General features: G+C 34.5%; 7 protein-coding genes across 11 annotated transcripts; 4 read left to right on the top strand and 3 right to left on the bottom strand.

Moving 5' to 3' along the window:
* Positions 1–35,912: 35,912 nt before the first annotated feature.
* LOC126815665 (dentin sialophosphoprotein) lies at positions 35,913–50,143 on the top strand. Its single transcript, XM_050541521.2, has 10 exons — positions 35,913–36,037; positions 37,198–38,156; positions 40,647–41,309; positions 42,134–42,202; positions 43,774–43,911; positions 45,137–45,202; positions 46,197–46,250; positions 46,650–46,680; positions 47,681–47,717; positions 49,150–50,143. Exons 1-10 carry the CDS (start codon positions 35,994–35,996, stop codon positions 50,002–50,004), a joined length of 2,916 nt encoding a protein of 971 aa, XP_050397478.1. The 5' UTR covers positions 35,913–35,993; the 3' UTR covers positions 50,005–50,143.
* Positions 50,144–62,918: 12,775 nt separating this feature from the next.
* On the top strand, positions 62,919–69,078 carry LOC126815736 (uncharacterized). The gene is made up of 4 exons (XM_050541639.2): positions 62,919–63,002; positions 64,308–64,761; positions 65,548–66,328; positions 68,228–69,078. The coding sequence occupies exons 1-4, from the start codon at positions 62,995–62,997 to the stop codon at positions 68,593–68,595; spliced, it is 1,611 nt and encodes a 536-aa protein (XP_050397596.1). The 5' UTR covers positions 62,919–62,994; the 3' UTR covers positions 68,596–69,078.
* A 747-nt stretch (positions 69,079–69,825) lies between these two features.
* Positions 69,826–147,167, bottom strand: LOC126815691 (oxysterol-binding protein-related protein 1). Of its 3 annotated transcripts, XR_007678041.2 has the most exons (27): positions 146,916–147,167; positions 145,610–145,830; positions 144,529–144,614; positions 143,926–144,000; positions 143,357–143,468; positions 142,367–142,452; positions 140,037–140,181; positions 138,379–138,491; positions 137,698–137,771; positions 135,314–135,476; positions 134,901–135,023; positions 134,328–134,418; positions 132,510–132,616; positions 131,190–131,373; positions 129,435–129,549; positions 110,510–110,585; positions 92,976–93,110; positions 92,542–92,639; positions 91,116–91,292; positions 88,468–88,546; positions 87,456–87,574; positions 87,134–87,257; positions 86,467–86,604; positions 85,740–85,863; positions 84,918–85,008; positions 79,325–83,868; positions 78,013–79,294 (listed from the first exon to the last, which is right to left on the bottom strand). XR_007678041.2 is itself a non-coding variant. In XM_056099442.1 (26 exons), the coding sequence occupies exons 2-26, from the start codon at positions 145,758–145,760 to the stop codon at positions 69,911–69,913; spliced, it is 2,844 nt and encodes a 947-aa protein (XP_055955417.1). In that variant the 5' UTR covers positions 145,761–145,830; positions 146,916–147,167; the 3' UTR covers positions 69,826–69,910. The 3 variants fall into 3 exon arrangements, 2 of the variants coding, with proteins under 2 accessions (XP_055955417.1, XP_050397522.1); XM_056099442.1 differs by lacking the exons at positions 78,013–79,294; positions 79,325–83,868 and adding an exon at positions 69,826–69,968; XM_050541565.2 differs by having other exon boundaries at positions 78,013–83,868.
* A 491-nt stretch (positions 147,168–147,658) lies between these two features.
* Positions 147,659–152,190, top strand: LOC126815662 (Fanconi anemia group D2 protein). Its single transcript, XM_050541491.2, has one exon. The coding sequence runs from the start codon at positions 147,836–147,838 to the stop codon at positions 152,081–152,083; it is 4,248 nt and encodes a 1,415-aa protein (XP_050397448.1). The 5' UTR covers positions 147,659–147,835; the 3' UTR covers positions 152,084–152,190.
* An 8,488-nt stretch (positions 152,191–160,678) lies between these two features.
* LOC126809517 (probable serine/threonine-protein kinase dyrk1) lies at positions 160,679–224,387 on the bottom strand. 3 transcript variants are annotated; one of them, XM_056103132.1, is made up of 15 exons: positions 224,282–224,387; positions 221,837–221,970; positions 210,269–210,512; positions 190,301–190,394; positions 188,205–188,271; positions 179,148–179,264; positions 178,857–178,947; positions 176,388–176,463; positions 175,753–175,847; positions 175,025–175,154; positions 174,386–174,468; positions 173,796–173,875; positions 173,187–173,274; positions 165,627–167,341; positions 160,679–160,821 (listed from the first exon to the last, which is right to left on the bottom strand). In XM_056103132.1, exons 1-15 carry the CDS (start codon positions 224,366–224,368, stop codon positions 160,812–160,814), a joined length of 3,111 nt encoding a protein of 1,036 aa, XP_055959107.1. In that variant the 5' UTR covers positions 224,369–224,387; the 3' UTR covers positions 160,679–160,811. The 3 variants fall into 3 exon arrangements, with proteins under 3 accessions (XP_055959107.1, XP_055959108.1, XP_055959111.1); XM_056103133.1 differs by lacking the exons at positions 210,269–210,512; positions 221,837–221,970; positions 224,282–224,387 and adding an exon at positions 195,729–197,812; XM_056103136.1 differs by lacking the exons at positions 190,301–190,394; positions 221,837–221,970; positions 224,282–224,387 and having other exon boundaries at positions 210,269–210,406.
* Positions 224,388–224,528: 141 nt separating this feature from the next.
* On the top strand, positions 224,529–228,382 carry LOC126815905 (39S ribosomal protein L53, mitochondrial). The gene is made up of 3 exons (XM_050542005.2): positions 224,529–224,657; positions 225,957–226,069; positions 227,499–228,382. Exons 1-3 carry the CDS (start codon positions 224,551–224,553, stop codon positions 227,657–227,659), a joined length of 381 nt encoding a protein of 126 aa, XP_050397962.1. The 5' UTR covers positions 224,529–224,550; the 3' UTR covers positions 227,660–228,382.
* A 5,354-nt stretch (positions 228,383–233,736) lies between these two features.
* LOC126815881 (uncharacterized) lies at positions 233,737–236,426 on the bottom strand. The gene is made up of 2 exons (XM_050541905.2): positions 236,235–236,426; positions 233,737–235,779 (listed from the first exon to the last, which is right to left on the bottom strand). Exon 2 carries the CDS (start codon positions 235,742–235,744, stop codon positions 234,470–234,472), a length of 1,275 nt encoding a protein of 424 aa, XP_050397862.1. The 5' UTR covers positions 235,745–235,779; positions 236,235–236,426; the 3' UTR covers positions 233,737–234,469.
* Between the last annotated feature and the right edge of the window lie 51,932 nt (positions 236,427–288,358).

Genomic DNA, 288,358 nt, shown 5'->3' with positions numbered 1-288,358 from the left:
CCTACATTCCAACAAAATGCAGTTCCTATTGAAAGTAACATATGGTACATTTTTGCTTTTTGCCTTCTGTTCATTTTATAATGATGATGATAAATAAAGTATGAACATTGAAATTACCGAAATACATTAATGGTGCTAAATTTCTATTCCATGGCAACTAGAAATTGACACAAATGGGTCGCAACGCACAGAATAATATAATATGAATGTATATGAACTGATTTACATCCAATCGTTTCCGTTTTCACTGTAATTGCTACTTAGTTATGTTCGGCGAACTACTCGAAGAGTAAAAATTGAATGAAAGCCTTTAGTGTCTGGTTATTCCAGTCTACACTGACAATATTCTCCCGTGGGTATGTTTAGTCTCGTTCATCAAGACGCTTTATTACAAATGGCGCTTGAAAGTATTCAGGCACGCGATTCGTGTGACAGATTTAAAATTTTATTTTGTCTTAAATATTGGATATAAGAAGCCCATGGTTTCACGGTATGACAACACCAATGTTGATTTAAATTGACCAATAAGTCGTGTTTGCAATGTCGAAGGATGTGGGCGATATTAAGTTCCAATGTAGTCATTGCAACATTTATTCTTGTAACATGACAGATGTTTTTCGTAACCAATGAGTAGGAACTGGAACAAAAACGAACGAGTAGGAACTGGAACTGGCCTGCTTTCGGTCAGAGCGTTTCTTTCGCTGCTCTTTATCGATACATGAGTGACTAGTTCAACGAAATTTAGTGAAGCTTAACAGATCTGTTTGTTATTTTAAAGTTTTGTTTTTACTTTCATTCATGAACATTCGTCCCATAATTTTTCCATGACGTGAGCTAATGTTAGCGAACCACAGGTCCGCAGCCAATATTTGCTTCTGGATATTTATATTTTTAACGGTGCACGAGCCAAAGGTCATTACTCTTTTCAAAGATCAATAGCAGTATTTTGAATAGCATTTAACTAAAATATTTATTTTAGACGAGAAATTTCTAGAAATGTACCGAGGTTGAAGCTGTCAAAATATGACACCATTAAAACAAATAGTGATACGGACGTTTTGTTAATTGTAGCTTATCAAGGCCAAGGGTTATACAATACAAACATACATCATAGATTTGCTAGTTATGTGAAGTTCTCAAATGGTATCAAGTGTTCTAGAAAAAGTAGCTTACGTTACACAGTCGGGACACTGGGCTATAGAATCTGCCGAGTTTGAATTTCGCCGTGCGTCGATAACTTTAGGGTTACAATTTCATATTTTCTAAGGAAGTCAAAACATAATTATTTCTATGTCTTTTGCTCAATAGGCTGTCAACTCACTATTATACGATCATAGGTTGTCCTTCTCACACTTAGAAATCTTCACACCGGAAATAATAACACAATTACCTCCCTTGTTTTCCTAATCCCCACCATGGAATAGCTATCTTCAAACGTTTGAATTTGAAGTTGAAAATGATATTTTTGCCAATTTCTCAACTGGCAATAGTGAATTATATGATTAATAAGATTGTTCTTTAACAAGGTAGGACTGTTTATAGATACCATCTATTTTATGGCTTTATTTTAATACATTTTAAAAATATAACTTAAAAATATGAAATTGTAACTTTAAAGAACGCCCTTCACTTGTCAGGGTTGACGACTGTGGTTCTGACAAGTGTTGCCTAGTCGTTCGGAAGGTATAAAAACCCGAAGTCCATCCGTGAACAGATTGGCGTGCACGTAAAACAAACATTGACCTTTGGAAATCACGAAGTTTTACCGTTACAATTTTGTTAACTTTGCCGTAATTTGTAGGGGTATTTGAACCAATATCACGATCGCTCAAAAGTTTAGACGACAGATTTGATACGTTGATATTGTCTCTTTGGTGAGTTCGCATAGTTAACAAATTACGCATTAAAGTTGATATTTTACATGGGTATGACCTCGTCACCGCATTTTAAATTGCGCGAATGCTTTGCGCATATATACACTGAGAATTCATAACATAATATGTATTTTGAAAACAATATATTTTAATTGAATATTTGATAGGTGACTTTAATTCTGTTTCATCCGGATTCAGCCTATAATTTAATAAAATAGGTTCGAATTAATCATTCCTGCGAAATTTGTTTTTGTTATTGTAGACATGTCGTGAGCCAAGGTGACCAAGTGAATAATAAGTATTGTTTCCCCTTAACTCACTGGTGCAGGACGGAGGTGCTGACAAGGAACGGCATCTAGTCGTTCGGATGAGACGAACGTAATCGAACCGTTGACAATTGGAATTTGACGAAGTGTAGGCGGAAACGTGGCTCTCCAAGCAAAATTTCCCTCATAGCACACTGCATGACGTATGTCCGTCCATATTATAGCCCCCTGACAAGGACAGCTGTCTCGTCGTTCGGTTGGGACGAAAATCCGAGGTCCCGTGTACACATTGGCGTGCACGTAAAAGATCCTCTGGCAGTTGGAATTCGATATAAGAGCAGGCAAAATACTCCACATAGCACATTGGATAGTGTATGATCGTCTTTATAAGAGTAGGCGATAGTGCCGCTGCAAAATTTCCCTCATAGCACACTGTATGGCGTATGCCCGTCTTCATTAGCCCAACATAGGAGCAGAACAGTAGGACGTTAAACCCCATTTCATTTCATTTTCATTTCATTTCATTAGCCCAATGGGAGCAGAACAGTAGGACGTTAAACCCCATTTCATTTTATTTTATTATAAATCCGGTTGGCGACGAAAGATCAGACGATAGGCCCAGATCATTTGTAAACACATTAATTTGCAATATTTCAGTATAAGTACAAATACGAGAGTGCAAGTTTATATGTTTACGAAATGAAATGAAATCAAATCAAATGGGGCTTAACGTCCTACTGTTCTGATCCGACTGGGCTAATGAAGACGGACGTACGTCTTAGTGCGCTATGAGGGACAATTTGCCCGGACAGCGGCGCTACGGTCTACTTTTGTCTCATCCGAGCGACTATACTGTGTCCCTTACCGGACCCTCTGTCCTGCACCACGCCCGAATATTTGAGATGTTTACTCCAATGAACAGTCATTACAATATATCTATATCAAATCATTTCACACATACTAATTTACACAAAACACTCGATGACATTAGTCTAGATTATCATGTCTTTTATAGTATGATTGCGTTCAAATTCTGTTTGGGTTCAAATTTGCTTCTATTATCGCTATTAGATTTTCTAGTCCACATCTTATTCCACTATAACAAAAATGTCTAATTTTAATAATTATTTAAGGTTTATTTTTAATATAAGACACATATTACTTGAATTGAGTAAACATATAAGTATGGCTGTTTGATACAGACAGTTTAAAGATGTATTATGTAAGATTTGGATAAAGAACTGGCAGTTCTCCCTATAATAGAAAATGAAGAAGGGATATAATAAAAAAAAAAGGTATATAATGAAAGAGGAATATATTGAAAATTTCAGTCAAATTATTTTTTTTTCTGGGCAATGTTATGAATATCAATTTTTAAAATAAATTATTAAATGGCGATCTTGTTTCAATCCATTAACAATAGCGGCCATCCGATGACATCGAGGGTTGATTATGGGCCTGTCATGTTAATAAATGTCTAATTAATAATTTATATAACATTTGAGTTCAAAATAAAGACCCGCATAAGGCAGATAGATTTAGGTCTTACATAATATACGCTTCCCGGTTTTATTTTCTGTTCAATCGAGACATTAAACAAACCGACTATCGTTTAAACACACATTATGCAAGAGCTAAATCTGCGTATTGCAAGTCAATCTTTAGGCCTGAAATGTTATCTAAATTATTGATTAGACATTAATTAACTTATCCAGAGCATAATCAACTCTCGATGTCATCGCCAGTCTGAGATATTTACTGGATTAAAATGCGATCTGCTGCTCAACGCTCATTGATAATTAAATAAAAAAATGGATAATCGAGACTTTGTTTTTCATCGTACCGACTTAAGAAATGATGATCGAGCCTAGGACTAAATTTCAATCGTTAAATTCTCGGTTCAGAGTGGATCAATTTGACTATTATAGTGAGAACTGCCAGCTCTTTATCTAATCTCCCATAATGTATCTATAATATTTCCAAATTTATAAACGATATTCTAATCGAATAGAGCTTGCTCAATCTCCCATAAAAACAACACATCACATCTACCCAATCCAAAATTGTATTATAACCTACATCAAATAGTTTTAACACCTTTAAATCAAAAAGAAGCACAGTGTACTAGTCTCTTGACTGGAATGTCCAGGTTTGACAATGATCCTAAAAAAGGAAATTAAATGAAACTTGACGTCCCCTTTTCTGCACCAAACGGGATAATGAATAGGGGAACCTAGAAAAACTGTTCGAATGGGACGAAAAACTGAGGCCCACCCGAGTATACATTGGCGTGCACGTAAAAGAACCGTTGATAGTTGGAATTCGACAAGATCAATTATTAAAAACGCCTCTGCCCGGTCACAAAAATCCACCTCCTAGCATTGCAAACGATACCATTTTAAAAAGGCCGTATGTCTCACAATGACCAAAGTATTGCGTTGACGAGAATAACACACATGATATTTATGGTAACTTCTATAATATCAATCGCTGTTTTAAGAGTATACTATTTTAAAATGTTGATGTATAAATATGTACAGATTAGAATTTTTATCCATACTGGTGAGTATATTTAGCTGTAAGAAGATCATGTCGATTTTAATTTCAATTTACTTTACAATGTGATCGCAAACAGAAATATAATCCATATTAATAATAAGCTAAAGATACCCTCCCACGTACAAAATGTGTGATTTGGTGATATATTTAGACTAAAAACATATTCAAATTAATGTATCTATCAACTGTTTGGTTCGAATCACTCTCAAAACTGCTTATTGGAAAAAAAAACTACCTCTTGCCGTAGAAATGTATTTTAGGCAGACTTGTTTTGCATGTAACTTGATTGAGAGAGGGCCCATTTACAGATTGTATTTGTCGTTACTTGTTGTCCATTTGCCATACATATCAACGCCTAAGTAAATTCCTAGATTATCTTCTGTCAACCTCTTTTTTTCCGCCGTTTTATCGCAGTCTGTTGTACGTTTAAATCCCTCACTGTTCCCACAATGGCTAACCTTTCTATCAAGAAATAACAGGCGCCCCCTAAGTCAAGCTGGCAGACAATAAGCCATCGGGTTACCAGTTACTGATACTCTGACATTTTTGACCAGTGCTTGTTTTTAGAAGAATACAGTATTTTTCTAGCAAGATTGAGCGTATCTACTATCCATATACCAAATAAGCCATATTTTTATTGGAAATAACTGCCCTATAAATACATTCGTGGAAATGTATCTTTAAATCGTCAGCAACATTACGACATATTTACTAATTGGGATTGAACACTAGATTCTGTCATGTTCGGATCAAGTTTGATATTCGGCTCAGCTATACAGTTCTGTTAACTTCAAACTGCTGTACGTACAGACAGCAACGTAGGCTAAGTGGGGTGTAGACAGTAGTGTGTGTGGGATATATTTGTTCATTTTTAAGGGATCGTATATGTCTCTGCTTACGTGAGAGGTTTTGTAAGGGAATAGCATATGAAAAATGATCTTGGCCCTGTTGTGAAACGTTCAGGGCAGGTCATTAAACCATATCCAATAACACGTACTTATACCTGAAAACATTTGGCCCCAATAATGATTTCACATCTTGATTTTCTTAACTGTCAGCAAGGTTCTATCCATGAACATCGAGGACCGGTTGGTAGCTAACGTACGTGATTTTGTTCGTGGCTCTTTTTTCTCTTTTTTTTTTTGGGGGGGGGGGGCACGTTTCACCACTCTTTTGTTAAGTTTAAGCAAAGTAAATGTTTATTGGCCCTGTGTCCTATTGCATCAACAGTCTATACTTTTTGTTAGTCGGGTGGGGTGGGAGATCTTTTCCATCCGCCGCATTGCGTCATCAAGCCTTACACGTTATAGTAACAACAATTACTCACTATTAAGGGACTGTATTTATTGATAAGAACCGAGAATATAAATTATTTTTAAATTATATTTTATTATTTGGTGACTCACCGTCAACAACAATTACTCACTATTAAGGGACTGTATTTATTGATAAGAACCGAGAATATAAATTATTTTTAAATTATATTTTATTATTTGGTGACTCACCGTCAGTAAACTATTATCCCTTTTTCATTCATGTAAACAACTTTTTTAAAGACTATATGGACTGATGACTAATCCCTTAATAAGCTATTTATTTATGATAATCCCAGCTTAGTATAGATAACAATGATATAAGATATAGATAACAGCGATTATATATAGTAACACAATAGTTTGTAAACATAATACTTATCAATCAAAAAGTTACAGTCCAGTTTTCCTACTTTTTGTAAACCGATAGTGGGTTGGGTGGTCGAATGGTCTAACGTATGCAGGCAGGATGGGCAAATTAGAAACTTCATGGTGTGAAAATTCGGTTGGATGGGGCGATAAAGCAGAGCCCGTGTTACAAATTGGTAGAGACCAATAAGGCTCCCTCAGCAGTTGGAAGTTGGAATTCGACACTAACTAGGTCACCCCGTGATGAACAATTCGCAAGCGAACATGAATCTTCGTGGCTTCAGCGGTGGAAGAAAACCGGGAAAATACGGAAAATCCCCACGAGAATTCGGAAAGTCAATTGTCACATTAATGAATATACCAATGTTGTTCTAAAAATAAACAATTATGTCATTTTATGATGATTAACATATGTAAGTGAAGTTACACCAGTTGACATGTGAACTGTTGAGAAATGATTTTTGATGGAACGGATGTTTAAAGATACATTATGGGAGATTAGATAAAGAGCTGGTAGTTCTCACTATAATAGTTAAAAAATAGATAATGTAAAGGGAATTTGCTGAAAACTTCAGTCAAATTGATCCACCCTGAACCGAGTATTTAGCGATTGAATTTTGGGCCTCGCCTCGGTCAATATTACTAAAGTCGGAACGATAAAAAAACATAGTCTCGATTATTCAGTTTTTATTTAATCAGAAGCATCAGACCAGGCTCTAATCCAGTAAATATCACAGGCTAGCGATGCCATCGAGGGTTGATTATGGTCTGGATAAGTTAATTAATGTCTAATTAATAATTTACAAAACATTTCAGGCCTAAAGAAAGACCTGCAACTGTCAGATTTAGCTCTTGCATAATGTATGTTTAAAGATTATGAAAAAGCTGATCAATACTCCCTTAATTCTATATTCTCGATTTTGGTTGCATGATGCTCTAATCAAATGTGTTGGCTATAATGTGTTCATTACGTAAGATTAGCTAAAGTCATTTTCATTTTGGGGGGTTTAAACTGTCGAGAGTTAAAATAAAATCGTTTATTATTCAACATTTAATAATTAAAGAATTGTGAGAGAGTTGGCAACGTACCTTCAAAATTATCACATGCTATACAAAAATAAACTGTAACAGAGGTTATGTCGCTTTAAACCCCAGTGGATTATTTTATTAAATCGTAATATAGTATCATGATACAATCCGACAAGGGTTGTTCAAGATTTCGGGTAATAAATAATTTAACATTTGCGGGGGAGTTGGCAACATTGATCCAAACGTACCTTAATAATTATCATATGCCTTATATAAATTAATTGTAACAGAGACATTGGGTCATGACATAAATTCGTCTATTGCATCAGACTCAATCCTTAGGAATTTACGTAAATAATACTAAGATCGTAGAAAGGAGTGTAAAGAAGGAATTTGTCACACGTCCAGCACCGTATTTGACGTGTGAGAGTCATGTTTGACCTTACGACCTACCTAAATCATGTGAGTAGGTTTAAATGGTTCTTTAAATATTTGTGCGTTTTACACACTGATGCAATAATTTGATGTGTGTGCTCGATAACATATATAAGAATTGTATCCTTGATATCAGAATACATGGTTCGTGAGGTTGTGTGCTCAATAACATGCAGTGAGGCAGTGATGCCGTGTGCTTACTAACATGCACAGATGGGCAGTGAAGTTGTGCTCATGATGAGTCATTGACATGTCGTATATGTGTAGTGATGTAGTGTGCTTAATATCATGTTTTGCTTTATATCATTATAACAGCAGTCGGGGTTTTTTTTTAAATAGACGCAAAAAATCTGAGAGTGAGAAGCGATACAAGAATCTGTTGATGTTTTTAAAACACTTTGACATAACACATGATACAATTATATGGAACTATATGACACAGCCCGTTCACTGAACATCGTCAATAAGGCTAAAGGGGTGGTATAAAGTAACATGGCACTCTATGTTTATCATACTAATTTACTTATACCTACATTATATTTTTGTTTGATTTTATTCGGTTTGTTTCTCTGTTAAAGACATGTTTAAAGACATATTATGCAAGAGCTAAATCTGCCTATTACAGGTTTTTATCTTGGCTTCAAAAGTTATATAAACTATTATTAAGACATTTATTCACATGGCAGGACTATCATCAACTCTCTAGAAATTGGGATGGCAGAGATTTACACGGATTAAAACAGGGTCGCCATTTAATGATTTAATTTAAAAATTGCAAATAAGTACCGTTGTTACGATAATAAACAGTCTATGTCACATCTTGTCAAATCTGCAAACGCTGATAACCTGGCTCAGAATAAAGTAATTTGAATCAAATTTTTAACATATTCATTTTGCACAATAATTATAGCAAGAACGACCAGCACAATAGTAGGTCTACCTTTGGCCTTGATTAGCTAGCCAACAATGGCTTTTCATTGGTAGGTTGATCTTCGCATTATTGAACGGACCATATACAAGTTGTATAAATAATGTACAATTGGCATAGTATCCAGGCGCGGATCCAGGGGGGGGGGAGGGCAGGGGGCCGTGCCCTCCCCCCTCAGCCCCAGTGAGACTGGTCATCACTGTTCAGACCAGCACCTGCAGCCAGCAATGGGATTCCCAGATTTTAGTTTCTGTTTAGGGTCGGTATCATATGATAAGTAGGCCTAGAGTTTAGACCAGTACGAGCAGCCAGCAATGGGATTCCCAATGTATGCCCCCCCCCCCCCTCGACAAAATCCTGGATCCTGGCCTGGTATCTCTTACGATTTTTGAAATAAATCATACGTGCTTTTGAGCAAGTAGTTGCCACATGTTGCTCCACCTGTGGTAGAAAGCGTTCTGTCCAACGAAATTTTGGGGAAAAGTTAAAGCCGGTCTAAGAGACGAGAATTAGCCTAAAAGTCCATGGGAACCTATTAGGTGGTCTGTAGCCAATTGTCCACCGAGTTATCTCCCATCTATAGACTAGAACAAAAGACCCAATAAATTGTATTGATAAGGTGGACAAGAAGTGTGGAACCGTTGGTTTTAGACAGTTACTATCGAAAGTCAAGAATGACAGAACGGATCGATGAACGTAACGAATTTACTCGTGAACAAAGTTCTTGTCACTCCCCGCTCATTGAAAAAATTAACTTTTGTCATCACTTCTATGCATCTTGTCATTTTCTTTCGATTTTTTAACCGGAAAATAATAGGCTATGTAATGTTTGGTAAATCGAAAATTTGTATTTTATTATATCAATTTTAAACATGCATTATGCAAGAGGTAAATCTGCCTATTGCAGGTCTTTCTTTAGGCCTGAAATGTTATATAAACTATTAATTAGACATTTATTAGCATGAAAAGACCATAATCAACTCTCGATGCCATCTTATCTGTCCGATCTGCTGTTCGATGTCCGTTCATAATTAAACGCAAAAATGGATAATCGAGACTTTGTTACTTGTCGTGACAGCGCTAACAATGACAATCGAGGCTACAAAGATCTTAATATATGCATTTCTCGGCTTAGAGGTTTCGAATCCCCGGTTGTACGTGGCAAGGAGTAGGGTCGCCTGTCCAACCTCGTGGGTTTTCTCCGGGTCCTCCGGTTTCCTCCCACTGCTAAAGACCCCTACGCGCAAGCGAATTATGTAAATAAAATTAAACCATATGTTAGTCCCGAAATGACCTAGTTTGTGTCGAGTGGACGTTAAACCCCATTTCTCTCTCTCTCTCTTTCTCGGCTTAGAGTGAAGCAATTTGACTGAAATTTTCATCATATTCCCTTTACATCATCTAGTGTTAGTTTTAACTATTATATTGTATCTTTAATGCGCATTTATCCATTATTGTGCGATAACTTATTTATACAAGCTTTTATTGGCTATAGTGCACAAGTTGCATTTTATTTGTCTTGTCTATTTGGAAGATGCCTTCTTGATTTTTAGTTTTATCATTATTATTATCATTATCCCCGCTTTGTAAGGTCTGGGTCTGGAGTTCGAAGAACGGTGGATTTTACGAACTCATTAAATTTTGGACAATGAATATATTCAGAATTCATGTCTATATTTTCTATTATCCACCTGTGTCGTCATCTTGATCTCTGTGGACTAGACAACAGCACGTTTCGTAGAAAAATGTAATGAAATGAAATAGGGTTTAACGCCCTGCTGTTCTGCTACGGCTGGGTTAACGAAGACGGTGTATGGTAGACAACAATAATGTCCACAGTGGTTGAAATTCTAACAGACAAAACGTTTCGATTTTGATAATTTATGGTTTTCTTTAAATTATGATAACGGGGTAGTGAAAGTCACTTCACACTCTATAGAAATAATGCCATGTATTTTTATAACCAATGAATTCAGAATTTTTTATATTTTTTTTTTATCTGTTTATATATTATACCCAGTGCTCTCTTTACCTAATTCTTGCACTGTATTCTTAATGTCTTTAATTGTACAATATATTAGAAAAAAATACTGTTTAGACCAATGCCACACACGTCACTTTTTTTAAAACCACTGACGAAATAATTGTTCAAATTTAGTATTATTGTTTTGTACCCAAGTATTTAAAAATGAAGGCGATATATACACACAAGTTAATATTACGTGATGTTTAGACTAAACCACAACTTTTTAGAGGATATCTATATATTTAATTATTTACTATTTTAACCATGAACACTGAAGTCGTCACATATTTGAAAAACCACACGAATGTATGACGTGTTACGCATTTTAAAAGTTTTGGGTGTTTGAATGAGTTGGCGTTTTGGTGGTTGAAATGAAAAAAACACTAAAGACCGCAATAACAATTTGGTTGGTTTGGAAACAGGGAGCTGCGGTGGCTAAGTGGGTAAGACGCTGGCTCGCTAGCCTGGAGGTCGCGTGTTTGATCCCTGCAATGACCGAGAAAGTTCATCGGGATTTTCCGACGTGGTGCAAGACGGAGGGCAGCTCTCTAGTCATTCGAATGAAACGAAAATCCGAGGTCCCATGTATACCTTGGCGTGCACGTAAAATATCCCTTGTCAGTTGGAATTCGATATAGTGCCGCTGCCCGGGCAAAATTACCTTCATAGCCCACTGCATGGCGTATGCCCGTCTTCATTAGCCCAGTGGGAGCAGAAGAGTAGGACGTTAAACCCCGTTTCATTTCATTTCTGGTTTGGAAACAGTATATATTATGTGAACTCGATAATAAAAGGTAGAAGTGGTATCAGGTGTTCTATTTTATTTGCGTCAATACGTTTCGGGCATATACATGTTTGTTTCACCATCGGAGCTGCGGTGACTCAGTGGTTAAGGTGCTGGTTCGCTAACCGGGGTGGGGGGGTCTTCTGGGTTTTCTGCGTTGTCTACCTTCGTCAGTGGTATATGCCAGAGGACGCGATTAGGAAAAGCGTCTAGTCGTTTGGATGTGACGTAAAAGAACTTTTGGCAGTTGTAATGCAAATGCTGCCCGGCCAAAATATAACTCATAGATGATGTATTTCCGTCTGAATTAGCCTGAATAGAGTAGAAAGTAGGACGTTAAACCTAATCCATTTCATTCATTTATTCATTGTTTAATCATCAAGGACCGATTCATAACTCTTAATATTGAGGTTCCACGAATAAAAGTCTTAATTTAGGTTTCATGTATAAAAAGTCTATTTATACCCCCGATGAGATTATAATAATACACTATTTTAAACAAGGTGAGACAAACAATAGGTTAATTAGTTAATCACGATGAACTGAGTCACATCAGTTACGTGAGTTACTCGTGTAGTCATTCACGTTTTAAAGTGACAACTTCTTTAATTTTTTTATAGTTTTTTTTTTCTTTAAAATTTCGACACGCTTTTGTAGGAAATTTTAAAGTGTGGCTAAAATATTTTTAATTAGTTTATTCGTACCAGGTAAAGGGTGGGTGTGTGTGGCAAGGAATAACGTATACGTAAAAGAACTTTTGAAAGATTGAGATCGAAATAACAGTAGTCTGTCTAGCGTGAGTAGTGGACAGATTCTAAACCCTGGCTTCGATCGTCCTAGCCTAAAATCATTGAAAACAGGTTGGAGTGACTGTGTCGTGCAATCAGGGCCGTAACTAGCCCGTAGCAACGAGGGAGGCGGGAAGTGTTCTCAGGGGTGATGTAAAATTGGCGGACAATGTATATCTATTTTTTTATGGTCGACAATTTTATCACAGGGGGGAGGGGAGGGGGCCTGCATGCAATAACTACACGTAGTATCACTCTATTCTATTTCAAATGTTTTAGTCGATACCCATCAAACATCACGCTTCGCGAACTACGTGCTGAAATCGTTGCATTATAATATTTTCATTAAAGTGTTATATATAAAAAAGGTACTTAGTACAACTTGTACATAAATCCCTGGCATTGTCTATTATTTTTAGATAACTTGATACCACGTTTTGGTAACCGGAATTTTCACATCCCCAACAGTTCTTTTTTACTCTTTTCATTTCCACCCAAACATATAATATTTTTCGTTGTGAAATATGTGATGTCAATACACGACCCGAAGGGCTAGTCGCACAATACATTTGGTATACACTTGAGGTGGGCTTCATAATAGACAAAAAGCAAAAAATGATAACAAAACGTGTTCTATAGGCCGTATGCACCTTAACTTCAATTTAAAAAACCTTGAAAAATAGCAACCAATCATGCTTATTTTTTTTTTAAACTTTAAACAAAAAAAATACATCTAACATTATTTGTAAGTTCACTAGTACTTTCTAAATTGTATTAAAATAATCCGATTTTTTTAAAAAAAAGAAATTTCGGGGTAAGGGCAGCTTAAAGATGTATTATGTAAGAGCTAAATCTGCCTGTTGGAGGTCTTTTTTGCCCTCAAATGTTATTATATAGACATTTATCTCGAATGGCCGAGATTTAAATGGATTGAAACACAATCGCCATTTATTTTAAAAATAGATAGTTGAGACTTAGTCGTGATTGTCAAGTACCGTTGCTAGGATAATAAATAGTCTATGCTACATCGTGTCAAAACTTCAGCACTGATAACTTCGCTCAAAATAAAGTAATTTGACTGAAATTTTCAATATATTCGTTTTTCATTCTCTAATTTTGATCTATTATACATGTATCAAGAACGACCAGCTCTTTATCTAAATCTTACATAATGCATCTTTAAAGGCGATCGCATAAAATAGTGTGTCTCAAATTTGAAAAGGTTTTAATATACAGAGCGAAGGGGTGTTTGTTTAATACACCCACCGGTAAAGTGGCCTGTACGCGCTCGAAAATCAGTGACAACAAATCCTGCAGAGTTGGTTTTATAATTTATTATGAACTCTAACAAGCATTTAAAGTGAATATGTGAACGAAAAGATAACAAAGATTTTGTATGGTTCTTATTTGCGATCGAAAATTTCTGAACTTCGACAGGTTCTTCCTGGTGAGCCAAATGCTAAATCCCTGCAAATTGGAGGGAAATTTTGTTCGTGGTCGTCTATAAATATATATTTTTAATTTGTATTAGATTTATTTAAATCTTGAAAGTAAAACTTTTTTTTAAAATTATAAATACCTAATCTTATTTCAGTTAAAATTAAATGTCCCTGGTTCATCTCTTGTATTTTTCGAATCGAATTTTTTAAAATTATTGGTTCAAATAACAGTAACAATTTCTCTATCAGCTGAACTGTATTAGGGTTTTGATCTTTATGGACGATTCGATGTCTTAGTAAATTAGATTTACTTTAGGCCCACCTTCCATAATATTGTCATGCAGGTCCAAGAAGTGTGTGCAAAAGGCGTGGCATGTTTTCGCTTTCTAACATGGGGGGGGGGGCTTGGATGGCCGAATGGTTAGCGCGTGTGCGCTGTATCATAAGGTCTGTCATTGAGTCAACTGGCGTGGTGTCGATTCCCCGGTTGTACGTGACAAGGAGACCCCTACGCGCAATGTTAGTGTCGAGTGGACTTGACACACTTCCCTCTCTCTCTCTCTCTCTCTCTCTCTCTCTCTCTCTCATCGCTTTCTAACATACCTGAAGTCACTTCATATTATAATTTAAATGTGAATTCCTGATCACATAGCTATTTCATATGTTTGTGTCAACCCATGGTCGTTTAAAAGATGCGTCATTCCCATTCATAGATATCGACTAAATGACTTTGATTAGATTTATAGATATAAACAAGCCAAATAAATAAGGTAAATTAAAGGTGGGGTGTTTATTCTATTCAAGGAATGGGTGTTGTCATGCTGTGTTATAAACTTCCCAATTAGATGCGGTTTAGAAACAATAAACCTATTCTGCCTTGTGTACTACATCCCCCACATTTAATTAAAGAGATGATTTGGAATAAAATCAATGTGTCAAGCACACTCCACCAAATGTTGTTAATCCTTGAAATACTATATTCGAATGAACTAGACAAATTTGATCCCACCATTTTCATATTAGTCTGAGTTCCTGCCGTCGAATCATTACTAGAAAATACGGCAGGATTCTTCTCCTATTAAAGTGGAAAATAAAATTAAATATTATGCTTGTTATTGATGGAAAATGTTATTCTAATTTTTGAATAGATTCGTCCTAATTGAAAGACAACATGGTAAGTGTTGGGGGCTGCAATAGATGACCTAATTAAACAGAAGGGAACATATCTTTAAATTGATACTACTTTCATATTGAATTGCTGCACATAGATGATCGCTTTGAAGTATAATGTGCTCTAATATGTGAATCATCTACTAATCCTACTAGTCAGCGTCTTGAATACATTCGTATTAATTCCAAGATCACACGGTAATAGTTGGGGGGGGGGGGGTGACCTAAATAAACTCGCGGAAATATATCTTTAAATTTTCACATTGAATTGCTGCATATATATAATCGCTTTGAAGTATAATAATAAGCGTTATAGTTTGTGAACCATTGAACACATTCGCTTCAATTCTAAGACCCTGTGGTAAGAGCGTATGTGTAGATGACCTAATTAAACCCGTGGGAACATATCTTTAAATGATGATATACTATTTTCACATTCTAGTACTTCAATAGATGAATGCGCTTTGAAGAATAGTGTGCTCTTTTTCGAAAGATTATTCACTGATAATTCTGCATAAATTGACAAAATTTGCTATAAAAAAATGGACCTTTATCATTCTAAATCTCGTCAGATAGGCCTGTTATAGTTGTACCCCTAAATATTTTCAAAGATTATCCGATAGCAAATTTGTTATGCGCCTCATTCAAACTAAAACAGGTGTCCCCAAAACAGCAGCATTAAAAACAAGGATAACAAACGAACCACTATAGTGGAAAACTAGAGTAAAGAGCTTAAAAATAGCATCAGTGGAAAATAGAAAACGTGGCACGAAACAAACGTCACAAGTTAAAGAAGAAACAGGCAAAATAACATTTTAATATGTAAAATGAACTGAAAGTCAGTTATTATTAGTTAGTTATTAAGTGTTTTAAAAAAAAGAACGACCAGGAACCGTGTAGGCCCTATGACGTCAGTGCCGCCATCCTCGAATCGTGGCATTATATCACAAAATCGTACTTTGCGTTGGCCTCTTTTCGAAGAGGGTGGTCCCAATGAACAAGAAGAATATGTGCAACGAGATGGGTAACGCTTCCTGCCTTAAATATCAATCCTTTTAGTTCTTTTTTCCAATCGGTTTCATTTATGTATGACTCGATTTGCCCTTTTTATCGGGCCCGAATACTAATATATCTTAATATACACTTAGAATTATTAATGTAGAAGACAGTACAATTCTGGTAACTTAGAAAGTCACCTGATATTTACTTTATATTTTATACATCAGACACGTGATTTATATTTCATTCATAACGCTATTTTTATAGAAGGGGTATTGTCGTATGGAATGACGAGAAAGAGTTGCTGCTGTTTCATTTTTATTTTTCAACAATTGACACGAACATTTTAGGACAATTTATAAAACATATACTTTTGTTTGCTCAGTAGAAATAAACTGCGTCGCTACGCTTTGTTTGTTGTAGCTTATGTTGGCGTTACACTGTTTCAGTGATGGATCCATTGAGATGAACAGAGGAGGATGTTTTGGGGTGTGGAGTCTTTTTTTTCAAGCATTATCTAGTGTATAAAATAAAACTAGACTTGTCACAGTGACAACTTTGAAAGTTTTCATACGACACAATCACACACTGATTGTTGCCAAGTAACCGTAAACACATTAGTATAAAAACTAATTATGTTTTGACTTTCTTAGAAAATATACAATTATCGCTGCTATACTAGTTCGAAAATAGATTAATGAAAATGTCATTCAAATTACTTTATTCTGAGCAAAGTTATCACTGTTTGTAGTTTTGACAAGATGTGTGCATTGATTGTTTATTATCGTAATTACGATGCTGGTTATTCGAGACTTAGCCTCGCTTCTCCAGTTTTAAATTAAATCATTAAATAGCCTAACCGTCCTAATCTACTTAAAATCATAGCCATCCGATGGTCTACAGAGTTGATTATGGCTTTGTAGTTTAACAAATATCTAAATAATAATTTATATAACATTTAAGTCCTGAAGAAAGGTCTGCAATAGGCAATGAAATGAAATGAAATGGGGTTTAACGTCCTACTGTTTTGCTCCGAATTGGGCTAATGAAGACGGGCATACGCCATACAGTGTGCTATGAGGGAAATTTTGCCCGGACAGCGGCACTACGGCCTACTCTTATATCGAATTCCAACTGTCAAGGGATCTTTTACGTGCACGCCAATGTGTACACGGGACCTCGGTTTTTCGTCTCATCCGAATGACTAGACAGCTGTCCTTGCCAGGCCCTCCGTCCTGCATCACTGACAAGGGGGAACCACGCCGGAAAATCTGGATGAACTTTCTCGGCCAATGCAGGGATCGAACACCCGACCTCCAGGCTAGCGAGCCAGCGCCTTACCCACTTAGCCATCGTGATCCCCTGCAATAGGCAATAATGATCTTTAATGTATTGTTTAAAAATTGAAACGTAAAATCTGGGCTTAAATATGCGCCTAAATGGTTGTGAAACAAAAATTGTCGGGGTTTTTTTTTAATGTCTACTAACTTATAACGTAAACCATTTTCGATTAATAAATCTGCTACGGCCTACTTTTACTTCGAATTGAAACTGCCAAGGGTTCTTCTACGTGAACGCCAATGTCTACGCGGGAACTCGGTTTTTTGTCCCATCTGAACGATAGAACACTGTTCCTTCCCGGGCCCTCCGATCTGCACCATAGACAAGGGGAAAATAGCGAGGAAATGTCTTGGCCATCACCGGGAGCGAACCCGAGAACTACTGGTTAGTGATGCAGCGCCTCATTCACTCAGCCACATCGGCTCCCAATAAAACAAATAAAAAAGCATCAGTCTCATGTAAAGTCTTTAAGGCAGATCTGATAAAACCACAGAGATGTTTAAAAAGAAAAAAAAAAGAAAGGAAAGAAAAAAGAAGAATAGAATTCAATTGAGTAAAATAGGTTTTGTTATGAACGATTTAAAAAAGGTAAAATTAATGTAACTGAATATATCTGTTGCGTATGCCACAGTTTGTTATCTAATAACGAAGTAACCTGTTGTAATAAGAAACTTTATGATGGAAATGAAATGAAATGGGGTTTAAAGTCCTACTTTTCTATAATGGAGATCTTGTCCGGGTTCTTTTAACTGCACGCCAATGTGTACACGGGACCGAGCTACAAGATACTTTTCATTGCCATGTCCTCCGTCCTGCAACACTGACAATGGAAAACAACGCCGAAAAATCCCGAGAGAATTTCTCGGCCAACACCGGGAGCGAACCTGACACCTCCTGGTTAGCGAAAGTGAAATGAAATGAAATGAAATGGCGTTTAACGTCCTACTGTTCGGCTCCGACCTGATTAGCGAGCCAGTTTCAAGTACTAACCATTAACAACTTTCATTGGAATAAAAGCAATACTCAGATCTCTATCACTTACAGTTTCTGAGATCTACACGGACTGGGAAAAATATAAAAAAATGATTAGTTTTCCTAACAGGACGAAAGCCATTTTAAAACTGCCAAAGCTAGAAGAGATTCTCGCGTTCTTATTGACACCCGCATATCTTTACTTTTAAATTGCCCCACCGGTGAGCATTAGATTCAGTGGTTTAAAATTATGACGTCATGTAGACACACGATCTGTCATATTAATTCGAGAGGAACTATTACTTACTCAAATAACTCATTTTCACTCTAGAAGAACTAAACCCATATTTTAGTTAACATTTAAACTAGCGTCCGATATTAAAGGTGTTGTGCCTTACTCTCTCGCATTGATGTTTTATTAAAACATACACACTACCTTTGTTTACAAACAGATTTTGATAACACTTTCGGAATAAGAACCAAACGACTTAAAGCTGAACTTAAAGCTAACCATTTTTTTTCTTATTTCCTGAAATATTTTGCAACGTAGAAACACCAAGTAATTTTAGGCTTCATAAAGTCTAGTATTATCTATCGTTCCAAAATATATCCAAAGCAGCAATAAAACTGTTGTTCTCTTCATCAAATAAGTATGTTTTCACTCTAAAATAGTCGCCATCTTGTTGTTATTTATGACGATCAAGGGATATAAGTAGATATGTGCCTTGATGTTATGTCAACAACATAGAATTGGTTAGTGTTGGCAGGGTTGTTATTGTTTGGGGTAAAGCAGTTTTTCTCTTATTTTTTTTAGAGCAAAAGTACATCGTGGTAGACTTATTTCGTCTAATTAGTAAAATAATATGTACCTGATCAGACATAATAATTGTTTAGCAATAATATTTTCATTGAACTCAAAAATCGCCAATCGGTCAGTAGGTAATCAGTAGTTGAATCGCTAGCCGGATGTGAACACTGTGCTTGTAAGGCATATACTGGATGTGGGCGTGTCCTGCCTCTATTTTTGTACGCCGTAAGCAATCGCCATGTTTGTACTACAAATTGAAAACAAATATGGCGACTGTTTAGGGTGTTAATTTTTTTTATTTAACTTTTTTTGTAGTTTTGTAATCGGGGCTCATCTGATCCTATCAGGTCTTATAATATATTGAGGTCAGTCGCAGCAATCGTGTTGATCGTATAGAAACGTATCAGAACGTATCTACACGTACCAGATCGTGGACTCAATCGTGGACGCAAACGTATCCGAACATATCTACACGTCCCAGATCGTGGACTCAATAGGGGCAATCCTATCGTAACGCATCGCATGACAGTCGGAACCTAGCATTAGCATCAACACTTTACCTGATTTCAAAGTTTTAAAAAATCTAGGTCAAATATCAAAATGTTTATTCCGTTGATCGGTTGCCAAAGGTTAATAATTTCCAAAAATACCAAGATATTGAAAATCAGATAAGAATTGTAGAACGAGATAGATTTTAAAGATTGGCTTACGTTTTCAAAATAGTGGTATTCCCGGGGAATTTAACTTGTAGAGATTAGTCTAAAAAGTTGATAGATGACCCCCATTAACAAATATTTTTAAATAAGGCAAAATTAAAGAAGTTGAAAATCCAAACTCGTTTTCAAAAGTCGAAATCTTCAAAAATAAAAAGTTTTCACTGTTTTCAATTTTAAGCTTAACATTAGGTCATACGCATGCGTGATAGAGACCACATTCTATTGGACAAAACTTACAAGTGAATTACGAACAAATACCAATTGGTGAAAAAGTTGATAGATGACTCCTATTAACAAATATTTTTAAATAAGGTAAAATTAAAGAAGTTGAAAATCCAAACTCGTTTTCAAAAGTCGAAATCTTCAAAAATAAAAAGTTTTCACTGTTTTCAATTTTAAGTTTAACATTAGGTCATACGCATGCGTGATAGAGACCACATTCTATGAATTACGAAAAAATACCAATTGGTGAAAACCTCATTTAAATTGGTTGAACAATAAAAAAACAGTTTCCTTTGATGTCTAATATTGGTCTATTTTCGTCTATGACGTCACTTCCTAATAACCCTTTTAAAGTCTTAGATATTCATTAAGCTTTTGAACTTAATACCTTTCAGGTAGTATAGAGTTTAATTCTGTAGAATATGTATCTTTTCCTAAAAAACGAGGAAAAATAATAATCTTTGTAAATACGGCATTTCATCAAATTATTCCATTATTCGTAGAGGATTATCTCTAATAAGGCTATTTTGAAAACAATTAACCATAATTTCAACCAAGCGTGACAATGATTAATGTTCTGGTAATGCTCGTGACCACTTCTTCGAGAACATTGTACCGTGTGGACAGATTACCCCAAGGTGTGATATGAGGGAAGTTTTGTCCTTCTCTACTACGTCGAGGGCGCACAGCAGAATCGGGGTTTTCCGGGGATCGATACCAGTTTTGGCCGAATAAATTCCTCGGGATTCCGGATGGAGAGTCTGACAAGGAACAGTGTCTAGTCGTTCGGATCGGACGAAAAACTATCGAGTTCCCGTGTTCACATTGGCGTGCACTTAAGAAATAAGAGTATGCGTATGCCCGTCTTCATTTGCAACACCATTAAACCACATTTCATTTCCGCCCTTCAACACTAAGGGAAACCAGGCTGGAAAATCTAAGGAACTTTCTCGACTCACACTGGGATCGAAGCGGGGACCCCCTAGTTAGTGAGTCACCGCATTAGTCACCGAACTGTCATAGTTTTCGTAAAGTAAACATGTTTATTTTTATTTGAAGATAGTAACTACACTTTGCCATATATGTACTTACATAACACCTTTTTGCCTAGTATTCATTGAATAATATTTGTTATTAATCTATTTTTAGAACCTATGAGAGGTGATTATCTGAATAACACCCAGTATAGAAAGGGTAGACCATCATTGATTTTATTTGTGCTTCTATGCATTTGACTTTCTATTAAGATAAATAATATTGGTATCGACAAATATTAGTTAGATACCTTCCGAGAAAAGAGGACATGGTTATTTTTATATCGCAAGCAAATAAATTTTGTAAACTACAACGTCAGATGACTCATCTTTGGTAGAAAGTTTTGGAAAACGGGTTATTTCTTTCTATTCAGTTACGTGCAGAAAACCGCAATATTCGTGAGGTCAGATGACTCATCTTTGGTAGAAAGTTTTGGAAAACGGGTTATTTCTTTCTATTCAGTTACGTGCAGAAAACCGCAATATTCGTGAGGTAGGACCCTGGCCTCTCTACTATAATGTCGTGTTCGAATCCGTTGAGGGGCCCCGAGTTTTATTTGTTAGGGGTGGCACTGCAGGGTTGGCAAGGAATGTGTTTCTGGTCGTTTGGATAGGACGGGAAACCAAGGTCGCTCATTCATATTGGAATTCACTACACTAACAATGCCAGAAACGCCACTGCCTGGGCATAATTCAACCAATCTCATTGGACAAGTTACCTTAAAGATACATTCCCGCGTCCAAACTAGGTGATTTGATGATATATTTGGACTAAAATATAATTAATTCATCACAATTTTGCTTCAAATCCTTCTCAAAATATTGCATTTGCCAAGGAATACCCTTACTCTAAAACAAATCGATCAAAAGAGGCCATGTTTGTGTCACGTGACTTACCTCTCTCAGTAGGGCGAATTCGGAGGAGAATTCATTGCATACACAAGACGATGTTGTCTTTAATCGCTAACTATTTATTACAATTATCGAAGCCTAATTAAATGCTCGGATTATCCACTGCCCTAGTTTTTTTCCGTGGTTTTTAACTCAGAAACTGTTGTACGCCTAACTCTTCATAAAGTTTATCAACATGTACATCAAGCGCTCCGTCTCCGCGTGCGACCTTTGACGTCACGCGTGCAGACACTCCTAATCGTCGGGCTGTTGATTAGGGAAACCCTTACAGTTTTGTCCATGAGTGTTTTTCAGGGCATCCACTATTTTTCTAGTAAGATTGGATATTTCTACTTTCCATATATACCAAAATTGCCATACTTTTATTAGAAATAATGACCCGATAAAAACATTTCTGGGAACCTATCTTTAATATAAAGTATCGTATTAGTTTCAACATGGCTACAGTTTGGCATGAGGTTAAACAACGTTCAATTTAATTACGTGTCGGTTATATTTACTATTCCTGATGGGTAAGATACAAGAATGCAACACATATTTGTTACTTCTGTGAAATCCCCAACTTTAAAGTCGTATCGCGTGTTCTGGTTTGAGAAATGGATTGAATTCAAAAACCAAAGACAAACGGGAAGATTAGTCTGTTATTATATATTGGCTATAGAAATATATATGTCTGTAACGTTTGCAAACTTAACGTATTGAGCTTTTAGGAATGGCAATTCGACTGACAGCTACGGTCTTATTATAATATTGACTATATATGTATATTGGATAAGGGCTTCGATGGTGTTCTTGTAACGGTGGTGTGGGCCTTTAATTGTCAATCCTATTTTACACTGTGGTTACAACAAAACATTATAATCTATTTATGGACATTGGAATAATAAAACTATTTATTAAGGTGTTTTTGTGACCTACTTAATTTCAATTCATATTGCTACTCTAAAATTTAGTCATGCACATTTGCCCATTCATTGTTAAAACCTGGAATTGCCAGAATAATTACAACTATCATACCTTAAGATAAAAATAAGTTCAGAGTGTAAAACGTACGACCTAATTATACCCAATGGAACATTACTTTAAACTTGCATTGCCCTGTACTATTCCTTGGATCATAAGGTATGTCATTGAGTACGTGACAAGGAGTAGCGTCACCTGTTCAACCTCGTGGGTTTTCTCCGGGACCTCCGGTTTCCTTCCACTGCTAAAGACCCATACGCGCAGGCGAATCATTCAAATAAAATTGAACCATTATGTCAGTCTCGAAATGACCTGGACGTTAACCTCTCTCTCTCTCTCTCTCTCTCTCTCTCTCTCTCTCTGTGATATATTTTTGATGATTGTAGCTAGTAGTTAGTTTTGTCCTGTAATACAATGTAAGTTGAATTTTCACATATATAAGGGAGACACCGTAGTTCAGCGTATATGTCATTGACGAAGAGTAGGCGGACAGCGCAACTGCCCCGGTAAAATTTATTAGTCCGGTTGGCCCAGAAAAGCAGGACATTAAGCCCTCCTCTTAGTACGGTACATTTCAAGGTCATATATAAAGATTATGTAATCATAGCCACTGGAGATCGTTCGGTTACGGATCTATGATTTTTTATCAAGTTAAAACTTTATACGTTTGTGAATCATCGTATAAAGTTTACTGTGCAGGTTTGGAACAGGATGTTTATATGAGTCACTCCAAAATTCTTCTTATTATTAAATTATTTATCAGTTTTTAAATTGAAAAGCTAATATTGACGTTAAATAAATTTCACGTTTATAATTCAAAGCGTTTTTATGTTTTAAATTCTGAGATAAATTTCACGTTTATAATTCAAAGCGTTTTTATATGTTAAATTCTGAGATAAATTTACTAAGATTTTGAATACCATTTAACCAAATATGTTAGTCGAATTCTCCAGATAACTGAAAAGTGGTATCATATGAAATTATTTACTTTTGAACAGCAATAATTTAATAGTATTACCTTTTCTTCAATAAAGGCGAATGGAGTGGTTTATAGGCAGCATATAGTTTAAGAAGCAATATATGGTTTAGAAGCAATATATGGCTAAAAATCAGCATTTAGAGGCAGTGGGACATTTTATGATGTACACGCGGTATATGTTTTACAAGCAGTATATGGTTTAGATGTTGTATATGGTTTACCAGCAGTATATGGTTACAAATAGTTTGAAAATAAATACCTGCTAAAGTATTTATTAAATTTTAAAATTCTAATAATAACAAGCTATCGTGAAATGTTAAAACTCGGAAATTATGGCAAAATCACGACTTTAAATATACATTATGGGAGATTAGATAAAGAGATGGCAGTTCCAACATTAATAGTTAAGAAATAAATAATGTAAAGTGAATTTGCTGAAAATTTCAGTCAAATTGATCCCCTCTGAACCGAGAATTTAGCGATTGAATTTTCGGCCTAGCCTCGATCATCATTACTGAAGTCCGTGCGATAAAAACATTGTCTCAATTATCCATTTGATGATTAAATCATGAATGAAAGGTGAGCAGCAAATCGGATCCTAATCCAGTAAATATCGCAGGCTAGCGATGACATCGCGAGTTGGTTATGGTCTGGATAAGTTAATTAATGTCTAATTAAACATACATTATGCAAGAGCTAAATCTGCTTTTTGCAGGTCTTTCTTTAAGGCTGAAATGTTATCTAAATTATTAATTAGACATTAATTAACCTATCCAGACCATAATCAACTCTAGATGGCATCGCTAGCCTGCGATCTTAAGTGGATTGTGAGCCGATTTACTGCATAACTTTCCTTCTCGATTAAACGATTAAGTTGATAATCAAGACTATGCTGTTTATCATACTGATTTTTGTAATAATGACCGAGGCTAGGCAGAAAATTTATTTGCTTAGTTCTCGGTTCATAGTGGATCAATTTGAATGAAATTTTCAGCAAATTGCCTTTACGTTATCTAGTTTTTAATTATTATAGTGAGAATTGCCAACTCGTTATCGAATCTTACTTAATGTATCTTTAATAATTTAGATAACATTTCAGGCCTAAAGAAAGACCTGAAATAGGCAGATTTAGCTCTTGCATAATGTATGTTTTCAGATTATCATATTCGACCCCAAGGCTATTTAGCTACTGCAGTTCTATGTTTATTTACCCTGGTCATACACCAATTTTAAATGTTTTGGCATTCCATACATAAATAATTGGTAACCGAGGGAAGTTTTTGCGAAACACAAATTATTTAGTTAACCAAGTCACTTATGATTGTTAAAGTTACAATTTCATATTTTTAAGTTATATTTTTAAAATGTATTAAAATAAAGCCTTAAAATAGATGGTATCTATAAACAGTCTACCTTGTTAAAGAATAATCCTATTAATCCTATAATTCACTATTGCCAGTTGAGAAATTGGCAAAAGTATCATATTCAACTTCAAATTCAAACGTTTGAAGATAGCTATTCCATGGTGGGGAATAGAAAAACAAGGGAGGTAATTGGGAGGTAATTGTGTTATTATTTCCGGTGTGAAAGAATTTTAAGTGTGAGAATGACACCTGTGATCGTATAATAGTGAGTTGACAATCTATTGAGCAAAAGACATAGAAATAATTATGTTTTGACTTTCTTAGAAAATATGAAATTCTCGCTTTAACCAAAACATTCAATACATGAGTATTAAACTGTTAATGGATATAGCTATCAGTACAATATTATGAAATGTGGTTTAACGTACCACTGTATTTCACCGACCGGGCTAATGAAAATGGGCTTACGTCATGTCGTGCCGGGAGAGGAATATTGCCTGGACAACTGCATTTTCGTCTACTTTTCATAAAATTATGTCAAGGGTTTTGTTATACGTATAAGCCTGTGGGTGTACACGTGACCTTAGTTTCTGTCCCATCTGAACGACTAGGTGTTATTCTAAGCAACACTGACAAGGAGAAACCACGTTGAAAACTCCCGTGGACCTTCATCGATCAACGCCGGGTTTGAACACAGGACTTCCTGGTTAGTGAACCAAGGCCTTACTCACTGAACCAGTGTGACACTCCGAATATGAAGAAGATGTCACTATAGGGGCAGGGGTGTTTAGCAGTGAAGGGGTGGAGAACCCGGAGAAAACCCAAGAGGTTGGGCAGGCAACCCTACTCTTTGTCACGTACTAGCCCGCAATTGAACCACGCTGCACTGTACTCAATGACAGACCTTATGGCCATTCTGGCCCCACCCCGAGGTAGATAACTTACATAACACAATCATTAAAGTTATATAATAACGATCATGTGTTACTGTACTTGCTTGAAAACGTTGAGAGAACATTCTTCGAAACGTCGCCTAAATAAATCAGCAATTGTTCTTCCATAAGTATGTGTTATAGTTTATTGTTATAGCCATCTTCATCTGTTTGTGTGGGGGATCACGTGACTAAGTGGGTAAGACGCTGGCTCGCTAGCCTGTTGGTCGGGTGTTCGATCCCTGCATTTGCCGAGAAAGTTCATCCAGATTTTCCAGCGTGGTTCCCCCTTGTCTGTGATGCAGGACGGAGGGCCTGACAATGACAGCTAGCTAGTCCTTCGGATGATACGAAAAACCGAGGTCCCGTGTATACATTGGAATGCACGTAAAAGATCCCTTGGCAGTTGGAATTCGATATAAGAGTAGGCGATAGTGCCGCTGTCCGGGCAAAATTTACCTCAAAGCATACTGTATGGCGTATGCCCGTCTGCATTAGCCCAGCATAGGAGCAGAACAGTAGGACGTTAAACCCTATTTCATTTCATCTGGTTGCTGTTTAACTTCGAGTGTAATCCTCGTTAAAGACACTTGATAATCCTTCTCGTAGATCTGATGCGGTGTCCTATGTTTGAATGGGTACGAAACTTTAGCTGACGTTCTCCGAATACTGTTGACGTCTTAGATGTTATCATAGGATAACTTTTAGTTGATCCGTAACAGGCAGACGTTCGCGCATAAATGGTGAGTCATTTTATACTATAAATAAATAATAAGTTAAGAAAAACAAGAAAAAAAACACAAAAAACCCCAAAAAAAACGAACTTCGGATATCTGTGTGGATAATTGAAGTATAATACAAGTTTGCTATTAGTGCTTTGAGCTATCTCTGGAACTGTGACGGAGAGAGAGATGGAGTTGGGGTATTGGGGTAGTATCAACACAAACTATAGGCCATTTCAGGACTAACATGTAGCATGTTTTTATTTCAATAATTAAATGTCTACTGCAAATTATTTCAAATGGGGGTAACCGAAGATAACATTAATTGATGTTAGAAAGAAGACAGGCCCACTCCTTATTACATAGACTTCGGGTTGAAACCATAAAAACTTCGCCATATCATGATCAGTATAAAGGATAAGGCCGCAGGGGTTATACAGTGCTTATTGCTAAAAGGAGCTAACTTAGGCTTGCTGTCAGGGTTAAGGCTAGTATTAAAAATCTCGTTATCTGGGTACCAAATATCACATTTTACAAAAATGTGATTATTAATACTAACGACCTATTCACCCAATACAACAGAAACGTCAATCAATTATTATATTATTATGGTGTTTTTTATTTCCATTTCCTAATCTCCCAAGCTCGATCTTTCAATTGGTCTGTTTTTATCCAGAATATGAAATGATGTCATCCGTTGTTTTGTTTATTATCCTTAAAAGGAAATGTTTACATTTTTCAACATTAACAACAATTATTATGGCTTTGTTTATTCTTTATCTGTCAAAAAAATAAAAATCACAACTTTGATATGGCCCGGGAATAGACGTTGATGTATGTTTACAATTCCACGGTATTAAATATGATGACGAATAGATCCTGTTCAAATTGGGCGTTTTCGAAATGGCTCTCTCTGCAAACTGTCATGATTGTTGTTTTGACCTCGTGATCGAAATGGTTGGGTGACCTTTTATGTCTGGTCATAGGGAGGTATTACTGCATTAAACCATGCATCAAAAATCTGCATAGCCCTTTAATATATATATTTTTTTACATTATCAAAACAGGCAAGCAATAAATTATGTTATCGTAATGTGGTTATAGTCGATTGTAAGTTTTAAATACACATCCTCTTCCAATACGTCTGCCACTGTCCATTGGACAGTACCCAACCATGATCGATAACCACATTACGATATTGGGAGAGAGAGAGAGAGAGAGAGAGAGAGAGTAGGTAGTTTTGGGACTAACATATTAACATTTGGTTCAATTTAACTGCAATAACTCTCATGCGTGTAGTTTTTTTTTTACTATGTGGGGAAACCCACGAGGTTGGACAACCGCCCCTACTCCTTGTTACGTGCAAGCGGAGAATCGACACGACACCACTTGACTCAATGACAGACCTTATGATTTAAGCCATTCACCCGTCCCCCCCCCCCTCCCCCGCCACCACCCCCATCCGACAATATTAATTCTTTGTTTTGCTTTATTGTACATAATAATATTGCCTTTATTTGTTTTAATCTGTTCTATATTTCAACCGTTTTTTTAATTGTTATCTTGAATTTTATTCACCTTTGTTTTCAATAATGGATTATAACCCAAACACATCAGTTATCAGTAAAAAGAATCAATTGATCAATTTATCTATTTATCGATTTAAAAAAAAATGTATAAATAATCGAAGTAGCCTATGCTGAATAAATTGAATTGAGAATTATTTTAGAATCTTACCATCAGTTTTTTCTAACATATCATAATATAAGCTACTTGACCTCTAACCCTTATTACCAACCTCGTCGGTTTTCTCCGGGTCCTCCGATTTACTCCCACTGCTAAAGACGCCTACGCGCAAGCGAATTATTGAAATAAAATTAAACCATATGTTAGTCCCGAAATGACCTAGTTTGTGTCGAGTGGACATTAAACCCCATCTCTCTCTCTCTCTCACTCTCTCTCTCTGTCACCCTTATTAACAGCACATGCAATGATGAACAGATTACAATGACGAACCATGTCGAGAACAATACAAGGTATACGTTAATTTCAACATTTCGCGGTGGGAAGAAACCGAAGATATTAAAGACCATCCAGGACATTACATCCCCGATTTCCTTAAAGATGCATTATGTAAGATTTAGATGAAGAGTAAGCAGGCTGTTCTTGATATAATAGTTCAAAAATTGATAATGAAAAATGAATACATGTATATTGAAAATTTCCTTCAAATTACTTTATTCTATGCAAAGTTATGAACGTTTGAAGATGTAGCGTAGATTGTTTATTATAATAGTGAGTGTGTGTGTATATATTTATGAATAAGAATTGGTGGAAGCTGTTGTTGAGTGTTAATTTAACCGTTGTATTTGTCAATAAGCGTGTTTGAAAGTGTATATTTATGTTGTTTCTGTGGTATGAATTAATGTTGTAAGGACCAGTCACGACTGGTTTTGGATGAATGGACAAAGAATTATTTTATTATTATTGAACTAGACAGTGATACGGAGAGGAAGAATTTTTCCTTTTAAGGGGGGAGGGGGTGTTAATGTATTTATCATTTTGGAATAACATATTAAACAATACGTTATCTTTTAATTTATATACAGTAATCTATATATACAAGAATTTTTGAATAATAAAAATATATCGTCTTTCTTATTTTATGTACGGGTATTATATATTATTTTTGGGCCATATTTATACAAGATGACAGTTTTTACATGTTTTTGAATTTTGTAATAAAAAATCCTAATTTATAATGTGTGTATCTTTTGTATATAAACAGGTATTATAAATGAATAGTTCGTGTGACATGTACACTGTTAATGTTTGTATCTGTTGAATATAATTAGGTGGTATAAATTTATGGTTTGCTTGACTTGTACAATGTCAGTATCCAATCCTATAATTCTAACAAAGTCTACAGTCAATGTTCCCAATACATGGTTCGGATGGTGGGCAGGTTATGGCCCCTTTATTAAATGAAGAGGCAAAACGCTGATGTAAGCACAAAGAAATAGAATTCAAGGACTGATATTATTTCTGTTAAAAAGGAATGTAGCCCCACCCCTCCACCCTTCTCCCACACACACACACACACACACACCTCCATTGTGTGGATTATCTTAGAATGTAGAAATAGTTTAGATGATATCAACATCTCATCTATCCACTAATAGTCCATTGTACTGTTAATTCCAGTACACTAACCTCTACGCCTGAAGATACTGATAATAATTTAACGCTATTGGGGATGGGGTTCGTGATTGCAAATCACTATTTTTGGTATTTTGAAATAGACGTGGATATTTTAAATACAATTGTGCTATATAAATCGTGTTCTAACCATGCTTCCGAAGCTCCGATCCGAGATCCGAGCATTATAAAACTAAAACCGTTAGTACTTATTGGGTAGTTATATCGTCCAATAGACTCTGCGATTATATGGCGAAAAGAGAAGTTGGCAATAGGAAATCCAGTAATTTACTTTATGGTAAATAGACAGCGACTAACGTCAAATATAAGATAAAGCTGGATTCTCTTCCAATCGAGTCCCGTTAAAAACAAGGCTGATAATAAAAAATTCTTGCGGCAAGGGGCATGAATATTTTTTTTTTCGACTAAAACTTTTAAGCCGCATTTGCAGCAAGGGGCATGAATATTTTTTTTCGACTAAAACTTTTGAGCGGCATTTGAAGCAAATTATTGAAATATAAAATAGTTTTAATATTCTTATTCCAAATAAATCATCAAATTACACAGTTTGTACGCATCTTTAAAGTCACTTTATATGTCATTTAATTGCAATGACATTATATTACCGTACACGATATGTTTATTTATAAAGGTAATAGTGTCAAAGTTGTAACACCATGGGTCTTCTGTCAGACGTGGAGAGCGGGTCGTCAAATCCCGTCGCCATATCCCATGCATCTTTTTTTTACTACATATCTTAGTAGCCTTGTGATCGTCTAGTATTTTCACCTGTCTTCTTTGCTTCCCCTTCACGTTGTGTATTTACTTCTTACTGTTTTATTAAGACGTTTGTCTTACCAGGAATAACAATGCAACAGTTCGTTTTTACATTTTATATATCATAGCTGCTTACATATGGTACAATGTATAATAGAATAAAGTCATTCTCTCAAACGTCATCCAGCCAGACTCGGCTAGGCGAGTCTGCTGATAGAAATTGGTACATCTTTTCCCTTCTGGAATCAAGCTGCTGTCTGACGAATTCTCACAAATATGATAAGTGTTGTAGCTTGGGTTTTGACGTTTAATTATCCAATTGGTCAAATATGATGTAAATAATCAAAGAGATTGGTCAATTTAGGCTAATGACGTCGAAACCCACCTTTATATGGAAAGTGGAAATTTACCGGAGAAACTTCCCACAGGATATATGTTATCAACCTAGAATTGAATGTTTAGCACATTATGACTCTTTTTTATATAACAATATGTCATTCATTCACTAAGTTGGTTTAAGTACATACTACAGATATGTGAATCTAATAACTTGCCAAAGATATTAATTAATACAATATAATGCCATCATTAATTTCAAGAGCAAAAATTCTACAAAAGTGTTACAAAGTTCGACTTTATTGTAATAATAATGAAATGAAATGGGGTTTACGTCCTACTGATCTTGATAATAATATTGTCCATTTCTTGAAAGTTTAATCCAAACATAGGCATACATGTCATTGTACTAATATGGTTAGTACCAGGAAAGTCAATGTACACACAAAGCATAACATCCAAATGAAGAGCCCAGGGGAAGAACGATCTAAGTCACATTTTTGTCTTTTCGCATAAAAGGCAAAACAGACTTTCGGACGAGAATGTCTGACGCGAACAGAACAACGAGTGGGTTTAATTACAACTTCAAAAGCTAAAATTCCATGAAGTTACGGTCCGATACATGCCAATATCGAAAGGAACCGAGATCTTTGGGAGATAGACCTATATTTCAAGTTTTGTGAAAATCGGATAAAAATTGTGACCTGTAAAGTGTCCACAAACAAATACATCCACATGTTTTATTTTGGTACGAGCAAAAATATGAGATATAAAAGTAATGAAGTTATAGGTATAAGTATGACATAGTCTCAAAAGTATGAGATATAAAATTAATGAAGTTTTAAAAAGTATGCCATAATCTAAAAAAAAAACGAAAATAATACTTAACCGTAATCGGTAATTAAAATGTTAATCAACATGAAAGGCGCGAGTGTGAAACCAGGTCTAAATTGTGCGGAATGATATCAGAAATCATTATCATCAACTTAAGAATGAAATGTCTGGTTGTCAGTGTACTTAAGAAGAGAATAATGCTGGTTTGCACCGAATGACCCTAATTAAAAATTTAACTAACATGAAAGGTGCGACGTCGGGAAGCGCTGACAAATCGGGAATTAACCAGCCTCCACTGAAGTGGAACTTGCACCTTCCATGTTGAATGAAACGATTTTTGGGGATGTTTTGAAATACGGACACTCAGACACTGTCATTTAAAAGCTGATACTTTAATTTGTTTAATAATGGTCGGGTGTTCGATCCCTGCATTGGCCGAGAAACTTCATCCAGATTTTCCGGCGTGGTTCTCCCTTGTCAGTGATGCAGGACGGAGGGGCTGGCAAGGAAAGCTGTCTAGTCGTTCGGATGGGACGAAAAACCGAGGTCCCGTGTACACATTGGCGTGCTCGTAAAAGATCCCTTGGCAGTTGGAATTCGATATAAGAGTAGGCCGTAGTGCCGCTGTCCGGGCAAAATTTCCCTCATAGCACACTGTATGGCGTATGCCCGTCTTCATTAGCCCAGGTTAGGAGCAGAACAGTAGGACGTTAAACCCCATTTCATTTCATTTCATTTGTTTAATAATGGGCGTTTTAATGAATGCCCCCCGTATAATTAATTCCCATGATTACTCCCTGTAAAATTACCGCCATTTTTTGTGCATACATGTGAAGAGCGTGCAAGGCAGGCATGTTTCCGTTTCTTTATTATTGTACTAGTCATTTAAATACCAGTAAATCTACCCTTCAGGTACATATTCAATTATTAAGATTTCGCAATAGTATTATATAATTTTTTTATAAGTAATTAATAGAGTTTTCTTTCTTTCATCCCGTGAATAAGTGAAGCGAAAGGAAAGGTGTAGGCCTACTGACGTACTGTTTTTTTATGTGTTGGTTCTCGTAATGTTAGGTTTAGGATTGACCTATTGTGTTTTATAGTTTTATGCCTAAAAGCCTATATTTGTGATCTATTTGCCATTCAAGAATATTGCATAATTATGTCAGTCAGGTGATTCTGATTCCTTGGACAAGTTGGGTTGAGAATCCACAATCAGGCATTTTTCGATTTGACTTGGTCTAGGGGAGGTAACTCCATTTAATAATGTAAAACTGGCTGATATGTTTTAAAGAGTTGTCTCCCATGTAAATTCGTTTTTATGGGTAGTTTCTGAGAGTCTTTGCTTATCTTACATTTCAGAACGCTTTATATACCAGAGAAAATAAATAAAGTGTTAGAAGCAATTATACCGGTTATTTGTTGACGTTTTAAACCAGGGGGTACTATGGGTTGCTCCTCCTACCACACCCACCACTGGCGCAACTTAAGAATTGGGTTTCTGGTAATGATGGTCCAATTGAATATGGCACCTACCACCTATCGGTTGACTGCGAAATATATCGGCCGATAGCCCGATACAGATTCATTTAACGATAGTGGTGGATAAAAAAAACTATTACACATTAAAATGCCTATGTATAGATATGTCATTGTTAGTCGGGAAACGCATGGTACTAATTTTTTTACCTCGGGAATCAAACACGATGACGAACGCTGTGTTTTTGAAGTAATAAAATTGGGCCACGCTTCCTACGCAATCAAAAATACAGTCCATCTATTACGAACTTAATTATTTGCTGTATCACGCCCCCCCCCCCCAATATTTTGCCAACAATAATATAATGATTTCTTAGGAGCGTTCTTAGCCGGCCACATCCTCCGCCCCGCAAAACATTCCGTAACCCCACCAAATTTTATGAGCTGGCTACGGGCCCGTTAATCATTAATGAATAAAGGCGAGATATCATATTTTAAATGTTGATTACGATATAATTCCCCAGAGTGATCGGTACCTGTATGTCAATAATAGACGTCGGCTTTCATGCGGTAATGAATGAAACATCAAAGCGATAGCGTCCTGGGGCCTGTTTCACGAAATCTTAACTAAAGATAAAATCCAAATTTTAGTAGATACTTCAATTTTGATTGGCTAAGCATTAAAATCAATCTAATATTATCCAATCAAATTACTAAAATTTGGATTTTATCTTAGTTAAAATTTCGTGAAACAGGCCCCTATGGTCGGCCAACAGTGGCAATCACGTGACATTCTCCCGCCATTTCTAAAATTATAGTAAAAATAAAATCATCTAATGGAAACTCATTTGTCGGTAGTATGATCTATGTTATAAGTTATTACTTATTGATACAAATTTTGTCTAAATTTTTAAAGTATCCTAGCATAACAATACAATTCACTAAATTATTTCTAAATTTTTATCGGCATCTACTGTAGAAGTTGGAATGTCTGACAGTAATCACGTGGCATCGAAGGGATGTACCCCCCTTTCATCTTTCATTCCAATCACGCGGAAACCATGTGATATTTTCCCACCATTTCCAAAACTTCTACTCATTTTGATAGTGTCCGGACAACAAACAGCAGTGAACTAGATAAAACGCAGGGGGAAAAAATGCATGCCAGAAGTGGTAACATTCAAAACTTTTTCACGATAAGCGACATTACAGCACAAGACGCTTCATACCAGCCCGGTATGCAATGAAGAGTCATTGTTGACATCGTCTTTGGTTTTATTATCGAGAATCGTGATAGAGAAATGAAATAACTATTGTGAGGACCATTGTTTATTTCATATAGTTAATAAATTTGTTAATACTTATCAGAAACAATTTAAAGGGACTATCCCGATTTCAAGAGAGTCTCAAAAATAAAAGTCAGAGTACGTATGAAATTTAAGCGCCAAAATATAGACGAATGGTGTATTTACCTTCTCTCGAAATTCCAGCCCAAAATATTGAGCCGTTTGGACGTGAACGTCAAAACTGCTTATCCGGACACGTAACCCTTTTAAGATTTCGGGGCAGTTTTTTCGTTTGGTGACCTGATAAATTTCACCTACACATTATTTTTATAAAATAAAAGTCTGGTTTTATCCAGACACCGCATAATACAGCTTGGGACACCGGTCTCCATTCCCATATGAAGACTGACGGGTTTAAGTTGTTTGAAAACTTATCACAAATATTGAGTTAGTTGCTCGGCCCTTAGCTAGAGGATTTTAAGGGATTTTAACATAAAATTAAGCAGTTTTATTCTCCAATAAATATCGGGATTAGCCCTTTAAATAAAAAATTTAATAGCCTAATTAGGTATTGTACTAGTTTGTGATCAGCACACATTGAAAACAGATAGAAGAGGGGTCTCCGCGATGTACTGACTGTTTTGTCCAATACTATGATTTTGATCATCATGCAATTGGCTTATTCCCTATTCCAATCAAAAGGTTTATCAGGATGGCCGCTGTACCGAACTTTTAGTGTGTGAATAAGGATTTAAAAAATAACGGAGATCGCGTAAGGATTTTGTACTGTTTATTCTGTCCTTTTTACAGCCCCTGTGAAAGTCTTACCGGTGCGTCTAAATAGTAACGCGCACCGAAATAAAACTTTAATTTCGGTTGCTGTGCGCGTGGCTATTTATATAACTATTTTTTTACTGTTTATTCTTTCCTTTTTGCGTCCCCAGGCCTATGCCGGTATGTCCGATAATGAACCGTTAGCTACTTTTACAACGTTTGGTCTTAAGACGGTTCCAAACCCCGTAGTCAATCCGTTATAATTCTCCACACAATCTGCTAATGACTGCTTTTCGGTCAGTCATCCTGAGCCTTCAGCGTTTTCGGTGGCTGTGTAAAATATATTATTTACTTTCATCGTCTGTATGAATAAACTCACCATACCGCGAGATATTGGCATAACTGAAAGGTAAGTTAATGCCGGCTTGTGCGTGCACGGTTAGTGAGAAATAAGAAGAGCAAGGTTTAAACATTGATCGTTTTGTTATGGTCATGGTGTAAGTTACGATAAGGCCAATGAATTCTAATTTTGTGATTTACGTTCTCAAACTATTCACTATTATTGATTTTCAACGATTTCCCATAATTACTGCCAGAGTTTTTGCCCTTCACCACTTTGAAATATTTTGTGGAGGCTCTAGCTAAAGGCTAAAGTTAATATTCGATTGACTTTAAATTTATACACTTCTTCACTTGAGAAATCTTGTGATTGTTCTAGAGGCTAAAGTTAATATAAATTTATACAGTGTTTAAGCTCATGAGAAATAGAATCAAAACAAATTCTAATGATTTCTGATAATTACTTATTGGATTGTTACTCATAATCAGATTTTAGTGTCTTGTAAATGATTCCATTACTTATTAAGAAAAAATATTTGACAACCCTTGTTGACTGCTCGGACGACCAGGGCGACCTTTGGATGTAGACTATGGTCACGACTACAGTCTGAACCAAACGCAAATGACCCTGACCATTGACTATTCAATATGGTGGCGACCATGTCAGTTGTTCTGCCCGCTATATTTTCTCCTATTAACTCATGTATTTTAATGACTGGTTAATTTTCCATACTGCGATGTGAAAGCAAGCTTAAAGTAGCTTACATATCAGAAAACTTTTCATTGGATTTATGTCACCAAAGATCATTCCAAGCAGTTTTTTGTTGTGGGCCTTTATATATTCGAATAAGATCCTAATCTGTCAAATTCATCAACATGGAAAAAAATCAAAGTTGTTAACATCTGTACCGGTACTCCAACACTCATACACTAACTTTCAGGTGTTAACATGGACCCATTACACCGTCCAAGGTGTAAATAACGCAACAGCAATCAGCAATTATATGATATTTTTTCAGTCCAATCTTCTCACATGTCAGTTTTGTCAGCCATCTTTGAACTATCCCGACCGTGCTTTATCATGTGGTACGGCCGGTCGCGTCATTTTTAAAGTACCGTAGGCTACCTTTTGACAGAGATGGGGTCCGTATGAATTGGCTAATATAACACATTAACAGATATTTTGCTTAAATGTTTTCTTTTGTCAGCAACACCTTTTTACTTTTCCAGGATGATTGGAGATAACATGGACGAAATAAACGATGGTCACCATTTCAACACAACAGAGTTTATGAATTATTTGGTTAAAAACCTCCAAGTTCTCTGTCAAGGTCATGTTCCCTTTACCCAGAATTTAGAGGTTATAGGTCATATCTATATCAAAGTAGACTGTTCTGCGAAATTCAACTGTTTTTTGAACGAGGTGGTGTCGAAGACAGATTCTTGTGAGACTTTGTTTACCAGTAACAGTTTTCAAGCACAATCCCAAACAGAAAGTAGCAATAGAACAGTTATTAACAATTTGAAAAGCGATGTCGATGCACATTTTCAAGAATGCAGTTCAACGGATGAAGATATATGCATGCCAGTATTATTAAAGGAGGAAACCGCAGGACACTTTTCAGTATCGACTAAGGAAAAACCTTGTACATTGAAGGAAAATCAACCAAAAAAGTCAAATGCAGAAACTATCTTGAATTTAGAGACAGCAAAAACATGCATTTCTTTACCATCAATAAACACATGTAGTTCACCCTCGATAGCTAACAATAAAAATGTGTGTAATTCATCCCCATTAACAAACGAAACTACCCATAATTTGTCTCTGCCAGATGAAGCAAATATATGGACTCCAACACAATATGGAAATATTTGGAATTCATTGTCAATTGTAAACCCGTCTCCATCGAACCAAAACGATAACAAAGAATCGTGGGATCTGTCTGTGGTAACCAAGCAAAATTCCCCAGGTTCATCTTCGTGGTCGTCGTCTAAGGAAAGCATGTCTGGATCTATCGAAGATGTGCCGTATACACCTGTCACGAGAGCAAAATCACGATGTTATTCAGTAAAATTTGAACCTAACAAATCGCACGATAATAACTCAACGGTTGTTGAATTTGCAAAATCAGAAGATCCAATATTACAATATAACAAGGAATTCAAAACAGAAACAATCCAGACTTCTGGTAGGTAACTGTTCCAAATTTAGCTGTAAGTTTGTGTACTGTCAGATTGAAACCACTTTTAAAGCTAATGGGGGAAGATGCTATATCATTTGTCAAATCAAGTGAGATTAATTTATTATACATCTGTCAAATGTTTTTCTTTGGAAAAGTTTGAACAGCTTATAATTTATGACATATTCTACTCATTTCCAGAGTCCGCAACAGGGCCCTCCAGGCCATGGGACAAGCAGCTCGGCGAGGGGGAGCTGGGTGTCTCGAAATTTTTTGCAAGATACATGACCTCATTTTGGCGTATATCTGGGGTAACTGAGTTCACTTTGCTAAAACACATTGGTCGGAAAAAGGTCAGCAATTGGATAAATATCATAAAACATTCAGATTTCAAGCGCCTAATGAAATGAAGACGAAATAAATGTTTCGCTTCCCATTTCTTTTTTAATGATCAGATACTAAGCAGCTAGAGCGATCGATAGCCGCGTGCATGATCACTGGCGGCAAAGTGTGACACTGGTGCGCTCACCATCATTATAGCTTTCTTCACGCCTGGACTAGGACCTGATTACCTTCTGGGGCCCGGATACCCTGATGGTGGCGATAGCCTCAAATGGGCGCCGGGGCAGGAGCAGGTGGCTTACATGTATAGTTTTTAATTCACCAATTTTTCCCAAAAAACTTAACCTTTCCAAAAAAAGTGGGGGCTATTAAAATGGGTTCGTCCGTCTGTCTGTCTATCCGTCACACTTTTTGGGACACAATAACTCTCCCTCTAATTGAGCTAGAATGTTCTAACTTGGTGAAGGTCTTTTAGGTCAATGCCTTGATGGAGATTGAAGATGAGCATTTTCTGCTTAGTTTAAGCAGAGACAAGCAATTTGATTGGTTGATGCTTTGGGACATGATAACATTAGTTCTAATTAAGTGAGTGTGATGAAACTTGGTGCATAGTTTCATTACATTAATACCTTGACTAAGTTCAATAATGAGCATTCTCTGCTCAAGGTAAGCAGAGTGATAAGCAGCTTGATTTGTCAAGACTTTGGAACACAATAACTCTCATTCTAATTCAACGAAATGTTCACACTTGTCGTAGGTGTTTATTAGGTGAATGCCTTGATCAGGGGCGGATCTAGGAATTTTGAAAAGGGGGGGCGCTGCAAAATGAAGGCATTGACCGCGGAGACGGGGCACGCCACTGAGGGGGGGGGGGGCCCAAGAAAATTATCCATCATTTCCTTGCATCTGTAGCCATTCCAAGAGCTATTTCCCAGACTGGTGTGTTTGAGTCGATGGTTTGAGTCATTTGGGATCCCTACAACGGGTTGGGAACGGATATATTTGAGTCTGAGAAAAGGCACTTTCAGCAGTAAAAAAGGGCACTGTCGAAAATTGGGGGGGCGCACGCCCCTCGCGCCCCCCATTAAATCCGCCTCTGTTGATAGAGTTTGAAGATGAGCATTTTCTGCTTGGGGTAAGCGGAGCTAAGCAATTTGATTGGTTGATGCTTTGGGACACGATAACTTTAGTTCTAATTAAGTGAGAGTGAGGACACTAGGTGTATAGTTTTATCACATCAATACCTAGCCTAAGTTCGATAATGAGCACTTTCTGCTAAGGGTAAGCAGAGCGATAAGCAATGTGATTGGTCGAGACTTTGGAACACAATAACTCTCCTAATTGAGGTAGAATGTTCAAACTTGGTGTAGGCGTTCATTAGGTGAATGCCTTGATCTACTTTGATAATAAACATTGTCTGCTAACAGTTAGCAGAGATAAGCAATCCGATTGGTGGATGCTTTGGGGCACAATAACTTTGGTTATAATTAAGTGAGAGTGATGAAACTCCGAGTGTAGATTCATTATATCATTACCTTGACTAAGTTCGATGATTAGAATTTTCTGCTTAGGCTAAGAAGCGATAAGCAATTTGATTGGTCAAGACTTTGGAACATAACAACTGCTTTTAATTGAGGGAGAATGTTTAAACTTGATGTAGATGTTCATTATTGAATGTCTTGACTGAGTTCAATTATTAACATTTCGAGCTAAAGCTAAACAGGAGCTAAGCAATTTCATTGGTCGATGCTTTAGGACAAGATAACATTGATTCTATCTGATAGTGATGAAACTTAGTGTATAGTTGATAATCAATTTGGTTGCTCAATACTTTTGAAAGAAATAAATGTGCGATAAATTGATATATGTCATCTATTTATTTTGGGATTTGGGTGGGGGACATCAAACTCACTGTTGGCTTGTTTTAAAACATTACTCAACCTACCTCCGGGCTCCTATAGGACCCGGGGCCCTGGACAAGTGTCCAAGCCATCACACCTCTCACGGGCCCTGCTCATTTTGGTAACAGAGGCTGTCCAGAACCTGTTGTATGACCAATTCCATCGCTACTAAATATTCGAAACAATCAGAGTGACTTTCATTTTTGACTAATCAACAAATAGCATATATAAAGACAATTTATTCTCTTTTTTTCAGATTCTGCTAATGATTTTACATATATTCCCACGTGTAATACAGATAATACAGATGAACAAACATTGAGTGATTCAATCAACTTATTACACAACATTGAAACACTCCACAAAGCTGAAGAACATGCATTGAGTGGTTCAGTCAACTTATTACCCAAGCTAGAACCTGAGGAATATACATTGAGTGATTCAATCAACTTAATACACAATTTTGAAAAACCTCACGATACTGAAGAACAAACATTAAGTGATTCAGTCAACTTTAAACACAACACTGAAACGCTTCACGATACTGAAGAACAAACATTAAGTGATTCAGTCAACTTTAAACACAACACTGAAACGCTTCACGATACTGAAGAACAAACATTAAGTGATTCAGTCAACTTTAAACACAACACTGAAACGCTTCACGATACTGAAGAACAAACGTTAAGAGATTCAATCAACTTAAAACACAACACTGAAACACCGCACGATACTGAAGAACAAACATTGAGTGATTCATTTAACTTAAAACCAAACATTGAAACACTCCACGATTCTGAAGAACATGCATTGAGTGGTTCAATCAACCTAAAACACAATATTGAAACACACCACGATACTGAAGCATCTTCAAATATTCTTCTAGAAAAGATTAATAATCTGGACAGAATATCTAAAGGTATATCTTAATTGTACATTTATAAACATAGCGTTTCCAAACAATTCCAGTAAGTTTGAAAAAATTCTTAAAAACTCTTAACGTTCTTCCATATGACTGGTCGAATAATCTCTTCAAGTTGTGAAAATTCTATCCCCAAACTCTGACCTGTGCAGCGGTTAGAAATCACTGGGAAATTAGGGTTCCATTTTAGGACTAGTGGAACAGTGCCCACAAATTTAAGTTTTTGAGGGGTTTTTTTTACATAGAATTAATGTGTAACTTTCATATGGTTTTCCCTGATGGCTTCCCAAACAATCCGAGCAAGTTTAAAAAACATAGTCTCAGGGGTTACAGCGATTTTACAATACATATGTGGACCTTTTGAATAGACAATTATTTATTTACATGTAGGTCACATAGATAAAACATATCGCTGTTTTGTTAATGTTATCAGCAATTTTCGTCTTGGTAACCCACCAGATTTTTCCTCCACAATTAAGTGTGCTTCGATTAGGAAATTGGATAATAATTGTTGAAACTTCAGCATGCACCAATGATTGTTTGTCTCCACATCTCCGTTTCTTTTTGCATACAGTCGAATAGGAACCCATGAAATTATCGAGAAGGAAATTATAGCTTGTCTTTATGTGCAGAATGGAACAAATGCTTTGATGTGTGCAGGCCACCAGACCACATGTGATGGTGCTTTTTCGCCAAAAACGAGAAGACTTAGTCTTGTAAGAGCACTGGAGAGGACAGTGTGAGAGAAGACATCTGCTATACCTTATTTCATCCTCCATTACCAATTCCATCTTATCAAAATGGGTATTTTATTTTTTCAGAACTAACCACAAATAATATTGATGATGGATCAGAGACTACAGAGGAAATGGAAGCAGACTGTTCTTCAGGTAAGTTGATAGAGAGAGAGAACTCTCCACCATTTATTTTATATTTTTCAAATATCTTTTATTTTCTCTTTCAGTTTTTCATGGCTGAATTATTATGTCCTTATGATATTAAAGATACGTGCAGTATGTTCATAGACCACGATTATTCAGTCATGAATTTTTATTAAACATAACTCCTACTCTCTGTGTTAATTCAGAGAGAGACTAAAACACTGTCACAGTCGAGACATGTGGGTCTGAGACCTTCACTTTGTGTAACTATGAGGACATTAATTACTCCTCTCTAAAAGTGAGCATCACATCTCACAATGAAAAGAAACCACTTTTTCATGTTTGACCCAAGAAGGTTTCCTCTATCACTCCACTAGCCAAGGGAATTATTGATTAAATTTGAAATCTGAACAAGATATACTCCGTATTAACCATGTACAGTAGAATCTGCATTAAGCAGCCACCCAAGGGAATTTTCACAACTGACCGCTTAACGGGAGTGGCCTCTTAATAAAATCTCGTTGCTTTTTGTGCCGACATAAATTAAATATTTCGCTTGGATGCATTGGAAGCGGTAAATTTGGCCGTCGCTGAATCTTGCGCTGAACGAAAATTCTTTACTCAAATCTCGGACATAACTTAACGGGAGTGGCCTCTTAATAAAATCTCGTTGCTTTTTGTGCCGACATAAATTAAATATTACGCTTGGATGCATTGGAAGCGGTAAATTTGGCCGTCGCTGAATCTTGCGCCGGCCGAAAATTCTTTACTCAAATCTCGGACATAACTTCTGTAAACTTGTCATTTTGTACCAACCTTCGATACTACTGTCTACCATTGTGATGCATTCGATAATATTTATCCATTTTTGTGAAGAAAATCGATGAATTCATTTTATTTTATCAAAAAAGCACATGAACAAAAAACATCGCTAATTTTATCACCTATTTACAGGGGGTGTAACTCTGTATGTAATATTATAGGAGGCGCTAAGAGAGATACTAGATGATCGTGACAAAACTCGGTACTTTTATTTTATTCAATCAGTATCAAATAATGTGTCGTTACGCGTGAAAACAATGATCAGGTTAGTCGTTAAATAAAACAAAAGATTAATCAACAGATAATCCCGGGTTGATTGTTATGTTTACATTTCTTTTTACCTGATCAGTGGGGGTCCAGTTAATTAACTACTACTCACGGGATTAGCGGGGGTGTTACAAAGAACGACAAGATGGTATCATTCAACAATGGCCGTTGAATGGGCGATGTTTTGTTGAATTTATTAGTAAAATAGTGACCGCTGGCCGCGTTAGAGGAGTGACCGTTGAATAAAGAGATAAAACAACAGAATTTCCACGGGGGGAATTTATCGTGACCGCTTATAAGGAGATGTCGCTGAATAGGAGTGGCTGCTCATTCAGATTCTACTGTAGTCATATTTTGAGGGAATTAAGCTGCTTTTCTGTGATGGGAAGCTTTAGAAAATATTAAGAATAACGCTTACTGTAAATATATTGTTGCTCAGCTGAAATATTTTTAGTGTGAACTATTTAACTACCTTCATTTAACTATTGCAGGTGATAACACATTCATTGAAGAGGACAGTGATAGCTCAGACTTTGAAGAGGACAGTGATAGCTCAGACTTTGTTATAGAACAGGATTTCCCTGCTTTACGTGGTGTTAAACGAAAATTTTCTGATGATAAAGAAAATGGTGAGATTATGCATACTATATCACATATTCTTTATGTAAAATTCTTACTTCATGTTCCAAGTCTTGTCATGCTGTCTTTACTGAGCGCCAGAGGAACATTATTTTGCATGCAAAGCAAAATACTTTCACATGTCATATTTGTGATAGTGTGGCTATTTACTATTGAAGTATAGTAAAGTAACATATCAATCAAAGCAGGAATGTGGACATGTATTGTAGTGGTAGCGATGCTCTTGTTAATCTTGCAGACAAAGTATGACATACAATACATTGTTCTTTTGATCTTTGAAAAAAGGATTTTTGAAAATTAAAGACAGAAAAACTGTAACTGGTGTGATTTGTTTTTTTATTTAAAAGATAATACAGCTTTAGTTATTGTTTAGTTATTTATCAAGCTCTCATACCCCATGTCATACCACATTTCGCACGTTATCGAAACAACGTTTTCCAGCATGACAACTCCCATGCCCACACCGCCAGTGTTACTCGGGACTTTTTACAGCAGAACGGTGTCAACGTTATGCACTGCCCAGCCCTTAGTCCGGACTTAAACCTGATTGAACATCTTTGGGATGAAATTCAGAGGAGACTTAATAATGTCGTACCAAGACCAAACACAGTCGATGGATTGCGCTAGGCTTTTCAGAGAGTGTGGTTCCAGGTGCCATCTCCATGTACAGTGCCTCTCTGATTTTGAAATCGTACGGACGTTTTTTTTTGCTGTTTAGTATATGAAAGCTAAATCTGCCCATTGCAGGTCTTTCTTTGGGCATTTAATGTTATATAAATTATTAATTAGACATTTATTAACATGACAAGGCCATAATCAACTCTCTATGCCATCGAATGGCTCTGATTTTAAGTAGATTAGAACAGTTCGGCCATTCAATGATTTAATTTAAAAATGGAGAAGAGAGGCTAATACCCGAATGACCTGTAGGGTGGTTGGATCAATGCACACATCTTGTCAAAACTACAATCATTGATAACTTGGCTCAAATTAAAGTAATTTGGATGAAATTTTTTAATATATTCATTTTGCATTGTCTTTTTTTGAAATATTATAGCGAGAACAACCAGCTCTATATTTATTTCTTACATAATATTAAAATTTGCTACACAGGTTTATCTACCTTGTGCCTATATATTATAATGGGTCTAGCTACACACCCGTTAGAATTTCATCAAATTCTTTATCGTGATTAATTTCTCATTTCATTTTCAGCATCAGATGATCAGTTTTCAGATTCAATCAGCGCTGCTTGTTCAGAACAACCTGTATTTGTACCAGGTAATAATAAAAGTATGATTTTCCAGCCAAACTTTTATTAGTCTCATGTAAAGATAAATCATACTAACTATGCTAATTTCTTTCTTTTAAATTTAAATTCCATCATTGTAGTCAATTGTTAGTTGCTTGGCAAGTTATACTAATTTTTTGTGAACGTATTATGCCGTTGTCCCTGTACGCCTGGTCACAATTTGTTTGTGAACACTCTAGAGGTCAATTTTTATCCGATTTTGATTATGTTTATAACCCAAAGATCTTGGATCTTTTCGATATTTGAGCATTTCGGAACATAAGTTCTTAGATTATGGTCCCTGATTGTTGGAAAAATAGTGTTTTTGGCTTGTGGAACCTCTAGAAGTCACATGTTTTATCCAATTTAAAAAAAAGGTTTAAATATATCACCGTTACACCCTAATAGTGGTTGACTTTGAATTCCGCGACATCAGCCTCGCTGTTGGCTTGTTAAATAGCTTGTTTTATGGCCATCTCTTGCAAAGTGCATGGCAGCCACTTGTTTAGAAATTTGATGTAAAGCATTGGACAATGAGAAGATGAGCTCTATCTAATTTCCAAGTGTCCTTCCATATCTGAGGAGCCACATTGGCTCAGTGGGATGGACGTTGGCCCGTGTTCGATCCCTGCGTTGGCTGAGAAAGGTCATCAGGATTTTTCGGCATTGTTACCCCTCGACAGTGGTGTAGGACGGAGAGCTGGGCAAGGGACAACGTATAGTCGTTTGGATGGGACAAAAAAAAAAAAGGTCCCGTGTACACATGGGCGTGCACGTTAAAGAGCCCTTGACAGTTGGGATTCAAAATAAGAGTAGGCCACTGTATGGTGTATGCCCGTCTTCAATAGCCAAGTAGGAGCAGAACAGTAGGATGTTAAAACCCCATTCAATTTCATTTCCTTCCATATCTTGCAAAATGTGGACGTGTCTTGCATGGCAACAGCTTGTATATTCCAATTCATTATTTTGTAATTTTTATTACAGAACCAGTTATTGATTTTGTCGAAGATTTGAATAATGCTAATAGGTCTACTGAAGGTATCTCTTTCTATTAAACATGTTTATACGCCCATATTTTTCTGTTAAAACTGAAGTCATGGTTAGGGTGACCTTAAAAATATCTTTGTTTCACCAAACCGGACGAAAAACGAAGGGGTCCGTAGCTTGTTTTCTGCCCATCTCTTTTAAAATAATAGTATAAAGGTAAATGTTGTAATTAAAACTGACATGTCAATAGATGAACAATGCATAAAAGATTAACCAATGACAAGTTAACAACTTACTAGCCAGTTGATCTTAAAGTGATTAATTTGAGAAACATTATCTTAGCGATTGGCAGATTTATCACACCATTATAATTCTAAACATGCTCTTCTTGGGTGCAATTTCCTCCATTTTTCCAACAAGTTTATTTACTTAACATGTCTGTATTTTCAGTGCCTTTTCCTGTAATAAACCTTGGATCAAAGTAAGTATTTTATCCTTAATACTTTTAGTAGAACGAAAAATTGTGTTTTTAGCTTGTGGTCCCTCTAGGGTTCACAATTTTTATGCGATTTAAAAAAACGTTTGAATGTTTAACCGTTACACCCTAATGATGATTGAGTTTGAATTTCGTGAAAATCAGACCAAAACTGCCTGACAAAATGGTCGCTCGTTGTACGCAAATAGTGTGAAAGTATGTTATACCAAGGTTGTGGACATTCACATGTAGATATTCACACATATCGGATCGTAACTTCCTGGATTATGGCTCCTTATTCTACGAAAAATCGCTTCTTTTTTTGAGCTTGTTCTCTGTCCATCTTTTGCAAAATATGGGTGTATCTTGCTTGCATGGTGACCATTGGGGGGGGGGGGCAGTCGGGCAGGTGTGTCTAGTGTGCTTCAGATCATAAGGTCTGAGTCAAGTGGCGTAGTTTCGACCCCACACTTGCACGTGACAAGGAGTATGGTAGCATGCCTATCCTTGTGTGTTTTCTCTGGGTCCTCTGGTTTCCTCTCACTGCTAAAGACCCCTATGCGCAGGAGAATTATTGAAATAAAATTGTACCATATGTTATTGTTAGTCATAAAATGACCTGGCTTCTGTTGAGTGCACATTAAACCCCATTTATCTCTCCCTAATTAATCTGATTTTCCACATCTATCTTTAATTTGGCAATGATATTGTCAACTCTTGTTTATATTGTTATATTTAAATATTTGGGGATTGAACCTAAAATTGAAACTTTTGAAAGGCAGATTACACTAAGATTTAATAGTCAGTGAATACCAATTCTGATGCTCAATGTTACTTGCGATAAATAGGTTGAGTATGCTTAAATTCTGATTTTCTTGTCTGAAGAGTATGCAATTTGTAATTAGGTACTGAATTGGTGTAGAATATAGTTCTAGGCCTATCAAAACATTCATGGCCAAAATTGACTGAAGATGACTGTTGTAATGTTGAATGTTGTCTTTTGCAGAAAACCTGCTACTAATAAGAAAAAAAATATCTTTAGGGTATGTAAATTATATTCGTTTGCCTGTATCCTTGCTACAGTTTTACATACAGTATTCTGACCTCTATTAATTACTCTTAAATTGGTCCCAACAGAGAACTTTGTTAGAAACTAAAATTTAATAGTAAGCAAAGATCCATTGGAATATATTGTCACCCCTGTCCGCCTACAATTTGTTTGTGGATACTCTACAGGTCACAATTCTTATCCGAATTTGCCGAAACTTTAAATATAGGTTTATTTCCAAAGGATCTTGGTTCCGTTCAATATTGGAATGTATCGGATTATGGCCCCTGACTGTATAAAAAAATCACATTTTTAGCTTGTGGCCACTCTAGAGGTCACAATTTTTATCCGATTTAGATGATAATTGAAATGTATGTTAAAGATCTTTGTTCCTTACAATACTCCCGCATATCAGACCGCAACTTCATGGATTTTTATCTGATTCAAAAACCATTAAAATGTATCAATGTTACACCATTATGACGATTGAGTTCGAATTTCGTGAAAATCGGATCAAAACTGCCTAACAAAATGGCCTTGCTATTAGCGCATGGACCCTCTAGAGGTCACAATTTTGATCCAAATTTTGATGAAACTTGAAATAAAGGTTTACAACCCAAAGTTCTTGGTTCCATGCGATACTCACGCACATCGGATCGTAACATCCTGGATTATGGCCCCTGATTGTACAAAAATCAAGTTTTTAGTTTGTGGTCCCTCTAGAGGTCACAACTTTTATCGAATTTTAAAAACTGTTTAAATATATCACCCTTACACAATAATAATGGTTGAGTTAGAATTTCGTAAAAATTGGAATAAAAATGGTCGCTCCTTGTACTCAAATAGTGTAAAAGTATGTAATACCAAGGTCACAATTTTCATTCAATTTTGATAAAACTTAAAATATTTAGATATTCACGCATATCGGATAGTAATTTTCTGGATTGTGACCCCTAAATTTACAAAAATTTCTGGGGGGGTTGGATGGCCAAATGGTTAGCACGCGCACGCTGTATCATAGTATACGGTCTGTCATTGAGTCAACTGGCGGGGTTTCGATTCCCCGGTTGTACGTGACAAGGAGTGGGGTCGCCTGTCCAACCTCGTGGGTTTTCGGTGGATCCTCCGGTATCCTCCCACTGCTAAAGCCCCCTACGCACAAGCGAATTATTGAAATAAAATTAAACTATGTGTTAGTCCCGAAATGACCTAGTTTGTGTTGAGTGGACATTAAACCTCATTTCTCCCTCTCTCCACAAAAATCTCTTCTTTATTTGAGCTCCTTCTCTGTCTCTGTTCATCTCTTGCAAAATGGGGGCGTATTTTGCATGGCAACCGCTTGTTACACTCTTGTAATACTAGCAGTCCATTAAGATTATGCCAGATTCGCCAAATCTTATGGCAGTATTATTTCTTTTCCATTTTAGAAGCCAGAGCGGTACTGTATGTATTGCAAGAATATTATTAAAGGGGGAAAATTAAGACGACATATTTTAAGACAGCACAAAGATGTTGATGATGTTAAAGATGTTCTCAATTATGATAAAAGTGTTCAAGACCAGTTTTTTGATCAGAAACGGAGAGAAGGCATATTTCATTTTAATCTCCAAGAGATGGCACACGACAGACCTTCCAACATGAGGGAGCGAAGATCAAAACACAAAGATAACCTTCGTGTTTGTTTCGAGTGCAAGAGTTTTTTTTCAAGTAAATTCTTTTGGAAGCATAAGTGTGTTAGAAATTCATCTAATACACCTCTAAAGCCAAGGCTTATGGAAAAGACCCAAGACAAGCTTCTTCACGATAAGGAATTTAATTCATTATTAAACAGATTCAGAGATGATGAAATTGGTGCTCTGTGTCGGACTGATCCATTGATTAAACAAGTTGGATATAAACACTTTAATTTACGTAGACATGAAGTTGGAAAGACAGATGAGGTTAGTAAGGTAGTTATGATTGAAATGAGACTCTTGGCTCGAATATTTCTAGTTTTTAAATCGGTGTGTACAACTGATGATTCATGCACTATGGAATCAATGTTTCGGCGTCAGCATTTAGAAGAATTGCGTGAAGCTCTGCAGATAGTGTCGATGACTGATGATGGAAAAAAAGAAAAACATGGTTTGAAATTATTTGGAGATGCAGTGATTATGAGAACAATAAAGCGCTTGGCTGGTTATTTTTCTGAAACGATGCAAGATGAGAAGTACAAGGAATTAGAAATGTTTAAAATTGCATACAAGTCCAAATCTGCAGAAACATTATCAGAAGCCAGATAAGCATGCCAACAATCTTCTATGAAGATTTTGATATAGTGAACTATACATGGTTGAGAACAAGATTGACTTTATATAATACAAGGCGCGGGGAAAAACCATCCAGAATGCTTATTGATGAATTCACTGCTGCTTTATCGGACAGTTGGCTCCCCAAGTCTTCAATTGACAAAATTAATGACCCGGCTGAAAAATTTCTTGTAGGCCAGTATAGGCTTGCATACATATATGGGAAAGGCAGGAAATATGTACCGGTTTTGATACCCCAGGACCTAATACCTGGAATTAAACTCTTATAAGACTTTCGTTCTGTCTTTGGAATCAAAGATTCGAACAAGTTTATATTTGCCACAAAAACACAAAATTCCCACTGCTCTGGATGGCATGCGATAAAGGAAGTGTGTACACAAGTACATCTATCTTCTACAATTACGGCCACGAAAATGAGATACAGAGTTTGGACATGAATGAAAGAGAAGAGTCATTATTTTTAGAACACATGGGCTATTCAAAAAATATCAATAAAGAAAATTATCAGTGTCCTCCAGGAGTTACCCATGTAAAATTAATGGGCAGGATACTTGAAAATATTGGTAGAGGTGAGTTATCATGTAATTTATGAAGAGTCAGATGATCCTTACGTCCACATAATGTTATCGCCCCTGTCCGTCCACATTTTGTTTGTGTACAGTCTACATGTCACAATTTTGATTCGATTTTGACAAAACTTAGAATATAGTTTTATCTCCCAAATATTTCTTGGTTTCTTTCAATATTGGTATATATCAAACCATAAATTTATTAATTATGGCCCCTGATTGTTCGTAAAATCATGCTTTTAGCTTGTGAACACTTTAGAGGTCACAATTTTCATCCAATTTCGATGAAACTTAAAACAATTGTTTATAACCAAAAGATCTTTTTTCCTTTTGATGAAACTTAAAATATATGTTTATATCACAACAATCTCAGTTCCTTTCGATATTTGCACATATCTGACCTTAATTTTGTGGATTGTGGCCCCTGATTGTATGTTTTAAGCTAGAGGTCAGAATTTTTATCCTAATGACGGTAGCGTTCAAAGTTCGTAAATCTATCTGAAACTCCCGCTCCTCATACTCAAATAGTGTAAAAGTATGTAATACCAAGGTTGAAGATACTCTCGAAAGAAGATAGGTATATCTCCCAAAGATCTCAATTCCTTTCAATATTGGCATTTATCAGATTGTAGCATCATGGATTGTGGTCCCTGATTGTATACAAAATTGTATATCATTAGATTGTCGACACTCTAGTGATCACAATTTTTATCCAATTTTGATGAAGTTTAAAAAGTATGTTTATATTCCAAAGATCTCGGTTCCTTTTGATATTGATGCATATCGATCCATAACATCCTGGATTATGGCCACTTTTTTGTTTTTCTAGCTTCTTCTCTGGCCATCTCTTGCAAAATGTTGGCGTATCTTGCATGGCAACCACTTGTTAACGAAATTAGGTATGCAGTGTTATATTGGCAATACATGTAATTGACAGGTTTCAGATTTCACATGATCAAACCTGTGTTCTAGTGTTTGATCTCGCCTGAAATAGATTTAGCTCCTTTAAAACTAAATAACATAGTTTTGAATACAATCTCAAAGTTTGCAAAGATAATTCTAAGTAAAGTTGCCTAAAGTCGATTACCTGTCTTTAAACCCAAATGATCTAAGGTTCCTTTTAATTAACCTGAACTTTAATGCATTACTATCTTCTTTTTTTTTTTTGTCTTTTAGGCAAGATGGAAATACTGTCATTTATAAAGAAACAGCAACATAATCTGTGTTTGCAGTTGTTAACACAGATAAGAAATACCAAAAAATAAGATCAAAATTGTTCAATGAAAGAAAAGAATTTCGAATGAGAGCAAATAAAAATTTAAAATCAATTCAGGAGACTAAAATGATTCATCGATGAAATTCATACAAACATCAACCTGTAATAGTAGTTGTGCCTCTTGCTTATTAGAAATTTCTCGGATTTAATCATTTTCGTACATTTTCATGTGGGCTTATAATTGTCCGCGCCCCAGTCCGTCCGTCCACAACTTGAAATTTAGATAGTCGTTGCCCCTGTCCGTCCATCCACAATTTGTTTGTGGAAACTCTACAGGTCACAATTTTGACGAAACTTGAAATATAGGTCTATCCCCCATAGATCTTGGTTCCTTTTGATATTGTCATATATCTGACCATAACTTCATGGATTATGGCCCCTGATAGTAAGAAAAATCACGTTTTTAGCTTGTGGACACTCTAGAGGTGACAATTTCCATTGATTTTGATGAAACTTGAAATGCATGTTTATATCTCAAACATCTTGGTTCCTTTCGATATTTGCACATATCGGAATGTTACTTCCTGAATTATGGCCCCTGATTATACGAAAAATCTCATTTTTTGCTTGTGGTCTCTCTAGAGTTCACAATTTTTATCCAATTAAAAAAAAACGTTTGAATATATCATCGTTACACCCTTATGATGGTTGACTTCATAAAAATGTAACCGAAACTGACGCACAAAATGGACGATCCTTAACTGATTTTGATGAAACTTAAAATATGTTAATATCTCAAAGATCTAGGTTCCTGTGGATATTCGCACATATCGGACCGTAACTTCCTGGATTATGGCCCCTTATTGTACGAATAAGCTTGCAAAATGTGGGCGTATCTTGCATGGCAAATGCTTATTCTATTTTTCGTTTAAAAGCTCTACAGAGTTGTCTGTAGTTTATTTTTTTCATTTATTATAATCTTTTCAGTGGCAATGTCTGATGGTAAATATAGGATTATAAGTCCCTGGCGTGGATGGAATAAGCTCGTAATCTGTGTCCTGCTGCCATCAGACATTGCAACACCTGTTTGCAAATGTGATGATGGATTGTAAATCACTGAAAACAGACATTTTATCTGAAGAAAAAAACGTTTTTACATGTTCTGTATGGCTTTCAATATTTAAACAGCTGAAGAAGGAAAATTCGTTATTATTGAATCTTTGTTACAAATTAGTTAAACTTCTACAATTTTAATTTTTATCCAATTTTGATGAAACTTGTTTCTTTTGATATTGATGCATATATCATGGCCCTAAATGTGCCATAATTGCTATTTTAGTTTGTTCTCTTTCCATCTCTTGCAAAATGTGGTCGTCTCTTGTTATCTTGTATGACAACCACTTGTTAATATGTTCATTTAACTTTATCTTAGAGTTTGTATACTATTTGTTTCTAAGATTGTTTTGTAAAATATAAAGTTTGCAAAATAATGGGGTATCTTGTATGACAACTGCTTGTTAATATGTGTATTCAACTTAATATCTTACTGTTTGTTTCTAAGATTGTTTTCAAGCAATAAATATGTTGTTAAATATTAAGTTTAGTTTCATTGTTGCCTGTTTTATGTCAGATTTTGATGGTTTATATTTTTTAATTACAGACTTCTGAAAGTACACATTCTAGTCTGTAGAATCCAGACATACATCTTCGAAGTCAACGCTGTTGATCATAAGGTCTCATAATAGGGTTCAAGTGGGGTGGCTTCAATCCTATGCTTGTGGGTTTGGGTGGGGTGGGGCACTGACTTAGACTGCATATATGAATGTCTGGCTCAGCCCATTAATTTTGACACCAGAATGTCTAGAAAAGCCCACAGGAGGTATAATAGTACAGAAACCGCTCTACTTCGGATAAAATGACAGCGTGTTATCCATCGACGCTCAGAAATGTGTCATCCTTATACTGTTGTATTTGTCAGCAGTGTTTGACACTGTCGATTACAGCATTCTCTTGAAATGCCTGTCTCCACGTTTTGGTATTGTAGAGAGTGGTGTCTGCCAATGGTCGCTCGTCCGATGTTACTACTCTTGAGTATGGAGTTCCGCAAGGATCAGTGTTAGGGCCCATGCTGTTTAGTTTGTACACTTCCATTCTGGGCAATCTAGTGTGGAATTTCGTCACAAGGCTGCCGACACACAATTATACCTATTTAAACCGTCAAATGGTGCAGCTGTAACCAAGACCCAGATCAAATTATGTATATTTGAACTTCAGACATGGATGTCCAATAACTTTTTGAAACTGAACGCTGATAAAAACCGAGGATTTTAATTCATTCAATGGTCACGTCTAGACTTGATAACTGAAACTCTCTTTTAATTGGCCTTCCCAGCAGGTTGAGATTGATAGATAAATTTCAAAAGGTGCAGAATATTGCTGCCAGACTAATAAGTAGAACTACTTTTAATGACCACATTACTCCGGTTTTCTACCATTTACACTGACCCCCTATTCGTTTTAGAATCCATTTTAAAATACTTTATTAACGTTTAAATGTCTTAATCACATGGCACCTTTTTATTTGTGCAACCTATTAGAATTCTATATTCCTAATCGTACTTTGTGGTCATCAAATGGTAGCCTCTTAATTAAAATAGCTAAGTCTCCAACTAAATATTATCCAAAGTCTTCGACAAAACACGAATTATTTGTCAATTTAAATCAACATTGGTGTTGTGATCTTACCGGGAAAAGATGGGCTTCTGATATCCAATATTTAAGACAAAATAAACATTTTACCATTGGTACATTCGTGTACCATAATACGTTCTTGTGCCATTTGTAACAAGGGACTCGAAGAACGAGGATAGACATATTCCACAAGTCCTGTCAAACGGTGACACTATATTCTTATTTGAAGAGCATGCGCAATAAGTACTATCGGTGTCGACTGGAATAACCAGACGCAAGAGATTGCCATTCGATTGAGATTTCTGGCGTATTTCGCTGAACACAACTGATTTGAAATTAGCGTAAAAACGGAAACGATTGCATGTAAATCAGTTTATATACATTCATATTACATTATTATATGCGTTGTGACCCATTTGTGTCAATTTCTAGGTCCCAAATATTAGCGATTTAGCTCCTTTAAAAGACCCGTTCGATTGTGAGCTATGGTGAACGATCTTTTGCCTTCCAGGGTCCTTACTTGTGGAATAGCTTACACCCCCTCCCCCGAGTATCCATAATTTACCTTCCTTGCCTACATTTAAAACACGTCTCAAAACGCATCTTTTTAATGAATCATTTTAATAAAGAAGTTGGTTAGCAGGAGTGGTCTATCTGAGGTTGTTAAGTTTGGCTTCAACCTTGTTGGATTTCCTTGGATTTTGCCATTGTTTATGTATTGTACGGATGTATTGTATGTATTGGTCATCGGAAAAACTTTGGTAATATCCATAAACTAGAGATTCCCCGCTTCAAAACGATGCCAAGTATTAAGTAATATATAGGATTGACCGATCATCCCGCTACGAGCGGAGAAAAATAACTAATTTCGCTTAGAATTTTAAGAAAAAAAGATTTTTGAATACGGTACTCTTACTCAACCTGAAAATACAGGTGTTTTAAAATGGTTTATTGCTATTTTGATCTTTTGGGCCGATAGGTAGTATATTTATGGACTCATTTTTGTGAAAATCTCAATTTCGATCAAAATCAATATTTTTAACTAGTTTTGTCTGTACCACAATATTATACTTAACGCATTATGACTCATTTTTTCTCCACGGGTCACATATTATGCAAAAATGTACATAAAGTCGCCTAAATGCGTATATTATATACTCGTCTCCTTAATGCGTATATTAAGCAAAAATATACATAAAAGTCACCTTAATGCGTATATTATGCAAAAATATACATATGTCTCCTTAATACGTATATTATGCAAAAATATACATAAAGTCGCCTTAATGATGCAAAAATATACATATGTCTCCTTAATGCGTATATCATGGAAAAAATATACATAAAGTCGCCTTAATGCGTATGTAACAGTTACAAAATATTAAGGCGACCAAAATTTTTGTATATTTTTTAATTTTGTTTTTTAAAGAACCAAACTTCAGGAAATTGAAAAACAAAGGGTACAGCTCCCGAAAATGCATTTTCTGCCTTAAAATATGGAAAACTGTAGATTATGCAAAGGTCGCCTTAATGCGAAAATTAGATATATATATTATTCTATAAAATTTTAGTAACAATTGACCGAAGTCCGAATCGATATCTCACTAATCTTTGAGGTCGTTTAACTGTTTGTGAGTTCATACATAATCTAACGATTATATTATACGTAATAATAGTTAACGCGCATTATAGCAATGTCCATGTTATCTTATGTATTTAAACATATCTTTCTTATGTACAATTTAACATTTTCTAATCAAATATTATTATATAATTATTTTAATCCTAAGTTTATATATATGTTCTATATTCTACTTTAACTTTCCTAGCGATATCTATCTCGTTATTGTGACCGTTAGCCAGTTTTGGACACTCGTTTATTAAAAGTTCAGTTTTAACTATTTATCTGTGGATGATCATAAAATACCCATATTATTACTATGGTGAACGCAAATTCCAGACTTCGCAACTTTAAAAGCGCGCTAAATTTCCATAGATTTTTAATGCACATTTCTGATAATCTGACATGCAGATGTGGCCATATCCAAGAAGACAGCGATCACTATTTTCTGCACTGTCCAAATTATGCGACTCGGCGTAATAAAGACCCTCACACATATATCCTAACACGCAAAAGCTTTCTTTATAACGATCCCAACGAAAGTAACTTCTCCAACGAAGTCATTTTTTAATGAAGTTCACAAGTATTTTATACTAACTAAACGGTAATTGGCAGGCGATAGGATGATGATTATGATGATAATGATGATTTATTTATTTATTTGTAAATATGTAAGATATACTTTTGAAATTTGTACATGTTAGTAATTCAATTGAAATGTGTCATTTACATGGAGATGAATTTATAAAAGCTTAGACGTGTCTTCAAATCCATTATATCGGTGTGGTAAAAATATATACTCATGTAGTCAAGTTTTTAGTGTTTAAATAAGTTACAACCCCCAGAAAACAGCGCTGCGGCAATAACAGAGAGGAGGAGGGAGAAATGGGGGTTTAATGTACACTCGACACAAACTAGGTCATTTCGGGACTAAAATATGGTTCAATTTTATTTCACTAATTCGCTTGCGCGTAGGAATCTTTAGCAGTGGGAGGAAACAGGAGGACCTGAAGAAAACCTAAGAGAGTGGACAGGCGACCCTACTCCTTGTCACGTGCAAGCGAGGAATCGAAACCACGCTACTTGGCTTAAGGACAGAACTTGTGATTTCACGCACACGCGTATCGCAAAAGAAATTGACAATCAATAAGTCTCGATTATCCATTTCATCTTTAGTTTAGTTTTTTTTTAAATCTCCCGGGTGTTCTAATCCATTAGATCTCGGCCATCCGAGATAAATGTTTAAATAATAATAGTTTATAAAACATTTAAAACCAATATCATAGAGTTCTTACATAATTCATCTCTAGAAAGCTTTCCATGGAGAGTACATGGAACAAAATAATCATGCTTTTCCTATATTAATTAATTTAAGAAGTATCTAATGAACATGAGTAATCTTCACGAAACAGTGTTCCGATGTATGGGAAATAAATTCGCTTACGGAATATTTGAACTCCTGGCTAACCAAGCACAAGCATGGATATGTATATGTATATTTGGCATGGTCACCAAATAGTTTCTAAAAAGGTTACTATACTAGAATATTATTGTTGTAATCAAGCCATGACCCACCATATACAAGAATTCTAAATACAATTTGTAGTGTTGTTTGTATACTCGGTGATTTAAAACAAAACTTTAAAGTAATACGACTAGCTTTATAATTACTGTATTAAATCAAATAAGTATCAATGTAGCCTAGCATTTCAGTAAAAAATTGCACCAATGACGCGCGGTTACAGCAGTTTGTCCATTTCCGCCGGACTATAATTAAGAAGGTGAAAAATAACGACGTCGGTCCAGATTATTTTTTTTAACGCGATTAAAGGGACGTTTAAACTGGGCGCGAATGGGAATGCGACATACCAACGGCGAACGCAAACGGGAATCATTCTCGAGGACGATTTTCATTTGCCAAAGTTCGGGGTAAAAGGCATACATGGTAAAATAGTCAATATGCCAGTTTTATCTGAGAATTTTAGCGCGTATCGCCGCTTACAGTACGAACGATTCGCGCGGAGAGTCACAGTGGTCAGTGTTACGTTCGCGTTCGCACTCAGTATAAACGACCCTTAATAAGTGGGTTTAAATTGGACGAATACGGTAGTAAAAAATTAAAAATGTTATTTCCGATAAATATTTTGAATTAAAACTTGTATACAAACAAAATGACGGGTCATCGTGGTTAATAATAACCTAAAATGTTATTATACATTTTATATTTTGAATCAACGGGATCCATCACAGATGCATTGTGCGACGAGTTGGAGATTGTTTTGATTGGTCCCAATGTTATGACATGGACAATACTATCATAAGATGTTTAAACTTTTGAAATATTAACATTGAGATTTGTTTGTCGGGTGTCACGGGACAATGTGTTTTCATTTATTTAGATAATTTAGAAAATGTTGGCAAAGTTCTACATGATATCAATTCTTATGTCCAGAGTTCGCGTAAAAAAAAAAAAAAAAAAAAAAAAATCGAAATGTGGGGACTTGGCTATGATGCCTAATAGGTCATTCGTTCAACAAAATTGCAAACTTTTCAAATTATTTAAAGTAACATGTTTCTAGAAAAGAATTTGTCAGCGTATAGTTTTACAGTGGGGGCTGATACCTTGACGAGGGTATTGCGTAATAAACCCACAGCAATCAAAAATATGTTTTATGATTAATTAATTTGGAGATTAATTAATGATCAACGACTCCCTTTTTTTTTAGGATTTAAAAAGAAGAAATCGATCGACGAACAAAGGGAGATAACAACATTATTGTAATAGCCAGGGGAGATAACTCCCCTTATTAACCTGGAGTAAGACCACCGTTAAATTTCCATTTGACGTTAATTCTAGTCTATTTGCCAGGCTCCAACTTTTCACAAGATTTTCGTTGGACTGAACGCTTTTTACTAAAGAGAGAACAACAGCTGGCTATGCCTTATGGCGTTACTCCAAAGTTTGTACAAGTCTGACCACTGAAATTTTGAGATACAAAAACGGTAACATACGCCGAACATATCACCGTTAACCAACCTCTTAACCCTATTACCAGTCCGTCTCTAAACCGTGATGATTTACCAAAAACTGACAGAAAATTGTCAATTTAAACTCTCTTCTACGATTCTAGACCACAAAATTGACAAAACTGACCATACAAAAGTGGTAAAAGAAGAGAATTAGACGGACAGATAGATTAGTTTTTTGAGATGTTAAAATTTAAGGCGTGCTCTAAGCGCTTCTAATGTCACTCTGGATAAGCTTGTTGAAACAGGTGTGTTTTTAACATTTTCCGAAAGTCATGTATTGTTCAATTGTTTGTCATTCCAAAGAGTTGGAGCAGGCAGCAATGTTAGATCCAGAACAGTTCGTGGAGTCTAATATTTTTACCCAGTATACTGTTATTCATGACGTCAGTATATTGACAGGGTTTTCAATACATGTACATTCCTATCCACCCACGTTACATTTCGTTGAATAAGCAGATTGTTCTACTTCTAGTAGATTGGGTGGAGCTTAATCGTGCAATAACTAGACATGTTCAATGTTATTGCACTCTTTTGCTAGTTTACACTAGTTTTAGTAGAAATCATAAAGAGAAGTGGGTGGGTTTTCTGTGCAATAACAACAAGCATGTTGAGCAGGTGTCAATGTTATTTAAACCTGTTAACTCACGAAAGCCGTGCTATAAATATAAATTAACAGCCAAAGACTTGCAGAAGATATAAACTCAGCTTCTCGCTAACCAGGGGGATCACGTGGCTAAGTGGGTAAGACGCTGGCTCGCTAGCCTGGAGGTCGGGTGTTCGATCCCTGCATTGGCCGAGAAAGTTCATCCAGATTTTCCGGCTTGGTTTTCCCTTGTCGGTGATGCAGGGCCTGACAAGGACAGCTATCTAGTCGTTCGGATGGGACGAAAAACCGAGGTCCCGTGTACAAATTGGCGTGCGCGTAAAAGATCCCTTGGCAGTTGGAATTCGATATAAGAGTAGGCCGTAGCGCCGCTGCCCGGGCAAAATTTCCCTCATAGCACACTGTATGGCGTATGCCCGTCTTCATTAGCCCAGTTTAGAAGCAGAACAGTAGCACGTTAAACCCCATTTCATTTCATTTCATTTCGCGCTAACCGGTCTAAACCTAAAAGAAATCACTTAAAAGAAATCAACATCAAAAAGGCATGCAAAAGGGGAGAAATAGGAAGGATGGAAAATAACATTGTACACGAAAATAATTTAACCAGAAAAGTGTTTACACTAATTAATACATATTTTCCGCCTAAATTATACACTTTATGTACCGAATGATTTTATTTTACCGAAAGGTTTTATAAAGGTCACATGATTATCAGTGACGTAATCGATGATAAAAGAGACACTAATTATACAGCGACTAAACCTAAAACACGTCTCTACTACAGCTCGTCTAGAAGTGTTTGGTGGTTATTATAGTAAAGATGCATTATGTAAGATTTGGATAAAGAGCTCGCCGTTCTTGCTATTGTAGTTTAAAAATAGATAATGCAAAATGAATATATTGAAAATTTCATTCAAATTACTTTATTCTCTGCGAAGTTATCACTGTTTGAAGTTTTGACAAGATGTGGCATATATTGGTTAATATCTTACAGCGGTACTTGTTATTCGAAACTTAGCTTCAATGCACCATTTGTAAATTAAATCATTAAATGGCGACCTTGTTTTGATCCGTTTCAATCTCTGACATCCAATAGTCTAGAGGGTTGATTATAGGTATGTCGTGTGAATAAATGTCTAAATAATAGTCAAAATAAAAATCTACAATAGGCCGATATAGCTCCTTCATAATGCACCTTTAATAACCCTGAAACTGCACAGACACAAGTCACGATTTTATTTATAAAGAAACCGGGTTGATTCCACTCAAAGAAGAGAAAATAACACAAACTAGAACTATTATACAAAACAAAGCAAATTGTTTGACCTCTGTTTACTTTCAGGGCCTGTATCAGACTATTTTTCACCCCAGACAATAATTCCAACTATTTCCACACCCACCAATCATATTCGATTTTCAAAAAACAGATGTTTTTTCGGGTTTTTTTTGGGTTTTTTGAAAACAAACACCAATCTTTGAACAGAAGACATTTTGACATAATATCTTGATAAAGAAACACAATGAACAGAAGTTTAGCCTACATAAATTAAGTTCATACTACATAAATTAATTTTTGAATTTTTTTTTATTACTACCGGATAGCCCTCCAACTCTCCATTGCTGTGCCCATTGCTGCCGATTACTGCTTGTCTTAGACTTTAAACTTCGAAAATGCGGCATACTACTAATTATGTAATCACACACGTGGAAGTGCTCGCCGTACATAAACATACATCATGTAGGCATATACCTTCTTCTATCAAAGGGAAAGTCGTGGTGGCTCAGTGAGTAAGCCGTTGACTCGTTAACCTGGAGGTCCCGTGTTCGATGCCTGCGTTGGCCGAGAAAGTTCGTAGGATTTTCCGGCGTAATTCCGGGACTGAGGGCCTGGCAAGGGACAACATTATTTTAGTCGTTCGGATAGGACGATAACCGAGGACCCGTGTACATATTGATGTCGCAGTTGCAGTCGATATAAGAGTAGACCGTAGCGCAGCAGCCAGGGCAAAATTCCCCTCATAGAACACAGAATGTCGTATGCCCGTCTTCATTAGTCCGGTCGAGGTAGAACTGTAGAATGTTAAACCCCCTTTAATTTATTTCAGTTCTTCTATCAAAGAGTGAAATATATCTAGAAGGTAAACAGCATCAACATAATATATAAAATCATTTCAGGACAAATGACAGAACTGTTGTACTACTATATTGTGTAACTACAAGCACAGAAGAAAGCAAACCATTCTTTTAAAATCAAAGTTCTTATCTATACAAGGTCATAAAGAGCAATTTTTATCAGTGAATTCACCGCCTTTCCCTCCGATCCTCGATTTGAAAAACGTGACTACATGCACAATATAAAAGTGAAGACAAATTTAGAAATTCGCTTGGCAGCGTACCAGTGGTTTGACGTTGTGACTAATGTATTTGAATGCACATTAACATGATGTTTGCGCCGTCGCGGTTCTTGCCTTCAGATTGCTCCCACACCCATGAAAAAGATAATGCACACCAAACATACTTATGTTAAACAAAAAGCAGCGTTCACGTGAAATATAGTTTTTGTCAATAGAGAGGACCGAAAGTGTCCCCATACATTTTGTATCCAAAATTATTAGCATAACCGCAAAGCTGCACTACTTTGTTTCACGGTAAATGATAGAAAGATAAAAGGTATGCCGACACAAATTGATTTCAACACTGGGTTAATAGTCTTGGGACTATTCATAAATAATGTCATACACACACACACACACATATTGAGCTACTAATACCGTTTATCAGAATATGCTATTAGAAATTGATTTTTTAAAACATCTTTCGCATATCTTTTTCTCACTCTGATGGCCGATATGAGTGTTAAATAGCGTTCTTCACACTGCATGCCGTATAGTATGTCGGTTGTCATTAGCCCCGTTGGGTAAACCCCATTTCATTCTTTCATCTGAGAAACGATCTTTCATTTTATATTTTTGTTGTATGTAAAACTGTATAGAAAACACCCCCCCCCCCCCCGTCTTCTGTATTTCTCAGCAACCACATATACAAGAAAATACAACAAATATATATTATCACACAAGTGACAAGAATTCAGTCTTTTTTTAACTCCTAAAACGTATAGTAGTATCTGTTGGCTTGGTCTAATCTTCGCTAGATAGCTATTGTATATAATTGAGTGCTGTGTAGTTACATATAACTAGGTCATTTTACTCAGGTGATTACCTACTCAGGGGCCATGTACAGGTAGGATGTAAACACATATACTACATTATATTTAATAGTATTATGGTGATATATATGGTGTATCTTATAATTATTTACCGTAAACGTATCTGTTAGAAATCGTCTGTTGGATTATCAAGACACTTTGGTCAACGCTTACGTCTCCTGTGTCGATTTTATTAAATGTTTATGGTATTCCGTACGGTCATATTAAAGGACATTAATAAGAGCTTTGTCTGAAAGACAAATCAATAGTATTTAGTTTGGCATGAATTCACTATACCAATTTCAATTTCGACTATATACGTACAAATAGAGATAAATTTGTCTATCCGTTGTTAAGATACAGGTGTTTTAATTCTTATACACTTACAAAACATCGATGTGGGGGAGCTTAATCATGCATTCAGCATAAAAATCATATTAATATGTTTATAGATCGGATCATAATTGATTTAGTCATTCCAAGCTATAATCAATGCGTTAGAAACATAGTGGAGAATATGTCTTTGTTACTTATACTGTGTCAATAACGTCCTATACTCTTCTGCGTCGACTGGGTAAATGAAGACGGGCATACACCACGCAGTGTTCTGCTCTTATTTCGAATTCCAACTGTCAGGCCCTCCATCCAGTGCCACTGACAAACCGAGGCTAACTTGAGTTCCCCTGGTAATATTAGCCTGGACAAAATAGCATGCCGGTTTCCCAAAATTTAAACTAAGCAGTGGGTTATCGTACCTTTCTTGATCTTGATGTTTTCTAACACTTGATTATATGTTTTTTCGTAATCTTATTATATATGTAATTTTATACGTTACATATGTGTATGTTGACCTATAATATATAGTCATTGTTTAATATACATGTATAACAGCGAATGAAATACTTCAAAATGAACTGGGGTTTAACATCATAAATTATCTACATCAACCGGGTTAATTTAAGACTGTTATACAACTTACGGTGTGCTATGAAGGGAATTTCGCCCGGACAGTGGCGTTTACAACTGTCAGTGATAACAAGGGTGAACCAAGGCTTTTCCTCCAACTTCTTTTTCTACATAAATGATGTCACAGGCAAGAGATGGGATCCATTTTGTTAAGACCCATAGTCATCGCAATCGCAGTGTGATTAACGTAGGCTGGAAATGTCGAGATTGAAAAGTAAATCTTAAAGCAATACACCATTGCAGCATTTTGTTGAATCTGAATGCATATAATTAGCTTGATAATGTCCTGAAAATATGTAAATCTCCAAAATAACACTTTCATGATTCTTACAAGATCGACTTCGTATTTTGTAGATGTTCTGGTTTTCTTTCAGGCTTTTATTCTTCTTCGTGTTGTTAGTTCAAGATTTAAGATTGTTAAACGGATCACCGTCGCCATGTGGAACGATCTGTCAAGGTCCTCAGCTTTCAGACATTGATACCTTTATCAAATCCCTCACAGGCACAGCACTGAAACCTCAAGATCCTGAATTTAACAATGCAACTCTCATGCAGAATCGTAGAGTTACCAAATACCCTGGACTCATCGTCTTTGTAAATGATGTCCAAGATGTACAGAAATCAGTTCGATTCGCCAAACAGCATAATCTCCTAGTGGCCATCCAATCTACTGGTCATTCCTACATCGGTCGCTCCACCGTGTCAGGAGGACTGTTGATAAATCTCTCTAAGATGCGTGGAATCAAGATAAATCTAAATTCTACACGGTGTGCATCCGGTGAAATATCTGTAGAGAGTGGAAATACATGGGGTCGAGTCTATCAAGAGGTAAGACGTTATTTTACCAAATAAAAGTGAAATGGGGTTTAATTGCGACTTTTGCGACATTTTGCCCGAACAGCGGCGCTACAGCCCACTCTTATATCGAATTCCCGCTGTCAATGCTTCGTAACGTGCTCGCCTACGTGTACACAGGGGACCTTTTTTTGATCCGAACGTCTAGACATTGTTCTTACCGGGCCCTCCGTCCTGCACTACCGGAAAATCCCGAGGAACTTTTCGGACTAAACCAGGAGCTGAAGTAACAAAAATCTGGCATCATAACTAACTATGATGTAGCGTTATAACAAACGCATAATCATTTTATATCTATATCGAACATTGTCTGTTTTTGATCACGATATACACCAAAATAATACAGTGTTTTGGGAAGTTCTTTCTTTCATTTTACACTGCTATCCTGTGGCTATATTTGTATATAAGTTTACAATAGTTCACCATTCATTTCTTTTAATTTGGAGTATATTCTAGCATTGCGGGAGAGAGGGAAATATTTAATATTGCTTGTGTGTTATATTGTTCTGGTCTTTTTTCGTGGATTAGGGACAGTCGCAAAATGTCAACACTTGCGTCCAAACGAATCCGCGCCGACAGAGTAAGAAAATGTTGAAATATTTCCATTCATGATTCAACATTTAATTTATTTGTTATTCGCTTGGATGCATGTGTTGATATTTTGCGATAGTCCCTAAATCTTCTTGGTATCTATCCATGTGTGTTCCATTTCTCTTGGCCTTGCTATTAAAATACAATTACAAACTGGAATGATTTCAGGTTGATAAATATCAAAGAGTGATAGTTGGTGGTGCCGATCCGAGTGTTGGTATGGGAGGATACAGCCAAGGCGGTGGTCACAGTCCAATTAGTACAAGCCTAGGACTAGCCGTGGACCACCTTCTTGAAGTAACATTAGTAACAGCTGACGGAAAATTGGTAACGACTTCCGCCGCCGGTACGAAGGTTTATGAAGACAGCGGAACGGTTACCGAAACTACTAATTCTGACCTCTTTTGGGCTTTGAGAGGAGGTGGTGGAGGTACTTGGGGTGTTGTGGTATCCTTCACGTTCAAGCTTCATCCTGCTCCTAGTGGATTTCTTCGAGCATATGCAGTGTACCCAATGTTCGTCAAGAAGACAGCCCCCGGTGTAAAGGTTCTCAAAACATTTTACCAGTTAATGAAGTCTATGAGCCCTGGATGGGGAGGTTATATGCTTTTCAACGACGCTCCCCTTGATGCCACGTTGACAAACTTTGGCAGCGTGACCATAGCTCTTGTTCATTATGGTGCATATACTCCTCAACTTGAAGACGAAGCCAAGATGCTTTTAGAGAAGATTGGAGTGCCCCCATTTACGTATGGGCTGGTGAACCGTACCAACTTCTGGGATTATGAGAAAAACAGTAAGCCTGACACAGGTGGTTATAGAATATATCTATTTAATTCTCTTCTTCAAGATGACACTGATTATGATGGGATGGTAGATACTTTGGTCACCCAGTTGGTTTCTCCACCGTATGGTTCTGAGATGTTTTGTACAGATACTATTTTAGGGGGTAAGACCAGCAGTAATTTATGTTGGCTGATTGGTATCATGTCGTGATGTCGTGATGTCACCCTTCACGAGGCGACAACCCGAAATCACGACATTTTAACCGACAATACGACATCTTCACCCGACATCCACCACGGCATTAAAAATGTAACGTCGCGTAAAAATGTTGTATTGTCGGGTTAAAATGTGATAATATCGGATTGTCGTCCATGCTCCTCTCAAGATAAAGTATGATTATGTACACTGATCCTGGTCAAGATGTCGGTCAAGAAAGTTCCGTATGGCAAGCCAAAGCGGAATTAATTGCAAGACCGTTTTTCTGTATGGAAAGAGAAAAAATCGAGTATATAACAATTTTTTCATCACCTTCCAAGCATTTCTTTTCTGTACAAAACGACGTATATCAATAAAGAAAAAAATAATCTTTATTGAATCTTTATACGTCGTTTTGTACAGAATAAAATGCTTTGAAGGTGATGAAAAAATTGTTATATACTCGATTTTTTCGCTTTCCATGCAACAAAACGGTCTTGCAATTAATTCCGCTTTGGCTTGCCATAGTTCCGGGATTTTGCAGCGTGGTTTCTCACTGTCGGTAGTGCATCACGAAGGGCGTGGCAAAGAACATTGCCCAGTTGTTTAGATGGGACAAAAACACAAGTCGCTTTTTACACATTGGCGTGCACATAAAAGAGCCCTTCGCAGTCGGAGATCAATGAAGAAATGCCACTGTCCATAGAAAATTCCCGTCATAGTACTCTGCATAGCGTATACCTATCTTGAAAAGACCGATTGTTGCAGAAAAGTGGGAAAATTAAATGAAAAAGTAGGTTCTGGTCCGACCGAGTTAATTAAGACGGACATACGCTATACAGTTCACTGTAAGCTAAACTTTCCCCGGATAACGGGGCTACTGCTGAATTCCAACTGTTAGTGGCTCATTTTTGTGCACGCTTATATGTACGTTGCCAGGCCCTCCGTCCTGCACTACTGTCAAAGAGGAATCACGCCATTTTTACGCGACATTACGACATTTTTAATGTCGTGGTGTCGGGTAGAAAATGTATTGACGGGTTAAAATGACGGTATGTCGGATGGTCGCCTTATAAAGGGCTACATCACGACATGATACCAATCAGCCACCATAGTAATTGGTACTTTCTCCAAAGTATTAGGGAGAGGGGGCGGTGATGGTGTGCGCTATAGATCATAAGGTCATAGTGATAGATTTAAGTGACATGTGGTTCCAATCCCGCTCTTGACTCTTGAATGTGATAGGGGATCACGTGGCTAAGTGGGAAAGACGCTAGCTCGCTAGCCTGGAGGTCGGGTGTTGATCCCTGCATTGGCCGAGAAAGTTCATCCAGATTTTCCGGCGTGGTTCTCCCTTGTCAGTGATGCAGGAAGGAGGGGCTGACAAGGAAAGCTGTCTAGTGGTTCGGATGGGACGAAAAACCGAGGTCCCGTGTACACATTGGCGTGCACGTAAAAGATCCCTTGGCAGTTGGAATTCGATATAAGAGTAGGCCGTAGTGCCGCTGTCCGGGCAAAATTTCCCTCATAGCACACTGTATGGCGTATGCCCGTCTTCATTAGCCCAGGTTAGGAGCAGAACAGTAGGACGTTAAACTCCATTTCATTTCATTTCATTGAATGTGATAGACTGTAGGATCACAAAGCAAAATATACAGTTTACGTCATTCAGTCAAAGGTCGCCTATATATATATCTATGACTTTATCGAGAGATTTGATTGGATGTCTATCAAGATGTCTTTTAAGCTGCCACATGCCAAGAAGGGGCTTTTCGTAAGAGAGCGTACCCACCCGAATAGACAGATCGAAAAATTAACATTGGTAAGTCAGACACAAAATAAAATAACACTAATTTGTATATTCCAGGTGCTATGAGATCCCAACCAAAAGACGCAACTTCTATTAACCCTGGTTTCAGATCAGCTTCACATTCTCTGAGTTGTGCGCTAGTATGGGGGGATACTAAATTGGATGATGTTGCTTCTAAAGCAGGTCTTAAGAACGGGGACCAATTGAAGGGGTTCGGTGGGGGGATTTATTTTAACGAGCCCACTGAAAACGTTACAGAGTGGAAGACAGAGTTTTGGGGGGACAACTACAATCGACTTTTATCCATCAAACAGAAGTGGGATCCTGACAATTTCTTCACGTGTGAGAAATGTGTTGGGTCGGATATTCATACAAAACAATATTGTCCGTTCTGCACCAACCCAAAACTAGACATGATAGGGTAAAAGAAAAACAACTACATGAAATAAAGATATCCACATAACTTTTATAGCTGTCTTTAAAGTGGACCCCCCATTTTCGGTCAATAAAATGAAATGAACACGGTTTAACGTCCTGATTTTGAAATGGGCCTGGCCTGAAGCTTTTGCATATAATCTAACTTGGTACCGAGTCAATCCGGGACACTGAATATATCGCTAGAATTTCGCTTCCTTCTACAGGTTATCAACCTGAATATTTTGCACACAATCTGACCGGGCCAACTGTGACATCGAATATACTTCACCCGTCTGAAGGTTATAGACCCGAAGATTTGGCACACAATCTGACCGGGCCAACTGCGACACCGGATATACTTCACCCATCTGTAGGTTATAGACCTGAAGATTTGGCTCGCAATCTAACGCACGCAATTACATAGTGAAATGACAACAAAGTAAAATTGTCCCTTTAAAAGGTTCGCGATAATAAAAGTTGTATAAATTGATTATTTATATTGTTTTACTGTTCTATAAGTGTAAATTTTCCCTCTTTATACACTTCAAGACAAGATTTTCATAATTCTCAAGATATTAATATCTAGCAACAAGCCAACAACATTACAAATAACAAATATACTTAATATAATTAATATGAAGATTATGGTTTACTGTTAAAGAACAATAACACTTAGATAAAGGAGACAGGCTAAACAGGTATGGTGTATTTCTATATACAGTCTTAATATATGTATGTCGGCAAAATTTGTCATCGTTAATTGTAGAACATGCATGGTACATTCGATATTCTAACAAAAGTCAAAGCTCGGTACTTTTAGATCGAGACGATTCAAGACGGATTGACATCCCAGATAATAATTCAGTTGTTTTGGACACTTACATGTCGTGGAATTTGGGGAATTTTGGTTGTTTGGACATTTACATGTCTAGGAATTTGGGGAATTTTGCTTGAGATTGATCAACCCAGCATGGTAAATGAAAGTTAGTATTACTAGGGAAATTATTATCACAAAACTAGGTGAACAGCACTAGGTTTAATGTATCAAGAATCTTTCACCCCGAATTAACAAGCTACTTCTTCTCAACAAGAAAACACGGGACACAATTCATTTGCTAGATCAAGACTAGAACATCCTACTCAAAACAGCTCAATAATAAACAGAAATTTTTATTCCATGTTTTATTTCCAGTACAATTGCCAGGTGCCATTAAAATTGAAAAAAGAATTAAAATGATATTCGCATTCCCAATTTCCAGGCAGGATTAGAAAAAATTACCGTCGACGATGTCTGGCACCCTATCTTCTACCTTAGCCTTTATTCTATTGGCTGTGTCTCTTCTGTTCTTCTTCATTGGTTTTGTGAGTCCATATTGGTTGTCTGGAAATATAACCATATTTGGTAATGTGTGGTATGGACTGTGGCAGACATGTTATGACATATTAGATGAATGTGTACATACAGATATCAGTACAACACAAGGTAAAAAATATATTTACATAAAATTCATCTGTTGCAGCACATAGAATAACAGTGTTCGAATTGGCTCGCATAGATGGTTCGACGCCAATTGGTTGGTGCTTATTTGCAATGGCGTATGACCACCCCCTTCCGCCCCACAACCTTGTATTGTCAGTTTATGTTATGTAATTTGAAACATTTCGAAAATTAATTATCAGCTATATTTGTACTCAAACAATAAACTCTCAATATTATATTTTATGGAGTTAAATATTAAGTTACTAATTTTAACCTTGTTAAAAAAAACAACACAACAGAGAAGTCAAAAGGGACTACGAATTGTCATTATCTCAGCCTCCACTTTAAGCCGAATTTACACGGTTTGGAAAATCTAATTTGATATTGGAATCGGATATAAATATTTATTTAAATATTTTTCACCCAAATAATGGGGACTGGGTATTTGTCGACCAGATCTGACAGATATAAGATAATTTAATTACAAAATGTGTTCTTCAGCGTGGGAAAAGGCCGTGGTTGCTATGGAAATACTTGGATTTATGGCTGTAATTGGTTCGTGTGTTATGGCATCACTGACGTACTTCCGGTCGTCAACAACACGAAGAAAACTGTTCACGATAATAACAGGATTGTTAGCCCTTATCGCAGGTATTTGCTATCATTCTTTGAAATCCTTCGCCTAATGCTTAACACACCGACGTTGGGAATCTGGGTGCCAAAATTTTGCATTCTGCTCAAAGGCAATCTGTCGGGGCTCACCAACAGCCGTCCAGTCGGTGAAAGCGTTCACGCTGATGTATGTAAGCATATTTACCTGTCCCCTCCACGATTTTTTATATTCATCAGTTAGGGGCGGGATGCATGTGTAACTGGTAAATGCGGAATGTTCAGCGGCCATTGGTGATTAAACGCAAAAGTAGATAATTGAGACTTTGTTAATTATCGTGACAGGGGTAGTAGCAATGACAATCGAGGCTATAGTGATTTTTAAATAAGGTTTTCTCGGCTTAGCGTGAAGTAATTTGACTGAAATGTTCAGCATATTCCATTTACATCATCTAGTTTTTAAATATTATAGCGAGAACTACCAGCTCTTTATCTAATTTTCCATAATGTATCTTTAACTGGAATTGTTAACTGCAGATATTATGTACTATATTTTTTCTGAATGAAACATAATGAAACAAAAACAGATGTAATCTATTTCAGGTGGTTTCATGTTTCTGGGAGTAATCATTTTTGGAGCGGAATACGATGATACATTTCTTCGATTGTCCTGGGCCTTCACCTTTATGATAATAGCAGCAATTGCCAGCATCATCTCCGGTGTATTATTTATCCTTGATATCAAATCAAATCAAATTATGTTTGAAGAATAGTCATGGCCGTAACACTCTGGGATGGTATGTGTGCTGGAGAGGGGTGGGGGTAAAAATCAAGAACTGCTTAAGGTACCGACGTATGTCGAACGGCTTTGTGAACATGCCGGTGAATAATTTTGATAGTTGTGCATATTATTACATATCTTCTATTGTTGTTATTTTATTAACTATATATTTTGTCAAAGGGAAATTACAGAACATAATTAATTCACATCCCACTCTTGAATAGTTTGTAGCAATTAAATTTTAAAAATCTTTAAAACCGAAATTTGATATGATCCCTTTTTCATTTTATATATTTTTTCATGTCATTTTGATTTAAATGAATTAAATTTTTTTGATAATCTAGAGGATATTTATCGTGTATATAATTCAGCACCTTCCAAAATCAAGGGCCATTTGAACCCTTGCATATAGGAACATTGGCACACGGGTCAGTCCGGGCTCGATGACATCGGTTCGCGATTCTTGTTGCCAAGTGAGCTGGTTGAGTGAGAAACGGGGGGCCGACGGAAATATTGGACGATTAACAAGACAGTTAGGCCTACCGGTCAACCAGAAATAATATTTCGGGTTATGGAAACATTTCTGATATCAACTTCCCGCTGCCAACCCACCAAACGTGGAATCGTTGATGTTATTTTTTTCTGACCGATATGCCTCTTGGGGTCCCCCTACCTAATAATTTCAAAACTCATCGAAAAAAGGCCACTATTTCACGATTTTGGGGAAATGGGTCTTCATTATTCTTTTCTACAAAATAATGCCCGAGGCATTTACCTCTGTCGTCCTCGCCATGATCCGTCACTTGGGGGGAATCCACTATAATTGTGTCTTAGTATAATGGCCCTCTGAGATGCAGTGATCGATGCCTCGGTCTAAAGAGTAACATGGTCGTTGATGGTTATGATTACTTGTCTGTCAAAACCTAGAAATGATATAAATACCATCAGGCGTGGACTTCTAGGAGACTGAACGCTGAAAGTGAACCCGCGCGTTTACCTAGCCCAGACAAATGAATTGAAATGAGATTTAATATCCTACTTTTCTGCACCAGCCGGGATAATGAAGACGGGTATAGACTATGTAACACAGTGTGCTATGGGGGAAATTTTGCCAAGACTGCGGCGCTATGGTTCTTAGTTCTAATTCCAAGTGTCGTGGGTTCTTTTCTCGCAACTTTTTGTCGGACATAGTATTATTATCAGGTGTTTCTATACCCATTTACAAACCGTACTATATTGCACGAACATGAAACGGAAATATGAGAGAGAGAGAAATGGGGTTTAACGTCCATTCGACACAAACTAGGTCATTTCGGGACTAACATATGGTTTAATTTTATTTCAATAATTCGCTTGTGCGTAGGGGTCTTTAGCAGTGGGAGGAAACCGGAGGACCCGGAGAAAACCCATGAGGTTGAACAGGCGACCCTACTCCTTGTCACGTACAACCGGGGAATCGAAACCACGCCAGTTGACTTAATGTAATAAAAGCGCCCGCTTCCTAATTTGTAAGTATCGCATGCATCACCTTTGTGAGAGTAAGAGTTTTGCTTTTGCCTAAAATGTTTGACTAAAATGGGTTTTATGGTCCGATTCCAAACTCGGTGATATGGTTAATGTCAAAGCTAGATTTAAAATGGCAGACCCAATTTTATTAACCAATCAGAAACATTAATATTTAAAATGAGATGCAAGCATTTTACTCAAATCACGGTGATTAGTCAGCCAATCACTTCATTGAGATGTAGCAGATATTAATCCGGAATAGATTACGTTAATCTGTTGGATTAAATATCGTTTGGGTACAGGGCAACGTCCAATTGTAATGTCGGTATTAAATTCTGTTTTGATTACAATATTGAAATTGTCGGAAATGAAGGATTTCTGTTTTCTTAGTGATATATATTGAAAGGGTAGTACTCTACCAAAATCATTTCGGTGGGAGCGGACGTTAAACAAATGTATTTCACACACACCTATATAAGGAATATACAATACATTTTAGCCAAATATCTACTGAACGTCCTCAGGCCCTCACCGTATGCCAGTGCCTAGTTATTATCGAAAACGACTGTGTTTTGTTTGTTCCTTATATTTAAAGTGAAAAGTGTAGTGTCTCCAAAGTTATTCATTTATAACCTGAATTCGCAAGTTAAAATTACAGCATATCTCAGGTAAGTACCCCGGCAATTTTCCTATAAATTCAATACAAATTGTGCAACACAGGTAAATTATCCATTATTTTAAATATACACAAGTAAAATATCCAACAGTGTTTTAAATATAAATAAGTAAAATATCCAATGTTTTAAATATACACACGTAAACAACATAATGACATCAAATTGACAATAATCATGTTGTACAATTGGTGATTCTTTTCTTTATATTTGTACATAATGTCTAACAGACTAGCTATGATTTGCACAATTTAGGCACAAATCTTCTAAATTTAACAGGCATGCGAAAATGAATTTTCTAAAATTATTATAAAGGATATTATAAATTTTGTCAAGTCACTGAAATCAAATATTCGTAACTTATTCGAAAAATTATTAGGTGTTAGTTTTAGCCACACGATTATGATTAATGGTAGGATTATTACAAGGATGTTACGAAGGAGTGATAAATTGGAAGTAGTTATTATGTAATAACCTTTGACCTTCATCCCCCTTAACACATCCACAGCCCTAAAGCTATCCACAGTAGGTTTTCTTACAAAATTATTTCGAGATAATAGTATAGGCTACGTTTCTTTAATATGATCCATGAACGTATAACTGGATATTTTTGTTAAAGGATTTGAGGTAAGGAAAATCTTTTGTTGGTGTAATCAAATCTGCGTATTTATAAACCTTTTTTTTTAAAACTAAAATAATTCAGCTAAAAACACAACTAAAATATAAATTGTTCAACCTTAAATTTAATCGTTTGCTGAACGCACGCAAAGTGAAATACCAGTAACTTCCACAGTTTGTAACTTTCTGTGTTAATATACACAATTACAATAGAAATATCTTCCGGTGTTAATATACACAATTAAAATAGATGCATCTTCTAGTGTTAATATACACAATTAAAATAGACGCATCTTCTGGTGTTAATATACACAATTAAAATAGATGCATCTTCTAGTGTTAATATACACAATTAAAATAGATGCATCTTCTAGTGTTAATATACACAATTCAAATAGATGCATCTTCTGGTGTTAATATACAGAATTAAAATAGAAACATCTTCCAGTGTTAATATACACAATTAAAATGGAAACACCCTCAAGTGTTAATATACACAGTTATAATAAAACAACTCCCAGTTCTAATATACACTAACATAAATGGATTTTCTAAATGAAATATACATTATTTAAAAGACACTAAAAAAGGCCTTTGTGTAAGTGCACTTTCGATGCTGTGGCGACAATCAATGAGTGGGGTAATCTCTTTAACCGCATTGGATCTCCGGTACCTTCACACTAATAATAGATACGCCAGCTAATTTTTGAAATGAATCATATTATATTATTCCTGGAATGGCCTGTTTTGTGTTGAATGGGTGTTAAAGACTGTTCATTTCATTATTTCCCATATGTCAATTTTCATAACTTACCATTATTTACCTCTTCAGAAAAGAATCAAGATGGCTTGTTATAATATGATGATGAACCCACAACCTGTACCATCCACTAGAAGTCTAAAACTACTAAGTGTGACTTTACAACGAGTTGCGGCTTCTTACCAGAGAACACAGAACAAAATAACGACACTGGAAAGTAAATTGATTGATTTTGAGGCGAGATACGAGACAGCTAAGAGAAAAGATCTTAAGATGATGTGGGAAGTGAGGATGTCAGCAACCCAAGCCCTGGTCGATGTTAATATGGAGTTTATGTGTTTGAAGAAAGTAGAGTATGAAGTTATAAAAACATATCTAGAAGCTAGATTAAGAAGGATGAGCCAGCATACTGGTGGAGAAATACTAGAAGAGGTACCACATATTGATGATATGGATTTGGACTGGTCTTTTAGTAACTTGTGTCAATAAATATACGTTCTCGAGGTGTGGGCGTCCCGTGCTAATTCCATTTGGACTAACTAACCTATCTGCTATGCGTTTATAATTATCACGGTTTGTCAAAGGTTATGCATTGAAGGTAAGAGAGGAGGACAGAGGAGTGAAGGGCGGCGTAATTAGCACAACTAAAATGTAATGCACCGTTAGTTATAAAATAACTAGTATCAGACTTTCTCGCAGGATTGAAAATGAATAATTAGTATTGCCCCACTGATTAGTTGTTCCTCGCTGATTAGAATAACCTAGCTCAGGGATGGTCAACCGTTTTACGACCAAATGACAATGTGCCAAATATTTATTCATACGACTTCAGATGTGTTAAGAAATGGAGAGCACTTACGTATATTGTATATCATTTACCAATTATGAAACTTTTCATTCTGTTTTGATTTCGCCAAGCTTGTATTATGTTTTTTGTTTTTAATATTAGTTAATTATCAATATGTGCCACTTGGAATGGCCCACTGTTGGCCACAACTGACCTAGGTTGAGCATAAACAGGAATTAATTAAAGGCCTTTTGCCAAAACATGTATTTGTAATAATATTTCTAAATAAAGTGTTGAACCCATACCCTTATTTTAATTTTTCGTTAAAATGAATTACACTCTTCAACGTCGCTTTTTTGGATGACGTCACACTTGGACGCAATGTCTAAAGGGGATTATAAATCAGACCAACCATACACACATACGACTTCCTTTAGGATTTTCTCTCAATGAAAGTGGATTTTGGTGGTTCAGTGGGTTAAGCGCTAACTAAATAACGAGGGGATCCGGGGATCGATCTTGATGTTTGCCGAGAAAGTTCCCGAAATTTTTTCAGGGTTGCTCCCCTTTTTTGTCTGGCAGGACGGGGAGCTTAGCAAGGAAAAATGTCTAGAATCGGGCGGGACGAAAAACCGATCTCCCGTGTTCATGGATCTCATGCACATAAAAGAACCCTGCTTGTAGAGCCGAAATTGGATAGAAGTTCTGCTCTTGCATACCCGTTTTACTGTCTGTGTGTAACGTTATACAATGCCCACTTTCGCACTCACATCTCGTTTTGATACCAGTTAACATGGATTTGTGTTGTACTTTTTGTTTCGACGATTACACATCAGTTAGACCCTGATGACAATTCCAAGGTAATCAGATTTTGCTTAGAGACTACTGAACCATTCCAAATTTTGGTATCGTTCGTCCGAAGAATGGGGAGCGATTTAATACTGCGATATTAGAATATTTACAGAAATCTCCCAGCAAACCAGGAGCCTGTTAGCGATTTAATACTGCGATATTGGAATATTTACAGAAATCTCCCAGCAAACCAGGAGCCTGTTTCACGAAATTTTAACTAAGATAAAATCCAAATTTTAGTAATTTGATTGGGTAATATTAGATTGATTTTAGTGCTTAGCCATTCAAATTTAAGTATCTACTAAAATTTGGATTTTATTTTTTGTTACAATTTCGTGAAACTGGGCCCTGTACTTCAGTGCAAATCGGAGACCCCCCCCCAAACAAACAAAAATTTACAGAGAATTTCTATACATGAACTACATGTACAAAAAATAAACAAGATAATCAGGATTTAGGGATATGAAATGAAATGAAATGGAGTTTAACGTCCTACTGTTCTGCTCCTAACCTGGGCTAATGAAGACGGGCATACGCCATACAGTGTGCTATAAGGGAAATTTTGCCCGGACAGCGGCACTACGGCCTACTCTTATATCGAATTCCAACTGCCAAGGGATCTTTTACGTGCACGCCAATGTGTACACGGGACCTCGGTTTTTCGTCCCATCCGAACGACTAGACAGCTTTCCTTGTCAGCCCATCCGTCCTGCATCACTGACAAGGGAGAACCACGCCGGAAAATCTGGATGAACTTTCTCGGCCAATGCAGGGGTCGAACACCCGACCTCCAGGCTAGCGAGCTAGCGTCTTTCCCACTTAGCCACGTGATCCCCTATCACATTCAAGAGCGGTATTGGAACCACTGTCACTTAAATCTATGACCTTATGATCTATAGCGCACACCATCACCGCCCCCCTCTCCCTAATACTTTGGAAAAAGTACCAATTACTATGGTGGCTGATTGGTATCATGTCGTGATGTAGCCCTTTATAAGGCGACCATCCGACATACCGTCATTTTAACCCGTCAATACATTTTCTACCCGACACCAGCTAGCGTCTTACCCACTTAGCAACGTGATCCCCAGATTTAGGGATAAGATTTCTATTCAAATGCTGCCAAGATAAATTTGTACTGCCATGGGGATAGATTTCAGGGAATAAATAATTGGACCATAATAAAATACTATAATTATCATATTATCTCCAGATACTGTATATATCCAATCAGCATTATTACTTTATTCACCTTGGATTTTTGAAAATGCAAATTGTAGAAAATACTGAATATTTATTTCAAAGAAAACAATCAAAAAACTGCCATGAACACCAAACAAACGAAAGTAATATAATAACTAGTTTATTGTTGCTCAAACAAATAATACATCTTTAACATACAGTATAATCTGTAACAGCCAATCTAACATCATCTAAGTAAATATATACTGTCTGTTTTTATTATTCAACATTTTTAACATGCTTCTGAATAAGTATAAATTTTAAACCAACCAACCAGCATGATAAAGTATATAATTTGTAACAATCATACTAGAATGATTAATCATACTAGTATCATAATTTGTAAATAAATATTTTAACAAATTTGCTTACTATCATGATTAAGTAAATATACTTAAGTTTGATTAAATATACTTTACAACAATCATGATAAAGTATATGTTATCTATCATGGTAACAGTGTATATATAACAAGATTAATTAGATTTAAAATACAGCTTTGATGTCATCCTCTGATGTTGGTGTACCAATATTTCAAATACGGGCAACCTGATAATCGTACACTATTTAAACTAGATGAAATATTGGACTAGTGTCATGTTTTCATTGAAAGGTGTGTGACAGCTTCATTGAAATGCATCTGCAGGGTAGTGTCTGCATTTTAAGTTGTTTAATGGTCTCGAACAAGACATTGCATAAAATATTTTGATACAACACTCAGGCTCATGCTCTTGTGACTATCAATATATAACTTAATGCCTAGCTCTTGACTCTTAAATAACACTTAATGAATACAACATTCTAGTATGATTTTAAGTATATATAACAATCATCCTAGTACGATTTAGTCAAATCTGCATAAAATCATACAAAAAAGATTTTAACTACCTTGTGTAAAATCATTCATTTTAACATGTTTTAAGAGCATGTACGAATGTTGTTTTCTTCTGAAAAATATAAACCTGCTATACTCTAAATTTACATTAATATTGGTCCCTGTTTTAACTATCACATGTTTTTTTTTTGTAGTATAATATATAACAATGATATTTATAAATATATGATACATTTACATTACATTTTATTTGATTATCTAAATCAATACATGTTTTTCTACCTGTATGATCCTAGTCAACTGGAGTATGTAACATTAATGAATATAATAATTCTAGAAAAATATTGTTTAGTTGTCTTAATGTTTAATATGCCAGTATTTCTAGTTATATTTACGATAATCGACAACAAACAAGTTACTAAATATAGACATGTCACTTACATTTAAGTTGTAGTGTGCAAAACTTACATAAAGAGTGCAACCAAATACTAAAATCACTCATGTATGCCTTGTGATGGTTACCCATTATTTACTTCATTCTGTTTTTAAAATTAAAACCTGACCTCTCCACTACCGTGACCCCCATAGATGACCTCTCCACTACCGTGACCCCCATAGATGGTCCATAAATAATATTTCATTTACAAAATTATTATTTAATTAAACAAATCCGAGAACAGCTCATGGAAATAATTCAATCTGATTAAAATACAGATCTATATTTCGTATCGTTTTTTTTATACTTTTGATGGCCTAAACTACATGAAGATCTGACCGGTTGTAGTAAAAGCTTGTGTCAGAGGTTGTACGTTTCTAGTGGTTTACCCACAGTTCCATGCATCGCATGCCAATTTAAGAAGTCGCCGTAAAAGATGGTTTCATTGGCTAATCCTTCACACCATCCAGAACGCAGGTTATATAACAACTCTTCCCTATCCTAATGTAGTACAGACAAATAAGATGAAATTTTGAACTATAAAAACCGAAACGAAATAGGATCTGTGTTTTAATCAGATTGGGAAATAATCCTACATTATATCAAGTTAAAATAGACAAACAAGAATAATGATCTGAGTCAGTAGTTTGGATTGTTAGTTAGAATATTATTCATTTAAAAAAGTATTTTTATCACCAGTAGTTAATGTTACATACCCCCTGTAGTCTCAGTTACAAATATGATGTCCTATAAATCTACATTGATATATTTACAAATATACAAACATAAACTAGTTCAATGTATTGGATTTGTATCAGATAGCCATTATTTAATTGAGATGTAATTAATCATTATATTTTATGGGGAATGTAAATAATTACATTTCTATTACTCATAACATTTTGAAATCTTCCATCAAAATGTGTAATGATTACATAGCATTACCATTACCCAAGCCCTGATAGTATAAAAATATTTTTTTCTTCTTAGCCCTATATTTGTATCCATCAGGTTTATTCCACCCTGATGTTAAGATCTTCTTTACTCAACACTACACATAAAAGTGTGCACTTTATTTATTAACCCTTAAATGATTGTGAGATATAAAACTCCTGGCCCTGTGTTCACAAAGCATTTTCAGACTTAAGTCAAGAATTTACTCAACTTCCAATCACTGTTTATGAGAGATATCTTTGATCCAGAAAAACAAAACTTTGCACATAGTTTTTTATTGATGTATTTGATACATTAAATCAACAAAAGTTTTATAAAGGCTATATTTTAGTTAAAATAAGGCGAACCATTTTGAGTAAATTCTTAACTTAAGCCTGAGAATTCTTTGTGAACTCAGGGCCTGTACTAATAAATATTATAGTAAATCATATACTCTTATAAACATGGATCTTTAATATTTCATTAAAAATCAGTGGTAAATACATCAATTACCAAAGAAACAGCAAAGTGTAGAATGAGCTTAGTAATTTTTTAAAATGTTGTAATTTATGGAAATTAATAGTCATATTGGTTTAATCATATTTGTTTGAATTTTATCTTATTTGAGTGATTGGCTGTTTTTACTTACATAAGTACAACAAAAATGTTTTAACTATAAGAACTTCTCAAATGAGAAGATTTCCCAGGTAATTAAGTAAATGATGCCCTAGATATATGCACAGCATGGATAAATGATTTAGACTTAAACAAGAAATGTATATTTCATACACCAATTGTGAATGACAGGATATCACATCACTTTCATGACACATAGTAAACTTTGGCTTGAGTGGACTTGTATTAATATTATGACATATTCTAGAAACTTAATGTATTAGTAATTATTTAAATTTGATAGGAATATATTACTATTTCAATACACTCCTTCATAAATCAACAAGTCACGAACAAAAATATCTCAGATCCTAAAATTCAGTATCATATAAATCAGTGAAAATAATACAGTTTATTCTAAATTATCACAGAATAACCTGTTTTTTAAAATAACTAAGACTAAACTTATCCTATTGGGATTTTACAAAATTATTATTCACGGCATAGCTTAACAAAAATCTAAACCAAACTGCAGATGTTATAAATATTAATGTGAATGTTTCATACTGTTTTTACCAATAATTGTAAGCGATCAATGCTCCAGAAATGTGGAAACACATTTTTAATGGAGAATTACAAATTTGATGAAGCAATAACAAATAGTTTCTTCATGATATTTGTAGTGAACAATAGACTGTTCATCTTAAATTCATACCAATCAATATGACTATGTTCTATCATAAAACATATCAATAATATATTCTACATTTGGCTAAGTGCTCTATATACAATTGATACATCACATGTTTCAACTCAAGCTTGAACACAATTATCTAGAAATTATTCAATATGTGCCCACAGGTATGAAAATTGGAGATTTTCCAAATATTGCTGTGTTGAAAAATTCCAAACCAAATTGTTCTTGCGTAATCAACATGGAATATTAAATGCAAGATTAATCAATATAAAAGAATCATATTTATTTATTGTCTAGTGAGTTGGAAATCCATTTATAGTCTTCTCAGTCTAGATTCGGAAATCCATATCAATATTTATATACAAATCATTCTAAAGAGGTAATTGTCATAATTGTTCACCTTTGTATCCAAAAACATTTCATATTATATATTACTAAAGGTGATATTTACATGTATACTAAATCTGTCTCTATTACCCACGTCATATATCAAAACTTACCACCACAGTCAGATTAAATATATATATCATTTCTATACCCAAGTGTCAGTGGAAGTTCCAGGTAGCCCCACCCCCTCCCTTAACCAGTTACACTGTTTACAGTATTAAAAAATTCTGTTTCTAAAGTCAATCGGATATTAACTTTAGCCTCTAGAGCGTCCACAAGATATTTCAAAGTTATCAAGGGTCATAACTCTGGCAGTAATTATAGGAAATCATTGAAGATTAATAGGCTTCTTTATCTTATGACCGTAAACACCGTATATAAATTTATAGCCAGACAGATATTAACTTTAGCCTCTAGAGCAATTGCTTGTGGACACTGGATCGCTGTACAGACAGACTTGGCGATGACAAAATTACGTTTCAATGTGGGCGTATAAAAATTGTGACCTCTAGAGGTTCCACAAGCTAAAAAACATGATTTTTCGTACAATTTAGGGGCCATAATCCAGGAAGTTACGGTCCGATATGCACAGGTTATAAACACACATTTCAAGTTTCATCAAAACTCACCCATCGTTATGGTGTTACGGTGATATATTTGAATGTTTTTTTTAAATAGGATAAAAAAATTGTGACCTCTAGAGGAACCAAAGGCTAAAAACATGATTTTTTGTACAATCAGGGACCATAATCCAGGAAGCTGTGGTCTGATATGCGCAAATATCGTACAATCAAGGGCATTAATCCATGAAGTTATGATCTGATACATGCCAATATTGAAAGGAACCAATATCTTTCGGAGAAAAACCTATATTTCAAGTATTGTCAAAATCGGATAAAAAATTTGACCTCTAGAGTGTACACAAACAAATTGTGGAGGGACATCCTGCATATAAAAATTTTCTTAGGTATCACCCCTAACCAAATATCCTGCGCCCAACACTGCTCATTGTTTCAGACTACAAACGATATTATATTTCATTTCATGAAGAAAATAATCAGATATTCATGTAATCCAATGGATATCACAGTGGTGTAACTAAATCTGATATAAATTGTCTATTAGGATATATTATTTACACTGTATATAAACACATACCGGATACTATACAAAATTACCTACAATTATATAAATCACTTGGTTTATAATATTTCCTAAAATATCTCGTTGTACCTTTAATACTACTATCATCCTTAATCAGGTTACTATGGCAACTAAGAATCATTTCAATAGGTATAAAAACATTAGTGCAGCCATGTTTTAAATTTCGATGCAAATTATAGGAATATTATTACCCTGATATATTTCTTGTCTTGCTGGATATTATAATTATCTTGCCTAATTACCCTCGCCAGATTTAAGTCTCTGGTTAATCCCTTGTAAACCACAATATTGTTAAATTGGAATCTCTTAAAGGAACATCAGTCAACAAATGGTTCAATTTCGGTAAGTATTTACAAAGGTATGATGAACTGAAAATTTGTAAACATTCAGCATCCTCAGCAGATACTAAACGTGATGTGGTCAAAAAAAGCAGGATCCACCTACAATCTTTGCTAAAATCTTTTGATCAGCTTCTTTTTAATCTGATTAAATAAAAGCTGTGAGATTATCCACTGCTGTTTTCTTAATTAAATAATCAATCTGAGTACAGTTTAGTGGGGAATAAGCTGTGGAAAATTAGATATTGTCCGAAATGACGATCTACAGCTTTAAGACACGCATCTCATTCACTTCCACACATATATATAAATCATTCTTATTCCCTTCTTTTCTCATCTAGAATGCATTCTGCACTTAAAATCCAATGTAATGTGTTGAAAAAGCTGACAGTCAAATTGCATAATGATTTTCATTGGTACACAAAATGATATCATAACTTGATAGATTTTATTATATGACTGGATCAAAAAATATCTGGTGACTGACTGAATTCACGTTGCCAATAATTTCCCTTAAAAACCCATTCTTCTTTACCAGTGTAGGAATTTTTACTCAACTGAAAATACCTGGAAAGAAGAAACTCTTTAATCAGTTTACTTTCAATTTCCAAGAAAACATCAAGGATATTCATGGTGTAAAATATAGACATTAGAAAGTTCTTGATATTTAATTAAACTCCCATGGATAATCAAACTTGAACTCTCTTTTGGTTATTAAGATTCTAGAGGTAATTTCAATTAATGCCTGATATTAGCCAAACCCTAAAAATCACTAGCTTTGATTCTGACTCGAGAGACCGTCATAAGAGTATTTGATTAACCAGACTTATGAACTTCCCTATCATTTTGATTTCTTTGGTTAATCTAGACTAGTATCAGATGTACATAAATGGTTGAACTTTGAATTTTTTTTTTAGCCTGTCAGATAGCTTCAACCTACTTTCTGGGTTAAAGGGTTTTATATTGGAACTATCAGTAGAACACCAAAGATTGTATGAAATGCAGAAAAATACAATGAAATGAAATGAATCTGGTGTACAACACAAAATTAGAACTGTACTTACTCTGAAAGAAATGAAATGAAATGGGGTTTAACATCCTACACCGACTGGGCTAATGAAGATGGGCATATGTTATGCATTGTGCCATGAGGGAAATTTTACCCAGACAGTGGCTCTATGGCCTACTCTTTATATCGAATTCCAACTGTCAAGGGTTCTTTCACGTGCGTGCCAATGTCTACACAGAACCTTGTTTTTTTCTCCTATCCAAACGACTAGACTGACTCTTATCGAGTACTGAAGATAATATATTTGAGTTGTGGCTGATATTGTGGCAAAATCTTAATTTAGGTCAGAGAATGAGGATACTAAAACAGGGTCATGAAACTGTAGATAATACACCAGTGAAATTTACCTCCTATTTCCAAAACCCTAGATAATATACCAGTGAAACCTACCTCCTATTTCCAAAACACTACATAATATACCAGTGAAACCTACCTCATTTCATGGGATTAAAATAACACTATATTGTTGACAGAATGAATAAACGGAATACAGACAACTCCCCACCCCTCCCTTTTCTATATTAAGAATTAAGGTTAGTCAACTTACTCTGGTGACCAATCTCCTTTTTTCTTCTTTCTATCTTTTTTAGCTTGTCGTTGTTTTTCTTCTAATCTGTTCTTTTCATCAGCTGCAGCATCTAAAGTATGGTAATAATAAATTTTAACATAATCTGAGCTTTCCAAGTTAATATTTTACAGTGCCACCTATGTCGTTAACACCATTTTTATAGTTGTACATTACATCAACACATATAGCCAGTTATTTCACATTAACTTATTAACAGTTTATATCTAATTTCAATATTTAGCTTGCACACAAGGCTGTTTACAAATGGTGGCAAAAAGTATACTTTTCAACAGGTCAACTACAATAATTACAGACTTAACGATACATTATGTAAGATTTAGATGAGTAGCTGGCCGTTCTTCCTATAATTTATTCTCGGCGTAGTTATGACTGTTTTATGATATAGAGTAGATTGGTTATTATTGTAGCAACAATACTTTTCGACCGAGACTAAAACTTGATTATCCATTTTATAGTTTAATTTTTAAATCTAGTGGCTCTTCAAATCCTTTTAAAATATCGGCCAACCGATAATCTAGAGAGTTGAAAATAGGCTTGTCGTGAATAAATTTCTAATAAATAATTTATATAACATTTGAAGCTTAAAGAAACACCGGCAATAGGCAGATTTACATAATGTATCCTTAAAATCTTTAGTCATAAACCACTAAGTAACATATATCAAGACTAATTATTGACTTAATATCTCTAGTTTTAGACCACAAAGAAACCAATTCCATACATATGGCATACAACATCTTATTACATTTTTACATCCTCTTACAATAGTAATTAGCTTACCTATATTGCCTTCTTCTAAAAATCTTATATCTGGACGTAATCTAGAATCTGTTGGTGGTAATATAGCTTTTAGATCTTCAGTCAGTTCATTTAATGTCATAGCAAACATGGTGAATGAATAATACTGTAACATAGAAATACATTTTTATTAACAATCACAAATAACTCATGGTGTATTATATCACACTGGAGAATCATGCTATTTGTGTGAACACTACCATTGTAAAGTCCATTTTGTACAGAAGAGTTTTTTTAAAATACCTTTGTATAGTAAAGCTTGATAATTTTACCTTTGTACAGTTTGATTATGTTACCTTTGTACAGTGAAGTTTGATTATGTTACCTTTATACAATACAGTTTGATTATGTTACCTTTGTACAGTATAGTTTGATTATGTTACATTTTACCTTTGTACAATACAGTTTGATTATGTTACCTTTGTACAATATAGTGTGATTATGTTACCTTTGTACAGTAAAGTTTGATTATGTTACCTTTGTACAATACAGTGTGATTATGTTACCTTTGTACAGTAAAGTTTGATAATGTTACCTTTGTACAATATAGTGTGATTATGTTACCTTTGTACAGTAAAGTTGGATAATGTTACCTTTGTACAATATAGTGTTATTATGTTACCTTTGTACAGTAAAGTTTGATAATGTTACCTTTGTACAATATAGTTTGATTATGTTACCCTTGTACAGTAAAGTTTGATAATGTTACCTTTGAGGAATCTTCTGGTCTAGGTGTGGCCTGCCATAATGTCACCTGATTAGGAATATTTAGATCAAATGAATTAAAGTCTTTACATGGAATATCATCCGAAACATCTTCAGGTTCCCCATTACCTGCTCCATTCATCTACAAAATACAATATTTTCACCTGAATTACCTAGTCTTCCTACAACATAATTTGGTGGCACAGTGTCTTGGTGAGTATGGCACTGGCTGAGAAATTTACTCTAGATTTTTTCAGCATGGGGGAACCTTGCCAGGGAAATGTGTCTTGTCATTCAGATGGTCTTTGTGTGCCATTGGCAGCACGTTAAAGATCCACTGACAGATGGAAATTGTAATAAGAGTGGTCACTTCGATCAATCACTTGCATGTGTCAATAATATAAAAATATATTTATCTTTTGGTGTCATACTCCGTGATGAAGATGAAATACACTAATAAAATTTCAAACATTTGTACCCTTTAAAAAATCCCAATTATGCCACTTTTGTAATATGCGTACATGCTTAATTACTTTATAAAAACAGTTTTTACATAAAAATATCTTTGAAGTTTTTTTTTCAGTTTTTTTAGATAGATGGGAATTATCTGGTTTATGTTATTTTAAGTTATTTGCTAACATATATATTTATATTATAACACTGAAGCTTACCTTTGTCTGATGAGTAGGTGAAGCATTTTTTGCCAATGTTGCGACATGTGCATCATACACATTGGCATTTACTGAGAATAAACCCATTAACCAGTTACCCCATATAGCTTTTAACTTTATCTTACTGGAAAAAATCGAACAACACCAATTAAAATAAATGTTTTATATGTATGCTCAATTCATTCACTGCACACCCTTAGAACAAAGGATATTGTTTCCACAACAGCTCTCTAGCATGAAGCACTTGATTGTCAAATGAATGACTAATTTTGATATGCAAATGGATAGTCCATTAATTATTAACTGAGAAGAAGAAACTTACTCTGGATCATAGATATAGCCTTCAACTTTGTGTAACTCCTTACCAAACCATCCACCTTGTTTAAAGTTTAATACAGCTCGATGTTTGGTTCTATGATTTATAATCTCCATTGTACCGTACTACAAAAACATAGAGAATATGACAGTACAGAAAATCATATATCCACTCTTCTTGCTGATAAAAATATATTTTACACAGTGTGTGACTCGTGAGTGGGGTCCCATTGCTGTCGTATTAACCATAGCCACATTTAGACATAAATTATGGATGATCGATTTTGAGTTGATCTACAACCAATCAAAATTTTACTTTATACTTCTATTAAACCTGAATCTGTCACATATCACTTATATCAGCATCAATTAAAGATGCAATAGTTAAGAGTTAAATAAAGAGTTTGGTCATTCTTGCTATAATAATTCAAAAATAGATGATAAAAAAAGAATACATTGAAAATTTCATTCAAATTACTTCATTCTCAGCCAAGTTATCATTGTTTGTAGTTTTGACAAGATGTGTGCACAGTGGTAACCAAGGCACTGGTATAATCGGGACTTAGCCTTGCTTTCCCATTTTTAAATTAAATTTTTAAATGGTGAACCGTTTTAGTATAGTTAAAATCTTGAGTATCCGATGCCATCGAGAGTCGATTATGATCTTGTTTTGTTAATTAATGTCTAGCTCTGGCATAGTGTTTGTCTAAGCTTTTTGGACTATACAGTTTATTATAATCTAACCCACAGTACAGTACCGTATCAAGTTGTAATATACACAAAGAACATTAGACCAGTTCCTGGAACAATTTTATTTCTGTGTTTAGCCTACTTCTAACACAGAAACCAGAATCACAACTGTATAGTTGGTGTAATAATGGTTAATAAGCTGATAATGGTCTTAACCATTGCTTCAGAAATATGAATTACTGGAGAAATGAATGGCATCCCACACTTATATATGTTCATAACCATTGATTCAGGAATATTGAAAAACTTAAATATAGAATACTACTCACATGTTCTACCCATAATTTACCAACAATAATATTATGTACACAGCAATTTACATTCTGCCAGGTATAAACTTCATTAAATCTGAAAATAATGACAACTTAATATCATCTCATTTCAGTATTTAAAGATATGCTGCTTTAAAAATGTATTTGAACTACAAAACATATATCTTCTATCTGTAATTACCTATATAAAACTTCCATGATTTATGCTGTGTTATTAACGTAAGCCTTCATTAAGAAATAATAATAAATTTATGATATTAAAATTTAATTTCGAGAGAGAGAGAGAGAGAGAGAGAGAGAGAGAGAGAGAGAGAGAGAGAAATGGGGTTTAACATCCAATCGTCACAAACTAGGTCATTTCGGGACTAACATATGGTTTAATTTTAATTCAATAATTCGCTTGCGCGTAAGGGTCTTTAGCAGTGGGAGGAAACCGGAGGACCCGGAGAAAACCCAAGAGGTTGGACAGGCGACCCTACTCCTTGTCACATACAACCGGGGATTCGAAACCATGCCAGTTGACTCAATGACAGGTCTTATGATACAGCGCGTACGTGCTAACCATTCGGCCATCCAACCCCCCAAATTTAATTTCAAATAAGCCTATAACATTTCTCAATAAATATATTGGAGATTATTGATTTACATGTATCTTTTTACAAATCCTCATAACCCCCACACCATATGAGTAAATACTTTGCATATGGTATGTCTATTTGGCCATTTTAAACCACTGTAGGCCTACACAAAGATATTTTTTTTTATAGATAAGAATGCTCTTCATTCCATGACATTAGATATGAATTGAGTTCAGATTTTCTTTCAGGTTTTTTTTTTTCTCAGTCTATTATTTGAAAATAGTATAATTTATACTTGATTCATAAGGTAATATATAAAATAGTAACGAGTTTTGTTTACTGGGTTTTTGTTCTTGGGGTTTTAATTTGGGGCGTCATCTAATTGCTTAAACTGCCTTACAATAAAATAACGGTTGGGCCATTTTATGAACAAAAATTGAATGAGAATTGTTTTTGAGAATGATAGTATGTTAAAATTATGTGACTCAGGCCATTGGCAATATTTTCATTATTCCAAATATATCTATATGTCGCAATAGATCTAACAACGTAGCCCTAATCAATGTTCGTTAATGTCATGATTTTAAGTTAGGAGAGGGTGACAGCTGTCTTAAGTTAAAATTGATTTTAGTTAAAATTGTCCCTAAAATAGTTTTGTGAAATGCCACTATTTTAAGTTTTAAGATAAAATTTTAACTTAAAATGTTATTTTAGTGGATTTTATCTAAAATGCTTAAAATTGTTTTGTGAAGCGTGTCTATCTTAAGTTAGGATGAAAGTTTGGTTTAAGATGATTTTAAGGAGATTTAAGTTTTATGTAACAGGGCCCTGGACTGTTGAGGAAATATAGCTCTAATGTCAGAATGGGCACAGTAAATGGTTAGAAATAACACATATGCGGAAAGTTTATGCAAATTAACCAATATGATTAAAATATAGATCTATATTTTGTTTCGTTTTTTATACTTCGATGGCCTACACTACATGAAGATCTGACAAATAGTATTCGAAGGTCATGTGAGGGGTCGTACGAGCAGCTTTTGACCCTAGGACGTCAGACATTGATTAATCAATCAGCATTGGCGTTTCTAGTAGTTTACCCACAGTTCCGTGCATGGCACGGCAAGAAGTCGCCGTAGCAGACTGTTTAATTGGCTTATCCCTCAAATCAACCAAAACCCCGGTAATATAATAGTGTTGTGAAGATAAGTTAAACGAAATTTTGAACTATAAAAAAATGAAACGAAATAGGATCTGTGTTTTAATCAGATTGGCAAATTAACATCATTCTATTCAACCCACAAAAAATATTTTGAACTAAATGAATGACTAGGAATAATAGAATTTTAGATGCAAATTGCATAATGAAGCCAGAATAAATTAAACAATATAATCATTATTGAGCATCAACCGTTAAGGTCAGAACGTACTGTTGTAACCTATTCCATAGCAACATGTGCTCATAGAAGCACTCATCCAGTAATGTGTCATTCATAATGGCTCATGCATTGCAATTTGTATTATGTAATATGAGCATGGTTGGAATTATTTCTTAAAATATAGTTTGAGTATTGTAGTTATGATTATATATTTAAAACCCAAGTGCAATAAAAAAAAAAGATAGGTTGCCAGGTTCAAAAAGTAAAAGAAGGGCCATAAGTCTAGAAGCAATTTATGGCAATTGCTGAAATTCAATAGGCTTCTTTGCTTCACTAATTTAAATTAATCATATAATTTCATACAGATCGAATGATAACTTGTGTTGATAGAGCATTCACAAGGTGCAACAAGGGCCATAACTCTAGAAGAAATTAATGGAAATTGTTGAAATTAAATAGGCCACTTCGTCTCACTAATATAAACAACATATATAAAGTTCAACAAAATTGAAGTCAGTAGAGTGTTCACAAGAAATTGTGGTACAGACGGACGGACGGACGTATGGACGGGTGCAATATACGACCACATTTCCATGTGGGCATATAAAAATGAGAACTGAAACATTCAAAGTAGGAAAGCAACTACATACATATGAGAGAAACAATGGAATAGATAAAAGCCACTTACTTTGTGAGTTCTAAAGTGACAAAACCTTTTGGATTAATATCAACCGATTTCCCCCAAAATTTTAATTTAGGATATATTTGGCCATGGAATTTATAAAGGGGTGATTCGATGTGAAATGCGCTGATTGGAGGATGATGACTGACTTGTTCACTGATTAATCTAAAACCCAATTCTTGACTGAAAATAAATTAAAATTTAAATAAATCAAGTAACTGAATTATCTTTTTGAGGAATTAACGTAGTTTGTAGACTGCTGTATTAACAATATATGCTGGTAGATATTCAGGAGAAATCCTAAAAACACTAACACCCTTTATACAATATAAGAAATGCAACCACACTCAGTCCGAAACTGGAACCATAGATACATGTATCGGTAGAAAGTATTCAAAAATCTGGCATTTACTCTAAAAATTTGAGACTATCTGGTACTCCTATTTTGGTAAACTTTCAGGATGTCATTCAGTAGGCCCAACACTACCAGAAACCATCAAAAAACCTTTTCTTGCAATTTTTTAGGGGTTGACATGACCCCCTTTTGTTTCATAAATTGACAGGTCTATAGGGACAAATAGGGTTTTAAGTCCACTCAACACAAAAAAAGTTTATTTTGGGACTAAAATGATACAGCTTTATTCAAATAATTCACTTGCAACCAGATTCACTTGCCGGGCATGACTTTCTTTGTTCAGGTCCAGAGTAAATGGAATTACATACAAACAAAGGAAAGGTCATTCAATTGTTATAGTGAATAAAGCTCATAAAGTATTCAGCTTCAAAAATGAAAACCCTAAAGCAATACAAATATGTACCATATCTCTAATTTGTTTTTACAACATTAATCTCAAGCTCATGCGGTATGCTACACAAATAAGTAGTTATTACTAGGGATATCATGTTTCCGGACTTGAGAGCAAGAAAAAAAACTTCAACCGGCATTATGTAAGATTTTAGATAAAAAGCTGGCCGTTCTTGCTATAATATTTCAAAAATAGATAATGCAAAATGAATAACTGAAAATACCATTCAAATGACTTTATTTTGAGTGAAGTTATCAATGGTTGTAGTTTTGACAAAATGTGTGCATTGATCGTAACACCATACTGGTCATTTGAGTCTTTCTCCATTTTTAAATCAAATCATTAAATGGCCAAACCGTTCTAATCTACTTAAAATCAGAGCCATCCAATGTCATCGAGAGTTGATTATTGTCTTGTCATGTTAATACATGTCTAATTAATAAATTATAAAACATTTCAGGCCCAAAGAAAGATCTGCAATAGGCAGATTTAGCTCTTACATAATACCTGTTTAACTTGCTAAACATTGAAATAGCTAAAATCTGAAAGTTGTTTATTATAATTGACAAATTCCATTAACAACACTGAAAATGTGGTTTTTCTCCTAAGAAGTAAAAGTATCTTACCGATCTAATTCATAGGTTTCACCTAATAATGGATTAAAAGGTTTCCCTAACCTTTCCCAGTTCGATGAGATTGCGGATACAGCAAATGCTGACACATACTGAAATAGAATAGCGTGTAAACAACAATTTTAAAGTTATTTTCGTTTAATTTGTCAGTGAATATTGGATGGAAGCTTTTCGCTGCAAGCACACAATATCTTATTAAAATGAAATAACTGAGCTTACATGTTTTACAGGATCATGTGCTGTGGCTGTGTTTGCAATGTTCAAATGGGACAAAAAAGGTCCTGTGTACACATTGGCATGCATGTAATAGGCATATGCTCATCTTGCATAGCCCGATCGTGCAGAAGAGTAGGATGTTAAACCCCATTTCATTTTTGATCGTGATGAGAATGTCATCTGTAATGACCGGTAGAAGGTTAGTTAATTACCTGTAATCTCTCTATGGGATCAGATGTTTGACTAGCTCGATCAAGTAAATAAGAATATTCCATATACTCTGTTAGACGCTGTAGAAAACTCAAAGGTTCATTGAAAACAACTGGCATGGTTATTTTTGACAATTCCTGAAAAATAGGCAACATGTTCAATATTAATTTCACAGATGCATTAACAACTTCACAGATATGCTCCACTCATGTTGCGATTACGATATCTGGTGATCAATGCAATTCATTTTATCTGGTGATCAATGCAATTCATTTTATCGTAGCAGTTGACTGAATTGTCTTTGAAATGCTACTGTGTGCAAAACCAATTTCCAATCACAAGAATACGTAATGTACACCACTAATTAATAATTTAAATTGAATAAAAGCCAGATTAAAAAAAGCATTGATGCATAAAATGTTATCAGTACTAACAAATACTGAGATTTTATTAAGAGGTCCCTCGTAGTAAGACGTCAGACAATTCCCTTGAGTTGCTGCTGAATTCAGATTCTACTGTATAGAGTGTACGACCATATAAAAGCAGAATACATATATGCACAGCTTAAAAAAACATTTAAATTTATCAATCCAAACATCAGTTATGCCCATTAGAAGTTTACATTATAAGTTTCTACTGATGTTGGGCTACCACAATATTGGCATCTTTGTGTTAATATATCTATACACATGAACATTTCTTTTATTTATGGTTATCTTTCTTGCCATGTTTACACTCTTGGTTTTTCTAAAATATACACATGTTACAACAATATGCTGATATTGATTCTATAAATGTTGATTTTAAATTTTCAATAATGACTGATGAACTATGATTCTGAATATCTAGAATATTTAATAACTCAATTATAAACGGGCAATAGATAAGATTAGATAAAGAGCATACAGTTCTCATAATAATAGTTTAAAAAAAAGATAATGAAAACAGAATACGCTGAAAATTTCAGTTAAATTGCTTGACTCTCAACCAAGATATTAGTGATTCATTTCTAGGCTAGCCTCGATTATCCATTTTTATGTTTAGTCATCAGTCATAAAAGGTATTCAAATCCACTAAATATCACAGGCTAACGATGGCATCGAGAGTTGATTATGGTCTTGATAAGCTAATTAATGTCTAATCAATAATTTAGATAACATTTCAGGCCTAAAGAAAGATCTGCAACAGGCAGATTTAGCTCTTGTATATAATGTTTAAGTCCTATTTCATATCAGAAATGGCTACTGCTACTACTAGAGATTTCACTTAAATAAAATATAGGACAATCAAATTCAAAGTCCATCAATACAAAAAGACGAATTACGGTGATTCCACCCTTGCATCACATAGCGTAGGTATTGGCAAAGGTTAATGAGTGCTGTGAGACCAAAGTAGTACAAGGTTTGTGTTGGTAGTTAAGTGAATTAAAGGTATCGTAGTGGTGTCGCAAAAGCCATGTCATTGTTTGGAAATATTCAGAATTGTGTCAAAATAGTATCGCAGTTCTTGTTTCAGGTTTCAGTAATCTTTTGCAGACAACAGTTGTTCAATGTGAGGAGGGCCGAAGAAACTTAACATTGTGTTAACAATGAAAATATTAAGAACATTGTGTTTTTCAGCACTGCGATTGGTATCAAAGAGCAGTGTGTTTTAATAAAACATATTCAATATCTGCCTTTAAGTGGACTGAATAATATTTGACTGAGTGTTTACAGAATTTGTATTTCAGTTCTCGTCTGGATTTTATATATTCCTTATCTAATTTCCAGCGATTTATTACCACTCTTTCATGAATGCAGACAAGTCATTGTAGAGCGCTACGATATATTTTGTTAATACCACAGTGTATGGTTTTTGCTTATCTATGCTAATTGTGAGTTCTGCACATTTAGATTTCATTTGCTGAAAAGGTTTACTAATGTGATTTTAGAATTGTTTTTATTTAACTATTGTGATCACCTCGTTTTAGAATTAATAATGGTGTATATTGAAATGAAATGAAATGGGGTTTAATGTCCTAATGTTCTGCATAAAGGTGTAATACTGTATGAACATCCATTAAAGACTGACACCTTGTTTAAAAAAACAGTTCCTTGTTTACATGGGGTAGCTTCCAGCCCACTCAAAATATGTTAAGCATTTAAAGTTGCATTTTCATATTTTTAAGTTATATTTTTAAAATTTATTAAAATAAAGCCTTAAGATAGATGGTATCTATAAGCAGTCCTACCTTGTTAAAGAATAATCCTATTATAATCCTATAATTCACTATTGCCAGTTGAGAAATTGGCAAAAATATCATGTTTTAGACTTTCTTAGAAAATATGAAATTATCGCTTTAAGTGCTTCAGATTTGCTTGCTCTTTTAAGTTTGTATCAGTGTTAATTTTTTAAAAGCGTCAACACTTGGACAATAAATAAATAGGCATTTTAAACTCAATTTAATTATATATCTCACAAGTCATCACCTGAACCAGAAAGGGTATTAAAACCTGAACAATATGTTGGAGACATAAATATCCTTCAAATTAATGACAACAAGATCGAAGTAATTAAATTTGAAACTAAAACTGTTTTAGATATAATAAAGACTTATTCTGTTCAAATTGGAAATTCTATTTTTAATTTTATCAAATCTGTTAGAAATCTTGGTGTACAGGTTGATTCCAAAAGAACCATGCATGAACATATTTAATATCACAAATTACCAACCAAATCAATAAACTTTCTCTAAAAGAGACAAAACAGAGCTTGTATTATTTCCAAAACCCATAGCAGAGAACCCATTATCTCAGTATATTCAAAGAATTATATTGGTTGCGTGTTATATATCATATAGAGTTTAAAATATTGTGTCAAACCCATTTATGCTATCAATTCTCTTTGTCCAAATTACTTGTCTGATCTCATAACAGTATACACTCCATCTTGTAATCTTACTTCTGTGTCAAACATCAGTTTGTAATTCCAATATATATATATATATCAGATAAATTGTGATCGGTTTAGTTTTGTTTAAAACAATACTTGATGCAAAAATTGAAAGGGATGGAGGAACAGGCATGATGGCCTCTCTCTTATAAAAACAAGAATGAATATGGATTTATACAATGTCAGTCACTTTATTTCGAATCATCCTAATTTATGAATTTCTTTTTAAAAGAATTGAAAATAAAAGGATAATTGTTAAAGGGGCATTATGGGAGATTAAAGAGTTGACAGTTCTCGCTATAATAGTTAGAAACAGATAACATAAATGGAATATGCTGAAATTTTCACTCTGAACCGAGATATTAGCTTTTGAATTTTAGGCTAGCCTCGGTCATCATTACCAAAGTCGGTACCGTAAAAAACAAAGTCTCAATTGTCCATTTTTACGTTTAATTAACCATCACAAAATGTATTCCAATCCGCTAAATATTGCAGGCTAGCGAGTAGCGATGACATTGAGAGTTAATCAAAATAATTCAGATAACATTTCAGGCCTAAAGAAAGACCTACAATAGGCAGATTTAGCTCTTGCATAATGTATGTTTAACTCTTTATCTACAAAACGGTTTTCACTTCACATTAATAAAAGCAAAGTATGACAATTTATGAGAAGGCTGTTATAATCCTAGCAGAAAATGATCATTGATTTATCTATAATAGATTTAATAATGATCAATAACAAGGTGTCATTGTACATAATAATCCATTAACTGAGACATGCTATTTCTTTTGTCGATATTAAGAGAACTTTGATGGCTTTTAAGAACTGTAATCAGGTCAGTAGAAAATATCAACGCCCACATGAAGTGCATTTTAAAGGGTCATACTGAAATTTTTACAGGTCGAATGTTATCTCTTGTCTTATTCAAATTGACTTTATCAGTAACTACCACAAATGTAATGCTCATAATATTATTAAAGAAGTCTTAGTTTTCATTCAGTAGATCTCAGAAAAATAAAAGCATACAATGCAAAGACATTTTCAATATGATATTACTAGCTGAACATGGCTGCCCCCACCCCCAACATAAACTTTGCCTAAAACTAAAACACAGCAATAACCAGAAAATTCTATTACTCCGGTGTATATTAAGATGGTCACCAATCTGATTAAAACATAGATCCTATTTCGTTTTGTGTTTTATAGTTCAAAATTTCGTTTTCCTTGTCTTTACTACACTAGGATCTGGAAGAGTTGTTATGATTGAAGTGACGGATTAGTCAATGAAACAGTCTGTTACCGCGAGTTCTTGGCGTGCTGTGCATGGAACTGTGGGTATTCCACTAGAAACATCAAAGCTGATAATTGGTTGATCAGTATTTTAATCAGATTAGATTGATAACTATAGCCTGCAATAAAGCACATGTCACTCAGGCATAAGTTTTAAAGGAGCTGTGTCTCAGTGTATCAGTTCATAAAAATATGCAAATCAAACGGCAAAATGTGAGAATATAGACCAATTATCTAGCTGTGAAAATTGAGGTTGTAAGAAAATGATCACTACATTTGTTCAACAGGGTTACATAACTTCTTTAAAGAATTTCATTGTTTAGTGGTATGGTTAGCTTATAACTATGATGATCGCTTACTTCTACGACTTTATGAACTTGTGGCCCACTTTGAAAAAGTATTACAGACTTTCAGATAGATGCAAAGGATTAAAATAAATGTTTACATAATTATCAAGTTTTATGTCCTAAAATAAAATTGTGACGGCTCCTTTAAGCTCCGAAATCACATATCTTTCAGTGCAACAATATAAAACAACATTGAAGATATTTATTCTGAATACATGTCCATTTAACATTTGATCTGGTGTTACATTTTGTATTTGTACAGTCATTAATCCAGATCTAATGTGTGAACGAATGAATCAATATTAAGTCTTACCACTTGACTACCAAAGTTAGTACTATAATAGCAGACAAAATACGAGCTGGGTTCATTGGTTATTTATAGCAGTCAGTCGGTCAATACTAAGTTCAATAATTACTGGACGCTTATCATCTGCACACGTACCTTCTTTAATCATTTGTTTGTCATACATTTTCTGTCTTGCTAATTTACTATGGCGGTATATTAGATTCAAAATTATAAATTTGTTAATGTCGTGCTATCGTCTAATTTCTAAATTACACCAATGTATAAACCAATTTCTTTATTTGTTCAGTGAAAGTTTTGGTTCTATTTTACCTTATTTCTTTACATGTTAAGCATGAATTTTGACACTTCTACCTAGCAACCATCATTATAACCTAATTTGGTGTCAGCACTGTGTGCTCAATTTGGCAAATGAGTACCTGTTCCGGACCATTATGTTGATACAAACGACTTGCTCTTTGTCAGGTTGAATGGTTTGACAGTGTTAAAATTGAAAACAACATGAAACGTGATATGGTATATGGTTTGCAAATACTATTTCAAATATAAGTTAAACAGCATTTGTTCATTTTTTTTGAGACAAGTGCAGGATTTGGAGAATTTTATTTGATTTTTTTTTACAGTTGAGCCAATTAATATTTATATACTGTTGGTCTATATTCTATTACTGCTCTAACAAAAATCTCACTTTATACCATCCGAATGACTAGCCACTGTTCTTGCTAGACCCCCGTCCTGTATCAATGACAAGGGAGGGTGAACCCCGCTGGAAGATATCTGTCATAATAAAAATATTTCTGACATTATTAGTTTCGTCCCTGTGATTTGCGGAAACTAAGGCTGGGAATCGATATGAAATTTCAATATCGATTATCGGCAAGAATTTGTCAGCGATTATCGATAATAATCGATTATCATTCTTCCGGATTAACCGAACTTTACCGACCTGTTATTTGTGTTGATCGAGTTACAGTAGTGTTATTATCCTAGTCTATTACTGTGCCGATGTACGTAAAAAAATCAATTAATGTAAAATAATTAGTTGCTAAATGTAGGATTAACTTAAGTATTATTCTAAGTTTTGTTCTTGATTCATTTGAACCTTTTTTTTATTCCAATATCTCCGATAAATACAAAGACAATACATGGTTTCTCTTTGCAAGTTACTGGCGATCACACAGTGTTACTAATAATAGAATAAAATATAATAGAAGGCGTCTATTGATTGGACAATAAAAAAATAATTACCAGCTTTCAAAGTAGAATTTTTATGATTGGTTAATTTTGACGAAAACCAAAGTAGAATTCTTCCAAGAAATTACGAGAGATATAGATATTTTCCCGGGAAGTCAAAAACGTGTTTTGTATGGGCTGTATTTGACATGAGTTAGTAATAAAAGCTGAGTTGATCATTAATAATACAATTAGTTTTATCGTGAAAGCAGACAATTTCTCTACAAATCAATCAAGAGCAAAGAAGGGAGATAATTCTAATTTTACTATATCACGTGCGATCGTCATTGTTCACAAAGTGCGTGACCTATTTTAGTTTCAACTAGTAATAACAACAAAAACAACGAAAATATTAAAATAATGTATTTAATCTTAAAGTTTAGTTTTTTTACAATAATATATATTTAAAATGTGCCAGTTTGTAAGCAGAGGGGGAAAATAGTTGTTGTGTTGACGTTGTGTATTCGTTCATTCGTCTGCATGCCAGACTACGGCAAGTTCAGTCATGTGAAAGTGACCGTAACTTGCCGTCAGAAGGTAAATATACCGATAATCGATATTTGAATTTCAATATCGATTATCGTATCGCTAAATAACTTCTACCGATTATCGATTATATCGATATTTTTGCACAGCCTTAGCGGAAACTGTCGTTATTTTAAGGCAGGGGCAATGTCTAGTTGTTCGTAATAAAAGGAGACCATGGCGCCGCTGCCTGGGCTAAATTTCCCCCGTGCCACACTGTATGGCCCAGTTGGTGCAGAAAAGTAGGACGACAAACCTCATTTCATTTTGGTTTAATTCTGTAAAGAACATCGCTATCTATGGAATTCTGTATCGCTAATGCAACTTGAATAATATATAGCTGGTAAAAAAACTACCATCAAGTTAGTCAGGTAGGTATAATGAAGGCATCAGAAATAGAAACTTCATTGAACAGATTATGCAGGTCTTCTTTAAAGGCCGCTTCATGCTCACAATAAGGGGTTTATACCTTTGAACCATTTTAAGAAAATGTTTATCATTATAAAGTGATATTTTTGTTAGAGCAGTAATAGAATACAGATCAACCATATATAGATATTTATATTAGCTTATATCAACTGTAAAAAAAAAAGAAAAAAAAAAGAAAAAAATCTCCAAAGCCTTCACATAAAAAAAATGAACAAATGTAATTTAAAGTAGTATTTGCAAACCATATCACGTTTGATCTTATTTTCAATTTTAACACTCCGTCCAACCATTCAACCAGGCGAAGAGCGAGTCGTTTATATCAACATAATGGTCCTGACCAGGTGCTCAATCACCAAATGAGCATGCAGGGGCGACACCAAACGATTTCATAGTGATGGATGTTGGGCAGAAAGGTAAAAATTCTAAATTTGTTAGACGTTCATGTTAAACGTATAAAACATTGATGAAGAAGACATTATTCGTCTTAATAATAAGATGGAATAGGTTTAAAATTTACGCTTAAGCCTTTACAAATAGAGAAATGAGATTATACATTGTCTTAATTTAGAATTTACATGAATAGAAGTTAGAAAGTTGACGATGGCATGTTAGAATTTTGAATCTAATATACCAACATAATTTACACTGTACACATGACACTCATACATTCAACACGGTTCACAAGGTTATGCCAAATATGACACATTTTGAGATTTACAAGTATGTCTATTAGGGCTGAATACTGTAGTTGAAAACCGTATTGCGATATATTGCCATACCTCTACTCTAAGAGCTGGGTGATATTTCAGTTTTTACCTATAAAACTGTCACAGAAATAAAAACTGTCAAAAATACCGTTGTCGTAAGAAAAATATCAAAATAAATGAATTTATAGGGCTTTGTTTACATCATGTGACTTCTCCACACGACCGGTACTGTTAGAATTATTCCAGTTACTTTTCAATTTCTATGCATCTTGATGAAATGTGTAAACAGAATCTTTGATTTTTCAAAGGAATCATTGATTTTCTGATTGAAATAAATGTTAATAAAGCAGAAATATAAATAATTGAGAGTACCGGTAGACCGATTATCTATGTGTCACGGCAGTCCATGATCTGATAAACCGCTATTAGACATCGTTAATGGGCACTTTTTGAGACAGCACTGTTATCTATAGTTTAATTTAGTCTTCTTGTATTGTAAAATACATTTACAAGAAGACATACACTTTAATGATCTAAAACAAGGTTGCAATGGTAAATGAATAGCCTTCAATAGTACCCGTAGTTATTAAAAAAAACATGTTATAAAAACATGCACAACCAATAGAACATAAACTTTTTTTTTATGTTTTCCTTTTTTTTTATGCCTCCTTCATATATTGCGATATTTGTTTCCAGGGATATCGCTAACCTCTACTTTACTCACTGTATTGAAAAAATTGAAAAAGATATCATTCACTAAATTTTTGCATTATATATAGACTTTCAAAAATCATCGAGATAAATCTCGCTTAGGTGAATCATAATACAAGATATACCTGTATATGAAATGAAATGAGTTTCATAATGTCTTCCTTTTCTACTCTAGCTGCAGGCTAATGAAAATGCTCATAAACCCTGTGTGCTATGAACTAAAGAGTGCCTGTACAGTTGCACTATGGTCTACTCTTCGTTAAGATTTTCAACTGTCAGGGTATCTTTAACGAGCTGCAAATGACACATATAGATAAAAGGTATTTCCAGTTTCTTGGACATTGTCTCCAGTTCAATGTACGAACTTGTAGATCTATTTAATGCTTCATGGCGTAAATTCATTTGTCTGCTTTATAAAATTTTCTTTCTTTGAGTTCTTTCATCCCCAAATGGTACCTAAGATTCCAGATATTGATGAAGGTATGAGTTAAACATCTGACTCATTCAGCTAATGGACTTGTAATTTTGTACATGTATTCATACATTATTCTTGCTTTCTTCTATGTATCTGTGCCGTTTGATATACATACATATCTATTCATCCCTCCCTATGGAGAGCCCTTACGCTAATTAATGTCTTCAACACCAGCCATTCCCATTTAGTCTTATCTTTGTCAACAGTAGACATCAATGGCTACCATTGTTCATATTGTTTCTAATGACACTGTCTTGAGCCATGAGTCCGCAAACCGAACTAATCAATGAACATGTGTAGAAGTTAATAAATATGATTCCAGAAAAACAGCCACAACCTTCTACTCACATTCTTGGGGGAATTCTACAATCTCTTTAAAAATGTCACTGTATCGTTTGCCACCAGATGAGCACCATTGCCAATTATATAAAACAGGAGAAATTGATTTGGTTTAAGAGCTTTAATTTTTAATAGGGTTGGTTGGATGATCTTAAGGAAGAGTAACCTTGTATTAAACAACAAAGCAATTTCTCCACAAAAACTTTGGTCCTTGTAAATAAATTGGACAAAGCAACAATGATTAGAGTTTCTGATGAATTGAAAATTTGTCAACATATGCCATCTATATATTGCAGACCATTTTTTGATGGATCTCTTTTTAATCCAAGTTGATATTTTGTTTTCTTAATTAAATGTTAAATAATCAATTTTAGTGTGGATTAAGCCATGAAAAATTTGACATTTTCTGAAAAATGCAAATGATGCACAGAAACGTATAATATGAATGAAAACATGTCTTTTATTGAAAGAATGAGACAAGATACTTTACCAACTTTAGTTGAAAGGAGGATTCTTCGATGCAGTTTAGCGATAAGATAATAAAATCTCTTAGGTAGCCTTGTTGAGAAAGTCAAACGATCACATCTGAACAATACAATTAAATTCATTAACTGAGTTACTTAACCTAATCCAGTAGACGTGGTACAAGGGTTAATCAGCGAACTGGATGTATGAGATGTGTTGTTGACGTTTGGGAAAATAGGACGAGGGGAAATGTGTAGGGAGTGCTGTAAAGGGATAGTTAGATGTATTATGAATGGTTAGAGTGGCTGTGGTGTTACGGTGAAATACTATGCCGCCACCGTAACACCACAGCTTTATGATTTGTTAGACAGGAATGATGTAATGGGTGTCAACAACTGGGTATGCTGGTACCGTCGCAACGTAGCCGTGAAATATATATTGTGGGGGGGAAGGGCGGAAACGGAAAAATATACAGCGGCAGCTGGGTCATTCTCCCGTAATCCCCTCTTTTCAGGAACATATTTTCTGGAATAAAAATGTTTATTTCTACTTTCTATTTTACTTTTATTGTGTCGATATACCATTGTTAAATAGGACAAAACACCGAGCAGAGAACAGCAACGCATTTTTTTTTCTTTTTCCAGGGGTTATTTCATGCCCATAGAACGTAGGTGTCATTTCCGTCACGAATGTACTTAGTAGGTATATAATATATTTTTATCCTTACACTTAATCGTGACAAGACAGAACTTTGAATTTTGGAAAACATATTCACTTTCAAACAGCATTCACCATGATTTGCTCATCTAAAGCATTATTTGCGTACAAAATTTTATCTTTACTTCAATGGCGCGCACGAAAATGGTTTCCGGGTGATAATTAGGAGTTGTTAACCCCTTTCTAGAACGGAATATAAACAGCAGAAAATTGAAATTTATCATGGATAATTTACGAACACTAATTAATTTATAAACACCAATAGAAATACGACAAGCTATTATTAGACTGCACAATTGGGCTGAATATGGTGAGTGACGGAGATGACTTTTCGTGTTGGATATGACAAGATCGTTACGGATATGACGAAAACAACGGTATGAAATAAAACACAGCTTAAATTTTGTAATACTTTATTTTGTTAATCTAGGTCGAGTCTGTGGGAGGGTCACCCTCATAAAAAATTTTTTTTTTAAATTTCAGTTTTCTGTAAGCAGTCAAAACACTATTTTGGCATTGTTTGCGGGGTTAAACCTAAAAATCACATTAATACACCTATTGCACGATATTGTGAAACTAGCTGACGAAGACAGCTCGGGCGGCGATTGTTCGACTCGGGGCTGCTCTGTCAGTATCTAACAAACGCATTTAGTTCGCGTACAACTTTTAAAAACCGAATGTCAGTATGGTATTTCTCACATAATTGGTTATCGCAAAAACAGAGTAAACTGAAAGCCAGTAATCTCGACTCAAACCTATAGTCTATAGCCCACTTACTACACTGTCACTAGGCTTCCTATATTATTGTTTGTGGACGGTTTACTACTCAGTGATAAGCCTGCGCTGCAAAAAGAGGTCTCACCTTTTATTATTAGTATAATGACTTCCTCATGTGCGGCAGGTTAGTTTGCTGCTAAAAACACTGTTTTCCGTTCCAAAAAATACAAAAGTAATTTTCTACCAGATGACCATGGTTCTTTTCACCGAGACTACATAATTTCTCTCGGTGTAAGGATATAGCTATGGATAAGTTCATACAAGGTCAATAAATCCGCGGTCACTTCGGGTCACACTGTTGAGAAAATAAACCGATGGGTTTGTTTAGTAGCAAATCGAGCGTGAATCAACTGAGTTTGTACTGAAAAATTTTTGAGTGATACGTATGAACTGTCTTCACACATTCGGTTTATAATTAGCGATACACAGGTACATTGGCAAATGTTGTACTTCACAGACTGTTTACCTCCGAACTACCTCCGCACGAAATCCCCGATTTGGGTACTTGTTAAAAGAAAAAGAAATAGTACCTGTGCGCGTGCCAGTAAAAAAAAAAATAAGAGTTCGCGCATAAAAATGCCCGAACGTACCAGGCGCCAGGTCATCCAGCAAATCTAGTGACCATTTCTGAAAGGCTAAATCTATACTGATAATTTTCAAAAGACTAAATCTATACTGATCATTTCAATAAGACTAAATCTAGATAGTGATCCTGTCTGAAAGCCTAAATATTTTAATTTCAAACCTTCAGAAAAAGTAAACAGGCCATTTCTTTACAGTTTGGGATTTGTTGTCATTTGAAAACCACTTTCAGTAACTAAAAAACTGGGACTGTCCCAGGTTAAAATAAAAGAGATTGCAGAACACACCACAATCCAGGGTTAGAATGGATAAAAATGAAATATTAGCGAATTAAGCCTCCATCTTGATGATAAAATTCTGCATTTTGATTAAATATGGTGTATGTTGTTTAAACTGAACAATTTCTTTTATCACAACTTTTTATTTTTCCCTAGGCCATAAAACAGCCATTAATAGCATTTGTAATAATAAATAGCATGTCTTTAAATCACAATATTAATGTCGGGCCATTACTTTAAGTGGTCGATAAGCTCAGATAAAAACAGTATTTAACATCAGCCAGATGAAAATGGCCTTAATAATTATAGACTGGTTTTACAGAAGGAAGCATGGTATCAAATCAAAGCTATTATTAATTTCAGTCATCTTGTTTCTGGAGTGCTTGACCCTTTCACACTGTACGAATTGTAGTCCAAACTGTCTGACTCTTCTCTAGCACTTAAAGGAAACTCACAACAAATAAAGATGGATCTTGATCGGTCTTCCAAACTCTCAATGGTTCAGAGCCAGAGGATTTTGAAAAATGTTCACATGAATAATCTTCCTAGTGACATCTTACATTATGTTCTTTGATTGAAATCAATTATTTACATTTCCAAATTATCCTTGCTTACCTTACTACCAATTGTTTTTTTTTTGGAGATTTTCCAAAAGAAATTTTCCATAATAGGAATGCCTGTGGCGCTAAAGAGTGGAACACATGTTATGAAACAGTCTTTTAAAACTGTTACAATTACTTTCTATGATGCCAGTAGTGACATGATTTAGGCATTTTGCGGTTGGCATGTTTTGGGAGAAATTGACAGTGATGAGTGAAATTATGTATTGATTATTTGTTATTGGGATTTGCTACTAGATAGAAATCGATGTTGTTTGACTGGTTCAAATAACAAAGATAACTGACTTAGATGATATCGGAAAATTGATAAGCTTGACAAATTGGAAACACTTTTGGCTTGAATGCTGAGAATATCATCTCTGACCTATTTGGTAATCACAGGAATCAAATCTTATAATAGAATTGCTATTGAAGTTCATGTATACAAATGATGCCCTACAAGTAACCCTTCAATAATTTTATTAGTCAGAATAAAGATAGGTTGCCGGGCAACAAAACATACGCCCACAGCAGCTAAGTCGTCCAGGGAGTCAACAGGGGTTGTCACATATTTTTTCTTTTGTCAGAAATGAAACCATTTACTACACACTAAAATCTGATTATTTGGCTTCTAGTTCTGCCCTATTCTAACCTTAAACACTGTATAAATTTAAAGTCAATCAGATATTAACTTTAGCCTCCAGACCGCTGTCGTCCACAAGACCGCCGGACAGAAGGACAGGGGCAACAACAATATAAGATCACATTTCAATGTGGGCATATGAAAATTTAGTAAATGATAATAAATGTAAACGACAATTCTAAAGCTACTTTTTTTCCACACTGAAAACCCTGTGATTTATTATCTTGCAGAGAATAGTGTAGAGATGAATGTATGGGTAACATAAAAAAAACTATTCAGCCTAAGGGTACAATATATATTCTATAACAGATTGCACACAATTAATAAGTCTCTGTGCTCATCAAGTCAAACCAATACAATTGTAATGGATTCATCCTAGGACCTAAAAAATTCCAAATGCTTTAGTCATCTTTAAACCCTTCCGGAAGTCAAATTTCAAAGCATTAATTGGTCACAAACTTTAGATCTATTAGGTTTAGACACTAAACTCACCAAGGCAATAAGGACAAGCCTTTTAATAAACGTGCAATCTCATCGGATGTAACTTCCATCCTTCGATGCCATTTAATGTTTTCTATTCAATAATCAACAGTTTATATGGCGCCAAATGAGTATCAAACCCCAAGTCTCTCGTGATAATCTTGTATGAGAGAGATAGACATGATACCATGAACCAGAGAAATCATTAGTCTGGGTATATATCTATCAGATCAATAGAGTATACAAACGTTAACATGTTTACAAAATGCTTGTAGATTAACATGTAACATAGCTTGATACATTTAATACATTGCATAATGACAAACTGGACAAGCTTGTAGACACACACTGTACATCTATATAACTTTTTATATTTAATACATTAGACAAACTGAAAATGCTTGTAGATTAACACATAACATCTATAGCTTTTACATTAATACATTGAATAATGCAAAACTAGACAAGCTGAAATGAAAATGAATCTGTCACATTAACCTGATGATCAGTGGCGTGCAGATAGGCAGGCAGATTGGGTGGCGGCCCCGGGCAACTATTTCAAGGGGACATCCACTCAAAGAGTGAAATTAAATTTATCTGAAATTTGAAATTATTGCTGTTAACTGTGTGGTACAAGCTGCTCTATTTGATTTATTTTATCTGTTTTAAAATGTCTTTTTTCACATTAAGGAGTATTATGCTTGATACCTGAGTCTAGGTGGCATACAATCAAGGAGTTGGTCCTGTGTATCATCAAACCTCTATATGCCACAAGATCTTACTTTGACCACAATCAATGTGGATGTTGTTTATGCTCAAAAACCACTACGGCCACAGAAACAATTTATTTCCATTGTTCATTCTTGCAGACTTCTTGAAAGCATTCTCTTGTTAAATGTGGATTGCTAAGCCAAATAATTTTCATAGATTTTTTTGCTACTGGATCCAAAGTTTTGCACCTTTTGTCAAGAGTTATATACATTTTGGGTTGAAGGCAGTATCAGCGAGAGTAAGCATACCCAATCTTATACATATCATCCATCTTCACTTTACATATAGTGACATGCTGGGAAATTTTGAAATCAGTCATACCTATGACATTACTCAAATGTCACCGGCTACACAAACAAACAAAACAGACTGTATTAAAAAGTATTTCAGATTTTAAGATGTTCCTACATGTATTTCTATCTATTTATACGCGTACTGACATGAGTGGGAGTATATTTACTCATCACCCCTTTCCGTTGACAAACAATTTTTATAATTGCCCAAAAGGTAAGCATATATTCATTGCATGTCAATGCCATGTTGTTGTTTTTCTAAGACATTAAAAGGCTTATGAGATTAAAGGGGGCTGAACATTTCCTGAAGTCCCAGAAGACAATGAAATAATATCCTTATGATTCAAGCACACTGTCAGTACATGTCTGACACTTGTAGCTATAAATGAGATGAAAAAGCATAAAAGAATGAAAAAAATAATGGCAACTTAAGATGGAACAAAAAAGCAAATGTCAGACAGATGGAATTTAGAGAGATGTTTTGTAAAAAAAGGCCAATGTTAGAATTAATGACGATACTGAAATGAAGTATATGAGTAGTTGATCCTTTGAGAGATAAATTAGAACAGCCAGTTGACAGTTAATCAATACTACAGATGATAAATTTATAACCAAGTTTTCTACTAACATTTATCAATATTTCCTTTCTCCTTATTCTCTCTCTTTTCTTGTTCAACATGCTTATAAATGCTACATTATAATCATTAATGTCACGTCAATCTAATTTCTCACATTATACAATGTAAATATAGTCTTAACCAGTCTGAAAGATACAAATATGTGGCTTTCCAATCACCAAAGTTCGAAATAGATATCTCAGTTCATTACAGCAATGAAATTGAAAATGAAATGGAAGCTCTAGATGTAGTACATACAATGGCACAACAACAAACATTGGTTAGCTATGTGAACTTGTTAACTGAGAAAATAATATCAGATCCTCTAGAAAGAGTAATCGTACCCTGCACCCTCTCCCACCTTTCGCAGGACACCATCACTACTTCAGGTTATTCAATAAATACAAAAGTACAACAAAAATTTAAACATGCATTATGCAAGAGCAAAATCTGCTTATTACAAGTCTTTCTTTAGGCCTGAAATGTTATCTAAATTATCAATTAGACATTAATTAACTTATCCAGACCATAATAAACTCTCGATGTCAAGGCTAGCTTTCGATGTTGGCTGGATTAGATTCCTATATGCCGCTAACGGCCGTTGATAATTAAATCAGAAAAAGTGGATAATCGAGACTATACTGTTTATATTAATGATTTTAGTAATGATGACCGAGACTATGCAAAAATTTCATCCGCTTCTTTCTCGGGTCATAGTGGATCAATTTGACTGAAATTTTCAGCAAATTACCTTTACACTATCTAGTTTTTAACTATAATAGCGAGAACTGCCATCTCTTTATCTTATCTCCCATAATGTATCTTTAATATATTTGAATGTCCTAAATGACAAGTGATATCAGATGCTCTACAATGAATGATCATTGATCATGCATCCTTTTGTGTACGACACCTATTACAATTTGAACATTCAAAGTTACAACAATTTGTCAACTTTGTGAACGTTGTAAATGAGTAGTGATATCAGATATTCTAGAAAGAGTGAGCATACTTTTCCTTGTGCATGACATCCATCACTACATTTGTACTTAACTAACCAAATGGAATGATAGTACAGACTGCGATTCAAGATTAATTCCTTCATCTCCTACAGAAATCAGAAGCATCCTCACTGCCATAAACAGTTCTAAATTTCAAGAGGTTTCTCCTTCAAGACTTGCTGAATAAAAATAATCCCCAACCAAGACACCTTTTTTCAGATCTTGAAAGTGAACCAACAGAGCTGGTAGTCTATGTCAATAAATCTGTGGCAATTAAGCACTGTTTTAAATACATGTATCCATTTATCACCATTCTTTAATAAACTCTTGGCAAGTTAGAAACAAGCCTTCAAATTCTTTCTCATAGCTATTCAAATAATCCCCAAAGGAATTAACAAGATAATATTGGAAAATATGCCATGTAGAGGACAAGATAAACTGAATTAGCATTCAAGAATAATATGATCAAAACATGGCCTGTGTTAAAGAATACAAAAAAGATGGGTCTTAATCACTAAATAAGGCATTATACAGATGAAATATTACTTCAACTTGCTTTTTTAAGTCTCTTTCATTTACATTTATACTTTTTTTTTTTTTTTAAAGTCAGTCGAGTTAAATCTCAAAATGAGACTATTCCCTCAGTATTTACAAATATATGATGAAGTGAATATTCCACAATGTTCGGTATCCTCTGAAAACACTATTAACAAGCCAGAGCCACCGATATGTCTTTGTTAAAATGTTTTTATGAGCTTCTTTTAAATCTGATTGAATTAGAGCTGCCTTTATCTTGCAATTAGATGTAATATAATCAATTTGAGAACATATTAGCACGGAATAAACCGTGAACAATTAATTAGATACTGTCTGATAAATATCTAATCTAGACTTTGAGAATAACATTGAACCTCAGACTGCTTACAAATTTATCAACAGGTGTTTCCATAACAGATACTAAATAAAACACCTGCACAAGATTTTCAATCAGTAATAGGATTTTTTAATACTAAGTACATACCTTGCCAATACATTGTTTCAAAATACTCCACAAACTGAAGTCTCGGCTTGAAAACATTGGTACAGGCAGTTGGGTCCTAAAAATAAATTCACAATAGATTAGTAATAGTATCAGTATATGATTAAGATTGAAACATCCACCAATAATTTGGAAGATGCAATTAGGGGAAGAGAAGGGAGTCATAGGATCATGCCATCACTGCACTATGGGTCATCAACAAACTATGCCCAATATCTGGTTTAAAGCTAAATAGGTTCAAAACTCAAACAAGTCCCACTAATATTTTTAAATGGATTAGACAATGTCTCTCATATCTATGTTAAAAGTTAATATGGACAATCACCATCAAAAAGACTACCGACTGAAATTCTGAAAACCGAGACATCACTTATTATCGTGGCAATGGTACTTGACAATCCAGACTATTTCTTGGCAAAACTTCAAACACTCATTACTTGGCTCAGAATAAAGTTATTTGACTGAAATTTTCAATACATTTTTATTTTTCATTATCTTAACTATGCAAGAACAGCTGGCTTTCTATCTAAATCTTGCATAATGCATCTTTACTGTTCATGTCTAATTATCCTTTCATTGCAGCCATGTAATCATAGTCAAAGTTACAGCAGTCACTGGTAAGTATAATACAAGTTATAATGTACCTTCATAAATTCAGTACCAGTTACATTAAAGGGGAATTATGGAAGATTAGATAAAGAGCTGGCAGTTCCCACTATAAATAGTTAAAAACTAGATCATCATTACTAAAGTTGGTCCGATAAAAAACATAGTCTCAATTATCCATTTTTGCATTTAATCATCAATGAGCATTGAGCAGCAGATTGGATTCAAATCTAGTGAAAATCCAACACTTAAGATGGTATCGAGAGTTGGTTAAGGTCTTTTAATTCATGTTAATAAATGACTAATTAATAGTTTATATAACATTTCAAGCCTAAAGAAAGACCTGCAATAGGCAGATTTAGCTCTTGCATAATGTATGTTCAAGTTAAGTATAATACATTCATTTTTCATTTCTATTTTTGAACTATTATAGCAAGAACGTCCAGTTCTTTCTATAAATTTTAAATAATGCATCTTTAATGTTGATGTTTAAAGGACAATATTGGTGTCAGTCATTATTACAAATGTGATAGAACTGGTTAAATACATTCCAAATATAATTTTAACACAGAGATCATTGCTACGGGAGACGTGTAACAAGCATGTGAAGAAACGGGAAGTGACGCCAAACATGACAAACACGAGTTGTCCTTCTATATAACAGACTGAAGTAATGAGTGGTAACAGACAAACTATCGAATTTCATTTCACTGATAATTCCGTTGAAGTTGAAAAGTTATTATATGGGATGGTGAGAGGGTATCTCACAATTCAAAAATAGAATTGGCTGTCACTAGATAAGGGACACTAGAAAAAGTAGAAAAATCCTGTGCATTCCCCCGTTTTTATTCATTCTCTTCTTAATAAAAACATGGTAATGCACGGACTTTTTCTAATTTGTTTGTTATCTTTTATCTACTGACAGCCAATTCTTTTTTTGAATTGTCAGATATCCTCTCATCGTCAGATATAACAACTTTTCATATTCAACGGAATTATCAGTGAAATGAAATTCGATCGTTTGTCTGTTACCGCTCGTTACTTCAGTCAGTTATATAGGACAACACATGTTTGTCATGTTTGACGTCACTTCCCGTGCTTGTTAGACATCTCCCGTAACAATGATCTCTGTGTTAAAATTATATTTGGGATGTATTTAACGTGCTCTATCACATATTTTATAATGACTGACACCAATATTGTCCTTTAATTATCCCCTTGCAATATGTAATTATAGACAATGATAGTTACCTGTCACTAAATAAAAGTTACAGTAAGACTCACATTAAGTTAAGTATAATAAGAACTCCTTGGTATCGTAATCAAAGATTTGCCTTTAATTAATCTCAGACAAAATACCAGATCTTAAGAAAGGCTTTTGTTATTTCTGGAGCCAATATTGATTTTTTCATCTATCATTGTCTATCCTCATCTCTTCTTTGTTCTTAATCATTTTATATCATGTGCAAGACAGCTTATATTATTACATGTACATTTCATACAGTATCCTTCAAGATGCATATGTAAGATTTGGACAAGAGTCGTTGTTGCTATAATAGTTCAAAAATAGATAATGAAAAATGAATATATTGAAAATTTCATTCAATTTACTTTATTCTGAGAAGAGTGGTTGAGTTTTGACAAGAAATAGCCTGAATAGTCATGATAATAAATAAAGACTGTTGTCAGTAGTGGTGTCCATTTTATTGTGAACTGATCATATCGTGCGGATGGTATATTCCATTTAATATCTCAACCATCTGATGTTCTAGAGAGTTAAACATGGGCTTGTCATGTAAATAAATGGCTAAACAACAATTTTTTTAAAATCAGAAAATTAGATTTAGATGTATCTTTAACAAGTTTCAACTTTCAACACTTATTTTAACAGACTAAATATACAACCATTGATTGTAATTGAAAAGACAGGAACAATTAATCTGTTGCGCAATCTGATTGAAATCACAGGTTTTTCGATCCACTTCTACCTTATCAACTTAATTATACTTCACATGTGACAAGTGTTACCATTTCATTTTTATACGCCCACATTGTCATGTGGACGTACATGTATATTGTCGTCACCCCTGTCCATCCGTCCACAATTTGTTTGTGGAGACTCTACAGGCCACAATTTTTATCTGATTTTGACGAAACTTAAAATATGAGTCAATCTCCCAAAGATCTCGGTTCATTTCGAAATTGGCATGTATCGGACCGTAACTTCATAGATTATGGCCCGATTGTACGAAAAATCACGTTTTTAGCCTGTGAACACTCCAGAGGTCACAATTTTCATCTGATTTTGATGAAACTTGAAACGCATGTTTATAAACCACAGATCTTAGTTTCTGTTTATATTCACGCATATCAGATTTTATCTTCCCGAATTATGGTCCCTGATTGAATGAAAAATCGGTTTTTTTTTAGCTTGTGGTCCCTATCTAGAGGTCACAATTTTTAATACGATTAAAAAAAAAAACGTTAAAATATATCACTGTTACACAATAATATTAGTTGTGTTCGAATTTCATGAAAATTGGACCAAAACTGCTGGACAAAATGACCGTCTCTCGTACGCAAATAGTGTAAAAGTATGTAATACCAAGGTTGTTGACCCTCTATAGCCCCCAGGGAAAATGATACTGAGATTTCACCGAAATTTCAGTAAATTTCAGTGAAATTTGAAAATTTTGCCCAATCTCACTGAAATGACCAAATTTCAGTGAAATCTCACCAAAATTTCACTGAAATAAAAATATATTTTGGTCTATTACTGAAATTTCACTGAAATAAACAAAAATTTTGGTCTACTGAAATTTCACTGAAATAAAATATATTTTGGTCTACTGGAATTTCACTGAAATATTTATATTGCAAATTTCATTGAAATTTCACTGAAATTAAAAAACATAAAAATGTCATTTTTTCACTGCAAATATTTTAATAACTGCATGTAAAGATTTGTAATTTGTGAAAGAGAGCAATTAGAAATTATGGCCTAATAGTGTCAGAAGACGAAATGTTTTTAATTTCCATTAATTAATCACGTGATTTCGTGAAGTAGCTAGACAATTTCATTGACGTTTATTTTATTCGTCCATCACCGTGCGTAATCCACGAACACGTGCTAAGTAATATTAACAACATGTTTAAAATGATGTCTAAACTTATGAATGACTCAACATCAAAATTTTTTCCGATATGTTCCGATAATCATTGTATTATGATAGAATGGCTATTTTATCAAACGTACCACACGTGTTTCAATAGCCATATTTGGAAACGAGGTCATCAATTACGGCACCCGTAAATTTCATTTACGGTAAATATTTTACGATCAATTAATACAATCATGTTTTGATATCAACCTCTTTTATTGTGAAAAGATAGAATAAATCTAAACCGTCTTAAATTCAAATTTTGAGGTCATTGCCGGTTAGCGTAAACAATGTCAATGACAGAGATTCCAAGAGTGTCGGGTTACAGGCAAGCGGCAATGTTTTTAAAAATTTCGGAATGGAAAACGAACGAAGAAATTTTTAATTCTATAATGGTTGTGAATTATATGAAACTCTCATGCAAACAAAAGCTAGGACCTCGCGTGCATATTTCATTGCTGCTATTTAAACAGATTAACGGGCTAATTAACCTAAGTTCTTTTCATCGTTTCGCGAAAGGCTTCCGCATTTTTAATATGTTGAAATTCCTGGAAAAAAGGCGCGTATTTGGAATAATAGAGTTGTGCGTTTGTGCTCGTTATTTTCTGGATTATATGACCCCCAAAACACCTATCACAGAATGGTTTGTTGGATAAATTTCGAAGTAGTTAATTATAAAATGGATGTACTGATGATAAGGCGTAATTTCAAAAGCAGCCATGGTAAGTATAGTTGTTTAAATTCTAGTTGATCGGGCGATCGGCTATTGGTTTGGTATATTTCGTCATGCAAATTATGTGACCTGGCTATATGTATGTTTAGTTTTTAAAAAATAAGGTAAAACCGTTCTGTCTATAATATATATTACGGATCCACTAAAAGATATTTTAAGAGTAAATTATCAGTGTGTATTCAGAAGTAAATGCCTGCCACTAGTGACAGCCGATGCACATTTATCCCAAAATTTATTTTATATGCTTTGTTTTTGACAGGATAATTTTGAAACTGCTGAATGCTCTAACGAGTAACATTACACTGCATTGCACATGCCTATCTTTATTTAATATTATTTTGATTGTGTCATTTCAGGCCATATTTTTATTATCATCGAAGAAAAGGACAACAGAAGAAAATACGGAAGACGGAACACAGAAATTTGAGGGATAATTAATAATATAGTAATATTGTAATTGTTTGGGGTTTTTTTTTCAGAATGCATGTTAATAAAGACTTTGAAATAGTAATGCAATTTTAGTAAAATTTCTGTGAGATTTCTGTAAAATTTCAGTGAGATTTCAGCAAAATTTCAGTGAGATTTCAGCAAAATTTCAGTGAGATTTCAGTAAAATCTCAATGAAATTTCAGTGAGAGATTTAGCTGAAATTTCAGTGAAATCTCACTGAAATTTCAGTGAGAAATTTGGTCAAAATTTTATTAAAATTTCACTGAGATCTCACTGAAATCTCATTGAAATTTCAGTGAAATCTCACTGAAATTTTAATAATATTTTGACCAAATCTCTCACTGAAATTTCACTGAAATTTCAGTGTATATTTTCACAGGGGAGAGGTCACAATTTTTTTAAACGATTTTGATGAAAATTGAAAGGTATGTTTATAACCCAAAGATCTTGGTTCCTGTCGATATTCACCCATATCAGACCATAACTTCTGGATTATGGCTTCTGATTGTTCTCTATCCATCTCTTGCAAAATGTGGGCATGTCTTGCCTGGCAACCGCTGGTTTGATAATGCTGGTGTTTTTTTTTTATAAACAATACTTCATTCTAAGACAATGATGAACAGGCTAGGCCTCTATTAGCTCTCTCCCACAAGGAATCAACCACTGATCTATACATGTACCATACAAACTGAGACACCACTAATTTTATAAATGATTGTAATTCTTGTTCAAGAGATACACTTTAATCTTGCAATTCTGAATGTAACATCAGACCACAACGATAACATGTGAGAATCATGTTGTAACGATCAAGTAAAAACCTACAGAGCTATTTCTCTCAAACACAAATATATGGTATTCAAACAGTCTTATGTTGGACCATATGAAGATAAACAAAACGAACAGGATTTAAAACAGTCTATTTTTCTCTCTCACTAAGATATTATTCCCATCAGAGGAAGCACTTGGCCATTACAGTCGTGACCAAAAGAATAGGTGCATGCGTAATGAACATACTTAGCATATCCTATCCATTGATACCTCATTTGTGAAAATAGGTCTTCAGGTGGCAGATATATGATTAAATGCATTTACATGTAATAAATCCAACCATTTTCAAGCGTGGTCCTATTCTTTTGGCCACGACTGTATGTGTAAATGAGAGTATTGCACATGATCAGAAAGTAATGACTGAATGACAATCTTTAATAAATAAGTAACCAGTATTTAATCTATTGTGGTCCAGAGTCAAAATTCAATGTCGCTGCAAAAAAAGAATCATGTACCCTGATTGACACGTTAAAATGTGTCTAAATAAAATCAGTAAAATCTGAAAAGCACAACCCAATATTATTTTCTCAGATACAAATTATACAACAACAATAATTGATTTGTGTCAAGTCTATACATATATAAACTAGTGTTATGTTTAAATCTATAAATTATCATGCCACATTTTCACTACAATAGGCTAATCATATTCAGCTTGTGTAAAATGCTGATTCATCAAAATTATGTCCTCAGAATAAATGGTTCATTTAACACAATTCTGAAATGATTTTTCTGGTATCATTAAAATAAACACCAAATGTTCAAGTAGACTAATTCTCGGAGAAAGAAGTGTATGATGTACGTTAGACACTAACATGTTCATGGTCCTGTGTGCCATGAGGAGAAATTTGCCCAGAGAGTGCCGTTTTGGCCTACTCTTTATCTAATTTCAACTGTCCAGGGTTTTTCATTCCTTCAGAACATCTAGGAAAACTTTACTTGTCAGCTCCACAGTCGCTTCCCCCGAGCTTAATTCTGAATCTGAACCTGGGATACTCTAGTCAAGAATTTAGTTCCTTGCCCGCTCTATAACTATGAGTCTACACAAGAATAATATTTTGGTGGGGGCAGAGATTTTAATGTCAATATGTTTCTGTTTGTTTAATTTAAAATAAATATGTTATTTTGTTAAAGCCCCATAATGCCAAAATAAAGGTTAAACGGTACTTTTATTCGAAAAATTGTGGTACAAAAATTATTCAGAGATCAATTCAATATTGTACATGTATTATGCTAAGTGTCAAGAGCAGATCCATGGTTGGGGATAGGAGATGAGGCAGTAGATTTTCTAACAAAGACTAAGCATATCCTGCCCCAGGCCCAATATAGCCAATTGGAGCAATAATTTGACATTGGGTATCTGAAGCAGAAGCTATTTGGTGGATATCTACCTCAGGGAGAAATCACTACAAACATTTACGAGTCACTTGAGGCAACTTAGTCAAATAATACGAGGCAATTAGTGAGGGTTTCTTTCCCAAAGTTTATACCCCCGCTATACAAGCAAGGATGAGTTCTTTCTCTAACATTTCAATGGATCGGATTATCATGCATTATATAAAGTTTAGATTAACCAGAATCTGAGAATACAGTTAACTCCATGAGTATAGATTATTCCACAAACAAAATGACTCCATAATGCATACATGTAGATCTCCAATGTGACCACAGGAAAAAGAAATATGAACCTTCTGATAATTGGGATGTTTTATACATTGATATCATACTTTTAAAGGTATATATATTAGTATTATGACTGTATTGTAAATAATACATGTATATTAGCCTACTATCATATAATTAGCCTTATATTTGATATTATTCCACCCAACCCTATACACAGATCAATATAATACAGTGAAAAGATAATATTACACTCAATTCATAGGTATACACTGTATATACATATAGTTTATACAGTTTAGTATACACTACATATATAATGAATGGGGGATTATTGCCTATAGTGATTTTTAAAATCTATCAGAACAAGTTTTGAATAAAATTCATCAAAAACTGGACATGTCCTTGAAACAGGTTTAATAGTTTTTATACAACACAATCACACACTTTAATAACAATATTTAGTAGATTCATGAAGTTACAATCCGTAAGCGCGAATATCAAATGGAAGAGCAATCTGAAGTATATATAAACATATATTTTAAGTTTTATCAAACTAAAATAAAAATTGTGACCTCTTTCTTAGTGGATCCACATTCTTGGTATTACATAATTTTACACTATTTGCATATAAGGAGCGACCCTTGGGCAATTTAGGTCTGATTTTCACGAATTCGATCTCAATCGTCAATAGGGGTATCGGTGATGAATGGTTTATAAAATCGGATCAGCTAAAACCGTGTTTTTTTCTTTCAATAAGGGACCATAATCCATGAAGTAACGGTCCAATAGGTGCGATTATTGAAACAAGTTAGAAACCCAATTTTTTTAACAATCAGGGGCAATAATCCATTAACTTGTGGCCCGACATACGCAAATATCAAAAGTAACTGGGATCTTAGGATTACAACTTGTGGCCCGACATGCGCGAATATCGAAAGGAATCAAGATTGTTTCGTTAAAATCAGATAAAAATTGTGACCTGTAGAGTGTCTACAAACATTTGCAGACGCACTTCTGGAAGTATGAAGTCATGTAGACAAAAGACCTATGATATTAATGTGAGAGTAAACTATTACTTACTAAAATGACTTATTTTCACCCTCGAAACACAATTAAAAGCCATATTTTGGTTAACATTTATACTGGCGTCCAACATTAAAGGTGCTATGCCATACTCTCAAATTATTCATTTTTTAAAGTTGCACAAAATCTGTTTACAAACCGATTTTGATGAAATTTTCAGAATAAACACTAAAGGGCTTAGTTAATCATTTAGCTTCAACATTTTAACCGATTTTTAAGTTTTACACTTTTTTTTAAAAATAAATATCAATTTTATGACCTTACTTTAAAAAACAATCTAGGTCAAATATCAAAATTCTAATTGTGACGATCGATTCTGAATTGTGAATGATTTTCAAAATAATGGCACTTCTGCAGCGAATTTTAACTTCATGGAATTACTCTAAAAAGTTGATAGACGACCCCTATTGACAAATATTTTTAAATAAGATAAATTCAAAGAGGTTGAAAATCCGACCTGGTTTTGAAAAAGGAGATAATCGGGAAAAAATGTTGACATTTTTGGCTTAATCCATCCATTTGTAACATATTCTGAAAGTTTCAAAACTAAAATCGTTACGCTCAGAATTTTAACTAACTTCAATTTCAAGCTCAAAATTAGGTCAAACTCATGCACGGCACAGACTACATTATATTCCACAAATCTTTTGAATTACGAACACCTACCAATTAGTGAAAATCAGATTTCAATTGACTGAGAAATAAAAAAGTTTCCTTTGATGTCTAATTTTGGTCTATTTTTAAAGTTTTAGTTATTCATTCGGCTTTGAAATAAATTCCTTTCGAAAAGTACAGAGTTATGTAGAATATGTACTTTTTCCTGAAAATAGTTTAAATAAAAAAAAAAAAAAAAGATAATAATTCAAACAAAAACTAATTATCGCTAATTACCCATAATATCAAGCCTTAATATCCTGCAAGTCTGTGCATAGAAGAAAAATTGGTCAAATTAGGAATATTTTTTTTTTCAATGTGAAAAACAAAGTCATTTATCTAATGACGTTTTACTACTGGTAATGTTTACTTAATCAGGGCTACATATTTTAAGAGTCTGAGAACACATCTGAAATTAAAACATTTGAATTTGTTTATTTTATCCCAAATATTTACATTCCAGAATTGACAAACTAACTAAACATATGCACTTCTATTGTCCACTTTTATCAAGAAAACAGATGTTAGAAATGTCTTTCACTTTTTGTTAAAAATTCTGATATTAACATGTCATGAATAATAAGCAACAGAGAAAAAAATTAAATGACAAATATTCTGGCTTGTCTTGTAGTCACAATATCTATTTATAGATTGTGTGAGCAAATATTGTTCTAACTACATGATATACCAGACTAAATGTAGCATCTATCTCATTTCCAACATTACATGAAAATAAAAAAAAAATTCTAAGATTATTGAAATATTCATGTTAGGGTCACCGATAGTTTGCACACCACAAATAAAAATCGCTAATTAACCGCAGTCTAATTAAACATACATTATTTAAGGGCTAAATGTGCCTATTGCAGGTCCTTCTTTAGGCCCGAGATATTATATTAACTATTAATTAGACATTTATTAACAAAACAAGACCATAATCAACTCTTGATGGCATCGGATACTCAAGATTTTAACTAGATAAGAACAATTTGCCATTTAAAAATTTAATTTAAAAATGGGAAAGCGAGGCTAAGTCTCGAATATACCAGTGCCCTGGTTACCACAATGCAAACATCTTGTCAAAACTACACTCAGAATGAAGTAATTTGAATGAAAATTTCAATATTTTCATTTTACATTATCTATGTTTGAGCTATTATAGCAAGAATAGTCAGCTCTTTATCTAAATCTTACATAATGTATCTTTAAATTTTACAAACATTTCAATCCCTTTCATTTTTTGGTTATTTATTCTACTTTATCTTGGTCGAATAACCCTTATTTATTAGGTATGTTCAAGCACCCCATAATATATTATACATGTAGGGTCCATAGTACGGAAATGGTAATGCACAGATTATGATTGATTGACTCCAGATCAACCTACCGATCAAAATCTGCAACACGGAAAATGAAATAAAACAGGGGGTTCAATGTCATACTTTTCTCCTCCATCCGGGCTAATGAAGATGGGCATACACCATGCACAGTGTGCTATGAGGGAGATTTTACTCAGAAAGTTGAGTTACTGCCTACTCTTCATCAAATTCCATCTGACAAGGGTTCTTTTACGCACATTCCAACACAGGACCACAGTTTTTCGTCCTCTTGTCATGCAGGGGCGTCGTGCAAAATTTTTTTTTAGGGGGGCCCAACTTTCTGCAAGTGTGTTCATGGTAAATTAAATTTACTGGCTGCGGAGAGTGTTGGCGGTAGCGCCGCCCACATCGAATGCAGTAAGCATGAGCATGCAAGGGGGTTACGGGGGGGGGGCCTCCCCCGGAAATTTTTTAAAATTAGAAGCCGGGAAACGCCATTTCGATGGATTAGAGACAATAAAGTTCTGATTGAAAAATGGTCGTTTTTTTAGTGATAATTGTAATTTATCACTCGAAAACTGAATTATATTTTATTCATCTCAACTTCGATTTAATTATTGAATGGACATTTCGAACAACTTCATGCATGGTCAAATACATATTTAGATGTATTTGTATTTTAATAAAAAATACTTTCAGTCTTTATTTTTGACACCCGTATATGGATATTTTATCAAATACAACATACAATCATAAATAGGGATTTACACAACAAGCAAAAAATTAACTCTGTACGTAAACCCCTGGATGGCTTGGATTTAAACAGGATTTCATTGATTGATTAAATTTTTAAATGGCGACGTGAGCGGAGATTAACCGTTACGTTGACGTCATACTCCCGGAAATTTTAGATCGAGGCTAAATGATAGAGTGTACGAAGCGAGTTATATAGAAATATAGCTCTATGGCAAGGCCTTAACAAATGATACCTAAACTAAAGTGCAATAAACTAAACGCGGATAATGACAAATTATACAATTCCTGGAGACCATGTGATGACTAAAACAGACGGACAGGTCTTCTGTCTTAATAATATCAATAAAAATATCTTTATTTCACTGAGAATTTGGGGGGCCCCGGGCCCCAATGGGCACGACGCCACTGCTGTCATGTACGACTAACAAGGGGAAACCATGCTGAAAAGTTCTTAACAGTATCATCTTACTAGCCAAGTACCCCTGTGGCTCCCAGAAATCAATGCTGTGATCAAGCCAATTTGTAAAAACAAAATGAAACCAACATCCTAGTTTTATTGAGATGGAACTTCCCCACTTTGCTAAAAAATCTGCACATGACCATGATTTATGAAATTTTCTAATAGTATATATGGTATACTTCAAATACTAAACACACATAAAAAGTGGCCCGCTAAAAAATGATCAAGTGGCCTGAAAAAGAACACTAAAATCTCAAGAGGTAACTTTGTCTTAAATATTGGATATCAAAAGCCCATCTTTTTTCCGGTAAGATCACAACATGAATGTTGATTTAATTTGACAAATAAATCGTGTTTTCAATGTTGACGATTTTTGATGATACTGAGTTAGAGACTTAGCTACTTTAACGTCTACTGAACACTGTGAACTTTTTATAAAATTAACAATAAATAAAGCTAGTTCCTATATACACGTCAAACGAGTATCGCTCTTTAGATGAAATATAAAACTAAGAGATTTTATACCCACTCACCTATGTAAAACAAACTTAGTTTGTTCACGCTTTTCACACTCTCTGTCCTCCATATTTGAATAACTGTCGTAAACTATGCTTTTAGAATTATTTCCTTACTCGTTATTTCAGGCTATTCTGTATCTCTATTATCCACTGCCATAACAAATCATTTGAATGCTTCAAACGCTATTTATATTACACGTAGAAATTAGCATTTAACCCACATGGCAATTTAACTTCGATTCGAGAATCCAGCTGAAAGCCAAGGCTGTAATTCCGATGAAATTCTTAGCAACCTCACAATCATTAATTAATCCATAGATCCTTCATCAATTAATTAACACTGATTAGGATAATAAGGTTGTAGAGATATTCACCACGTTGCTAACATTCCGGAAAGTTACACGAGACGTATAAATAGAACACACACGATCACTTCAATGAGACTAGTAATTTCTATAGCAGACGACCAACCGTTCACTAGTCTGTTTCGACTGGCGTAATATGGTTACTGTGAAATTTTGGAATCCAATAGTTTCGATCGAAAATATTTGTACATCGTCCCGCTAGCGGCAACAAACCCAACTGTTCAATGAATTGGCAAGCCGAAGCCACGAGTATTTTTATACCATTGCCAGTATATAGTAGTGATCGATAAATGTTCTATATACGCTCATATAAGAAATAGAGCCTTTCGTCATTCCCTTCAATATTAACTTTGTGTTTTAAGTAGACCTAATGACATTCCATTGACTTCAACCATTGACAGAATAGATTATTCGGGGTAACGTTAAAACTTATTCTATTTTGAACACGGCTGCATTACCAATAAGAATTTGTGCAATCAGAAAATTGTGCTGTCTCAACTCGTGGTAGGACAAAGAACGATTTAAATTAAGGTTAATGTCCCATCCGAACAACTGGTTCCAATTATTTATAACGATGATACATCTTTCAAACGTCGATCGTCATGAAATGAAATGGAGTTTAACGTCCTACTGTTCTGCTCCTAACCTGGGCTAATGAAGACGGTCGATCGTACAACAAATGACTGCCGCATAAAGCGGGAAACATTAACATATTAATAATAAAAAAAAATTAAAAATAAAAATATTTGTCTTCAAGCAAGGGGGTTAGAGAAGCAAACCAGAGCTTGCCCCACTAGATAAACTTAAATTAATACATCAGATAAAAATAATTTAATACTTTCGTCATATTCTTCTTGGTGTCATAAATGTTGAGGAGTTTTCACTTTAAATTATTCATAACCCAAATGGCTGAATATTTATTTTATATGCAACAAAATACGAATAATGTTAGGAGACCTTATCATTGACTCATATAAAAAGTGATAGCACTCATGAGAAATAAAACACAAATCCACAAACCAGTCGATAATAGGTCATAGTGAGATTGAAATTTGAGATCTCATAGTCTGTTAGTCTGCAGATCGGACAGTCAATAATGGGTAGCTAGGGAGCCAGCTGGGTAAAATCATTTCAAATTTTGACTTTATTTACAAATCAATTAAAACTAACTAACTGTCTTCTGTTTTTTTGTTGTTTTTTTAAAAAATAGGAAATTAATTTTGAAAAGAAATGCAATTTTCACTTACGGTTCTGATTTATATTTCCACCATTGGGTCACAAATTTATATGGAATATCTCCAGGGACCCAATTAATTTACCCTACATTGCTTCCCCTACAACTCGTATCGAATTTATCTGAAGTAATAGCTAAATATAAACCAAGATGAAATATAGATCTGTATTTTTTTTATCAGATTTTATATTTGTCTAAAAGACAGAGGGTGAAACCAATGTAAACTTAAAAGTTAGAACTGATCAATTTGATTAATATTTGGACATACATATGGCCTTAAACTCTATAATTAACCTTTATCCTGGCATTTTGGTTGAGCTTTTATATAGGTTGGTACATTAAGTTCTTCTTAATCAAAAACACTGCATCAGTGAAAAAGGGTGTTGTTTTTTACTGCCATGGTTCCAAACTAATACTTCAGATTAGTCAGTTATTTTGTTCTGGTATATCCATAGGTGTTTCTTGGGATTTACTAAAGTAGATTAAGTTTAAGGCAGAGGGATTTTACCATACACCCAAAAGAACTGACTTAATCCATGTTGTTTTGGGGTATCTAACTACAAAATAATCTGTTTGTGACGGACTATCCCCCTTTAAATAAATAAAATTGTGCCCCTCACCTCTGCTAACCTTATGCTGTAGACCCTCAAGGACCCTAATTCCCTTCTTATGCTTACAAGATTTACTGTGTTCTTTGTGTTTATAAAGCATGTTATCTTATAAATGTGCATATATATGTAACTTATATAATGTTCACAATTAATATACGAGCCACGGTGCTGAGCTCAGACCAGATGTTTATCATTTCTGCCTTGATAAGCCACGAAATGTTATTGTTGGTATCTATCTGCAATTTGCCATGGAGGCAAAGCTGACGTTATCGGTTGTGTGATTTTTTGTTCAGTGTGCCAATATCACATGGAAACGGGAAAGATGGCATTTGTATAAATATATTTTTCATCTTTATTCCAACTGAAGCTCAAACCCGCTGATGATTTTTCAACTATCAAGGTAACTTTACTAACTCTTTTGCATTTTGTGAACAAGTTGTCTCTAAATATATCAAGTAAATAAGGCTTTGATTATCTAAACAAAATTTATTTTCAAATGTGACTGGTGGAATTAGTGCAAAGTTGACAGTAATTATTTATTTTACCACTGGCTTTTAAAATATTTATTATTGTAAATCACAAGCATATTTATTTCTAACATATTGCCAAAAGGAGAGAGAGAGAGAGAGAGAAATGGGGTTTAACGTCCACTTGACACAAACTAGGTCATTTCGGGACTAACATATGGTTTAATTTTATTTCAATAATTCGCTTGCGCATAGGGGTCTTTAGCAGTGGGAGGAAACCGGAGGACCCGGAGAAAACCCACAAGGTTGGACAGGCGACCCTAATCCTTGTCACGTACAACTGGGGATTCGAAACCACGCCAGTTGACTCAATGACAGGCTTTATGATACAGCACGCACGTGCTAACCATTCGGCCATCCAACCCCCCAATTGCCAAAGGAATATCCGTCCAAAAATTGTTCAATTATGTACAGTATTTACAAAAGTATTTTAAAGATACATTATGTAATATTTAGATAAAGAGCTGGTCTTTCTTACTATAATAGTTCAAAAATAGATAATGCAAAATGAATATATTGAAAATTTCATTTAAGGTACTTTATTCTGGGCAAAGATATAGGCTGATAATAGCCTTTGAAGGTTTGACAAATTGTGTGCACCTATTGTAACCACCGTACTGGTTGTTCGAAGCTTAGCCTCGCTTCACCATTTTTAGATTAAATTATTAAATGGCTGAACCGTTCTAATCTACTTAAAATGGGACCTATCCGATGGCATCGAGACTTGATTATGGGCTTGTCATGTTAATAAATGTCTAATTAATAGTTTATATAACATTTCAGGCCTAAAGAAAGACCTGTAATAGGCAGATTAAGCTCTTGCATAATGTCTGTTTAATAAAAGAATGGTAAATGAAGCATTATTCGGCATCCTATAAAAGATAGGTTCCAAGGCAACGAAACAAGTGCCAACACCAGCTAAATGATCTGAGCAGTCGACAAGGGTTGCTGTATAATTATTCTTTCGTAGGTAATGGGAGCATTTACAAGACACTGATTTCAAATTCATACAGATCTGTTGATAACTTTAGTCGTTAGAGCATTCACAAGGTTCTACAAGGTGAACAAGTGTCATAACTCTACATGTTGTGAACAAATTGCTGAAATTCAGTAGGCTTTTTTGTTTTAAAGTAGCTAAGTCTCCACCTCAATATCATCCAAAATCTTCAACATTGAAAACACAATTTATTTGTCACATTAAATCAACATTCATGTTGTGATCTTACCGGAAAAAGATGATCTTTTGATATCCAATATTTAAGACAAAATAAACATTTTACCATTGGTACACGAGTCGTGTACCATAATGCGCTTCAGCCCCAGTTGTATCAAGAGACTCGAGGGACGAGGGTAGACACATTGCACCAAATCAAACGGCGTATGTAGACTGGAATAACCAGACGCTGGAAATTTGCACTCACTTGAGACTGCTGGCTTATTTCGCAGAACATAACTGATTTGAAATTGGAGTAAAAACCGAAACCATTGAATGTAAATCAGTTTATATACATTCATATTACAGTATTATATGCGTAGCGACCCACTTTTGTCAATTTCTAGGTCGCAAATGTTAGCGATTTAGCTCCTTTAATATTTTAAATAATATATATAAATTTAATACAGATCCTATGATAACTTTTACAAGTTTCAACAAAGGCCATAATTCTAGATGTTATGTACAAAAATTGATTATATTCAATAGGCTTCATCGTTTCCCTAATCTAAACAAGCCAACAGTGAGGCTGATGTCCCCCACCAAAATCCCCAAATAAATAGATGACACATATTAATTAATCGCACATCTATTTTTTTCAAAAGTATCAAGCAATCAAACTGATTATCAACTATACACTAAGTTTCATCACTCTCTATCAGATAGAATCAAAGTTAGCTTGTCCCAAAGCATCGGCCAAGGAAATTGCTTATCTCTGCTTAGCGTTAGCTCGATATGTTAATCAATGTCAAGACGAACATCTACATGAAGTTTAAACATTCTACCTCAATTAGAAGCAGAGTTGCTATATTCCAAAGTCTTGACCAATCAAAATGTTTATTGTTCCTTAGCCTAAGCAGAAAATTATCATCATCAAACTTAGTCAAGGTATTGATGTAATGAAACTATACACTTAATTAGAACTAAAGTCATCGTGTCCCAAAGCATCAACCAATCAAATTGCTTATCTCTGCTTACCCTAGGCAGAAAATGCTCATCTTCGCACTCCATCAAGGCACTTATCCCAAGTTTGAACATTCTAGCTCAATTAGAAGGAGAGTTATTGTGTTCCAAAGTGTCGACCAATCAAATGCCCAATATCGAACTTAGTCAAGGTATTGATGTAATGAAACTATACACCAAGTTTCATCACTCTCATTTAATTTGAACTTAAGTTATCGTGTCCCAAAGCATGAACAAATCAAATTGCTTATCTCTACTTACCCTAAGCAGACAATGCTCATCTTCACACTCCATCAAGGCATTGACCTAATAAACACCTACACCAAGTTTGAACATTTTAGCTCAATTAGAAGGAGAGTTATTGTGTTCTAAAGTCTTGGCGAATCAAATTGCTTATCGATCTGCTTACCCTGAGCAGAAAATGCTCATTATCGAACTTAGTCAAGGTATTGATGTAATGAAACTATACACCAAGTTTCATCACTCTCACTTAATTAGAACTAAAGTTATCGTGTCCCAAAGCATCAACCAATCAAATTGCTTATCTCTGCTTACCCTAAGCAGAAAATGCTCATCTTCGAACTCCATCAAGGCAATGACCTAATAAACACCTACACCAAGTTTGAACATTCTAGGTCAATTAGAAGGAGAGTGATTGTGTCCCAAAAAGTGTGACGGACAGACGGACGGACGGACAGACAGACAAACCCATTTTAATAGTCCCCTGCTTTCTTCTTCTTCTTCGAGAGAGAGATGGGGTTTAACGTCCACTCGACACAAACTAGGTCATTTCGGGACTAACATATGGTTTTAATTTTATTTCAATAATTTGCTTGCGCGTAGGGGTCTTTAGCAGTGGGAGGAAACCGGAGGACCCGGAGAAAACCCACGAGGTTGGACAGGCGACCCTACTCCTTGTCACGTACAACCGGGGATTCGATGCTTTCTTCGAAAGGCGGGGGATAATAATGCATATCAATTTAACAAGGTTGTACAAAATGAAACAAGGACAATTATTGAAATTAAGATTGAATAATAAATGTAGTCTGTAGATTTTTCACAAAAAAATTATGGACGACGGACGAAGGAGATGACAATATACACCCACATGAAAAGCAGTGTCAGGTAAAATTTTTTGATGGGCTTCTTTTTTTATCTGATAACAAACTGGCAGACTGTCTACCATTGATATTTTAGTATTGTTTTTTAATTAAATGTTTATCAATTTAAGTACATTTTGGCATGGATTATGCTGTGATTATGTCCAGAAATGCATGATAATGATCTGTGACTTTAAAATATCTTTTATTGCCCTTTTTTATTTTAGTTTATTTTTGGCATACCAAAAGAAAACTGTCCATGACAACTATTTTCCCAGAAACAACAAGATATAAGGTAAACAATGTTCTAATCCTTCTTGCTGTGTCTTGATGGTTATTCTAAATTACAATTCAATATTCGCTGATTCCAAAATCCTAAGAAACTTCAATTCAATGCAGAGAAATCATTATTTTATTTTTATTATGGACTTACTCTTCCTTCCATCTTACTGTTCTAGACATTTGTACCACTGGAGAGGAAACACTGTACAAAGCATCCACCTGCATACCATGGCAGACAGTAACACGTACAAAGCATTCATCTGCACACCATGGCAGACAACAACACATACTAAACATCCACCATGACAGACAGTAATTCATATAAAATATTGTAAATATTTGTACTTTTATTTCCACAAAAGTCACAAACAGCTAAATTAGAATGTAGTAAAAGTACAAATATTCATGTTTTTACCTATATTTATTATCAGTTCCACCACCATTTTTGTCCTTTTGTTTTTTTGATTCTCCTGAATTGGTAGACCATGCATCAGTAAAACTTTCAAACTGGTTATCAAAACTCAGCGAACCTGAAGAGAAAAACAAGCGGTTGCCATGCAAAATACGCACAAATTTTGCAAAAGATGGATGGAGAAAAGGGAAAATCAATAGGGTTCATCCTTTCATCGTCCCAATACTTCCCATCGAATTAGAAAAGTATATGTTAAAAACTGTACCCTGTATCGCCTTCGCAAAATTTTCAAAAAGGGGGACAACTTCTGAACGGAAGGTCACAGATTGCTGAATATAGACTAGGTTCGTTCTCTTGTGACCCCAATGCTACACACCAAATTGGAAACAAATTCGTTAAAACTGTAGCCCCTATCTCATTCCGGGTAACTCACATTAAGGGAAGGTTGAGGAATTCTGAATATCAATAGGGTTTGTCCTGTCATGAACTCAATCAGGCCTTAAGATCTGAAATTCACAATGCTTTTTATAACTAGTTTACATTAAATTCAAACTCAAAGTATGTATAAATTATAAATAAACACTGTTTATATAGGCTAAATGTTCATAATAAAAAAAAGCATGAAAAAGATTACCATTTCTTTAGATATCATACATGTGTATGTCCAATTACATTTCAACAGACAAGAACGTCATTTTTGCAATGCCACAAATTTATTGTATTGCTTTAGAACAGTGGGACAAGCTCAAATTACATTTACATTACGTGTTGAGGGCATACGATCTAGTCACTAGTGGTACATTGTAGGTAGTCAACCAAACTTTGACACAACGATACTGGGCTTCCAATAATGCTTTTCAATCACAAATTATGCCATGTAAAGTCAGCTTGTGTGAGCATATTATTCATTTACTATCAAGTTACAGGAAATAATGAACAAGAACTAGCCTCTCTTTGATAGATAATAAAACTACATCGTATCCACAGCCATACCGCTAAATCGCTACTTATGATTGGCTACTATTTTTGGAATTAGATAGAGGCTCTAATGGAGAAAAAATCATTAGATTAAATCACTGTATTTTGAAAATGTTTTTGGTTTTATATTCTTTTAATTATTTTTAACATAACTGTCAGTTTTTTAAAATGTAGAAATGCGCATCTAGGTATTCTTTATGACCGATCAAAATTTCACGCTTCCTTCCAGCCTCGCATGTGTTTCTTCAGGAAACGCTCATTAAATTGATAATTCCATGTCTCGAGGATAACTTTTCACCTGAATAAATGAACAGCGATGTGATGGTGACATCGAAAATCGACCCGGGACTTTGTTGGGAGAATTCATCAATGGTTTTGGGGACAATGTCACATACTATTTTTAGCCCAAAGATAGATGTTAATAAAACTGAATAATTTGTTGGCGCGATTTGTGTTTGCTAGTGTTCGTCAAATATCAAGGCCTGCCCAATGCGTCACCAAATTTGAAAATCTGTTAGAAAAAAAGTAGCCATAAACCTGTTTACAAGCTGTTTAGAAAAATTTTGTTCATTATGATTATAATATTTAGTTATAAATATTAAAATTTGATTAAAATTGTAAATAAATATAAATTTGTAGCTATAGGTGTTATTTAAGGACTGTATACTACTTCTGTGCCTCCGGCAGTTTGAGGCAGTCTAGGGGGCAGTAGTTTATAGCTCCTTATTCCGTATTACAGGTTCAAGGATTGAAATTTCTTCACAATAATTGATCCCTTACCAAATTTATCATCTTCACTATCACAGTCATAAAATTCATCATCATCTGTATCATACTTTCTAAATGATGATCGTCTGGAGGTTATAGATCGCTCTAATTCATGATGTTCCATAGCTAACGCTCTCAATGCTTCCTGTAAAACACGGCACCTTTCTTTTTCTTCTTTTAACTGTAGTTTTTGGAGCTGTAACAAAAACCAGGATGAATGACAATTAAAGGAAAAGTTGCAATCAAAATCTGAATAAACAGCAAATTTAAATGAATCTGTTAAAATACAGCAATAATCTGCAAAATTCTATTATTTGCCTGAAAAAAAACCCCCAACAACCCCAAAACTGCAAATTTAGCAGGAAATTGTCACTGCCCATGCGTCTGGAAGTTTATCCAGGCTAGTTAGTAAGCTTGTCTCCATCCACAGCAGACAATTGAATGTTGGTATTCCTTTGAAAACGTATAAACAGAACTTCAGATAGTGGTTTTAATGAAGTGAAATGAAATGGGGTTTAACGTCCTACTGTTCTGCTCTGACTGGGCTAATGAAGACGTGTAAACGCCATACAGTGTGTTATTCGCTTTTTTTTGACTAGACAGCTGTACTGTGGCCTATTCTTATTTTGAATTCCAACTGACACGGGTTCTTTTACGTGCACTACAATGTGTACACGGGACCTCAGCATTTTGTCCCATCTGAACAACTACGTTGTCCCTTGCCAAGCCCTCTGTCCTGTGGCCAACACCAGAATCGAACACAGGACTTCCAGGTTAGCGAGCCAACTTCTTAATCAGTGAGCCACCGTGGCTCCCCTAGTGGCTTTAAATGAGAATAAAGGCATCTAAAAGAAGAGAGAGAGAGAGAAATGGGGTTTAACTTCCACTCGACACAAACTAGGTCATTTTGGGACTAACACATGGTTCAATTTTATTTCAATAATTCACATCCGTGAGGGGTCTTTAGCAGTGGGAGGAAACCGGAGGACCCAGAGAAAACCTACGAGGTTGGACAGGCAATCCTACTTCTTGTCACGTACAACCGGGGAATCGAAACCCCGGCAGTTGACTCGATGACAGACCGTATGATACAGCGCACACGTGCTAACCATTCGGCCATCCAACCCCCCGTCTAAAAGAAGACACCTACACAGAATTAATCTTAATCACTGATATATATCTGTGAATTCTCTGTTAAATTAATTTTGGGTCTATAAAGTAGGTACAGTTATCAGCAGTTGACAAAATTTTGTTTTTATAAGAAATTTGAATATACTGGGTCAAATTAATTTCTGATCTTATTTTAGTAGATAATTAAACAAGTTATCGAACCTCTTCTTGTTGTACAAATACAGTCATACAATGTGATAAAGAATCACACATCTCTCTTGATGACTCTAATATAGGATTTAACTGAGTTTTAATAGATTTCACATCATCTAAAATACATAGGCATTACATTTACATATTAATTGAACAGTTTATATATTGAATACAAAACAAGAGAAAGAGAGAGAAATGGGGTTTAACGTCCACTCGACACAAACTAGGTCATTTCAGGACTAACGCATGGTTCAATTTTATTTCAATAATTCACTTGCGGGTAGGGGTCTTTAGCAGTGGGAGGAAACTGGAGGAACTGGAGAAAACCCATGAGGTTGGACAGGCGATCCTACTCCTTGTCACGTACAACCAGGGAATCGAAACCATGCCAGTTGACTCAATGACAGACCTTATGATACAGCGCGCCCGTGCTAACCATTCGGCCATCCACCCCCTCCCCCTCCCCCTCACAAAGCAAGAACTCTTGATACCGTTTCAGGTATTTGTATAGCAAAATATGTATACTTTTTACAATGCAAATTTCATCTATAATACTGAATTCCAATATATGTATGTAGTGATGTTAACATCCAAGATGTTTTTACTACTTCCAGAACTTTTGAAATAGTGAAGTGAAGACTAATTTTTTTTTTTCATTTTAGATGGCGATACAGTTATTAAAATCAAGCAATCAATATACATGTACTTATCACTCTGCTTAACCTGAGCAGAAAATGCTCATAATATCAACCATTGTCAAGGTATTGATTTAATGAAACTATACACCAAGTTTCATGACTCTCACTATATGAGAATCAAAATTATTGTGTATTGTGTTCTAAAGCATTGACAAATCAAGATGCTTATCACTGCTCATCATTGAACTAACTCAGGATATTCATCTAATGAACGTCAATGCTAACATTGTATCCTAATTCGAAACAGAGTTATTGTGTCAGAAAAGGTGTTACAGATAGAGAGACAAACCTATTTTAATAGTCCCCTTAAAGGACAATATTGGTGTCAGTCATTATCACATATGTGATAGAACTAATTAAACACGTTCGAAATATAATTTTAATACAGAGATCATTGCTACGATAGTTGAGTAATACAGGTTTCCTGAATCTGAAGTGACGAACACCAAAGGAAAACACGAGTCATCCCTCTATATAACTGACGGAAGTGACGAGTGATAACAGATACATGGGCGAATTTCTGCTAACTAATAATTCCTTCCAAGACCAAAAGTTGTTGTGTGAGACTGTGAGAGGATATCTGACAATTCATAAAAAGAATTGACTGCTACTAGATAAGAGAACCCGAAAGAAAAACAGAAAAAGTCTGTGTATACCATGTTTTTATAAGGTATAGAATGAATATAAACAAGGGAATGTACGGACAATTTCCCTTGTGTTCTCTTATCTAATGACATTCAATTACTTTATTGAATTGTCACGTATCCTCTTACAGTCCAATATAACAACTTTTGGTCTTCAAAGGAATTATTAGTGAGCAGAAATTCGGCTGTGTATCTGTTATCACTCGTCACATCAGTCAGTTATTATAGAGGGATGACTCGTGTTTTCCTTTGGCGTTCGTCACTTCCAATTCAGGAAACCTGTATTACTCAGCTATCGTAGCAATGATCTCTGTGTTAAAATTATATTTGGAATGTGTTTAACCAGCTCTATCACATATGTGATAATGACTGGCACCAATAGTTTCCTTTAATTCTCTAAAGGATGGAACAAAAATAATAATCAGTATATCTCATGTGGTTTGGGTTTCATAAATATGGAAAACCCCCTAAGAGGTGGAAGTTACCAGTCGATTTATTAGTTGATTCTACTACTTCAATACTTCTATGTAATTTACTAACATGAGTCTCCAACACCTTTTGAGCAGCTTGAGCATTCTGAATTAAAATCAAACAATAGGCAATTTAAAATACACAAACAAAATGGAACAACAAAAAAATTAGGGAGATTTGACAGCTATTATTTTATTTTACAGTAATATCCTAATTTTTATATATTTTTACAACAAGTTTGAATATATTGTTAACACCTGACTGCACGTGTAATTCTCTTATATAATTATACAAATATCAGTACTGAAATGTATTGTTCATGAAGTAATCTTTAGACCACTGTGTATTTGCTAAGACTACTTTTTAATGTGTCTGGAACTGAAAGTCTATTTTAGCGTTTTAGTCTGTAATAATGACGTGTCCTTAATAAGAAACATTATCAGTTTAACCATAATTATGCAAAAAGAACTGTTAAATATCGGATGATTGCTATTATTGCCATTTTGAGATCTGACGGTAAAGCAAGCAGCAGGCACTTCACACTTAGTCTGAAATGTTCAAAAACAAAATTAATTTCAAGTACTTACCTGTAGGGCCTCTAACATGGTTCCTAAGGGCATTAATTCTTCCTCTACTTCACTCAGTACTTCTCCTTGGTGGGTGTAATGGGTACTAAAGGCAATATGTTCTTTTAAAGCTGTTAACCATTTCTAAAATTAATTTCAATCCATCTTAAATAGTTTACATATGAAGAAACAGTAATGCTCTAGCCATGGTACAATGGTGTAAGCCTTCAAACTCTTTTTAGTATTACTGGAGTCTCAAAATCTAAAGAAATTGTTCTAATTATCAAGGCATTTGGAAATTATTTGTAGAACTAGTCACAGGCTACATATTGTGAAATGCATCAAATTCTTTGTTTTCATATTTTCACAAATAATAGGATATCTAACCAGTGATTTAAAAATCTTCAAATATTTGGACTAATTCCATAGCGTACCTGTTTTGAAACCTGAGAACCATTACCAGCCTCTGTATTTAAATTATGGACGGTACCATCAGAAAAACAGATTCTAAATTCCCTAACACCAATATTCTCTTGTAATCTAGCTTCATCTAAGTATTTCATACCTTTTCGTTTGCTACCTGACACAGCATCACCTCTAAAACAAAATTGTATGCAAAAGTGAAGAGTTTTATTAGGATATAAAACTGGTGGCTAAAATCAGCTCTAGACAATGTCATACTTGGCATACTGGCAGTTGTTAATTAAACATGAAACAATTGGCATTTCAGATTGTTCAAGATAAACTAATTTAAGTCTGATTAATGAATAACAAGCCAACAGTGAGGCTGATGTCCCCCGCCGAAATCCCCGAATAAATAGATGACACATATTAATTAATCGCACATCTATTTTTTTCCAAAGTATCAAGCAATCAAACTGATTATCAACTATACACTAAGTTTCATCATTCTCTATCAGATAGAATCAAAGTTATCTTGTCCCACAGCAGGAAATTGCTTATCTCTGCTTAGCTTTAGCTCGATATGTTAATCATTGAACTCAGTCAAGACGAACATCTACAACAAGTTTAAACATTCTACCTCAATTAGGAGAAGAGTTGTTGAACTCAGTCAAGACGAACATCTATATCAAGTTTAAACATTCTACTTCAATTAGAAGAAAAGTTTGACCAATCAAAATGCTTATTGCTCGTTAGCCTAAGCAGAAAATTCTCATCATCGAACTTAGTCAAGGTATTGATGTAATGAAACTATACACCAAGTTTCATCACTCTCACTTAATTAGAACTAAAGTTATCGTGTTCCAAAGCATCAACCAACCAAATTGCTTATCTCTGCTTACCCTAAGCAGAAAATGCTGATCTCCGCACTCCATCAAGGCATTGACCTCATAAACCCCTACACCAAGTTTGAACATTCTAGCTCAATTAGAAGGAGGGTTATTGTGTTCCAAAGTCTCGGCCAATCAAATTGCTTATCGCTCTGCTTACCCTGAGCAGAAAATGCTCATCATCGAACTTAGTCAAGGTATTGATGTAATGAAACTATACACCAAGTTTCATCACTCTCACTTAATTGGAACTAAAGTTATCGTGTCCCAAAGCATCAACCAATCAAATTGCTTATCTTTGCTTACCCTAAGCAGAAAATGCTTATCTTCACACTTCATCAAGGCATTGACCTAATAAACACCTACACCAAGTTTGAACATTCTAGCTCAATTAGAAGGAGGGTTATTGTGTTCCAAAGTCTCGGCCAATCAAATTGCTTATCGCTCTGCTTACCCTGAGCAAAAAATGCTCATCATCGAACTTAGTCAAGGTATTGATGTAATGAAACTATACACCAAGTTTCATCACTCTCACTTAATTGGAACTAAAGTTATCGTGTCCCAAAGCATCAACAAATCAAATTGCTTATCTTTTCTTACCCTAAGCAGAAAATGCTTATCTTCACACTCCATCAAGGCATTGACCTAATAAACACCTACACCAAGTTTGAACATTCTAGCTCAATTAGAAGGAGGGTTATTATGTTCCAAAGTCTCGGCCAATCAAATTGCTTATCGCTCTGCTTACCCTGAGCAAAAAATGCTCATCATCGAACTTAGTCAAAGTATTGATGTAATGAAACTAAACACCAAGTTTCATCACTCTCACTTAATTGGAACTAAAGTTATCGTGTCCCAAAGCATCAACCAATCAAATTGCTTATCTCTGCTTACCCTAAGCCGAAAATGCTCATCTTCGAACTCCATCAAGGCATTGACCTAATAAACACCTACACCAAGTTTGAACATTCTAGGTCAATTAGAAGGAGAGTTGTTGTGTCCCAAAAAGTGTGACGGACGGACGGACAGACAGACTCATTTTAATAGTCCCCTGCTTTCTTCGAAAGGCGGGGGACAAAAAATATCAGAAGTTCTTCTTTAAATAAAAGGCCACATTAAATTCTCCAGCTGGTCAATTTTACTACCAGTCAGACAAATATGAAATGAAATGGGGTTTAACGTCCTACTGTTCTGCTCCGAACTGGGCTAATGAAGATGGGCATACACCATACAGTGTGCTATAAGGGAAATTTTGGCCGGACAGCAGCACTACGGCCTACTCTTATATCGAATTCCATCTGTCAAGGGATCTTTTACGTGCACGCCAATGTGTACACGGGACCTCGGTTTTCTGTCCCATCCGAACAACTAGACAGCTGTCCTTGTCAGGCCCTCCGTCCCAGACAAATATGACTGAAAAAGGAGCCCTACTATAAACCATGCATTATACTAAAGAAAGATTACCCCAAATTAGTTTGCAACCCAGCAGGGATCAGACTACTGTTTAAAATAAAAAAATTATTTACCGGTTCTGAAAATAGGATAACACCCCTTTTTCTAGTACCGCATAAAACATACGATATCCAAATAATTTTGATTTCTAGAATAAAAAAAAAGAAATGTTGACTGTAAACCTTGAATTCTTTTTAAAAAAAACCAAAGTGTACTATCAAAATGCATGGAAATAAGTTACATGAAATATCTAAATTCACTGTAAAGATATTAGTTTTCCAGGGTCTTGTATTAAGTAGATTTATATTTCTCTCAAACAATGCACAAATGTTATAATTTGATAAAAGTATCTAACCTTCCAGACCAACGTAAATTTATATAAACGGTATCAATACCATTAAAACAAAATTAAAGATGAAGTTATCTTCTGTCGACAATTCATTTTTATTTATTTTTTTCTTTTAAATGAAAATGATTAACCTAAATTGAAATCTATACCCCAGTATTAAAAATATTTCAGTGAAATATTAATAACAGCTTTTAAAAGATGCACATTGTATTATTGTTAGTTCAAAAATTATGTCATTTGTTCAAGTAATGGACTTTGTGGTGTAAGGGAAGATAATAGGTAAAAGAAGAGTTACTCCCCTTGAGCTGTATTTCATCAAGAGGATCTTTATAAAATAGTTTTTAAAAGAATTTATAGAACAGTGTATGAAAAGAAAACTTTTAATAAAGTAATAATTTAGACTCACTTTAAATATTTGACCCTCACAACGCTGAGGAATCCTTTTAAGGGATTTGATTGGCTGGACATCTAGCAATTGTTTCATCTGATTTGTCTTTGTCATATCTGATGCCAATTGCCCTGAAAAACATATATTTAAAGATACATTAGTTAAGAGCTAAATATGCCTATTGCAAGTCTTTCTATGGTCTTCAAATGTTATAGAAATTATTAATTAACCCTTTTTTTCACACAATAAGCCCAAAATCAAGTCTTGGATAGAGCTTGGATTTAAACAGTCGTCCATTTAATAATTAAATCATTAAATGACTGACCAAGCTGACATGTACCTTTAATCACTGACATTACTATTGGAGCTGCCGAGGAAAGGACTGATAGTCGAAGGTACCATAGGCATTGAGAATGTTACTTGATAATGGAGAGAGGGAGAGAAATGGGGTTTAACGTCCACTCGACACAAACTAGGTCATTTTGGGACTAACATATGGTTTAATTTTATTTCAATAATTCGCTTACGTGTAGGGGCCTTAAGCAGTGGGAGGAAACCGGAGAAAACCCACGAGGTTGGACAGGCGACCCTACTCCTTGTCACGTACAACCGGGGGTCCGAAACCACGCCAGTCGACTCAATGACAGACTTTATGATGTACTTGATAATGGAGAATATGTGGGCTGAGTTATCGTCGATCAAACGATCGGCTATTCTTGGACATGGTGCGGAGATGGTTTATGCCTATTTCTAGTCAAAACTTCCAACAATGATAACTTCGTTCAGAATAAAGTAATTTGACTGAAATTTCTAATATTTTCTTTTTTTATCATCTATTTTTGAACTGTTATATTAAGAATGACCAACTCTTTATTAAAATCTTAACTAATGTATCTTTAATTTAAAAAATAACAATCACATATCGCCTCCAATGTTTACTTGGCCAGTCATCCTTTATCATAAGCGTTTACATAGATTATTTCTTGTATTAAGTCTATCTTCAGGGTTTTATAGTTTACATGTTAAACACCTGACAATAGAATAAATGACAAGTTTACAATAATATGTACAATATTCCTTATCTTTGTCAACACAGAACGAGTAAAATCCCAATGTGTTACAGCTCATGGAAGTTCTGAGTGTGGATTGACATGATGAATGAATCATGATCAGTTATGTCCATCTTCACTACACATTTATACATCATTTTCACATTGGTAGAAGGTCAACCCCAAATAAATTTCATGCCCCTAATTAAATCCAAAATACAGGCTAATAAAACCATATCGACATAGAATCAGTAAATAAACCAGATATTATATATAAATCATTGATTTAATAGGATTTCACAGAATGACATATAGTTTATCATGTGCCAAATTGTAACAAAAAAGCCAGGATCTCCACATCTCAACAGAATGTATGGATAGATTGATTAAGACAACATTCTATTTCAAGTAATTAGAGGGTAGCCAATTTGCCAACAAATAATTCAAGATTTTGTGGCTATAAAGAGAGAGAAAGAAATGGGGTTTAACTTCCACTCAATTCAATACTTCTTGTCATGACAGAAAACACGCTTCTTGACTCAATGACAGATCTCATGATCTAAAGTGCATGCCTTAGAAGATTCGGCCACCCAACCACCCATGGCGGCTATAATAAATTTATCTTACCTTTTTTATTTTTAATACTTGTATTAATACCATTTTGTAATAAGAGTACAGCTACCTCACTACGACCTCGTAAAGCTGATAAATGAAGAGCTGTATTACCAAACTGATCCTGACAATTAATGGGCGGAGCTGTCGGTGATTTGAGCTACAATTTATAAAGAGGCAATAAGTCTATGGAAGCCAGAAAAAATGCTGTCATATATCACTTTCCAATTAACACCAATTGTTGAATACGCATAAGAATTTATCTGAAGCTCTGGCCCGGAGTTCACAAAGCATTCGCAGACTTAGTTAAGAATTTGCTCAAAACTGTTCACCTTATTTTAACTAAAATATAGCCCTTTATAAAACTTTTGTTATTTTAATGTATCACAAACATCAATAAGAAACTATGTGCAAAGTTGTGTGTTTCTAGATCAAAGATATTTCTCATAAACAGTGATTGAAAGTTGAGTAAATTCTTAACTTAAGTCTGGGAATGCTTTGTAAAACAGGGGGCTGGTATTTGAAATATTCTTGGATAATACCCATTGTTTATATGATCTATGATCTTTATAAAGTCGCTTACTGTAAGCGAACCAAATTAAGAATCAATGTGTTTAAATGTATTTAAACATACATTATGCAAGAGCAAAATCTGATTATTGCAAGTCTTAATTTAGGCTTCAGATGTTATAGAAATTATAAATTAGATCTTTATTTAAACAACAAGCCCAAAATCAACTCTGTAGACCCACGGATGGCTCGGCTACAGCTCGGATTTAAATAGGATTTCACTTATCAATTAATTCAAATATGGCGCATCCTGATGAGAATACGTCAGTTAGATCGAGGCTAAATGATAGAGTGTACTTAGCGAGGCCGCTGTAGAGCGTTTACGCATGCCATTGAAAACTTTACTTGATAATCAAGATATGTAGGTGGAGTTAACGCCTGTCAATCAACGATCAGCCACGGTGAAGGCACATTTCACTACCATTTCTAGTCAAATATTACAACGATGATAACTATGTTCAGAATAAAGTAATTTGACTGACATTTTCAAAATATTCTTCTTTCATAATCTACTTTTGAACTGTTATAGCAAGAATGGCCAATTCTCTGTAAAAATCTCCCATAATGTATCTTTAAGAAATATGGATGTTTGTAAGATTCAAATAGTTTGTAGATGGCCATAATATATAGCATGTTGTAGCAACAGACAAAGACCGTCACACTTGACATGGAGGGTTTTAATAAATTAATAACAATCTTGCTACTTTAAAAGGGAGCCACAGTGGCTCATTGAGTAAGGTGCTGGTTCAGTAACCAGAACCACTTAAAAGAACCCTTGACAGTTGGTATTTAAAATAAGGGAAGGCTGTAGCACCACTGTCCAGCCATAATTTACCTCATAGCAGACTACATGGCTTATGCCCGTTTTCATTAGCCGAGTCAGAGCAGAAAAGTAGGATGTTACTCCCCCCCCCATTTTTTTTTTTGCTACTTTAAATGCTGTTTTAGTTTCGTTTGATTCAATTATATAAGCACTGCAACATTCTATAAATATATTCATTTTAATTAAAGAAATGAAATTCTTCCTTTGGTGATGCTGTATTTAACTCTTAGAACCCGAAATGCCACAAAACTGGCTTTGACATTGTAGCGCATAGTCCTGAAATGTTGGTTTTGCAGCTTGTGGGCGTGTCTTCTGACACGCTTCCTTAACAATAACAAAATGTTGTTTACCGTTTGCGCCGGGTCTGCTGTAAATAGCAACTTCCTTCAACTTGTTTACATTTCAATATTGGCAAATTTTTAGATGAATTGAGTGTTCTAAACGACTAAATGCAACAGATGCACTAGTTCTTATTCTCGAGCAATAATGGCGAAGATATTGATGGATTGAATTACGGCAATGAAAGTGATTTTGAAAGTGAATATGCCCTAGATTCAGACAAAAATAACGAAGAAAATGACAGTGATGATAACACTCGTACTCGTAATAAATTTGTAAATAATGTTGATCTACATGGCCAGTGATAGAAATATAAAAACAGGGTGTGGTCGCGATTTTAGCAGTTGGCATGAGTGGGGATCAAAGTTAAATTTTCTGGTTAAATATCTTTGTTTCATCATTTTACATAATTATATACGCATATAATATTAAGTTCACACCTAACATTTAATTCCAATTAAAATGACGTCATTTTTGCAAAATCGTGCTGTAAAGTCTGGGTAGGGTATACGGCACCAAAAATATTTTCAGGGTTCAAAGGGTTAAGAATATTTTTTTACAATACTTGTACCCATTATATTAAGATTAAAATTTAAAAGTGGGGTAAACTTACCAGTTCTCTGACTGTGTCAACATCACCTTGAGTAGCTGATGCCAGGAATAGTTCTTGTATTTTTTTACTTTCATGATGTTCAGCAGCTAATGATAAATCAAAAGTATCATTGATTATCTGAATAATTCTCATTTTGCTAAAATATCCAGACTCATATATTTCTAGATATACAGAAGTCATTGACAAATTATTTACAAAGGTTATTAATAAAGTAGGAAATGAAATGAAATGGGGTTTAACGTCCTACTGTTCTGCTCCGAACTGGGCTAATGATGACGGGCATACACCATACAGTGTGCTATGAGGGAAATTTTGCCCGGACAGCGGCACTACGGCCTACTCTTATATCGAATTCCAACTGTCAAGGGGGATCTTTTACGTGCACCCAAAGTGTACACAGGACCTCGGTTTTTCGTCCCATCCGAATGACTAGACAGCTGTCCTTGTCAGGCCATCCGGCCTGCATCACTGACAAGGGGGAACCACGCCGGAAAATCTGGATGAACTTTCTCGGCCAATGCAGGGATCGAACACCCGACCTCCAGGCTAGCAAGCCAGCGTCTTACCCACTTAGCCACATGATCCCCAATAAAGTAGGAACTTTGATATATGTATCTATGACTCACAAGCAAATTCCCACCATATGGCCAGTAAAAAGCATATATTAATGTGAGACAACAAAGTTCCTATATTGTATTGTACTGTCAAATTGTTTAACCCTTTAAATTGTAGTGACCACAATACAATGTGGCCTTTACTTGTTTCATTCAGACATCAGAGGTTGGTGACCATAATTGTTGGTATGCCTGCTACTGCAGTGTAGAATATTTAGATCCCACAATACAAGCTTCCCGTTCTCTTTAATCATTTACATTCAGACATCGGCCATCTAGGGAATAATTGTCACTGGAAGTCTGGAACCAGTGTTGTGCATGCTTGAAACTTTTAGACCATGACACCATTTTTAATTTTTTTCTCAACATATCTTACCTTCTATTAGGTTTTTAACATCGGTATGTTTAGCGAGTTGTTTGGGAAGATGACCTTCAGAGTTCAAGGCCAACACATCAGCTTTGTACTGTAGTAATAAAGTCACCAATTCCTGACAAAATAAAACCATAGATACTGGTATTGAAAATTCATAACATATTAGTCATTTCAAAACTCAGTTTCTGACTTCCCTTTTGTGTCAAAAATCAACCTAACTATTAGAAAAGCCAAACCCAGTAATGTCCTGTGGTGGATCTATAAGTGAGAATTCGGCGATAATAGTATGATGATAGTGACCGCCATTTCTTTATGTTAAAGGTATGAAGTTAATTGAGAAACTATAGGAATTCAAGGCCTCTGATTTGTAGATTTTCTAGACAGGTATCGGTAAGGTATTTCCGATCCATAAACTTGTCTATGTAGTTTTTGTCTTGTCCGCAGGTTTGTCTTATCGGTGTAGTCCTCCTGGACTTATTATTATAATGCAAGATTATGACTCTTAGCTTTAGGCTATAATATACAAGGGCTTCAGATATCTATAGGACTTCCTACAAATATACACAACTTACCAGTCTTCCTGTATAAGCAGCCCTATGTAATGGTGTATCTCCTAGACTATTAGCAACATTCACATCAGCTCCTCTCTATATAACAAATAACATAACTAAATTACATACATGTCAGTCAAAGTTATAGATGCATTATGTTAGATTTTGATAAAGAGAGAGAAATGGGGTTTAACGTCTACTCAACACAAACTAGGTCATTTCACGACTAACACATGGTTCAATTTTATTTCAATAATACACATGTGTGTAGGGGTGTTTAGCAGTGGAAGGAAACCGGAGGATCTGAAGAAAACTTATGAGGTTGGACAGGCGACCCTACTCCTTGTCATGTACAACCGGGGAATTGAAACCACACCATTTGACTCAATGACAGACATGCTAATTATTCGGCCACCCAACCCCCCTAAGATAAAGAGATGACAATTCTCAATATAATAGTTTAAAAACAGATGATCAAATCAGAATATATTTCTGTCAAATTACTTCGTTCTGTGAGCAGAGTTATGAATGTTTGAAGAATAGCATAGTCTTAATTTTCATTGCTACATTAGTGCTACAGAAACCAATATCTTTAAGGCCAGCAGGCAGCATGACATACTTTACCTCTAACAGAAATCGAACAATATCAATATGTCCAAAATATGCTGCTAAATGAAGAGCCGTCCAACCACGATTTGCCTTGTTTGTTCCTGAAATAGATGAATACATGTTCGGTGAAATTTATACTAATATTTGAAATCAAATCTCCAGTAAAAGAAGAGAGTTAAAATACATGATTCTTCTGATCATTGACAAATTTCAATTTCAAAGCATTCCTGATTGCTAATTGTTCTTAGGGACTACTGCCTATTTTATGAAAAGTTTGAAAACCTACATGTATTCTCTTACTGTACACGGATTTACTTATTTCTATACATGTAGCCTTATGGAAAGTTCTAAAACCTAGTCTCTTACTCTGGATTGACATATTTCTATGTAGCCTAACTAAAAATTCCAAAACCTATTCTTTTACTCTGGATTTAGCCATTTCTCTGTTTACTGAAGTTTCTAAAACCTATTCTCTTATTCTGGATTTAGCTATTTCTCTGTGGTCTGAAATTTCTAAAACATATTCTCTTAATCTGGATTTACACATTTCTATGTAGGCTTACTGAAAATTCTAAAACCTAGTCTCTTACTCTGGATTTGCCCATTTCTCTATAGGATTAACATGACTTGATGAAGCATGAGTTTCTGATATTACTGTAGTTGATCAATAGATAAAAATCTACTTTTATTACTTACGAAACCACATTTTAAGACATATGCCCGCAAATTAATTTTTCAAATCAAGATAGTCTTTGACCAGAAATTAAACTTTAAAGGATGTTAAGTCAAGTGTCAAGTATCACACAGTGTTTTTATTATAGGCTAATAGATATGTGGAGAAATAATTTGTACCTGACAATGCCTGTGATGGGTGGCTTATGTCCAGGGTAATATATTGTCTGATAATTTGTACTGGACAAAGTCTGTGACAGGTGCCTTTTGACCAGGCTTGTCAGTGTCATAGTCCTTGATAAAACATCAGATCTCGATACGAGTTATAACGAATCCCTAGCAAAGTATCAACACAATATTCTAACTCAGTAACAAATGTTACTCTTTTAAAAGCAACGATACAAAAATATCAAACAAAACAAACCTCTGCAATTAATATCAAAGTCAGCACCAACACTAGTTTGAGCTAGAATAACTTCCACTGTGTCCAAGTTTCCATTTCTGGCAGCGTGAAGAAATTCTTCTTCCAGACTCGTAAACTGATGTTCGTATTCTTCATCGGATGCTGACATCATAATATTTTACGGCTACTCTATTTTAGAATCATATTAAATTTCTAGTCACTATGTTCTATCACTGATAATACTGAAACGGAAATAAACATAGACATCTCTGACAAACATACACAGTTTTATAATGCATGTATATAGATAGGTCGTTTTTGGGAGATAATTTACTTCAATTTGTCTTCTTGTTTGTCAGAACTCAGATTGCCAACCTTAATCCTCCTTGACGCAAATATGAATGTTTGAATAAGATTTCCATTCATCATAGGCTAACACTGGGATCGCATCTAGAACCTCCATGGGAAGTCAGCAAGGAATTGTTTTTATTCAAGGATTTGAAAGCAGCAAAAATAACTACCAGTACTGGTATTATGTTTGTCTATCGAAAAAACATTTGACATATCGATCCGACATCGGTAGGCTACAGTGTTATTTTGAGTTGACCACTTTTTATCCTGTCATTTTGGGATTATAAACATGGTAGGACCTATCATATATTTTATTTTAATATTTTACTGGTGTGTTGGAGTTTTTAACAGTGACAAGAAATAAGGGGATCTTGGGGAAAATCCACTAGATCTTCATCATTAACTGTTAAAGCAATCTGCTATAAATGGCGTGGGGGGGGGGGGCTCAGTGAAGGGGCTGGCTCACTAACCAGGAGTCTGGGTTTGATTTGATCCCAATCAAATTTGCTGAGGAATTAAGTCCCGCAGGATTTCTCCAGCCTGGGATTCCCTTGCTAGTCATGCAAGCCAGAAAGCCGGACAAGGAACAGCATCTAGTCTTTCGTATCGGACAAAAAATAAGGAGCTCGATACTTGTTGGCACGCACAGCTGGAATTTGATTAGGCCCTAATAGCTGGAAACTCATCTGGGCAAATTTCCCTCATCATAGCACACTGCATGGCATTTGCCCACCTCCAACATGTTTTAATTGAATTAAATTAATTCTAAATGGATTATAAACTTTATAAATCAATGGAAACTACAGAAAAAGTTGTCTACTTTCAATTTCCTTTTTTTTCCTGGGAGCTGCCTACCGTATAATCTTAGCTAAACTGTAAGTAGGAGACTGACCGACCTCCTAAAATTTAATAGTTAAAATGTGCTATAGGCTATAATCACATGTTCAGAACAAAAATCCTTAATTTCCTTACTTACGCCATATGATGCAGTTTGCCACCATAATCATTCATCTGTCACGAGTCAAACAAAAATTGTTGTCATTTCGAATCAGCCAACATCCGTTTTGAAATCATTAGCCTATTTGTGAATTTCCTCTTCAATAAAGGGAGAGTAATCTATTTAAAGACAAATGTTTTTGAAATGTCTATTGTAATGATCATTTAAATTAGTGAACAGTTTTGAATTATTTGTAAATAGGCTATAAATTATACAAAAAATCTGTAATGAGGTCATTCTATTGCAGTCTTCAAATATGGCACATAAACCCCAGATTACTCGGTACAAAGACCACTCTGTTCAAGATCAATCGGGCCAATAGAAGACCACTCGGACCAATAATAGAAGACCACCCGGACCAGGATGTTTTTTAATACATGTTCCGAGATATAAGACCAAGATTAGAAGACCATCTGGACCAATATGTCTTTGAAATAATAAAGTGTTGTTTTAATAAATCGATAGATTTGTGTTTGTTTTGATACATTTGTTTATAGTTATGTAGGCTACTTACCCGTGTTATTATCTGATCGTGAAACACATGAAAGAAAATCAATTAACAAAACATCGATTAACCTATTTTACGAGTATATGATAAGAACTAATATTTAATATACAAGTATAAGGATATATTTTGTATTTGTCCGAGTGGTCTTGATCCGAGCGGTATATGGGCCGAGTTGTCATGCATTCATTAAAAGCGCGGGAAATTTTGTGTGAAATTTATGGATGAAACCTCATGTCAGATTAATAATACGAATGTATACGGTGTCAGTTACGTCAGTATAAGAAAATACAGTCAGATTGTGATTACATGTACACCCAATGCTAAACCTGCTTTTGGTTGTTGACTGAAAATCTATTTTGTTAAATGCTACAAAGCGGAAGTTATTATCAACATGGTAAAGTTAACAGATTCACATTCAGTTGTTAAAGGAAAAAGAAAAGGCTCCAACACAGGAAACTTGATTAAAAAAGCAAAGTGCAGTGATAGTTTTGGTGATGCCTCAGTATTCTGTGAGCTGGTTGGTAATGCTGGGATCTCTCTTAAAGATGGCAGTACAAATAATGAAATTAATGTAAACCAGACTACTTTTCAAAAGAAACTATCAGTAACATTAAAAAATCATGGAAACTATCCAGAGGTTGTCGATGATGTTATCGAAGGATTACAGTCATATATTTTAGAACCTAAAAGATTTCGTAAAATGTTGATGCCAACAATTACTAGCGTTGATTGTGATAGTGCCAGGGCGTCTATACAAGATAGTGTTATTCATATTTTGATGGGTATTGATATTTTACAGATGCAGGTGATGAATCTTGTCCTGGAAAAGCTTCCTGAAATTACAGCAGATGATGATCATTGTGATGAAAATGGGGAAAAGCTATTAATGCCCAAATTACTCTTGAGTCAGTTCTTATGGCTAGATAAAATAATAGACTGCAAGTGTCTTACAACAAGGATGATTGAAATGATCAGTATCACGTCTATAGATGTACAGAGAGAAATAATAACATGTTTACCGGATATAGTAGAAGACTCAGAACATTCTACAGTTGCAAAAGCTCTTAGAGATTTTATATTGGAGAGCAATAAGTTGATTTTACCTGTTCTGGATGCATTATCAAATTTGAACCTTTCTCCAGAACTTATAACAGAAATAAGGGAATCAGTATTAAAAAAATTGGATTCTATAGAATTAGAAAATTTGCCAATTGTTATAAAATTCCTCTTGCAAACTGTCTCAATTCAAGATACGTGTGAGGTTGTTAGAGAAATTCGACGCAAGTTAGTTTTGAAAACTGGTATGACAAAGTCATCCACAGATTCCTTGAACAAATTGATGCATACATCTGAGAAGGGATTGGTAGCACTTATTTTGGAAGCAATTAAAACAGGAATTAATTTTCAGAAAAGTGTGGCAGAAGGTTTTATTAAGGCAATAGAAGAAATCAGAAATCCAAATGATCAGAAAACAATTGATGTTTGTATACTTTTTGTTATCTATTCGACAAATCGAAAAAAGACAGTAGAAAGTTTGTTCCGGAATAAAATTCGTACTGGTTGTTTTTCAGAAGATTTGTTTCATACAACGCTTAATTCACATTCACAGGCTCTACAGGACTTTTTCCCAAGTATCCTATCTTTAGCTGAGGTATTATTAAGATCCCCAGAGCCAACTATAAATTCCCTAGCCTGTTTTCTTTATATGCAGTGTTTTATTGTCTTTGATGCTTTGTGCAAACAGGATGTGATTGGTAATCTTGTTATGCATATTGGGAGTGGAGCAGATGATGAAATCAATTCATCATTAGACATTCTTTCACATCTCATAGAAAATCATTTGAAGTCAATGATACCTTATGCTGTATTAGTAAAGGGTGTTCTGGATTATTTAGATAATCTGTCTATTACACAAATACGTAATCTTTACTCCATGTTGAGTTGTTTGGCTTTTTACAGTTCTGCAGAAACCAGTCCCATACAGGATGACATGCACATTATTATCCGGAAACAACTCTCCAGTTCGAATCCTAAATACAAATGTATTGGTGTTATTGGTGCTGTCATGGTTGTTAAAATTATTGCTGCTGTCGGTGACAAAAGAGAATCTTTAAATGAAGAACTATGTCACCAAGTTGTAAGTTTGTTACAATTGGTGAGAAATAGTAGTTCAGTTTTGCCTGAAGTATTTGCTCTCTTTATGGATGAACTGTCAACAGTTTTGATAAAAGGTGAACTTGCATCCACAATTATGGAATGGATTTCGGATAATGTTACCTGTGATTTCCAAGATGATTTTGTTGTGGATATTGAACAAGAAAAGTTAGAAAAGCAGTGGTTTGTTCCTATGGAGTTATGTCTTGGATTGAACAATATAGAAGAAAGTACCATTGCTATAGATCTTTTACCACTGGTTATGAGAAATGCTGTTAGAGATTCCTTTATTCGAGGTACTCAAAGAATTCCTGAGCCTATGTGTTTGTCTTCCCATTTCCGTTTGGTACAAGTATGTGAGAAAAGACAAGAAGATGGTAATTTGGAAGGAATCGATGCATTACTAGGTTGTCCGCTGTACACTGTTCAGAGAGCTGTTGTTGATAAGATATCCTTATTATCACAGAAAGTTAAAGCAGCTATTTGCAAAACATTGTTTCATGAAGTAAATTGGTTTATTGAGATTGTTAATGGATTTGCACTACAAAGTGATAGAGAAATGAAGAGAAAAGTTGTCTACAGATTACAGAACATTCTAGATAGTTGCAAGCTATTGGAGATATTTTTAGCAGAAACAACTCATTTTAAAGCACCATTAGCACATTTTGATCTTGAAGATCAAAAATTGTTATGTGATCAATCCAGTTCTAGTGACGGTTCGAAACGTCCTATGGAAAAGAAATTGGAAAAGGAGGATTCAAGTGACTTAAATGAAACATCTAACACTTCCTTTCAAAATCTAGAGGAATCACAAAGTGCCAAGGAACTGGTTACTAGGGAAGGAAAGGTGGAATGTAGAGTATTATCATTACAAGCAAATTACAGACACTATTTTAGAGAATTAGACATGGACGTTTTTAATTTATTGCAAATAGTCCTTATATCTGGGCCTGCAGTGGATACAGATGGCAATAATAAGACTCGGACAACAGAATTGTTGAAATTGACACCTCCTCAATTAAATTTTTTGTTAAAAGATTTGGCAGAGAAGTTGGCGCATGCTTTGACAACACCCAAAAGGAGAACTGCATTCAAGACCAAAAGAGCTAGACATGCAGTGTTCTCTCATCTTGATCAGTATTCATCAAAAGAAATAGCCACTAAAGTCATTGATCTACTACCTTCATTATGCACACATTTAGAGGAAGCACATGCTTTTCTCCAGATTCGAATTTCAGATGATGATTACATGGTAGATGGATTGGAATCAGAGGGTAGAGAACTGGAAACCATGTCAGCTGTTTTCAAACATTTAATTGAATCCTTTTTTTATCTTTTCACATGGAATGGATTTCTTATGAATGAAAACAATTGTTTATTAAAAAGTGCACTGGCTGATCTAGTTTCACATGTTAAAAATAAACATTTAAGGCAAGATTCTCAGCAGTACCTAGTAAGGGAAACCTTTCAGTACTTTAAGAACTTTTCTACTACAATCACTGACTTGGAGACTGGCTTGATGTTAATAGAACTATTGAAAGCTTTGGCAGATATAGACAAGAGTAGTGAGTTATACCCTGAAATTGCTACACTATCCAATGAGATGTTAAAGCAGAAATGGCTGAGAACAGATGGTGAGAGAGCGAAAGGAGCTAAACATAACGAGCAGCTAAAAACAGTTATCAGGTATTATATGATACACACTGAAGATCCGATCAAGTCTATTGAAGCTTTAGCTTCAAAAGCGTTTCCGGAGTTGATGGAAGCAGACAGAAATAGTTGTTCTGAAACTTACAAATCTCTTACAAGGAATTCCCTTCCAGTTTATTTCCATGTTATATTCAGCCAACTGGTGGAAAGTAGTAAATTGATTTCTACAGTAAAGCCAACAGACAATGAGCAGTTGAAAGAGGACCAATTAATAAAATGGAATATTGCTGTGAGAATACATCACATCTTAGTTGACTTGTTAAAGGTATTTGATGGAAGGGGAATACTTGGTACAGTGCTAAAGTATGGTCGACAGTTTGTAGAAGTGTTTCATAGACAAGCTATGCCTTTACTGGATGGTATGTTTAAATTTCACCGTGAAGATGTGCAAAGTTTATTAAAAGCGCTGCAACTTAGTACCAGAACTTTACACCATCTGTGTGGACATTCTAAGATAATTAAAGATGTATCCTTAACAACCCAAGTACCATTGATGAAGAAAGCTTTAGAAACATTGGTTTATAGAGTTATGTTAATGCTAACTGTGAATAAATGTCACGAAGCATTCTGGATGGGTAATTTGAAAAACAGAGATTTGCAGGGAGAAGAAATATTATCTCAAGGCTCAAGACTATCTGTAAATATAGAGAATACAGATAAAAACCCAGAACAAGAGGCATCGTATGAAGAATTAAATGAAACGGATGCACCAGACATAAATATGAGTGATGATGAGAAAGAATCTGAGGATGCATCATGTAGTGAAATATTCTAATTAAAAATCTGATTTATTTTTAAAATTAAACTAATTAACCGAAAAGTAGGAAGTTCTAAAAACAATTTTCAATGACAATATTCCAATAGGACAGACATAATCCTAACTACAAAATGACTTGAATTTAAGGGAACATATGAACATATGTTGCTTGACTATAAAATATAACAAAAAGAAGGCTTTCGTTTGGGTTGAAAGACAGTACATATTTTGGTATACATTTATATCACATTTTGTATTATGTGTTTAATTCTTAATATGTATATGTTCAAATATTTCTAGATTAATTATTATTAAGTTAGCGATAGCGACTGGGTATAAATATAAGAGACGAAATACAGACAATTTTTTTCATTGTTAATAAACCTGGTTCAGTGTCAAATGATTATTACTTATGTTTTTTATAGGTGAGTTAGTTTATATTTGTGCCGCCTATGTTTCTTTTATGCTTAATATTAAGATGTGAAATAGTTTAGTACACATACTCACATACTATGATAATACTTTATATTCATTTATTGATTAATGTATGTTTCTTTTATGCATAATATTAGAATGTGAAATAGCTTATAGTGATTCAGTTATTCATTAATAGATAATTTGTAATTGATGTTTCAATTTTTTTTTCTTTAAATACTAGCTTACCTACATTCGAATATGTATATTACAACTTGGAACCTTTAATTTTGGAATATGTGCCTTTAATATTTGCTGCTACATGTATCTGTATTATTCTCCTCATTATTATTTCATATAAATTATATCAAAAGAAAACTTCTTATACTATATTGATATTAGAATTAACAGCAGATTCATTATGTGAATTTATTCCTGTATAAATTTCCCTGTCGTGATGTCCTTCTTATTGAGATTTTATGCTACAAGAGACCATTACTGATTTGCATCTACAAAACATGATAAGACCTTCACTTCATATAACTTGGACAGATTTCAAATTACCAATAAGTTAACCAGTCAATCGCTAAATATCGCAAGTTCGCCCAAAACTGTCACAACCATTTGGTACTAATATTTTAATAGCTCACCACAGATTATATGAAGTGTTGCATTAATATTTTTTTATATGAACACATTAATTTCACCATTTATATATTAAATAGATAGTGTAATATTTTGTCTTCAATATTTACATTGTTCTTCCTTTTTGTTGTGTTTGGATTAACATATTTTTGTATGATTTTATATGCCTATATTTTAAAGTAGGTATGTCTTTAAAGTTACTTTCCCACAAAAGTATTTATTGGGTGGTTATTTCCAATAAAAGTATGGCAATTTTGGTATGTATGGAAAGTAGAAACAGCCAATCTTACTAGAAAAATACTGGATTCCCTGAAAAACACCAATGGAACGCATACAGGACAATAATGTAAGTGTTTTCCTAGCCGACAACCCGACGATTAGGGATGTCTGCTCGAGGGACGTCAAAGGTTACACGCGAAGATTGTCTAATCTCCCAGCGTTGGTGAACGCTTGATGTATATGATGGTGAGCTTAAACGTACAACAGTTTCTGTGATAAAAACCAAGCAAAAAGATGTGGGCAGTGGATAATCCGAGAATTTAGTTAGGCGTTGATATTTATGATAAATGGACAGCGATTAAAGATAACATCGTCTTGTATATGCAATGAATTCACCTCAGGCTTCACACCCATTACTAGGTACCGTATCACCCAAGACACGTGACACAAAGATGACTTCGTTTCATAGATTTTTTATAACAGGGGTATTCCCTCACGAATACAATGTTGTGAGAAGGATTTGAAGCAAAATTTTGATAGATTAATTAGTTTGAATATGTTTTTAGTCCAAATATATTATCGATTCACCAAGTTTGTACGTGGGAAGGTATCTTTAACTCAGTATCATCCAGAGTCTTTGACATTGAAAACACAAATTATTTGTCAATTTAAATCAACATTGATGTTACCAGGAAACGATGGACTTCTGATATCCAATATTTAAGACAAATTAAACATTTTACCATTGGTACAATGAATCGTGTACTAGAATGCGTTTCAGCGCCATTTGTAACAAGGGACTTGAAGAATGAGGCTAGACATTTTCCACAAGCCATGACAAGCGGTGGTGCAGTATATTCTTATATAGAGAGCATGCGCAATACATACTACCGGTGTAGACTGGAATAACCAGATGCTACAGTTTGCCATTTGATTGAGACTTCTCGCTTATTTCGCCGAACATAACTGATTTAAAATTAGAGTAAAAACAGAAATGATTCAATATAAATCAGTTTATATACATTCATATTACATTATTACATGCATTGCAACCCATTTATGTCAATTTCTAGGTCCCAAATATTAGTGATGTAGCTCCTTTAATGTGGATGTATATGGTCGTCGCCCCTGGCCGGCCGCCTGTACATTCACATTTTGTTTGTGGACACTCTACAAATAATGTTTTTAGCTTGTGGACACTCTAGAGGTCATAATTTTGATCCGATTTTGATGAAACTTAAAATATGTGTATATCCCAAAGACTTGGTTCCTTTTGATATTCGTGCATATTGGACTGCAACTTCCTGATTGTACGAAAAATTGTGGTTTTTTTTGCTTGTTCTCTGTCCATCTCTTGCAAAATGTGGGCGTATCTTGCATGGCAATTGCTTGTTATTTTGGTAATTAAGTTTGTTTCTTATTTAACAGCTGATTTATTGTTTGCTATTACAGTGTAAAGCATTTTTTGAGGTGACAGGGTATTGTTATAGTACATATTTTGGTATACATGTAATTACTTACCTAAATTGGCTAATTGCTTTAATGTGGATAAGTTAATCTTTACCCCAAACCTTGAACGTTCTAAACCGAATGAACTGTCTTATTGATTTACCTTTTCTGAACACTTTATCTAAAAATAAATTAACATTACGTAACATGCATCTTAAGTCATTGATTCAGTAGGTACCTATATTTGAGTTACTTCTCAATAATGTAAAGATGTTAATTAATATAATACAAAATGTGATATAAATTATTTATATCACATTTTGTATTATGTGTTTAATTCTTAATATGTATATGTTTAAATATTTTTAGATTAATTATTATTAAGATAGTAAGTTAGCGATAGCGAATGGGTATAAATATATGAAATACAGACAATTATGTGCAATCGTTCATAAACCCAGTTCGACATCAAATAATTATTACTTATGTTTCTTATAGGTGAGTTAGTTTATATTTGTGTTGCCTACTAATTCATTAAGTATGTATGTTTCTTTATGTTTAAGATTATGATGTGAAATAGTTTACTACACTTATTCACATAGCGTATTAGAGCTAAGCACCCCCAGCATTTGAAATTGTAATATATGTAATAACCAAACAGCGCATGCTCTCAGAAAGATAAGCATTAGATATATAGATTTATGAGGCAAATTATGTAAAATGATTTTATAGTACCTTTTAATGATTGAGATGTAAAAGCACGTGCAGTAAACAAAATAAAATTTATTGTTTATCAATTATTTTTTTAATATATGCTGCAGAAGTCGTAACATTAAAAACACTCCGTTAACGGTTAATACAGATGTGGACAATGTAGATTGTTTATGATTTATTAATTAGATCAATATCTTATAATTTATTGGAGTCACAGTGGCTAAGTGAGTAAGACGTTGGCTGTCTAGTCGTTTGGATGGGACAGAAAACCGAGGCGTGCATGTTAAAGATCCCTTTGCAGATGGAATTAGATATGAGTAGGTTGTAGCAGTGCTGTCCGGGCAAAATTTCCTTCATAGCACACAGTATGGCGTATGTCTGTCTTCATTAGGCCCAGTCAGAGCAGAAAAGTAGGATGTTAAACCCCATTTCATTTATAATTTATTTTATAATGTCACTCATTTTGACAATTTTATTTTATATTAATTTCTAAAATGCCAAACCTGTGGGTGCTATTCTTTAATCTTTTTCGAAGATTGGCAACGGTATGTAGTGTATGCCTACACAGAAGGCTCTACTTGATAACCCGAGAAGCATTCAAAACACACATCTCCAGCACAATAGTAATTAAGATATATCTACGGTGGGGTCCTCGTATGGTGGGGGGTGGCGCCTGGTGGTATGTCAGCAGGGCTCTGGGACAATTTGTAAACAATCATTTGTAAATGATTGTGGTCTTTTAGAGGCTCTACTTGATAATCTGAGAAGCATTCAAAACACACACTTCCAACACAATAATAATTAAGATATCTTCTGTGGGGTCCTCCTATGGGGTGGGGGTATGTCAGCAGGGGTAGTGTGGAATTCAGAAAGTATGGAATTAACTTTTTGGGTCATATTCCCTTCTTAAGAAAACCCTGGTAAGCTAATGAATGTTAAAACCAACAAATGGTTTTCATAAATTATGGAGATTGAGTGCCATTTATATGACAGAGAAATGTGATAAGAGAAAATTGGGATGGGGTTAACATCCATTTGACTTGTACGCAGAGGTATATTTAAGTTGGAGGAAGCTGGAATACCTAGAGAAAACCTACATGGATTGAAACAATGAATTACATGGATAACAAACCTTATTTTCTACATGCATTAGACTGCCACCAATGACAGAAAAAATATATCCTGAATGCATTCTTAAAGTGCAACAAAACACTAACAATGTATTATAGGCATTATCTGTTTTATTTTCTGTCAGAAATTTAACTTGATACAGATTATTTCATGGAGCAGAAAATATATTCACAACTAAATACAGAAAAAAAAACTCTTGCAAGCTTCATAGGCAATTATATATGTTATAACTTTAAACTGATTTAACAAGTCATTTTTATTTTTACAAACTGCAAATGGTTTCATAAATGTTCATAATGTAAAAGGAGAAGGATTCAGGGTTTCCTCTTTTTTAATCTTTTGGTATTTATAACCACATACAAGCTACAGTAGTAAAGATACTAAGAGGAGATAATTCATAGTGTGTCCCTTAAACAAGCTAAATGATAAAACTACAATACTGATCCAAAAATTAGAATCAAAATAATCTCCCAATACTAAATAAACATGCACTGAAGATTCAATTGCAAAGCACCCAAATGGAAGTAAATTTCATTGTCTTTTACATCAGTATTGCAGTTCTACAATAAAATGAGCATAAATGAATGAAATTCAGCATAAACATTACACTCAAAACTTATCACTCAATTTAACTAAACATCAAAACATAAAATAATAATTGACTAGTTCTTAGTACAAGTGGTCTTGTTCAACAACATCTCCAATATGCATAACAAGTTGATCTGGTTGAACAAGACTAATCTATACTGGCTATTAACAACATTTTGACATAAAAAAAGCACTCTTGGTTTTCATAATTTTTGAAATTTTGATTGTTATTAATATAAGACTAAAAATTTGTAATTACAATATTTAGACAGCTTAAAAAATAAATCCTATTGTGTGGCATAACCCAAAGTCAATTTCCTATAGTCTGTTTTTCAAAACACTCCAATGAATTTTAATCAATCACTTACTTAATACAAATCAAGGCTCTACAACCCAATTCACTAAACTCCTCACTCTTTCAAGATCACTTATTTCAACAAGAAAAATATAGTATTATATTTTACTCTCCTAAACTTTTCTATACAATATTAGACACTTTTTACAAATAGAATATACTTATATACATTGACATGTATTTCTGCACTTCATACATTATAATATACACACTTAATGGTTAAAAACAGATTGGGATACCCCTTGTCAAAAGTGAAATACCCTTTCTCTGCAGTTGAAGAATACATTTTTATAAAGGGAAAATCAAGCTATTATTAGTATTATTTGTGATCTGTTTAGTAACAATAATTGAAAAAGACTGAATATAAATCAAATGAATTTAGGATTTTTGCACTAAGTTACTTAAATAGGACATTTCCAAATTGATGACCTAGAAAAATTTCTGGTTCTAAACTACAATGAAAACAATATTTCATGATCCTGTAAATTTGCTTTCAGCATATCATTACCTCTTTCAAAAGATCATCAACGAATTTAATTAGCATAAATACGACTTTAATTGCATCAGTCAGGTTTGAAAACAAATATAGTCTGGGTAATCAGGGTTATATTGACGTATGTCATAGAGCAAGTAACCAGACACTGGGTCCGACAAACATTAACATATTTATATTGGTGAATGGGCTTTGATTTGAATTAATGATGAAATACCATGTTTATTCATGGTAAATCATATGGTTGAAATACGGCTCTGATACCTGGTAATATCCCTTTAAATAACTAAAGTATCGCTTTGTAATATATCAGCAATTTTACAATGTACAGACTATACACAATAATTACAAGTTGACTATCTACATCATGCACTGTCATTCACTCTTCTATTCATCTTATTACTTATTATCTGATAATTTTACAAAAATCTAACACTTCACTAGATTGCAATGATTGGCAAACTATATATTATGCCTAGACAAACTAAAATTTAGTTTGAAGTCACAACATTTAAAAGGAAACGAAATATTTTGATGTTCATATGGCAGTGTTTTTCTAGCAAAATTGATTGTGACAAAAAAATTCAAATGATTAAAGGCCGATTTTTAGTTTATTTTTAAATTTTCCCCAAATGAGATCACATTCCTATTTCCCATTAACAGATAGTTTTAGAGACTTAGAAACTACAATACCCGTTCTTTATCAAATTACACTACCCCTTATGTATTCAAACAAATTATGAATGAATGTTTCTAACTTGTAACATTTGACCTTTTTTTTTGGTGTTTATATTGGGCCTTTATATATTTAACAATCATTACTAAACTAATTCCAATTTTGCATTTTCAAATTTAATTGCTGATACATTATTAATTACATGTGGTTAAAGAAATATCGCCAATGTTGTAATACTCGGCAACGCTCTGGCATTATCAATAACAAAGCATTTTAGTTAAATTTAAATTACACAATTATATATTTAGTACAATATTATTAAATAGGTACATTTGTACAGAAATTACTAAAGAAATTGTGAACAAATTTCACAGCAACTTGATAAAGAGTATATTGAATATATAAGTAAGTAAAGTAGCATATTATAATTAATTTATCTATTGACATCACATGTACAATGTAGTCTTTCATAATATATCACACACATTTATTTACACACACCATGAGTTTAATGAAAAATATACAATGCAAAATAAAACAAAACATTGGCAAAAGGACATGGGATTTTTTAAACTGGAATTTATCACAGGATATAAGTTGAACTTCATTTCTGAATGTCATGCTAAATTGTTTTACTGAAACCGTGAAAATTATGTTTTAATATTAATCCATAAAATCAACATGTACTTAATATTTTTGTTTTCAATTTACAGTATACATTATCTGGATAATAAAACATTAGTGATAAGCATAGGATACTTATTCACTACGCTTCCTTGGTTCTAATTTTTAGTTGGATGTTCACTGTTAAGTTGAAAAGCCTGGATACACATATATGTGCCAACAAAATTATATAATCTGATTAAGCCTGATACAAATCGAGCCTAAGAGATTCAAGCTAATAATTCACTAAGCTTAAAGACCTCACGCCTTGTAAGAATTAAACAATTTGATGATTGGAGGGATGGGGTGTGTATCAAGGACTGGGGGTAATTATAAATAGATGATGGGGGAAGGAGGATAAAATCTACACGCTCATCAATTAAATAGCACCGTCACTTATAACAATAAGATCCTAGCACAGTTCATACGTTTAGCTGTACATGTATAATAACTAAAAAATGTTTAATGTATACTCCATAAAATGAAACATTCCAAAAACGTCGCTATGATTTTCATTTGAATAAATAGAATAGATTTGTTCACTTGCCGTATCGTGTAGTCCTATAACACTTTACGTATAGCATTTTAAAACATGCCCAGATTAACGTTGCAGCACACATTATAAGTTTGAACACTTCGTTTTCAACATGAGCAAAAATAATAAAATTGTAACGACTTAAAACAATAAGCTTTGACGAAAATTCATCTGTAAAGATTTACTGGTGCCTCATCTCTACACTTCAAATGTCTAATCTCTAATTTAGAGATAACAATTTACATTATAATAATGTCAGTAAATTATTACTTTAAACATTCAAAAAGCAGCTCCTGGTTAAAATCTGCTTCAGAAACACAACACAAAAAAACAAAGATGGCTCTCGCTCACGCCAAGACAACATTAATAACCTTGTTGAACTTCATACAAAATTCACACAAATCTAGCACTTTTTTTTGTTCGTTCCTAATTACCGGTATCTTTTAATCCCATCAAAAACCTAAAGTTCCCCATCAACATCAGTGATTTTTTTTATTGATTTTTTTTTTAAGGCCCAGGTCTGCTCATAACATTTTCATGACATAAATATTGCACTCATAAGGAAAATGACTATCAATTTCAAAGTCAATTCAAATAAAGTTTCAAACACTGAAAAATATCACTTCTACTTTCAACAAGGTTATTATGTTACTTCGTTAAATATTTAACGACTTAGACTATGTGAACGAGAGCGTTCATCGTTTTTTGACATGTCTATGCTTTTTACTAAATCTTCTTCATACAGACGAAGAAAAAACGGATGACGGAAGATCTGCTTCAGCGTGATGCGACTCTTTGGGTCATATTCTAACATTTTCGAGATAACATCAAATAGTTGAGTATGATCGTGGTTGTCAGGTTCTTTTATGTAACGCTGAAAAAACAAACGGAAAAAGATATTAACAATAGGGTCATTTGAAAATCCACAAAAAGATTTTTGATCATACATTGCAGTTACCCTCGCTGGTCCACCATACACAATCATTTGTGGCAGCACAATAGATTAGAGTTTTTCTAGACATAGTATGGCATTCACAGACTTGTTGCCTGTGATACCGAAAACTCTGCAGACAACAGTAGTAGTATCCATATTTTTCTCCCTTTTTTTTTATAAAACAATGTATGCTTATACATATAAGACAGAAGCTTATAATTATTCGTGCAAACAATAGTCATTAGTTGATAATGGCCAATGAAACCCAAACTCTGGCAATTTTAAATACTGATCCTGGATAAACCGTCAAAAAGATATGTAATACTAATTGTAATGTTCACATCAAAATCTATGCTTATGGAATTATCAGGTGACTTGCCTAACCTATAAGCTTATCTTAGTACTGGTACATGAGTCTATTTGTTGTGCTATTGGAAAAACGGAATTACAATGCACCGACTAAAATATTAAAACACATCTTATAAATGATTATAGTGCTGTTTTCTGCTGACAATGATTACTTAAACACACATTATGTAAGATAAAGATACAGAGCTATCCGTTCTTGATATAACAGTTCGAAAACTGATAATTCAAAATGAATATATTGAAAATTTAATTCAAATTGCTATATTGCAAGCAAAGATATTAGGCTTTGGAGGTTTGACAAGATGTGTGCATTAATTGTAACCACTATACTGGTTGGAAAAATCAATTAATGACAACACAATTTAAGAAATTGACATTTTAGACTGATTCACTATGCTATTTCATTTACTAATTATTACAATAACAATTCTATTATCTAAATTAATAATGAGATACATTGAAAGAGGCATTAGATTGTCGAAAAAGAAAATTAATTTAATTTCATGTAATATAATATAATATAATCTAATCTAAGACAGCTAATTATCGTAAATCCAATAATTGTCCCGCTTGCAGTAAATCATTTTTCACAAGCATGTGTGAATTCTTTGATAAATTGCATACAATTATTATTATTTCACTGACCGAAGAAAATCTAAAAATATGAATTATCTTGGAAAAGTTCATGCAAAGAAGACATTTCATGGACAAATAAATTAATGTCTATAAATTCTAATGGTTAAATTTGGAATTTTTTTTTCTCCAATAATTGACTATGAAAATCCCGTACGTAACTATCATCCTGGAAATGGTCAAAACACACAACCTGGTTGTTGGACATAAATTTGTCATGGGTAAGACCGGTAGCAATGTTTCGCAATCACAGAATTGTTATGTGCCTTTCTGCTGGTCTTTAGTGTGGGTTTAGAATCTTAAATTAAATCACAAATCTGAACTCTTTCTGGTCTTGTTTAAAACACTAAAAAGCTGCACACTCAGGTGTGGTGTTGGTAAGGTTACGCACACTGACACAGTAATTATGAATTTCAGTCCTTTATGGGTGGAAATTATCGAGGGGAGTGAACATGGCATTTATTACAACTAAGCAAATTAAGCTACTTAGGTGAACTTTTCCTTTTTAATTTAAACATCAAAATAAAAAGACAAAGATGCAAACGTTAAAAATAACAAATGCTACATGAAAATAATGTGTGTTAGAACTTAGATAGTCAATGATTATTCTTGTATTACATATACTATTCAAAAAAAGTAGGGGATATTTGATTTTGGGGGCATAATACTAAAATATGCAAATGACTACGGAAAAAGTCACTATAGAACCTAACAGAAGAAACATTTCCAGTTACATGTGACGCCCAAACGCACCAATAGCTACCGCATGGAATGCAGGTGATGCTTGGGATCATCATGGGGGTCCAACCCAAGATTTGCACGACTCTGACTTTGAATGTTACAGTCATTGTGGCATTGAATTCCAGGGTGGAAACATCAGTTTAATTGTTTTAGTGACCAGAAAACAAATTTTGTTATGCGTCGGCTTACCCAAAATGAAAGGTTACGTGCCCTTGGCATGCTACAGATCGGCACAACACAGGCGGTTGTGGCGCGGACGATGAATGTTTCTCAGTCTGTCATAAGCAGGCTATGGTCCAGATACCGTGATACACAATCTGTACAGGACAGACCACGCTCAGGTCGACCAAGGACGACAACTCAAGCCCAGGATCGATTTATCCGTACTTTGGCCTTGAGAAATCGTGTCATCACAGCAAATCAGATCAGCGCTCGTCTTCAAACAGACACTGGTGTGAGAGTGAGTGGCCAGACGATTCGGAATCGACTGCATAGGGGTCACCTTCGCGCCCGACGTCCTCGCGTGATCCCTTGTTTGAGAGATCATCACATTCAGGCAAGACGTCGTTGGTGTAGGGATCGTCAACACTGGGATAATCGACGCTGGAGCAATGTGATGTTTTCAGATGAGTCAAGGTTCACTGTTGATTTTTTGGACAGACGTAGGAGGGTGTGCGTCGTCGAAACGAGCGCTTCCAAGACGTTAACGTCATCAGACATGATTGATTTGGGGGTGGTTCTTTTATGGTGTGGGGAGGCATCACTGTTGCTGGAAGAACGGCTTTACATGTTGTTTCAGGGCGTGTTACAGGCCAGTACTACCGGGACAACATCTTGGCAGTCCATGTTGTGCCGTTCGCACGACGTCATGGCCGCCGTTTCATCTTCCAGGATGACAACGCAAGATGTCACAGGGCCAGGATCGTTACAGGTTACCTCCAACAACAGAACATCACCACATTACCTTGGCCAGCACTGAGTCCCGACCTCTCCCCCATCGAGAATGTCTGGGACATGCTTGGACAGAGGTTACGTCAACGTCAACAACGTCCTGCCAATGTCCAAGAACTTACTGCTGCGTTGCAACAGGAATGGGACAATCTGGACCAAAATGACCTTAGACGTCTCATTAGGAGTATGCCACGTCGGATCAATGCTTGTTTGGCAAACAGAGGAGGATTTACCCGTTACTGACTTGGTTGTGATGCTGTGGTAACTTTGCTGTTTGACCCCGGGTATCATTTTACCCTTATAATGGTCAGTCTGTGCTTTACTTAGTCTAACGATCATTTGGAATAAATCGATGAATGTGAACTTCATTTCATTTTGTCATTTGTTTCTTCGTCAGTTTCATTAGGTGACTTTAATAACACTTAAAAATCAAATATCCCCTACTTTTTTTGAATAGTATATTTTCATTATTCCAGACTTAATTATCACCTCTTTTATTGTTACAGTACCATAATTTTGTGAAGAAAAAATGGTTATAAATCATCTCATCTCAATAACCACTGCTAAACCTACTGGGGTAAAGTAGTGTTTCTGACTAGTTATCTTTTCCTGGGTCCATTAATTTAATAGATAAAGTCGACTCAAATTCAAATTTCAAATTAAAAATAAGATTGCAGCCTTTTTCATTGGCTGGGTACAAAAATAACAGCAAAAAATTTCACTCCCAGCCAATGAAAAATCTGCATTCTTAAAATATTTTAACAATACTAATGTCCAGAGCCATGTTACTTTAAAACCTGTTTTAAGTGTAATAAGTCATGCATTAATATTAATTTATATGAAAACTTATGTGTTGCAACAGCATATCCACTTCACTATCCACTTTTCTCTAAAAAAAGAGTCTAAAAAAACTCATCGTTAGTAAATATGATCGGTTAAAACATCAAACACAAATACATTATCAAACGAATCAGGAAATGGGGTTTAACATCCACACAACACAGCCAAATTATTTCAGGACCAAATATGATTTTTAAATGAACAATGAAATTCAGTGCGACTGCGAGGCAACCCTGCAGTTTGACTGAATGTTGTTCTCCTTGTAATGCATAATTGTTGGATCTATTTGTTTACAAAGAAAGGCAAGGAATGGATTTTAACATCTCCCAGACACAGCACCATTTGTACAATGTCAGAATAATCTTCATCTAATGCTAACTGTCAAAGGTTCTTTAAATGTCTACACTATTGCCTCAGTTATTAATCTCATCCAATCAACTATACAATCCTTTCCATGTCAGCCCCTTTATCTTGGATGGTTTCATTAAGAATTCTCATTTTTAAACCTGCGTGCTGTGATGGTATTAAGAGACTGTACAATGAATTTCTTTTGACAAGATATTAGTGAAAATGACAAGGTTCAAGCTAACAAACAAACTGTTTATTTTAAAAATGATTTGTGTTAATGATGAAAGATGATGTCACTCCAAAGAACAAACAAACGCCAACTATCATTTTTCAGTCACTTGCTTTTCATGCTTTTAAAAAACAGAATACAAAATTATTGAAAACTACTTATAAATAAAAAAAATAAAAAAAAATAAAAAAAGCCAGAGTAAACAACGTGAAAAAAAAGCCAAAGTAAAACAAAGTAGTTACAAACACTTTCTCATGGGCTTATAGTTGACTTTTTCAAAGATTTTTTGGGGGAGTGTAAATATAATGAAATTTAACAATGCTACACAAGAAGCATGCATGCATCATAATAATTATTGTGTCCAGGCATGTTTCCTTCTTCCATTTCCGTGAATTTTGTTTAACATCATGGGAGTCAAAAAATGGCATAACAAGGTGTAAAATTTGGTCAAATATTTAGAGACTTTTTTGCAAATATAAAAGATAGGTAACACAGCTTTAAGAAGTAAATAAATAAAAATAAATGAACAATTTAACAGAAATAAATATCAGATTATATAACGCTAAAAATCTAAATTTTGCAAGTGACTGAAATCTATTTTAGGACATGCTAAAAATAGCAATGCTGTAATCACCTTGTTTCGCTACTGTCATAGAATTGGAGGGTTTCATCATCACTTTCGTCATCCCCTTTCTTAGATGCCAGTAATTTGGCTGCATATTTTTGAAAAGCTGCTTGAACAATTTCATTTTCGGCATCATGATTGGGAAAAGTTATGAATGTTTGACAGGCTTTGTCAGAACACCGCCTACGCTGCCGCCGTCTTACGCGAGGTCGTGGAGAATTTTGACCAATGGGAGGGGGAGCGGGACATTGTATAGTGTTAGATTCAACAGGTTTCGAAGCTTGCACAACACCCTGTTCCTGCATGGCTTTAGTGGCTAAATTAATAACAGGCAAACTGTTAGTCACAACTTTAGGAGGTTGCTCAGCTTTATTTAGCTTGATCTCTACTGTATTACCAGGATTAGCTTTAACTTCATCCTTTGTCACTTCATCTGATCCATGATCATTTTCTTTTGAATTTGTTATTTCTTTTGAGGATGTTATTTCATTTGGATTTTCCAGTTCTTTTGGATTTTCTTTTGTCTTTGCCACTTCCTCAATTATTTGGGGCACTTTATTTGAAGATTGTTCTAAATCTTCAGTTTTATCTGTAGGTTTAGGCTGTTCCTTTACCGATTCAACTTTGGTCTGATCAGGTGGATTCAGATCAACCACAACTGAAAACTGAATATCTCGATTAACATCTTCTGCATGTTCATCAGTATTCTGCACAACCTCTGGTGAATTTTCTGGTACTACATTAACTTCAGCAACAACATCCACCACTGGTACCAAATCAGATTCTGGTGCAACATCCGGTTCTGCAGCTACTTCAACTTTGGGCACTTCGTTTGATTCGGGTACCGTCAATGATTCTGCATCTGCCTCCAGAAATACTTCTACTTCTGGTGTTGTGCCCGATTCTGGCACTGTCTCCAGCACAACACCCAAATTTGATTGGTCCACGCTTGTTCCTTCTTCTTCATTGTCCTTCTGAATACCATTGAGTCCATTTTGAGTTAAAGAAAGTCGTCTCTGTGTAAAGTCGACAAAAATGTCTTCTTCAGCTACTCCTAGAATTTTATCAATATCTATATCTTGGCCATGTAACACCTCAGCAGTTTTTGAGGAATTGTCTCCATCATTATTTATTGTGGAGCTTATTGTTAAATCTTGTTCCAAATTATTAACTGGGGTCACAGGAGTTGGAGGAATAATATTAAAATCTATATTGAGTTCATTATCACCTGACAATTCTAAATTTGTAAGACTCTTTCTTTTATCCTTCATTTCAATGTTGCATGTACTTTTCATGCTATTACTGACATTGGAGTCTTTGGAAGGAGTCTCATGACTGTCTACCTGTGCTGTAGCACCACTACTTGAAGATGGATCATTAAAGTTTCTATGAGGGCTCTGGCTTTTCACAAAATGTTCTGGATTTTGTAAATTTAATGGACTACCCGTTAAATCACTACCTACTGCTAAATTAAACTCTCCTGAAAAACGATTAGTAGGTGATGTCTTAGTGCTACTGGAAGCTGATATACTGTCCAGCGCAAGACATCCATCACTTGCAGCAGGTGCTGAAGTATCAGGAGAATCCTCCCAATGGTAAAGTTTGAAAAATTTATGGCGTAAGACTTCGCGTAATGTAGGACGGTTTTCTGGCATATAGTCTATCATTTTTTCAATCAAATCAAATAATTCTAAATGTTCTTTTCCCTTGTCTAATAGTCCGTGCTGAAAAATAATAAAAATGTCAGCTACAAAAAAAAATCCTGAAAGTTTTAAATCATTTTCAAAAATATGTGTTATGTTTTCAATTGTTGATTCCAAATTTTGGTTTATCAATTACTAAGGACAAAAACAAATTCATTTTTAAAAGTCTTGATATTCACATAATTTCGGTCACTATACCATATTAATAAATTATTAAGGTTTTGCAGGTACACATTTTATTTTATCAATTATAATTTAATTCACAGATTAATTCAATAATCATGCGGACTTCCTATACAAAAAAACAATATTCATCAATTGAAAGAAAAGAAGCAGAAATAAAGAAAAAATAAGAGATAAAGGGATGAATAAATTAGTTTTATTAGATTAATTTTACTTTATTAATGGAATGGGACCTTTTATTTATTTATTTGGCATAGCATAAGCATACCCTGCCTTGCACACAACTCATTATGGCTAAATATAGCAAATGTTTGGAGATAAACATGTAGAGAAAAACAATGTTTTTATGTCTAACTTTACACCAATGATTTACGTGTGGAAATTTTTGGCAAGAATCTTAAAATGGTCTAATTTTGGAACATATCCCAAAGTATGTTGTTGTAAATGTGATAAAATGTAGAATATTTGTTTGAAAATTAAGTTATCAGTTGTGGAAAAGAGCGTATATATATATATATATATATGCATTTAAAAAGATTATCATAAATTTGCACTACCTTAACATTTCTCAATTTATAAATAATATAATTTTATAAATAATATGAATTAACTGAAAACTATGATTCATAAACAGAATAAAAAAAAATCTATATTTCTGCAATACGATTGGCATATGTCTCAAATTTGGCACACAAGTTGAACTTGAGAATGCTTTATTGAACTGTATTTTTTTTTTTACAAATCAGTCAGAATGAAGTAACAGTGCCTTTTTAATGTCTTACGAGAGTCAATGATCATGGTAGGTCTTCATGTTCTGAACCTGATATTCAAACTGAACTATGCATAGGCTTATTTTTAGTGTTATGTACGTCACAACTAATATCAATGACTTAATAAGAGGATGTTTTGCCAGAATATACGTACATATCAATTTAAAGTAGAAATATTGTTATCTATCCAATTGTTATCTACCCACACAACTTAAATCATGTTCTATATTTGCATAATGTAAAATCACAATATATTATGGCCATTTACAGCTTACTCCCACATTTTCTTAAACATGTGGTTGCCATGCAAGATACGCTTGCATTCTGCAAGAGATGGCCAAAAAACAAGGTAAAAAAAATATTTTTTTCCCGTACAATCAGGGGACATAATCCTGGAAGTTATGGTCCAATATGCACGAATATCAAAAGGAATTGAAATCTCTGGGATATAAACATATTTAATAAAAATCTGATAAAAATACTGACTTATAGAGGGTCTAACACCTTGTTATTAAATACTTTTACACTATTTGTGTACACTTGTACAAGGAGCGCCTATTTTTTCGGTCAGGTCCGGTCTGATTTTCACGATATTCGAACTCAACTCTCATTAGGTTGTAACACTGATATATTTAAATGTTTTTTAAAATCGGGTAAAATTGTGATCTCTAGAGGATCAACAACCTAAAAACTGGATTTTTTTTAAATTCAAGGGCCATAATCCAGGTAGTTACGATCCGATATGTGTGAATATTGAAAGGAACTGAGATCTTTGGAATATAAACATATATTTTAAGTTTCATCAAGAACAGACAAAAACTGTGACCTCTAGCAGGTTGGTATTACATACTTTTACACTATTTGAACTCAAGGAGCGGCCAAACTCAATCATCGTCAGGGTGTAACAGTGATATAATAAACTGATTTTTCAAATCGGATAAAAATTGTGACCTATAAATGGGTCCACAAACTAAAATCGCATTTTTTTTTTGCACAATCAGGGACCATAATCCATGAAGTTTCGATCCGATACATGCCAATACAATATTGAAAGGAACCAAGATCTTTTGGAGATAAACCTATAATTCAAGTTTCGTCAAAATCGGGTAAGAATTGTGACCTTTTTAAAGTGCCCACAAACAAATTGTGGACGGACAGACAGGAGCGACAACAATATACGCCCACATGAAAATGTTGGTGTATAAAAAGCGTTTGAAAATCCCACTTCTTAAATTAGTTGGCTACCAAAATAGCGTCTGTTTACACATACCATGAGATATTATTTGGAAGTGTTCCCGGTCTTCATAAGCCCAGTTGCTGCAGAAAAGTAGGACATTAAACCCCATTTAATTTTAATTGAAAATATTTTCAATAACGAAGCTTAAACTGTCAGAATTTCTCAATTAAATACGCATATGTAGGACTTGGTATAATTAATGACGGCAAGTTATTCTGACAGCTGGCATTAGCTTAAGTGAAGATATGTAAAAATGCTCTTTATATCAACTGTAAATATCAGAGCCACACCTTGACCTTATACCTGTATGTGATGTAATTACACCAGTTGTTACAGCCATATGGCTTGGTAATATAAATCAAACTGAAGCTTCAACTACCCGTACTACTATTAATTGGTCAATCTTTATGTATTATAAACTGTTATTTTTAATAACTTTTGTTCACTGATTGTATAATAAAATATTACTTATTTCAATTTTAAATAAACTTTTATCGTTATCTTTTTAAAAAATAATTTTGTAAATATTATTGCGGAAACTAAGGATTTCTTGGAAACATAAATCAAGATGACAAGACACAATAATAAGAAAGCTTAAAGTTGAGAAAAAAAACTGACGCTGTGGTGAGTGGTTGTGAAACACTGGTTGATACCCCAGGCAAGGGCGAATGACAAGAATATATGAACAGATATCAATGTGGGCAATAAACGGGTGGGCAATAAACCTGTGGGCAATAAACGTGAGAGCAAGAAGACATAAAATGAAATAAAGTAATAGAAGAAGACAGAGAAGAGTATGAAGAGAGAAGACAGAAAAAGTGAGAAGAGAATGACATATAAGTAAAAAAATTCAGCAAAAATATATATTTCTATCTACCTGAAACTCAAAATTTCAATCAATCAAAAGTTATGAATATTCTATTAATAAGCAGTCATTGAATCAATCAAATCCAACAAATATTAATAATATGCATCAAAAATATCATTAACACAAAATGCAGTAAATCACACACGATAAAGTAGATAAAACTGTAAGAAAAACAAACAAGGGTTTAGTATTAAATAAATATGTGAAACATGATTTTGATTGATGGTCTATGCATACATAAAATGGAGAAACTGCAAACTTGTCGTCCAAGTTTAGTAGATTTTTACTAAATGACTCAAAACTATGCACAAGTTTAAAGTTATAACAATTCAGTAATATAATGATCACAAGTTTTTCAGATATCAAAACAATAAAGCTACATTACCAAAGCAAAAAATAATGTATTCTTTAATTTATGACATTACTTCTAATACACTTCAACTAGGGTATCGTGTTGTTTTAATGTTTCCTTAATGTTTAGTTTCAAACAGTTTACAAATGTTTACTTTTACAAGCAGAGTGTATAGTATTAGTAATTAAATAGGCCATCCCAATTTTAACAGAGCCTCTGGTTTTATCCAGACACCGTATAATACAGCTTGGGACACCGGTCCCCATTTCCAGATGAAGACTGACAGGATTAAATTGTTTGAAAATTATCTAATGGACCATTTTAAACTATGCAACAGCAGGAAACCAATATTTTTTGATGATTCTTAACAAAATTGAACAATTTACCAACAATGGTTTGAAACTAAACATTAAATACAGAAACTCTGACTAAAACAGTACAACTACAAAATACCCAAGTTGTAGTGATATTAAGTTACAAGCTCTTATTATGCATGTCAACATTTGAGTGTGTCATTAATTTGCTATTTCAAACTAAAATATTCTTTGGCTAAGAGAAAGAGTTATAAATCTGAGATAGGATTGTAACTCTTTTCATCCACTGAAAAGGCATTATCTAAAAGAAATTTACTTGAAGTTTTCACAAATAAGACAAAGGTCAAAATAAAAGTTTACAAAATATCTACATTACAGCCCATCTTGGTTACTGAAATCTGACTACAATATTGTAATCAGTTTTCTGATTTTTCACTGTACATTTCACTGTAATTCAACATTTCTTTTCATTGCATAAGTGATCAATTTATATCAATCACTCATGTGCCATTATTGTTTACCCAACAAGCATCCAATAATTCCCCATAAAACAAAACCCTGTTTACCAATACAGGCAATCTGATTCATCAATCAATAAATGAGATCTGACGAACTTCAACAAAGATAAAATATCAAATGTCAAAATAGTGAACTAAAACGTTACTGACATTTGATTTTAATTTGACTGGATGAAACATTGAGTAGAATTCAAATTATTTCAATCTGATTGGTCAAAAAGTGCTATGCGAAAATCAGTATCAAAAACACAACGGTTTTGCTCTCAAGTAAATAAACACTGTTGATTGTGGTCATGTCAGCGACTTCGCAAAACAGCCATCCAGATAATAACATAAATAATATAAAGTATGAAGTAAAAGAATAATAAATATACTGCTGACAACAAAGGATTACAATATAAAGCAGAACTAAACAGTTAGTAACATAAATATATGTGCATGAAATATAATAAGTGATGTGGTAATTAAAGGATTTAGTATTTTAGTAATCATTATTAACCCGTTTTTCTCTTCCAATCCCAAAAATATATTTAATAAGACTAAAGTTGTTTTGAGGTCAAAAGGTCAGTCAGTTCTGTTAAATATTGTAATTGGTCCACCAATTCTGTGAAATATTGTAATTGATCCATCAATTCATTGAAATATTGTAATTGATTATCAGATCAGTTCTGTGAAACATGACTGATCCATCAATTCTGTGAAATATTGTAATTGATGATCAGTTCTGTGAAACATTGTAATTTGTCACCATTTCCGTGAAACATAAATTTATACTCTATCAGTTGTATGAAATGTGGTAACGAATCTGTCAGTTCCATGATATGATATAAATAGTAGGTCAGTTCTGTGAAATGTTGTAGATAGTCTGTCAGTTCTGTGAAACGTCTATTCGATATCTCTCTTTATTTAGAATTGCTTATGTATAATGAAAATGGGTTTTATCCTTACCGATAACGGTTTACAATCATCTCGGACAAATCGCCCAGCTTTACTCTTTTCATCCCAATCCAATCTTCCACGGTGAAAATACTTTTGTTTTCTTTTTTAGATAAATTGAAAGGAAAAAACACAAAAAAAAGCGGGTAAAAGCATGCAAGAAATAAAGGCAATAATATATAAATAAATACACACAGCTACAATATAACCTGTCTGATTGTCACAGATACATAAAAACAATTATTTCTATGTTTAAATGAATAGAAAAAAAACCAAGAAGCAATGTCTAATGTAATAAGACACTGGAAGTTCAAAATTAATGAGATGATTTATTTCAATGAGTGAAAAAATAATTGAGTTTATGTATTGTATTAAATTAAGTCTTTATCAACCAGGTTATACTGTTTATCTACAAGATAATAATGCATGCTCTATATAAAGCACAATGCACGATACATAAACTGGTTAGTCATGACTACACTCATAGTAGGGTACACAAACTAAAAAAAAGTCGAGAAAGTATTTGTCGAACTCATTGATATTAGGAAATTGTTTATTCAAATATTATTTGATGTGGTCTAATTTTGAGATAGAAATTATCATAAAATTTTTCTCAATTCATCCGACAAAGTATTTCAACTTTTTTCAAACCAGGGTCTGAATTTTTGTTCGTGCATTTTGTACTTACGTAGAGCGGTTTACAGTTTTCACGGACATATCGTCCGGCAGACGTGGTAGGGTCCCAATCCAACCGACCATGCCAGAAAAAATTGGTTCTTTATAACAGAAGACAAAAAATATTATCTTTGCTGTTTTCCCACATTTTCTTTAATTAGGAAAATTCTCAAGAAAATGTTTTAAAGTAAATATTGCACGCAGGTAAAAAAAAAATAATTTTTAAAATCTTTAACGTTAGTTACAGCTTTATGTTTGTAAATGGAAGAATCCCAGAAATATGGTTTTTTTTCCAAAAAAAAACCAAAAAAATAACATGGTTCTGAGTACCAATTTGTGCATCTAATACTATAGGTTGATATGTCTAAAGATACCTTGATATAATAGGTTGGTACGTTTACAGAGTTTCATAAAGATATCTTGAACAGTTAATGTGATATGCTTTAGAAACAAAACTGACTGAAAAAGCTCATTTTGATAACTCTCTCTTAATTTGTTTGGCGCTCAATAATAAAGCTACACAATATAAAAAAGATGTAGAGTTTTTATAGCATTTTTTTGTTTTCTGGGATTCTCCTTTAAATTGAAGTCCAATATTATAAATGTAGAATATTGAGCTTACTTGGATTTTTTTGCTAATCTGTATGGTATAGATCCTAATATTCTCTCCATCATGGCTAAATGTTCTTTATTATCATGTGTCTGTAAAATTATAAATTATAAACAATCACTTTGTTATGTAATTAGCCTCATAAAGATAATAACAGGCCTTTCATCAAATAAAACTTATTTGGCTAGAGTAACGATGGGTATTGTTTACAAATTGCAGAAACTGTTGTGGAATTAAAGTTTTATGAAAACAAGCATTCTTAGAGTAATGGCCTTAACAAAGTTTACAATGTGTGCATTTATAGGAGACTGATACTGCAAATTACAGTTCTGTCAATACTTAGAGAACTGAATTGGGATAGAATTGATCAGCAACACTGCTATGCCAAACAGTGTACCAAATTTCAATCCTCAAGGTATAACCTAAAAAAGTGTCATAAAACAGAATTGTCATTGAATTGGTTGGTAAATCTGCTGTGCAAAACACTGTACCATGTTTAACCTAAAAAAATTACAGAAACCCAGATTTTCCTTGGTTTGATCCATCACTTGGCTTTCACCAGTGTGGGTGCAATAATGTCAATGTAACTAAATTATACAAACCTGGAATAATGTGAATCCTGTATATAGTTCAAACATTATAGTTCCTATACTCCATACATCACATGGTTGGGCCCACCCTAATTCTATAATAACAATAATAATATCTGGTAAATATCAAATTTTTTACTTTTTGAAATCAAGTTTGTTATTTGTTCAAATCAAATTTGTTACTTGTTCAAATCAAATTTGTTATTTGTTCAAATCAAATTTGTTACTTTTTCAAATCAAATATAATGAAATTGATAAAGTAAAACATCTAATACACTGGTAAGAATTTTTACTTTACAGACAAGTGGTGGTAAATCTGACATATAAAAAACCCAATTCCAACTATAAGAACTTTTTAGAATGTTTTTCTAAAAGGAACTAAGGAGCTTAACCTCTCTGATCAGGATCAAAATAGAGTGTTGAATTGAGATCTGATGTATTATTTATATTACTGCTCAGACAAAGCTTGATTTGTTTATTAATATCATTAAAACTATGGAATAATCAACACACAATCGGTTATATGTCAACATTCGATTTATCCAAGGATGCAAAACAACTTTTCATCCACATGACTGAAAATTCTCCCTAAAAGTGATCGTTGCTGGGAACCTTTAGATGTTTATTGAAAGTAAAGTAATGCAATTTTACCTAAAATGACTTCTGGAGCTCGATAATGTCGAGTTGAGACAATAGTACTATGATGTTCGTGATCAAATGTGGCAGAACCAAAATCAATCAAACGTATTTCAGTGTTTTTTATTGTTTTTTCATCTCTCCTCTGTAATGATAAATATCATAGTAATAAAATATAATACGCATTCAGCAATGAGTATACATAATTTATGTATTGAACACAGGTGATGATTCACCATATATCAAAAGAGTACATTTCATTTTTGGTGAAATACTAATTTAAAACTGAATTTCCTTTTCAATCAAGGTCCCATTCCATGAAATGAAATGGGTCTTAACATACTTCTTTGCTGCACCGAGCAGTGTATTAAGGGAAATATTGCCCGTACACCGGTGTTTCTGCTCCCTCTTCAGGCACATCAATGAAAGACTGGACACTTGTCCTTGCCAGGCCCTGGAGAAACAGGCTGGACAATACTGAGAAACTTTCTCGACCAATACCATGAACCAGTGAACCAGTACCCTTATCCCCAAGTCACCTTGGTGAAGGTGACATTCTGAGTCACATTTTATAGTTTCACTTTAGCTTCATTTGTTCTGATTGTTATATTTGGTTATAGATAGATGAGGTTTTGTTGATATTTTGTAAACGAATCGAACACTTGCAAGAAACATGACAAAAGGGCTTTACCCATTATTTCAGTTTTACAATAGAAAATATAAATATAGAGAAATGTGCTCACTTTTTTAGAATTATAAACGGATGTACAATCTGAATTAACAAATAATACATTTTCTGGTTTAAGATCAGTATGGGTTATCTGGTTTTCATGTAAAACTGAAACAAAATAATACATTTATTAAAATATACAACTTTTATTTACCTTTAGTTGCAGAAACTAACAGAAATATTTGTAGAAACATACTATTATCAATTTGGTGAAACATTATATATTAACAGTTCTATTAGACATAAATTGAAAGTTAAAGAAAGCTATGCAGAGACACAATATTTTGATTTAGTGAGAGGAGAAGAGCCAAGAGGGTGGACGTGCGAGACCTGGGATTAAATGAGACCAAGAGCCACAATGAAACTATTTTGATTATAATCACTATGACCCATAATGAAAAAATACTGTGAATATAGCAGGTTTACAGTTGTCTACGGATTATGTGTAACTGACTGCTTCAAAAGGTTATTTGCTTGAAATATATATTTATCTAATTCCTTTCACTCTCAATGTCTTGAACATTCTTTTATTGGACATATTGTTCGACAACAATCACCAATGGAATTAAGCCTGATATGTGATCGACTGTAAAAGCTCTCAGACAGATTATAGGAGTACTCTGTTGTGTGGTTTTTAGTGATACTTACAGTTAACAGAATAACAAAGTTGATAGGCTATATGTCGTACTTGATCTAAGCTATATGGAATATAGTGGTTTTCTTTCTGTAATTATACAAAACATTTATAGTACATTTAATTAAATAAATTTACCCAGATGTACATTGGAACTTTATACTAGCGTTCCGAGATTTCAATGGGTACCCGTGGATTTAGGTATACAACTTAAATTGAAAAGAAATAACCCAAATAGTGTTTCTGGGAAATTCACTAGATTTGTTCAACAGGGTTATACAACTTATTCAAAATTTTAGGAATGACATTATTCAACTGTAATGCGATTTGATAATTGCACAGATAACACTACTATAATTTATATCTAAGTTTGTTGACATGGTCATCCAGTAACTTGGAGATACATGTAGTATGAAATTTGGGAGAGAGGGAGAAATGGGGTTTAACGTCCACTCAACACAAACAAGGTCATTTCGGGACTAACATATGATTTTAATTTTATTTCAATAATTCGCTTGCGCGTAAGGGTCTTTAGCAGAAACCGGAGAAAACCCAGAAGGTTGGACAGGCGACCCTACTCCTTGTCACGTACAACCGGGGATTCGAAACCACGCCAGTTGACTCAATGACAGGCCTTATGATACAGCACGCACGTGCTAACCATTCGGCCATCCAACCCCCCATGAAATTTGGGATCTTATTGTCAATCAGATTTGGAAACTGAAAGTTTGCATTTCTGTGAAAAAATATCACAGAGTTTCATATAGTTGTACAAGCATAGGATAAGAGTCTTCCACACAGACTTAATTCATCTGATTCACTAAAATATATTTGCGACAGTACCTGTAATTCAATCTATTTTTGCTGATTAACAAGTTTCTTTATTGGTGAATCACAACAAAGTAAAAGCATAATAATGTACAATAATAGAAATTGTGAAACATGAATACCAATAAACAATTCCAATTATCAAGATTAATGTAAATTTAGTGGTTTTGAGGTCAAGGTCATGGTTTTCTCACTCAAAATAATCAAATTAAGATGCTAGCTACTCGACTAGATAATACTGATTAACAATATAATAAGCAGAAACAGAAATAAAAGAATCCTTGATTGGATTTATCAATTGCCTAATTAACTGTCTGTTTTATTTTAGGAAAATGAAATCTGAAAGAGGTTTTTGAAATTAGAGAGGCCATTATCACTCAAAGAAAATAAATGTAATTGAAAAATAAGCCCATCATACAAAATAATAATCTGATACACCCAAAAATCTAAGCACTATCCTATTTAGGGTTAAGTATTTTAGACCTTAAACTGTTGGACAACCAGTATGAACTGTATATGACTTGTATCAAATCACTGTAAATTGAACATTAATTATTTGCCTCCAACGTGCTAATGCATCACTAACTTAGTTTATATGTATGGTCATCTTGTGTCCAACCTACATGTATTTAACCAGTTGGACGTTAAACTCCATTTCATTTCATTTTATTTCACTAGTTCATAGACATTTATTTTGAAGATCCAAGTCTAATGTTTTGATTTACAATTTCATGATTATGGAAGGAGAGAGAGAGAGAGAGAGAGAGAGAGAGAGAGAGAGAGAGAGAGAGTTTAATGTACACCCAACACAAACTAGGTCATTTCAGGACTAACATATGTTTTCATTTCATTTCAGTAATTCGCTTGCGTGTAGGGATCATTAGCAGTGATGTAAGTAGAATATAGTGTTGATAGACCAATATATAATAATGGACATATCATTTCTGCTTAAACAGCTGAGGTTTTACAAATTGATTCATGGACAAAATAACGCAACCATTATCCAAGTTTTAATTATTGTGTGTATCTAATAAGATAGGCCCACTCGAATCAATCTGTGTAATCAAATAGATGAATTGCAGAGTCATCAAACATCCAGCACAGCAAAATAACAGCTTGATTACCTTAAAGATTCATTATGTAAGAGCTATTGCAGGTTGTTATTTTGGCTTCAAATGTTGTAAACTATTATTTAGACAACTCTAAAGACCATCGGATTGCCAAGATTTAAACTGATTTAGAAATTTAACGATAAAATGGATAATCAAGACTTAGTCGTGATTATCATAACCGGTGCTAAGATAATAAACAATCTACACTACATCTTGTCAATACTTCAAACACTAATGACTGATTAAAATAGAGTAATATATTCACTTTTGATTATCTATTTTTGAACTGTTACACCAGGAATGGCCAGCTCTGTATCCAAATCTTACATAATGCATCTTTAATTAACTAATATTTCATTTTTTATAAAAAACTTAAATTAATTTTGTTGGAAATCTGTTAAAACAGCCTAACATTTGACATTATGATGACGAGATGGATTTGGATATTACATTCTCTCGAAATTCTAATTTTTACAAACTATGGTTTTGTGGCAACACAATTATAGTACCCTTTATAAATAAATTTCTACACAAAATACTTACCAAAAAGTCAAATACACTGAGACCCAACATTTCAAACACAATACACATGTGACCATGATAATCAAACCAGTCAAACATTTTTACACATAAACTGAAAGTAAACAATTACCATACATATATTTTATCATTTATAATGTCTGAAACAGGAATATATATAACAAAATTTCAATGTAGCTGCAAAGAAATTTAAAACTAAAGAAAATGACCATCCAGGACCAGAGAGGTTTGTGTAGTCCTTTCATTAAAATCTGCAAAAGAAAATAACCTCAAAAAACGAAACAGTAAACTTACTATTTATTTTCAGGGTCTTTTTCTTTTAACTTTTCTAAAACATTTATTTCTAGCTTGGCAGCTTCTCTGTATTTTTCCACATTTTTTATAATTTTTAACGCAAGGCGATCGCCAGTACTGAAAAATAAAATTCAAAATTTATACAATATTGCACTAAATGGAGACAAAATATTGTAAGGGGAGCATGCCTCTGACAATTCCTGCCCCCCCCCCCCTACCCCCCAGCAAACTTGCACCATAACTCATTAAAACCAGAGAATCCATGTAAGCAAATTACTCTCCAATCTATTGTTCCCAAGGAGGTTTTTTCACAATTAACAAGAAGGAAGTCTAGAATGTTTTTGTAATTGACATTTATATTAACTTCATTTTTTTAATAAAAAATATTACCATCATTAAAGCCAATATATGGTCTTATCTCATATAAAGGTCCATATTCTAGGAGTGTCAAGGTATAGCAGTCCTATATTTTATAGATGTCTATACCTTGACCAAAGAGCTTGTGTCTATCATGGAGAACTATTGTTTAGTCACACACCCAGGGTCTTATCCGTGTGCTGCTATCACAGATATTCTGTTATTCAAAAGGCTATTTAAAGGACAATATTGGTGCCAGTCATTATCACATATGTGATAGAGCTGGTTAAACACATTCCAAATATAATTTTATCTCAGAGATCATTGCTACGATAGCTGAGTAATACAGTTTTTCTGAATCGGAAGTGACAAACGCCAAAGGAAAACACGAGTCGCCTATCTATATAACTGACTGATGTGACGAATGATAACGGATATACGGGCGAATTTCTGCTCACTAATAATTCGTCACATCAGTCAGTTATATAGAGAGATGACTCGTGTTTTCCTTTGGCGTTCGTCACTTCCGATTCAGAAAACTTGTATTACTCAGCTATCGTAGCAATGATCTCTGAGATAAAATTATATTTGGAATGTGTTTAACCAGCTCTATCGCATATGTGATAATGACTGGCACCAATATTGTCCTTTAAATAGAATATATAGTAATCGATGGTGATTACAAATAATTAAAAATAAAATAAGATGATTAGATTTTTGTTGCTTATAATATTAATTCCATCAAAACTGAAACTGACTAAAGAATAAAGAAACGGATAGCAGAAAATGAAATTTGAACGCTTCACGCTTTCTAAACATCTGAAAATGCAGCAAAATAGATCCTAAATTAGATAATTTGATTTGAAACATGACTTGAAATATTTGAACAGCAAAAGCAGCATTTAATAAAACTTAATAGAAATTTGATACAGTGTGGAATTAAATAAGCCTTTATTGAAACAGACAAACATTTAAAGATGCATTATGTAAGAGCTAAATCTGACTATTGCAGGTCTTTATTTTGGCTTCAAATGTTATATAAACTATTACGGGTATTAAAACATTTATTAACATGGTTAGCTCATAATCAATGCTCTGATTTTAAGTAGACTAGAACACATTGGCCATTTAATGATTTAATTCAAAAAGAGAGAAGCGAGGCTAAGTCCCAAAAAACAAGTACCGTTGTTACGATAATAAACAGTCTATGCCACATCTTGTCAAAACTCCAAACGGTGATAAATTTGCTCAGAATAAAGTAATTTGAATGAAATTTTCAATATATTCATTTTGAACTATTAATATTATGCAGGAATGACCAGCTCTGTATCTAAATCTTACATAATGCATCTTTAATTTATTTTACAATGGTTAATTTAAAGAATGTGACATCTGAAAATAACTAAATGAACACGATCTAAAAGAAGAAAAAAACAAACAAAAAACAATCTTAGCGTGAGTCGACTGTAAACAGATTTAACCCCAATACATACAAGTAAGTACACAATCTAGATTTAGATAGACCTATGTCTAATTGTACAAACTAAATAAAGATTCTAAACCGACAAATTTTGACATCAGATGAGAGACAGCATTTGTAAAATTAGATAGATTATTTTCGGTGAATCCAGTTGCTTACCTCGTCAAAATTGTTTTTATCGTTTGAGAGGCTGCCAAAATGATTGTTCATCACTAACTGACAAAACATCATATATATCTTTATCAAGACAAAGGTGGGATATACAAAACATTATACTAATAGAAAATATAGGTCAATTGAAGACTAACATATTATTTTTTTTTTTTTTTTTTTTTGCCTTGGTTCGTGTTGGGTCCTTAATTAAGATTACAAAGAGGAAGGAAACCTTGACAATTCTGAAAAAAGTCATTTAATTGTTCATGTAAGAAAACAGGAGAGGTAATTTGAATCTGATCTGCCACAAGTATATCATTCACAGGACCATTTATGGGACCAAATAAGACTAACATAATGTAAACTTGTACATGGATTGTTGAGGAAAGGGGTTAACAAGATTTAACAAAAGTTGTTCTGAAAATTCCGATCATAAGGCCAAATTGTTAAAGAATACATCATTGGCTCTTAAGAACAGACATATTTCTGAAGAATTTTAGATACAGCACACTTATTTGATTGAATAATTGAACTTAATACATATTCAAAACAAAATTATCTTATTTATAATACCATACATTCTACCATATGTGTAAACAAAATATAGTATTCCCTGGAACCAATCAAACCACAGCTATCCTTCACTACAGCATTACAATAGTTTACAGTACCTCTTCTCAATGAGGTCAGAGGTCACATACCATACATGGTTACATTGATTCTGTGATCCAGCAACAAGTCATTATAAATCAGCTGTTCCAGTTAGTACCATTATAACCATATGTTTAGTCTCAATCAACTAGTCTCAATTATGACAATGTTTTACAATATCTGATAAAGTGCAATTGGCTTTTAAAAATAAAATATACTCTGGATTGGGGTGAAGGTTATACATTACAAACCATATGTATTTGATTAAAGATACGTTCCCAGAAAAGTATTTATCAGGTGGTTATTTCCAATAAAAGTACGGCAATTTTATACGGAAAGTATAGACACCCAATCTTACGAGAAAAATACTGGATTACCTGAAAAACACTCATGGAGTGCATACATGACAAAAAAGTAAGGGTTTCCCTAATCGGCAGCTCGATGATTAGGAATGTCTGTTGATAAGTTAGTACCATAATAACCATATGTTTAGTCTCAATCAACTAGTCTCAATTATGACAATGTTTTACAATATCTGATAAAGTGCAATTGGCTTTTAAAAATAAAATATACTCTGGATTGGGGTGAAGGTTATACATTACAAACCATATGTATTTGATTAAAGATACGTTCCCAGAAAAGTATTTATCAGGTGGTTATTTCCAATAAAAGTACGGCAATTTTATACGGAAAGTATAGACACCCAATCTTACAAGAAAAATACTGGATTCCCCGAAAAACACTCATGGAGTGCATACAGGACAAAAATGTAAGGGTTTCCCTAATCGGCAGCTCGATGATTAGGAATGTCTGTTGATAAACTTAATGAAGAGTTGGATGTAAAACACTTGCTGAGATAAAAATCACGAAAAAGAAGTGGGCAGTGGATAATCTGAGAATTTAATTAGGCTTCGATATTTATGATAAATGGATAGCGATTAAAGACAACATCGTCTTGTATATGCAATGAATTCTCCTCTGACTTCGCACCCGTTGCTAGCTAGTCTGTCAGCTAAGTCATGTGACACACACAAACATGACCTAGTTCAACAGATCTTTTACAGCAGGGGTATTCCCTCGCGTAAAGTGTTTTGAGAAGGATTTGATGCAAAATTTTGATGGATTAATTAGTTGGAATATGTTTTTAGTCCAAATACATCAAATCACCCAGTTTGTACATGGGAACGTATTGAACATGAAATAAAATGGGATTCTATGTCCTATTTTTCTGAACCAACTGGGTTAATGAAGACAGGGAATACGATGTGCAGTGGCTATGAGGAAAATTTTCCCTGGACAGTGATATTTCCACCTGCTCTTTATCGAATTCCAATTGGCAATGGATATTTTACAGGCAACCCAACATATTCACAGGACCTCGCTTTTCTGTTCCATCGGAACAGTCAGATAATGTTCCTTGCCAGGCCCTCCGGTTCCAGCACAATTGACAAGAGGAAATTATGCCGAAAAATGCTGAGGAACTTTCTCTGTGAGCCAGTGCCTGATTACAGGTTGAAATGGGAGTGCTATACAGTCTACAGCGCCAAAAACAAATAAAGAGTGCATTATCATTAGTCACAGCATGGGGGCAACAATTATCACCTTCTGCCATTCGATTAGTAATCTAATATTAACAGAATATATACTATCATAGGTAAATCTAGTTAATACATATGGTAGATATAAAACCGGTGATAGTCTGAAGAGTGGAAGATTACATTTATAATGGAAGTGAGCCAAACTGGTCAACAAACACCGCCTACATCACTACATTCTTACACACTCTTAGACAAACATATACATCTTAATTCATTCAATTACTTACTACTACACATTTATGTCTCTTAATATATTTATTCTCAATGGATACAATGTCTGACTGAAGAAATAATAGTAATAGATTGTCTCACATAGTGGGCATCCATTTCAGAAGTATCGATCAAACAAGGAAATTAAATTCAGTTCTTTTTTTTTTTTTAAATTATTGCTGTTCTATAACAGACTGCTTTATTTAATCTAATATGTTCTGACACAGTGACATATCTAAAATGTCTTCCTTTCTCACATTTCTGCGTACTAGGTCCTATACTTGAGTCTTGGCTGTATACAATCATGGTGTTGGGCCCCGGGCATCACCAAACCTATGAATGCCACTAGATAGTTTTTTTTCATATGCTGTACAGTGTACATGTGTTTTTTTCATATGCTGTACAGTTTACATATATGTACCTTTAATTCTTTATTTTGTGTCCATCTGACATGTTGCCTCATAAAATGACATTCAGATGACCTTTGACTCCAGTAAGAGCTGGCCAATGAACAGGTTTAGAATATTTTATGTGAAGGAAAGATAGCTGCATGTTGATTGAATGTTTACTTGTGGAGTTTATTTTACACATAAAGATAACGACATGACATGTAATTTCAGATATTGTCTGGATTTGGAATGAGGTTTTACTGTGGGTAATTCTTTTTTCCTAAGGCTTAGTATACCACATATTTTAGACAATTTGTTGCCCTGACTGTTGAACTACCAAAGATTGGAATATGGAACAAAATTCAAGATACATATTGGATATATATCAAATGTAGAGATACTCAATCTTACTAGAAAAATACTGGAATCCCTGAAAACTATGGGGCACCCACTGGACAAAAATATAAGGGTGTCACTAACTGGGCCTGTCTGTTAGAGTGACTTTTTATATGTTGATCTAATGGTTGTGAGAATATTGAGATGAGAGACTTGAACGTTTTACTTTTTCTGCAAACCCATAGACACACACTCTTACCTATCTTATTTATATCTCATGCCACCCACTACATATCAAAAACAAGGGACCCTACAGTCAATTTCCGAGACTCAAACGCATCTGCTCGCACCCTGCAGACTACACTTAACATGCAGATGACCTTGTAAATTACTATCTTCAACAAGTTTACCACAGAGATATATAATCCAATCAAATCAATCCAAGCCAATATAATTACAGGAAAACTCTTCTACACACAAAAATAAAACCTAAGAACAACAAACGTCCAGTCTTTATAACGGATTATAATCCCACTTCGGTACACATCCGCAAGATCATTCAGGATATTGGCATATCCTCCATAGCTCGAACGATTGCCTCAGGGCTCCCCCCCCCACCCCGAACCATGCCTTACAGCTTACAGATGAAATCCATCCCTCAAAGATCTTTTAACCTCAACCACCATTAGGAACCTCACACCTAATGGGAAATGTTATGCCTATTTAGACTCCATCTGTAACTTGCCTCAATGCCAATATTGCAAAATGCTAAACTCAAGACCACATTCTGTTCTAGTCAAACTAGCAAATCATATAAATGTCTCAACAACTTGACTTACCAAAGTAAAAATTTAATCTACTTGCAATCTATGCCATAAACAATATGTAGGCAAAACCAAAAGATTGCTCCGCATTAGGCTAAAGGAACACTATGCTGATATTACCCATAAGAGAGACACCCTAGTTGCGACTCACTTGTACTTACTGAGACACGCCAGTCAAAATCTAGACTATCAAATAATTAAACAACTTGGTACCAACCCTGACCTCTCAAAATTTACTACCAATAGATGCACCATTGAACTTCATTGGATTATACGATTGAAAACTTTCAACGACAAAATCTGAACTTGGGCATCCCCCCATTTATTTTCTTTGTTATAATAATGACAAATAGAATCTAAAGCGGATTTGTAGGAGGTTGACAGGGGGTGGGGGCTCCTAGTGCATCCCAGGTCCTTAACATTGGACAGGTTTTGTCCAATAGTTTTCATATTGTGTTGTAAAAAGTAATAGAACAGAGCACCATGCATACAATTAATGTGTAACGCAACTGCAGTCACTTATACATACATCTAGCTGTGGAACAGTTCCTGTTGCTAACTTTTGGATCAACTCCAAGCATGAGTAACCCATTTGTTATAATCAGGATAAATTCTATGCAAATGTCTAAAATTATATTTAAATTCACAGGCGATTGCACATTCTAACTATTTATCATAGAGTTACACTAAACATTCTCTTTCAATTAATAAATAAATGTTTCAATTCCCAAAATACTACCGGCAATGAAACGTAAGCTCATAAAACTATTATGCATGAATATATATGAATTTTTGTGGAAAGTTTGGACTTCAGAAGTACAGGCAGCAACATATTTTTCTCCTTTTATATAAATAATTACAACAGTTCTATGAAAGACAATTACTCACTTTTAATTATGGTTAGAAATGATAAAATCATTGCACAAACATAGCTCTGATCTTATTGAAATTTTGTGATTATCCGAAGACGAAATAAACCACAATAAAATTTGCTAATTGTTCTCAGTAGAACAGTTTTGATCATTTTAATTTGTTCAATTACTAAATGCCTCTTAAACAGTAACGTACAACTTCCAATATGTAAGAGAAACAAGATGGCAAACATCCAAATACTATAAAAACCTCCTACCAACGTATATCGGTAATTATGACTACTATTTTACATGTTTATAATTTAAATATAATTGACAATTATTGCCTCATTACTATCCATATGGGACCTCACTAAAACAAGATTTACTATAAGGTGGATTCCCATTATACTGACTGGATACTGGAGTAAGCATTATCTCTATAAAGGAAACCCTTGTATAATGAATATATACAGGTTTTGCTATATAACATATTTATAACCAGCCAGTGGATACATCATGGCTATACATATCATATATAGAGTGCATTTTATCAGAAATATCTGATGCTTCTTCATTTCATCAAACAACATCACATAAATTTTAAAAAGATAAAAAGACTGGATGCTAAATGTAATTTCTATATTGTTCCCAAAAAATCCTTTAAGGAAATGGTGAGCTATATGAAACGACAGAATGGCACTGACTGTCGGATAACATCAAGTCCCAAAGTGCTATGGTATTCATGGAACTGTATGTGCTAGCCTTTAGATTTCCATACTGCAGTTTGTACTGTACATGTACACAAGATCCTTTTACAGTACAGATGTATTTTATTTAGGATATGTCTGTTGGGTGTGTTATGCAAGTACATGTACTCTAGATGTAGTCTACACAATGATATGAAAGCGCTGAAAGTCAAACATAACACATCACAACCAGTCAAAACCATTAGTCAAAATACAATAAACTAAATTGACAATAACGCATGAAATTGTGAAAATGTTAAGTGATATCTGGTAATGCTGATCACACATTGGCACCTAGAAATGGACACAAATGGGTCACAACGCATGTAATAATATAATATGAATGTATATAAACTGATTTACATTCAATCGTTTCTGTTTTACTGTAATGTCTAATCAGTTATGTTCGGCGAATTACGTGAAGAATACAAATTGAATATCAGTCTTTGGCTTCATTACAAATGGCTTTCGAAAGCATTCTGGCACATGATTCGTGTGCCAATTTTAAAATTCTGATTTTGTCTTAAATATTAAATATCAAAAGCCCATCAATGTTGATTTAAATTGACCAATAAGTCATGTTTTCAATGTGGAAGACAATGGATGATATTAAGTTAGAGACTTGGTTCCTTTAAAACTAATGTAATCTGATCTGTTTTTTGTCTATGAAATACTTTCAGATATTAATTCAATGAAATAAACTAATAGTCAAAAACAAACAAAATGATCAAGTTCTACAGTTTCCAGGTCATCTCAATTGAACATTCAATCAACATTTGGATGGTTAAGATTAAGAATATTCAAATAGTAAAATCTACATTCAGTGTGACCATTGGTTTCTAGTGGTCCCGGTCATGACTAATAGCATTAAGTTCATTGCATTTCAAAAGTAAGCTAAAACAATGTGAAGGGTTAATGTGGTCTACCCTACCATAAGTTATTGATCCTCATTTTTATATTAACTTGAGTCTAGGGTTAGGATTCACATATATCAATCCATCAGGGGTGAACTAACTAAGTTAATCATAATATAGCATTATGGAACAGATCCAATACATGATTAACTGTAAGTACTTCTTTTCTGACAAAAATTATTAATATTCATCAACTCTCACTGGATAGATAATTTCATCAATGTAAATATTAAAGATGCATTCCTTTCCCAACTGGGACTGTAATCATGCTGCAATTCATTTTACGATATGGGAAATATATGAGTAACAATTTAATGGACTACAAGATAATATTGTGTATAATGGATAGGCACTTCCCTACCTCACCCAATAAAATTCAATGGGTTATAAACCCACTTGCCCGGTTAGATCAAGCTGAATGTCTTCAAAAAGCAGAAATTGACAGGTTGTTGACAGGTCAATTATAATTTTAGTTTTCCCATTTATTAAAATAAACTTTTTTATCATATAGTTTTAATAAGATATACAAAAAAAAAAATACTAACTTCTGTAGATCCTTGCATTCTGCAACTTTTCCAAAAGTTCCTTCTCCTAAAGTACCGACTATTTCATCTAAAATAAAAACATTTCATAATCTTACAACCATATTTTTACTTATATATAATGCAAATGTATATTTAACAAAGGCCTTGAGGTGGGGAGGATAGAATGGGGGACATGCTTATCAATGCTTTTTTTTTCTAGAACCGTGTTGTTTGTTCTGTGAAAGTTATTCTACTGTCATATCTTCTATGCATGTTATTCCTTTTCATGCTTGGGAATGATTCCAATAGCAGTTTGAAGAGCTAAAATACCCATTTATGCACAGGTCTCCAAATGCACCTAAAAAACAATGTCTGGAGTAGGCATTTTAAATTATATTCTCTAGAGCTCAATGATATCAACTTATTCTTAATTTGTCTTTATGTTTATGAATTCCTTACATTATTTATACATATTATTGTGTTTTAACACATTTAACTGTTTTTGTCTGTTTAGAAATTTTATGCTTTTCGTTAGATTTAATGATTATTCTAAAATCCAATAATAAGATGTTAACATTTCTCAGACTATGTACAATAAAAAGTTTTACCAAACAGCATATCGGTGCAAAAATTATTTATCCTATTACCTCAAGGGCTCCTACTTTCTCATGATTTCATTTTTTTTATTGTTGCTCTCGAACTGGCCAGTTAACGACTGAAGGATAACTCATTTCTATCTATTTTGGTTTTAGAATTAAATTATCATCTAAAGAACACTTTATCAGTCTTTAATTTTGTTAAATTTGAATAATAGTATATCCACGGTTTTAAAGATGACTTTCTAAAAATGGCTAATATTGAAATTACGTTCCTCCAATTACTTTAGCTTTGTGTTTGTTGGGTTAACCTAGTTGTAAAATGAATCGGACAGTTCTGTATCACGACCGGATGCTTGTTTTAAATCATACCAAATCAAAGACATTTATTGATTGACCATAGAATTAACTCCTATCTTGACGTCTCAAGATTTCACCATTTCATCCTCCTCCGCTTTTATTTTCTTTCACTATAGCTATCGTATTTAGGTGAATGTGTCGATCAATGTCTATTTGGATATCAAGATGTCGATTTTATCTTCTTTTTTTATTATCAGAAGTAAAGTTACTCAAGTGTTTACGATTAATGATTATTCTTTTTGATCATGACTATATTGAAATCTTCGTTAACAACATTACGTAGACTAAGAAATTTACAATTCAAATCTGAACTTTGATAAAACAAAATATATTTTGATGAAAAATCTGACATGCAAAATCATACTGAGAGAAATCAAAAGAATATCTATCGAGTTTCTGTCTTATCCTTTTTTTTATGTGCAGTTCAAAAACTCATGTGTAATGATTTTCTCAATATATATGTTCTAGATCAATATTATTAGTATAATTTCTTCAGATTTGAATTCTAGATCAAACAGTTCTCATCAAAGTGGGCAAAATATTTTGGACAACTGCTTTATTTTCATTTTTTCACCTCTTTTAATTATCAATAGTATCAATGTTCATTTTGTATGCAGTTTTATGTCAGTAAATTGTGTATAATTTGCCACAATTATAAAGAGATCTAATATATTATCATTTGGATATTAATTTTAGATTAAATTCATTTTAGATGATATAAGGTCAGTTTAGATGATATATCAGAGAGATAACCCCAAAAATACTTCCATTTTTTAAATTTAAAAATTGATCAAAAGCATTAATAAGCATGTATTATGAAACAAAACAAAGGGAGGCAATAAATAGATATTTAAGAACAAGTTGCATTACTTGTATTAAAGTCCTTAAGTTCTGCTGGTGTGTTGTACCGATGAATGGGGCTTAGAGGGTGGGGAAGGGGACTTTTCGGATGGTTGATATAAAAAAAGAATGAATACATTAGTGGTTATGATATCAGATATAATGCAATATCATCAATAATATGCAAATTACTGCATATAAAAATATATAAATTAATATAAAAGTAAACCAAAAAAAAATTTGAAAAAAAAAAAAAAAAAAAAAAAAAAAAACATAACATGAGGATAAAGAGCCTATCTAAACATTACGAAATTTGTGTACATCGTGCTTGTAGAATATCTCCTTGACGATATATAAGATGGCCGTCAATATCATCTTCCACAGAGGGCGCTCTTTCTCCACTGTTTTTCCTGTCCTGTTATTTTCATCCCATCAACACATCAGATTCAGCACCATATTTCAAGCACCATAGGTCACACAATTTCATCAATTCAGGACCAGTGATTGTTGTTGTATTTTCATTCGTTTGTGTTCAGAGTGGAAGGTAGCCATGGCGATATGCGATAGAATAAGGGGGGGAACACGGTAAAGATCGTGTCATATTTTTCACAACAATGCATCAAATTAAATTTTTACTCAAGTATTCATAATCGTGACAGTGAAAATATAATTTACGTTACATTCTTAATATTTAATTTAGTTATTTCATTATTAAATTATATTTAATATAATATAATATTTAGTTTAAATTAGATAAAATTTTATTCCTTGTGAAACATTGATTGGATTTAATAAAGAATTATAAAGTATATAAAAACATTTGTCAAGAGACCTCTTAATATGAAATGATACCACCATATGTCCAACTGTTAACCAAGGTAACATATTTTATTATAAACAAATCCATAAATATTCCCTTTAATTTGTTTATGAATTAAACACCGAAAACAACTGATTTAAATATAGATTTGGTATATAAGTAGGTTTCCAGAATATTCAAATACGTAAATTGTCTAGAAACTTAGAAATTAGCCTATTAACTTCTAAAATAAACCTAGTCCTGACAATAACCAAAATCGTTGCCAAAAATTCTAAGCAGACGTCATTACCAAACTATCCACCTACTTTCCCATAAATCAATTCATACCATTGCATCTCAATTTTTTAACCTTTAAAACACAGATCAACACCACAAAAGAACAAGAACAAATCAAATAAACTATATTTCTTTTTGAAAATCAATGTGTTTTCAAAATAAGTTAGTCACAAGTAAATTAGTGATCCAACTTCTGTTTTTTTGGGGTTTTTTTTTTTTACATCTACACAAAATTGTTAAACCTACTAAATTGAGAATATGAATGAATGAATGAGGTTTAATGTAATACTTTTCTCCACCAACCAGACAGGCATATGGGATGCAGTGTGCTATGATGCTAATTTTTCTTGGACAATAGTTGAATTCCAAGTGTAAAGGGTTCCAGGTGAATTCCAATTGTGTAAAGGGTTCTATCATTTATGCCAATATGTACATGGGATCTCAATTTTCAGTACCATCCAAAAGACTATAGCTAGACACCGTACCTTGCTAGGCCCTTGCTTTTCCATGATCCAAATGATGCAGCACTGCTGACAAATCGGAACCAGATATGAAGAATACTGATGATTCTTTTTGGCCTATGCAGGTGTCAGTATGATTTTTAGAAGTGAACTCACTGTGAAGCTCATAAAACTTTTTGAGATTGGTTTCCATGTTAATACTTTTATTCATGAAAATGTCTTCCTTATCAAAATCAAGAATGGGTTTTATTATCTGAAATGATTTGTACTTTTCTGAAATTGATTTTTTTGGGGGTTGTATTTGGATAATGACAGAAAGCTAGTCATTTCTGCCCAGATATATCACTTCAAATCTATGGCTTCATTCACACACATTTACCCAACCTTTTTAATGTGTATTTTTTATATATGACTAATAATTTATGTACACAGTGCCAAATAAAAGCTTGGTAATTCATTAAACCAGCGTCTGCTACAGAGAAATGAAATGGGATTTAATGTCCTAATTTGATGTCCAAGCTATTATTTCACCCAAGAATTGTGCCAAAGATTTCCTCAATCAAACAAAGTTCATGAGAAAATGGAAATTTCCCAGCACCACAGATGGGAAATTTCACCCAGGATTATTTCCCTGCCAACTTTGAATCCAAATACTTTTTTGCTCATATAGAAAATGGATTATTCTCCTAAACTTTACTTCAATGTCTTGAATGAAATAATTGAAATAATGACTGAGTTGAAGGTACTAAATCAAAATATTTAGTTCAGGTAGAAATATATTCAACAGCTGAGTGAGTGGGAAGATAGAAAGAGTGAAAGTTTAGACAAATGGTAATTGGATATGATTCTACCATCTGTCTATTTTATTCTTCACACTCATCTTATCAACTGCTACCATCAGTCTATTTTAGTCACAATACCTTCTCTATCTACCTAGTATACAGAGTATATTACTTTATTACATACAGACTGTAAACAATCCACATGTAATACATATGTTCAATGTATACACAGAAGTTGAAGAAGGTTGTAGAGCACGTAATATCAATATTACATTAAATTACACGAGTCTCCATGAAAATTATTGGCAATTTATTATTTTACATTTACTGGATTAAAACCGTGTTGCAAATGGAGAAAAAGTCAGCTGATGACATAGTTTTATTTTTTTGATATCCTGTAACCATTTTCAAATTATTGGTAATTTATAATTTTATATTTACTTGATTAAAATCTCTTAAAGATGGGTTCCCAGAAAAGTTTTTATCGGGTGGTTATTTCCAATAAAAGTATGGCAATTTTGGTATATATGGAAAGTAGAGATATCCAATCTTACTAGAAAAATACTGGATTCCCCGAAAAACACTCATGGAGCGTATACAGGACAAAAATGTAAGGGTTCCCCTAATCAACAGCCCGACGATTAAGTGTTTCTGCACCCTTGATGTCAAAGGTTGATAAACTTTATGAAGAGTTACACGTACAACACTTTCAGAGATAAAAATGACGGAAAAAGACGCGGGTAGTGGATAATCTGAGAATTTAATTAGGATTCGATATTTGTAATAAATAGTAAGCGATTAAAGACAACATCGTCTTATGTATGCAATGAATTCTCCTCTGATTTGCAAGACGTGACGTAAACATGACCTGGTTTGATCGAATATTAATATCAGGGCATTCCTTCGCAATTACAATGTTTGAGAAGGATTTGAAGCATAATTATGACAAATTAATTAGTTTGAATATGTTTTTAGTCCATATATACCATTAAATCACCCAGTTTGTACGAGGGAACCCATCTTTAAACCACAAAAGTCAGGTGATGACATTTTTTCTTTAATATCCAGTAATGATTTTTTTAAGTACCACTTGGATTTGGTGAATGCAATAAAGGTAATTTGAACAGTAATTATCAAGAATTCCATAAATTTTTACGTAATTTTTATCCAGTGAACTTATTACTTATCATTCACAGAGCATAACGTTAAGCTCCAAATTTCTTAATTACTACTTTTCTTATAACAAGGAATCGGAAGGAAAAAGAGTTTGCTTAATCTTTGTTCCGCTACTTAGTGTAAATGATCATCAACATTTGAAACAAATCTGCAGAATGAAGACGACACACCGAAAATGTAGCCTACATTATCATATCATTACACATAATGGGAAAAGACATTACAATTTAATCTAAGTCAATGAATTAATAGTTTTGAAGATGTTAATACATGTGGAAAAATTGTAAGACTTTACTTTTAATTACAAGTAATCTGAGAAGCAAGAAATGAATAAATATGTAAGTGGTTTCCTTTTCCTACTATCTTATTATATAACATTAAACATATATAGACTGTGGAGGTAATTAATTAGTGGTAGGCTTCAGCTTAACATATCAATTTACATGTAACAATGACAGAGACAGAAGAATGATCATTAATCCACTTTGTGAAATTCAATCCATTTGTCACCTAAATTAATGTTTGGATTTAAAGGAGCTAAGTCTTTTTACTACTTATCAAGATAAAACAATATAACAGCTGTCTATTTTGACCAAAATCAAAGAAAATTTGCTCATTTAAATTTAAAACATTGATTTAGTTTTCATCATTCAACAGCGTTTGATCAGAAATGAGACTAAATAGTGAATAGACCAATATTCTAGAAAATATTGGTATGCTCACTAATTTTATATCATGTCTGACAATTGGTCCATTACTTTTCCAAAATTCACAATCAGGTCCTGGCTTACACTGATATTACCGGAACCATATAACCAGAACCAAATAGAATCGGACCAATGTTTATGTTCAAACTGACTGGCTTAGAATTCATGTAAGACAAAATGGATTATTCTGCAATATGCCACATAAAAAGTATTCTGTAAATATATAATTATCATAAAATTCAAATCGGTGATATCCTGCAACGCTCTAGTGTACAATCATCACCTTTTTATTAAGTATCTACACAGACCTTTAACTAGGGATTCTACTTGGCCTATATGCACCCCAAAACAATCATCTAAAGTACATGTATACGCATTCACATACACCAATCAGTATCCAATTTAACATCAGATACTTGGTTATATTGCATTTCTACCCAAACCTTTCAATCAAGATCCTACCCAAAAACAATCATCCCAAGTATCTGAGTTGGCACACACTAAGTGGATTAGAATCCAAAGCTAATATCTAATACTAATCCCAATGTGAATACAGTCTTACTGTTTGGAATATCTTTTTGCTTTTTATAAACTGAGAATTATTGACAGCCGGATCATAAAAACACAAAACCCAGGTTCCTCACCAAAAACAATGGTACTTCACAGATTAAACATCAGTTGTGTTCAAAGTTTCCTCATATAATTGAAACACTAACCCAACCCTCTTCTAACAGGATCAAGTCAGGTTCCTTTAACAAACTCTTAGCTAATAATACTTCAGAAATCCTTACTTAAACTGTCTGAAAATCTTTTCAATACAGGACAAATTGTTTTCAAGATTGGAAATGCCAAATCTTTCGGATCTCCATAATTAATCATTGGTTGAGAAACATTTATCTGCTTTCAAGACTATAAATTACCAAGTTTATTTTCATTTCATGTAAATTTCCTAGAGATTGTAAATGGAAAGCAAATTAGAAACGTTATGTTCACTGTTCATTATATCAGATTTTTTTTTTTTGGAATAAGAATATTAGATCAAAAATCTTACAATCTTTGTATAAATTTTTACACCTTAACCAATTATTACCAAACCAACTGAATAGAAAACTATCAAAAACACATCTTTTTCCAAAGGTACTGAAATGTCAAAACTCAAAATGTCTGCTTGTCAGATAAAAATCTGTAACCCATAGCAACTAGTTTTCAAGCTCCATTAAAATTCCAAATTAACTAGATAAATTCCAACAAAATATTAAGGATAGACATAAAGGAGGGCAAGTAATTACTAAAAAGGTTCAAATCCTGTCCCTAAAGAGAGAAATTCCATGATTACATTCCTTCCAAGTCTGCTTAACAGAAAAACAATATGTCTGACTTGAGAAGAGCAGACGGGTAGCAAATCCAGACAAGAAAACTTGGATAAAACTTCACAAAATCTTTTTCAAACTCACAAAACTCACAGAAAGGTCCCTTGACAAATGTTTTATGCCATGAAGACATCCTATGAAGGTACGATGGTCCTACCTTACTACCACGGCGTCGATTTAGATAAGTCGGCATGTTGCCCCATTGCCTAGTCCCTGCTCTACCTTGTTCTATACACTCCAATTTCATAGCAATAACTACTGCCACAGATGGAGGAACCGTAGATTATATTATCCAGACTCTTGCGAAATCAGGCTAGCTAGACTATCTTAAACCTGGCACAGCTTTAGCATCCCATGTAACTTCAGATACCCAAAATATCTCCAAGATGTAGATAAGAACTACCAGTTCATCTGACACACAATATAAGCTACATTCGCCAAAAATACTCTAGGTAGATATGAATGACCAGTGACTGGGGCCAAATATCCAATGTAGACTAGATCTACCAGGGTTCACTGCACAATTCACTATTTAAATTGACATAAACATATCATAGATGTGAACAACCAGTACATTAAAAGTATAGTGCCACATCTGCTTTTAATGTTAAAGTAAACTAGATCAGGTTATCAAGTTGTTCCAGGTTCAGTGCCCCACATGTGGTAGATAAGATTAACAAGTCATTTTGTGTCCCAATAAATCACTTTTCCATTTTTTGTCTAGATTATCCAGACAATAACATCTAGCACCTCATTCAATTAGCTTCTTAAATTTCTTTAAGTAGCAGTAGTTATCCAGTCCCTAAGCAGGTCTAGGCTTTGTCAGAACACCTTCAGTGAACTATCTACTCTAAATATATCTTTTAAAGAAGACACTAACATCCAGTCCCATATATGCAGATGCACTAATACTGACATGTAAAATGGCACTTGATAATAAAGTCTTGATATATAAAATCTTCCCTTTAATTGAGGGTTGAGGAATCAAATATTAAAGTCCTGGTCACAACAGTCAGAAAAACAAAGGCATAACAATGCTGGAAGATAAGCCAAATGGATAAACAAATAAGGCACTGGACAATCAAGTATTTTGTGCCATTGAATTCGTTTCTGATTGGTTGTAAGGCCTTTTTCACCTTTTGGTTTACATCTACCAGACACCACTAAAATGGCAAATGAACATGTGTCATTTCAGTACTGGATGATTGTGAATAAGAATGAAAACAAGTATGTAATTGGATACGGGTGTAATATACTATAAATAGTATTTAGTTGCTAGTGGCTTCTGAAGAAGTGAGTGCACATGTCAGACATTCCTATCTCTATGAGTGAGAGATTTAGGGAGTGAGTAATGAAGATCAGGTCTATAGAAGAGAACCATGTATCCAGTAGAATTACGATGTTACACCATCTACATCTTCTTATGAGTTCATCAGCTTTTCTTGGTCAACTGGATTACATTTTCCAAATGGAATTTAGGTCACACATTTTCAGGAATGTTCCAAAGAAGAATCACAATTACACACCTGGGTATTATTACTCACAAAAAAATAATTATGCAATTGCGTTCTTCGCTGCTTTAAATTCACAACAAAACCATTAATTCTCCAGAACTAAAATAATTTTCCATCACTGCATTGTATTTAACACACATAAAATTTAATTCACTTCAAAAGTGCTAAGTTCGTTGATGGCCACTAGAATAAATATCACAGATTAGATATAACCCTCCATATTTTCACAATGTTTACGTTATTTGTTGCAAGCTTGACAGATTGTTGCAATTAATAAAATAACTTGACACAATTTTGAAGATATTTATTTAAAATATTCTTCACTTACTTCCACGGTTAATGCAAATTCTGCAAATTGCACAACAATAATCAACAATTGGTTGCAAATTTTGGTCATAAATTTGATGAGAACCACTTTATTCGCTTATATATGCACAATTTTCCAATTGAAGGCAAACAGTATATTTTCATTGTATGTTGCAAAGTTCTGCTTTGATCCCAATGTTTTAAAATTGCATAGAGTCATTCTTTAACTTTCACAAAATAATTCCAAGAATTATCTATCACCACTGTGTTACCAAAAAAATACTTCAGTCTGGCCCATAACTTCTTACAAACTAACCAGTTACATTTTTTCAGACTTTTAATATCTAAAACTAAAATCAAATCAAACCACTGAGTAGGAGTTCTAAGAATGGTCTTATCTTAAAACAGTCTTAGAAGTTGGATATCATATTTCACACAAGCCTTTAAAAAGATAGAATCAATTAAGGAGCTTATCTGGATTTTTCAAAGAAAGTTGATAATTTGTTTCCTCCTGTTATCAAAGATTTTTATTTCAAAGTTATTGAATATCACCTTGCAGTTTTAATGTGTAATTTGTTTTTAAGGTATTATGCAATATATCTTAGGTTTAACGTACATGTCAACTCCTAATAACTGAACATTTCCATATTCAGGTGATTTTTTTTTTTGTAATTTTTAACAGAATTGAATGAGAACCATAAAAATTTTTGCCAACATTGTCAATGTTTCAACACATTTTTAGATTTTTCACGATGCTGTCAGTTGAATAAACAATGTCAAAATATTGTGTCATACATGAATACTATTCCTGAATAACATGGACATAACTAGAGAGCCCACATGACATGGTTTTGATATTACCATTTTGGATTAAAACAAGCAAACCACATTTTTATAGCAGATTGTATCAAATTAATGCAATATTTCATTTTCTTAAAGGAGAAGTCACAGTTTCCACTGGTCTCTGATAAATAAGTTTGCTTACACATGTAAATCAAAACACCAAAAGGTAAAAATTAATCTTGCTTGCTATGTCTCACATGCTTAAATTATTTAGTCATTGAGAGGACGTTCTAGAGCCTTCCACAAAGAATTAAGCAATTTTATTAACTTCAGTATATTTAGGATTTCTCCTTTCACTTAAAATTTATTCATATTAAATATTCTGAAATGGCCAGATATAACAAATTTAGTAAGTTTATAACTCTTAAAATTGTAATTGGGAGTAAACTAAAAGGGTACAAACATATTGAACTGATACAAAGGTCAAATATTTGAAAACAAAGACTAGTATTATAATACCCTATACTTACTTAAATTAATTAAATATTGTTAATTTATACGATGCCAGATGTTGACAGATTATATTGATGTCACTACGGGTTGGGTCTATTTCCGGAGTTAAGATTGAAGCATAGTGATATGGGGACACTTCAGGAAGTGTGTTATAAAAATAATCAACATAACCATTTTACATAGTCTAATTACAACCTTCCTGTATCGCAATGAAATAATATTTAATCATGTCTCTTGTAATAATCTCAATAAACCATATTAATTATGTACAAATTTACATCCTCAATTATTTGTCAAAATAACAAAGAACACAAATCTTTTTTTTACTTTTTTAAATTTATCCAATCATATTATTTTTTGCACACTTTTGAGACAAATCTGTAAAAAATATTTTTGACATTGGACATTCTATTTTCAGCTTTTATGATTGTTTCAAGTTTACAGCAGTTTTGAAGGAGCTAAACACTCCTTAGTTTAAATGAAATCAATACCTCTTTAAGCTAAACATTATGATGCTAAAACTTTTATAGGGAGTTGACATATTCAACACCTTTAAAATTGCGGTGAAATAAAACACCTTTGCTTGTTTTTATTTTTTTTAGTTCTCATATTATTCATGGATAATTATTGCCTTGTCTTGTTTCATTCTGAGATCTGGGTAATATCTATTGGTTTAGTCACCAATAACTAAGCTATGAGTGAGATTTATTTCGTTGTATGAACTGCATTTAACATTGTTTATATGACACTAATAACTATGACTTACTTACTCATTAGAATATGTTGTCAGCTAATATATTGTAATGTAACACGACATGTTGCAATTACTTTCTACTTCAAAGCAGCTCTTCAGGGAGTGTGCACCTCTTTGATTCCAATAGTAATGGAATGAATATTAATTCCACTGTGTTTGCCCCTTTCACGATAACGATGCTATAATGAATTGAATGAATGTGATCTTAATGTCTAGTGAATACTACAGCTGCGACAATTAAAATTATTTTTTATTTTTATTTTTAGTTCCATGGTGCCTGTTGCTATTATTATACAATGATAAAAGGTAGGTTTATGTGTAAATTTTGAATAAAATATGACTAAAATACTGTTTCAATATGCATACAAAGATGATGGCTGAAATAAAATTGAACATCTACACAGATCTCAAGTAAAATGATGAACAATGTTGTTAGAAAATATAAAAATTGGCAAAATTCACTATTACTGATTAATTTGTTTTATGAAGCACAAAACTTTATGGAATACAATTACTGAATTTAATACAAGCAACATTTCAACAAAAGTTTTCTTGGTCATTATCAGGATCAATGAAAAACTACTACCATTTAACTCAGTATTTTATTCTATAACTACATGCAAATACAAGCAAATATCATTGAATACAGCCATTGAATAACCTATAGTTGTATTCAATGGCTTGGAAACGTACTAATTTTGTCCAGAATGAGGTCACTTTCAGAATTACGTCAAACTGTAATGACGTCACCACTAGGCAACCACAATTTTTTTTGACAATCTGGATAGTACAGATTTGCATGTAGTTATAGAATAAAAACAGAACTCAATGACCATTGAATACCGCATGGGTTATTCAATGGTCATTGAGTTCTGTCTATGTATTTCATCAAGTTTTGTGTTTTATTTAATGTGAACAATTACTAATAAAAATATGTTTCTGTTGAGTTCTATACATTTGTTTTATAAATAATTAATCTAGTTTGAGGGGAATTTGATATATCTAATAGTTGTTGAAATCACTTATATTATATAATGGGAATCTTTTAACTCCTAGCTTTAATACTGATCTCATAGATTTTCTATCAAAATAAGTAAATTTGTAATTTGCTTCTACTACTCCAGGGGCTAGTTATGATCATGATAAGCAGCTGAGATTGTGTTATAAAATTGTTAACTTGATCTATAAATTCATAGTGTTTGCAAACCAAAAGGGAAATAGTGACCAGTTTAGATTGAGTATATTATGTAAATGAAGATATGGCCTGACATTTGATGGCCATACTTATATACAATTTATTATAATAACCTAATCATTGTAATATATCTCCTATACAATTGTTTTAAAGGGACAACAAGCTAAATGTTTAAGTGAAGAACAGAGTTTATGACCATATATACACAAACATATTTCTATATTCTTGATTTTTTTTTCTAAAAATTCTTTGTTAGAAAATTATTAAAATAAATTAAGTTTACTTTCTACTGATCCTGTTGCCTTCTTTATGCATCTGCGGTAAATAAAATAATAATAATTGCAGGCTGACACAAATCAACTCTTCAAAGCAAAAATTAATTGTGGGTCAGCAGAATTCTATAACCTTATAGTGGGAAAAGATATAAAATCTAATATTAAATTAATTTACAGTTTGGAGGACAAATCATTATTAAATGTCACTGGGACATGAAGCCCCTTTTTAAAAATCTTCTAAATTCTATCTTTTATCCAGTCTATTCTAAATTTGGTTTCTAAAATAATTATTTTGGATACTCTGATCTACAAAGGGTTAGTTAGTACATACTAAGCAGAAATTTGTGAATAACATTGTTATTTCACATGGATTGACAATACTTTACATGGCTGACATTTTACAATAAGAACACCAGAGAATTGTGGTGGTAGATGGTTACTACTCAAATCAAATTATCGCCATCATTGACTACTCTAACCCAATTCTACAATCAGTACCATATCTAAACTGAATGGGACAAAATTTTACTTCGTTATTGACCGCTCTGAACTAATTCTGTTTGGTATCAAACTAAAGGAATGAAATTTTACCATAATCTAAAGTTAATTAGACTATGGAGCTGCTTGTGATTAGACTATTATTCAAATTTAATTACAGCCATTATACATTAATCTATAAAATAACAGCTACTATTATTACATCTGACCCAATTCAAATAGAAAGGAAGAAATTATATTAAGTATAAATACATCTGGACTTTGTTAGTATTTAAATTAATTCAGGAACTGATACTAAGCATTAATTCTAACCAAATATAAATTCAATTTGACATATAACAGAAATAGAATGGACTGACCTACTGTCCATAGAAGAAAACCATTACATTGTGTTAATTATTAGATATAAATAAAGTGCTATTATTCATGACATACATGTACATGTACTACCTTAATTTCACAAACCCTTATTTTTGATCTTTTATTGTTAAGTAATGCTTAGTAAATTTAATAATCAATGACATAAAATTCTTTAGTTCAAAATACGGTAGATTTTGTTGTACAAAAATTATACCATGGTTACAGCAATCTAATTAAAATTAGATTAGAATTCCGCTTCTCTCATTTTACAGATTTTTAGACTGCACTGTAATTTAACCAACTTTTTATCATCACATCTAGCCAGAAAGAATAACATCTATATCAGACAATTGTATTCCAAATGGTAACCTCTAAATCACTGAGAATCATTTTCATATAAGCATCTTATAACTCACTGCAATATGCAGCACTGTATATTAATACAGGTATGTTTCATGTGTTGAACACTGACTTCAAAGAAATAATGTCAGATGTTGATGTTATTGTTAAAGTAGCTAAGTCCATAACTCAATATCATTCAAATTCTTGGACATTGAAAACATGAATTGTCAATTTAAATCAACATTGATCTTGTGGACTTACCGGGAAAAGATGGGCTTCTGATGATATCCAATAGTTAAGACAAAATAAACATTTTACCATTTTTTACACAAATCATGTATCATAAAGCGTTTCAGCGCCATTTGTAACAAGGGCTTGAAGAACGAGGCTAGACATATTCCATAAGTCCTGTCAAAAGGCGACGTCATATTCTTATCTGGAGAGCATGTGCAATAAATACTATCGGTGTAGACTGGAATAACCAGACGCTAGAGATTGCTATTCGATTGAGACTTCTAGCGTATTTCGCTGAACATAACTGATTTGAAATTAAAAGTAAAAGCGGGAACGATTGAATGTAAATCAGTTTATATACATTCATATTACATTATTATATGCGTTGCGACCTATTTGTGTCAATTTCTAGATCCCAAATATTAGTGATTTAGCTCCTTTAATGTAGTACAAAATAAAAAGTCAAACGAAACAAGAGCGGAAATCTGATCAAAATCAAGATTATAAATTGATCGTTTTAACAAACAAAATGCAACATGTTTGTAAAGACATTTACTTTCTTTGAATATGTTTGGATAAGCTTTAAGTTTTTCCAAAAAAAAACTTTCTTAAGACATGATACAATTGTGAAAGCTTTTCTTGCATACGTACATTCAGTAATTGATCAAAGAAAATTCCCTTTTTTGCTATTAAATTTATATCAATTTGTGTTGTAATAATGGTGTTGACAAGAAGATGTTTTATAATACAGCTGAAAGCAAAAATGAATCCAAAATGTCAATTTACATCAAATTTTTCAGGAAAAGTGTTGTATTATCATCTCCAATTATTTGTGTGGGATGCTGAAACTTCAACGTAATTTGTTTTCTTAATTTATAATCCAGGAACAGCTTTTCTTTTAAAGTTGAATGGAACAGAATTTAACGTTTTAGGTCATAGTTTTATCAATAATGGATACAAGCAGACTTTTCTGAAATTTCAACATTACATTTAAAAAACTTAATGTGTGATACTTTAATCTTGGTCAACTGATAGTGAATTCAAAATCTTGTTATTCTTGTCTGGTTATTCTTATTTATGGTCCCCCCCCCCCCCCCCCGAGACATAACAATCACGAAATCTCAAAATGACATTCACAAATTTAATCCATTGTTTGAACTACGAACACTTAGCACCCTTTTTATATCAAATTTCACACTCGAGGCCGTATTACTGAATACCCAAATGTGATTTTCATAAAATAATATTTACGTTTCTATCATATAGCAATTATATCAGATAGTGTTAATGCCAAATTACATACATCCCAATTATTCAGAAAATTCTTAATTATGTTGAGGAGGTTCTAAGTACATATGTATATGTTGCTTTCAGGATATGAAATGAAATGAAATGGGGTTTAACATCCTACTGTTCTGCTCCTATACTGGGCTAATGAAGACGGGCATACGCCATACAGTGTGCTATGAGGGAAATTTTGCCTGGGCAGCGGCACTATCGCCTACTCTTATATCGAATCCCAACTGCCAAGGGATCTTTTACGTGCATTCCAATGTTTACACGGGACCTCGGTTTTTCGTCTCATCCGAAGGACTAGACAGCTGTCCTTGTCAGGCCATCCGTCCTGCATCACTGACAAGGGGGAACCACGTCGGAAAATCGGGATGAACTTTCTCGGCCAATGCAGGGATCGAACAACCGACCTCCAGGCTAGCGAGCCAGCGCCTTACCCACCTAGCCACCGTGGCTCCTTTTCAGGATATGATATCCAACTTCCTTTTTTATATAGAATGTCAAAATTAATTATAAAATAATAATATTTTTATAAACAACTTTTGTTGAAGTAAGATCAATACATATGGTCCTTAAAGGACAAAGTTGGTGTCCATTATTACGTATGTGATAGAACTGGTTAAACATATTCCAAATATAATTTTAACAGAGATCATTGCTACGTAAGATGTATAACAAAGATTTGAAGAAATGGGAAGTAATGCTAAAAATGAATAAAAACAAGGGAATGCACAGACTTTTTCTATGACAGTCAATTCTTTTTATGAATTGTCAGATATCCACTCACAGTCTCATGGTCATATAACAACTTAACGTCTTCAATTTAAAGGAATTATCAGTTAGCTGAAAATCAACCATGTATCTGTTATCACTCGTTACTTCAGTCAGTTATATAATAAGGAGAACTCATGTTTTCCAGTTTTTTGCATTACTTCCTGTTTCTTCAAATCTTCGTTACACATCTACCATAGCAATAATGATCTTTGTCTTAAAAATTATTTGGAATGTGTTTTATCAGTTATATCCCATATGTAATAATGTAATAATTGCGGACACCGACCTTGTCCTTTAATATCTATTAATCATCAACCATCTAATGATATCTAAATTAGATCTTGATTCATGTCCCTAGAACTGTATTTTACTGGTACCTACCACTGCTTCCTGATCAACCAACTACAGGGTCATGGTTTAAGTTATTAGGAACAAAAATGAATCAATTTTAACTGTAATGTTCTAATCAAACCCATAAATAGCACCACATTTACAACACCAATATCTTCCTAATATTGAATTTGCGGACAAATCATATCCAAAAATCGCATGTACAAATATTTAACACAATCTAACTTTTATATCACTGACACTGAAATATTCCTAGAGAAGAAACTAACATGGAAGCCATCAACGTTAGAGAGTCAATCTCATACAAATAATAGTATCCATATCCAACATTTTTTCAAACATACTGTACAATCTCCATACTGTGCGGCTGATAATATTGAAGGAATGCTCAAACAAAGTTACTAACAATTTCACAGCGTCAATAATAAGTAGTATTATAAATAACTGTATCCTTTATCACATCTGAATCCAACTTTTACATACATCGCTGTTTTCTTTAATAATGAATGAAAGGGTCAAGCTATTCCAACAAGAAGTGTATAGCAAGTGTATCCTCATCTTCTACTTCTACACTGTTATTACTATAAGTGGTCCACAGAGATTTGTGACATTTCTGTAATAGCACTACAAGTAATTTTAACTTTGACCTACAACGCTAATTCATATTATTATTATATTTTCCTACATCAGATTCCCTTTGTTTTAAATAGTTTATGACAGTTTGAATAGAGGTCAAAGTTCAAAGGATGTAAGCTAAAATCTGAATGACATCATCCCAGAAAAAGTCAAATATTAAATTATAAACTACACTAATTTCAAACACTGACCAATAGATTTTGTAGAATCATTTTTTTAGGTTTCCTGTCAACTTTGGAAATGCATATTGACTTTATAGTTAATGCCAGTTGAAGTTAGGGGTCAAATTTCCTTTCACGTATGTTAATCTCGTGCCAGTAAAATATTTTCACACCACAAAATTTGTTGTTAGTAATTTCTGGAGAATATCCATGATTATTTTCAATTGAAATACAGATATGACAGCATCCTTCAATAAGTCAAAATTGTCGCATAAATTATTCAATATTCACAAAAACGATGATTATTTGATCATTTCATAAAAATGCAAGTTCATTATAGTTTTAACTATGCAGAACCAGGATACTAATGTTGCACTCTGCACTTAATTAAAATTAACTGCCATCTACATAAGCATATTGAAAGTATGAATGATATAATCACAAATATAAGTTGAACTGCGAATTTTAAAATGTTATCACATGTCAACTTCAATTTCTCATAGTCTATAGAATGGTTTCAAACACTTAAAACATACAGCATTGCACATACAGATTTAACTTCACACAGGTTAAAATTCGAAAAAAAAATAGACTTCAACAAATGAAAGTATAATTAAACTAGATATGTGACATGGTCTGTAAAACAGTGACTAAGAGAAAAGGTATTTGTAACATGTTCTATATAATAGACTTAGACCTAGATATACCCTATGTGGACTTTACTTGTCACACTGAGTTGTGAATGGAACCATTAATAAAGAGAGAGAGAGAGAGAGAGAGAAATGGGATATAACCTCCACTTGACACAAACTAGGTCATTTCGGGACTAATTCGTTGCGCGTAGGGGTCTTTAGCAGTGGGAGGAAACCGAAGGACCCGGAGAAAACCCACGAGGTTGGACAGGCGACCCTACTCCTTTTCACGTACAACCGGGGATTCGAAACCACGTCAGTTGACTCAATGACAGGCTTTATGGTACAGCACACACATGCTAACCATTCGGCCATCCAACACCCCCCCCCCCCTAATTAATAAAGAGACACACTGGCATAGCAAGTTAAGTTTAAATAGGGTTTTTCTTCTCTAGAAATCACAGAACATGATGAAGAATTATTTTTTATTTTACTGCCAACAAATTTTTGTTTTCTTTTAACAGCCTATATTGTTTTCTACAATATTTTTTTAAACAGCCTATATTTAAAAAAAAAGAAAAATCTGTTCAAGACGTAATTTTTTTTAAATATGTGAATATTTTGATACAAAAGGTCCATAAAAAGTAAAACTACTCACAAAGGTGTTGACAAAGAATTTGAGCATATCCAAACTTTGGATTTCAATACAAACCCCAAATTATATACATTTAGTTCCAGGACTGAGACAAATGGTAAAATTTGTGAATGAAACAGAAGTTTGGATGGAATGACTTCAAGGCACAAGGGCAAAATAAACTTAAACATCAGTTCTCAGTAGTCTGCTTTCAGGGTTGATATCCACTGGGCTTACAGATCCTGTGTGTCTATAAAAATAACTTTTAAACTTATAAGCTAAACTATTCCCACATCCATCAAAGAATTCATAAAGTATTTTCTAGACAGACAATATGAGGGATCATTATCTGAATTTAGTCTCTAAATGTTCTCTCTGAGAACAAGTCCATTTAATTTAACTCTGTTTCATAAATATACCAGATCAGACGGGATGATAAAAATCAATGACAAATATAAAACGATCGGCAATTTTCTAGTTTTTTTCCCATGTAACAAATACTGTATCTTGTCTACACCTCTAGTTATTCAATGACTTTAATCGATATCCATGCTTTTCATCTTTTCATCATAATTTCATTGACAATATTTGAGTCTCGTCAATTTGGTGAATCCCTTTTCAGAAAAACATGTGCCGTGTAATTTTGTTTTTTTAATGGAAGATAAGTATCTTTGAATTGGAAATATTGAACTGACGATATTTTATGCATCAATACATCAAATAAATTATAATTCATGCTAGCATCAAAATTTGAAAATATTAAAATGGCTAGACATCTTTGATCATAAAACTGTTGTTGTCATTGGATTTGAAAATATTAAAATGGCTAGACATCTTTGATCATAAAACTGTTGTTGTCATTGGATTTTTATCTCTTGGATCTTCTTAAATTTTTTTACATCAATACATAATTCAAAGTCGCTCGACAGCATTTATCAGGGTCAAAATTTTAAAAAGTACAACAAATGATAAGTGATATCAGGCGTTCTAGAAAGAGTATCCATACCCTGCCTCATGCACAGCACCCAAAGCTACTTACAACTAACTGATGTAATGGTTTGGGTGCTGTGCATGAGGCAGGGTATGGATACTCTTTCTAGAACGCCTGATATCACTTATCATTTGTTGTACTTTTTAAAATTTTGACTCTGATAAATGGTTTGGTCCTGGATGTCAGTAAAGTTAAAGCTAGACAATACAAGACACTTGCATGAATTGTTACACAAATTTAACACAGCATATTAACCAAGACCAGTGATATCAGGTATTCGGGAAATTAAAGTATACTCTGTCTTAGACACAGCACCTGTCACATCAGACCATAAACTGAAGCAACAATGTGGATAAAATTACCTACACCAAAAATTCATTCAAAGTAATCCTAGAAGTTCTTCTGGTCATACAGTTCTGAGTTATCCAATTAATTGAATACAATACAAACCAAATTTCAATTTACAAAATGATTCAAAATATTCATGCACTTTAAAATTCCAATTTGAAAACAATGATAAATGGGTACTCATGGATCTATCTATTCACAATCACGAGTGGATATGAGACCACATCCGAATTAATTTACATTGTCACTCGTTACAGTTACACTCAAAATATTTCTCCAATCAATATTTCAAAGCAAATAAAAGTCAGAGCAACACCAGCAAAATATCGCAAATAATCCTTCTAAAAATCATATTTCCTTAAGAAGAATAAGAAGCAAGACTTTCTACCAAGCAAAAAGAAGCCCAGACTAACAGACGCTCTTGTAATGTTATCATATATGGACGGACATAGGAGAAAGAAAAAAATCAATGGCTGTATTTCCTCTGTTTGCCAATGGTCTCTCTATTAAGGATGTACCGCATCATTTTTCACTGTCACTGGTTTTGAATACTTCATAATTCCCTAATAACTACCTCAAATACATTCAATTTATCCAAGTGCATGTAACATAGCATTACTATGTTTTTTTATTGAAGAATTTACATTTTCCAATTACTTTTTTTGTTTTTTTCAATTAAAAATCAGACCTGCTGAATCAACGTCCATATTTTTTTAAACGCAAGTTATAATTGAACACTACAATTTCTCAGAATAGGAATATTTGTAATGAACAGTCTTAAAAATGGAAATTGATAGATTTTGCTGATTCTTTTAGTTGGCTTTTAAAAATAACCATAGTAGTGAATATATGCACCAATCTTATTATAAGGAACATTTAAAACATGTAGAAGTATATTACTAGGCTAGTTATTGCTAAATTCAAGATTGTTCAAGATCAATAAAATAAACTGAAACCATTCCCTTCATTTAATTTGCCAATCCAATTGAATATGTGCCATTTGTTAATTTAGTCACAAAGAATGACGACTGACATTCAAATTAAATCTGATAAGAAGAGTTAGACCGAGAGCTGCAGATTTTTCTTTTTCAAACATGTCTATATATTATCAAGAAAGTTTATTCTGAATCACATTTTTCACTCGCAACTGATTGGCAAGCTTTTAAGGATTCTTTACTCAATATATTATCTTAAGATAACTTACAGATTCTCAGACATGCTGCAAACAAATTATATAAAGCATCTCGACTCACGTTCAGTAAATTTAATCTAGAGATATTCCTAGTAAAAGTTGCAGTGTTCAAATCAAATTTTGCATTTATTAAGACAGAATATGATTCCAAAAGAAGAAATGGTAAGCTTATCAAACTAATAAGTAATATTTTGGAATTGCGCTTGCTGTTACATGCACTGAATATCAAATATCATTACATTGTTTTCCCACCCACTCAAATTCTCTAATATTGCATGAACATTTAAAACTCATAAACAAACTTACCTTTCATAAAAATATGAAAAAAATATTTTAGAATCCTACCTAATTCTAAATCATAATTACTTATTAGATAATGACATACAATTGTTTTGTAAACAAAGAATGAAACTAAAAATTAAGGCAATTGGAAGGTCATTTTGTAAGTTCGAAATCTAAATCGCATCAGTCTACTGAGCAATGATACATGTAGAAATGGTACTTGACTATAAAAAATGTTATTTTAAAGCAGGTATGACTTTTACTGACACAACTGTTAGAATTTGCACACAATTTAGAAACAGTGGCCCCCACAAAGTAAAATTTTCAAAATTAATTGTCATTATCTAAAAAGGTAACTATATCCCCTAACTTTCAAAATAGGTCAATATATAATCCAAGCCTAAATACATTTCATCTTCAAAAATATCAAAATATGACAACTTTTATCAGAAGTTTCTTTCATTGTGTGAATTCAAAGTATTCAAATTTGAGTTAACATTCAAAAAGATATTAGCCAGGGAATATACCAAATATATATGTATTGAGGCATGGCACTGGCTACTTGCTCAGTTATCCTAACCAATCAAATAAATTCATACAAAAATAGAAATGCAAATTTAGACACCTACCCTACTAGAGCCACTTGAATATGACCTGCGACGATGGCGATGAGCTCGTCTGTGATGTCGCCTATGCCGACTGCTGTAGTGACTGTTAGAGTTACGCTGTGAGCGGCTATCATCTGTTTCATCATACCTGCGACTTCTACTATGACTGCGACGATAGTGTCTTTCTGGTGTGGGTGAACGTTCTCGACGTGATGAATGATGGTACCTATCCATCTTTCTGCTTGATGTACGACCATATGTTCCACTAAAAAATAAATATAAGAAAATAAAATAGGTTGCCACACAATGAAACTTACATACATTTGTACCTACTGTTAGATCATCAGTTATGAACTAACAACCAATAACAATTTTTAAAGTCTTAAAATGGAATAATTCTGGAAATTCCTATTAAAAATCTTTGAAAATCAATAGTATTCTACATTTCAAAAAAGACGGATAGATAACCAAATTATAATTTAAAAAAAAATTGGGCCTTTAACTGAATAAAGCACCTGTCGGTGCCACAGTTATTTTGTCTTGAACATATTTGTCTTTTAGTTTGATTGGGTTTTTTCAATTGCTATATTAATAGACCTACATGTCATAATGATAGGTACTTTGTTTGGTATTATTATTATTATTTCTTCCAGGTTTGTGTGTAGGACTTAAAGATATATATAAAAGCGATGCTCAACTTGAAAATAATTTTTAAACAAACAGCGCAAGTCAGTGGTTTTATGTGATAACAAGAAGAAATAATATCATTGTTTTTCCAATAATATATGGAGTAAACAGTACCAACTATCTCACTCCAACAAGTACTATAATCATTACTTCCAAATAAAAACTCTCATTATTGTAGGCCAGACATATAAAATGTTTGTTATATGGTCCTGGACATGTAAAGTAGCACTTAACCACAAATACTATGTGAATGATGCTGATAGAATTTTTGATTGCTCATGCAGACATATTTTATAAACAATCCAGCAAGACATCCCACCAAAACAAATTTAGTTGGGGGAGAGAAACATTATAAATATCCTGGAAGTGTTGATTGTTTTTATAAAATGGTGCCATTATGATCATTTTTACTTTGCATTAACGATACATTATGCGAGATTTGGAGATAGAGCTTGTCTTTCTTGCTACAATAATTCAAAAATTGATAATGAAAAATAAGTATTGAAAATTTCAGTCAAATTACTTCATTCTAATCCGAGCAAAATTATGAATGTTTGAAATTGACAAGACAAGAAATTGTCCACATTCTCAATTGTCAAGTAGTATTGCCACTGTAATAAAAAGAAGTCTCGTCTGTCAGTCCAATCAGCATAATACATATGGCTGACATTGTTTAATCCACTCAATATCTCAGCCATCCGATATTCTAGAGAGTTTATTATGGACCTCTCATATGAATAAATGTCTAAATAATATTAATAATCTATATAACATTTAAAGCCAGAGAAATAAATGGCAATTGGCAAGTTTAGCTCATGCATAATTCCTCTTAAAAGATAAAAAAATCTGTTGAGAATACATCATCGACTGATCTATCTTTATCTGGAAGCTATCAGCAAAAAATGTGTACACACTCTCAGCATTCTCTATCACATGTATTCATTCTAGTCTAATGCTTTTAGGAAAAGATCTTTTTGGGAAGCACAAGCTAAAAATATTTTAACGCAACGCCTTACCAATAGTATTCTCGTTATATTAACGGAAAATCAAACATACGAGTGGTGAAATAAATCGCAGTTGCGTGACAAAATTGTGTTAAGCGTACTACCATTATAGCCAAAGACACCCAATCTTTTCCCAACATCAGCTTCCCCTTCCTAAATTATCAATAAAAACCTCATTGATTCCATTACCCTATCGTTACCACGGTAATTTACCCTCCATATTGTGGATCTGACTAAACCAGGCAATAGCTGCCACTCACAAATATATTGAATTTCCATGATTTAAGCTCTTTGCCATTCCATAAAGTATTTTCTGACAGACGTTTCAGTCTACTATCAATAGATAGTATCAATGGGAAAACAATAGATTTACATGTAGGTCTTTAACACAATTCTTTGACCCTCAACATTTTGATACAAGCATAAAGTTATTTTTATCTACTATGAGTACATATGCAAAAATTGAAATTTGCTGGCAGTTCCAGTCTAGACTCATCCAATTTTCAGGACAGTACAGGCTCTTTTAAGGGTACATTTTGTACACTGGTAAATCATATTTATTGTGAATAAAAAGAGTCCTATCCAAACAACTAGTGTGAATGGTGATTCTTATTAAAAGTCCAGCCCTTATGCTTGTAAAAACTATTGAATACACTAAGTTATTAAAAATAAAGAGCTGGGGGCAGTTTCACAAAAGTTCGAAACTTTAACTGAAAAAACTACATTATGAAAAACTTACGATGGTCATTTGTCTGTCAAAAGCTGAAATGGAGCCTAAAAAGCGTACACAAAATTGGAATCCTACAGCTCTCGGTCTTTTAATTTCTGCCGTTGAGCAAAACTATTGAACTCTTTAATGGGAAATTTTGCAACAGTCTGACCAAATCATCGAAAGATAAGAGTTTAGGAGAATATTTTTACGAAGAGTGGGTCTTTGCCTCGATAGGCTTGGGCATAGTATTTTGGCCTAATCAGTTATTGATGTTGCGGATTTAATACTAACGCCGCAAGATAGTAGGCCTAGGTGTAGCACCACCTCGATGACTGAAGTGGTGAGCACTGTACTACAAAACTTTACTATTCTGTAGGATATTCCAGGGGCAGATACAGGAATTTTGACATGGAAAAAAGCCAAGCAAAGTGGTCTAAAACTAAAAGGTACAATTTGTAACATTTTCTAGCTCTTTGAAGCTTTAACATACAAATATACCCTTTACGTTTTTATATAATAAAGAACACTGTGATTGTGCTTGCACGTGTGTTGTATCATAAGGTCTGTCATATAAAACAAACATAAAGGGTATTTTTATATAATAAAGAACATGTTTGATTGTACCTTTTTGGGGGCATATCGTAATGCAATCAAAGTTTGTACAGGGGATGATTGGGGGGTTGGATGGCCGAATGGTTAGCGCATGCGCGTTGTATGATAAGGTCTGTTATTGAGTCAACTGACGTGGTTTTGATTCCCCGGTTGTATGTGACAAAGAGCAGGGTTGCCTGTCCAACCTCGTGGGTTTTCTCCGGGTCTTTCGGTTTCCCCCAACTGCTAAAGACCCCTACGCACAAGCGAATTATTGAAATAAAATTGAACCATATGTTAGTCCTGAAATGATCTAGTTTGTGTCGAGTGGATGTTAAACCCCATTTCTCTCACTCACAGGTGATGACATGGATCTTGATCAGTAAGATGCCGTTTCGATATCATTATTAATACAGTTAATAATATGCAGCATACTGGCCCGATCAAGCCTGTACCACGAAACTAACTCCTAGTCGGTATGGGTGTTGAGAGGATTTAATCTGTCCCGTAAAATTCTCTCTTGCCGAATTTGGCGATCCGCATAAAGTAACGAGGCGACCATTTTGTCAAAGATACGTAAAGAATTGCTACTTACAATAGGGTGAGAGTTGTTGTAAACCAAACAATAAAAGTTACGAGTTTCTTTAGTTACGAAGTTTAATGAAACGCAATTGTTTCGTAAGTCTACGATAAAGTTGCACAAATTATCGTAAGATACTTTGTGAAACTGCCCCCTGTTCTTTATACAGTTGAACTGATTTCAAATCATGCCAACTGTCAAAATGAAACTATGATAATAAGCATTATTTAGTTTAGATATATTACCTCATAAAAAGTAGTGTACATGTAATTTTTATGTGCCAATTATTAAAATGAAATGAAATGGAACGTCCTACTGTTCTGCTCCGACTGGGCTAATGAAGGCGGGAGCGATTCTTAAAGCAATATAGCTTTAAAGATTTTTTGGAATAAAAAAGTTTCAAACATACGAAACAATTATATCATAAATATAGACAACTCTTATAAAATTAATCCTAAATGCTACCTTGTGAAATGTATAAATAAAATAACAGTTATAAAATAGTGGTAAATGCCACAAATCATTCAAACTGTAGAAAAATAGAGCCATAAAAAAATTGATTTTCCATTTTAACTGTTGGCTTCATTTGACTTGACTTGAGTCATCAGCTTGTGTTTGGTTAGAATCCTCAGAATAACCATGAAAGTTTTTATGAAAGAGTCAGTATTTCATTTAATTTATTGCAAGATTACACGGCTGTATAAAAGACGAAGCATTTTACGACAATAAAAACATTTTATTATCTGCCCCTTCTAGCGTACGTATAATTTGATGCATCTATTTGGAATTGAATTGTGATCTGCTTGGTCATAAAGTAATAAACCCAGGATTCTAGACCCTCTTTTATGCCTTGTCATTCTGAAACTGATAAAAGAGAACCATTAAATAAAAGGAATTGTAAGGCTGATGTAAATATAGGAGATACTACCAAACTCTAATAAAACACTGACTTAAGGTTGAGCAGCTGGCAAAACAGCAACAGGGAAGAGGAAAAAAAGCTTCAAACTATTAAAGATAGATTGCCAGGCAATAGGCCAGCTTACAGGAGCTACATGTATGTTGGACTAGCAGTCCCTATAGTTTGTTGCAATCCATTGTGATCTTTAAGAAAACATCGGATATCTAAATAGGCTTATTTTCCTTGCACTAACTGTGAAAAAAGAAATTTCCGATGATACCTTTTGCTGCTATAACTTTACCAACATTCCAAAAAATGAGCAAGGACAATAACTTAAGAATTTATTAATACGAATTAAATAAGCTTCACAGTCCAAGTAATGTATGATAGAATTTAACAAGATAGCATTGATAAATGTATTTTCTGTGGTTGCAGACTATGTTCAGACAGTGGTTACAACAATATTTAGTAAGATTTCAATGTGGATGTGCAAAATGGCATTTTTCAGTGGCTGGCATTAAGTGGCTGTGGCTATTTAGTCGTCTACTAGTAACTTTTATAAGTTACAACAGTTTAGTCTTTTTAATTATATTAAAAACGGATGGAACTTTGTTCCTATATTGCTTTGATTTCCCAGGAATGGATCATTAACCATACTCTATTCCTCTAGAGACAATTTTATATACATGTAAGCTTAATATTACACTTTGTTCCATCACAGTCACAGAGATATGTCATTCCTACTGGTAATAGTGTGGCGTTGTCAGCTAAGTGTGTTAAAAGTGTAAAACAATCTGAGTAAACCTTTCTTATGATCAGCCATGTATCATAAATTAGGGGCAATATGTCTTGTATGTTTCAATTTATCATTACAGTAGAATCTGTATTAAGCAGCCACTCAAGGGAATTTTCATGACTGACCGCTAATGGGAGTGACCTCTTAATAAAATCTCAGTGTTTGTTAGTGCTGACATCAAGTAAAATTTAGGCTGAAACTTGCTTTGAACGAAAATTCTTTGACTCAAATCTACGATACAACTTCTGTAAATGTGTCACTTTGTGATACTACTATCTACCAGTACGATTGTGATGTATTTGATAATATTTATCCATTTTTGTGAAGAAAATCCATGAATTAATTTTATTTTATCAAAAAAGCACATGTCCAAAAAAACATCACTGAATCTTCACAGATTTTCGGGGGGTGTAACTCTGTATGTATTAATGTAACATAGGAGGTGCTAAAACTTCTGTTTAGCAACAAAGTGGCAATGGTGAATAGATACTAGATGATTGTGACAAAACCCTGCTTTGACGGTACTTTTAGTTTATTCAGTCAGTATCAATTAATGTTTCTTTAGTGTGAAAACAATGATCAGGGTTTGTCATTTAATAAAACAAAAGGTTAATGAACAGATAATCCTGGGTTTATTGTTATTTTCACAGTTCTTTTTACCTGATCGTTGGGGGGTCAGATAATTAACTATCAATCACAGGATAAGTGGAGGTGCTATGAAGTACGACAAGATTGTATTATTCAACAATGGCCGTTGAATAAGCGCTGTTTTTCTAAATTTACCAGTAAAATAGTGACCGCTGGCCTCGTTACAGCAGTGACTGTTGATTAAACAATAGAATTTTTACGGGGGGAATTTATCGTGACCGCTTGCACGGAGATGTCGCTGTATAGGAGTGGCTGCTTGTACAGAGTCTACCATACTAAAATTACTACACCTTTTTGACATGGCTGAAAAATAATACTGTTGTCATTGGATACATTCATTTGCTTTGTGTCTACATTTAAAATTTGGTCCACAGATAGAGCCGATATTGAGATATACATAACTGAATTTCTGTACAACAGTTGGTTGCTTAAGCCAAAGATAGGTTTGCCAGGTAAAGAATTTAATATTATACACAGCAAGGCGTTCGCATTGTGAATGTTTTGGTAATTGAAAAGCAAAATCTTTATACTGTATAATATACTTGCCTCTTTGAAAACATTCTTTTACATGATCCAGGGCAATAATGATATAATTATAATAAATGATCAAGGGACGTAACTCTGGCAGTAGTTATCAGAAATCGTTATAAATCAATAGGCTTCTTCGTCTGATGACCTTAACTTAAACACTGTGTATAAATTTAAAATCAATCGGATATTAACTTTAGCCTCTAGAGTGTCCACAAGATTGTTCAAAGTGATCAAAGGCCATAACCCTGGCAGTAATTATCAGAAATCGGTTTAAATCAATAGACTTCGTCAGAGTGGAGCAATTTGAATGAAATTTTCTTATTTATTTTTTAATTATTATAGTGAGAACTGTCAACTCTGATCTCCCATAATGTCCCTTTAAGATGTTGCATATAAGAATCTACAAAAGTTATTTTATACGGTACCATTACTGCTCTTGTCCACAAGAGTAGATTTCATATGATTGACATGACATTTACCACAATATGACAACTCTTGCTCCAGCTTCTAAAGCCAAGATCAAGCTCAGATATTAATTACAAGTTGCTAGACAGTTCAATCAACATGATCCCTAACCCCACTAGTCTAATAAATATCTCATTCTTCTTTGTCAATACACTATTTATTGATCTTGATCCATCCAAGACTCTGATCTACCGGTAAATGTAAATCATGATTAAGGTACTATTGCATATAATAGGCTATGCGTATTAAGCAACAGGCTTCCGCCTCTCTTGGTACTCAGAAAATCTAACACAAAGTACCATTTTTCTACTATGCCTATCTTGCCTTTTAACAGAGTAGGACTCATTCCACAATCCATCAGATCTGAAATTTGGTTTCAAACAATAGTTTAAACGAGCTATCCCAAATATATTTTAGAGAACCGAGTTAGATAATTTTGAGTGCTAACTACCAATTCTGAGTGTTTCCATTGTGTCATAAAAGATAATTAAAGTAGCTAAGTCTCGAACTCAATATCATCCAAAATCTTCAACATTGAAAACATGAATTATTTGTCAAATTAAATCAACATTCATGTTGTGATCTTACCGGAAAAAGATGGGCTTTTGATATCCAATATTTAAGACAAAATAAACATTTTACCATTTGTACACGAATCGTGTACCATAATGCGCTTCAGCCCCAGTTAGATCAAGAGACTCGAGGGACGAGGCTAGACACATTGCACCAAATCAAACGGCTTATGTAGACTAGAATAACTAGACGCTAGAAATTTGCACTCGCTTGAGACTGCTGGCTTATTTCGCCGAACATAACTGATTTGAAATGGGAGTAAAAACGGAAACCATTGAATGTAAATCAGTTTATATACATTCATATTACAGTATTATATGCGTTGCGACCCACTTTTGTCAATTTCTAGGTCCCAAATGTTAGCGATTTAGCTCCTTTAAGTATACAAACCAAATGCCAAAATGTGGAGAAACAGCCTATTTAACATGTCTGAAAATTTCACCTTTACTTATTATCCTTTGGAAATGATTGCATTAACAGTTTAAATGCTCTATTCCAATTGTTTATTCCGAGACCCAATAAATGTGACTATGTGATATTATGTAAACTTTACAAGAGGTAACGGTAATTAAAATACAACATTAACCTACAAATACTATTAATCAGTGGAATACAGTATTAACCTACAAAATCATATTACATCACTGGAATACAACAAAAGCATGAAAGTATAGTGGTTGAAAAGTCTTTTTTTACAACAAATCGCAGAACCTGAGAAGGTTGTTTGGGACAGTACTAAAGGATTCTAAGTCTTCCACTCCACACAGATTTAAGACCCATAGTACATGTATGTGAATCTATAAGAAATCAACGTCTCATATGTATGTCTTGTATTTTCTTTAGAATATATCACCATCAGTTATTAACGGTGAAGTGGAAGTCCAATGAGTAGTAGTATTTTTATTCACTTGTTAAAAATCTTTGAATTTGACTAGTCTGATTATGACAGAATAGCCATCTCATAGTAACCATATTATTGTCAGACCAGCATTGAAATAAAATTTACTCATCTTTCGAATACACTCACTAATTTTGTATTTTTGTTTTTCAGGTGTGTGCTTAAATTGAATAACCCAATGGTTGAATGTCAATGTTGATGACATAGAAGTAAAATTCCCTGAAAAATTTCCTAGAATAAAGTTTTCAGGTCTGGAATTTTTTACCACTGGAAAAAAGAGACTCTAGGCTACCAAGGAAATATTCAGTGTATCGCCCATGAAATTTAGACAACCGTAAAACTTATTTGACGCCACTTTTCAACCAATCATTAGAATTCACGAAATTTTGATTTTGGGTTATAATTTCCAATTAATCTGGCCTAGAAAGGAACTACCCACAACTCAACATACTAAACTACTCCACATTGAAATAAAAGTAAAACCATATCGCATAATTCTATTATTTTGAAAAATAGAACAGGAACTCGAGATTTTACGTTGGTAACACCATGGCCACCTTTGTGCAGAAAATGTTGCTTTGAAAATGTAAAACACATTTCCATAAAGAGAAAGTGCATGGTGACTACTTTAATGGTTCATACAAATACTTCACTGTCTGTGATAAAAGCATCTATTTTAATACAAATTATGACGAAACCTGTTGAAAATTATTCATTTGAGGATATTTTCACTTGCGCCACGCATCAATGAATGTACCAATTGTAGCTAAGCCCACAGCGATGTTATAATATATTGAAATTATCTGAAGATTTGTGAATGATACTTTTTCAGAGAAATACAATAACAGTTTGTTTTTCCAGTTAGTATTTGGTATAAAGTTTACATGTAACTGTGTAACTCTTATCCACATGTTTTTCATTAATTTTTATCCTAAATATTTGTTATTTTTGTACTCCAATACAAATGTTCTATTTCTAAATTGAACTGTCTGCTTTATTCAAGCTATTGCAAGGGAGGTAACTACATTTTACCAAGCCATGTGAGTGTCCATGCTTTTACTGCATGAACATGGTAATATAATCTATATACATGTATTGAAGGACTGACATATGGTGCTAATCCTTTTATGGTATTTACAATCAGTACTAATGTAATAAAATATATTTCCTGAATAAACTGTCTACAAAAGACAACTGATTTAAACTTAAAGCTTTGAGTTTGAGTACGGTAAATTATTTGATTGGACATATTTTTAACAAATGGAAAGTTTTAAAGCCTAAATGCTTTCTAAGGCTACCGTAAATAATAAGCATTCTCCTTATTTAAATTCAACAAATATCGGTACTGAAATCTGTTGTTTATGCTGTAGCTTTAAATGCCTCAGAAGAAGGCTACCGTAATTAATAAGCATTTTCTTTATTTAAATTTTACAAATATCGACACTGAAATTTGTTGTTTATGCTGTAATCTATGCGCTTAATTAAAAAAAAACTATGTGTAGGTTAAATGCCATATTGGCCTTGATATTCATGGATAGAAACAAATTATCCTTCAGTAGCTGGCTGACATTAAGACAGAAGGAAAGAGATGAGAGAGAGAGAGAGAAATAGGGTTTAACCTCAACTCGACACAAACTAGGTCATTTCGGGACTAACATGGTTTAATTTTATTTCAATAATTCGCTTGCGCGTAAGGGTCTTTAGCAGTGGGAGGAAACCGGAGAACCCGGAGAAAACCCACGAGGTTGGACAGGAAAGAGATGATATCATGACTTAAATAGATTGTTATGAGAACATAGTAGAGACTTATGTCAGAATAGATCGATTTCAACCATCAGTAGACCAATAATCTTTAAGGATGCATTATGTAAGATAAGATAAATAGCTGACCGTTCTTGCTACAATAGTTTCAAAATAGATAATTCAAAATTAATATATAGATAGTATCATTAAAATTATTTTAATCTGAGCCAAGTTATTACTGCTTGAAGTTTGACAAGATGTGGCAAATATTGTTTATTACCGTAGCAACATTACTTGTTAACAGGAGACACAGCGTCACTTCCACATTTTTAAATTAAATCATTAAATGGCCATTGCATTTAAATCGGTTTAAATCTCTGCCATCTAAACTAGAGAGTTGATTATGGGCTTGTCATGTGAATAAATGTCTGAACAATAATCTATATGACATTTAAAACCAAAATAGAAAACCTGCATCAGGCAGATTTAGCTCTTGGATAATGCATCTTTAGGATAAGACTTTTTAATGGGTATGGACTGAAGGTCTATATACATGTATTTACCTTTTAGTCTGGAATACTGTGTCATTAGTTAAGTTTATTGAACTTTTTGAAAAGAATTCCTCACATTGATAGATTTTTTCTCAAATATTTATAAAGCCTCATGTTTGTTTTGTCCTTCACCTTCAAGACATCTCTTGTGAGTTAACTAATGATTCACTATCCCAAGTTGTATACAATAAGTCAAGTAAGTAACATGTATATTTATTGGGTTTTCACTTGTAGTTGTAGTTCAGGATAAGCATGCCAATATTCAAATAGAAACCCAGAAGACAACTCTGTTGACAAGATATCACACACATAAGCTAACAATGAAAGTAATATAAACAGTGACTGAATGGATGCCAGCGGCCAGTCATAAGTGTTCAATGAACTGTACAGTTCTGGGCCTGCAGTGATAGAGACTTCATGTAACTTAAAAACAAACAAGGGAGTTAACCCAAAAATAAATGTAATGTAAAAATGCCGTGTACAAACACATAAGCTAACTTATATTCTGCAATTTGTATGAATTATTTTCGATGAATAAAAATAAAATTTTTCACAAAATCATTTAAAGGAAATATGTCGATGGATTTATGACCATTCAAAGTCAAGATAACAAGGTAGATATTTAGTGGTACGGGTATCACAGTGTTTAACGTATGACGAAGAAGTACACCTTAACCTTACTCTACAAGAGAAGGGCAGTACTTCATAGCCAAAGTTTTAAATGTCAGTCTTGTAGTCACTATTTAAGCAAAAGCACAAGCTGAGCTTGTTAAGGTGTCTTTAGCTAGGGTTAACAACCAGTATGCAATATGTTCTTGACAACCAAGACTATGTTTTGTTATTCAACAAGAAGACTACAATGTTACTTTATGGAGGATATTAACAAATTTCAGAAACGTGATCATCACATACCTCCGGGAATGTCCTCCTTGATTCTCATAATAACAATCATCATAATAATCACTTCTTTTACGTTTATACCTTCGACTGTCATATGACGATTCGCGACTAGGTGATCGCTTTCTTCGTGATGAATATCTCGGCATCTAAACAGAAATTTAAATATAAAGAAATAATTCAAGTATAGGAACAGATGTAAAAGTATTATGTCTACAAACATTGATTTACGTGTGTCAAAAAAATCAGAAAATATATTGTTTCCTAAAGCATTTTAATACCATTGATGTTATGTCACAGATGTGAGCATTGCTTAGCATACATGTATATTACAAAAAGGAAATATTCAAATACCTGAGTTGAAAACCTATTATTACTTAGGTTCTTTCAGAACAAGAAAAATGCAGCTTACAAAGAATACAAATCCAAAAACTATATAAATTCAAATCAATCTATTCTATAAGTTTAAACAATGTACTCATTCCAAAAGGAAAACATATTTATTATAAGCACATAGGCGTACAGGTTTGATGATTGTTAGGAGGGCAGAACCCGAAATGTCCGAAAAAATTTCAGATTACAGACAGCGCCAATCTGTGGCGAGAGGTGAAGGAGTGAAGCTTACCGTGGAGGGACACCTCCAGGACAATTTGGAAAATTTGACTGCCACAAACATGTTCTCTTTCTATTCCAGTCGTTAATACAGTAACTTCAAAGCGGTCTAATGTTTGCCTAATTTAGGTGGTGGACTCGAATATCAATCAACTAAACAATCATTTACAGTCTACGCAGATGAGAGCATCAAGAGAAAATTTTTGAAAATTTAAGTGCCGCAAACGCATTTTCCTGCTGTTCCAGCCTGTGAATACAGCAACTCCAATGTGCTCTACTTTAGCCCACCTTGGGTAGTTGACCTGAATCCCAAACAACCACTCGTCATGGGTTATGGGGGCCTCGCTCTCCAGGAGAAAATTTTGAAAATATAAGCCCCGAAAATGCATTTTTCTGCAATAATAGCCCGTGAGTTAAGCAACTTCAAGGTTGTCCAATTGTTTTGTAACTGAAATCTCACTCTATGCCGAAGTGTATTCCAACCATTCACAAATCGATGCCCGAAAAATGTTGCACAAAGTAGACTGGCCCCATAGTCAATTCAGTACAAATTTGTGGTACCAGTACCGGTATTTAATTGAAAGAAAAGTAAAATCAGTGTTTCATTAGATTTCGGGCACTTTATTTTGCCAACAAGATGAAATAATAATTCTTGTCACATTATCCATCTGCCCGAAAAGTAAGAATGCCCAAAATTTAGGGCCCCACCCCCACCTGCCTCGTACGCCTATGTTATAAGCATTATTCAAACTATAGGAGTGGCTATGAAGTCAAGACCTGTTATCCCGGCTGTGCTATGACTAGTTTTAACTCCTCAGACTGATTGGACGCGTGGCGGGCTTTTATTTACTTGTACATGTATACTATTCCAAAACCCCAGCAGGGTTTCCATGGTCACAAATTGGCAGAATTTATTACTGGGGTCGGTAGCTCGCTTACCGGGGATGCACAGAGATTTGACAACTGACCGTTTAGATTGAAGCATTAGTGTCTATATTTGTGCTAGCTAGGATGCTTTGTGTTCCATATCCATAATAGTCAGCTGTATTTAGGCCCTTTGGGCCTTTTCGCTGGTTTGTGTATTCTTGAGATTGTGACATTTCATAACATATGCGTATAGACGAGGATGTTGATTGAGGTAACACCCGTGAGAGGGTTATACAAACTGAAAGGCTAAATAATCCATATTCAAACTAATTAACCAATCCTAAATCAGATTATAATCACTTTCATTAAGTTTACATTAATTAAATAATTTCTATCTTTAACTTAAGTTTAATAACATAAGCATCTGACAGTTGTAATTAAATAAATCAACAATCAACCAACTTTTGCAAACGAATGTGAGGCAGATTTCTGATCTGCTTAAATTAATATTATGTGTAGGCCAAGATAATAAGCACTGGTGGGGGGAGGGTATCTGTTTTGAAATTACTAAATCCACTGTCACAGTGATCTATTTATTTTATGTGATTCGTGAACCGTTACCATAATCCATATAATATAATAATTATAAATGATATACTCTAATATTCCATCATCCATGGCATGTAGCCCGTGTGATTTTTAGGTATCAAAATAACTTACGCGAACCTCTATATAAATCAAAGTTGAATTTCAAAGTGATTCATCTATCTATGTCCTGGTGGATATTTTTCAATATAAAACGAAATGTCTGATATTTTGTGAGCCGTGTGAAAACAGGTCAAAACATCTAAATATGGCGCATACATACATTTTTTCAACACAACCTGTTACCATTTGACGGTAGATTTATGGACATATTTGGGTGTGGGGATCTCGATTTGAGTAAAATTTGATTCATTAGACTTTCGTCGTCATACTTACAGTTCTGTTATTACTGATAGAATCCCACAAAAAATTTAAATTTAGATTTTTTCGGCAACTAGAAACAATTGAAGCCAATGCGTCCATTGAATTATAGAGTTATCCGTCCTATATTTAGAATGGTGACCAATCAGTGCTCGTTTTACATCTGCGTCATTTAGGTTATTTGTAGTCTTGAATGTCCAAACTACTTTATTCAATTTAAAAGGTAAGACTGGGTGTACGGGTAAATACAAGAGAGGTGCGCAAGAGAGGTAACTTTGGACAAAATGGCATGGCGAAGGGTCGGAATAATAATGGAAACGTTCCATTTGCGACCAGTGAAATCAATGAAATTTACATTTGATCCGTTTACAACGAATGTTCGATCAATTAGGTATTTTTCGGGGTTTTTTTTCTAAATTTAATCTAAGGACAAGGCGCATAGAATAGACACAGGCCCGTAGCTAGCCCAAACCAAATGAGTTCTACTTCAGTAACGCACCTGACCTCTTGGCTCTACAGTTCCCGTAATCGTTGAAACCTGTCAGGGTATGTTTAGGGGGACTAGTCATGACCTCACATCAAATTTTGGAAAATAGGGTTTGCACTTGGAGGAGAGGAACTGTGAAAATGACCGAAAATTTAAATTTTGAGGCTGAATTTGCGATATTGGTGTATTATAATTATGTCTTACTCTTTCAGTCTTTGATATACACATTATAAAAATTTGAAGAAAGTAATACGACTTTGTACCAATAATAATTTCTGAGAAAAACGAAAAGTTCGGAATCAAGTTAGGCAAATTATGTCATTGGCAGTCCACCAATCTCGGCATTATGAGCGCCCCACCAGGATGAGGCACCCCACCAATTATGTCGTTTTGGGCACTCTATTGATCAAGTCGTGGGTGCCCAACAAATCTCACTCAGCATTATGTATTATTTTATGTGTGGCCCGACAATCATATATTGTCATAAGGCACCACGCCAATCATGTCATTATGGGCCCCTCCGGAATAAGGCACCCCACAGATCTCGCTGTTTTGGGTGCCCCATCAATCATGTTGTGCAGTGTTAATTGTGTGATTCATTATGAGGCACCTCACCATTTGGGGGGCGCCTCATACATATCGACATGAATGGCGAGGCGCCTATAAATTCAAATGACATTGGTTGGGCGCCACGACAACGTCAACCTTGTTGTGGGCATCCAACCAATGTCACTCGACTTTATTGGGCGCCCATACTGATATGGACACGCTGGTCGTTGGCGTCGTATTGCGTCTAATGGAAAGGGCGCCTTCAGCACCCATTGGGGAAGTCAATTTTTTCCCCAATGGGTGCCGATTTTTTCCAGCGGGGGCAGCTTTCCCCCTTGCCTCCCTGCCCCCTGCTAGCTACTGGCCTGTTAGAGGATAAATTAATTGTCATATCGAGACCTCACTCCTGTTTCAGTCCTCCCCTCGAGAAGGCCTACTGACTTTCAGCAGACAAATTCAGTTTTCAGAAACTTTTTTCTGAAAATTTAGTTTGGCTGCTCTGAATGTCTAAAGATCTGTTAAGCATCTCCTATTTTTATTGTTCATTTTAATTTGATCAGATCATAGTTTAAAGGATATATGGCATCTTTTGTAGAAAAAAGAATTTGTCGAAAATTGATGTTTCCATAATTAAAATTGTTTTGTACTTTTTAGAGAACTTCTACATATGGTACATTCTCCAAAAGTTATAGCAACAAATGATTTGGTAGCTCTTAGAATTAATGTCAAATCTAACCGGTGTGAACCAGTTGTAGATGTTGACTTCGGTAAGAATTTGTTTGGTTAAAAATTTCTTGGAGAGCCACAGTGGGTAAGTGAGTAAGACACTGGCTCCATAGCCTGGAGGTCGTGAGTTTGATCCCTGTGCTGGCCAAGAAAGTTCATCAGGATTTTCCGGCGTGGTGTCCCCTTGTCAGTGGTGCAAGACAGAGGGCCTGACAAGGACAACTGTATAGTTGTTTAGATCGTACGAAAATCAAGTTCTTGCGTGCATGTAAAAGATCCCTGGCAGTAGGAATTAGATATACATGTAAGAGTAGGACATAGCGCCCACTGTCTGGGAAAAATTTCTCTCATAGCACACTGTATGGCATAAGCCTGTCTTCTTTAGCCCAATCGGAGCAGAACAGTAGGACGTTAAACCCCATTTCATTTCATTTTAAAAATCTTTTGGTAGATCTACCAGTATTAAATAATAAAGGGACATAATAATGTAGATTTCTTTAATATTGCTAAAATTGGGTTGTACTCAATGAAATGAAATGAAAAGGAGTTAAATATTGTCTTACTTTTCTGCACCACTGGGCTAATGAAGACAGGCATACACCATGCAGTGTGCTATAGGAGAAATTTTGCCCTAACAGCGTTGCTAAGGGTTCTTTTAAAGTCCCAACCAAATGACTAGACACCAGTCCTTAGCAGGTCCTCCGTCCTGCACAACCAACAAGGGTAAACTGTGTCAGAAAAGCTTTGAGGAATTTACTTCGCCAACATTGGGAGCAACCAAAGACTTCTTGTTGGCAAGCCAGTGTCTTACTCACTGAGCCACGGTGCTTCCACACTCAATTTCTAATTATTGCATCACAAGGGGATTGCTAATTAACTCTGGCTGACAACTAAATTTTGATATATCGCAGAGCTTCAGATACATTATGGAAGATTAGATAAAGAGCTGACAGTTCTCACTATAAAAGTTAAATAACAGATAATGTTACAGGAATATTCTGAAAATTTCAGTCAAATTGCTTCACACTTAGCTGAGAAATACTCATTTTAAAAACATTGTAGCCTCGATTGTCATTATTGGTGTTGTGACAAAAATAAAAAAAAGTCTTGATTATCCATTTTTGTGTTTAATCATCAATGGCTATTGAACGGTAGATCAAATTCAAATCTAATAAAAATCAGATGGCATCGAGAGTTGATATGGTCTTGTCTTGTTAATAAATGTCTAATTAATAGTTTATACATTGTATAAAATTTCAGGCCTAAAGAAAGACCTGCAATAGGCAGATTTAGCTCCTGCATCATAATGTATCTTTAATGGTTTTTATGAGCCATTCAATTCCACAAAGAATGAACTAGTTTTATTCGCTAACATATTTGGGATGTACCCTTTTACACAATCCAAGAATCTTACACTAAAACTATTTTTTTTATTTCTTTCATTTGAACATTTTATTTTTATATTTTCAGCTGATGGAGAAAAGTTGTTATTAAAAACCAAAAACTTAACTACTATGGAAATGTTAGAAAAACTGACTTTATTTTGTAATGCTAAAGACATTAAACGCGAAGAAATTACACATATCAATACAAAATTAGAGAAGAAAAAGCCTGGGAAAAGAAAGAAATAAGACAAATCAATTTGTAGTATTTTAATGTAGACAATTATTGTGAGACAGTATGTGAAATTTTGTTAATATGCGTGATCGTTTTTTTTTTTTTTTTTTTTTTTATGAAAATATACCTGTTTCAATACAAAAGTACAACTAATTTGTTAGTTACTTGAACTTCTCAATTGACAAGTGAGGGGTTGGGTGGCTGAATGGTTAAATTGTGAATGTTAGATCACAAGATTTGTCATTGAGTCAAGTGGTGTGGTTTCGATTCCATGCTTGTATGTGACAAGTAGACCTTAGCATCACATGTCTAACCTCATTGGCGTGCAAATTATTGAAATAAAAAATTGAACCATATGTTAGTCCCAAAATGACATAGTTTGTGTCAATTTGGCATTAAACCCCATTTCTCTCAATTGACAAGTGGCTTCAGATTTTCTAGAAAGTAAACATACACTGCCTTATGCATTACACCTGTCACTACTACAAGCTAAGTGGATTAATGACTTGTGCATAGATTTCAGAAGCTGTGGAGCTTTTACTATAAATTGATTTCATCCTGCATGATTAAATAATTAATTATGTTCATTTAAAAACATAACTATGTGTTTGAAATCCATGGTACAATTGAATATTCTACCTCATACATGTAAAATAAGTCCTGACTTGAAAAATAAACCTGTTTACTTATATTTCGGAGAGTGACCAACACAATATGGAACATGTCATAATGAACAAAACCTATGAAAGACGTAGGAGAATAAAGGTTGATAGATTTTGACATACATGTATAAGACAGATCGGCGAGGCTATGGGAGCAAATGCCCAGCTGCCCTTATGTTTTTGCTGACTGTAATTTAAAATGTTTTTCGTACATTAGCAATAAGATTGTCTGACCATCCTTCTCATTTCATATCTTCACTGATTTTAACAATTGATATGTGTTCGAGTATTGGTTGTTTAGGTAAAGGGGAGGTCCCATCTCATGCTCGTCTCCGGTTAGTGAGTGGAGACTTTTGTTCAATATGCTACATAGAAGTGAACCGAATCAATTATTGATTCTTAGTGGTCTAAGTTGTATTTTGATCTGATAGGTTTTAACTAGTAGCCTGTCAGAAGACATCAGATTTCGTCGTTTCTGCACCCATTTTCTAAAATTTCTAGCAGAGGACACAGGATACCCCCTCAACCCCTGTTCAGAACACTTCAACTTTGGTTTTCTATGCCAACATCTTAAGGCGAAAAACAACACACACCAAAAATATAAATCATAATTATTCGGAAAACTGTCATTTTTATCTGGTGAAACTCTTGCGGTAAAAATCGACAAAGCAACCCCATCAAATGAGATCGGGGGTGGGGGGATGGTTAGCGCATGCGAGTTGTATAATAAGGTCTGTCATTGAGTCAGCTGGTATGGTTTCGATTTCCCGGTTGTACATGACAAGGAGTAGGGTTGCCTTCCAACCTTGTGGGTTTTCTCTGGGTCCTCCAGTTGTCAGCCACTGTTAAAGACCCCTTTGCATAAGCGAATTATTGAAATAAAATTGAACCATGTTAGCCTCGAAATGACCTAGTTTGTGTCAAGTGGAGGTTAAACCCATCTCTCTCTCTCAAAAGAGATCACACTCTCCGCTTTCGTATCTGCTCTGTCAATTCAATTTGCGATTTTGTAGCCTCCCTGTGTCTGTGGTTCTAGAAAAGCTATGTTTTTATAATTTCAATCAGTAATGAATTAATTCATTATGAAGATCGACAGACTTCATTCGCCCCTACTAGTACTGGGGTACTCTTAAATTCTAAAATCAACAAATTTTAACTGCTGCAAATTCTACTGCATGAAAGACTGAGCAACATTTTCCCATTTCCTGTAATTCTTTAACCCTGACAGGATAGACGTCTTTTCAAAAGGGGGGGTTGGATGGCTAAATGGTTAGCGTGCGCGCTGTATCATAAAGTCTGTCATTGAGTCGACTGGCGTGGTTTCGAATCCCCGGTTGTACGTGACAAGGAGTAGGGTCACCTGTCCAACCTCGTGGGTTTTCTCCGGGTCCTCCGGTTTCCTCCCACTGCTAAAGACCCCTATGCGCAAGCGAATTATTGAAATAAAATTAAACCATATGTTAGTCCCGAAATGACCTAGTTGTGTCGAGTGGACGTTAAACCCCATTTCTCTTTCTCTCACTCTTTTCAAAAGTTGTTTTTATCACTGGTCAGAAAAATATCAATTTGACAACTGACAAACAAGCGTTGAGAAGTCATAAGACCATTGTTTCCTACTCCTGGAAAAATCTGATATTCAGGTTTGAAAGCTAATAAAATCAGCAATGGAGGTGAGATGTCACAAGAATCCGAAACATAATCACATGTGTACATAATAAAATAAAGGGCACCCAACAAAAATAAAAACATCATAATGATTTCCAGGGTGGTTGCCCTTGATCAGTTTTAGACTTGTGTGAACAATCTATGAAGACAAGATAGGTTGCCAGACAACGAAACATACGCCCACAGCAGCTAAATCGTCCGGGCAGTCAACAAGAGTTGTCGCATATTTTTACTTTTTTTCTGTAATGAAACATTTATATTACATTAAAATCTAATTAAGAATAACAACTCATTAAGTAATTATAAGAAAACCATTTGAATTTGTTTGGTTTTTATAAAGTTCTGCCCCATGCTAACCTTTAGTATACGAAACTTTTAACATCATGGATTTAGCTGTTCAAGTCATAAAAATTCATTGAAAATCAATATACTTGTTCGTCTTAATATCTTAAACTCTGTGTATCAATCTGAAGTCAATAGGATGATAACTTTAGCGCCTAAAGTGTCATAAGATTTTTTGAAGTAATCAAGGGCCATAACTTTGGTAGTAATTATCGGAAATCGCTGAAAATCAATAGGCGTCTTCATCTTATGACCTTAAACACTGTGTATCAATTTAAAGTCAATCGGATATTGACTTTGACCTCAAGGGCGTCCACAAGATTTTTTGAAGTGATCAAGGGCCATAACTCTTGCAGTTATTATCGGAAATCGCTGAAAATCAATAGACTTCTTCGTCTCATGACCTTAAACACTGTGTATAAATTTATACAATCGGATATTAACTTTGACCTCTAGAGCGTCCACAAGCAATTGTGGACGCCGAACCGACGACAATATACGACCACATTTCAATGTGGGCGTATAAAAATTATCACTCGATGGTTACGTATAAATTCAAACACGTTAGAATGACCGGACTACGACTACATCAAATCAACCTGAGCGCGTTTTTTTTTTACCTGAATAACATCCATGTCTGTGCCTTTTAAACTTTTTCTGGTGGGACGTAAACCCTATAATAGTATAACAATACAATGTATATTTAAATGAAATAAACAGAGATAATAAAAAAAAACTAAAGCAGGCATTTCACTTGATGTGGTGGGATGCAAATACCTCTGTAATATGAATACCCACTTCTCCTTCCCCATATTGCGGTGCAGAATAGTTTGCAATATCAGATCTCCCGCGGTTATTTGTCATAAAAGTTATCAGTGTGGGTCGTGTATATCTGTTTGAAAGTACACCCCCCCCCCACCACACACACCTACCCTGTTTTGTTCAGTAATTTGTGTCTGATGAACCGTCGACAAGAGGAAATGTTATTTCACTAGGATTTTCTTTTCTCTCTCTCTATTTATAAGTATGCTTTTTTATTTATTTTTTTTTAATTTATACAATACTCGTCAAATACAATAATATTATACCAGTTTGAACTGGCATTCCATTGGCAGATAAGGTCCTATTCACAAGATAGTCACATCGCAGCTATGTCTCGAAAATATCCATTGGATCCGTCATTCCATAACCAAAATGCTCCACGTGAAATTTTAGATAAATGTTTCAACTGTAGCGTCTATCAAGTTTCCAAGGTTTTCGGGGGGTTGGATGGCTGAATGGTTAGCGTGCGCGCGCAGTATCATAAAGTCTGTCATTGAGTCGACTGGCGTGGTTTCGAATCCCCGGTTGTACGTGACATGAGTAGGGTCGCCTGTCCAACCTCGTGGGTTTTCTCCGGGTCCTCCGGTTTCCTCCCACTGCTAAAGACCCCTACGCGCAAGCGAATTATGTAAATAAAATTAAACCATGTTAGTCCCGAAATGACCTAGTTTGTGTCGAGTGGACGTTAAACCCCATTTCTCTCTCTCCAAGGTTTTCGACAAAGGGGGCACAACTCTGCAACGGAAGGTTGCACACAAAATACTAAATAATTCGTTAAAACTGTGGCCTCTATCACGTTCACTGTGTTTTGGGCAAAGGGTGTAACAGAGGAACGAAGTTCGAGAAACGCTGAATATTGATAGAATTCGTTCTCTCGTGACCCAAAAATTATACACCAAATTTGAAAAAAAGTTTTCGGAAAAGAGGGCATAACTCTGGAACTGAAATGAAATGAAATGGAGTTTAACGTCCTACTGTTCTGCTCCTACGAAATTTCGTGAAATGCCGAATGTCCATAGGTTTCCTCCTCTTGTGACACCAAAACTCTATCATCTATCGCGTTCACAATCAAATTGTTCATATCGTTTTGCTTTGCTTGATGATCGTTAGCTTTTGCTAGGATCTGTGTCATGTACGCAAAAATTAAATAGGTTCGAAAATTAAGTATTTTATGTAAAAATATTGAATTTACCAGAAAGCTCCGCAGATTGTAGGGGTGCCTTATCCAGCCCATCTATTAAATGTTTTCTAAGTTAACAAGTGTGTGATGTCACAATCATTTATATGTCACAAGCATCGGTCATTATGTACGTCATTCTGTTTTGATTTGATACAACCAAGCGCCACATTCAATTTAGACGATGGATTCCGAATGAAATATCATAATAGAGTTATGTCCCATTTACCGAATCTTCCGCTTCATGTAAACAAGCATGGATATTTCATCAGGAAATTGTTAGTCGTCATTACGATTTTAAACAAGTGACAATGGCAGAAAAGGCAAAAGATCATGCCCATCATTATGACAGTGGCGCCTTTCCTAAACCGCATAAACCATGCAGAACTTGTACGGATTTCCAGTCATGGATGAAAGCTCAACCGAATCCGAAGGGTAAATCACAAGCAACCGGTGTCACCGAGTGGAGGCAAACAAACCACGACTGCCCTTTGGATAAAGACGAACTGGGGCGGAATACGTGGTCATTTCTACACACTATGGCAGCGTATTTTCCTGAGAAACCATCAAACACACAACAAACTGACATGAAAAGTTTAATTCATATTTTTTCAAATTTTTATCCATGTGAACATTGTGCTTCAGATTTAAGAAATGATATGAAGGACTACCCTCCAGATACTTCAGGTCAAAAAGAATTATCTTTATGGTTTTGTAAAATACACAACAAGGTGAATAAGAAACTTGGAAAACCAGAATTCGATTGTGATAAAGTTGATGAACGTTGGAAAGAAGGGTGGAAGGACGGGTCATGTGATTGAAGAAAGTTTGATTAGGGAAATTTATTTCAAATTATAGGATTTTATCTAATAGATTTATTGACAATAAAAAAAAATGTAACATTTGGTTTACTTTTTAATATTAATTAATATACTCTTGTCAAGGATAAATCCCAGTGTGTGTGTGTGTATGTTATTTAGAAATTCTCCACATGCACACAATATTTGTCCATTTTGGATGGCATAGTGTACCTCTCCTAAATTAGCAACTAGCCTGGATAGCCCATGGTTTACAAAGTGGAGAAACCCTCAAATTTAGCTCAACATTCCTTATGAACCCCTTTGTCAGAAATGAATGGCAAGGTCTTCATAAGAGGAGCTAAAAATAAAGCAACAATTTACTGTATGGTTTATTAATACATTTTTATTATAATATAAACTGGTAAACTCTAACAATTTCCATAACAAGATACATGAAAAGTTCATATAAATATATTGTTGCCTAGAAATAGGATTAGTGCAACTCATATATTGCCTAGAAATAGTATTGAATATTGATGCAACTCTTATATTTTGGGGTAATGGTATTTAAACTCATAAATTTATATTCTGGAGCATAGGCGTACGGGGAAATTTTTGACTGGGGGGGGGGGGGGGCGGTGGTGGTTGCTGCCCAAAAAATGTAGTTAGGTTCTTAGTATGTTACATAATAATAATAAATTCGCTGTTAAATTGGACACATTCAAGAACACAATATCTTTTTTTATACAACTTTTACAAAATACAATTGTGTGCCCAAATTTTCCCAGCATTTGGTACGCCTATGTTCTGGAGCAGACGAAAATTGACACCTGTGTGTCAGAAATGAATTTCTTGAATTCTCAAGCAGTTTATTCTTTACCAGAAATAAGATTGGACTGTGTGGTCAAGCTTAATCAAAGGGGACTTCAGAACATCTTTATGTTGTTACCCTTACCAGATATTAAAGAATGCATAAAGTTATATTTATATTCTGGAGCAGACTAAAATGGACACCTGTGTGTCAGAAATGAAGTTTTTGTATTCTCAAGCAGTTTATCCAATCCAGAAATAAGATTGGACTGGTTGGTCAAGTTTAACAAGAGGGGACTTCAGAAAAGCTTTATATTGTTACCCTTAATTAAAGAATGCATAATGTTACACCAATGCAACAAAAGGTTTCAATATGTCATCCCCAATATCAATGGCTAGTTCTAGTTTGCCTGTTATGTCATAATCTTTAATTTAGTGTGGTGATTGAACATGGATACTTAGAGAAAGTCTTCACAAACTGATGATAGTAGCTGTCACCCTTATCTATAGATAAATTCACAGCTTTATTAAGAAAGAAATTTTTTGTTAAATAGACACATCACTGATTGTTTCAGAGTCTAAAACACGAGCTGCCTCAATCTCTGCATTTGTTTCGGTATTTTCTGCTTCAGTTTCAACTTCATCCTGCTCCTCTGCAAATTTCTCCATTACAGTTTTTATCAACTTGCACCTCGGTGCTGAACAATCACAGGGAATGGGATGGTCATTCGTTTCAGCCTCAATATCATCCTCATTACCTGTCAAGTCTATAGATATATTATAATGCCGTTTATTATCTTTATCTTGGGAAAGTTCTATTAAACAAGGGAGAATACTATCTTTTTCTACTTCTAATGCAGAAGTGAGGAATATAACTGTTTGTTTCCAATGCGTTGCTTCCGCTGATGGACCAGTACTAAGTGTTATTGGAAGACTAACAACTGGGTCAGACTCTGTAGCTGCTTCACTATTTACAAGTTGGATGGAACTGGATTCATTTGAACTTTGAACCTCAGAGTTAAGGCAAGTGAATACAACATTAAACCAAGTTACAAAGCCATGAATTGTACAATCTTCATTGACAAGAAATTCACAACTTTTACTTAAATGTCGAACGTCATCAATAGTCACGGTCTTTAAATCAAAAGCAGTAACAAAGTCGGACTCGGCCACAAGTTGTTTTTCAGAAATCTCAGTGATGAGTAGCTCCTTGAAACTAGTAGCCATCGCCGCTGGTACCATAGGAGACAAATCAAAACCATAACAATTACTCCAATATTCAAAATGGTCATCATAATAATTATCCATATTAACAGGAGCTATTAATAAATTTGCATGAGAAGGCACCATAATTCCATTCGGTTTTAAGAATTTATCACGTGCAAAAATAACAGAGTCTAACATGGACTCATGCAGAAGGTAAAATCCCATCCATTCTGAAACCAAAATGTCTACTTTTTCATCGTCTGCTAACTCAACATCTTCAACTTTCTTGTTGATGACTTCAATTTTTTCTTCAAAACCATTACAAACTACAATATTTTTACAAATAGCTGCCATCTCACTAGCCTCAACAGCGTAAACCTTTTTAGCCCCAGCTGCTGCAGCAAACATAGCTAATATTCCTGTACCACTACCAACATCCATGACAACTTTATCTACTATATATTCGCGATTTTCTTCAAAAAATTGTTTATAGGCCAGCGTTCTTGGTCTATCTTTTAACATGAGTTCATGAACAGTCACATCATTGTAACTTGAGAAATATTCATCTAAATTTTCATGACTAGTTTCCATACTTGATTTTGGAGATGTTGCCATGATGACATCTATTTAAGATTATATGTTTGTAAAAGCTGAAAAATACACAAAATAAACAGTAGTATTAGTAAGTACAATTTAATATTAATTCAAATAAGTGATGGCCTACTCTTATTTTGAATTCCAAATGTCAAGGGTTCTTTTATGTGCACGCCAATGTGTACATGGGACCTGGGTTTTTCATCCCATCCAAACAACTATACATTGGTCCTTGCCAGGCCCTCTGTCCTGCACCACTGACAAGGAACCACGCCGGAAAATCCCTATGAATTTTCTTGTCAAATGCAGGGACTTCCAGGTTAATGAGCCAACTTCCTACCCACTGAGCCACCGTCGCTCCCAAATTTCCTTAAGTATGACTCAGTAATCATATAGGCCATTTGTGTATTACACTTTAATCAATGGACAGAAATAGGTTATTTATTTATAATTTATATTACATATGAATACGCGCACCGCCTCGTATTTCGTATGCACTGTTATTACTTACTATTTATCACCCAATGCCAATGGCACTGTATTGGCAATAATGTCACCCGACCAAATATTGCAGCAATTTCTTAAAATCGTCCATACATTGATTGTCGACGATCTCAGATTAACACCACATTATTTTCTCATAGTTTACGATATTTACATCAGCTTTTAACAAACATGTGGCTTAACTTCGCGCGAGGTTGAAATTGAGTATTGTAACTCCGTGAACAGAGTTTTCCTAAGGGCCATAACTCTACCAAAAATCATTCGTGCAACAGAGGTAAATTTACATAGAAATACACAGACTTGGCTGTAGTAGGTCTCTTAAAATTACCAAATATCAAAATGCGGTTCCTTTATACAAGACAGAAATAACACATTTTATAATTATTTTGGTCTCAAGTTTTTAAATAGATAATTAAAAAGTGAATGAAACAGTTGGAGAAACACATAGTCTTAGGAAGAATACTTAAAACTATGGCGTTCTATTTCGACCACTTCGCGCGTCACCTTTTTAAAATGTTAATAAAGGACAATATAATTTGCAAATATAATTTTAACACAGAGATCATTGCTACGATAGATGCGTAATGAAGGTTTCAACAATCGGAAGTGACGAACGCAGAAGGAAAACACGAGTTATCTGACTGAAGTGAAAGTCGGCCATTTTAAAGTGAAGAGTGATAACAGCTACACGGGCGAATTTCTGTTCACTAATAATTCCTTCGAAAACCAAAAGTTGTTATGTTAGACTGTAAGAGGATATCTGACAATTCAAAAAAGTAATTGAATGTCACTAGATAAGAGAACACGAAAAAAAAAAAAAAAAATAGAAATGGTCCGTACATTCACTTGTTTTTATTTATTCTAAACTTAATAAAAAAAATGGTAATGCACAGACTTTTTCTAAAAAAATTTTCGTGTTCTCTTGTCTAGTGACAGTCAATTCTTAGATACCCCCACACAGTCTCACACAACAACTATTGGCCTTCGAAGGAATTATTCATGAGCAGAAATTCCCCCGTGTATCTGTTATCACTCTTCACTTAAAAATGGCCAACTTTCAGGAAACTGAATATCATTATTCTTCGAAACGTCGCCCAAAAAAACAGGGACGTAACTAGCTCAGAGCAACGAAGGGGGGCGGGAAGTGTTCTCAGGGGTTGCTGTAAAATTGACGGACAATGTTTATCTATTGTTTTTATGGTCGACAATTTTTTCACGGGGGGGGGGGGGCGAAACTTTTTGCAGAGGGGGCTTTGCCCCCCGCCCCCTAATTACGGGCCTGCAAATAAATAAGTAGCTGTTTTTCCATAAGTATGTGTTTTTATGTATAATTCATAATATGTTGTGTAATAGGCAAGGACCGTAACCCAAGAGGTTTCGATCCGATGCGAACCAAAATCAAACCTATCCTAGACATGTTGGACATAAACATATATTTTAAGTTTCATCCAAATCGGATAAAAGTTGTGACTTCTAGATTGCCAAGAAAGAAGTGTGATCGGACGACAGCATAATGCGTCCGCAAGAAAATGTGAGCGCATAAAAAATCCTCTCAATCGGTCCACTGCGTAACATCATGGACCTTATAATACATGTATTAAAAGGTCCATGGTAATTTTCTGTAAAAGAAAATAGATTTATATTTTATCGTTATTTGGTTCAGATTAATATTACCCAATTTTTCAACTCGAATTTTTTTGCTGTGTACCACTCCGGCTCCCCATATTATCACTCTCAAACGTTGCTATTTGTTTGACAATAGCCTGGTACACATAGCTATTAGAAGCCTAACACATTCTAATGATTTCTGATAATGACTTAATGAGTTGTTACTCAGAATCAGGTTTTGGTGTCTTGTAAATGTTTTCATTGCTGGCAAAAGAAAAAAAATATGCAACAACCCTTTTCTTCTTCCATCTGGGCTATTCCCTGACAATTCTGAACTAGTTATGCCATTTCTTAATATTTCAGAAACTTTTTTCACAGTTCTTAATCTTTGTTTCAAAACATGTTTTTTTTTTCATTCTTAACTATACACTATCCATGATCATTATTAAGACAACGGGCCAGACATGGTTTAAATGTGTTGTTATGTAAAATGAATGCATTTATTAGTACTATTACACTTACACAAATAGTGGCCTAGTTGTTATCCCCTTGGAGGAGGGGGGGGGGTGGCTGAATGGTTAGCACGTGCGCGCTGTACCATAAAGTCTGTCATTGAGTCAACTGGCGTGGTTTCGATTCCCCGGTTGTACGTGACAAGGAGTAGAGTCGCCTGTCCAACCTCGTGGGTTTTCTCCGGGTCCTCCGGTTTCCTCCCACTGGTAAAGACCCCTAAACGCAAGCGAATTATTGAAATAAAATTAAACCATATGTTACTCCCGAAATGACCTAACTTGTGTCGAGTGGACGTTAAACCTCATTTCTTTCTCTCTCGTTATCCCCTTGATATGGAAGCATTTTTCCAGTGAGATAGACCGGTCCGATATTCTTATATTGGGTGACGAATAAAACCTGACTGAATGCCACATTTTGTGTCTAAAGTGATCAAAATATCTTTTGTACTCTCTTACACTATATTGGGATTAATATTGTTCATTTTTATTTCAATAATTCGCATGCGCGTAGTTGTCTTTAGCAGTGGGAGGAAACAGGCGACCCTACTCCTTGTCACGTGCAAGCGGGGAATCGAAACCACGCCGATTGACTCAATGAAAGACCTTCTGATCCAACGCGCACGCGTTAACAATTTGGCCATCCAACTCCCTGAGTATTTACAGACAAAATTTTTTTTTTTTAAATATGCGCATGACAGTTGACACCTCCCCTGGGTATTGGACATGAACCAAAATCAATAGTTGGCGTCCTTATGGTTTAAGGAATAAATGCGCTAAGATTCAAGAGTATTCACTCTGCATTGCAGCATAAATGGGATACAACCAAAAATTGGGCTCCCCTCTGTCCCTTGGGTCGGGCGTGAACCAAAAACAATGTAGATTATCCTTAGGATGTAAGGAATTTAAGCATGCTAAGTTACATGCTGATTCATTCAGACTTGCGACCTCCAGGCGATACACCCACAAATTTGGCGCGGCTTTCCCCAAATACACAAATAAGATTCTTGAAAAAAAAAACAGGACAACAATACCAATTTATCTACTAGACATTGTAATTAATGTATAAGTGTGTGATTGTTTTGCATAAAAAATATCAAAGTTGTGTCCAGGACACAATTTAGATTTAGTGTTATAAACATAAGTGTTTACCAGAACGGACTTGTATTCTCAAATATGCGGTGTAATAGTTTTATATACATTAAGTGGTAACACTGTATAGAATTAACTTTTACTCTCATGTCAGTTGAGTAGTCCCAAAGAAAATAGTAGGCTTACATAACGGACTACTATGGGCTCTAGAGGAGGGACCAGATACTATGTAAATAATTCACATTTTGCGTTAAAGGCATAGGCCGTATCGCAAGTTTCATCAAAATCGGATAAAAATTGTGAACTCTGGATTGCCCAAAATATGGTCGAGTTTCGTATACCTTTTCGGGGTAGCTGAATCCATTTCCATACAAGATTTGGTGATTAGTTATATATTATACATGTATAATGTGGTCAATATTTGGGAATAATTCAAGATGGTAGTAGGTTTTGGCGGGAAAATTCGAATTTTACAAAATGCTCAAATTTGGTGTCAAAATATATGCTTTTGAGGTAGCTGATTCCATTTTGCTACACATTTTGGTGATTAAATTGTTTCCCTGTTTCAAAAAGGAGGAAATCCAAATCGGGATTTGAGTTTTTGATTAGGGATTAATGATACTCCTGGCTTATATTCTTTGGTCATTATAGGAGAAAATCAAATATAAAAGATTGGGAAATTAAGGATTATTGAGTCTGTCTCAGATCTAATAAGATGGCATTCTTTAAGTAGCAACAAAATTTCATTTGGACTCTCTGGTCTACCACTGTTCTCACTCACACACAGCGGAAGCAGCAGAACAGACATGTCGAAACGGGCCACCCCCAGTTCACAATTGAGCTTGAATGCTGACACTTGGCCTAGTTCTTTATTAGGTGAATGTCTTGACAAAGTTCGATAATGAGCGGAGGAGAGATAAACAATTTTGATGACGGAGAATAACCGGGCCTCTAATTAAGAGGTTGGTTGGGGAGCGGTTGGTTGGGGGGGGGGGAGGGGGTGTATAAAACTTGATGTATAGTTTCATTACATCAATATTTTTAGGAAGTTCGAAAATAAGCTTTTTTTGCTTAGGTTACGCAGAGTGACAACATATTGATTGCTGTCATTGGCCCTGTCTTGGTATGCCGACAAAATAGCTGTCGCGAATATTTCTATTGTAACACTGGTCATCGATATTAATCTTTCCTTCAGACCATGTAAAAGTCAATGGTTTGTATATATGAAATTTGACAGTACGGACCGCCTGGACCACGAATCATGCTCCTCCACTTCAACAGCTAGGCTTCAATGATATTTTTCACCAAGCTCTAAATCACGCCCATCATTACTCACCATAGCCACCATATTAAAGCCTCCAATAGCCGTTATTTTCGTTATCTAACGGTTCACGGAAGGCGATACTTCAGTATCCATCTGTGTCTCCCCATTCTTCAATAGGCATGGCCATATTGGTTCAGTTGTCGAGGTTGCTGACTAAGCTGATACACGTCCACTAGACTGCTACCGCTGAGAGCTGAGAGTTGCCCCAGTCGACATGCCCGCTATGCTTTGGCATGTCCGAATAGGCTGACACCCCAGTAAGCTGCGGGTGGCCCCGGTTGTAGGCCGAGAGTCGTATTAGGTAGATCTAAGACATCAGTATCATTAATCCTTAATCGGAACCCTAAATCCCTATTTGGATTATCTCCGTTTGCGACACAGGGAAACAACTTAATCACCCAAATATGTACGAAAATGGACTCGGCTACCTCGAAAACCTATATTTTGATACCAAACTTGACTCTTATGTAAATTTCAACTTTTCCCGCCGGAACTGACCGCCATGGCTTCAGCTGCCCCGAAAACCGATATTTTGATACCAGACTCTTTCATATTATGACAATTGGGTGAACATTGTTATTTTCAAGCCAAAACCGGCATCCAATTTGGCCAATTTGACCCATTTGGACACGGTTGTCAGACCTTTTCTGGTGATAAAATATGTCTAGACAGATCATATACTGTGGCCGGCATTTCTACTGCAGCAACTGCCCGCACTTATGCTATCTTGCCCTGACTATTAGCTGCTTCACCAGAATCCATTGATAGGATACAAACAATAATACATTTAGAAATTTGATTTCCACCTCTCATCGAAAGCCAAAATCGTATATTGGACGACTGTCTTGGCAATCGATTTAGATGAGAACAAATAGATTAATAAATTGTAGGAAATTTCTTCATACTTGATACAGTGTAGTTATAGCCTTTTATGATGTCTATTTTTAACAGAATGTAAATAGTCAAGGAAGTCGGCAATAGTAGATTTGGAAACGAAACATGTACTGGTACGTAACATGGAGTAATGTTAATTTATTATTATTATTATTATTATTATTACATGTATTTATATAGCGCACCTTTCATGATAAACATGTTCAGATGCGCTTTACAATAAAAATAACATAACACAATGGATAAAATCACAATATCAATATAGAATATAGATAGGGTTTTAAATTTGAGGTATTTCTTTATTCTCTTTATTTAGCCAATTTACAGAATTATTTGGATTTTCGAAATTAAATCATTGATTGCTGCTAACCAAGATAAATTTTCAGTTTTAGCAGGTACATTTACATTTTCAGTATAAGTTGCTGATAGTATATTCAATGTAAGCTGCTAATAGTGTTTATAAGCATAGGTTTCTAGCGATATGGAAGATTCCTTGTTTTCGCAATGCATATCAGATTGATTGCCTTGAGTGGTTAGGTTCCAAATGGATATTAGGGTGACCCACCGTAAATATATATCTCCATATATCTCGACAATTTCGCCACAATATTTATATATATGCCAAGCCTCAAATCAGTTTCACACAATTATAGTCACTAAATAAACGATCATGTTGTACTTAATAAGCTATGACCATTAATCATGTATAAATAATAGACTGAAAACTGGTTCCATGTGTCGTCCATAACATCCAGACACTTTTGAGTAAAAGATAGGTTACGTGCCCTTGTTTTGAAATTAGTCTCGCTTAACCAGTCTATCGACCATTCTAGGGCTGATTGACAGGTCGGGATAATCAAGACTTCTTTTTTACGAAACATAACAGAAAGCTAGAACAAGAAATTGAATTTAGAAATGAGCACGTTAGCTAGCTCAACAATTGTTTTAAGAAGCTTGTAAAAGTAAAATGAAACTACTGATAGTATCATGTTCCTGTCTAACCCGAGTGTTTCAGAGATATTATTTGTACTAAACCAAAAGATGCCGCTCTTAACGGTACAGTTAATGATAAAGCGATTTGAAAAATGAAACGAACGTAATTTCTAAATCTGCTGTAATAACCAAGAAGCTTAATTTTACTGCTATTCAAAATCGTCAACAATAATTTTTTTACGGCTGTAATAGTTGATAGATTTGTAGAGAATTGCACGTGCCATGGCTATTTATAGTATCATACTGTCAGAAAGTTGGCCTCGACACGGCGAATGTGCACGCTTCAGTGGTAGTCTCGAACTATCAGCGGTTGACTGTATTTCTGTAGGTGCGTGGGTCACCCTATGGATATACATATTATTTGTATCGTTATTTTGTTCAGGTTTATTTTATCCCATTTTTGAACTGGGAATTTTTTGCTCCCCAGATCACAGACATAGGCTGCTATTTGTTTCACAAGGCGCACTAATTAGATCGCCCGCCCCGCTCCCACACACCCATTTTACAAGGGATATGGTAGGCATACATAATATGCTATACATTTCTCAATAGTCGAACCTAATTATAATAATAATTAAAACAAAAATAAGCATGAAAATAAAATACAAAATAATAAGGCCGTATTCAGTTGAACAAAGGCGAGGTGCTAAGGCTTGGTTTTGCGAAGATAGCCTTCGTCCTGTCTTGGCAAAATGCTTCACACAAAACTTGAAAATAAAATCTGTAGACCTGGTTATAAGGTTTTCGATAAAGGTAGGGTAACTCAGGAATATTGGCAGTCGTGGAACGTTGAATATCATTAGAATTTGTCCTCTCATGACCCTAATTCTACCCACAAAATTTAAAATTAATCCGATAAAAACTAGCCCCATTCCCTCGCATCCACAAGGTTTTCATCTAAAGGAGCATAATTCAGGAACGGGTGGTCACGGAACGCTAGTTATCGATAGGGCTTCACCTCAAATTCGAAAAGGATATGCTTAAAAGTCTAGGCATTATCGCGTTCAGATAAAAAAAGAAAAAACCAATAGTCTCTATCGTGCTCACAAAGTTTTCTGCAAAGGGGGCATAGCTCTAAAACGGAAGGTCGCGGGTAGCACTAAAACTGAAAATAATACATAACAAACTCTAAGATCTATCGTGTTCACACGATTTTCGGCAGATGGGTGGTAATTCTGGAACGGAACGTTGCAAAAAGTTGAATATCGATATATTTGTCCACTCGGGACTTCAATGCTTCATACCAAATTTGAAAAGAATCCTATAAAAATATATCCTTTATCAAGTTCACAAGGTTTTCGGAAAAAGGAGCAAAACGGATGGTCCAGGAACGTTGAATATTGATAGGGGTCATCCTCTCACGACCGCAGTGCCTCTCGCTAAATTTGATGAAAATCCGTCAAAAACTGTTGCCTCTATCGCGTTGACCGATCGACGGACAGGGTGCCGATATAATACTCCCACACTGAAATGTGGACGTATAAAATTGTTCAAAATAATCTGGTACAGAGGATTAATAAAGGCGCATTTCGATCTTCACTCAAAATAGAAATGGGAACGTACAAAATATCTATATTTTATATGATTGGTTTGTAAGATACCAAGAAGACATGTGACCGAACACCAATAGAATTCTCAACGTACACTTTATAATAACCATTGTCTTCAACTGTAAAGTCTTCTATGGTTAGTGTCGATGACAACAGCGTATCAGTTTGTTTAGTAGAGAAATCAGTTACTGGTTTCTCTGTTCCAGTAGAATACAGACGATACCATTTAAATGTAGGTAGGGGGTACGCTATAACATGTATAGTTAACACAGCCGTCTTATCATCGCCAGCAATAAGTGGAACCCCTTTACCGTTTGTGGTTTGGGTTTGGTCAATTTTTGGAGGACCTATCAAGAAAAAAAAAGTTTGAACATTTTGGAGATATGAGAGCAAGAAAAGTTTAATACCTGTAATATAAAAGCTGAAATGAAATGGGGTTTAACGCTCTACTTTTCTGCAGCGACTAAGTTAATTGCCCAGACAGCAGCGCTGCACCATTCTGTCATTATGTGTTCATCAACGTGTACACGAGACCTTCGTTTATCGTACATCCGAAAGACGTCGTTCTCTGCCAGGACGACGGTCCTGATTTATACGATTAAGTTTTTTCGGGACTTCGTTTCAAGTGGATCTTTCTTTATTACTGGTAGTTTAATCTAAATGATGTAAACATTCATTGCATTGAATCGATGTATCACGATTCACCTTCTCACACTTTGCGTACTGAATCGCGAGACGCTGAATCGATGTATCGGGATTTTTGGGTCACTTCAGTAAGTAACCTGTCATTCTTAATTATCTACGTCGCACATTATCTATAGGTACACTAACACTCTAAAATTGCTTTGGTCGTTATTTTGACCCACATCAATATGTGTTATAAAACAGTTTTTTTTCTTCGAAATCGGCAGGACTATAAATATCATATCTTTATTTATCCTATTGTTTTTTGGTTTTTTTTTTGTTTTTTTTTTGTAAATATTGACCCGGTTATGAATCGTGATACAAATCGTATCGTAGCGTCCGATTCGCAATACGTATTGAATCATGACTAAAGTGGCAATAACCAACACTTCAATCAACCACACATAACGAAGCGGTCTTAGACCAATTTGATAAACAGATTTCCAGGCGCAGGGAGCTTTCATTTCATTTAGTTTCGACTTCGGACAATAACCTTAACTGAATCATACTACTTACATCGTACATATACAGAGATGGTTTTAGTACTAGGCTGCCCAACACCATTATCAGCCGTACATGTATACACCTCTGTATGTCCACATGTTGCAATAGTTATAGTGAACAACTTCCCATCAGTTGTTGAGAGTAGTCTTTCCTCTGATCTGGACCAGGAAATGTTTGAATCTGGTACACTGTCCACCAAACAGATCAAGGTGGCATTAGATCCCTCATCGGTTTCATTCTTCGTAGAGCCAATTATAGTAATGTATCTTATTTTGGGTGGATCTGAAATTAATTATAAGCTGCAAAATCATTATACCCAATCTGATTCAAATATAGCCGAACAAGGTTTATTATTAATTCCTCATTTCGTTTCAACGTCTCAGTTTGTCATACCACGACAAGGACGACACCTTTTGCGCGGTGATGGTATTTACCTCCAGGTTCTGTCCAAACTACTGTATGTCGATTGTTAGTTTTGTATTAGTTCCGGAAAGTAAGTCCCCGTTAGCTGCTATCGAAAGTCGTTTGCAAAGGTAAATATTCCCCCTCTACAGGGGCGGATCCAGGAATTTTTGCAGGATGAGGTTTGCCAGTTTCCTGTTAAGGAAATCTGCCATCATCGCCTCTAAATTACATAGGCATACATACAAATTGAGCTTTTTAAAGAGAGAAATCATTTTTATAATGATGTAGGATCACGTTGTGATTTAATTTCATTGATGCAAGGCATTTTTTTTATGTAGCTGAGCAGGGTGGGGTTTGGACTGCCTAAACCCCCCCTCTGGATCCGCCCCTGCTTTATTGGCCGTTCTCGTCATTAATTAATGCATTTGCGATGCCAGTCTAAAGATGTGATTTCTGCTCGCTCGACCAAGTATAAGAAAAAAAGGTGCATAAACTGATGCAATAAAAACAGAATTCCGCGATTATTAGTACTTCCATAGACTGTACAGGACACTTCTTTTTTTCAATAATCAAACTCTCAAAATATGTGACCTACAGAGCTTTTACAATTATTGGATATATCTCCGACAAGAACCGACAAGAGAGCCACTTTATCATGACAGATATACACTGGAAGCCAGTGTATTACAATCCATAGACGTACGGGCCAGGGGTCAATCTGTTTTTTTTTTCGGGCAGATGGGTAGAGTGAAAGAAAATTTTTATTTCATCTAGTTGGCAAAATAAATTGTTCGAAATCTAATAAAACAATATTTTTCCTTTCCTTTTAATTGAATACCACGCATTTGTACTGCATTGCCTATGGATTAAAACATTATTTCTGGAGCCACTCTATTTTGAGCGACATTTTCACCCGGTCCGATTAATGAACGAGAAGATCCGACAAGATCGTTTTTCTTTTTGTCAATATTTTTTGTCTGTTCATAGTTTTAAACTACGATTACCAACTTTCTTTCAGCATTGTGTTCATCCAGGAAAGCTATGTTTATATACACTGTTAAAATTATTTTGGTTATTTTACCCTAAAATTACGGGCAGCAAAAGTTGCCCCTAAATCATAGGTAAAATTACACCATTAGTTATTTAACAATTTACTGTAGAAGGACATATCTGTTAATTTACATTTCTTGTAAAAATACATCACAATGTTAATTTACATTTCTTGTAAAAATACATCACACTGTTAATTTACACTTTTGTTAAAAATACTAATATTGGTAATTTTACATGCAAGATTCGAGCAATAGCCCCGGTGTAAAATATTTCGTATTAATATCACTTCAATATATATTGAATATCGATAATCCTGTTTGGTAGACGAGAGCATGGTTCCAGGCTTTCAGATGTAAGCTCGCGGTACTATCTATTTGCAGGCATTATTACCCTGCTTTACAGACAGTCCGGCCCAACTAACACTGGCCAATCGGTTTAATTTACCGTCTTCAAGTGAACTTGAAAACGAGATAATACAACCTACGGCCAGAAAGTCAAAACATTTTTTTTTATGCATTTAAGAAAATACTTACAAACTGATTAACGTACGCTAAATATCAATACACTTTATAAATAATGGAAACTAGATATACATGACATGCAATATACTAAATTTACAAAATGTGATTGTCCATATTATGGTTAATAAATTGAAATGAATACCATAAGAAGATAATTATTAGGAATGTTTCGTTTCTATGGAATACTAAAATACAATAAGAGATAGTAAATTTACCGAATAAGTAAATTTACAGAATAAGTAAATTTACCGAATATGTAAATTTACAAAATAACGTGAATAAACGTAAGTCTGTAAAATGACATGCTGGCTATGTTATTTTCCGTTCAATATTTTAAGGTAAAAACAAATTCTTTAACTGCTGTAATTTTACTTATATTTCTTACCTAAAAGTAAATTACATAATAATGTGAACAAACGTAAAATCTGTAAAGTAACACGCCTGCTGCGTTACTTTCAGTTCAATTTTATTACATTATATGTATTTTTACAGGATTTTGAATATGTCTTTGATTCTATCGCCACTTATTGTCAAAAAGGCATGAAACTCGATAAACATACTTGAAATTCGGTAAAAATACATTAGACTTGGTAAAAGTAGTATATGTTGTAAAATATACCGATAATTGAGGTACAAAAACCCCTTGTACTACTGTAATTTTACATACATTTCTGACAGTTTACCGGGTGGTTGTCGTAACATCATTTGCTATTTGGTTGTGGACTTCAACGGTCACTGTTAATTGGTTGTGTGTTGAGAAATGTTAACAAAAATATTTCAAGGTTTGCTTTCATTACTATTGAATAAAACATTTCTGTGATTTCAACATTTTACGACAACCAATTTGGGCTACGGTACATCTTCCTACACTGTAAAAAATATCCATTTTTGATGTGGCCGAATTCCGTAGTTTAACACCTTTTTTCTGTTAATCGAAGGATTTTTTTGGTAAAATTGTGTTAAAAGCATGAATTATTTCTTCAAATTATGTGTTTTATATATTTCTGTGGAATATTCAGTATTTAACAGGAACTTTCCGTGAAATTTAGGGATAAAATGGTTTATTCCCTTCTATAATGGACTTAATCCTGTTATTTTACGGAATAAACGGTGGAATGACAAGGAAGTTACGTGAAATTTAGGGATAAAATGTTTTATTCCGTTCTGTAATGGACTTAATTCTGTTATTTTATGGGATAAGCGGTACAACGATAAGTAATCATATACATATATAATCATTTATAATAATGATCATGTTATAGTATTCATTTCAATGGATTAACCATAATATGAAGAATCATATTTTGTAACGTTTGGTATATTAATTGAAATGTATATCTAATTTCCATTATTTATAAGATCTATAAAGTGTATTGTTATTCATCATACGGAAATCAGATTGTAAGTATTTTCATAAATATGTAAAAATATGTTTTAATGCCTCGTGTGGTAAGGTTGTAATATCTGGTAATCAAGCAGGCTTAAATCCAGATAGTACAACCCGTTGGCCAGTGTAAGTCAGGTTGTCTCTATAGCAGAGTCTACCACTGAAAGCCTCCAACGAGTGACGGGTTGTCATACCTTGCTCTCGATTCATAAATTAGCGAAAAGAGGGTATGTTTAAAGATTATCTGCGATATCACTTCGGTGGAAGCGGACGTTAGATGAAGCTATTTGACGCACGGGTATAAAGTCAATGGTTAATTCAATGAAATTTTTATCATCTTCATGCTCAGGAAAGGAAATTTACCAGGATTTTTTTTTCTGAATTTGAAAATGGAATTTATGTTAATTGAAGGAATTTCTGTAAATTACAGGAAAAACAAATACGGATAAAATTTTCCTGGTAATTTTTGTTTCCGGAATTTTTAAAGTTTTTTCACGGAAATTTTTGTTACAGTGTATAGTTTGAATACACTGAACATTACTGTATTTTGACGTTACGTATTATTTCACGGTAAAATCACCTGTATAATATGTTATTTTTACGACTATTTGTACTATCACTCCTGTTTGGTGTAATAAAACATACATTTGTAAAATAACATACAACTACGTAAATATTTTACCACATTCTTACGGTAAATTAACATTTATTTCTAACAGTGTACCACAATCGCAAAAGCCTTGGTAAACTAATTATGTATTGTTCTGTTGGGCTCTAACTTGACCTACTATTCGATCTTTTTATGTTCCCCACAATTCCCGACCAAAATCAACCCCAATATAGACTGATAAACGATCTAATTAAACATCCGCTAAAAGGAAAGACAGTAAAATGCCCAAATCAGATGTATATTTCAAAAATGAAAGAAACAAATGAGGCACGTGATTGAATCAGTTTGAAACTTACAATAGATTGTTAATCTCAAATATTCATGATTGTATACAAAATCTCCTCGATATATGCCTGTAGGCTGACGTGCTTCACACTGGTAATAGCCACTGCTCTCTCTTTTAACCATTTTCATATTTAATATCCCATTATCAGAAACAAAGTTGTCATAATAACCAAATTGATTTTTTTCATACCAACTATAGATACAAGGTGGATTACAGCCATCAGATGAGTAACATGTTATGTTAACGTCCTGGCCTTAAATGAATGTATCATTATCTGTCGTTCTAAAGACGATATTTCTGGCCATATCTTCAAAATATAAACAAACAAAACCTTTATTTAGTAGGGAAGCATTCTCCAATTCAGAATATATAATATCAATCAAAGTTTACACCGGTTTCTATTAAATTCAAACACCCCATCTTTCTGAAATGGCAACATTAAACCAATTTTGATTTGTATCCGATAACAACGAAGCCACGACACTGTTCTAATGTTCCACGCTATTCTCTGAATAAAAATTGTTTTCAGTCCTGGTAGAGTTTCTAATATAAATAATAACAATGCCGGGGCGGGGCGGGGGATACTTCTAAATAAAGCAAAATAGCATTGTAATATAACTTCACAAAAGTTAACAAATTTGATACGGTTCTTTATTTGCCCCATTCTCCTTAATGAATAATCGGGGCGGGTGGATGGCCGAATGGTTAGCCCGTGTGCGCTGCATCGTAAGGTCTGTCATTGAGTCAACTGGTGTGGTTTCGATTCCCCGGTTGTACGTGACAAGGAGTAGGGTCGCCTGCCCGAGCTCGTGGGTTTTATCCGGGTCCTCCGCCCCCACTGCTAAAGACCCCTACGCGCAAGCGAAATATAATTGAACCATATGTTAGTCCCGAAGTGGCCTAGTTTGTGTCGATGGACGTTAAACCCCATTTCTCTCTCTCTTTAATGAATAATTCATGTATTGAAATGAAGTGGGGTTCACGGTCCTACTTTTCTGTTCCGACTGGGCAAATGAAGACGGGCATACACCATGCAGTGTGCCATAGGGGGGAAATGGCGGGACAGCAGCGCTACGACCTATACTCTTATATCGAAATCCAACTGCCAAGGGATGTTTTACATGCACAATGTGTACACGGGACCTCGGTTTTTCGTCCCATCCAAACGACTAGAAAGCTGTCCTGGTCAGTCCCTCTGTCCTGCACCACTGACAAGGGGAAACCACCCCGGAAAATTCAGTTGAACTTTCTCGGCCAACACCGGGAACGAACCCGTGACCTTCTGGTTAGCGAGCCAGCGTCCTACGCACTTAGCCAACGTGGCTCCTTCCATCTATTGAAGGTCTTTTTCTGATTTCAACGGTTATTTAGATTATCATTGTAATAATTAACTCTCTAGATCATCGGATGACTTGGATATTGATTATATTAGACACCCCTGATCGATTAGAGAAACAAATGGAAAATCGAGACTAGGCTATTCTTGTCAAAACTTCAAACATTCATAATTTCGCCCAGAACAAAGTAATGTGATTGAAATATCCATTATATTAATTTATCTTTATCTATCTGTAAACTATTACAGCGAGAATGACCAGCACATTATCTTAATCTGACATCTTAAGATTTAAAAAATATTTGTTCATTCCCCTTAATCACAATATCTCATGACCCCAACGAGTTTCTACAACTTCCATCAAGAACTATGTTCTGAGCCGCGTTCACAAGCTTTAAATATCAAAATTAGAAATTTTTTACTTACAATTAACGTCTAATCGCAATTCCGTCGTGTTCGACGCTCCACTAATAGGGTGTACTGCTTGACAAATTATAGTGGAACCGCTAATATATCTACTAATGTTAACCATTGACATTGAACCATTAGATGATAACAGTTGGTTTTTATTAACAGATGACGGTTCACTTGTGTTAATAGTCTTATTATACAACCGTATGTTACACTGTGGGCATTAATACAGGTCAAAGTGGCATTGTCACCTTCTCTAATAGGCCAATCCTTCCTAAATCTCATCTCTTCAGGCCCATCTGGAAAATAGATTGATTACAACATTTTGAAGAAGTGGCGGAAAAAATAAGTGTGTATCGGTGTATAAATTGTATCGGGATAACAACACAATGTTCAATATAATTCTTTGTTGACAACTAATCATATTGTTCTATACAACAATCATAAGCTGACACATGGCTTCTATACGTGTGTACTAATCTGTATAGACCGCTGGTTTTCATAGTTAACACTGCTTCCATGTTTGAAATGGGACTTTGACAAATATTACACCATGTAAAATTGACCGATTGTATCGAGACATTTCGGTCAATTTTTAACACAGGGGGCCATGACCGGCATATATAGGAGACTTGGAACCAATACAATATCTCAAAACATCTTGCTCGAATGGTGACGGGGGTAATAAATGAAATGAAATGAAATATGGGTAATAAATGAAATGAAATGAAACGTTCTGCCCCGGCTGGGCTAATAAAATCGGCCATACGCCATACAGTGTGCTATGAGGGAAATTTTGCCCAGACAGCGGATCTTGTAGTGGAAAATAAAATCTGTAGACCTGGTTATAAGGTTTTCGATAAAGGTGGGGTAACTCTGGAATATTGGCAGTCGTGGAACGCTGAATATCATTAGAATTTGTCCTCTCACCACTCCAATGCTACAAACAAAATATAAAATTAATCCGATAAAAACTAGCCCCATTCCCTCGCATGGTTTTTCAGCATAATGATCCCCGCCACCCCCCACCCTAAGCTACAGTTTCTATCGCATCCACAAGGTTTTCATCTAAAGGAGCATAATTCAGGAACGGGCGGTCGCGGAACGCTAGTTATCGATAGGGCTTCACCTCAAATTCGAAAAGGATATGCTGAAATGTCTAGGCATTATCGCGTTCAGATAAAAAATAAACAATAGTCTCTATCGTGCTCACAAAGTTTTCTGCAAAAGAGGCATAGCTCTAAAACGGAAGGTCGCGGGTCGCACTAAAAGTTCAGAATTGTGCAAGATGGAGGGCCTGACAAGTGAATGGTGTCTAGTGTTTTGGTTGGGACAAAACGCTGAGGTCCTGTGTATGCTTGGAGAATCATTGTTTGGTGGAAACTCTTCCTGTCCCAACAAATATTTTCCATGGAAGACTGCATCGTTTATATATTTGATGAAGTAGAATCGGACGTTAAACCTGGTTTTCATTTGAATAACAGAAAGGAACTGGATGGCCGAGTCATGTATGTTTGTTTTTGATAACATGGTTTGTTAAAAATCAGTCAATTAAAACTCAAGATTTTAATAAGGGGAGCTAAATCGCTAATATTTGGTAGGCTAGTTATACTTGGAAAATGATTCAACTTCAAGGAGCTAAATTGCTAATTATTTGGTAACTAGAAATTAACACAAATGCATGGGTCGCAACGCATATAATAATGTTACATTTAATTGTTACTGTAATTTCTAATCAGTTATGTTCGGTGAAATATGCCAAAAGTATCACTCGTATGGCAATCTCTAGCGACCAGTTATTCCAGTCTAGTATTTATTGCGCATGCTCTCCAGAAAAAATATGACGTCACCAGTTGACATGACTTCTTGAATATGTCTGGCCTCGTTCTTCGTGTCCCTTGTTGCAAATGGCACTGAAACGCATTATGGTACACGATTCATGTACCAATGGTAAAATGTTTATTTTGTCTTAAAAATTGGACATCTGAAGCCCATCTTTTCCCGGTAAGATAACAACATCAATGTTGATTTAAATTGACATATAATTCGTGTTTTCAATGTCGAAGACTTTGGATGATATTGAGTTAGAAACTTAGCTACTTTAATCACTGTCTTGTTTGTGACTTAATTAGCTTGTCAGGTATACTTTTTTTCCTTCTGCAAATTAAATTCTAGAACATTTTATTGAATTATTAGAAAAATTGAAGTATATCTTGACAAAAAAATTTTCCTATTTAGTGTAAATCGGCATATAAAATGAGTGAAAGGCACTTTTCTGCCCGGGCCAGTTTACGTTACTTATGTAAATAATGCACTGCTATCAAGCCAATGATAGAGGCCATCTCAACTTAAAAAGGTCAGTTATCTTACACAGTTATAAGAAGGCTTTCACAATACCCGTGTGAAACAGATTGCAAGTGGAGGCCATCGAAAGTATATAAAAAACGAAATGAAATATAGATCTATATTTTAATGATATTGGTTTTTAAGAAAAACATTTAAGATTTTTAGGAAATAAACTTTGGCAATTCTGAGAATTTCAGCACGAAACGATTTGGGATATTTCTAAAAAGGTGATTGCTGCATTGAATTTCAAGAAATTCACATTTCTTTCTTTAAGAACATTTTGTGTTTCTTTATTTTTGCCATTTGAATTTTGCCCTTCGTCCCTGTTAGAATAGGGAGGCTGTCATTGATCAGCCATAATTTAAAAGAAGGCTCCCACAAATGAAATGAAAATGAAATGGGGTTTAACGTCCTACTGTTCTGCTAATGAAGACGTCATACAGTGTGCTATGAGGGAAATTTTGCCCGGACAGCGGCACTAAGGCCTACTCTTATATCGAATTCCAACTGTCAAGGGATCTTTAACGTGCAGGCTCCCATAATATCATTGTACAACAGATTGCAAAAAGCCTGGCAGTAAAAAGTTCAGTGAATATTCAGAAATTCAAAACATGGTCATGTATTACTTTTCAGAAAGATAACGACCAGCACTAAGCGAACCATCACAGTTGGTATTTTGAAATCGTTTTTTGTTTTTTTGAAAAAGTTTTTAATTCAATAAGAACTAGCGTCGACAATCAGCAATACGCACAAGCAAGATATATAAGTGTTTTTGGATAACCGTCCCTATTTTGCTCGATTTGACAGAAATGTTATTGCCGTCATGGAAGGGCTCTTTTATACTATTTTCCGAATTTACGATTTTATTCATTTTCTTTAAGATACATTATGTAAGATTTAGTTAAAGAGCTGACCGTTCTCGCTATAATGCATGTAGTTCAAAAATATGTACTCTGTAATGAAAAATAGATAATGGAAAATGAATACTGTATATGGAAACATTCAGTCAAATTACGTTTTGCTGAACGAAATAGCGAGTTTTTAATTTGTTTTACACGATATAAAGCTTAATTAGTCTCGATTGCCAAGTATCATTGCTACGATAATAACAAGATTCCGAAACAAACCAATGGCTTATATAAATTGGCCTCAATGTTTGTTTGTTTTTGTTTTTTAAAGAAATATATTATAGATATTTTTTAAAGATTTATTATAATATTAGGCCAAGCCGTTCTTTCAATAAACTCTTCCCACCTTTTCTGTTGACTTGTAAATGAAATGGGGTTTAACGTACTACTGTTCTGTTCCGACTGGACTAATGAAAACGGGCATACGCCATACAGTTTTCAATGGGGGTTATTTTGCCCAGGTAGCGGCACTATGGCCTACTTTTATAACGAATTCCAACTGCCAATTTTACGTGCACGCCAATATATACCCGGGATCTCACTCAGACCCCCCCCCCCCCCCCCCCCGTGTTCTGTTGACTTGGACGAAGTCAAATAAATCCAGGAGTGCAATTACATGATCTAATGCGAGCAATTCCGCTCCGCTCTTTCAGTAAAATGCCCCCATCCCCTGTCCACTTTCCCTGGTTGCCATTTAACACGCTACACATTTTATAGTTTCCAATATTTTTTCAAGATATTTAGAGCACTTCTCATCCCTTACGGCGTGGGAACATTCTTTGACTTTTTAGTCTAAAATCGACAATCGGACATAGATCCTATAGATAAGATAAGATTTTATTTTATTGTATCGAAACATCCATTGATGACAGCATATACAATACAAACGTACATAAATAATATGACAAATTATATATTATATTTACAAACAAGGTAAATGATAATTTTAATCTAGGTTACACATTATTAACAGGACAAACAGTAATGATAATCATCTCAGAATACACATTTACCTCAAACTGATCTGATAATGACACAAGTATGATGAATGGGTATAAATATTATAAATACATAAATAACAGAAAGACTTTGTATAGGTATTGGCATGAAAATATGGTATAGGAATTGTGCGGAGAATTTCTAGCCAGACATATTATCGCCGATGAGATATCAGACTGTAGTTGACGTGTTATATTTTAATATAAAAAAGACATAACTGAATTAATGTTCATTATTCCTAGTTGAGTTTCATTGACGCGTCAATAAACTACAGACAGGTAAATCGTAGTCTGACTATCATGACGTCACAATCAATAACGTCCCATAATTCAACAGTGACCTGACGACGGATTATGCCTAGTTACAACCAAGTCTAAAGATTAGGCGTCTTATAAAATCATTATATAAATAAATTTAAAATGGGATGTAAATATAGTAAAATCCATCCAGTTGGTCAAGCATCAGTTAGTAACAGACGAGACAACACAGATATAGAGGAGGAGAGTATCAGGCCGAAAGTTCCAAAACGTAGAGACTACAAACATTTTATCACGGACCGTTCGCCGAAACGTATGATACCTTAATTTATTTATATCTATTAAGATCTAGATCTAGGCTAGAATTTATTCTTTTTTTTTCTTTTTTTAATTTTTTTTCTTTATTTAGATCTAGATCTAGACTAGAATTTATTCATTTTTTAGGGGTTTTATTTTTTGTATTTATTTAGATCTAGATATAGGCCTATATTTTTTTTATCTATAGAGATCTATATATTTAGATGGAACTATATATTCATGAAGGCCTATTTATTTACTCGAAACTATTAATCTATATTTATATTTATGTAGATGAAACTAGATTATTTATTTACATGAAAATGTTTAATAATAGTAATATCATTACAGAAATTATATTTATAGTTATACACGTGTCAAATTTGTAAGCATTGTGCCGTTTGCGGACTGAATTATACGACAACGTCGATGCCCGGGTAATAAATCAAACTATATCAGATGTTATTTTGTATTAATACTAGTGGGTTTCCTTTTCCTTTTCATTATTACAGCTGTATTCGGATACCATCATAACAGTAAGAAGAGACCAGAGGACATCGAGATAATAAAACAGTTAAGGAACGAAGGGTTGTTGGATGGTTCAACAGTTAAATCGGCTGGTGGGTTGAGCTATGACTTAGTCGATAATACAGCCGTAGCTCGACCACCAGCCCGATTAGCCAAACTGTCAAAATCTAAAGACACTCGAACAGAGGAAGAAATATCAGCCAAGCTTGAAAAAGCTGAAAGAAGACGAAAGGTAGGTGGTTTCTAAAAACTTGGTATATCTTTTGCACAGGTTTATTCATCGTGAAACTTTCTTGTTGAATTCACAGATCAAAGGCAGTAATACAGAAGTTATAGCACGCCTGTGGAAGTGGCGATGGAGTAATATTTTGAGTGGATGTGGATTGACAAACTCGAAATTCTATGAAAGGGCGCCCCCCCCCCCCCCCCCCCCCCCCCTGTGGGGAATATTCAGAAATAACTGTTTGCATTGAAGTAAATTTCTGGTATATCTGTAGTGAGGCCTTTAGTCGACATCCTCACTCTGTTTAGTTTCTCAAAAGGTGATGAGTAATTAACAGACTAATTAATTACTCAACACTGCTCCAAAAACTAAACAGTTATAAACCCAACACTCATTATCTAATCTAAACAGACTCTTCAAACAACACAACAGTAGAAACCCAATGGTCTTCTATGATTCTCAACAGATTTGAACAGTTTTCCAACGATGACCTGCTAATTTTCAGCAGAAATTGATTTGTTTTACATATTATAAATCTGTTGCAGAAAAGAGAGGAAGCCATGGTTAAGAAGTTGCAAAGAGGAAACGTTAACGCCGAAGAGGCTAAAAAGAAGGTCATAGCAAAACTTGAGATAAAAATTGAGAAAACCAAAATGAAAATGGAGAATGTAAAAGAAAACAAAGAAATGAAACTGAAAGAATTGAATGAAAAAAATCTGGAGAGAATGGAGCATGCCAGGAAAGTAAGACAGCGAAAATACATTAACTTGGATGAACTGGATCCAGTATAATTTGGGTAGCCTGAACCTGACTTTGTAGATTTATGTAAAAAGCGTATAATTTAAGGGGCTTGATGTAGAATGTAGATATAGGCTATATTTAAGGGGCTTGGGTCACGGGATTGGGTGTCAATTTATAGGAATTTATGTAAATTATCAGGGTTTGACAAATATTGGGGTACATGTTATACTTTATATTGGTGGGGTTTGGTCAACTGTTGTATATTTATGTATATTGGTAGACAGTATATGATATATTATAATGTATGGGTATAGATGTATATTGATACATAGCGATACATATTGATCAATATTAATTAATATCAGGGTTCGAATCTGCTATACTATAGTTTATGTTCCCATAAAGATATACTTAAAATAAATTTCACCAAAACATTTTCTCGTGTAGCCATAAATAATGGATCTGTTTAACTCAACGTTTGATCTATAAAACAAATAATCAATAGAAGGGAGATAACTGATGTTTATTTGTTTTTCGCATTCAATGGTTGGGGAAATAGAACAATTATTCGTGACTACACCAGAGCAAGTTTTGGGGTAATTTATTATTTGTTTTTCGCATTCGATGGTTGGGGAAATAGAACAATTATTCGTGACTACACCAGAGCAAGTTTTGGGGTAATTTATTATATTTTATAAGTTATAGAAATGTGTAAACTAGTGAAACCCTGATTCAGCCCCGGATACTTTCCGACACTGTACTGCTATAATCAGTTATTGATACCTGTCTATTTACATATCAATAGATTAGTATAGAATTAGTATAAAATAGAAGAGAATAGAATAGAATTAGTATAGACTAGTATTAGTATAAAATTTGTATAGAATTAGTACATATTTAATACATATTCCGACAAAAAGTTATATTAGTACTTGTTCATTAGTGACTCATATTGTTTTCAAGTACACAACTAAATTCATTATTTCCAAAGTGAAACAAATAGTTTTTCATTTTATCATAATTTGATTATGCAATTTTAATTAATCTTTGTGGACTGTTCAGGCATGATCATCAATGGACAGTTCAATTCCACAGATTTTAAGGTCTACATGTAGTCAAAAATAACAAGATGTTATAAATGATTAAAGGACCTAAGTCCGTAACTCAAAATCCTCCAAAATCTTCGACATCGAAACACGAATTATTGGTCAATTTAAATCAACATTGATGATGTAAACTTACCGGGAAAAGATGAGCTTCTGATATCCGATATTTAAGATAAAATTATTTTTTTAACATTGGTACACGAATCGTGTACCATAATGCGCTTCAGCCCCAGTTGTATTGAGAGGCAAAACAGTAGGACGTTAAACCCCATTTCATTTCATTTCATTTGTATTGAGAGACTCGAGGGACGAGGCTAGACACATTGCACCAAATCAAATGGAGTTCTGTAGACTAGAATAACTAGACGCTAGAAATTTGCACTCGATTGAGATTGCTGACTTATTTCGCCGAACATAACTGATTTGAAATTGGAGTAAAAACGGAAACCATTAAATGTTAATCAGTTTATATACATTCATGCGACCCACTTTTGTGAATTTCTAGGTCCCAAATGTTAGCGATTTAGCTCCTTTAAAATTGTACATAAATATTATAATCTCTCACTCATATATAAATAGTTTTACAGTGTAATAATATCTTTGTTGTTTCTTTAAAGTGGAGGGTGTGTGTGTGTGTGTGTGTGCGTGCATGTGTGCGAGTGCGCAGTGTTTTGTTTGATTAGACCCAACCCCACTCAAGCAAATTTCGGTCCCTAATTATGACAAAATCAATCGGGATTAACCAGAGCTCTAAATATGTTACCAAATGAAATGAAAATGAAATGAAATGGGGTTTAACGTCCTACTGTTCTGCTCCTATACTGGGCTAAAGAAGACGGGCATACGCCATACAGTGTGCTATGAGGGAAATTTTGCCCGGACAGCGGCACTATCGCCTACTCTTATATCGAAATCCAACTGCCAAGGGATCTTTTACGTGCATTCCAATGTTTACACGGGACCTCGGTTTTTCGTCTCATCCGAAGGACTAGACGGCTGTCCTTGTCAGGCCCTCCGTCCTGCATCACTGACAAGGGGAAACCACGTCGGAAAATCAGGATGAACTTTCTCGGCCAATGCAGGGATCGAACACCCGACCCCCAGGCTAGCAAATATGTTACCGTAAAGTGTCTGGTGACAATCACGGTTACATTACTATGGATTTCATAGTTAACACTGCTTCCATGTTTGAAATGGGACTTTGACAAATATTACACCATGTAAAATTGGCCGATTGGAGCGAGACATTTCGGTCAATTTTAAACACAGGAGGTCATGAGCGGCATATATAGGAGACTTGCAACCAATACAATATCGCAAAACATCTTGCTCGAATGGTGACGGGGGTAATAAATGAAATGAAATATGGGTAATAAATGAAATGAAATGAAACGTTCTGCCCCGGCTGGGCTAATAAAATCGGCCATACGCAATACAGTGTGCTATGAGGGAAATTTTGCCCAGACTGCGGATCTTGTAGTTGGCCGGGAAAGTTCGGAATTGTGCAAGATGGAGGGCCTGACAAGTGAATGGTGTCTAGTGTTTTGGTTGGGACAAAAAGCTGAGGTCCTGTGTATGCTTGGAGAATCATTGTCTGGTGGAAACTCTTCCTGTCCCAACAAATATTTTCCATGGAAGACTGCATCGTTTATATATTTGATGAAGTAGAATAGGACGTTAAACCTGGTTTTCATTTAAATAACAGAAAGGAACTGGATGGCCGAGTCGTGTATGTTTGTTTTTGATAACATGGTTTGTTAAAAATCAGTCAATTAAAACTCAAGGTTTTAATAAGGGGAGATAAATCGCTAATATTTGCTAGGCTAGTTATACTTGGAAAATGGTTCAACTTTAAGGAGCTAAATTGCTAATAATTTGGTAACTAGAAATTGACACAAATGGGTCGCAACGCATATAATAATGTTACATTTAATCGTTACTGTAATTTCTAATCAGTTATGTTCGGTGAAATATGCCAAAATTGTCAATCGTATGGCTATCTCTAGCGACGGGTTATTCCAGTCTAGTATTTATTGCGCATGCTCTCCAGAAAAGAATATGACGTCACCATTTGACATGACTTCTTGAATATGTCTGGCCTCGTTCTTCGTGTCCCTTGTTGCTAATGGCACTGAAACGCATTATGGTACACGATTCATGTACCAATGATAAAATGTTTATTTTGTCTTATAAATTGGACATCTGAAGCCCATCTTTTCCCGAGGTAAGATAACAACATCAATGTTGATTTAAATTGACATATAATTCGTGTTTTCAATGTCGAAGACTTTGGATGTGATTGAGTGAGAGACTTAGCGACTTTAATCACTGTCTTGTTTGTGAAATATATTCCCTAGGCCGTTTCAATCACTGAGAGTGACGACATCGGTGCGACTTAATTAGCTTGTCATGTATACCTTTTTTCCTTCTGCAAATTGAATTCTAGAACATTTTATTAAATTATTAGAACCAGCGGCTGCCAGGCAGGATACGCCCACATTTTCGAGAGATGGATAGAGAACAAGCTAACAAGAAAGTGATTTTTCCTACAATCAAGGGCCATAATTCAGGAAATTACAATTCGATATGCGTGAATATCGAAAGGAACCGAGATCTTTGGGTTATAAACTTACATTTCAAGTTTCAACAAAATCGGATAAAAATTGTGACCTCTATAGGGTCCACAACCTTGATATACTTTACCCTATTTGAGAAAGAAAGGCAGCCATTTTGTCTGTTTCACGAAATTCGAACTCAGTCGTCCTTAGGGTGTAACGGTGATATAATAAAACGTTTTTTTAAATCGGATAAAAATTATAACCTCTATAGGGTCCACACGCTAAAAACGTGATTTTTCGTACAATCAGGGGCCATAATGCAGGAAGTTAAGGTCCGGTATGCGCGAATATCGAAAGGAACCGAAATCTTTGGGTTATAAACTTACATTTCAAGTTTCAACAAAATCGGATAAAAAATGTGACCTCTATAGTGTCCACAAGCTAAAAATGTGATTTTTCGTACAAACAGGGGCCATAATCCATGAAGTTTCGATCCGATACATGCCAATATCGAAAGGAATCGAGAACTTTTGGAGATAAAGCTATGTTTCAAGTTTCGTCAAAATCGGATAAGAATTGTGACCTGTAGAGTGTCCACAAACAAATTGTGGACGGACGGACAGGGGCGACGGCATAATACGTCCACATGAAAATGTTGGCGTATAAAAATTGAAGTATATCTGGACAAAAAAATATTTCCTATTTAGTGTAAATCGGTATATAAAATGAGTGAAAGGCACTTTTCTGCCCGGGCCAGTTTACGTTACTTATGTAAATAATGCACGTGCTATCAAGCCAATGATCGAGGCCATCTCAACTTAAAAAGGTCAGTTATCTTACACAGTTATAAGAAGGCTTTCACAATACCTGTGTGAAACAGATTGCAAGTGGAGGCCATCGAAAGTATATAAAAAACGAAATGAAATATAGATCTATATTTTAATGATATTGGTTTTTAAGAAAAACATTTAAGATTTTTAGGAAATAAACTTTGGCAATTCTGAGAATTTCAGCAAGAACGATTTTGGATAGTTCTAAAAAGGTGATTGTTGCATTGAATTTCAAGAAATTCACATTTTGTGTTTCTTTATTTTTGCCATTTGGATTTTGCCCTTCGTCCCTGTTAGAATGGGGAGGCTGTCATTGATCAGCCATAATTTAAATGAAGGCTCCAACAAATGAAATGAAAATAAAATGAGATTTAACGTCCTACTGTTCTGTTCCGAACTGGGCTAATGAAGACGCCATACCGTGTGCTATGAGGGAAATTTTGCCCGGACAGCGGCACTACAGCCTACTCATATATCGAATTCCAACTGTCAAGGGATCTTAAACGTGCAGGCTCCCACACTATCATTGTACAACAGATTACGCAAAAGCCTGGCAGTAAAAAGTTCAGTGAATATTCAGAAATTCAAAACATGGTCATGTATTATACTTTTCAGAAAGATAACGACCAGCTTTAAGCGAACCATCACAGTTGGTATTTTGAAATCGTTTTTTGTTTTTTTGAAAAAGTTTTCAATTCAATAAAAACTAGCGTCGACAATCAGCAATACGCACAAACAAGATATATAAGAGTTTTTGGATAACCGTTCCTATTTTGCTCGATTTGGCAGAAATGTTATTGCCGTCATGGAAGGGCTCTTTTATACTATTTCCCGAATTTCCGATTTTATTCGTTTTCTTTAAGATACATTATGTAAGATTTAGTTAAAGAGCTGACCGTTCTCGCTATAATGCATGTAGTTCAAAAATATGTACTCTGTAATGAAAAATAGATAATGGAAAATGAATACTGTATAATTGAAAAATTCAGTCAAATTACTTTTTGCTGAACGAAAAAGCGAGTGTTTAATTTGCTTTACACGATATATAGCTTAATTAGTCTCGATTGCCAAGTATCATTGCTGCGATAATAAAGAAATTTAACTCTAAATTGTTAAATTGCCCCAATGTTTTTTGTTCAATTTTTAAAAACAATGTTTTAGTAACAAGATACCGAAACAAACCAATGGCTTATATAAATTGGCCTAAATGTTTGTTTTTGTTTTTTAAAGAAATATATGATATATATTTTTTAAAGATTTATTATGATATTAGGCCAAGCCGTTCTTTCAATAAACGCTTCCCACCTTTTCTGTTGACTTGTAAATGAAATGGGGTTTAACGTACTACTGTTCTGTTCCGACTGGACTAATGAAAACGGGCACACGCCATACAGTTTGCAATGGGGGTTATTTTGCCCAGGTAGCGGCACTATGGCCTACCCTTATAACGAATTCTAACTGCCAATTATACGTGCACGCCAATATATACCCGGGGTCTCGGCCAGATTCCCCCCACCCCGTGCTCTGTTGCAATGGATGAAGTCAAATAAATCCATGAGTGCAATTACATGATCTAACGCGAGCAATTCCGCCCCGTTCTTTCAGTAAAATGCTCCCATCCCCAGTCCACTTTCCCTGGGTGTGTAAGCCTTGTCGTGGTCTTAAGGTGACAGATTTCTGCAGAGAGAAGGAGAAAATATTGAGTTATTCTACAAGTTTATTTTATTAATGGCGGCGGGAAAACAATACAACAATTTGAACAATTGTAATTTATAAAGAACAATATGAAATGAATATCACTCATGGGTGTTATGCGGAATGGATATAAAATGAGACCAATGATTGACACAATCTAACTATGACATACGCACAGAAGATCTTACTCCTTAACGTTCTGTTCAAGGTCTAATGTCTAAAGTCTAAAACAATTGAGGCAATGGATGAACAAATATGATTTGATTGATTCCATTTCCAATGAGCAAATAATGGAATGAATAATATTGACAAATCGAGCACAACAATGAATTATTGACATGGGTACTCAATATAACATAATTGGGTATTGTTTCTTTTAGGACTAAAATGAAATAGGAAATAACTGACAATAATGATACTTTAACAAACATGTGCAATTCCATTCCCAAGAACCACGCACTGACGTCACATATTCCTACCGACCATGCGTTTTCGATCACTCGAACACAATTGTCACTTGAAATGAAAAATGCACAAAAACGGGACAATGCCTGAATACGGACAATTGTAAACTTATTCTTGGATATCTTATGCACAAATTAACATAACTTTGACATTATGATTATTAATATTTACCTGCAGAAAGAAGGAGAAAATATTGAGTTATTCTACAAGTTTATTTTATTAATGGCGGCGGGAAAACAACAATCTTTCAGCCAATGATTATTATCGAAAAATGGTATTTTTAACCAATGAAAAATAAGCTTACAAAAGCCAGCTGATAATAATGGTTGTTATCTTCCCTTAACCACTAATGATATAAATCTTGCTTCAGCCCACTGGTTAAACTATACGAATTAAAACAATGTAATACAATTTAAAAATGAAAAATTTAGGCGGTTTACAATTATACATATAGTCCCTACTTTGTCTATAACTCTCACACACTCCCCTCCTAAAATTAATGGTGTCCTCACATTACGAATCATACAGTTCATTCAGATCTAAATCACAGTCTTTTTGCCACCAGGGAAATTTCCAGTTTCTGGAAATATATTACTACAGTCTTATCTGGTCACTCATATATAACACAAATGTTTATGGATAACTCTAAAGAAACCTGGCCAGTATTCCTTTTTAAAGTCTTTTCACATAGAAAATCCAGATAATAAAGTTCTTGATAAGATTCTCTTTTTGTAAGTTCCGGTCTCTCACTCAATATTCCCCTGAAATGTCTAGACAAGGTGCTGACACATCCCTGAATAATTAACCTTATCAAATAAATTCCATATTTTACAATGTTCCCTTTAGATCTTCTTGTATGTTTTGGATCACTAATATATAATTTTATAAGGTCACTTTGAACACTCTATTAAACACAATATTACTTTAAACAGTCTCTAAATGGTTTGTTACTCATTGGAATTAATCCTCTTAGGATTTGAATGTTCATCCCTAGCTCTCGACGATCCCCTAATTAATTACTAACGGGTACGATAGTAACCTGCTCTGTAATAAGGGAGATAGCAACTGCTGATATGGTATTACTCTATCTACTGGAAAAAAGTTTACTCCCGGTCTCCATTCTGCAGTACTGCCAAAACGATCGTATGTTAACCTTGTTGGTGGCTGGATATTTCTAGCTGATCGACGGAATACTGGAGCATCTGGTCGTAGTACTGTTACTGGTTCAGTAGCCGGAGCAGTTCGTGTTGGCAACGTTTCTACAGAACTACTATCATCACCTGGACTATTAGTTACTGGAACGGTGTCGTCAACTGGAGGTGTTTTACTCCTTCCTTGAGTATCTCGACTAGGTGAACTGGAAGTTTGAGGTGTTTCCCCTCCAGGTGGTAACTCTGGAACTGGACAGGGGGTATAATGATAATACTCTTCATCACTACTGGAACTTTCTCTTCGGATTCGTAAGAGAAAGAGAGTTCCTTCTCTTTTTTTGATCTTTTGTCGTCTGCAGACTTTGACATTCTTGACTTATCAAGTAGGTTATCTCTATTCTGTATGACATCATATAGATCATTGCAAGGTAGAAGAAGATTCCGATGTACTATTTTCGTTTTAGCCGAACTGTCTGGTAGTTTAATCTTATAGTCTGGGCTCTCGTCTCCCATTCGTTCAACTACAACGTAAATCCCATCTTCCCAGTGTGATCGTAACTTGCCTGGTCCCCCACGCCCCGAAAGGTTGCGAAGTAGGACGTGATCACCGGGTTTAAGTTCAGAACTTCTGGTTTTCTTATCAAACTGAGCTTTCTGTTTATAAGCTTGTTTTGGGGAGTTTCTTGTCGCTACTTCACAGGCTTCTTTCATGTGGTGCTTCCATTTTTTTGCGTATTCTGTTAGAGATGTAGGATCTTCACCAGAAGTGTCAAAGATTAGATCAATTGCTAACCGTGGGGATCTACCATACATGAGATGATAAGGTGCGTATCCGGTGCAGTCATGCTGCGTGCAATTGTACGCATGTACCACTTTGTTGACATGTTCATACCATCTTGACTTTGCATCTTTCGGATTTTTGGCAAAAATCACTTTCGTGCTATTTTTAGATCTACAAACCCCAATGCACATGTTCACGAAAGGCGGTAAACCTAGTCCAATTAGAAATAGGGATTTACTGCCTGTGACTAATCCTCGTATTTCAATTGGTTCCGAAATGGGTCCTTCAAAACATCGTATCTCGGCATCAAGGTCATAAGCAGACGATGGACATCTTAGCCTTGTTTATTATGTAACTGAATGTAAGTATTTCTTATTATTAGATTAGTTTGATGAATGAAGATAGTGTTTATTTGTATTATTGTATGATATGTACAGCAAATGACGCCATTTGACCGCATGGAAATGAATATACATAAGTTATTGAGTTGATAGAAGCCAAATAGTTGTACAAAATCGTCCCTTAGTGGATCGTAGCCACGTTACTTCGATTTATCTGATCAAATAAGATGATAAGTATGCATTTTGATTTAATTTATAGCATTAATAGTTAAAAACATGCCCCTTGTTGAAAAAAATTATGAGATACGATATTTTGGAATTTGAAGACGTTTGCCTATTCGGTGCAATTTTTCGACTTACGACATTTTGAGACGAACATATTTTACTTTCATATTTTGACTTCAATTATCTTTGATTAATCGTAACGTCATTTTCTTTTCAGATAATTTAAATTTTATGGTAGAATCATCAAAAGGTTTCTATAAAATGTGTGAAAGGCCAAAAATTATACCATTTTCCCGAGGGAGAATGTTACTACACATGTCTAACCAATCTAAATCCGGTCAAAGTGGAGAAAAGAGTAATAAAAAACCTACTACCAAAATACTGTCATCCACATTAAACGAGGTACCAGACGTGTATTTTGACAACAATAAACCAGCAAAACCAACCGATATTAACAACCCTACATCAACCAATACAGCCAACTATAAACAGACAAAAGATACTGAAATATTTAAATCAAGTGATACTGACAAATATAAACAGACAAAAGCAACCAATACTGAAATATGTAAACCAATTGATACTGACAAATATAAACAGACAAAAGCTACTAATATTGAAATATTTAAACAAACTAATACTGACAAATCTAATCCGGGTATACCACAAAATACTGACAACTATAATCCAACTTTACCACAAGATACTGATAACACTAAACCAAATTCAATACAGCGTGTCATCGCGGAGAACTCCAAAGAACCTGAAGACAGCCATACAAATTATGAATTATCGCACACATCAGATAATGTTATTCTTGATAGCAACGTAAGTGGATTAGTGGATAAAGGCGAAATAAATGATCTAGGTGAAATAAGTATGTCGGAAATTCAAGAAATTGAGATAGACTCCATATTTTCTAATTTAGTATCAGATAAAACGAAAGAGGAAGATCAACCTAATGTAGAGATTTTAAACGATGAGTTTTTTCAGAATATTGTCGTAGATAATTATGTAAAATCAGATATGGATATCAGCAAATGTACAGAAACCGAAATTGATGAGATCCTGATTGGGTACAATATTCAAGCACAGACGATGATAATGATGAGAGTGATACTTTGCTAGATAAACCCCCTGTAATAAACTTGCAAGTTCCTGGAGGAAAACGACCAAAACAGAAAGGCATCGAATGGGAAAGTACTAAAAATAAACGCTTGCGGATGGAAGGAAAGAAATACAAGGGTTTAAAAAAAGTTGATGGTCACTACAAATTCTGTAATGAGAGGAAGGATAGAATTCTAAAACCGAATCAGTGTACAGATACGTGCAGGAAGGGACAGAGGAAATGTCACACCTTAACTGAAGAAGTGAGAGAAAATATATTTAAAGGATTCTGGGAGCACATGGCCTGGAGAGAGAGAGAGAGAAATGGGGTTTAACGTCCACTCGACACAAACTAGGTCATTTCGGGACTAACATATGGTTTAATTTTATTTACATAATTCGCTTGCGCGTAGGGGTCTTTAGCAGTGGGAGGAAACCGGAGGACCCGGAGAAAACCCACGAGGTTGGACAGGCGACCCTACTCCTTGTCACGTACAACCGGGGATTCGAAACCACGCCAGTCGACTCAATGACAGACTTTATGATACAGCGCGCGCACGCTAACCATTCAGCCATCCAACCCCCCCACATGGCCTGGAAAGAAAAAAAAAAGCTGTATATATCTGGACTCGTTGACAGAGTTGGCGTTAAAGAGAGAACAACAAACGGCGATAGAAGAAGAAAAAATACATATAAATATTATTTAAAGGTAAATGACCAGCGCCTACTTGTACGTAAATCGACATTTTTATCCACTCTTTGCATTGGGGAAAAAATGGTTTATGAATGGTTGGATGATGTAAACAACAACGGCATACCTGTTAAATCTCCAGAACAGAAATCACCAACTCACGGAAAAGACAAAGGCGACAGCGCCAGGGCGTTTCTTAACTGCATTCCAAAATTACCATCGCATTATTGTCGGTCATCCAGCACTAAACTGTACTTAGAACCTATCTTTTCAACCAGAGCTGATTTGTATAAAGTTTACAAAGAATACTGTGAGACTAACAACAAAGCTGCTTGCGGTCGAAAATTATTCTTTAGTATATTGATCAGCTAAATTTATCTTTGTTTTCACCAAAAAAAGATCAATGCGATATCTGTACGGCTTATGAAGTTAAAAATGTTTCTGAAGAGGTTTATACAAAACATATCCAGAAAAAACAATCTGCTAGAGAGGAGAAACAACGTGATAAAGAGAGGGCATTGCAAGATAAATCGCTTATTGTTCTTACATTAGATTTGCAGTCTTTGCTGATGTGTCCAAAACTGGAGGCTAGCGCGCTTTATTACAAAACCAAATTAGGATGCCACAATTATACCATTATTGATGTCGCCAGTAAAGATGTCAAGTGCTACTTCTGGTATGAGAGTGAGGGTGATCTCAGTGCCAATTCCTTCGCATCATGTCTATCAGATTATCTTGAAAGCGTTATCGACGAGAGTATTAAAGAAGTCATAATCTGTTACGCCTAGCAACTAAAAAAAAATGTAACAATAGTTCAAATGGAGTGTGACTCGATTCCTAGCGTTATCGAAAGGAACCAAGATCTTGGTAACCCTTTTGACGTTTATGCGGATATCGATAATAGGTCATGTGTTGATCTAATTTATCAACACCACTCATATATTTATTATATTCAGAGATCATCATTGGTTTGTTTACAATACGAACGCCCTCTTCTTTAGAACAAACCGTTTTTGGAGTTAAGCTGTTATCATGTATTGTGGACAATGCATTTACTCGCTTAGTGTTTTGCCAAGTAACTGCTAACAACTCATTACCTTTATGAAAAAATTTGGGGGCGTCACCTTTTTTCATTTTCATCTACGGGAATGTCTTTACGATTTGCACGTAAAGTGCCACATGCACCAAAACCTAAACTTTTCAAACGCTCAACGAGTTTTACTGAAGAGTAGAAATTGTCCATATATATATATGATGTCCTATTTCAGGTAATTTATCAACAAGCTGAAGTACAATATTTTCAGTCACACTAAATTCAGGATACAGAAACTTATTTTTGCCAGTGTATGCATCCCAATAAAGACAGAATCCCGTTTTCGCATCACACATAACCCAAAACTTTACTCCCCATTTATGGGGCTTATTTGGAATATATTGTTTATACGATAACTTCCCTTTAAAAGGACATAAACTTTCATCAATGGAAACATCTCGACTACAGATATAGCTATTTAAATATGTAGATAAAACAGAATTTATAATAGGTCTGACCTTAAACAAGATGTCATAATTAATATTCTTTTTCTAGTTGGTTTTCATTATTATTATAATGCAGAAAAGAATTTATCAGCGTATATCTATTTCTAGACATAATACTTGAAAAAAAGGGCACACAAGTAACGAAATCAGTTGACCAGTAATCCCGCCAGTTTGGTTTTCTAACAAATCCCAAAGCTATTCTCAATGCAAAAAAATGCTTAATATCATCCATGTCTACACTTTTCCATCTTTGAAAAATTGAAAAAGGAGGCAAGTCCACAGTACTGTCAAAATATTGATCAACATACCTGTTTGTCTCAACGGCAATGTCATTAAACAGGTGTTCTGGAAGAAATCTGTAGAAAAAATCAATTGGTTGATAGCCAGTAAAGTCAAAACTTAACCTGGGTCCATGACTGGAATATCCTGGAACTGGAGAAGGAGTCCACACGGCATGGTCAAGTTTTTCCAAGAATAATTTTCTTGGTCATAAAAACTGTTGACGTCATCAGAAACCGTGGCTTCACTACCAAAATTGTCACCGCCTGCACCGATAATTCCATTGTTTACATAGTTATCAGAATATGAATCATCAAAAATTATTTCTTGTTCACTTCTGTCATCAGGCCTATCGCGTTCTAACACGGAACGATCAAAATCAACATCACTGTCAGATTCAGACGAATCACCGATAAAATCTGAATCACTATCATTCAATATTGACTCTAAAACGTCATTTGCCGAAAATTTTCGTTTGGACATAACACCATTTTAGTATAATTTTTCAAGAACAAACAGTATACTTTTTAGCTGTCAAAATGACGAACAGAATGCAAACAAACGATTGAACGCCGTCTGCTTATAAGGGAAGTAACTCTCATTACGCTAGGCCCGCTGCATTCGGCTAACCTTAATGTCGACAAAAGTCGCCGTGGGTACTTAACGGTAACGTTATAGCGTCGACAAAAGTCGCCTTGGGTCAGTAAAAGAGTTAAAACCTTTAGCCAAATTTTTAGCCAAATCAAAATTTTATTAGCCAATTCAGAAAGTTTTAGCCAAATATTTTATATCATTTTATTTATATGTTTTTTAATTAAACATGAAAATAAATATATGTACTTATATAGTACACAAGAATATTATTTTATCTCCTTGACTGTCCAAAAGTTCACATTATGGAGAGAATGAATGCAGATAACAAAAAAATGTTTATAGGATAAATTACTTCACAGCCACATGATTTAGTTCATCCTCAGAACAGAAAAGACACCACGATTCTTTGTAAAACACCACTGATCAAATGCTCTGATAAATTCAAAATTTATGCTTTCCGGTCCATCCATTTTTATTAGCATGATGTCATTGAGGGTTAGCTCGACGGTCTCGGTTAAGGTCTTGTTTTTGTCCACATGTTAACGAAGCCAACGAAGGACTTGCGTCCGAGATGACACTCTCACTCACGGATGTAGATTCTGGACTAACTAGTCGTAGGAAGGAAAAGGGAATCTATCCTTAATTTGGGTTTACTAGTATTAGTTGTCATTATTGTGTGTTTTATTAATTGGCTGCGTAAGTAAAGAAAACTTGTAGTGAAGCGAATGTAAACAACGCAGTGCCACACAAAAGGGGCGTAACTGTGTTTTACAGTCTCGAGACTCGATCTTTCGGTCGTTTTAATGTGTAACCATTGACTGATTTGCGACTTGTAAGATTGAGACTAGAGTAATAAACATACTAAAATTAGACACTCCATCGAGTCGATCGAAAGAAGCGTTGAACGAGACGATTTCAAGTTTAATATTAGCAGATTTACGAAATAACACTCTCTAAAATTCATTCGCCAAATTTTCGCCAGTATCATAACTTTATTTGCCAATAAAAATAATTGGCGAATTAGCGAATGACTAGGGCGGTCACTGACACAGGGTCCTTGGATTCCTTTGAATCTGTCTGAAAAATATCATTTTCTGATAAAGTAGGGGTTGTTATTTGGGTGACACTGGCCGTCGGCTTCGGTTTTCTGTTTCGATGCACAACATTCCACAACTCGTCGGTTTTCTGATGTGCGTCTTCCCCTTCCTGTATATTTTGAATGAGTTTTTCGAGAGTTTTTAAAAGTTCACAAGGTGTGTTATCGCCACCTGCAATTTGTAGCTCCTTTACGATTTTGTGTAGGATTTCATCCGTAAATGAATAAAGTTCTCTCCTGATCAAATAAAGCTTCTCTTCCATTTCCTGTATTTCTGCCCGACTTGGTCCCATCGATTCTTTCGATTCCTTAGACATCATAAGACTTCAGTACGGTAATAACCTCGTCCCTGTGACCATGGAATTGGAATCCTGGCAAGCTCGCCAAATGTAAGCCTTGCCGTGGTCTTTAGGCGACAGATGTCTGCAGAAGGAAGGAGAAAATATTGAGTTATTCTACAAGTTTATTTTATTAATGGCGGTGGGAAAACAACAATACAATAATTTGAACAATTGTAATTTATAAAGAACAATATAAAATGAATATCACTCATGGGTGTACTGTTATGCGCAATGGATATAAAATGAGACCAATGATTGTCACAATCTAACTATGACATACGCACAGAAGATCTTACTCATTAACGTTCTGTTCAAAGTCTAATGTCTAAAGTCTAAAACAATTGAGGCAATGGATGAACAAATATGATTTAAATTTAATTGATTCCATTTCCAATGACTCGTGATTCAATGAGCAAATAATAATGGAATGAATAATATTGACAAATCGAGCACAACAATGAATTATTGACATGGGTACTCAATATAACATAATTGGGTATTGTTTCTTTTCCGACTAAAATGGAATAGGAAATAACTGACAATAATGATACTTTAACAAACATGCGCAATTCCAATCCCAAGAACCACGCACTGACGTAACATATTCCTACCGACCATGCGTTTTCGATCACTCGAACACAATTGTCACTTGAAATGAAAAATGCACAAAAACGGGACAATGCCTGAATACGGACAATTGTCAACTTATTCTTCGATATCTTATGCACAAATTAACATAACATTGACATTATGATTATTAATATTTACCTGCAGAAAGAAGGAGAATATATTGAGTTATTCTACAAGTTTATTTTATTAATGGCGGCGGGAACACAACAATCTTTCAGCCAATGATTATCATCGAAACATGGTATTTTTAACCAATGAAAAATAAGCTTACAAAAGCCAGCTGATAATAATGTTTGTTATCTCCCCTTAACCACTAATGATATAAATCTTGCTTCAGACCTCTGTTTAAACTATATTAATTAAAACAGAATGTAATACAATTTAAAACTGAAAAATTTAGGCGGTTTACAATTTTATACATATAGTCCCTTTTTGTCTATAACTCTCACAGTTGCCATTTAAAACGCTACAACTTTTATAGTTTCCAATATTTTTTCAAGATATTTAAAGCACTTCTCAACCCTTAAAAGCGTGGGAACATTCTTTGACTTTTTAGTCTAAAATCGACAATCAGACATAGATCCTATAGATAAGATAAGATAAGATTTTATTGTATCGAAACATCCATTGATGACAGCATACAATACAAACGTACTCTACATAAATAATATGACAAATTATATATTATATTTACAAACAAGGTAAATGATAATTTTCACTAGGTTACACGTTATTAACAGGACAAACAATAATGATAATCATCTCAGAATATACATTTACCTCAAACTGATCTGATAATGATACAAGTATGATGAATGGGTATAAATATTATAAATAAAATAAATAACAGAAAGACTTAGTATAGGTATTGACATGAAAATATGGTATAGGAATTGTGCGGAGAATTTCTAGCCAGACAAATTATCGCCGATGAGATATCGGACTGTAGTGGACGTGTTATATTTTAATATAAAAAGACATAACTGAATTAATGTTCATTATTCCTAGTTCAGTTTCATTAGGGTTGGGACTATCTTGACTTTTTTTTCCTAGAGGGGTGATTCTAAGGCGAAATTACCTAAAAAAAAATGGGAATTTGAAGGTTTCTTTTACCTAGGACGGGTTTTTAGGTTGGGATCGGTGCCATTTTATAAAATGGCGGCCAAAATCCTGAAAATAGAATATTTTGGCCATTTTTGGGCACAAACACATTTTTAAGCCTTTCTGATGGGCTTATTATTGGGATTTTGGTGATCGAGAAATTAATTGGAATGCATATCGATGATGTCATCTCAAACAATATGGCTGAAATCCAATATGGCGTCCAAAATGACCTCACAAAGTCGAAAAAACGCTCAGATTCGTTAAACATGTGTCGTTTATCTTAGTTTTGTACCAACTTCTATGGTCGCAATTTGAAATTATTTATTTGTGACATCACAAATGATGTCACAAAATTTGATGTCACATAGCAACGGCCACAAAAGTGTCCATTTTGTATGCTTTTCTGTTCAGGATGAGTAGCATAAAAATTAGGAGTGCTGATATCCGAAAGGAGTTACTGGGTACCACCTATTCAGAAGAGGAAACCTACTATGTTACTGGGCGCCTTCCAATAGGTCAGTACTTTCTGGGGCGAATGATGGCATTAAGCCAGGTCAGCAGAAAGGACGCTGGTAATATTGTTGCTGATGAAGTTCGAAACGATTGGATTTCTAAAAATGTTTATCCCATCAGCTCAGTATCTGTGGCCAAACGAATAAGAGATAATTATGATGAATTCAAAAACCTACATAAAGTAGCAGAGCGCTTAGAAAAACCGACAGAGTTGACAGATAGGAAAGTGACTGAAAATCAAGCAGAAGAGAGAAGACAGCAACGAGAGAATTTTATCATCAAGGTGAAAAAATTCAACCAACGGATGACTGCAAATGCTTTTGACATTCGATGTTTGGACAGCGCATACGAGAAGCAACTAGAAAATGAATATGGGGTGAAAATGACCAATGATGACAAATTATTCTACGAGGATAATTGCCATGGAATGTACATAGCTCGGTGCACCAACAAGATACCAAGAAGCTGGGTGAAACATCAGAAGAGAATAGAAGAACGGTTTATATCTGAACAGAGACGAAAGCAGAAAAATGAGGCAGCCGAATTAAAACAGACGGAAATCAACTTGAACGAATTGAGAGATTCCGTGAAAGAAAGTGATGTCGAGATGAAAGAGGACGAAGAGTCAGTTATTCAGTTGGAGTGTTTGCCCCCTTCTCCTTAGAAACAATTGCCTAGCTCTTGTTTTCCGCAAGTAAAAGTACGAAACGGCAAGAAATACTTCAACGAATCATTGATCCGATGCATAGTGCATTGTCATTCAAAGTTTAGAGTTACTACTGGTGACCTGCTAGGAATACTGGAATGCTTTGCTAATATGGACTTTGATCAGAAATGGAGTGGACAAGCTGAACATTGTGTTGACACTGATGAGGAGGATGGCCCTGATGATGAATATGAAGAGGAATCACTTGGTGGAAAACGACGAAGAAAAATTAGCGACTACACAAATAAGCTGCCAGATCCAAAGACGCTGAGAAACTACCTTGAAAATGCAGCATATCTAAACCTTGAAATGGTAGGCCGGCATGTGCTTGAGAAAGGTGACAACACAGTAACTATTGGAGTAGACGATACCACCTAGGCGGTCTTCAAGTTCAAGGGCTTTACGGCAAATCGTTTTGGCCGTATAGCTTATTTGGCAAAGGTATACCTGGTTCAGAAATCAAACATTCAGAACTGTTTTGATACAGTAGTTGACGCTTATGCCAACAAGCTAGTTCTAGCAGTTTCCTGTTTCTTAGCCAACGACTGGTTTCAATGTTGTGTTGAAGTTTACTCCCTCCTTGGTGAAATAGCTATCTTTCCCATCCTTGATTTCTTTGGTATTGACAAGAAGGATACAACCAGTGGGACTAGTTGGCAGGAGGCGAGGGTATTCTTTGACGGCTTGCTGGAAAAACTGACAAAACTGGGTGTAAAGTTTTGTAATACAACAACGGGCAAAGGTAAACTAATTGGAGCCATTCTAGTAGAGGTCATCGAAGTAATGCAGAGGCAGCTTGGTGAGGTGGATTTTCTCTCTGGAGCAGATTCGACTATGGACACAGAGAAGCTTAGATACGCCCCACTCACAAACTTGGGGTGCAAATCTCAGTTTGCTCGTCTCGATAACCAACTGAAAGTGGCAGGAGACATGACTACTGTCAAAACGCACTCCAGAAAATCTATAATTGCAACCAATTCTCTGCTGACACATGAAGAATTTGAAAAACTAATCGAAGATGAAGAGAGAAGACGGTGGAAATGGGCACGAAACAGTGAAGAAAGCCAAGGAGTTAGAGAAAGAGTTTACAAGTAAAGTCAAATTCAGCAAAGCCCTAGCCCTAAAAAGAAAAGGAGACTTAAAGAAACAGAAACTGAAGCTGCGCCTGAAGATTATTGTTGAGTGTAACAGGCACGGTGGGCCGGTCACTGAAGATTCAATGCACCTCGTTGGCAGCTTAAATGAGAAGCAATTCTTGAGTGAAATCCGCAACACCATTGTCCCCGATATCCGACAAAAACGCCGAGTGAAGTCGACTTATGGAAAATACCGCTTTCAGAATCTCACACGTGCTGAACTGAAAAATGAAATCAAAGCTGTTTTAAAACCAGAATTTGTGAAGTCAGATGATCTTGACTCTCTATTACGGAATGTCCTTTGCGGCAGGCAATACATAGGTTATTGATAACTTAAAGACAAATAATTATTGTTATGTTTCATCGTACTTGGTAAACTCATTAATAACTCATAAAAATGTAATGCTTATTAACAGATCATGCAAGTCTTTGTAAGCAGATATTGGTCGAAGCGTGTCTGTAAGATGTACAAGATAAATGGACCTGAGGTCACAACGAGTAATAATATACCACCCGAGTAACTCATTATATTATAATTGACAATGTACATATTATGACAATTATCTATATATTTTAATGCCCTTTTTGATTAAATAATTGAAATAATTGTTAAACTGAATTTTTATGGTTTTGCTTTCAACTAAGATATGAAAATCTTCTCAATTTGCCCTTGTAGTACAATTGTGACGTCATAATGTCAGCCATATTGAATTTCCGCCATATTGGTTGATATGATATCATTAATATGCATTCCAAATAATTTCTTGACCTAAAAAATCCTGTAAACAACTCCATCAGAGACGCTGAAACGCCATTATTTGACCCCAAATCAGCATTGATTGGCTATTTTCACAATTTTAGCCGCCATTTTGAAAATGGCACCGATCCCAACCTAAAAACGTGTCCTGGGTCGAAAATATCTCCAAATTCATATTTTTCAGGCCTTTTCGCTTCAGAATCACTCCTACAGGAGTTAAAACTAACAAAAAACATTGTTTCGTCCTAACCCTAGTTTCATTGACTCGTCACAGACAGGTAAACGTAGTCTGACTATCATGACGTCACAATCAATAACGTCCCATAATTCAACAGTGACCTGACGACGGATTATGCCTAGTTACAACCAAGTCTAAAGATTAGGCGTCTTATAAAATCATTATATAAAAAAATTTAAAATGGGATGTAAATATAGTAAAATCCATCCAGTTGGTCAAGCATCAGTTAGTAACAGACGAGACAACACAGATATAGAGGAGGAGAGTATCAGGCCGAAAGTTCCAAAACGTAGAGACTACAATCATTTTATCACGGACCGTTCGCCGAAACGTATGATACCTTAATTTATTTATATCTATTAAGATCTAGATCTAGGCTAGAATTTATTCTTTTTTTTCAATTTTTTTTTCTTTATTTAGATCTAGACTAGAATTTATTCATTTTTAAGGGGTTTTATTTTTTGTATTTATTTAGATCTAGATATAGGCCTATATTTTTTGATCTATAGAGATCTATATATTTAGATGGAACTAGGCTATATATTCATGAAGGCCTATTTATTTAGACGAAACTATAAATCTATATTTATATATAAATTATTTATTTACATGAAAATGTTTAATTGACTTATTTACTCATTTATTGATCGATAATAGTAATATTATTACAGAAATTATATTTATAGTTATACACGTGTCAAATTTGGAAGCATTGTGCCGTTTGCGGACTGAATTATACGACAACGTCGATGCCCGGGTAATAAATCAAACTATATCAGATGTTATCTTGTATTAATACTAGTGGGTTTCCTTTTCATTAATACAGCTCTATTCGGATACCATCATAATAGTAAGAAGAGACCAGAGGACATCAGTTAAGGAACGAAGGGTTGTTGGATGGTCCAACAGTTAAATCGGCTGGTGGGTTGAGCTATGACTTAGTCGATAATACAGCCGTGGCTCGACCACCAGCTCGATTAGCCAAACTGTCAACATCTAAACACACTCGAACAGAGGAAGAAATATCAGCCAAGCTTGAAAAGGCTGAAAGAAGACGAAAGGTAGGTGGTTTCTAAAAACTTGGTATATCTTTTGCACAGGTTCATCGTAAAACTTTCTTGTGAATTCACCGATCAAAGGCAATAATACAGAAGTTATAGCACGCCTGGGGCAGTGGCGATGGAGTAATATTTTGAGTGGATTGGCAAACTCTAAATTCTACGAAAGGGTGTCCCCTCCAAACGCGTGCCCGTGGGGAATATTTAGAAATAGCTGTTTGCAATGAAGTAAATTTCTGGTATATCTGTAATGAGGCCTTGAGTCGACATCCTCACTCTGTTTAGTTTCTCAAAAGGTGATGAGTAATTAACAGACTAATTAATTACTCAACACTGCTCCAGAAACTAAACAGTTATAAACCCAACACTCATTATCTAATCTAAACAGACTCTTCAAACAACACAACAGTCTTCTATGATTCTCAACAGATTTGAACAGTTTTCCAACGATGACCTGCTAATTTTCAGCAGAAATTGATTTGTTTTACGTATTATAAATCTGTTGTAGAAAAGAGAGGAAGCCATGGTTAAGAAGTTGCAAAGAGGAAACATTGACGCCGAAGAGGCTAAAAAGAAGATCATAGCAAATCTTGAGAAAAAAATCGAGAAAACCAAAATGAAAATGCAGAATGTTAAAGAAAACAAAGAAATGAAACTGAAAGAATTGAATGAAAAAAATCTGGAGAGAATGGAGCATGCCAAAAAAGTAAGACAGCGAAAATATATCAACTTGGACGATCTGGATCCAGTATAATTTGGGTAGCCTGAACCTGACTTTGTAGATTGATGTAAACAGCGTGTAATTTAAGGGACTTGATGTAGAATGTGGATATAGGCTATATTTGGCTACACAAAATAAATGTCTTGTTTCTCGGGCAACTGACAGCTGAAACTGTAGTGGGGGGGCGGTTTCTTTTTTTTTTTTTATCTCATTGCTGGCTAGAGGATGGTGCAAAATAAAATTTGGCTGTTGTTGAAAATTGTTGGGGCGGGAGGGCGGCCTTGTATTTTTTGTCCCCCGCCTTTCGAAGAAAGCAGGGGACTATTAAAATGGGTTCGTCCGTCTGTCTGTCTTTCTGTCTGTCCGTCACACTTTTTGGGACACAATAACTCTCTTCCTAATTGAGCTAGAATGTTCAAACTTGGTGTATGTGTTTATTAGGTCAATGCCTTGATGGAGTTCGAAGATGAGCATTTTCCGCTTAGGGTAAGCAGAGATAAGCAATTTGATTGGTTGGTGCTTTGGGACACGATAACTCTCTTCCTAATTGGGCTAGAATGTTCAAACTTGGTGTATGTGTTGATTAGGTCAATGCCTTGATGGAGTTCGAAGATGAGCATTTTCCGCTTAGGGTAAGCAGAGATAAGCAATTTGATTGGTTGATGCTTTGGGACACGATAACTTTTAATTGAGCTAGAATGTTCAAACTTGGTGTATGTGTTTATTAGGTCAATGCCTTGATGGAGTTCGAAGATGAGCATTTTCCGCTTAGGGTAAGCAGAGATAAGCAATTTGATTGGTTGATACTTTGGGGGCACGATAACTCTCTTCCTAATTGAGCTAGAATGTTCAAACTTGGTGTATGTGTTGATTAGGTCAATGCCTTGATGGAGTTCGAAGATGAGCATTTTCCGCTTAGGGTAAGCAGAGATAAGCAATTTGATTGGTTGATGCTTTGGGACACGATAACTTTAGTTCTAATTAAGTGAGATTGATGAAACTTGGTGTATAGAATTATTATATGAATACCTTAACTAAGTTCGATAATGAACATTTTTTGCTGAGGGTAAGCAGAGTGATAAGCAATTTGATTGGTAGAAACTTTGGAACACAATAACTCTCCTTCTAATTGAGGTAGAATGTTCAAACTTGGCATAGGTGTCTATTAGGTGAATGTTTAAACTTGATGTATATGTAGATGTTCATTAGGTGAATGTCTTGACTGAGTTCAATAATTAACATTTCGAGCTGAAGCTAAGCAGAGCTAATCGATTTCATTTGTCGATGGTTTGGGACAAGATAATCTTGATTCTATCTGATAGAGAGTGATGAAACTTAGTGAAAAAAATAAATGTGCGATTAATTAATATGTGTCATCTATTTATTTTGCAATTTCGGCGGGGGACATCAGCCTCACTGTTGGCTTGTTTTTATAATGAGAGAGTCATTACTTGTCTACGGTTTTGCTTTCAGTATTATTGTACATACTTAGAACATAAACCCAAAAATCAAGTCTACTCAAACAATGAACACTGACTGAAAGGAAAATAATTTTCCATATTTAATTCACGTAATGTAGCTTACTAATGGTAATGGTGACAACCATAATTGAAATTGGTTTAAAATAAAATTCCGTATGACTATTAATAGCCGTCCATAATAACGACAATATTTTAAAGAGTAAGCCTCTGTCAGCATGTGTATCAAAAATAATCATCACGGTAAACGACACTTAGAACTAAATCTAGTATCGCTGGTTTATAATTATTGACCTAATTCCAACCAATGCATGTCACGTGTCATCGGGATTCGGGAAATGACTGTTTCTCAGGATATTCGGTGTGTTTCTCATGATGTTCGGTGTTCTATCTGGGGTTTATATCGAATGACTATTTAAATTTAACTAACAACTGGTCAGTAAAACCATCAAATGTGTAATCCAATTATTATTTTCTGGATTATCAAAACTACCGTTAAATGTGCTAATGACCCAAATTCTGACTGAGGTATGGTGACTATCATCGTGTCGTATTCGTAACCACAAGTAATAATTAACTTGTTCTACGATTCATTGTTTTATCAGTAAGATTTTTCAAACATGGACCGACTGAAGCCGGCAATAATGAGCCGATTAATATCGAATGATTGAAATACATTGCATTGTTGTCAATGACTTTCAGTGTTGAACACGAATCAAATTTTAGTTCACCAGGGGAGGTAATTAAAATCACGTGATACAAAAATGGAGGTTCTTTCGATATCAATAAAAAAAACGTAAATGAGCATTTACATCTGAATCAGTTTAATACATTTGAATGGATATACACGTATGACGCATGTAGGTACATGCGGCATATTCTTTTTATGACTTGCTTATCGATGTTCGGGCGGGCGTTACATATTTTTTATTTTTCATCAAGACTAATAAATAGGCCGCACGCGGAACCAATTTTGCGTGCGGGCGGTGCCCGAGAAACAACTTATTTTATTTGTGTTGCCTTTAAGGGGCTTGGGACACGGGATTGGATGTCAATTTATATGAATTTTTGTAAATTATCAGGGTTTGACAAATATTGGGGTACATGTTATATTTTATATTGGTGGGGTTTGGTCAACTGTTGTATATTTATGTATATTGGTAGACAGTATATGATATATTATAATGCATGGGTATAGATATATATTAATACATATCAATACATATTGATCAATATTAATCAATATCAGGGTTCGAATCTGGTATACTATAGTTTATGTTCCCATAAAGATATACTTGAAATAAATTTCACCAAAACATTTTCTCGTGTAGCTATAAATAATGGATCTGTTTCACTCAACGGTTGATCTATAAAACAAATAATCAATAGAAGGGAGATAACTGATGTTTATTTGTTTTTCGCATTCAATGGTTGGGGAAATAGAACAATAAATATTCGTGACTACACCAGAGCAAGTTTTGGGGTAATTTATTATATTTTATAAGTTATAGAAATGTGTAAACTAGTGAAACCCTGATTCAGCCCCGGATACTTTCCGACACTGTACTGCTATAATCAGTTATTTACATATCAATAGATTAGTATAGAATTAGTATAAAATAGAAGAGAATAGAATAGAATTGGTATAGACTAGTATTAGTATAAAATTAGTATAGAATTAGTATAGAATAGTATAGTATAGAAGTAATATAGAATAGAATTAGAATAGAATTAGTATAGAATAGATTAGTATAGTATAGAATTAGTATAGAATAGTATAGTATAGAATAAGCATAGAATAGAATAGAATTAGTATAGAATAGAATTAGTATAGTATGGAATAAGTATTATTATAGGATTATTAGAATTGTAATAATATTATTAGAATTAGTAAAGAATAGAATGAGTATTATTATAGGATTATTAAATTGTTATTATTGAATTATTATAGAATTATAATAACACCGATGTCCATAAAATCTGCCATTTGCAAGGTAAATTTGCAGCAACAAGAGCGGTTGATTGACTTAGTGGAAGAGATCCCGTGTTTGTATACCAGAGAGTAAACAATTGATATGGCACGTATTGGCACAGCCCACGTGAGAAAAACCCCCTGGTCTTACGTGTATTTGATCACATGAGCGTAAACTCCTGGCGGAGAGTGGGGTGGGGGAGTCATAACTTTGAATTAGTTCAATTAAATAAGGGGTGCTAGTTTATTACCACATGATAGGTCAGTGATAGTAATTTGAATCAATTTCAATCAATCTTTTCCTTTATTGGCTACACGTCTGTGGAGCACGAGATAGATAACCCACAAGGCGTAGCGTTTTGTATCTTTTGTAACTTATAGATGGAAGGCTATTGGGACAAGATGTTTTTTTACCGCCATGTTTTATACTGTTGTATTATATAAAAATAATGGTAGAATAGACATAGTGTAATCTTTTGTTGCTATGGTAGAGTAGACATAATGTAATCTTTTGTTGCTATGGTAGAATAGACATAATGTAATCTTTTGTTGCTATGGTAGAGATTAATATACAGTTTATATATAAAAAAATTAAACCACATGTAGATATCAGCCCAAGACACCCGTCACAGACATTTTCACAGTTTGCCATTTTGTTTTTCACAGATGTGTTTTAATAAAAATTTTAATACATATTCCGACAAAAATTTATATTAGTACTTGTTCATTAGTGACTCGTATTGTTTTCAAGTATCATAATTTGATTATGCAATTTTAATTAATGTTAGTGGACTGTTTAGACATGATCATCAATGGACAGTTCAATTCTACAAATTTTAAGGTCCACATGTAGTCAAAAATAACAAGATGTTATAAATGATTAAAATTGTACATAAATATTATAATCTCTCTCATATATAAATAGTTTTACAGTGTAATAATATCTTCAAATAAAATTTCATTGTTATTTATACATTTAATTGTTCTTTGTTGTTTCTTATACCCTAAGGATGATCCCTATTGTTTTTGGTGCATCGATCCCTAGGGGCAGAGCCACGCCCATTTCTTGTATTTGTCGTCTACAGGCCGCATTTCTTAACACATCATCTCGAAACTTTGCATACTTATTCTTTGTACCCTAAGGAACATCCCTATCATCGTTTGGGGTGCATGCCCAACCCCCAGGGGCAGAGCCACGCCCATGTTCTTTTTGTGTGTCTGTGTGTCGCCTACAGGTCACAATTCTTAATCGATCGTCTTCCCTAAGGATGATCCCTATTGTTTTTGATGCATGCCCGACCCCCAGTGGCAGAGCCACGCACATTTCTTCTATGCATTGTTTGTCATCTACAGACAGCATTTCTTAACGTACCACCTTGAAACTTTGCATACTTACTCCTTCTATCCTAAGGAACATCCCTATTGTTTTTGGTGAATGCCCAGGCCCCCAGGGACAGAGCCACACCCATTTTCTTTCTGTGTGTCTGTATGTCACTTACAGCCTGCAATGCTTAATCGATCATCTTGAAAACTTTTTTATACTTATAAGTTATACCCTAAGGCTGCCCCAGGGGCAGAGCCACACCCATTTTTTCTTTGTGTCTCTGTGAGTTGCCTACAGGCCACGAATCTTAATGGATTGTCTTTGAACTTGGGATATGTATTCCTTATAGCCTAAGGACGACAACTGCATGTCACGACCCCCCGGGGCAGAGCCACGCCCATTTTTTATGTTTATCCTTTACAGGCCGGAATTCTGAATGGATCAACTTGGTATTTGACATATGTATTCCTTATAGCCTAAGGGCATCAACTATTGATTTTGGTGAATGCCCCGACGCCCAGGGGCAGAGCAACGCCCAATTTTTGCCTTTAACACCCAAAGGCCACAATTCTGAATGGATTATCTTAGAACTTGGTATACTTATTCCTTATACCCTAAGGACGGCAACTATTGATGTTGTCATTTCAATAACAGGATGGTACCTATTTATATTGTTTCCATATCCAACCCCCATGTGCAGAGCCACGCCCAGTTTTTGTATTTATCGTCTACGGGCTGCAATTCTGAATGGATCATCTTGGAACTTTGCATATTTATTCCTTATACCATAAAGACAGCAATTATTTATTTTGATGCCTGCCCCGACCTCCTGGGGCAGTGTCACACCCACTTTATTGTTAGTATTTTGTCTGTAAATATGGCAAAACAAACCCGACGCCCCTAGCCTTCTTTGCCTCTGATCATATTACAGCCATTTCATATCTCATTCTCTTCATTTTAAAAAGTACCATATCAATCAAAGCTGGAATGTGGACGTATATTGCAGCGTTAGCGATGCTCTTTTTTGACTAAAAAGGGTCCTCATATGGGACACATTCACGGGCATCTAAGTAAATATTTAAATAAATATCACATCTTGTATATGAATCAGTCAGGTTATAGAACATCAAACTTTTGCCTTACAGCCCTAACTCACATTATGGAAAATATATATGATGCTATAAATAATAATCTTTTTTTTTGTGACACAATATTTTTTGACTTCAAAAAAGCAATTGATCTGGTCAATTATGATATTTTATTGACGAAATGCAGATATTTTAAATTTTTTCAAAATGCATTACAATTCTTAGAATCCTACTTAAAAACAGAAACCAGTTTACTTTCGTTAATGAAGCCTATTCACTATGGCGTACCTCAAGGATCGATATTAGGACCCCTCTTGTTCTATATTTTCATTAATGACTTGCCATTAAATCTCTCTTCCAAACCTGACCTCTTTGCTGATGTTACAACAGTCTACACCTCTGGTCCAACCGTTGAAGTTCTCCAAACAAAACTACACTTGATGCCGACAGAATACAAGACTGGTGTAACGAAGACGGAATGAAACTTAATATAACAAAAATCAAAACAATGCTCATTACAACTCATTCTCCCCACTAATAAAACTCGACAATGATTCAATAGAAGTAGTCTCATCCTTTAAACTTTTAGGTGTCGTTTTAAATCATAATTTAACCTCGAAAGACCATATTCTCTAATAAATTAAATCCCTCTCTCCTACCGCACTTTTTTTTTTATTATAATGCTCATATTCAGACACATTTTGATTACTGTTCTCCAATCTGTTACTCCTGTGACTCCAAATTTCTTGAATGTCTGTCTCGATGATAAATTATGGCTTTTAATACTACTGCTTAATGTCGATCATACCGATGAACTGTACCCAACAATAATACCTTTAAACTTTTAACAACAGAAAACCGTCATGCCTTCAATTTATGTAACTTTATTTCCAAAATTTTATCCAAGCAATGTCCTGATTATCTGCTCAATCTTCTGTCTTTCTATGCATGGGCGCAGATCCCGGTGGGGACACCGGGACGCGTCCCCACCAATATTTTTAATGGTGGGAACATGATATACTGTGTCCCCACCACTTATTTCCGATGTTTTGCTTACTGTTTATTTTTTGAAATTGAAATCATTCCAGCGCTTTTATTGACATTTCAGAAAGTGTAGAGTTGGTCCCAGGCACTTGAGGCCAGGGTCCTTGAAGTTGTACAGGTGCACCCGGTGACCGATTTTTATTTAACAGGGAATATGTGATAATTCATATTATAACAGTAAATAATTAAAATATTCCATAGGGATTATAATAATATGTATATATAGGTGTGCATATCTGATACGCTGGGTATTAAATAACTAAGATTTTGTTTTTATCTGGTATACTGGATGATAAATCACGCAAATTATAAAATTCCAAACACGTAATTTCTAACATAACATCACCACTGTCACATTCAAAATAGATAATATAATACATCTATGTGAATCATTAAAATAGCTATGGGAACAATATAAACAGCTAGATTTAACTTTAAAAAAAGCGAAAAGTTATTTTTTCAATGTGGTCGTCATTTTGTAATTTTAACGTGGGGAAATTCGCCTTTGCCATCGGATTTTTAATCACCGATGAATAATACAGTAAAATGTTACATTTATTTCAATTGGGATTGAATATTGATATGTTTAGCTGTGTGTGTGGCTTGTTTTAGTATATATAAAATAAAAGATTTGTAGGCCTGTCCATTTGTGTATCCAATTGAATACACATTTTGCTCAAAGACTTTAGTAGTCTTCGAACACTACTGGGAATGGAGGTGGAGCTGGAATCTCAATAGTGTAAATATTTCTAGTTCTTGTAGTGTACATGAGAGAATAAATCGTGAACGGTGGCTTGAAGATTTGTCTTTAGATGAGATTTCGTATCATTTGCTGCCTCAGGGATTAGAATTGTTTGCCAGAAAATGATGCTTTAGAGCGTCTAGTTTTCAAAAAATTTCGGGGGAGGACCCCCCAACCCCCCTCTTTACCAATATTCGCCCGCGCATGGACTGTCCCCACCACTAATTTTTGGCGATCTGTGCCCCTGTTTCTATGAAACTCCCTACACCAACATTAATAACAAACTAATCACTCTGCGACCAAAGCTTAATATTGTAAAAATACAGCATCCGTTTTTAAGGCTCAAATCTATGGAATTCTTTACGATCTTACTTAAAACTGACACTTTAAATTCTTTCAAGAAACAACTTTTTAAATATCTTACAGCCAAAGAATAATACTCGTACCCTTTATGTCCATATATAAAAAATAATGTATAGGTAATTTTTCCTTGTTTCACATTTTTATGCTATTGTAAGTTCTATAACCGATAAGGACAGGTTTTTTTCTTCTTGCATTTATGTTTAATAATTGGGATTTTCAGAATAAACACATATGACAAGCGACAATCAGGATCTACATCGAGTGCAGACCACATAGATAATATGCAACCCCGCTTAAATGTAAGTCAATCTTGAAAATAAACAGATTTGTGTAATGGAAATAAATAATTGACCTGGATACTTATTTTCTACATTCTAGACACGCGCACATTTTACCTATTCATCATAACAGATTCATTGACATCTGTCAGCTAAGGTTAGGGTGTGATATGTTTCATAATTTCCACCTACCTAATACACTAGTATTCATATCCTGGGGGTCAATGATAGGCTCCACTCCATAACCGAATGATGAAGGATACGATATTACTTCGACCCACCTCGACGGTTAGTATAGTTTCGATAATTGAGCAAATATTGTCTCCGCTTAGTAAAGAAGGAATATAACAGGATCGAACTATAGACTATCTTCAATTAGATTGCTTGCAAAAGCTGAGACAAGTATGACAAATATACACATTTTAGCTTTTTATTTACAAGTTATGATTATATAATCATTTCATGGGTTTCAAGGAGGTTAACAAGGCCGTAACCGTTAAAATAAATACTTTACTCTGAGTAGGACAATGCTTGAAATTTTGAGAAATAGACGTGTCAAAGTCAAAGGTTATGTTAGTAGACCGGAGGCTCAGCGCGGGGGGGGGGGGGGGGGTGTCCATCAAATGGGCACAAAACCAGACCCAACTTTTCTAG

The sequence above is a fragment of the Patella vulgata genome, chromosome 1 (assembly GCF_932274485.2).
Source record: "Patella vulgata chromosome 1, xgPatVulg1.2, whole genome shotgun sequence".
NCBI lineage: Eukaryota > Metazoa > Mollusca > Gastropoda > Patellidae > Patella > Patella vulgata.
Note: the sequence above shows the minus strand (reverse complement) of the source record. Positions and strands in the feature narration are given on the sequence as shown.

Coding starts and splice junctions, on each gene's coding strand:
- LOC126815665 (XM_050541521.2), top strand. CDS start 35,994: ATGAATAAACTCACCATACCGCGAGATATTGGCATAACTGAAAG. Junction 38,157..40,646: donor AGAAACAATCCAGACTTCTG/GTAGGTAACTGT, acceptor TCTTTTTTTCAG/ATTCTGCTAATGATTTTACA. Junction 47,718..49,149: donor AGAAAAAAAATATCTTTAGG/GTATGTAAATTA, acceptor TTTCCATTTTAG/AAGCCAGAGCGGTACTGTAT.
- LOC126815736 (XM_050541639.2), top strand. Junction 64,762..65,547: donor GGGGTCGAGTCTATCAAGAG/GTAAGACGTTAT, acceptor GAATGATTTCAG/GTTGATAAATATCAAAGAGT. Junction 66,329..68,227: donor TACAGATACTATTTTAGGGG/GTAAGACCAGCA, acceptor TGTATATTCCAG/GTGCTATGAGATCCCAACCA.
- LOC126815691 (XM_050541565.2), bottom strand. CDS start 145,760: ATGATGTCAGCATCCGATGAAGAATACGAACATCAGTTTACGAGTCTG. Junction 144,001..144,528: donor TTGTTCGATTTCTGTTAGAG/GTAAAGTATGTC, acceptor TTTGTTATATAG/AGAGGAGCTGATGTGAATGT. Junction 86,605..87,133: donor CACCTACTCATCAGACAAAG/GTAAGCTTCAGT, acceptor TGTATTTTGTAG/ATGAATGGAGCAGGTAATGG.
- LOC126815662 (XM_050541491.2), top strand. CDS start 147,836: ATGGTAAAGTTAACAGATTCACATTCAGTTGTTAAAGGAAAAAGAAAA.
- LOC126809517 (XM_056103132.1), bottom strand. CDS start 224,368: ATGGACGCATTGGCTTCAATTGTTTCTAGTTGCCGAAAAAATCTAAAT. Junction 190,395..210,268: donor ATTCAAGTGGCTCTAGTAGG/GTAGGTGTCTAA, acceptor TGAAAATAACAG/GACAGGAAAAACAGTGGAGA. Junction 188,272..190,300: donor AGATATTCTACAAGCACGAT/GTACACAAATTT, acceptor TTTTTATTTTAG/ATGAAATAGTCGGTACTTTA.
- LOC126815905 (XM_050542005.2), top strand. CDS start 224,551: ATGGCATGGCGAAGGGTCGGAATAATAATGGAAACGTTCCATTTGCGA. Junction 224,658..225,956: donor ACGAATGTTCGATCAATTAG/GTATTTTTCGGG, acceptor TGTACTTTTTAG/AGAACTTCTACATATGGTAC. Junction 226,070..227,498: donor AGTTGTAGATGTTGACTTCG/GTAAGAATTTGT, acceptor TTATATTTTCAG/CTGATGGAGAAAAGTTGTTA.
- LOC126815881 (XM_050541905.2), bottom strand. CDS start 235,744: ATGGCAACATCTCCAAAATCAAGTATGGAAACTAGTCATGAAAATTTA.